The sequence below is a fragment of the Mixophyes fleayi genome, chromosome 5 (assembly GCF_038048845.1).
Source record: "Mixophyes fleayi isolate aMixFle1 chromosome 5, aMixFle1.hap1, whole genome shotgun sequence".
In the NCBI taxonomy this organism is placed as follows: Eukaryota; Metazoa; Chordata; class Amphibia; order Anura; family Limnodynastidae; genus Mixophyes; species Mixophyes fleayi.
Genome location: NC_134406.1, coordinates 189,371,959 through 189,615,751, shown reverse-complemented (window position 1 = coordinate 189,615,751; position 243,793 = coordinate 189,371,959). Strand labels below are relative to the sequence as shown.

The window sequence follows — 243,793 nt, the reverse complement described above, 5'->3', positions numbered from 1 at the left end:
AGTGCTTGGATTAGAACACTTTTTCAGTTATAATCATATGCATGCAAAAATTATTATTAATAAACCAAATGCAAAAAGAGGAGGATGCTTATAAATGTATGGGGGAAGAAAAGGTTCATAAAGATTGGGGAAGCTGTAGGATGGTGGGATGCAAAGAATATGGAACCATTGGTGGTCAGGAGCATGGTATAGATTGTTAGCTTGTAAGCAGGGTTCTCCTACCTCTCTGTCTTTATGTATTACCCAGTATTGTCTTATTAATGTTTGTTCCCAATTGTAAAGCTAAAGAAAGATACAGCACTGGGAGTTAATTCACCCAAGTGTGTTGTAATTGAACAATTTCAACAGAGATAATCACATGAATGATCTCTTGAAAATGACATAAAATTTATTCAAACATATAAAACATAACAATGAACCACAATACTAAATGCATCAAGGACTTGAATGAAATGAGGTCTGTCATAGGTGATTGACACGACATGAACCATATGGAGAGATGACGGAAAGATAGCACTGCCTAATAACAATGATGAGATGAGTGAAATTGAGACTGACTTCAATTTGATCCAACGATGTAAAGGATCTATATATTATGCCCAATGATAGGTCTGTATAGCTGGGCAGTATATGGTGGATCAATAAAATAAAAGTGAGACAGTCAAACTGGAGGAAGATGACATATCTTCATAGGGATCGTGGTCCCGCATAAGGTACCTCCGTACTTGCGCTAACAGCGTGTCAGCAATAGATGATGGATCAATAGATGTACAACGAGACAGTCAAACTGGAGGAAAAAGACATCAAACTAAAAACGCAAGAAATGCAGGGCACACATACAAATCTTCATAGGGATTGTGGTCCCGCATAGGTGCCTCCGTACTTGCGCTGACAATGTGTCAGCAATGGAATCCGATATCCGGAAGATGAAACAGGTGCGTACCTGAAAAAAAGTCTGTAGAATTGTAAAGCGCTACGGAATTTGCTGACGCAATATAAATAAATGTTGATGATGATGATGATGTTAGAACAAAAGTCAATAAACTTTTGTTCTAACATGCTCCTAGCCATCAATGATTCTATGGTTGAAATCTCATTTTTCCCAGTTTTTGAATTGTTATATGGTTGAGCATGCCTATTATGAGTTTATGCATAGTTATAGGTCTGAAAGGATCAGGGAGGTCAGATAATGTTCATATTTATCAAGACCTTGGATTGGAAGGCCTAGGAGAAAAGAACAGGACTCCTTCAAAATAGGGCTCTGACATTTTTTACATTTGTCCCACAAAAATGTGTTCTTCGGGCAAGTCCACCAGATATCTCGGAAGGGCTCAACATTTATACAGTTCTCCATCATAGAGTGAGGCGGAACCATAGATTTTCTGAATCCTAGTAGCAACTAAATACCATCTATCGTAAATTTTATACAAATTTTCCTTTATTATGGTCAAGATTGAGGATTTTTCTGTTATCTGATTATTGACCAGGCCTCCTTATCTGATGGCTTGCCCAATTCAACGTCCCATTTTTCTTCAAATTTAAGTATCAAGGACATTTTGAAGCCAGAATCATATCACAAAGTGATCATACCCATATTTAAGGGTCTATAAAAATAAGTTGTTTCGAAAAAGGGGTCAGATTTGTACTAAATACTTTCCTTTGGGAAGTTGTTATTAAAATGTTTGACTTGGAGATATTGAAAAAGATATGGGGCTAGATTTACTAAGCTGCGGGTTTGAAAAAGTGGGGATGTTGCCTATAGCAACCAATCAGATTCTAGTTATCATTTTGTAGAAGGTACTAAATAAATGAAACCTAGAATCTGATTGGTTGCTATAGGCAACATCCCCACTTTTTCAAACCCGCAGCTTAGTAAATCTAGCCCATGATATCCATAATTAAAACTATGATGTAAGCAACTAAGTGGAACACATATGCCCCCTTCCAATACATCAGTCACCATCCTAATACCTCTTTTCTGTCATTGAGCAAAACACACTGAGCTATAACCAGGAGCAAAGTTTGGGTTATTCCATAAGTGTTTAAAGAGTGATGGGATAGATACATTAAAGCACATCCTGCATTGATCGCAACTTTGACATGAGAAGTTAATAACTGGGTGGGTGTGAAAAGCAATTGGTCTCACTTTGACGGTAATGCACAGAACTGAAACCATTGATGCAACCCACAGATTGATGATTGCAGGTCTACTTATCTTAGAACTTGAGTAAGAGAAAACCAAGCCACCACCTGATTTAAGTATTTGCCCCATTTGTAGTAAAACGGCATGGGGTAAAAAAATAATTCTTGGCAGTTTGCACCAGTCACTTTTAAATCTGCTTGAGGATGGTGTTTGAATTGGTAATTTTTTAAACAGATTTACAAGTTTCTGGAGTAAAGCCATTTTAATTGTAATTATCCACCCTAGCCAAATGATTATCAGTTTCCACAAAGCTATAAGATTAGTCTTATTGCGTGTGGTGAAACAAGATATTAATATCACCTCAAAAAGTCTGCACCTCATTTCTCACAATGAGTGGACTATAAAAACATATACTTTTTCTAGCCCTCTGGTTCCCCATATTTGTCAATCATATTGAAACATGTATATATATTCTGATTGTAAGTAGATTAAATGTCTAACTGTATGGTTTTCTTATCTTGCAGACTACTCCATTGTTTCAGCCTAGGCAAAAGGATTATTGTCCACCAGTCCTGTATGAATCTACATCACACCAGGAGGTCTCATGTATGAAGAAAGGGAAAAGGTCCACATATAGAGCTCTATGTTTAATTACATAGGACTGCATTGTGTATTTAAATGTAATGTGTCTGGATTGTGACCTCACTTGTTTAAACAACTTCTGCTGTAAAGCCATAGAACATTACATATCCTTAATTATATCAAGAGTGGCTCATCTGCTATCCCTTTGTCTGCATGTTTACCTGTGAAAAGCTAAACACAAAAAAGGACCAATCAGGCAGGTCCTGAAACTCCTAAGGAGGTCAATTTTGCCTATAAAAACCAGCCCCAGAAACAGCAAAGGGGCATTCACTACCTTGTGATAGCTGAAGTCAGGCTAATATTGAGATCTACATATCTGCCCCTGACAGAAAATGGACAATCGGTCCCTGCAGTACTGACTTGGCCCTGATCCACCTCTCCAGGTCATGGGGAGCTGTGTGTCCACCAAAAGTGGAGTGACAATGACTCAGGACCACTACCTTGCTGGTAGCCAAAGAAGAGAGGGGGAGACGCTTGGATGGATAGACAGTGGTCCCTGAAAGTGACTATGATACTGGTGAGGTGTTTTATACCCTGTACGTTGTCTGTGCCAGACTGTAGTGTTATTTGTTGCAAGTTATTATTTAAATATGTTTATTGCTTTTTGGTGCTACCATTTTGTTAAACGTATTTATTTTATTTCGGATATTTGCCTGAGTGATTTTGAACCTTGGATAGGTACCAGGTAGGCCAGCTGTGTGGCACTGAAGGTTACATTAAACCTGGTATCATCACATTGCGCTTCCTTACAAAGTGGTAATTGTTTTTTTTAGAGACCAGGGAGGGTAGAAAACACATGAATGTGAAATGATAAGCACATAGTTTCACGTCTGTAGCACAATTAAATACATCTAAATACATCGCAAATCGAGAGAAAGAATGAAAGTTGCATATTTCTCAGGTGCTTGACACTCAGTCCTAGTAGATCTCTGGGAAAGAGGTCTATTATATGTGACAGCTGACGGGTCTTCAGATTGAGATGTTGGGCAGGACAGTTTCATCCTTTATAGTAAATGGAAAGCTTTGTCTGGAGTTTTTGCTCAGTATACTTTGCATTCTAACCATACCTGAAGATTAAAAGATAAGCCCCATGTAAGGAACTTACCTGCTCCGCACTCCTGATCACAGCAATCTCTTGTTTACTTCCTGCTTGGTGCTGTGATCATGTGACTCTGGGCGAGCAGATTGAAACTCCCTGCACGATATAAGATCCACTCTGACACACTGTCTGTGTCACGGCAACAGGTTGCTAACTCCTGCTTCTGGCTCCCGCTGTGCTTTCTGGTTCTCGGCTCCTAATGAATTTCTCATGGCTTGTCTGACTACATTTCCTGCATTAACCCTTGCACTGCTTTCTTCAGTGTGTATCCGACCTGGCTTGTTTATAGACCCTACTTTCTGGATTATCCTTTGCACCACGAACCTTAGAGTGTATCCGACCGGCTTGGTATATACAACTACTGTACCTGCCTGTGTTTATACAGCTGCATTCGTCCATCTACCCTCTATAACATCAGTGGGCTACCCTGCGGACTCCCGTCAGCAATATCCATCCTGCCTTGCAGCGGTTCTTGGTGAAGACCAGGAGGTCCGTTAGACTCCGCGCCTCAGGAACGCCTGTGCCAATCCTGATTTATAGTTGCCTTCAGTGACCATAACACCCCAGCTGTTTGGCAAGAGTTGTAGGCGCTAAATCCTGGTAGACATGCAGTTTCACACCATCCATTTCTGTTTCAGATCTGGTCTTAGTTTCCTTGTAAATCATCTGTTCTAATTTAAAGAAGTACAAATGAAGAATGACTTTCTTGGCGTCGATGATGCATCTTTTAAGCGGGGTGAGAAACATTTCATTTGGAATGGCTGGGGAGAGATTGTGGAAAAGGCGGAAGAGATACACTTCAAGTTGTTATAGCCCAACAGTCTCAGAAATGCCACAATTCTTATGTTGTTATTTCTGCCTCTATTTTGTCTTGTCTATGTCATTTGTTGGTGAACAGGCAAATACCACTCCTTATTTGGGTGATATTTTGTTCAGACATTTGTTGAAAAGGGACAATCTCTTCTTGTTTATGTTCCAGAGTTTTGATTCTTGTACCCAATTCATTAACATTAGTCTGATGTGTGCAGCACTGCATGGGAACTACAGGGACTGGGGTGTAAGGGGCAGCCAGGGCTCGGTACGAATGGACATATCCACTTCCATGTGTGCACCGTTGGGAGTCTGTCAGAATCACTAGGTGGAATTGATGATACCTGCCAGCAGTTGGCGCTACTGAGTACTGAGGCACGGAGTCTAACACGCCCCTGGTTTTCACCAGGAACCCCCGCAAGGAGGTATGGACTTCGCTGCAAGGGACGTGCAGGTCGTGGCCCTCAGTATCAGTCAGCTAGCGAGGTAACAATTAAGGTAGCGGTGACAGCCCACCAGGAGGCAGGATGGAAGAGTAGTCAGCAAGCCGGGTCAAAACCAGAGGGACGGATAAAGCCAAATCAGAAGCAGGAGAATGGTCAGGAAGCCGGGTTAACACCAGATATCACTCTAAGCCAGAATCAGGAACCAAAGGAGAAGTCAGGAACAAGCCGGGGTTAGAATCCAAATAACAGCAACACAGGAACAAACGCTGGAGCAAGGCTGAAGACCAAATACTCTGGCACTAGACATGTGTCAGAGGCTGCTTTATATACCCTAAGGTGCAGCCTGATTGGGTTAGGGAGATTTTGGCGGTAAGACATGCTGGCTGCAGACAGGTGAGCAGAGATAGCGTCCCGCTGCTAGGCAACAGGACGTGGTTGCTGAGAAGGTGCAGGCGTCCGTCTCCTGCACCAAGTATCAGTGCGGACACGGCGCCTGACAGAGTTATAGTATAAGTGCAAATTTCCTAGCACATGAACGCTGAGAAGCTTTATACATCCTTCATATAGCGTATTACTAATTGTGTGCCAGGAATTCAGTGTTTACACTCCCTACTATTTGCAGGTATACAGGCTGTGTAAGTGTTATATTCCAGGGAGCTAAGAAATATAGGCATTCAAAGAGCTCATGTGTCATGCTGTACACAACCAAGTGCATCAGGAGCAGTTTAGCAACATGTAGCTCTCCAACAGTTATGAATTAACAAGTCCCAGCATACCCTTTCTGCCACATGTTGGGAAAAAATTTACTAAGCAACTAGATACTTTACGTGCAACCCTGTACCCCTTCCACGGAAGCACTTCTGCCACCTGATTCACCAGCAAGTCTGTAAATTAAAACAAATATTAAAATGTATTCAAAAAAAATATTGTTTGGCACCTACCCATATTTATATTGATATGTCAGCTCACCTCCTAACTCCTCCCTACTACCCTTGACTCACCCTCTCTGTTTAATCTCCGTTCGTCTGCCCCTCCTTTAAGATTGTAAGATATCATGAACAGGGTTCTCTTCCCTCTTGTCCTCCTGCCTCCAATCTAGCTACCACCGGCATGCCTAGCTAGACCTTCCTTCCTTTTCTCTTCCCGTGCCTCATGTTCTAGTGAGAGGTTATCCCCCACCTACCTCCTCAGTGCTGATTATATTGTTCTGTCTATTTTGTAGTGCTTTGCCTATATGGTCATTGCACTGTTTTTGCCATTAGTGTTTTACTGTTTTTCCATGTTATGTCTTACGCTATACTCTCTGAACAGCGCTGCAGACTCCTTTTGGTGCCATGCAGTGCCGTAACTAGACATCTTGGTGCCCTGGGCGAGACAAGGCACCGGCGCCCCCCATATAAGTGGGAGTGGCAAATATAATGTGTGGGTGTGGCTAGCACTTTACTGAAACAATTCTTATATATATATATATATATATATATAATATGACCATTTAAAGTATGCAAAAAATATATAGCAATAGGTATTCTAATTTTTATGCACTTAATACTGAAATAAGAGCAGCAAAACTGTGTCTTAAGGAATTGTAGACTGTAAGCCCCAATGGGGCAGGGAGTGATGAGAGGGAGTGATGAGAGAGAGAGGGAGGGAGGGAGAGATAGATAGATAGAGTTCTGTTGCCCTTTACAATTGTTAATTTATAAAGCAGCAAAGATGCTGAAAACAAGTTTAAAGAGATCATGAAATACTGGTTTGCTATCGCTGATGTGAATACTGAAAACAAAACACTGAGGTGTTCTTTTAAAACTAGAGACAAGGATAAAGGGCAACAAGAAAGACTGAATGGTGCCTTTATATTTGGCATCTCCACATTAAATCACTTTAGCGTAGTTAAAATAAGGATTTGTGTAGTTGGTTTGCGCTAGAAATCCAAAGAGACCATCTTTGTTTTCAGACTGCACGAGTGTCCATTAAAATGATCCCCTCTCTCTTTTTTTATACAGAATGCATCTGGCATTAAGTCGGGGGTCTCAGCAAGAGAAACGGTAGGATTATTGTACAATTATAACAGTAAATAACTAAAGAAAAGTAAGCACTTAGGAAAAAAAATTCAAAGTGTGTTTCCAACTTAAAATGACTATCCCCTGTTTCGTACGTGCCTATCTATATTTACGAGTATATTCCTTTGTCTTTCTTACGTCCATCTGTGTTTTCAGTCTTTTATAGTATCCAGTCTGTGGGTCTGTAAGAAAGAAGAGCTTGGTGCTTCTGCCCACAGTGGAACGCAAACTTGCGTTCCAAATGACGAACTTCCTGTCGGTGGAACGCACATGCGTTCCACTGCGGAACTTAAGGGCAGAAGCACCAAGCTCTTGTAAGTTAGTCTCTCTCTCTTCAAGGTATGGAGTCAGGTACCAGGCGGCAGCTGCGCCCCCTTGGCCTTGCGCCCTGGGCAACGGCACCGCCTGTACCACCCTCGTTACGGCCCTGTGTGGGGGAGAATACGCCTAGCACTTTACAAGTACTGGACTGGTCTCCAATCCTGTACAAGTTTCTCGTACCTGTTCTTGTAGTATGACCACATGGAGCTGCTGCTGTCATCTTCCGCTCACTTGATGCTTGGCCGGATCCTGCTGGGACCCTGTTTGGAAAAAATATTTTTAATATTCACCACAAGGAAAGGAAAGCAAAGCAACAAGTGAATAGTCCAGGCCTCCTTCCTCTAACCAGCCCTGACATGAAATAAAAGTACCCATGTTTTATAATCAGGTCTCCTTCTCAAAATTACATTAAAAAAGGCATATTTCCAGTCTTACCAACCAACATTAAATTAAGAGCACTCCCATTTCCCAAATAGGCCCTATTCAACACCAACTCTGTTCCACATTCAATTAAAACACATCCCAAAATCCCCAGTAATAAATTAAATTAATAGCCCCCACCACCACAATCATCCAACAAGTATAAGAATAGCCCCACCAATAAATTAATAACCCTTATTCCCATTAAATTAATAGTCACCAATAAATGAATAGTCCTACTCCTGTTAAATTAATAGACACACAGGCTGAGGGGGGGGGGGGCAGGGGGGAGAGAGGAGAGGAGACACACAGGCTGAGGGAGGGGGGGGGGAAGGGGAAAGAGGAGACACACAGGCTGAGGGGGGGGGGGCAGGGGGAAGAGGAGACACACAGGCTGAGGGCAGGGGGAAGAGGAGACACACAGGCTCAGGGGGGGGGGGGAGACACACACAGGCTCAGGGGGGGGGAGACCACACACTGGCTCGGGGGGGGGGGGGGGAGACCACACACTGGCTCGGGGAGGGGGGGTGAGACACACACTGGCTCAGGGGGGGGGTGAGACACACACTGGCTCAGGGGGGGGGGTGAGACACACACTGGCTCAGGGGGGGGTGAGACACACACTGGCTCAGGGGGGGGGTGAGACACACACTGGCTCAGGGGGGGGTGAGACACACACTGGCTCAGGGGGGGGGAGACACACACTGGCTCGGGGGGGGAGACACACACTGGCTCGGGGGGGGGAGACACACACTGGCTCGGGGGGGGGGGAGACACACACTGGCTCGGGGGGGGGAGACACACACTGGCTCAGGGGGGGTGAGACACACACTGGCTCAGGTAGGGGGGAGACACACACTGGCTCAGGTAGGGGGGAGACACACACTGGCTCAGGTAGGGGGGAGACGCACACTGGCTCAGGTAGGGGGGAGACACACACTGGCTCAGGGGGGGGGGCGGGAGACACACACTGGCTCGGGGGGGGGGAAACACACTGGCTCGGGGGGGGGGAGACACACAGTGGCTCAGGGGGGGGAGACACAGGCTGAGGGGGAGACACACACACAGGCTGATGGGGAGACACACACACACAGGCTGAGGGGGAGACACACACACACACAGGCTGAGGGGGAGACACACACACAGGCTGAGGAGGAGATAGGGGGAAGGGGAGAGAGAGAGATTCAAATACAAAGAGAGAGACAGGGTAAGAAACACATGCTGATTATTACTTACCTACATAGCTGGAGTACAGGCTGGTGAAAAATGCAACAGAAGCTTGTGGGCTGTCCAGGGGGCGGAGGGTCCTCTGCTGAGCAGTCTCGATACTTGTAGCAGGCAGCTTGCTGTGCTGGACAAGCTGAAGGGCTGACCACGGGGAGGGGCGCCTCTTTCAGCTTGCTGTCACTCAACACAAAGTGGGCGGGCAGATCGGCTTCTTGTAGGAGCGTCCTGTGTTGAACTGCACAGGAGCTCCTTAGTGTATTTTCACTGTAAGGTGGCAATAGAGGCTGGAGTGCCTCTGCAGCATGGCGCCTCCCACCTCCCCGCACTGCTTATATCGCGATCTGCAGCGCTGACTCTGCATCAGCCCCAGATGTGTACCTGGGGCTGTGACTTGTTTAATAACAGGGGGGGCCGTGGTGCCCCCTAGACTTTGCGCCCTGGGCGGCGGCACCGGCCGCACCACCCTCGCTACGGCTCTGGTGCCATGTTAAAAGATAATAATAAAAAATAATAGTACCAAGAAGCTGTACTGTTTAAAGTGAGTGTCAGGACTTCAGAGTCCTGGGGGTATATTTACTAAACTGTGGGTTTGAGAAAGTGGAGATAGCCTATAGCAACCAATCAAATTCTAGTTATCATTTATTTAGAACATTCTACAAAATGACAGCTAGAATTGGATTGGTTGCAATAGGCAACATCTCCACTTTTTCAAACCCACAGTTTAGTAAATATACCCCCTGGCCTCATGAGTCTGCACTATTGGTGCAGTAACATACTTCCACCTGAGGTGTCGCTATGTGCTGAACATTTGCCATTCCAGAAATTCAACATTTAACATAATTTGCCAACCAGTAATGAGTGCACCTGTGTTATGGCTTTATAACTCTGCATCTCACAGCTACCAATGCTGGCTACAATGTTAGGGGTGACATTGAGACAGTCCTCATTTGAGTGGTCTGTGCCACCGTCTCAACCATTGGCACCTTTGCCTCAACTATTAGTATTTTGAGAGTTATTTCCCTGTTCGTCGCTGCTCTGCGGTGAACAGTTGCCATGTGCACCTGCCACAGCATGCACAGCAATGCATGGGAGTTTTTAGGGATGGGGAGGGGATAAGGGGCAGCCTGTCCTATGTACCAATGGACAAGCCCCCATTAAAATACAAGCACGTCATTTTTCATGTGTCCACCATTGGGAGGTATGGTGTACCAAGAACCTAGCACATGAATGCGTAAAAGCTCTGTAGAATTTCCATGCAGCCTTCATATGGAGGATCAGTGATTGTGTACCAGGAATTCAGTTTACACTTCCAGAATACAGCATAAAATCAGAGCAGCATGCAGGTAGCCTGAGTCAGCTGATGTCTCCTGACGCATGTTGCATTATGCTCTCAGCCTTCATACAGTTATGCGACCAGTCATGGGCAGTTGCACTGTGATGTAGAAAGGAAGCAGTCCGAGGATACAATAGAACAAGGCCTGACATTAAAGCTGATATAATCCATTTGCATTATAGGCACTGTTTTTTTAAGCTCTCCCCTCCGTAAAGGAGGCATTGAGGACAGTTTTACAAGGCACAATGAAAAAAGTGCTTGTACCCAATGCTGACAGGTTCTCTTTAATAGCTATACATAAGCAACAGAATCAATGCCCAATTTGACCACACTTGTGAGTGGCCAAACTGGGTGATCCCGGGATGTTCGTTACTTATGTGAAGGTGTTGGGTCAATTCTAGTGTAACCTGTGACCTGTAAATGTAGTAACAATATGACTGTATACACAGGCTCATAGTGGTCATCTTCCTACTGCATTTACCAACATGACTGTAAGTTATACTGTTATCCTTTAATTATAGGACATCACGGTTGTGGTTCACAAACATGGCAATATTGGGTAAATTATCTGATATCACTTGAAATAATGTGTGTCCAGCATTAAGATATGGTTGAAGAGAATATTCATTATCTTATTACTGGACATCTTAGGTCATTATTTCCATATTCATTACAAACACTTATCTATACATTATAAAGGTCAACTTCGTTTATAAATGCGCACTCTTGGGAAGCTCACGGCTTACTGGCCACAGCACATACAGCTCAATGCATACATATGTTCACACTAACATTGAGTATAATTCTAGTCCATCTCGTCATCCGTTGCGTTTGATCATTACGGTTTGGAAGATTGGACTCCATAGTTTATGTCTTGCACAACTGATATTGTTCCTACAAAGTAAAACAGATGATCACATTTTACCCATCCACCACCGGTAATTTACTTTTTTAAATTTGTCTCATATTCTGCTCATCTCTGTTTCATATGACTCGTGAGAAATAGCAGCTGCCTTCATGAATATTTACCTACTTCTTGGACCTGGTCTACAGGAGATCCCAAGGAGAGGTCCAAGGGACAAATTTGGGATCTGTGCGGGTGGCTTACTCTGACGAGAGTCCAGGAGGGCTCCATGAAATTCGATATTCCGATACAGATTCCCGATACAGATATCCCGGGAGAGTAGACAAGTATGCCTTTATAACGCAAGTATTGATTTCTGTCACCTAAAGTGCTACACGAGTATGGTCATTTTGCATGACTTAAAAGCCCTGCAGTGCTAGAAGACTTCATATGTACATTCTTCGTCACTGCTCATTCAACTATCTTGTTCTACAAAATAAAATCTAATTTTTGTGGGCCTTGGACAAATTTCGGTTTTTCAATTACAAATACTAATAATCTGCTTTGGCCGGCCCAGCATCCTGTGCACAATATCCCCTGTATTTTGATGCATTTATAAATGTACAAACATTCCACAAATAACTTTTGTGATATGGTAAAAGCATACCCGGAACACTTGTTTATGTGGCAGGTTTAGAAATGACCCTTACTTTCAGAGGGAGAACTAGTGAGCTGTGGGCTCCAGTGCAGGGAGACAAGGAGGAGGGAAAGGGACCCCTGACCCTCTGCATCTGCCATGCAGTGGGTCCCATTATTTCCATGGGGCCCGACAGGGCCACCTTAACTACATTATGGGTCCCCGGGCAATGCAGTGCACCGGGGCCCCTAAATATATATATAGTGTGTGTGTGTGTGTAAAAAAAATATATATGTATGTAAAAAAAATTGATTATATATATATAATCACTTTTTTTTTACATATATATATATATATATATACATAGGGGCCCCCTTAACTTACCTTAAGTCCGATCCCCTTCTCTTCTTTTTTCCGCGCCGCTGAGTCTCTTCTGCGCTCCTCCGTGCTGTGCTCGCAGTGAATGTTGGGCGTGACATCATGCCCAACATTCACTGCGAGCACAGCACGGAAGAGGGGACCAGGGAGGGAGCTGGAACGCTGCTGACGTGACCGCAAGGTAAGTATTTTCATTTATTATTTTTGCAGGAATTTTTTTTTTCCTGCAGGCAAGGGGGCCCAATGGAAGAGACGGCCCTGGGGCCCGATGCACAGCACCTGCCGCACCAATGGTAGTTCCGCCACTGCTTACTTTCATGCATATGAATAGTGAAGCAGAAGTCTGGGAATCTGAGATACTGCATGCTGCATCCAAAACAATCTCACAGAAGAAACTTTATTTTTCAGATAAAAGAGGTTATGAGAACATGTGAGTCACAAGTGGTGCCTATAGTCTGCATAAGTCAAATTTTTGATCTACCTCGCCACATCATCACTGTGTTAAGAGTCAGGGTGTATTGATGCAGTGTGAAGATTTGTATTTCATAAAAGTTAGTTTTCATTGTCTGAGAGACGAAAATGATTTGTGTCAACATTTATGAGTATGTGATATAATGTAATATAGGCAGTCATTTTAGTCATTAATTAGGTAACAGTCATGAATTTACACACGTCTATCATTTCAGCATTTAAGAAGCCCACAGGATCAGAGAAATCAATGAAATATACCCATCTCTGAATAATATCACAAATGATCCTCAATGAGCAAAATCAATTATATTGTGGAGGTTTGTGTCTAGGGTTGATTAAATGTTTAATGCCTATATTAAGTAATAGTACAAGAAGTCCAGCATTAGTAAAATAGTGAAGGTTGTTTAAGTAATAATAGTTGAGGTGAGGAACACAACTGTTCCTGCATAAAACCGCTAAATGCCTACCATTACTCCCACAGGATGTCTGTCTACAGTGGCAAAATAACACTGAGTTAAAACTCTAAGCTACAGTTCCATACAAAAACATAACAAAGACAAATAAAACCCAAAGGAGAGGAGCTTCCTGAAAAGTTCACAAAGTGCAAATAATTTCATAACCACAAACAGACACCTTGGTGTATTTGGGATTTTCAGGTACTAGGGTAGTTATCTGACTACATTAACCTATTTCATGCCAGGCATGAGTGGGATATCTGTTGAGTCCCTAAATTGCTATATCTTGGAAACCTTAGAGTTAACTTATCCATCTATTGAGGTCCTTGTTCTCCGCTGCTTCATATTGTGAGAATGACACTGATTAATATGGCAAGAGTCACAAGTCAGATATTTACAGTATATGACAATAATAACAATCCTCAGCATGTGAAATTAAATCCACCAAATCTGTAAGTAATTTAGCAGAATGGGATTTTCCTTTCCGTTGCCTGCCAGTTGCTCTTCTTTTCCAAATTTCCACAGCAGGGGAAGCCTATGACTTACATAATTACTTTAGCATGCAGGTTTTATTTATAAATATATATATAGACTTCTAACTGTAGTTCTCAATAATAAGGAATACACTTAATAATGTTGTTAGGTCCTTTACCATATATGTGGAGGTTAAGGAAACGTATGAGCTGCAAACAATATACTAAGGAAAAATAACCACCAATAGTCTACATGGTAGAATAAATGTTATATAAGTACGTAAAGATTTAGATACTTTTATTTGCTCAGTGTGAAAATGGAGACTTTAGTAAATGTGGCATATAGCGGTTTTAACCCTTGCGAGACATGTCATGAACTAAGCTGAAGTTGAGGTCAACACTAGTTCTTAAACTAAGGGTAGCATCGGCTGGAGAAGATCCTTGTAGTCTCCTAATCAATCAGCATGAGTCAAGGGGGAACTACAACCTCACTTGTGACACAACCTAATTCCCTTTACCCACAGCGCACAAGACACCACTCCCCCAGCACTCACAGCAGGCATATGAGGAACAGCACGTCACTGCCTTATGGGCTGGGGGAGGTGCACAAGAGGGGAGAGGGAGAGGAAGGAGGGACAGAGGAAGGTGCTGTGTGTAGGGGGTGTTTTCCAGCTTTAAAAAGGCAGCAGGCACATAGTAGGTCTGCGTCAGAGAGAGACTTGGAGACTTTGCCTAACTCCCAGCTTAACACAAACAGCTACAGAGAGGAAAAGAAATCACAAACTCCCTGAACTCCTCACTTATTCACTCCTTGTAATAAGTGCATGCCCACCCCAGACACACACACATACACAACTTAGCATACAGACACATTTGCACACATGTACCAATGCAAAAGCTGTTACTGTCACCTGTCTGCAGAACTACATTGAGTTCTGCAGGTTTTCTAGCATATTACCAAAAACAAAAAGTCAGAGTCTAGTATCTTATAGAAGAAAGTTGCATATTGCTAGATATTGGATAGGATCAGATCACACACTTTGTGCAACAATCTAGCGCAGTATTTCAGACTGTTATAGATAGATTACTGTAAGTGACAGATCTCTCTCAACCCTCGGCTGAGTCTGCTCGCTAATCATCAGGTGGAAAGTATAAGTCCAGTGGTAAACAGAGCCAGCACATAATTGCTCGGATCACCGAGTGGATGCCACGCACTACTGTAGCAGCTGCCGCTCCTTCCAGTCTTCCCCTCGGTCCGCTGTTTCAAACCTGCGTCAGAGACACTGTGGAGTTCCAGCCCTTTTTCCCATTCATCATGAAGTCAGCGGAGGAAGGTAGTGTCTGAGCGCAGAGTCTGCGACATGTGCCCTGTGTGTGCGTGGATTGTCCGGGTGCGGGAGTGTGGATCTGAGAACACATGGGATATGTCAGTGTGCAAATGTGTCATTGTATGGGGTATGCTGTACTCTGTGTGTAGAGCTGTATATGTTACACTGATGTGTGGCTCTGTATGTGCTGTCATGCAGTTTCCGTTAACCTGTCACTGCTGCCAGAAATATCTCAATGCACGAGCATTAAGCAAGAATAAAGTACCTAAGTGTCTGCACTGATTACTGCTTTGCCACAAACTATATCTAGCACAGTAAGAGTGAATACGTCAGTAGACTTAGTTTCATCTCTCCCACTGCCTGTGATATTACTGTGTGTGATCTATGTGTGGATCTAAGTGATAGATCAACCGGCGTGAGTGGAACTGTCACTGACACACGGATAGCACAGTGTGTGTCTGCCTGAACGTGTGATTCCTTTCAGTGCCTGTGATACCCAATATACATGGAAATATGTTATTTATATTCTAAGTGTGGATTTACCCGTGACATTTATGTGTGCATACCTGAGTTCATCAGCGAGTGATAGCTATATTGGTGCACATACATACCACTATTATTTTGTGTTAATGTGCTATTGATGGCTTAATCAGTGCCTCCAAATTATGTGAATACAACACTCCAATAGTGTGTGTATTTACCTATGCTTGTATGTCTGAGTGACCTAGTTGGGGATAACTATATTAGCATATGTATATATCATTATTATTATTATTATTATTATGTCTAGTTATTTCTGTCTGTAATATTATTATGAATAAATATGTCACAATGTATATGTTTTCATTTACCTGTAATATCTCATTGCGTGTCGGAATGGCTCAGTGTGTGATAGCTGTATCTGTGGCTGGATATGCCACTATTATTGTGTGGATTTACCGATGATATATAGAAATGTGTTTGGAGACTAGTTGATGTATATTCGAGTTTGGTCCCACTTGAACTTTATGAGCATTAGTCTACTCTTTTGTGATGCTTATTATTGAGATGTCTGTACTATTGGTACCTACCACCTAGTCTGCTGTTATCCTCTGCACCGTGTGGTGACTGTGGTTGTGATTATCTGTTAGGACACTCAGGAGGTAAATAACCCTATATTTACTCTATGTGAGGTGGGCACTAGGTCAGTTCGCAAGTGATGAACAAAGGCTCAGGCATTTTGTAACACACATCACTTTTTGGAAATAGGAAAGTTGTTGTTTTTTCACATCACAACTATTTGTGGTACCCAACCTGTGTAATGTCTCTCTGGCATGATTTAACACTATGTAGTCTGTAGACTTGGCTGTCTGTGTAGCTTGCCATAGACTTGTGTGCTGCTGTATTCTCATTGTGACATAGCCGCGAGTGCTGAACAGGTGTACGCCAGGGCACCACATCCAGATGCTGTTATACACAGTGATCTGTTTTGCTGCGGGGAATAACTTGGGACATAACCGCAATGTGCTGTCATGAGATATACAATGGATGGGGAGCCTAGCCTGCAGCTGCAGCAGTTGGATCTCTCTGGTGTCTCCCGGTATTCCCCCAACCAGTTGTTATTTTTTGTCAGGGACTCCGCGTCCAGTAGGTGTCTTCTCTGTTGAACATGGTCCGTTTAGCGGTGTGTATTGGGAGCTAGTACTTGTGTATAGTCATTGACCCACGTGTCTCTGCCCATGCCGGTTTGCTGATATACCCTGTGCCATTCAATGGACTAAACGACACTTAATTGTTCTTCTTGTAGTGAAATCATCCTAGTTACTGACAGTCCTACTGTACACTTAATCAGTCTAGCACAAATAGCACGATTAAGGCACACCCATAATTAAAACCATCTCTAAGACCTTTTCAGTGTCTGAAATCCCAAATAGATTTGAGAATTGGGGCCAATTAAAGAATGCCATTTTTCAAGTTAATTATTTTGCTTCCCCTCAATTCCAGGAGAAATGGAGAGCAGATCATTTGGCAGTGTACACGTGTCAGGGGGGATTTATTACTGAAATGCTTGAGACAGTTCTTATAGAATCATATATAACATGCACATTGCTCACGACTTAAGCCACTTGAATACTTGATAGCTCAATCTTACATCTGCAACTATCTGTATTTGTATACATCAATACACCTACTTATAATTTGCCTGACGAAGTAGCATCCAGGCCTTTTATCTTTTTAAGGGTTAAAATTGCAATAATGAATTCTTAAATATTTCATACGGCAACCAAGCATTATTATATTAATTGGATTATTTTCTATAAAACAATACTCTTTTCTATTAATGTAATGACATTCGGAGATTCACGATTTCTGAAAGCCATTAATATGGGGCAGAGTTCAGTATTTTGTTGTAGTTTGAGAACTTAACACGCTGGGGAAATGATTGCATGCGGATGGACAAGTATCTAGTGTATAGGTTTTTTCCTGTTTATCGTTTATGTTTGTTATTTCTAAAATAGCATGAGCATATCAGCTACCTCCGTTTTTTCCACCGATAAGTAGTAGATCATGATATGAAAAATAGTATTCCCATAGGCAGATTGTCAAAAAAACACAAATTTAACTTCCTTAAAAAAATATGATCGAGATACATTTAATATTAAAATGATAAAAAAAATGATGCCCATTCATTCAGGTAAGGTCTTTGACTTGAAGACCAAAGGCTAAAATACTGTTTAGAAGCACTATCTGATACCAGTGATGTTTATGCCACATGGAATGTAAATTATTTTGGGAAACAGCTGTGATTTCCATTAGCTATGTCTGTGCAGTATTTCATTTAAAGTGATTTGTCACGTATTGAAGACGTTATAAGGACAATGCTATTCTTTTAATAAGTGTCTATAAACCATTTTTTTCTGAAACACTATGTTGCTGGGATTTCAGGAAATTTGTATATCAACTTAAAATAAACTACTTTGTGGCTTTTTTTCCTTACCAGTTGATGAATACAGCACTTTGTAGCTGTGTATTAAAATCTAACTATTTCTATCATTTATTTGCCAACTGTTTTTATAGTGGCTGTGTTGTTGATAAAAACACACACAATAAACACAGTTCAGGCAAGCAGTCAGGGTGAATGAAAGCCAGCATTATTTGTTGTATAACTTACTGTATATGAATAGTTGTATCCCTGTGGTTAAGTATATTAATGTGCCAACATATCCGGGATATACACAGTTAAGAAGAATGAATAGATGTTGGTGTTTTGAAAATATAGTCTGATATCTTGCAAGTTGTTTAGAAATGGTTTGGTTAGCAATCAAAATAAAATATAGTATACAGTTAAGTCAGGGTAAATTCAAGGAAGCCATGGAGGCCAAATAACAGAATAAATCATGGGAAATATCCTGCTTTGCTTTGTATAAATGTTAGTCCAAATATTTGTCAGTATCTGTAAATGGAATATATATCAATTGTTAATTGTTAATTTTGCAATGTGTTTAAAAACGTAGCGTTTCAAATAAAGCCATTTTCCTGCAGTGCTGGATTAATCCAGTGCTTATTAAAATCAAATGCTTATCAGAGTAAGATTTGCTGTACACACATTGACGAGTCTAACACTATGTCAACATTTTCCAAAAAAAATTCAAAAACGTATCAGATAAAATTGATAATATGTATATGTGTATATATATATATATATATATATATATATATATACTATTGCAATTTAACAATTTATTGAAAATAATGGACATATGCCAACTGTATATCTTTCATGGTAAATGCATGCCTTAAAACTATGCTTGGCAGTTGATTATCGTATTCCAAGTGATACATGAAAGTATCGATATCCAAGTTTCAAATACAAATAAAAAGCAGTGTGTAATTGACCAAGTGGAGGCATTTTCTGTAATCTTGTGAATTTACATGACAATAAATGGCAATATTGCACCTACTGTCAATTAGTGGATTTGAACACAATCTTTATATTTTTCATATGACATTCATCGTTTAATATTTACACAATATTTTTATTTGTAGTGCGTTTATTACGCCCAGGGATGTAATTTTTACTGAGACAAAGTTAATATCATCATGATAAATGATTATAATAAAGAATTTAGAATTGCACTTTTATACTAGTTTATTTAGCGAGCGTTGTGTACAAATGCTATAAATAAACTGCAACAAAGTATGAACGTGTCCTTATGATAAATAGTCAGCTTAGGACACCAGAGCATTCTAGTCCTAAGATATAAAGTAGTTCTTACTTAATACATAATATGTATGGAAACAATGCAAATGGTCTAGAAAGTATATGGATCTGCTAAGGTTTTGTTAATATAACACTGACCTGTTACGGTACATTGGGCCTTTGTTTAAATTGCAAAACCTACAGAGTGGTGGGGATAATGCATTACTGAATTAAAATATCTTCTTTAAGAGATTTTAAGGTTAGAGTTAAACACACTCTCACTGCAAGAGACGCTGCTGTCATTTTGTAAGCTAACAATATACATGTGCAGCCCAGTCACACATCAGGTAACTATATAAGGCAGTAGGTTACTGTACATAGTTAGGCGAATGTCTCTGTCTCCCAGTTGCATGAAGGATGGTGTGTCTACGAAGTGATGCATTCTTATAGAACAATGTTTCAAGCTTCGAGTACACAATCTGTAACAATTACATGTTCAAATTTAATTTACAAAACAGACATGCTTAGCAAATCGGAGGTTACTGGCAGACTGGCATATTAAAGAAAAAATATGTGAAATAATTCCTCTTGGTTACAGGTAGTGGCAGTGACTATTCCAGTTGGGAGGTAATACTATGCTTTAGTCTAATATTTTGAACTCAAAATATTTGAAATGAGTAGTGTGATGAGTACTAAGGATGTACTTAAAAATGAGCTGTGTGAATAGTTTGTTAGCACTAGTGGGTGCTACAACAAAACACAAACACTTGTTGGTAACTGGGGACAAATACACACGGCAATTTCGTTTTTACCGTAGTGCTAAATATTTAGGGATTGTACAAGCAGGGGCAGGCTGGGCTGGGTTGGGGAGCAGGGGGGCATCTGCCTCTGGGCCATCCCATAGTGTGTTAACTTGGGCTGGGCCACCTGCATTTTTTTTCCCTTTAAAATAGGCTGCTGGGTCAGGTCTTGCCCCCTGGGCCAAATTTTGCCAGCCCTCCCCTGTGTACAAGATATACTACTGTGTTGTGTTTGTACACTGCATAGTTCACGGAGAAAAGTTTGTTTTACTTTTCTCCAATTATTGGGGGCCAAAAGCATTTAATTTAAGGTAATATAAAAGCTGAGGTCCATAACAATCCACAGCAGTATAAAATAATGTCAGCCTAACATCACGACTTATATTATCCCGGTACTTGTTAAATATAGCGAGACACATTACATAGTGTAACATGACCCTAACTTACACTGACTCGTGAAGGGAGACTTTTGCAGCTTAGGTAAACTAATTATCAGTGGTTTAAGGACCCCAGGGTGACAGTTTGCTTTTGTCAAAGAGATGAGGCCTTGCTGCAGGGGATATATTGCCTGCTTAGTATATACCTTGTGCTCCACGGGCTGTCAGGTTTATTTTAGCACAGGGAATCCAGCTGAAGAAGCTGAGGCAGATCTCTGTGTTTATACAAACCCGGAAATATCAACATTGAGCGAGTGAGGGGGCAGGGGGGTGTTAGAGACAGGGAGCCATAAAAAGATCTAGGTAAGAGACTGGCTGTCCAGGCTCAGTACCATACACACTGCATCTCTGACGTCCCACAGACACAGGCAGATGGTACCGAGTGAGAGTGGTGGCATCAGGGGTGACAGAACTAGGGAGGGTGGCAGTGCCTAGTAATCTATACACCCAGTAATCTATACACAGGGCAGTGTGGGTGGGAGTGCCCAGTAATCTATACACAGGGCAGTGTGGGTGGGAGTGCCCAGTAATCTATACACAGGGCAGTGTGGATAAACACTGTGCCTCTTACTTAGTCCTTGGTGAGACAGACATATCTGAAGTGTGAGAGACAGAGCAGCTCAAGAGACTGATAAGATAGACGAGAAAGGGGCAGAGCAAGCTGGTGAGAGAGAGGCACCCAGACAGCTGGCTCCCGGAGATCAAGCCGCCGGGCATGGAGCTGATCAGTGCCGCTGGCTCTGCCAGTCACACGCAGGAGGAGCTTTGAAGTGGACTTTATTACAGAGGAAGCCTCACTAGAGACAGAGAGGAGGAGGAGGGACCAGCAGCAGCCTCAGCAACAGGTCCTCGGTGAGGAGGAGCGAGCTCACACTGACTGCGAGCCTCACGCCGCGGCACCCACTGCCACTCACCACCGGGGAGACATGAGCGTACCAGGGGAGGACCCGGAGCTGGACTTCGACTATCTGTTTGAGTACGAGTATAACAAGGGCGCTGACCTTGGCGAGGACAGAGGTTGGTGGATGAGGCAGTTCAGTGTCACGTCTCTCACTGTGCACAGGAAGGATCACACCGACATAGCTGTAATTGTAACACTTAACACTTGTACTGGACGCCCAAAACCCTTCAGGGGATCCCAGGGTACATCTGAGCTCTCCCTAGATAGTTCAGTCTATTTACGTGCGCTCGTCTGGCACTGTACTTTGTAAGTGTACTTAGTGCACAGCTAGCGGTGCAGCGCTGGCCATAGATCAGTGGTACAGTATAGTGCTGGGTGTGAAGCAGTCACGTGGGACAGCAGGGGGAATTAGACAGGCATTGGACTGATTTCTACACTCAACCTACAAAGTTTCACAATGATCCAAGTTTGCGGAGAATATTATATTTAAGTCCTGTAAGACAATTTTCAAAATCTTTATTCATGGAAATGTAGGGAATTCTGGTTTACACGTTATATATGTAATTTAAAGTTTACATGCAATTAAATTTAGTTGTATCCTAAAAAACAAACAAACAAAACAACAACAAACATATTTATTCTTTATTTCATATGATTAATCCTTATGGTGTTATTTGTGATTTACATAGGTAGTATCTACAGTTTCCTACACTTTACAGGATTCCCTTTCAAAATATAGTAATTTCTTGCCTATACAAGGTGTTGCTAGTTTTGCATTTACCTGTAATAATGCATGTTTAAACACACAGTAAATGATCAATATTCTTTTTAATTACATAGGTATCAAATTCACATTTTGATACAAAAGTGTCTACTTTTGCACCTACATGATATCAAGTAAATGATATATATGGACAGCATAGTACAAAGGTTTCAACCTAAGCCAAATATTTATACCTTACTGGCCTAGGTTTAAAGACCATTTACTAGACTAACATTTACAATGAGTCTAGTAGATGTTTTATAGTGAGAACTGTATTTGACAGTTGACAAATGACGTATTTCCAAATCACATTTCTTTTGTATGTATTTCGAATATATTAGTGTCTACTCTGTTCTTTAAATTTTTACTTATTTAAGTTTCTCTAGTTATTTACACATCATGACCTGATCTGTTTATATAACGTAGGCTCTTTCTCTGTCTTTCACCACATGAAATAACTTGTGGATGTAAAGATAAACATACCTCCTAATTCTCTTGCTCGGCTTCTTCCTGGTGAAATCTGGAAATAATGCTGAAATTTTTGCTATCAAAGTTTATGTGCCGCAAACTGAACAGACAGTCTATAATATTTCTGCAATTTGTGATGGAAAAACTTACCCAAACTATGTGGACCTCAGAAATGAAAAAGCCTCCTTAAATATGGTATATTTCCCCCTGTCTTTTAGGGCCTAAATTGTACAGTTATAAAAGTTACACCACCTTAAGTGTGCCTATCCTAGCTGCTTAGTTAGATGTCTGTGGGTTTGTTTTAGTCACCACAATTGTGGGAGAATGTGGGGCTCATGTTAAGTGGAACGGAAATTGCGTTCTTGGCGTATAAACCGCTTTTTCATATCTGAGCATGCGCACAAGCCACTAGTTTTGGATCTAGTGCTTTGTGCGCTTGCCCAGATGTATATATGGGTACTATACACCAAGACCGCAATTTGCGTAAAACGTAACATGAGCTCCTGTGTGTCACAGCTGGGAATCCATCTTCAACTGTTTTAGATAAGATATCAAATGGAATGCCTGAAACACTGACTGCATCTATTGAATTATAATCTCACATCATTGAGGAAACATTGGACATTACATTTAGAACATTGCTTCACTTTTCTGCACAGTACCACTTCATTTTTCAACTCAGTCATTTTCATTACATATGCTACAGTTTCTGGTAAAGATGTACTATAAAGTATAACTATTTCTTATAGATATGTTAGACTTCAAGGCTTACCACTCATAACCATAGGCAAATGCATGGCACAAATACTGCTGTCAGGCGTCTTTACGCCCCATGACCAGATGGTTATTTAAAATATGTACTGTACTGTCACCGATTTGTAGTGCACAGTATTTTAACGATTTTTGCAGGACAGAATATGTGCTCTAGTGGGCAAGTTATCTATTGCATCTGCTCTGACCGCAGAAAAAATACCTTGACCAATGATGACTTCACAAACTGATAATGATGACAGTTAGCTGAGATGTGTCCAGAAGGAAGATATGATAAGTATCTTCAGAAAAACGTTATTCCTTGGCTTTTTAGGCTGGCCTCGAACAGGCTGATCCTGGTTAAAGGTTTAATGCCCAATTTGGCCACATGTGTTAAGAGTTCCAGCTGTTTGGACCTTGGTGCCACTTATGGTGTCTAGAGGTGTGGCCAGATTGCCATATTCCATAGCCGTTATAATCCATCTGCTTTAATCTTCTGACTGCATTTATGAATATGTGCAAATGATCCTACAGTTCTTCGATTTTGATAAGATTATCATCGATCATTATGATCATTTTCAGACCCTACACTCTGCGATGATTGGTTGCAATATCATACCATGTATGGGCAGGTTTCTTTGTGTTTTCACCTTGAGCAGTGGCAATTTTATTGAATGGCAGTCTTTCTGTTCTTAACAAAAGTTTCTCGCACTCTCGTCAAAAATATGTTCAGGTTTTTATATTCGGAAAATATAAATTTCTTGCAAACTACTTTTACGTACAAATTTAGATGGCACTACAAGAACACCTGGGTGTACACTTACTAAACTCGGGTTTGAAAAAGTGGAGATGTTGCCTATAGCCACCAATCTGATTGGTTGCTATAGGCAACATCTCCACTTTTTCAAACCCACAGCTTAGTAAAAAAAAATGTTACTGTTAGCATTGCAAATATCCATATGGCTGTGTACAGGCAAATATGAGGACAGCATTTCAGTGGAAAAATTGTTTCGCTACCATGTTTTTTCAGTAAATCCCTGTTTAGTTGGTGGAGCAGAAGTATGGACAGGGCTATTACTATGGAAAATAAAATTTAATTTTTTTTGGTTTATTGATCTTTTACTCTGGACATAAAAGAAACATTTTGGACAATTTCTCATTCTCCACTAAATTGGCTTCAAATCACTGCATGTTTGATCTCTAAGGGCCTCCTTTAGAGTCGGGCGCAATGTGCATCTAAGACATGCAGGAGTGGGAATGTGCCGCAGCTTGGTAGGATATTACGAGTGACATGCAACCCCAGTTGCGTCCCACTCGTAATACCCTACCAAGCTGCGACCAGTTTGTGCAGCTAGCTAACTACTTGCGCCATCTAATTCCTGCTGCACATTTTTAGCCTGTTTTTGACGTGTGTTGCGTCTGCGCCTTATTGCATCCAGGATTTACTTACGGGGTCACACCCCCTGTGTCTATATTATACAAGTTCACGCCTTGACAATTAAGCATTCCGCCCTTCCCCTCATACTAAGCCGCAAGCTGCCGCATGTGTAAATTGCGTCTGAGATGCAGGCGGATATGGTGCTTGCTGCACATGTGTGATAGTAGTTGCGTGGTCGATGCGCCTAAAACGGACTTTGCGTCCGACCCTAAATGATTCCCTAAATGACCACCAATTCTGAACAACTTCAGAAACACGTGAGAGCCTGGTAGTCAGATTATCGCACTGATTAAGCTTGAGGCCAAGCGTCAGTATAAAGTGAATGTACAGCTTTTTTTCTGCAAATCACGTGAATCTAATTTAAAAATGACTCCAAATGTTACCTTAGAATCTGATTGACATTACTATAGTCATGGTTTACTAGACTACTTTTAGATTTTCATCTCCACATATCCGTCATGAAACCCTTTATCTTTTTTCTAGCAATCAGCCTTTGAATCATCCTTCCGATTCTGTTGCTGATAAATTGATGTTGATTTAACTCACCAAATGGCATGTGGCTTAGTAGTCGTTCCACAGTGGGATGCTGCCATCTGCCATTAACACCCCTGGCAAGCTGAGTACCGCATGTACTGAATGGAAGGAACTCCTGGCGTATAAGACTTAAAATGCATTTGCACAGAGCTGAAACTCTAATTATAGTCTATTTACAGGGCATCTAAATTGCAGCCTCCATCCCTTTGTTATATATGGATTAGAGGACAAAAATACTGCACAAAGAGCACAGAGTTGCCAGTTTGTTTGTAATTGTTTGTAATGTCACACCAATATATGTTATAAAAATAATACATATGATATCACAGGAATAAAAAAAGTTAAGTGGCTAACTAAACGAGTGATCCAGCCCTGTAATATGAAGAGAAAACATACAGTGCAGCCCAGCTTTATAACAACCATCTGAGTATCGGAATCTCTAGGACAGACTATCTAACATAAGTTCAGTTATATATTATTGTTATTATTAAATATTATTACACATTAACCTTCTGTGCTCACATGTAACATCACTCAGGTTAGCCCAGAGTGTATATATGGAATGGTGTACAATCTACACTCTGTTCAGTCATACGATGAATGATTATTATTATCCTTTATTTATATAGCACCACCATATTCCATAGCACAGTACAATCAAAGAACTGTATTCAGGCACATCAGTTCCTGCCCAGTGGATAGTATGTGTTTGGCTCATGGGAGGAAACTGGATCACCTGGAGGAAAGCCACGCAAACATGGGGAGAACATGCAGTGTCTATGCAATTAGCACTCCGCTCAGAATCAAATCCAAGGCCCCAGCACTGTTGAGTATGAAGCCTTTTTTATTAGAAATGTTTTGGATTATTATATAAGTCAATAAGTGGAGTGATTTAAGTCACAGCACAGTATATGTAAGCCACAGATGCGCAGGCTCAGTTACCTGTGTGATAATAAGTATACCAATAGTCTATGTAAAACCATATTGGGGACTTGAAAATCTGAAGTAAGCATTTACTCAGTTGACGTCATTATAGCTGGTCATTATAGTAAGGGTCGTATATAGCTAAAAATTAAACAGTCTGAGAAATATAAATGCATTGTAAAGCTATAAAATAATAAAATAAGATTAGGTTAAGCAGAGTAATAATGTGTGTCCATATCTTTTGCTGGACATTTAGAAAAAAATTCAAAATAAGACCTACTCAGCAATAGGAGTTGTTTTCCAATTAAAACTAAACAGAACATTTGTAATTACTATTTCATTCTTACTCTTAATGATAATATTGCAGCAACTTTTTAAAATGTACCCATCGCCTACCTATAGTCGAAGCAGCCATCTTGTCAATTGACATCGGACCGGTGACATCAATGAAGCACTCAGTGCCTCAGTGATGTCAGTGATTCCTAGTCAACTGGCAGGTGGCATTTTAATTCAGCCCACAAAACATCTATGATGTCATCTGTGAAGTCACTGGCTCTTAGTCATTGATAGGCTGTATTCTCACGAATTTTGGTTCAACGCACAAAATGGCTGCCTCCACTGTGTGCTTGATGTCCTATTAACAATATTCTGTAAGCAAGTTACAAACTAGCCTGGTCCCTATTTTGCAGCCCCATTTAATGGAATCCCACAGCAGGATATTTATATATGGAAATTCCTGTATGTTCGCATTTCATTGAAACCAGTTAAATTGTCTGTACGCTGTCAAAATCGTATTTTTATTTTGTTTACTTTAGTATAGATTATAAATCATGTATTTAAGATCTTGGCCACCAATCTGGCAAGTAATATTCCTCATTTAGTTGCCCCCCAATAAATCTGGATTTATTCTGGATAGACAAGACACCGACAATCCATCATTAAATTCCTAAAGCTATAAACAATATCTCTCACTCACACATAACAAGAGATTTGGCTGTTTTGCTAAGGCTAGATATTGTCAAGGATCACAGTTTGATAAGAAATTTTAGAGTGGATCCTGATAAAGTCTGGTTTCAGGTTCTTCTATGAAAACAATACAGGCTTTACCTGTACACTTGACAGGGGTGATTTCTCTCCCCCCATATTTTTGTCCTATGCCAGCACAGGCTATCTGGCTTAATGCTTTCAGTTACCACTGTAAAATCATCAACATCAGCCTAGGTGCGTATGACATTTTTTTATCTCTAACTAAGCTTTAATTAGTCATCCCAGTTTATTTACGCACTTATCTGGCTTTCAGTTGGGTTTTGGACTTAAGGTTAATGCTTCTAAATCTAAGAAAATAACTCTTAATATTCTGAAGCATGCGAAGAAAGTAATCTCACCCAATTTTGTAGGCTCTCGATGCCCCGCCTCTATTTGGGAGTAATAGTTTTTCATTACTGCTTTTGGTGCTTAGAGGAAAGGCCTCATTACCATATTTCAGGGCTAGTAAAGTAGTTACTTACAAAGCTACTATATGATTTAGATCTGCTCATATTTGTCTCCAACAATTTCACTGGATGCTTTCCAAAAACCTTATCTGGATAGACGGGGACTTGGCATCTATGCATGATTTGGGGGCAAGTGGTGGTCTCAATCATCTCAATCTTTGGCTAAACTTTTTAGCCACATAAATTTCTCATCTGGAGTCTTGAGATGTTTCGCCCACTGGTTTTCCTTGAGTCCAAGTCACTTTCCAAGGCATCACTATAGTTCTTGGTAACTCTCCCTTCTTCCCGGCTTCCCTCCCAAATTGAAAATTGTGTATTATAATGAATACTGTACTTCCTACTAAAATATAGATGTCATAATTCAGTTTAATTATCCTGGTATAGATGTGTAATATCAAATATAAAGAATTTCAGTATATTTTTAGGTGAATTTTTGCCATAGAAAAATAAGTGTTAGTATTAATATTATCCAGATATAGTTTACATTGTCCAGTTAATGACCTTAAGCTAAAGCAGGTACATAATAAAAGCCACTAGCTTTTTATCAGTTTTGTGTATGTTATGTTTTTCATGGCAGTAATACTTAAGCAGTATTTTTACTCCTTTTAGTAACTTTTTTGCAATCTGTTTTAATAACAAATCCAGCATTTTTAATTTTGTTTCATGGAGTTTTTGTTACCAAAATGTTCTAAAAAATGGGATAGTTGTCAACATATTATTTAATTTCCTGGGAATAATGCTCCTGGGGTTGTGCATCTAAGCACTTAACATGCAGAGCAGTCTACGTGGCACAATACAGCTCTCTTTGTGGCATGTTCTTTAAATGTGCTAAAAATGTCATTTATATATTTTCAATACTTATCTTTAAGGCATATTATCTGAAAGACTCAGAGAATGAGAAAATAATAACACAAGTTCAATCTTATGGGCAGAATAAGATATATAAAGCTGTTTAGTTGGCTATTATATATTAAAAACTAATTTAACATTTTTTAAGTTTAAAATTATTTCTATAGACACTGCTCCATTGAGTCTTGCACGAGATCACATTTTGTGCGTATCTCGGCGGATCATGGTGCACAGCAGTCTCTATCCTTGAATGTTTATTGAACTTTGTTTTAATGTAATTGCATTTTGAATATTACTGTATAATAAACATCAAAGTGTAAAACCTACAGAATAGCAATAGATGCTGACAACTGCATCAAATATAGAGAAAAATATTAATATTGCTTTACAGTGGGTTTCCAGGGACAAAAAGTTCCATGGACAAAAGTTTAAAACATTGAGATGTTCCTCTGGTGCCTTAGTAAATAACCTCCAGTTTTTATCTTTCTCTCTCATACTTGTATATAGAAGAAAGGACATACACTTGCAAAAGCATATGTAAAGTATCTAATTTATATATTTTTTGCATCTTTTTAATATTTAGTCTATTTGTAAATTCAGTTTTGCTTAAATAAATCATATGATGTATTGTAAATAATTTAATTAGTAATATGTCAATTTTTCTCAAATGATTTTATAGCGTGACAATATAGTATATTGTTTTCGTAATGTGATAATGATTCATATAGCCTGTCAAATATACCTCGATCACTCCTCTTATATATTTCTCTATTTAAATATAGATTGTGTCTTATATTAAATATGTTTATAGATAGATAGATTTATATATTGTTTTACAACTTCACTGTCAGTTGAGCAAGTTTGCATTTTTGCTAGTATAATGGAATATTTAGTGATGTATAGTATATATATTTTATTTTACACTGTAATTGGACAGTTTTGGCCATAATTAATATTATATTTATGAGATGTATGTTTGAAGAGCCACATATGAAATTGATGCTGTTTCTATGAAATATGTTATTAGTGCTTTTGATAAACCTGGGATTCTTATACCTACCAATGTGAAGTGGTGATTAACCAGGGCATGGCAGCAGGGCTAATATTCCTGTTAGGAAAGGGACATAGTTAATTTGTAGGAAAAGTTTGTATATTTTCTTTAGCCAGATTATGGGGCATATTTATTATTAACCACATTTTCAACATGATCCATTTCAATTCTTATCGCAAAGAATTAAAAATCTTCACTAGGAACAGCAGTCACGAAAAAACTGTTGTTCCTGTGTTGTCTCTTATCTCCTCTATGGTCACTATAGAAAGTGGTCACCTTTGCGATAGTGACCGGAGGGGAGAGCAGTAAGCTGCGCTGAGGGATCTGAAGTTCCCTCTACCACAGTGCTCTCCCCATAGGCTTCAATGGCCAACGTCAACTTAAGCAGAAAATAGCAGTCCCCATATATATCTATGGGGACTGCTGTGAAGTTCGAAGCAAAATACAAAGCAGCAGATATCGGAGATGCCCTCTTAATTAATGTAAACATTACTTAAACTTACGAATTCCGCCGTTTTCAGGGGATTTTCATGAAAAAAACGATTCAGAAATAGGCCGCTGTAAGTGAAATAACATTTTGTAACATTTTTGTGTATGTTTCTGTGTACATATATTTTTAAGTTGTTAAAATATGTACTAAAGCGAGTTAAACAAGCTTAAAATATATGTATATGTTGTTAAAAGGTGAGAATGGTGCCTAAAATGAATGTATTGTGTTTTAGCTTTGTCTTTTATATGTATATAGCGCCTAAGCATATAACATGTTATATATACAGTACAGTATCATAAAGTTGAAATATCATATATGATGAGTTGCACTGATTGGAGTTGACTTTCAAAGCAAATGTTGCTGTGTATGTTTATTTGCCAGATTAGCTCCCAAGCACTATATACAGCTTACCTGTCTGATTGAGCCATATGTCAGCATCTTCCATAGGGTCTGGGGCCAAAAAAGGCACTATAAAAATGATAACCCCCTACTTTAATAGCTCTCTCATCTCATAGCTTATCCTGGCACTAATTTTGGTAATTACCCCCTGTCCTTTTGTAAGCAAATAAAAAGGAATGCTGGTGTTCTTATTCATAGACTTTGGATCCTCTTACAGAGACACATTGGTGGCTCGTTCATACAGGTCCACTGGGTAGATGGAGAAAATGCATGAAAACTAATACATCTTTAAGATTCCTTTTAGTGATGCATTTTTAGCGCATTTTCTGTGCGGTTTACGTGTCTTGTGCTTTTACCATGCAATCTATTGTACTGGTTATAGAACATTGTGCTATGTTCTAATATTTCAAAAGTAATGGGAAAGAGCCCATAAGAAACCATTAATGCCACTTGCAAGGGGGTTTTCAGGCATTGGAAGCTTTAAAGCCAATTAACAGCAGATAGGCGTGAACAAGCCCTAAAAGTTTTCAGTAAGATTCCTGAATCTGTTATTTTCTTACATTCTGTGTTTAAATTGGCCTTTTTGCTGCCTAGCAGGGAAATATTTTTTTTTTTGGTAGTGGTCTGCTGAGCTCACGCAGTCCCTTATCTCTGTTATATATTTTGCTGCTAAAATGCCACTAAAGTCAGCCAGACAGAGGCCGATCCTGCTACTCAGCACCAGCAACGAGCGACTGCATCGATGTCAAATTCGCTCAGACTAATAGTGGGTTTGTTTTGGGGTTAAAGACTGCAATATTGGACCAATAACCTGATATCGCCTACAGTATCAGTGTGTGTGGCCAGCATAATGTTCATCTCCTTGTGACAATAGGCAAGGCCAGATAGTATATCCTTGCTCACTAAGCGTCGTGCATTACCCTCTTTGTAAAAGGTTTCCTTTAACAAATTCAACTTTAACTTCGTACCTAGCTGTATATCTTTAAAATGGGTCTATGATCAACAAAACGTGCAGAATTGAGGTGTTAGTAGCAGCAAGCTAGGTACATTAATACCCCAGTAGATGGGTGCCAGCAGTAATATTCTACGTACCATGGAGGTGGGGCTCAATTGTTTTTTTTTTTAGACTCCTCTGTGAACATTGGTTAAGTACATCAATAATCATTGAAGTCCATTGCATCTCAAAAATTCATGATATTCTGTTCAATTTCTCAATGCCAAAATATATATATAAAAAACTGAATTATCCACTATGTATTTTCTAATATATAGTATTCCTGCTATATTACCTCACACTGCATTGTTCCATCTTCTAAAGCATATTCTGTTTTATCGTTAGCTAAAATACACGCATGTCTTTCATTTTCTGTTTAACTAATCTGGACATCTGTCATCACTTTTTTTTCCAGAAAACTATAACTATGCATCTTCCAATTTAAGTGCCAGCCTGTCACTGGGTATGATGAATTCTTCATTATCAGCACCATGCCATGGTCTTCAATCATTAAACCCAGTCATTCCCATTATTCCATCAGCAAGTCATTCATCTGGATATGGAGGGAATCTTGAGAGTGAAGCCTCTGGATACTACTTATCTCCCAACATAAGGCCTAATGGAGCTCCATTAGAAAGCCCTAGAATTGAAATCACTTCATGTCTGGGGATGCACAGTGGTAATAACCAGTTTTTCCATGAAGGAGATGTAGAAGAATCAATGTCTAATGCTAAACGAGCACATTCTACTGCAACATTGAACTTGCCAAATGTTGAGACCTATCGAGACCCATCTTGCTTGAGTCCAGCAAGCAGTTTGTCTTCCAGAAGCTGTAACTCTGAAGCTTCCTCTTTTGAATCAAATTACTCCTATCCATATACTTCCCCTCAGACATCTCCATGGCAATCTCCATGTGTATCTCCCAAAACCACTGATCCAGAAGAAGGCTATCAGAGAAGTATGGTAGCCTGTACTTTGCTCAACTCACCCAGGCATTCACCATCCACTTCTCCCAGGACAAGTATTTCAGAGGAGAATTGGCTCACTGCTCCTAACTCACGTCCAACATCTCCATGCAACAAAAGAAAATACAACCTCAATGGCAGGCAGACATCCTACTCACCACACCACTCTCCAACTCCATCTCCTCACAGTTCACCCAGAGTTAGCGTCACCGATGAGACCTGGTTGGGAAACACTCATCAGTATACAAGTTCTGCTATAGTGGCAGCTATTAATGCTCTTAGCACTGACCCCATAGACATGAATGATGGCATTCCAATTAAGGCCAGAAAAACAGCAATAGATCACACCTCAACCATGTCTCTTAAAACCGAGCCTATTTGCGATGAGCATGGCACGTTGTCACCAGCTGCTGACTTGTCACCAGAAGAATATTCTGGATTCCATCACATCAGGAAAGGGAATTTCTGTGATCAATTTTTATCGGTTCCACAGCATCCTTATCAATGGGCCAAACCAAAGAACATTTCCCCCACATCCTACATGAGGTAAGACCATAAAATCACATCTGTAATACACCAAATAACTATTTGTAAGACTGCCCATCAAATAAATGTTACTGCCTATTGGGAATATAAAAAAATATATATAGTAAAACAAAAGATGCACTATACTATTGTGAATAAACCGCAACATAGTGACAGAGGAGAACAACCTCCATAAAGTTGCATATCATGCAAAGTCCTATCATATCATGCATGCTAGACCTTTTGTTTTCACATAAGCTAAGCTACAAAATCACGTAATGATCTAATGTCTGTTGCACGTCTACCTTGTGAAAGAACACCATTCAATAGAAAGTACAACTGTGCAAAATGATTATATCCTGGTATATCTACCTTTGTCATGTGACATTTCATATTTAAAATCACCAAATATTCATTGTGTGGTCATGTGACTACAATAGTAGGATGATGCTTCTTGACTTGTCTGCATGTAACAATAATGTGTACATTATGCATACGCATATGCAATAAAATACACTGAGTATAGTAAGGATATTGCAAGTCACACAAGTTCTGTCATAATAAGCTTATGAGACTTCAAGAATCATTTAAACTTAATATAGGAAACAACAGGATTTGTATAGTTCTGATACAGTGTTAGATATTTATCATGATTTCTATATATAATCCTTTGTATTTTACCAGTGCAAATATTTTTTTTTGTGGTTCCTAGAAGAAATTCTCCTGCTCTAAGCGAGGCAGCTATGGATGGAAACTCCTTATTGCCTCTTTTTCTTGATTAACAGTCCCAGTACTGCTGTAAGTTACAGTCCTCTGACTGTAAATCAGCAGAAGTCAAATGCTGTAATGCCTGGGGGAGGGTCCTCATTCCCACCTATAGCTGCCTGGCTCAAAGCATGACTGTTTCACTTGGCAACAAGGGGAAATATTTTCAAATACATACCTGGTTAGCTGCAATGAGACTTGCATCTAGTTTACTGATGTAAGATTTTCTATTGAAAAATATTTGTATATTATAGAAATGAAGCATCTGACACCACAACCTTCCAGTGTGACATGAGCCTCATTATTATATGGCTATCGAGGATCCTGCTTCCACTATCTAACTCAAAATCAGCATACTCTCCTCTTCCTGTGAACATTCCAATAATCTGACAGGACAAGCATGAGATGTAGACTGAATGCAATAAGTTGGTCAAACCCTCCTTAACACATTTTTTAAATACAATTTTAACATCACCGTTAAATAATAAACTTACTTACATGTAAATATAGAAAATGAAGATTCCAAACCTTATCATCATTTATTTATATACCGCCACTGATTCTGCAGTGCTGTACAGAGAACTCCATTCACATCAGTCCCTGACTGATTGGAGCTTACAGTCTAAATTCCCTAACTTACCCACACAGACAGAGAGACAAAGACTAGGGTCAATTTTGATTGCAGCCAATTAACCCACCAGTATGTTTTTGGAATCTGGGAGGAAACCGGAGCACCCAGAGGAAACCCACGCAAACACGGGGAGAACATACAAACTCCACACAGATAAGGCCATGGTCGGGAATTGAACTCATGACCCCAGCGCTGTAAGGCAGAAGTGCTAACCACTTAGCCACCGTGCTACCTCCAAGCCCCCCATTTTAAAACCCCCATCTTGCTATCTCTAGTAGCTGGTATTATGCACTGCTGACAAACAGTGACACACTGTTTTAAAACTCTGCATTTATCTGGTGATATTGGAAAAAAGACTAGCAGAATTTATTTAATAAACAATAACACATTAAAACCATACTTGCCAACTCTCCCGGGATGTCCGGGAGACTCCTGATTTCTGGGTAGGACTCCCAGGAGAGCAGGCAATTCTCCTGAAACCTGCCCGTTGGGAGCCTAAATGACTCGATTTGCAGTTAATTGCGTCATTTTGGCCCTGCCCCCACGGCAAAATCAGCATTTTGTCACAGGGACGTGTTCTGTTAATCAAAAAGATGCAATTAACAGAACCCTACTCCCTCTCGTTCTCCCACCACAGCCCTCCTCCGGGATCTCCCGGAGGGCAACAATAGAAAGTTGGCAACACTAGCCCTAGTTAAGGTTTTTCTCTGATCCTCAAATACCACCAGCAGGTCATGTTTTTTAAGATTTGCCTCTTTGAGATAATTACTTGGTGAAATAGATTAATTAATTTGTGCAAGGTTAAGGAAATTCTCAAAACATTACCCATTTCGGATACTTGATGACCAGAAATGAAAGGTGTTGCAATAGATGCACCTGTCACTAATTCTTGTCCCATGTTTAGTATGAAAGTATCTTTTACAGTACTTATCCTGCAGAGGACACAACTGCGAAGACACATGTTGCCTTATGTATGCTGTACACTATTTTCTTTTTATAATTTATTAGTTTTAAACTTTGATATTTGAGTTCTGGAATCATTTTAATCAAAAGCAGCACTTGGTATAAAAAATATATGCCATTAAGTATGATCTAAAAAAAACCCTTTAGACACAGATGTTACAGGGTAACGTCTATTTAGACAATGTTAAATGTCACCATTTGATCATGGCTGGAGCTGTACATCTTACAGTTTATGATGTATGAGTAACATATGAAACAGATAAAGACATTGCATTCTTGAGTCAGAATTAAGGCATATACATTCCACGTCTCCAAAATATAATGTATCAACTTTTAGACAGGTTATTATCCTATTTTGTTAGAACCACTGAAGAAGCCCCCATTAGAACTGAAGCTTAGTTGGCTTCAAAATCCTCCTCATTCCCCATGAGAATATTTTCTGCATATTTTCTATGAAGTCCCTGTAAAACATAAATCTCCATCAAGGGATGCAAGAAGCATTGAGTCAACTTTCTTCCAATGTAGGACTAAATGTAATGACTTGCAGGCTCCCTAGGCAGCAATGGGTTAAACCATGCAATCGTCATAAACATAAAGCGGATGTTTGTTGTATAGCTATATATTCGCTCTGGCAATGTTTCTTGCCTTTTCAGAAGCTGAAAGTGTCAAATATTTACATTGCTCTAATTGATCTTACTGCATTCCACATCTGGGCCTCTGTGACTCATGCGAAACAAGACTCTTAAGACAGAGCATGTGGGTATATGTGAGAAATGGTTCCATTTCATGCTCACATCACACAGTTTCACTGTATACATATGTATACCCTACATGCAAAAAATGACGTACTTAATATAGTAAGATCTAGTGATAATAATTTAACTGTTTCATCACCTCATCACAAGATCATTATGTTTGCATTGCTATGTGTCCATTAAATCGTCTTTTCAACACTGTGTACCAAAGTTGATTTGATACTGCACAAGTATGGCATTTTATACTTCTTAGATAGGGAAAATGCTTTTATTGGTGATATGCGATGTGCACAAGGTATTGAAAGGGCAGAGGGATAAATTTGAGGGTAGACGAACAAAAACTGGGGTGTCTGGTGCCATTTCTTTGGTTTTGAGGTCATACTGCAATTTGCATGGCACTTACTCATATTTTCTTTAGTGCATGATGTTCTTTCAAAGTGCATGTGCGTCAAGTTGAATTGGTAGTATGTTCTTTATAGTTGTCTGGGGACCTCTGCATGGATACTTTGGAACTACCCTCTAATTACCTAAAAACATTCAGTTTTTCTCCCAAAATCCTCATTAATCTTGGCACAACCCTTCATATGCCACTATAAATGGTAACAATAGTGCAAACACTGGCACAGGACATCACAAAGTGACAATTGCATTGTGGGCCTGCTTTACGCAACTTTGTAAATTATCCTTACAGTGTTCTGTTAAATGTTGTGTTCAATTCATCTGGGTTCCCAGATACATTTCTGGTACCAGAGTATGTCATTGACAGCCCAGTTCCAGTGGTAGCATTTAGCACAATAGGGCCTTGCCGTTGGGTACCAAGGTAAGAAAAAATATAATATTAGACTGAAAACCTATTGGAACACTACAAGTACCAGTATGCAGTGGCAGCCCTTGACTTTTATTGGGCACAAGTGCATACTTGAACTTGTAGTGCCGCAGTACTGAACAGAAATAGTTGTCCCCCCCCAAAAAAAAAAAAATTCCCCAATAAAATAATTTCTCCAAATAAGTAATTACCTAAAATGTTATTTCTCTCTTATTCCGATCCCAATAGTTCTATATAGGGAAGTACACACATAGCAGTGGGTGTTAAACTGAAGATAATAATCTCTGGACTATTTTCTTAAGACTAACTAACATCCATTCTTACATTTCATGTGTACAGCTCCATAGAGAAACATTCACTTGATCTAATACGAGGTGTCTAGTGCATTGAGCAAGTGGCTGCACTGGGCTCTTAGCTGTCTGCCAAGGTCTGTGGTAGTATGTAGGCAGGGAGGAGGATGTGAAAGGCCAAACTCTCATCTTTTCAAACTGAATTTATATATGTCCGTTAACAGCACCAACTTACAAGTAAATAGGTTAGAAGCTATTTAAGTATTTATTAAATTTGCATCAGCTCGCAGCAAAAATATCAATAAGAAGAAATTACAAATCATCTTATCAATTGGGGAATATGAATTAGAAATATGTGGACTTTCTTTTCAAGTAAAAGAACAATAACACAATTTTAAATATGTCCATGTGTGGGTTAATAGATGTAACTTTTATGTACTATATTTCTGTCTTTTGCCTGCTGATACGGAAACTAAAAAACAAGTGTAGAACTCAGAAACTGATAACTGACACTGAGGAACCAGTCTCCAATGAGAGCAATGTATTTCATTGCTATACATCACTAACAGCTCAAAGATTTGTAAATGTGTCGTGGATGTTTATATTGGACATGACATAGAGCATCTGTAGTTTTCACATTTTATGAGGTATATTGGCTAAGCAATAAACAGTGGTTTGTGAACATCAAAACCGTATTTTAGATGAACAGCTAAACAGATAATTCATGGTGATTCCTATTGTGGCAACATAATAGTTAACAGACAAGACATGACGACTCTCAATGCCAAGTACCGATCCATACTTAGTTTTCTCTCATCTTGTCAATCAATTAAGATTTGCTTAATTAACAGACTATGTCTGATAATTAATTCGCACAATTTTATGTGAGATAAAATTTAGATCAGTAATCTTGGATTATGTGAACAAAACAATCTTTTGTTGCTTCTTTACAGTATAGTATATATTAAGATGGATTTTGTCAATTCTCATCACATAGATTTTTACAAATAATTCCACGGCGCAATGTCTTCCAGGACAAAAGGCTCCTGGATTTCATTGTAAAACTTTAAGCTCATTGAATACAAACTCACGTCTATAGGGAATACAGGTTTTGCAGATAAGACAGGCCCAGACTTTTTTCACTACCACATCGTATAGACTTTAGCTATAGAGCCAGTGAAAAAGTATATAAATATAATTTAATAAAATAATGAATAATGTAAAATAGAACAACTGGAAAAGTGCACATTTTTTGTCACTTTCTCAGTTTTATGGTTTCAATCCATTAAATACAGCGAATAAAAAGTAATTGTGTATTACAGTATGTCATACTTGCCAACTCTCCCGGGAATGTCCGGGAGACTCCCGTATTCTGCGAGAGTCTCATGGACTCCCAGGAGTGGCAATCTCCCAAATCTGGCAGAAATCTGCCCACTTCCTAGTGAAGTGGGCTGAATTAGGTCTAAACCGCCGCGATTCACCAGGAACCGCGGCGTTTGGTCCTGCCCTCTACTGTCAAATGACACGTTCGCGTCATTACGTCACGGGGGGGGGGGCAAAATGATGCACATTTTGGAGCCCCGCCCCCATCACTCCCGCCTCCCCCGGCAGACTCCTGGAGCAAGTCTTCAGTAAGTTGGCAAGTATGCAGTATGTCATGTTTACATTGTACTCTGCAGAGGCTACCTTCTTGTCACTTAGTGATTCAGTGAAGCATGTAATATGACGAGGGGTGGGCAAAACTCTGCTATACAATCCATACCTTGCAGAACTTCAGGTGCTTGACGTCCTGTTTACGTTTTCTGTACATTTGATTGGAAATGATTGTTTTCTGTTAGTAGCAATACTAGCAGCGATGTATTTCAGCCGCATTACAGACAAATATTCTACTATGCGATAAAATCTTCTCCTACAATCACAATTTCATCTTAAATATCTTCAGTTTAGATAAGTCCCTGAACATTTTATTTTACACATCATGTGCCATATATTTGGCTGGAGAAGCACCAGCTGAATATGCATAATCAGTAATGCAGGTTGGTGCGTGGGCATGGATAGATTTCTGTTGTATTTGTTAGGCTGAAAGTCTGATCACCAACTCACAGAACAAGATGGCGGAGGTCTTCACCTATAGCAGCCGCCTTTCCCTTAGAGCTTGATATGCTCACCGGTACTCAGATGCCTCCAGGACTTAACTCCAAGCGTAGTGTGAGTTGGTAATACAGGCCCATAGCGGTAGGCCAGGAGGCTGAATTGAAGGCAGTGGATAGTCAGACGGTAGCCGAGGTCAAGGGTCACAGGCAAGCAGAGTAGTCAATAAACACGCCAAAAGGTCGGGGTCACAGGCAAAGTAGCGGAGTCCAAAGTACAGGCCAAAGGGTCAGGGTCACAGGCAAACAGGCAGGGTCCAAAGTCCAGGCAGGGGTCATATACAGAAAATCAGACAGGCAGATTATCCACAGGACAGGATCCACAACAGACAGCAGGTCAGCAAACTGGGTCAGAAGAGCTATAACCAGCAGGGAGGCTAAGCCCTCCCTGCCTTAAATACACAGACCACCAATCAGGGCTCAGCCCTGTAATTATACACATGCCAGGAATAATATCACTAATAGCCATATTAATCAGCCCACAGGCTGGGGAGGACCCAGCGCATTCGCCTGGCTGTACTATCTGCCGGGGCGCTCTGTAGACATATACGGCGTCTGGCCGTTGCCTTGGCAAGGGTCAGACCAGCTGCAGGAAGTGACGTCCCGGTCATCAAGGAGACAGCCGGGACGACAGGCGGGGTCAGAGCTGAGTCCCGGCGGTGCCTGTGGCCGCCGCGGCTCCTAACAAACAGTATTATATATTTTTGTATGTATATTCCCGACTTGTGTGTGCCAATGCTACATGAGTGTGGAAAGTCATTTAAATAATAATAAGGGAAGATGTTGCCACGTGGAGTGATACATTTAAAAAGTTGCACCACTGTTACAAATTGCCCACTGCAATGATCTCCTATCGGAGAAGTGTAGCACATGGCGGTCCAAAGGACGTGGCTTTCTAATACTTTTCTTTGGCTCCAAGCTTCATTGTTCTTTGATGTAGGTGAAATTGTATTCTTACAACACAACACTGGCAAGTATTTGTATAGACTATAAGTAGAGATTCAAATGTATTCTTGTAATTGTTTTTCTGCTTATAGGACCAAGCGTTATATACATTTAGTTACTTTAGAATTTATATAGCAATAACAAAGGAAACATGATTTTGTACAGCAACAAAAAAAATCAAACAAATAAAAATAGTGAATGTTATTTACTGTAATCTTATAGTATACTGTCAATTGCAGATGTTCGAACTTGCAGCTTTTTTAGGACATCACCATTTATTTATATAGCGCCACTTATTCCGCGGCGCTGTACAGAGAACTCACTCACATCAGTCCCTGCCCCATTGGAGCTTACAGTCTAAATTCCCTAACACACACACAGACAGACAGACTAGGTCAATTTTTAGCAGCCAATTAACCTACTAGTATGTTTTTGGAGTGTGGGAGGAAACCAGAGCACACAGAGGAAACCCACACAAACACAGGGGGAGCATACAAACTCCTCACAGATAAGACCATGGTCGGGAATTGAACTCATGACCCCAGTGCTGTAAGGCAGAAGTGCTAACCACTTAGCCATCATGCTGTCAATAATAATACTTGTAAATAAAATCTGCACATTGGAAAGTGACTGTCTGCATGTGCTGGAAACTGTACAGTATTAGCATGAGTGTGCATGTGAACCTTGCACAAAAGATGTGTTAAAAAAAAGAGAGGCAGGAAAGTCATTACAAGAGTCACATAAACATATACTTATGGTTTTCAGCCCAGGGATTGAAGGTCAGGAAATCACCACTTATGGCTCACCAGACCTCTTATGAGTAGCTGCCTATCATTGTTCAGCCCTCTGGTTCAGTAGTGCTTAGACATCAGTCCTCTTATCATTTTTTATATAATGACACAAAGGGACAAATTACTTCATTGTAATTATTTTAACCCCTGGACTTCCAGAGGTTAAGTGAAATTTAGTGACAGATAAATAACCACTACATAGTCTGTATGTCCACCTCTGTTTTGTACAACAGTTATTGATAAGTCTAAATGTATAATGAGGCTGTAACAGCTATTATTATTTTGAATGCAAATTGTTTTAAAAAAAAAAAAAAAATGTTATTTCTATGTGCAGTGAAAATAAAGATTTGTCCTGGTGAAATTGTCTTTGCTGAAAGGCACAGAAATACAAACCTTTTCTGTGTTATCAACTGACTAATTATTAATCATGTTTTGACACATTTATGTTTCACAAGGCCTCTATTGTATTTTTAACAATGTGTAGACAGTAAACAAATTATATGAAGTACATTATACATTAAAACTGAAAGTTTGACTCACAAGAAATAAATTAAGACCCGGTAGAAAACCTTTTTTTTATGAACCCTCCGCCTATTATTAGGCTCATACCTGATATTATGGGGAACCATAGCAACATTTTCATGGGGCAGCCAAGGTTTCTGGGTTGGGACACCCCTGTTCTCCCCTTACTTCCCTTTGCTTACCTTAACGGCCGACCAATTCCTCTTCCTCCCCTGTGCAACTTCAGTTCCTGCTTAGGGAGGAAGGGAACACCAGAGTTCCCTCTGAGTAGAACTGTGGACACAGCAGAAGAATTAAGGTCCACGGAGCATCACAGAGACACTGGCTCGTCAGCTGAGGGAACCAGGGGGGCCACATTGGGGGGTACTGCCACTGTTACCTGTGGCCTATAGTTATCCTTATAATGTGTAAGTTACCACATACTGCCTTCAATTTCCAAATGCATTTGTAATAGTACATTCCCTTAAAAGGAATCTGTCTTGGAAACATGTTCAATGGAATACACAGTTCCAGTATTGTCAGTGTATTACTCCACAGAGGTATATGTCTATATGAGCATTACTTCTTCCACACGCGTAAGAGAATAACAATTAGGTGCTACATGATGATATACACACAAACCCTCACTATTTATGGTTGTGTTTACACATGAATAGGTTGAAAGTTTGATTAAATAGCTACAAGGCATGTGTATGTTTATACTGAGTATTGAGTGGATACTATACACAGGACTACCAATTAAAGGCTTATTTTCAATTTACCATTACTTCCACCTAAATATTAGATCCCATTTGACAGACAGGATGCTTCAGATCTTTTACATATTTGTTTTCTAGGAAAATTCTAGCGGTGATGAGATTGAGTGGAATGAGCAGCATACAGATCTAGATCACACAGCTTTCCACTGTTTTGGTCACAATATGTTTCCTGCTCCCATTCAATATGTTTCCATCTGACCTCTGTAACTTTTGCTCTGGGCGATAAAAAGCCAATACCAGAGAGAAATTTAGGTTATTTTGTTAATCACAATTTTTAACTAAACTTCCTTCCACAGTGAGAGTCCATCAACATAAATGTTTGTGGCATTTTTTAAATAAATTGGATACGTCACTAGGGTCAAAGACTGCGCAATGGAGTGATCTTTCCATTTTGTTTTAAATAAGGGCTGTGAACTTACTTCTTCCTGTTACATTTGATTGTTCAGATGTATTGTTTAATGTCGTTATCTGACACTGCATACTGGTATACGATTTATGTATATAAATCATATATTTTGTTTATATACTATAATATGTATACACAGGTTATTATTAGTTAATGCCAGGTGAGGGCAGTTCGTCGGTTTATGCATTTCTTCTACTTGTCTAATGAAAACTCTTATTTGATAATAAACTACTGGCTTCATTTGTTATTAATTAAAAATGTAACATTTAGCTTGTTTGAAAAATTGCCCATTGAAGCCTTTGTATTAAAATCCCATGATGGTTTATTCCTAGGAATAACAATAGTATGTTGTAGCTAGACTTGAGCTGTTCTCAAGCAGATGCAGATAATAGGCTTTTGTTAATGAGAGGTTATATGGAGGTGTCATGATCGGACTTGAAGATGCCGGTGATTGGTATTGACTCTACTAGACAGGAAGGTGCAGAGTCTAACGTACCCTTGGTATTCACCTGGGACCCCCGCAATGAGGTATGGGCTTGGCTGTGTGGGGCACGCAGGTCGCGGTCCTTCAAGCTAGCTAACAGTGCAGCGGGAGATAGCAGGAGTAGTCGTTCGGTCCGGGTCAAAGCCAAATGATAGCGCGGTACACAAGGGAGATCCAGATGGCAGGTTAGGTGGAAAGCCAAGGGTTATCCGAGAGTAGAAGGAGCCAAATCGCAGGATAGAAAATGGTCAGGAACAAGCCGGGAGTCAAACACCAAAGGAACACTAGATATTGGAGCTGGATACAAACGCTGGTGAGCCCAATACTCTGGCACTGAAGGAGGGATAGGAGTGGCCTTAAATAGAAGGGCAGTAGCCCTGATAGGTCCCATGCAGCGGTCAGTATAGCAGAGAAAAGCGTCCCGTTGCCTAGCAATGGGACACAGGCGGCGAGACCGGAAGTACGTCCCGTTGCTAGGCAACGGGACGGGGGATCTGACCGAGAGACAAGCGTCCGTTCCCGACACCTGGCATGGTGCGGGAGCGGCGCCTTACAGGAGGGAGATGTGAGTGGCATTTGCTGGGACATAATACAGCCAAGAATTGTGCAAAATTAAAGCCCGGTGTTTAGAATTTCTAACCATACTAAGTATAGCAGGATGGCCTACATAGGAAAGACAACAAAGTTTTAAAAATCACATCATACAAAATGAGATATGGGCATCAGCACTATTATGTTTGTAGTTTATTATTGTTTATTTTTAAGCTCTAAATTGCGCATGATGGTCAAGTTTGAATAATAATAATTAAACAGATCACACTGATATTGTCCAAATATTATTTTAGCTCTTGGAATATGAGTAGTATAACTAATGGTTCTTATGACTATTTAATAGTGTTTGTATTATAACTACAGACACCCAGACATATATTGTGCCTGATATGTGTAATAGGTATTTTGGCGTCACCACTGAATTATGACTAATTGTCTACTTTTGCAAATATTATAAATAAAATTCAGTGATTCACAGATTTCCATCCTGTAAGTAAAGCTTAAAACTTCTTGCCCTTTGGCTATACAGATGCTTTTTTGTTTGTATTTTTTTTTTTATTATTCAATTTCAAAATAGTATTTCTCTTCGCTTACAGGGCATGCCTCTAATGTCCATGGGGAAATTCTAAAATGACACAACTATAAATTGAAATTAAGTTTAAAAAAGCAGAGTTTTTGAAATGATGGGTTGTCTTTTATTCTATTGTCCTTTTTTTCTGAATTGCATTACACAAACTATTTAAAAACTATTTAAAAAAATGCGCCCACAGTCTTTATTTTGAAAATACCCTGTCATAATCTATTGCAACCTTATACATTTGGGAAAGTTGCTGGTAAATCTTGTGTTTAAGGGTTAACTTTAATTAGTTAAGATAGAATACATAGTTGCACTTGGCCACTGACAATGGCTTAAAATGCTCACTTACAGGGGCAACTCAAGTGATTATTGTTTCAGCTTTTTGACATGTATCAGATCCCATTAAGACAATGACCTAAATAACTCACAGGGGAAAGAACTTTATAACAGTCAAATGCTGGTGACTTCATCCATGAGTAATTTGGATAGTTATTTGCTACCATTTAATTGATTTTATTTAAAACTGTTTATTTGCCACTTGAAAAGTGCTTTGAAATATTATTATTATTATTATTATTATTATTATTATTATTATTATTATTATGTTTTATTTATGAAGTGCCACAATGGGTCCGCAGCATCGTACATAGAGCTTTTGGGATAACAGTACAGGGTAACAATACATGGCATACAAGGTAGTACAAAAATATGTTACTGATGTTTACAACAATAAAAATATGGAATCTTAAAATCAGCCAGATACCCCCCCCCCCCCTCTTTACATAATATTTATCCATCTCCTTCTTGCTTATTTATTTATACTTTCAGTTAGTAGACAAATAAAAACATTTAGATTCATGGAAAGAAAAACAATGGACGCACAATTTCCATTGAGTTAAGCAGTCTGATAGCAAGTGTTCCATCAGCAGCTCAGTGGCTGTTCATCTTCATGAAGGGGAAAGAGGTTTTGGCTGCTTCACAGACTTTTAAATAACTTATGTCATGGCATTAGACCTATTGATGAAATTTTAAATGTAAGATAGTGAAGGATGGACTGCTAATCATGGTCTCTAAAGTAATAGTGCCAAATTCCTGTGGTGTGGGATAATACACTTTGTGTTAATATTTAATAGCTATTAAATAGCTGTTCTTTTCCATTACAGCCCCTCTCTGCCTGCCCTTGATTGGCATCTGCCATCCCAGTCAGGACCTTATGAACTGCGCATTGAAGTGCAGCCCAAATCTCATCATAGAGCTCATTATGAGACGGAAGGAAGCCGAGGGGCGGTGAAGGCATCTACGGGAGGACATCCCATTGTGCAGGTATGTATGTGATAGGACACACTGTTTTTCCTGGCACTGAATCAGAAATGTTCACTACACTCCACAATGATGATAAAATGTAGTTTCCCAGAGATGATAGAAATATAGATATCATTCAGGATCTGGTTGCCAAACAATGCATACTCCATTATTGAGGCCCTGGGTTTTTGTATTATAAATCCTCGATTGTGTATATTAATAATTACAATTTTAGATTCACAGGGCGAACCAATTATTTAAGATATATAATAAAATATTTTAGGTATTGCAACACATGTAGGTGATTTGCCAGGAGTAATTTTCTGATTAAGAAGGGCCTTGTGAGTCCTGGGAAAGGTTTGAGAAGTGTTTAACCTTCCTTGATGCCTCAGCTCACTGCCTGTTCTTGGTCTAATTATCACAATCATTTCAAATGTAATTGAACCTCAATACAGAATCTCATAGTTGATATGATAGCCGTGGGGAGGGCCTCTGTGCAGAATTGCTAATAGACGGACAACTTCTTACCAACTCTGAATCTTGACTTCCCAGATTTAGTGCAACGGTCACATTGCAGGGTTTAAAAAAAATGGGGTTCAAACTTAATTCAATATTTAACAAAATATTTCATAAAATGATTTGTAAATTTGGCTGAATCTTCAAATTGATAAGTCCTCATTAGGTCAACTGAAAGTAAATTCAAGTTGGATAACTTTGGCCATTCAGTGCTGAGTGAGAGAGGCACAAGGGATCTTGATAATTCTCTCAGCAGTTTCCCATACACGCATGTCTGTAAACCAAATTTACATGCATGCCAGAAAATTATTCTCAGGCATTGCATTCATTTTGTGGTAATGAGCACGGCCTCATCAGGCTAAGTTAACGATGTTGCGTGCCTGCCCAGCATTAGGGCTTATTTCTGTGGCTGTTTATCTTACCAGTTCAATTTGTATTTGAAAGAGTGCAGATGGAGTGAGCTTTTGAGACAAAGGGCATGGCAGGGTGCTAGAAACGCAGCGTATATGGTGTGCCAAGACAACTCAGGTGCAATGCATTCATATACACACTATATTGTGTACCGTCATTTGCAACTTTGCACTATTTGTCTCAAACTTGTTCCATCTGAATGGATACACACTAAAAAAAAAAGTGTTCTAGAAGTGTGCTTTATTAAACAGACGGAAAACTTACTGTAAACTGATAATACCATGATAATAAAATGCAGGGTTTTTTTCTTAAATTCCTGTGTCTAGAAGAACTATAGATAACTTTTTGTTCTCTATTTACCATAAGTCTAACGGGCATTAAAGAGCTTCTAAATAATCCTATTTACAATACGGCACACACATTATTATTTTTTGTCTATACTTGAAGAGCCTTGTGGCCAAGCAGCTGCAGCAACAAATAAAAGCAACGCTCGTGTTTTCTTTACACAAGCTCTGCATAACGCTACCTATTCTATATGTTTTTATTTTCATTTCATTTAAAAAAAAAAATCGAATAGCATACAGTCTGCTCCATATGGCCAATCCCCTGACTATACACGTTCCCAGCTCACTTTACTTCTGCAGTACAAATCTGTTTATGTCGCTGTTATAGACTAAATATAGTGTAACGTGAGCATACGTCTCCCGTCACTCCAACATTATTATGTCTGCCTCTCCCAGCAATATTTCTTTCATTTTAATTAAAGGAGGAAAAAATGTATCATATATTGTATACCTAGAAAATAAATCCTATTTTTCTGCGTGGGCTGAAAACACAAAATGCACCTTACACATCTTTTGAGGTTTGAATAAGCGAAGAACAGGAAATGTTTTGAGTATTTGTTAAAATGTATGTATGTATGTATATGTGTATGTATATATATATATATATATATATCTAATTCATATCTACTTCTGCCATGTAAACAGGCTACATTTACACAATCAGAATATTACTTGCCAAGACTTTTACACCACATTGTTCTGACAGCGAGTACTTATTACACATATCACTCTTATGTATTAGCTGTAAAAGGAGAAGTAGATGCAAATGTCTTATTTGATTAATGTGCATAATGCAGAGTGAAGTAAAAGATAGTTTATGAAGCCAGTTGAACTCCAGCTTTTGTGACCAGCAAGGAATTTAAAGAATGTTTTTCAACATTGAAGAGCACATCTTGCAGTATAATGCATTTTGTTAATGTTGGAATAATGTATTTAAATTGTTGAAGTAGATAGTGTAAGAGCTTTTACACTTAGACATAAATATATTATGTGTTTGATGCATATTGTGAAAGGCTGATATATGCATTTTACCACTGATAGACCAAAAATTAATGTTAGCACACACAGACACCTTCTGACAAGAACTTGCTTTTAATTTCAACATTGCCTACAGCATTCACAAGTGTTAATACTGCCTACAGTACAATGGGGTTATGTGAGAGCACTCATTAAGTAAATACTGCATCATGCTGCAGATGGCTGGGCTGGCTGATGCTATGGCCGCGCCCTAGGCTTGTCCTTAACCCCCCTTCCCCCATCAGAGGTGGTGCCTCTCCACCAAGAAGCGGCTGTGGAGGTGCCTGTCCTCAGCAGATGGAAATTGGGGGGCGACATCTCCTGCTTCCTTCAGTCTGGGAAGGTGATGTTTGGCAGTGACATCATAGCCCAGTGCCACTGTCCCAGCCAATCACTGACCTGTTGGAGCAAATGTGTCTTATGTAGACTGAGGTTCAGACGCACATACGCTTGTCAGGAGATGGGAAACTTGCGGGTCTCGGTGTAAGTTATGAACTGAAGTGATGCTAGTCAGCTTAGATGCATTTTAATGTACTCCTGTAAAATGTGTCTGTTTTTGTATTAAATTTACATCTGCGTTTTAGGTGTAAATTATGTCCAACTTTACGTGAGGCTCTCAGTGTTTTAGGAGCCCCCTCTTCAGTCTGTGAAAAATCCTTTGCTTGTACAGGTTTTGTCCCTGCTTTTAACAGGCATTGTTTATCAAGAGCCTTAAGGGTAAAATTCAACTGAACACAGATCTCTGGACAGTACTTTTTATTTATTCATTTCACAATATTTTATTTTGCATGAGTAATATTATTTTATTTTCATGCATAGTGTCCTCTCTATTTTGGAAACAAGGACAGGAATATGAGCTATGCACAGCTCCTGCTCGGTGTCATACCATAATTATGGTTTAGGGTCAAGGAGACAGTTTAATTACAACTCATTCCAAACAAGGAGAATATTTTTGTAGCTGTGAATCAGATGGAAGAGGAGGTAGAGTTGGAGTAGTAGACTGAAAGGAAACCCTACAAATTGGTGTCTGTGCCTTCATGTTTTCATTATCCGTTACCTATAATTTATGTAGGGGTAATGCACAGATTGCCAGATCTATTCCACACCCATCCCATTCACCCTTGCAGACATTAACTGAAAAGGCCTGTGTCTATTGTCCATATGCTTCTATAATGTATCTGAGGTGCGCAAAAAAAAAAAAAAAAAAAGGAATTAACACACATCTGTGAGGCAGGATGCAATTATTATATGTAATGAAGCCAGGCAAACATACCACAAAGCAGACATTTTATAGCTCAATCATAAACGGCTGGTACTTTTTTACCAGCAACTCCACACGAGTTATTGCCGTATGCACATGGCCAGCACTTGCCAAATAATACATTCACACATATTCAGCGTGAAAAAGATTACATTCAATGTCAATGATTTCATCATCTGGAAGCGGTTTGATTGCAGAGTTCTAGCCAGTTGTCTCTCTGTGTTTCAACATTGCATTTATTTCTATAAACATAAATAACAGATTGGATATTCCAGGTGGTAGAGCTCTTCTACAGCGTGTTCTACAGTTTCATTGCCCTTCGGATTTATCTCCATATCACGGTATAAAGTTATATCATGTCTGGTGTTGCTGGGCTGAAAGTTCCAGTAGACACTCAACACGCACAACAGATAGTGACAATTGCCAGTGATGATCATTTCTGTTACATTTTGATATGTTTGTTTTTTTCCTGATGTGTATTCATCACCACCATCATCATCATAAAGCAACAACATGTAATCATGGTGGGTAAAATATAAAGTGGCAAATTTGTTCCTTTTTGGTTTGTTAATTTCACAATTCTCGTGGTTTTCAGCAAACTTCCATGCATCTGGTATGGAAACTTCATGAAATCTACTTTGGAAATAAAACACAATTTTTGGTATAGTTATCAGATTATTGTTTTATATTGGACCTAATTTTTATACTTATGCCCAGTGGTCGAAGGGGAAATTTAGAGGTGGTGGTATGAAAAATATAATTGGAATGTAAGTGAATGGAATTTGATGAAGCCACTAGGAGGAATGGCGGTATGGCATACCATTGTATACCATTGTATACACCTCCACTGCCGCCACTGCTTATGCCTAATTATCTGAACATTCACTGAAACAGGCTCTACTGCACCTCAGGGCAATCAGAGGGCATAACTAACAGTGCAAAACCCCACTGGTGGTTTCCAACATAGCTGACCCTGGAGAGTTTAAACCTGTATTTGTGATTTTAGATGTGTGATACAAGGTTTTCACAGGGGTATTGTTAAGTTTCCAAAAAACTTGGGGCTGAACCCACCACCAAGGACACTCATTCGTAGTCACTCCCACTACACACACACACATGAGTTATAAGTGACACTAACAAAATGATAAACATTCGGTATTATAGCTACAGTATACTGGTGTTGAGATCACTAAACAGTTTAAGAATATAAAATAAGTTACTATAGATAATTTAACAAAATAATAATTAAAAAAAGAAACTATATTAAAAGTGAACTGGGGCCATTTTTTTCATACTTTGTGCTTGGGTGCCTGGTGCTAGGACTTATACTCCATGGGCCTGAGTCATTAAGGAAAGTAAGGCAAAAAAAAGGAGTAAATGTTTTTCGGGACAAACCATGTTACAAAGCAAGGGGTGCAAATTAGTTTATTATTTTGTACATAAGTTAAATACTGGATGTTTTTAGATCTAACACACAAATACTTGAGTTTTATTTTTACACTTAAATTTAAAGTTGATCGAGGACATGCCCTATTACAACTATAAATGTGTCCACACATTTTAAATTTACCTCCCCCTCCAATGCAACAAGGTTTTGCCCAGAGGCAAAGTTACTCCTTTTTTATGCATTGCTCTCCTTAATGACTCAGGCCCCATATGTATAAAGTTGAAGCCAAACTAAAGTGCAAGTTTGTGAGTCATGTTCAATTGACTTGCCTCTAGCCAACCCTCACTAGAGGTTAGGCCAATAAAACCTATATACTAATTGAGTCTTATTTAAATTCAGCTAGAAGGTGCAGTTTTTCAACTTGTTAAAACCATCATGTTGTGGTGCGGGAATGGGGGGGGGGGTATTTAAAATGTGTGGACAGATTCAGAGTTGGGAGGTAGCTGCATCCTAGCTCACCTCTAAATCACAAAAAATAAAGCTGTCCTTTATATGTGCGCTATATGCAAAACCTGGCAGTAGTTTTGCTGAATGCAAGACGTAAAAATTGCACATGCACCCTTTGCATCACAACATGGCTTATCAAGGTGCAAATTTGCACCCTTTATCAGAATTTAACTTAGTGACTATTGGTTATAAAATAGATGCATTCCACTGAAAAATTGAGACATGTCTTGACTGCTGCTTAATAAAGTAGACTAGGTGCCACCTCTGCTTCCAATAAGCTTTGCATGCAGTCATTGTGTAACCTCTGTCATGCAGACAGGCACCCTTGCACATCATATATTTTGAAGAGGTGTGAACTATTTTTGTGTGCGCCTGTAAAAAAATCACTTATAATAAACCAAAATGAACAAAGAACAGATGTCCACAGCACAAAGGACATGCAATTTTTATCACTTAGTTCATTTAGTTTGGTTACAAGTAGAAGGGATCCATATGAAAGCCATTCAAGAGAACACATGGAGCTAACCTCTCCGATTAATACTGACGTGTAGAAGCCATGTTGCTGTATAGCTTGGCTCAGCCAACAACCAGACGCACCATTATTTTTAGCTTACCTGCCAAATGCTGGGTATACAACGTGAGGCAAGTGATACATTTTTATATGTCTGGCTATAACAAAACATCTGGCTTCTATTCCTAAAGCAGTATCTTGGCATAGGGTGATATTTGCTTCCAAGAAGTATTAGTAAAATCTGCTTGCATTAAAGACATGATTAATCATTATTACAAAACTGAATAGCAAGAATACATTTACTTTAAAAAAAAACTAAAAATATCTCAGCTTTTGTAACAGTCACCCATCGGCATATGGGAGACATTTACGGCTTAACTTCCTGTTTGAAAAAGGGATTCTCTTAACTCGTTATAATCATGTTTTTTTAATTACTGACTGTTTTGTCATTTTGATGATTGTTAATTGAGCTGATAATTCATTAATGGTAAATGTCAGTAGCTGCCATGGCTAGGCTGTGGGTGTTATTGGTAGAGTAAGACAGCAGGATTTGAGGCTGCGTGAAAGCAATTAAGATGTCAGGTTAGAAAATGCAAATAATAGTTGCAGTTGTAAACTCCACAAACAGTGGTGGCAGGGTTTATCTTAAGATGAATAAAGCATGGGCAGCATAATGGCTTAGTGGCCGCATAGTACCATGATACGCGCAAGAGCACCTAGATTTATACTGTCACATATTTTTACAGAGATCAAAGGCTGTGTATTATTAAGATGAATAATACACCTGAAATAATTGGTGTGCTTATACTTAACTAAATATGGCACCATGCTCTATCAGGCTCCTGAGGAAGGTAGGTACACTCTAACCCATGCTTGCCAACTTTGGTAAGTTGACATCCAGGTGATCTGGGGTGTGTGGGAGTGGGGCTTGCGAATCGTGTCATTTGGCCCCGTCCCTAAACTTTCATCACAACTTATAGCCTATTACAGCAGGGACGGGGCCACAATGATGTGTGAATTGCGTCCTAATCCCCTTCCCCACACTTAACTAATGAAGTGGCCAGGAACCGGGAGGTTGCCCTGCTCTCCCGGGAGATCGGGTGGACTTCCAGAAATTTGGGAGTCTCCCGGACATTCCGGAAGAGTAGTCAACTATGCTCTAACTAAACAGGCATAGTTTTAATGACAGCTTTGCTGAGTTGCTATATGGAAATGCTTTGTGTGAATTGGTGGATTCCTACACAGAGGCAGAGGAAGGGCCAGTGATGTCACAGTAATTGTCTGATCTGTATGAGATCTAATTAGGCACTATCCTAAAATATGGGAAGAAGACCTATAAATTTAGCTTGGTTTACCAGCTCTAGCACAGAAGGAAAATGAACATAGAAAACACAATACACCTTGTGACAATATTTGTATATGTCTTTTTAAACAAACCCACCTATTTTTTTATATGATTTCTATTGTATATAAGTTTGCCAACTACATAATAGTGCAGGACCGTAACTAGGGCTGCGCGAGAGGGGCGACCGCTCAGGCGCAACGCTGAAGTTTATGAATATTTTAGGCTCATTTGGTAAAAATTTAAGTTTAGGGGGGTAGCATGTTTGCTTCTCACCCCAGGCTCTACAATTTTAAGTTACGGCTCTATAATAGTTTATGCATCAGGAGAATCCACACCATGCACATAGCACATACAGGTAATCATATGTAAAAAAGTGATTACTGGCTTGCTGCCATCATAACCCCACACACTTCTTTAGACTTCTCTCATCCTATGTCTCTCTAGAAAATGTATTTATTTTATTATAATTGTTGCTCTTTCACTATTTTAATGAGGATTGACTCTAAAGACCCTTATTGCCAGTAGATGTAGATTTAGTATAAGCAGAGCCGTAACTTAGAATTCTAGCGCCCTGGGCGAGAAAGACAAATGCCGCCCCCTACCGCCTCCTAGCCCTCAATTTCAACCAAATTAACCTAAAATATTCCTAAATTGCTCCCCCATTCAGTGTTGCGCCCTCGGCGGTCGCCCCTGTCGCACAGCCCTCATTACGGCTCTGAGTATAAGGTTATTATCCCAGCTATCATTAGATCTGCTTCACACAGTGGAAAGTCTTGTTACATGAATCACCGGTAGAGCCAGGGAATTGCTTGATGATGTCACTATATGACCTTACATATTAGCATATGGTCTTGGTAGCACTGGGTCTCCAGTATGTTAATACAAGCAGGGATCCATGTATTCCAAAAAGGGTATCTGTTACTGATACCCACTGGAGTTTGTTTTGTAACCTTCATGAATTGCCCATTTTGCCTTCTCCAATTGCTGGTCCTGTTTCTTTCCCACTTACTGTTCAGGTGAAAACAGGACAGGTGATTACTAAATCATTGACTCGCATCATGTTTTAAGTTAATTTGCCAAAGGTGAATATAACCAATCTGAGGGCAAAATCACCTCTGCATACTTTTTATAGCCTGTGTGCACAACACAGTAGCATTAGGTTTTTGGACATGTTCATATGTGGTATTTACACGATAAAACTTGAGGAGTAAAGTACTAGAACCTTTTAATGCATGAAACAAATGATACACGAGCGGCCTAACTATAAGCACCAAATTGTATGCTCTTTCAGTCCTGCATAGTAACAGAGTAACAAAAAATCATTAAGTCTAATTCTGGTCAGTGATTCAGTTAAGTAGTGTGCGCTCACTCTTGTGCGTTCTTTGGCTTGCCTCCCTGTTTTGCTACTTGTTTGGAAGCATGAATGATATCATTAATAATCTGGCAGTTAGAACTGCTGCTTGTCGTTAGGGCAGAATCATCATTCAAGCTGTTACTTTGCAGAACCTAAAAAAAATACATATATATCAGCATTCCAGGGAGAATTTATCAGGGAAGATGGCATAAACATATCATACATGTGTCATGTCATGTTGTTTGCATTCTTTCATGGCTCTTTAAAAAGAAACATTCAGAATCATGCTGTTTGAAACTTACATCAGCAAATTAGACAAATGTATCATTTGTGCACGCAGTTATCAGCACGCCTCACAATCTGTGTTTTCTAGCAAGCCGGTTTCATCATAGAACAGAACAAAAGTCATGGCCATCAGGAGAACTTAATTATAATGCATAAAGATGTGGGAGAGAGGAGACTCACTAGGAACTTTACATTATTTACCAGTATAAGCACATCTATTGTGGTAGTGAACAGTTATTATGGAGCCCATTTTTATTAATGTCATTGAAAAAACACGTTACAATATCATATATTTGGTCCAAGCTTAAAGGCTGTTAGCAGGCACATATCATGCATAAATTAATATCCTTTCATTCTTTAAACACAAAAAGTAAATTATATATATTTTTTCATAATTATTATTATTTATATACTATTTTTGTTTTTTATTTGTTGTTATTCTTTTATGTGGGACTTTGAAAAGTCCACAACAATATTTTATAAAAGTGGCAGCATTTTGTTCTTGTTCATAATATGTAAGTGTCACGTTGGAGACAGATATTTTATGGGCTGGACTGACATACACAAGAATTGAGCCTTCACTAGGACTGGTGACTTTTAGAGGCACTGGGCACTCAGTGATGTCATTAGTGTTATGACTTTTAATGCAGCTTGCATGTACACTTTAAAATGCTAATTCTGCATCTAATATGATACCGTGATACAGGACAACAACTGCAGGTCACTGTATCATTAAGCAATATTCTGCAATCCAACCACTAGTGAAGGGAAGTTCCCATCATATTTATTCATTTGCTAAAACGTGCTCCTAAATGGTCCAGGAAGAGTAGGAATTGTATGTATTAATTGCAGACAGCTTCTTATCACTTATAATAAATATTTTGCAATATAAATGATTTAAAAGTTAAAGGAATTTTCCATTTTTGAGCAACCTGCCCATCCCCCACTTTATATAGCCTGCTTCTCCATGTAATATATGACTACAAACAACATTTAATTTCAAAATATATTTATGGAAAAATGTCAAACTTTTGCTATTGTTTTCAGTGTAAACATGCGAATAGTTGATCCATACATTAAAAAGGGTTCCCCTCGATAATGTTCCCATGTAATAGAATCCTGCTCTTTAAGAGCTTACCTCTGTTTTTCAGTAGTGTCTTCTTTAATCACAACAAAAATACCTGTTCATCCACACATCCTTACATGTGCGGAAAACGCCCTGCCATGGTAGAAAAGGATTTTCCTTCTGGGAGACACAAATTAATCTCTTAGGAGAGCAAAACGACATCCTTTGCTGATATTGCAGTTGAGCTTGCAAATCCGCCCAGTTGTTGTCCCATTTTCCACAAGTGTCTGGGAAAACATAACACCAGACCAGAATTGTGCATTTTTTTATGAGCAATTGTGCAAAATGTAAAGAACTGTGGATCAATAAATTCATGTCACAAAGCGCAAACATGAAATCGATTTGCACAGATATTTTGTATGATCTTTGCGGATTTCTTTTTACTGTGGTGTATGGTTTTGCAAAAGTGAAAAGGTCAGCTAGTAGCATTGATTGTTATCGCCCTGGGTTCACTCCCTTAGTAGTCTGAACTATGTAACTATGTATTCTCTTCCTGAGATTGTCCCACTTATTAAGCTCTGTATAGTAAGGGGATATCAAGCAGCCTTCATTTCAGTGTTAAATGCATTGGATTGCATGTAGAAATGATATATTAAAAGCTTATGTGGAGGATGGAGACCTTATATAATGAGCCTAAATGGAGCAAAGTTTTATTAAATAGAAATGTAATGGATAACATGGCCTCACAAAATTAGGATACACTTTTCTACCCATTGTAGCCCATGTGGAGTGCATGTTCTGCCTGTGTGTGGGGGTTACCACCAGCTAGTTGGGTTTCCTCATACTGCCAAAAAACCTACTGGTAGTTTAATGTTGTTGTGTGTTGTTGAATAAAATGTATCAATTCTGACACTGAAACTGCTGCATAATTACAAATTGCTCTATATACGTTATATATGGATACGTTAACACACTTATATCAGCCCATTATATTGAGCAAAAACTATTGTAGAATGTGTTTTTGTCTCTACATCTTTAAGTTTGCAATGAGTACATGCAAGGATCAAACTCACTAACATAACTGGCATCCGGAAGGTTTGCATTAAGTCAGTGTTGGCTAACCTGTGACACTCCAGGTGTTGTGAAACTACAAGTCCCAGCATACCCTTCCAGCAATAAGCTGCTATTTATTGGCAAAGCATGCTGGGACTTGTAGTTTCACAACACCTGGAGTGTCACAGGTTAGCCAACACTGTATTAGGTACATAGGCGTCCTCTGTATTCCTCGCCACTCAGCAGCTGTGCCCCTTTGCAGGAATATTGTTAGACTTGTAGCCACCAGAAAATGATTGCATAACCCATTGAGGTCAAATATGTCTGTGCCTTCCTTAAAGAAATCTCGGCTATGTATGAGTTGGATTATAATACTGAGTAATATGGGAGTTTTGCGTTATTATGTCACATTCTGACCTTTTTATTCTATGTCATATTTGTACTAGTAAATTAAGTACACTTTATCAGAATTGGTGCACTTGGTCTAAAGTTTTATCTTATGATATTTGAGAATTATTAAAATCCATATTGAATATAGCTTAATGTTGAAAAAAAATCAGATATATGTACCCACTGTCTGCATCCATCACTTGAAATGTGAGCTCCCTCCAACCCTGGAGAGATGAAGACTGTATGAGACTGTTCTAAGTGCGCACAGCGGTTCATATAAAGATTAAATCTAGCTCCACTGCCTCAGGTCACTGAAATAATGAGACATTTTTCTCACTTACACCTTTTTTATTACACCAATATTGCTGGCCAAAATGATGGTCTAACGCTCAGCACCTGTCCTGATTATTTTTTATTTATTTTCATGCCTGAACCTTTTGTTCTCTTGCCAGCTACATGGGTACTTAGAGAGCGAGCCACTCACTATACAGCTGTTCATCGGCACGGCAGATGATCGCCTGCTGCGACCTCACGCCTTCTATCAAGTCCATCGCATCACGGGCAAGACCGTTTCCACCACAAGCCATGAAACCATCATCTCCAACACCAAAGTCTTGGAAATCCCTCTGCTGCCTGAGAACAACATGAAAGCCATGTAAGCCTTCAGCCACCTGCTTGCCAGGCCGCTTCCTGTAACTGTGCCTATTTGGGGGGGATTCAATGTGGTAACACTCTATGTAAATCCCAGAAATTGCCCAGCTTTTCCCAATCATCCTTTTCAAAACGCCTTTTGAAGTACCTCTCCCCATTTTACCACCTTCATAAACCTTAAAAAACATTTCTGACAACTGATTGCTTTTGGTTATAGTGTTTCAGGCCGTGCGCCTGTTGCTTTTTATAAATCACGTCTCAGTTACATAGCTGTAAATATCCACTTCAGACTCAGTGTTCAGTTTATTGCATGACACTTATTGGATCTTGTATTTTGAAGTGCTGTGCTTTTTCAAGCATGCGATTAAACTAAACTAGGGAGGAAAAACAAAAAAAAAAGTCTTATTGCTGCAGGTTTTGCAAGTGTTGTATTTATATCTGCGGAAAAAAGAGGTTTTAAATAAATATGTGGCAAAAAGTCACCAATTAGTCAATTAATTATAGCAGGCAAAATTAGCGAAACCAAGGCTTAATAGACTCAAAACACTGTGATGCGTATTTGTTTATATGTAAAGCAGGTACTAAACACACATATGTTTAATGTACTAAAATCTAGTAAAAAATTCTGCCTGGATATAAATATTTGATCATCTCTTTTGATCATTATCTATTTTTAGAGATTAAGGGCTAGATTTACTAAGCTGCGGGTTTGAAAAAGTGCGATGTTGCCTATAGCAACCAATCAGATTCTAGCTGTCATTTTGTAGAATGTACTAAATAAATGAAAGCTAGAATCTGGTTGCTATAGGCAACATCCCCACTTTTCAAACCCGCAGCTTAGTAAATCTACAATTTTCCGTTTTGCAAGTACATTGTTTAAATGATTTAAAGTATACTCATTGCCTTCATACAGCTGAGACAGACTTTTTATTGGCTGAAACAATATACTTGAGAATGCAGTTTACAAGGTACCAATGACATCAGTGAGGTACCAAGTAACAAGTGATTTCATTGGTTCCTGTTGACCTGATAAATGCAGCCCATGAAAGAGACTGCCTCTACTTTGCTTAGATAACAATAATAATCTGCAGACAGTGAAAGCTCTCCATGCTTCTCCACTGAGCAGACATGAGGGGGATGATGACAGTGCAGTAGGCATCACAAACAAAAAAGCACCACCTTTGGCAATGGGTGGGAGATTGGATGTGGTTTAAAATTGCCAGTGATAATTTATTTTAATTATTAAATATCAGTGTTTTCCTCAGCACCTGAGGAAACAGCTCCACTCAGCTGTTTTTAATTGCCTCCCGGCTCCTGGAGCCCAACAGAGTCCTATTATAATAGAATACACCATTATTTCTCCTATTAGAACAGGCACTATGTGAGCACTACAGCCAGCAGTGTGTGTTAGACCACTAACCACCAGTCTGACCAGTCCTGGCAGGTCTGGGCAATAACCTCCAACATTTTTCAATATCATTGCAATGTATAACAACTGCCCCCACCCGGCTAATTCTTAATGCCACCTGGATGGCAAATTTATTGGGAAGAACACTGAATATATTGGGCCCGAGTCATTAAGGAGAGCAAAGCCTAAAAAAGGAGTAACTTTGCACCTGGGTAAAACCATGTTGCATTGGAGGGGGAGGTACATTTATAATGTGGGGACAGATTTATAGTTGGGAAAGGAAATGTCCTAGGTCAACTTTAAATTTCAGTGTAAAATAAAGCTATCAAGTATTTGTGTGCTAGCTAAAAACACAGCCACTATTTAACTTACAAACAAAATAATAAACAAATTTTCACCCCTTGCATTGCAACATGGTTTGTCCTGGAGAACATTTACTACTTTTTTTTTTGCCTTACTTTTCGTAATGACTCAGGCCCAGTATCTTTCTAATACATTATCTTAGTGAATTTGCGTAAATTTGAGTAAATGTGATTTTTTTTTATACATATCAATCACATAGAAACTGATATTGTACACAAATTGTAAATAATATAAATCACTTTAGCAATCTTTTAAGTTAAATTTCACGACTAAGTAATTAGCTCTTTAGAAAAGCTAGAAAAATGCTATGCAATAGTTAAATGTATTTAAATGATTGATTAATGTCATTCCAGGCATACCAACAGAAAGTCTCTAATTAATGACACACTGTAATTTCATGCAATTTGTACTGTCGATTACATTATAGGTGGGCGATTCTCCCTCAAGTACTTATTATTATTTTGAACCACAGTCATTACATATTGTTAAAGAGCTACCTTTAAAAAATTTGTGTATATCATAAAAGGAGTTCAGGGAAGGAGTTTACAAAGGAATGATAATTTATTGAGCCCTTTCTCCAGAGATAAAATCATGCAGTTCCGTGTTCCAGAGACAGTTTCGTAACATGTGTAAATCCTTTCAATGCTGCACTTTAAAGGCTACACAGAGAAACATGGTTATTATGTCTCACTGCTGACCACAGATTTTAGTGATAGTTCCACTAAGACACAAAATACTTCTGTTATAATTAAAAAATAAAATCACAAATAATAAAAGCTCAAATAGCTTAATCACAGTGGACACTTTTTCTGAACTAATGTGATGCATGTGTAATTGTAACACATAATTGCTTTTTTTATAACTCGGAAAAACTACATATGATGTACCCTGGACATAGTTGAAAATGAGACTTAACTCTCAATGTATTTCTTCTTGAAATCTTGTTTTTTTGTTTTTTTTTTCATATAAATATAAATCGGCCCCAGGAACAGTGTTATCCTAGGAATGTGCCTAATCATATTACACTGCACTGTACAGAGAATATGTAATCATTCACATCAGTCCCTGCCCCATTGGAGCTTACATTCTAAATTCCCCACCACACACACAGACATATACAAGGGTCCCTCTTGTCAGCAGCCAATTTTACCAATATGTTTTTGGATTGTGGGAGGAAACCAGAGCACCTGGAGGAAACCCATGCAAACATGGGGAGAACATACAAACTCCACACAGATAGGGCCCTGGTTGGAATTTAACCCATGAACCCACTGTGCAGCCAATAATATCGGTTAGCTGGTTAAGAACTTTTATTTTGATGGGTTTTATAATTCCTCTTTCATTTATTATGGTACAAACAATAGTAATATATAATTTCTAATGCTCAATCTACTGTACACTTCATTAGATTTGTCGCATCCACAGCTGTTTATCAAGGAGATTTGTTTCTGAATCTTATTTGAGTATGGTGGTGATTTATCACTGCTCCCCTATGCTCTCTATCATCACTAACTAAGTTAATCCTTTGTCAGGCACTATCATGGCCTCCTATGGTTACTCTTTGAGGGAACTTCACAGAAAAAATTCCAACAAAAATTTTGATATGAGCTTCAGATTGTTGTGATTAATGAAACTGAATTCATACAAATCATTATTCATACTTTGTATTCATTTATATGTGTCAAAACAATTAGTAGAGACTTGCTATTAATCATTAAGATGGTACATTCTTCGCTGCAGCATGAAATGGAGTGTGCGCCTGTTTTATGAATGTAGTGTTGCTGACATATAAAAATAAATAATTCACCCTTATATTGTACAGTAAAGCTATTAATTGAAAGATTTGTGACAGCCTCCACTAAAATTGATAACATCATATCTCTCTCATGACTTAAAATATAGCAACACTGGAACCTTGCACCAACTTAGAAAATGGGTAAGACTTATGCATCCAGTCCTACCTTTGTTATACTTTCCCCTAGTATTCACTGTGAAACCTTGTTGAGATTTTGCTATAAATATCAGGTGTTGACACCCTGTGACTCCAACTGTTGATATTATACAATTCAAAGCATGCTTTGCCAGTAAACTTTGTTGTCGTTTAATTACAGTTATATGACCACATGTTCAATAACATCACTCTCTATGTAAGGTATAACTTTTTAAGTATCCCATTTTTTCTTTGAACAGTATTGATTGTGCTGGCATACTAAAGCTGCGCAATTCTGACATTGAGTTGCGGAAAGGAGAAACTGACATTGGACGAAAGAACACTAGAGTGCGTCTGGTGTTCCGCGTACACATTCCACAAGCCAATGGGAGAACTCTGACGCTGCAAGTGGCATCCAATCCAATTGAGTGTTGTAAGTTAACAATTTTTTTTTTTTAGCATACTGTTTATTGGAGGCATTTCAAAGAACACAGAGGAAGGTTGCAGTCAGAAAGTAGAAACACGCATACAACCAGAAATAGATATCAGTCTGTAACTAAAATAACAGGACAGGAATTCAAACAAGGAACGGTGAGGCACATTTTACTAATAATATGTGACATAAATCCAATTCATTACTCAGTCTTCACTCCACAGCAGGTTGGTGACAGATAATTCCATCTAAATAAGTCCAGGATTGCCATAGCTATGAATGGACATTGTTGCTTGATAAGTCATTTCTTATTATTTCATTTACTGCAAAAATAAAGACAATAAGAAAAGATGCAGTCAGGACTACCAGGTATCTTAACGGAACAAGTGATCTAGGGCCTGATTCATTAAGGATCTTAACTTGAGAAACTTCTTATTTCAGTCTCCTGGACAAAACCATGTTACAATGCAAGGGGTGCAAATTAGTATTTTGTTTTGCACATAAGTTAAATACTGACTGTTTTTTCATGTAACACACAAATACTTGATAGCTTATTTGTACACTGAAATTTAAAGTTGATATTTGTGTGCTACATGAAAAAACAGTCAGTATTTAACTTATGTGCAAAACAAAATACTAATTTGCACCCTTTGCAGTGTACCATGGTTTTGTCCAGGAGACTGAAATAAGATGTTTCTCAAGTTAAGATCCTTAATGAATCAGGCCCATGGAGAGGAAATTGAGAGAAATAGGGAACAGAAAAGAGGGTAAGTAGGGAGGTAAGGGGTTGGGGAAGTCCATGTGGAGGAGGATCTAAAGTAAGGGCTTTGGATTACAGGAGTTGCGGGATCAAGCTTGAATTTAGAACTTAAGAAAAGGTTGGTTATAATAGGTCAATGAGGCCCATACCTTGTGGAAGGATACAGAGAGTTTCTCAGAGTGACCATTATATGCACCATTTGATATTATGTGCCACACGTGGCTGCAGACAGAGATGATGGCAGATGGAAGAGGATTCATTCACAAGGCTGCTATTTGGCATGTTGCTGCACACATGATATGTCTGAACAACCTATAGAAGTGTGTAAAAAATTCTGGGACACAGCTATGAGATGGAAACCATAGGCTTTAACTTTTCCTCAAGAGCTTCCTCGCCCCTGGTTAAATGGTTCACATGGTACGAATTCTTTTCAAAGTATAGACCTGTGTCTGCCACCTAAATCTCCCATGCTGTATACCCCTCTGGAGGGTAGATGTCCCGTTCTCAAAATGTGCCTTTATGGTTGATTGGGGTCAATACGGCCAGTCTCCGACTCCTGCCCCCATGTCTGTCTCCCTCCTCCTCCCCCTTGAAGTCTTTGTCTTATGTGTACTTGAATGTTTCCTGTGTTATTGTTTTTTGTTACTTTTTTGATGGTTTATGGGCAGTTCTGTTTGATTTATTGGATCTACATTATGCACTGTACTCTGTGGTAACTGCTATGTTTGTTACATATTCTTTTACTAAAAACTTAATAAAAACCTTTTGAGAAACTCTGGGATAAGCAATGGAATCAGAATATGTTTAGGATCAAGTGGGATTTGAAAACCTCTAACAGTGATGGATACGGCGAGGACTTCCTTACAAAATGGTTGAAGTTTAGGGCAGCTTTACCAGGTGTGCAAGAAAGAACCTGACTAGCCGCAGTTCCTCTAGCAGGCATCTGTGACACTTGGGAAAAAGCCACGAAGCCTAACGGGAACATAATACCATCTACAGAGTACTTATATATAGGCAGTCTCTTTAATACAAACATTTTGCAACTGACCCATATCTGTCGGACCATTCCTCTGGGTCCAGGGAGGAATTGGAATAGGTTGAGGTAGGAAGGAGAGCATTGTATAGCATGGAAATGAAGCATTTAGAAGAGTTACTGCAGAGGTTTTCAACTGCAGAGGCCAGTCTGCTGAATAGGCAGGTTTAACGGGGTGAAAGAAGTGTCTAAGCTGCAGGTACTGGTGGAACTGCCCTTTCAAGAAGCCTGGCAAATTACTGAGATCGGAGAATTGGGGGGAAAAGCGTGTCCTAGCAAAGTTGTACAGAAGTAGGACCCCCACCATAGCTCACACAGAGGACATATAGTGTGAAACGCTTGGGGGGAAGGTTCGGTTACCCCAAAGGGGAATAAGAGGAGAGGGTCCAGATTGCCCATCTATTTACAGTTATACATGGCCAGGAGGAAACGGTTTACAGGATGCACGTGCGAAGACATGGGCCGTTAATTAGTCTTTTTAATATATAAATCTGTACTGATTGTTTAACTGTGTAAATCTTTCCCATCACCATTGAAATAAGCATCCAGTCCTCGTCTGTCATGCATATGATGTATCCAGGATATGCTTGAAAATGAGAAGATACTCTCAATGTTTTTGTTCCTGGTAAAATACTTTATAAATAATGTAGGTAGTAAGCTGTAGGTTTTTCACATTTCCGCTTTAAGGCAGTTATAAGGACACAATGCATTTTGCTTTTAAAGGAAATACTTCTCCCTAGGTGCACATTTCTGAATGTGTGTATTAAATGGAATATGTAATTAATTGATGGACAGGTGCCAATGTTATTATTATCAGATCCTCCCTTTCCTTTACATACAGGTTTGACTCTATGTCCCAGTCATTAGTTTGCAATTATTGCAATTATAACCTTTTCCATGGACAGCACCTCTTGGAACCAGGACGCTCCTTGTTGAAAAGAGAGTTCAACCACCCATCGTGGGGAAATTTCACCATCTCAATTCTACAAGAAAACGGACACACTTTATTCTTATACCATAAATATATTATTAAAATAAACACATCAATGCCAAAACACATAGTACGCTTTATAGCTTATCTGAAATTACTTTAAATTATTTTAAAATTGTTAAACTGTGGGTCCAAAAGCAGCTTTGGGCCCATAACATGTCTCGTTTTGTCCGAGTGCGCCTAGATTTCCAACAGGGCGCATAGGTTTCTAGAGCAATATGGCGGCATTTGCATAGCAGCAGAAGTTTGCAGAGGGAAGGAATTGGGCAGAATTTCTAACACAGCATAGAGTAAGCTAATTTTGCAGAGCAAGAATATTGAAATGAGATAAAGGGACGAGGAAGGCGCATTGTTTGGGGCATACCTCGCTGTGTAGTAAGGTGTAGGATCATTTCTACTCTGCATATGGAATTGCATTTTGCTCTAGCTCAGACCTGGCAGTTATCAGATTTCATCCTTTATTTTTCATGGAACACATGTTGCACTTAATGCCAAAGTTCTTTTCCAGGTACACCCTAATCAATGTAAAAAAATTTTTTTAACAGACACAGATTGGCCACATATGCTAAAACAGTACCAATGTTCAACTTTCATGGTTTATTTACAAATTAGAGTAGAGAAATGAAAACTTTTATTTTATTGAAGAGGGTGGAAGAATATTAAACTTTGATGTGACTTTTACACTTCTTCTGTACTGTGGACGGCCCTCCATTAGAGCAGAGAATAGCTGTCCAATTTTCTGCCTACCGAGTAGACCTTCCAGGGTACTGGTGCAAAAGCAAGGCATTTTGCTGTGCTTCGTAACTGTCTTTTACGTAAACTTTTTCTTGCAAATTGTTGTTTACAGTTGGTGCTGCAAAGGCTGTGGATGGTTTTAATCCCTCTGCATTGACTCTCAATACATCTTGAGAACCCCAGTGTTTTACGCCAAATTAAATATAGGCAAAATTACCTGCATTTTGAATTAAAAGTAATGTTACCATAGGTTAAAGCATGTTTATACTACTTCCACTGTATTTTTACATAAGCCTCCTGGTGGAGTCATTTACACACTGAAGGTACTTAATAAAATTTAATTTACTTCTAATGTCTATAATGTCCATTTCACAAAAAAAGTAATCATTGTGTGTATTTAAAGCTAACAAAAGAAACGGTTGTCAACTCAGCATAATACTGTCAAGCAGGCTACAAAATCCGTCTTTATAGTAACACGCACTAGGCACCCCAATCTGTTAACATATCGGCTGCATTGTATCATCACTGCTTGAGCACTTGTGTGTAACCTATATTAGGAATATTACTCACATTTACACAGGGCATTTGAAAACCTGTTGAGTGACATTTGCATTATATTTCATTTTCTTTATAGCCCAGCGATCTGCTCAGGAATTGCCTTTGGTAGAAAAACAAAGTACTGACAGCTTCCCAGTGACGGGTGGGAAGAAAATGATTGTGACTGGACACAACTTCCATCAAGATTCCAAAGTCATTTTTGTTGAAAAAGCCCCAGGTTAGTCCATTTATGTATTTTGGGGACTGAACAAACACATTGAAATGTGAATTATTATTATATTTTATTGTATAGAGACAAATGAAAGAGTGCATGTCCTTATTTCTCAACATGTCTTGTCTCATATACTGAGGATTGTAGGAAGAGATATTTTTAGATAAGGATTATCAACCATAATGAGGCAGCAGCCCTCAAATTAGTCTATGGTTTGTTTGTTTGGTTTTGTTTTTTTTAATTTATAGGAAGTTTAGCTCAAATTGACATTGGAAAATTCCTTTTCACTCAGTGACCAAGTGAGAGTACTGGTTTAGTGCAAAATGTAATGTGGCAGGTTAAAGACCAAGGTTTGTCCTGTCACAGAGCAAATTTGATACAATACTAAAATAGATATTTGCATTTCATTGTACAATAATGTAAATATTTATATATTTGTAACTGGGACTAGATGAACAGTTACCTTTGATGAAGGAACTGTCTGAGTGGTTACAAGAGTTATTGTACATTTGTACTTTTAACAAAACAAAGCAGAAAAAAAATCATGAGAACAGTTTACATTTTCCATACAAAGACATAAGTAACAAGTTCAATGCCTTAAAAAAGTTTTCATCTGTCTAATTGTGGTATTAATTCCAGATATTTCCCACTTTTTCAAGTCTTTTTATACATACAAATTTCATAAGCACAATGGACTGCACCTAAGACAACATAACGACCATAGCAATACGTTTGTGAAAGTGTTTACGTTAGAGACACATCATATTGTTGTGAAAATGTCTTATTTATTCTTCATAGAAAATGTATGGCCAACAATCAACATTGCTTCTTTTGTTTTGTTTTTAGGCCTTAAAACTTATTTTTAATAGCTGTTTAATAGATGCACTTTAATGTAAATTACATAAATTTCATCTCAGTCTGAACTTTTCAAATTCTTTTAAACGGTGCGCTGCTATTAAGTGGTTTGTGAAAACCTATATTGTGAATAATTATATTGTGTTATAATTAAGTAAGCCTATTCTGGAGTAGACTTCCATTCAGCCCACTCAACAGGTATCAAAGCCAAAAGAAAGGAGACGAAGAGAGGGCTTCCTTAGTCAAGCTCTGGGTCTGGGCTTTTAAAACAATGGCCTTTTAAATTTCCTGGACTTGACTTATAATGCCAATTAATGTTAGACAAAAAAAATGCTTGTGTATCCAATGGTGATGCATCATTCTACAGTAATTCTTGTTTTAATTGTATTTTGAGCACAGCCACTTAAGCGCAATTGAAATAAAAAAAAAAAATAATAATAGTAATTTTAGTTAATTAGCCAGCTGCAGTATCTCAGACAGCAGGGTGTTTTCTTGTTACCTTCAAGAGTAAAAACAACAGAAGCATGTACCTGACACCCTGCATATATCTGCTGGGGGTTCCGCTTTTCATCTGAAGACTAAGGAGATTTGTTCTTTGAAAATTAAAATTAACATAAAAGTTAATAACATTCCTAGTGGGTTCAGCTAATAGAATTAGAGGCGGTTAGTCATTATTATAAACACCTTAGTAAAATCAAGCAAAATAATGAATGCCTATTTAGAAAATAAAATAATCATAGTAGGTTTGTCGCTTGCTATTTTACCATTGTATAAAAAAAAAAAAAATCAACATTTTAATGGGTAATTATAATCTGTAGTGGCGAACTTTAAAAGCCTAGCAGTGGGGGAGTAATTAACCGAAAAAGAGGCAGCAGTGAAAGGGCAGTGAACGAGGTCACCGACTTCCTTTCTTAACCAATTCTATCCCAAAAGTTTTACATGGTGCATTGGCAAGTATTCATAGCATCCTGATGATTGGGACTTGGTATAAAGAACATAGAAATATTACCTGTTCTAAATGTGGAGATACAAATTTGCAGAGTTTACTTTTTTTTATCATTATAGAGATTTATATGTATTGTCATGTCGGCCCTAAAGAGCAGTTATGTTCATGTTCTCCTTGGGAAGGACTGCATATGTGATGTACATTAAGGATTTCAAGTCAGATGCCATTAAAGTGTTATAGTGGTAGCAGTTATTTTGTAGGTTGAACCAATATTTCTGAAATTGCAGCCTATAAATTTAGCAGGAGCTGTGTTATGCCTCAAGCATTTCAGTAGATTATATTTAGGCAGAATATAGGGTTCCTCCATGAAATTACTGTTATCATTATGCTAACAGTATTCCAATTGTCAAAAAAAAACATCAACTATGAGCAAACTGCATACACGGCCTGTCTCGCTCATCACGTTTTAACAATAGACAGGCATTCACAGCGAGCATGTTCATCCAGCTCATAATGACATTACTAGTTTGTACTCATATATAGTAAGGTATTGGAGGTTATTGTGCACTATTACGCTTTAGACGGGATTTAGCTGCGGGTCTGACATTAATCCGTGCCTCTTGCAAGACAAACTCTCAGCTGTTGTACCCTCAAGAGGCAAAGCATTATCCTGCTCTTCAATAGGGAGTCTCTGTTCTAACAATGACTCATTCCAAGGGAATCCCAAATGAACAATCATGTCAGTGCTTGAACTTGGAGGCAAGAGTGCGGCTTTTTCAAATTAACCCTGTGCTTTCTTGTCAGCTGTGTTATGACTGGAAGGAACAAGAGAGTCTTTCTGGATCAAGTAGGGTTTTTAACCTTTATATAGCTTCAACATATTCATAGTAATTGAATGTATTCTGCGCTACACTGTCAGCTAGGTCTTCCACCGGTGGAATACAACAGAGCATTCTATGTTGGGAAATTAATAGCAAATTCTGAATTTGGACCATGTGATTACTATATGTTCTCTTACTATTATGAAATATTTCCGATGCTGATTATCCAAATGAAATCAGCTTCAAAGAAATAGTGCCCCAAGTACTTCCTAATAGGCAGACATACGTAAACAGGCCAGGTCCCTAAATATCAGAGATTTCCTACTACACTTGATCCATAATTACATTTTCTATTACCTGCTATCTATTTTGTATAAAGTCTTCCACTTATGCACTTTCAGACTTTCTTTTTTCTCCTACTGGTAAATACATATAACATGTTCAGTATCTGGAACATATTTTGCTCTAAATACTTATGCTATAAATTAAAAGGACACCACTAATAATGCATTGCAAATTTCCTCTCACTGTGCAGGTGATAAAATGTCAATGTAGAACAAGAATTAGTCCAAGAAGCACTTTTCGTGCATAAAAAACAGAGTTTAAGTTTAAAATGATCATGCGCCTAGTGAGACCAGGGGGAAAATGTGACAACCTCCGATTTCTGCAAGTCGCTGAAAATCGGCGACTTTGCAGGGAAAATTTAAAGCGGCGATGGCTTGTAGAGGCAAGTTTGCCTTTATGAGCCATCACCGCTTTAAATTTTACCTGCAAAGTCGCCGATTTCCAGCGACTTGCAGAAATCGGAGGTTCATATAATTACCCCCAGAAGTCTCCAAATATATTCTGCACATACACACATCAATGAAAAGGGAGAGTCTGTACTCACACCATACAAAATAATCGTAAAATCCCTATCATTTTACAAAACAAATCTTGTAGAAAGATCAAATGATTCTTACAAAATACCAAGATGAGGGAGCAGAATCATGGTTTGAAGCCCTGAAATAATATTTACCATTAATAAAGGGAACATGGGGAATACAAATTATAGCTGTTCAGTAAGGAGCCTTCTAACATTTAGGCTTCATATACTGGTGTTTGAAGTATTTTGCTGTGTCTGTTGTGGCTGAGCCTTGTAAACAGAGCTTGAATTAGGGATCTTAGATCCCTCTGCGGATCAGAGATTGCATTCAGAGATATTATATATATATATATATATATATATATATATATATATATATATATATATATACATTCAAATCATTATATGGTAAATAGAACATATTTTAGTTAACACTAAAATGAGTTTGTGTTCCGTTATGTACATTGCCTTAAATTCAAAGGCCACATCTGAAAAAATACCCCATCATTTAATATATTACACATACCTCTATAAAACAAACAACTTTATTTATATATTACTTTATTTTGTAACAATGAGAAGCTGTGAATAAAATATACTTACTGTACCAATATAGCCAGATTAAGAAGTAGAAAGTATAATAAATATGATTCACAGAGGTACCATCAAATTAATTTTGACCTTGAGGATTGAGATTGCTGCGTGATGAACTCGTACATTTCTGTCTACTAATCACTAAACCAATGGAAGTTCAGCTTTATCATCAGCGATCAGCAAAATGTGCTGAAAACAATACGGGCCAAGATATGATCTATGTGGGTTTTACAATACAGCATATGGCCAACCTAAACATGCAGCAAATGAAGTAAATGTCATTTACCAGATCGGAAACACGTGAGAGCATTTGTCACCACTAACATGGCTTAGGCAGATTACATGGGGACTCTCACATATTACTTTACTTCTTCTATAAAAACATTTATATGCATTAACATTTTTAAATAAATCCTGCTTGTCCTTATCCCTTCAACCTATATCTCCAGCATAGGCAACCTGTATGTAAATTCACATATCTATGTATTTTTTAACCTTATTTTTCACAAGATTATGGATGACTGATACAGTGGATATTTACAAAGGCAAACATTTATTACTCATGCTACGGTTACTTGTTTGTATAAGAGTAATATTCATTTGGCAAAGAAAAGCTTAATGTGTGAATTAAAATAATTCACACAGCCTTTTTTCAAAAGCTACAATGACTGCTAATCATTAATCCTAAGGTATTATATTTTACACTGTGGATATCACTTCTTGCTTGTAAACACAAAGTAAAGCCATTTATAATATATAGCAAACCTGTATATTACTGAGTATAATAAATTTACCTTAATAACTGATGTGCTTACATTGACAAAATCTGTTCAACATAATGTCCATTCTATTGGTCTTGGTGCTTCTCTATCTTGCATAGGGTAGTTCAGAATTCAGAGCTAGTCTGATTGGCTTCTGGGCAGTCTGGACTGTCCTTTAAAAGGATGATTTGCCAGCTAGGTTTATACAATTTGTCCCTTTGACACTTTACATGGTTACCAGAAAATCATATCTTGTATTGTAAAATATTGGTAAAAAAGGTTACCTGCAAGTGTATTTTCATGGTCTAAAAACCCTCTGAGTAAAGTATTAACATGAAGAGCTACCTGTAAATGTCTTTACCCAAAAGTCCCATTCTCCCTCTTCAGACTGCCCACCATTCTCCCCAGACTCTGGGGATCAAGTCAGGGCCCTTTGCTTGTCCTTCACCTGCCCCCCCTGGACCCTATGCCCCACCCCCCACCTCCTCTGCTCCCTCTCCTTATGTCTGCTCCCAACTTGCCTGTCCCTTTCATCAGACACCATCCTCTCTTTATCCTCTCTCTATTTACTGTTTATTCATCTCTCCCACCCTTAAGAAACCCACCCCAGACCCTGATTCTCTCTCCAACTACAGCCCTATTTCTCTCCTCTCCTTCGACTCAATGGTCCTCAAACAGATTATCTACAACCACCTTATCAGCTTCCTTTCATCCCATTTCATTCTCTTCTCATTGCATATTTCCTCCCTTGGTGATATCATAAACTCTTTCAGGCTTTAGTACCATCTCTATGCTGATGACACCCAAATCTACCAATCTGCCCTTGACCTTTCCCTCACTTTCATGTCTCTAGCTGTTTGTATGATATTTTTTCTTGGCTGTCCCAGGGTTTTCTTAAATATAATATATAACTGAACTCATTTTGTTTCCACCCTCCTGAGTGCCCTCACTTCTCCTCATCTTTCTATCCGTTAACAACATTATCCTTCTTTCATGTGTCTCACAAGTCTGATGCCTAGGAGTTATCTCTTGCATTACCCACAATCAATCCCTCTCCCAATCATGCTGCTTTCACATTCGTAACATCACCAGCATCAGACACTTTCTTACTCTGGACACAACTAAGACCCTCATCTACATGCTTGTTGTTCCCTGCCTAGACTACTGCAACCTTCTTCTCTCTGGCCTTCCTTCCTCCTGCCGCTCACCACTCCCCTCTCTGCCAGACCTGATATTGGCTCACCCAATCCTGATGCTCTCCAACTTCATCTCCATCCACACTCCCTCCACCCCCCCCCCCCCCTCTCTCTTTCTATCTCAGTCCTGCCTCCAAGACTTCTCTTGTGCTGCTCCCACCTTTGGAACTAATTTCCTCTTCCTGTCAGAATTTTTACCTCTCTCTAAGGCTTCCAACTGGCTCTCAGAGGCCACATCTGCACCAAAACTTACCAGTTCATCCCTAACCCATCCTTTGTGTCACCCCAGTTTGTTTGTCCCTCACATCTTGATTGTAAGCTCTCACAACCAGTTCCCTCTTGCCTTGTACCCTCTTTTCATTACCTTTACCAGCAACACATCTGTGTCTTCTCTCCTTTTATCAGTCAGTGGCTCTGTTCCTGTTTGCTGCATCCTTCCTCCTGGGTACACACTCAGCCTACTCTGATTTGCTCCCTACTCTACCCTACTCTGCCCCCCTCCACATTTTCCACTTTACTCAAGTTATAATGAGCAGTTACACCCTGCCTAGCACCACATTGCTGCTGGAGTGGCTTCTTTTTCTTGTTTATTTTACTGTTTTGCCTACATTGTATTGTCCTGTCATGTCATGTACTATTAACTGCTTTTTGTACAGCAATGCACAGTGATAGGCAACCTGATACACATGGGCGGTCCTCTAGCCTTTATAAAGTACATTACCCTTCATCTCAGTTATAAGATAATACAGGGGATATTTAACAGTAATAACATATCAGGAGGCATTTTAAACAAGTGTTAATAGCTATAACAAACAGAACTGACAATAAAGCAGGAAGGAGCTTGGGGCTGAAGGTGAAGACTCAGAGGGCCACCCGTGGCCCATCACTGGTCTAGGAGTTGTGAGGGCTTATAGCTGTATTAGTGGAGCAGAATTAAATAATTAAACTTTACTCTTTAATAAATGTGCTGTATAAAGTAAAGCTAAGACTAAACAATGAATTTTACATTAATGGTCCATATATGTAAATTTAGGATGTAGTACCCTTGACACTACACATTTTCAGCGTGTGCTATAAGTTTTAGACTGGGATTTATCAAATTATATTTATACCGATACACATTTTAAGGTCACCTTGAAAATCTCCCCCACATTTCAAGATAGTCACACCTCAAACATTTCCTGCTAAAGTGTGATGACACGATAAACTGGGTTAGAGATTTTAACTCTTGTGTTTCAAGAATAGCTTTGTAAAATAGTTATTTGAGAGAGCTATACCATGCAATTGAAAATCAGCAAAACAATTCCTATTGTCTCTCAGAATTATTTTGTGTTTTTTGATTACACAACTATTGGCCACGAATAACCAGGAAAAATACACCTTGTACCCATGCTCAAAAAATCTTCTTACACACCGGTTGCTTCTAGTGTACATTGTGCATTAACCTCATTTTTATTACGGCAATATTTTGTTTCCTTAATTTATCTGTCCCATTATGATCCCTTGAATTTTTTCCATTAGCGTCCCTTCAGTTTTGCTAGGCTAGAATAATCTGCATGCCAACAGCCATTATTTAAAATCTGTGCACATATGCAATTGGAAGGCTTAAGATTTCAAGTGCTGTTTTGACGAAGTGTGATGCCTGCTGAATTCTGGCTACGCTCCATTTGGTAAGAGATGTTACATTCTTAGGGGTCTTTCCACAGACTTCCCTTTGCCAGTAGCAGTCACAGCGAAGAGGCCACTGGCCAGGAACGTGTCATATTTCCACTTGTAATCAAAATGTAATTCATGTAAGAAAACATACACTACCATTAATTCATTGAAGCTGTGCTGTGTCAGTCTACATATCATATATTGCTAGCTTTACCTGTAATCCAAAGTAAATATATCAATGTATATAACACCAGATTCTTAAACCCAGAATGGAAGGTTCAGATTTAGCCAAACAGAATCCAATATACATTTGAAAACAGTGTAATTTGGATCTGACAGCCTTACTAATGTAGCTTTATGGGTAAAATGGTTTTCTTCAAGTGTTAATACATTGTCGCTGCAAACACTGACCATTTGTTTCACTCGGATCTGGTCAAATTAATTTTACTTTATTTACCCTGTTTCCCTGCTTATGTTGGTGCCCGGCACACAAAGATATAAGTTGGATTGTACAGGTTCACCAGGAGCTGACACTGAGGTTAAAGTGTAACTTGAGAATAGTAAACGGGTGTACATGTAAGTGTAGCAAGCTACCTGCGACAACATGAGACTTGTATGCATCTCTGGATACACAGAGAGGTCTGATGTAGGTATGCATGATGATGATTATAACATAGACTAGTATGCATCTCTGGATACACAGAGAGGTCTGATGTAAGCATATATGATGATAATTATAACGCAGACTTGTATGCATCTCTGGATACACAGAGAGGTCTGATGTAAGCATATATGATGATGATTATAACGCAGACTTGTATGCGTCTCTGGATACACAGAGAGGTCTGATGTAAGCATATATGATGATGATTATAACGCAGACTTGTATGCGTCTCTGGATACACAGAGAGGTCTGATGTAAGCATATATGATGATGATTATAACGCAGACTTGTATGCGTCTCTGGATACATTGAGAGGTCTGATGAAAGTATACATGATGATGATTATAAGAGAGAGAGAGAGCATTTAGACTGTAAGTGCCAGTGGGGCAGTGACTGTTGTGAATAACAAATATTCTCTGTACAGCGCTGCAGAATTGGTGGCGCCATATAGATAAATGGTGATGATGTTTATATACCCCTTAAGCAAGTTTTAGGCAAGGCAACTACTTTCTGTGATGGAATATCCAATTCATCATGAGGAGCAGCAGCCATTAATTGGATAGCCTTGGTTCCTATCTAATTAGGAGCTGCATTCACTTCTTCATTTTGTCCTGGCTGATTAAAACAACATGGATGGATGGAGTACTCCTGCTCTGAGATCTTCTGTACCTTCCTTGATGGCATGCTTTGGCTACAGGCTTCAGGTAACAGTGGGGATCCCATGAAGGGTTACCTACACAACTGTTATTTGCAGGACATACTGGAGGGATGTACAGAATTGCACAACCTCTTGAACATGACCTGTATAGCTTACAAAGTTAAACACTATGGGCCTGATTCATTATGGAAAGTAAAGCAAAAATATGAAGCAACTTTGTACCTTGGCAAACTTAAATTTAAAATGTTGGGACAGATTTATAGTTGGGGTAAGGCATGTTCTAGATCAACTTTAAATTTCAGAGCAAAAATAAAGCTATCAAGTATTTGTGTGCTACATGAAAAATGAGCCAGTATTTAACTTATGTGCATAATAATAAACTAATTTGCACCCCTTGCAAATTAGTTTATTATTTTGCACATGTTTTGCCATACTTTGCTTAATGAATCAGGCCCAACATATTATTTGCACATTTAGATTAATAATCATTCGTTATTTTTACAGATAACTCTTGAATATTGGTGGTGCAGAAATGTGTGCACCCTATCCTATTGATTACCACTTTGTAACTCATTATTTGGCAGAATTAACATATTCGGAACACTTCCCAATACCACCTAATTAAACCTACTTTTGGTTTTGAATTTTTCTCCCACTCTTCCTTGTAGAACTCTCATAGCTCTTAAAAATTATTTTGTTTCATATCTCCCTAGAGTTGTTTAATAATATTCAAGTCTGGGGACTGTGATGGCTATTGCAAAACCTTTTTCTTTGCTGTATTTTCTTTTCTGTAAATGCTTTATATCTGATTTCGAGGTATGTTTAGGATGTTTGCCTGCTGAAATATTGAACCTCTATTCAGCTACAATTTCTTCAGTGTCTGTAGAATATTAGCATCTAGGATCTGCTGATATTTAGTTGACTCATCTCTTCCTTCCACCAGCACAATATTTCCTATGCCTCTAGCAGCCACAAACCCCAAGCCAAAATAGATCCACCCGTTTGCTGAATCATCGGCAAGGTGTTCTTTTACTTAACTGCTTTACCTAGTTTTTTATTTGAATGTGACTTGTGTGGTTGTGATGAACAATTCAATTTTTATTTCATCAGACCAGAGTACTTTATCATTAAATCTTTCAGAGTTGTTCTGGTTGGCATTCATTGGATCAGGGGGACTTGTCCAGGATTCACGGAGCCAATGTGCTTTAAAAATTACTGTTGTGGCCTAACGTTAGGAGTCATTTCAGTTGATGTCAATTGTGTTGGCTCCTAGATTTTGTTCTTGGCATATACACTATTTTGCCCATTCCAGCTTTAGATGATAACTTTTGTGATGAAGTGGTAGAGTTCTCCATTGCAGATCTTTATTATAAAAACAAGCATATAATGTTGATCTGATAATTACTCTAGTTTAGCTAAGCTTTTCAGAAGGTTGTTTGCAGTGATGTGAGGGTTCAGTTTTGCAGAAGGTCATTGCTGCCCTGTCCCCCATTTCAGGGATGTTTTTGGCACGGCTAATGGCTATTGTTATAATTTTGTAGAACAGGTGGTAGAGGTCTTCACCTATAGCAGCTGCCTTTCCCGTAGAGCTTGTTGCGCTCCCAAGGACTCTGATGCCCCCAGGTCTTATGCTCTGCGTAGTACAAGCTTATGGATATAACCAAAGTGTGGGCAAGGGGATGACAGCAGGAGATAAGCGAAGTGAGAGACAGGCCCAGGTCAAAGGGCACAAGCAGCCAGCAAGGTGAGGTTTAGGCAAGGGTCAGGTCCGGCGGAAATGCAGGATATCCGAGTCACAGGCAGAAGTCAGGGTCACCAGCAATAAATCACAGTCGACCAAACAAGCCAAGGGTCATACACTAAAGGGTCTATCCTGGAGTACAGGAACAAAGTACAAGAGCAGGTCAGCAGCCAGGAAATTGAATGCTATAACCGGCAGGGAGGCTAAGCCCTCCCTGCCTTAAATACCTAGACTGCCCAATCAGAATTAAGGAGGTGCTGGAGGTTTAATCAGCCATCTGAGGCTGTAAATACATAAATAATTTAATCTGCACCTGCGCTTGGCTGCCTCTAATGCCGGGACCCAGGGCTGTAAATGAGAGCATCCCGGCCATTGCTACTGTGACGGCCGGGACTAGAAACTGACGTCCCGGCTGTTGCTATGACAGCCGGAACGCAAGCAGGAGAGACGAGCTGCGGGTCGCCGCGGCTTGTAACAGTTTTTCAGACTGCTGGCTCACGCAACCAGCAGTTCCGTTGCTACGCATTAGCTTGCATAGCAACGCTCTCTGTTTGAAATAAATTTAAAAAGAATGTCTCTTGTGTTGCAGTCCAATTTATTTCTGCTTTATATTCTGGCTGTACAACTCTGTAGAATATGTCTGTGCTTCACTATTCAAAATAAAAAATAACAGTACTCACAAACAGAAGGCTTTCTGGAAACTAATGTGTAGGTTGATATGTATATATACAGACACATATGGAAGGGATGTCTTGAATACTAACCATTTTAGCGGGACTTGTTTTCAGCTCCTTGGAATTTTCACCAAACAAATCCTGATAAAAGCTACTGTGTTCAGTATTGTACTGTATATTTAAACGGTCAAATCTTTTTTTGGGAAAATAGGATGAAGGTAGCAGTAATGACAGTACAATGAAACCATTTATTTATTCTGTACAATATTGTGTTGCTTTGAATCACTACATAAGCAGCAAAGAGTTAGACTGCTGCCAAACACTTGAAGTGAAATGCTGTGTGAACAAAGCGATTAAGAGACAGAACAAGTGATGCACCACAATACAGCTTTGGAGGGGATTGATACTGTGTGTATCCTTGCTCTGCATTGATTGTTTTCTTTTCTCAAGCACACTCAGAACTGAATTCCCCTTTTCTGATGTTGAGAGGCTTGACCCTAACTAAACACTAGCTTATCTTGCTCACAAAGCCATCAGTTTGTGAAGCACAGGGGACTTGTTTCACTTGTCTCCTAGAGCACAGTTGTTGTAACAGCTTGAATCAGCTTCACAGAAAATTAGATCAGAATGCAGGGACTAACACTATACAGGCCATGAATAACCCAGGAACATGAGACTGTGTTTGTTTTGCTGTTAAAAGAACATGAAAATAAATTTGGATTAAACACCTTTACTTGTATCATTTTTTCATATGTAACAGCTCCATGAGATGCTTTTTAACATGAAATCTTCACTGACAATATCATATTGATCTTAAGAAATAATTAAAATGTATAATATGTGTGAATGAATCGTATGAAAACATGTTGCACATGTGAACTAAACAGGTATTTAAAATTTTAGTTTAATAATAAACAAATAAAAATCATTAAGTGTAAAATAAGGAATAGGGAAAAATATCCAGGATTAGTGATGCCTTTAGGGGCTAGGTCCGAAAACTGAATTGAGTTTTTTTTTTTCTGCTTTGGATTATCAGTAGAATTGTGTCTTCTGAGTGAAGTCTGCACATGATCACTATCAGCACTAACTTGTTAGAGTCATTTAAGGCCTTCAAAACAAATACAAGGATACAATGTAAGCCCTGCAGCATTGCTATGGAGGAAGCATGTGACTAGTTATGCATCTGTTTTTGTAGATTTGCATCACCTCACCAGTGCAAAGAAAACTGAATATTATAGTCAGATCTTCAGAGTTCTGAGGTTGCTTTCTTTTAGCATACAGTGTTTCAAGGAAATGTATTAAGCTGGGTACACCTATGCAATCTAACATCGGATGCACTTTCTGTAACGATTAAAAGTCCCAATGAGCATGCTGTTTCATGCACACACACACCTACAATTTACCTTCAGATCTGTGATCTTCATCTCTCATAACCATCTGCTGAAAAGATTGTGACTCTGTACACAGCGCCGGTGCTAGGGTCCTTGGCGCCCTAGGCACAGTGTGAAAATCGCCGCCCCCCCCGTGTGAAAATCGCCGCCCCCCCGTGTGAAAATCGCCCCTGCGCTTCCCTCCCCACCCCTCCCCATGTCTTTCTTTAACTTACCTGCATGAAGCTGCTCCTCTCTGCTCTGTCTTCTCCCCTCCACTCACAGACACTGTCGGGCCGTGATGATGACATCATCATCACGGCCTGTCACTGTCAGTGAGCGGAGGGGAGAAGACAGAGCAGAGAGGAGCAGCTTCATGTAGGTAAGATTCAATAGCCCCTTCCATCCTCTTCTCCCCGTGGATTTCCGTTTTTTTTTTATTTCGAGGCGCCCTGCAGGTCCCGGCGCCCTAGGCAATTGCCTAACCTTGCCTAATGGGAGCGCCGGGCCTGTCTGTACATACTCTACAGATATCTGCCTACACTGCTGAGTATGAGTGCATGCACATTTCCACATTTGCTCGACATCGTTCCTCGTTGATCATGATTTTTAGGAAGTTTAGAAAACCAATTCAACAAATCTATGTGTTTTGGTATGATAACACATGATCGTGGGAGCATACACTGTCAATATCTGAATGGTTGTGAAGCGTGTCATCTGCATGACAATTGCATAGATGTTTTAATGTTCTAATTTGTACATGATAATGCACTAAGAGACCCGACATATCCGTCAGTTAATCGTCTCTTATTACTGGTATATTAGTATGTGATATGATTCTATTGTTATAACATTGAATTTACTATTTATATGGTATCCATTTATTTTGGTTTCATAACTGAATGGGCGAGGAGTGGCAAGACGCAGGCTTAGTGTTCACCCTCTTATACTGCCCTTTAAACTTTATAAACAGTGATTTATCCCAATGTATTAATGAACAGATTCAATTCATCTTAGTTTGTTCATGCTTGTATATGTGCTTGTAAACATTTAGCTAAAATGCAGGAAACTTGTACATTTTGCATTTTATAACACCTAACTGCAAATATATGTTTCTAAATATTCCAAACCTTCAGGCTGGGTAAGTAAGCTGGAGGCTGTACACTTACAAGAAATTAAGGTTTTGTTAGATACAAAAATAGGTGAAAGTTGTATTGCCTGAAAACAGTATATTCTATTATTATACAATATATATTAAATTCTATCATTCACATATATGTATTTAGAGAACGTTACAGACAATGCTACATTTTCAGAATGTTTTGCAAATAGGAGTTTGCAGTATTTTGAGCATAATTTTCAGTGTGAGTCCCCATATAAAAAGTCAGACATCATTTTATACTGAGAAAGATAAGTTGTTGAAATTTGTGGAATGTGGAATGTCTAGATTTTGGTGTGTGATAGTATAAGTTTTATACTCTATCTGTTATTTTTCATAGTGACTTTGTTAATATATAAATGTCTCATGTATAAACAGATTTTATTGAGATTTAAAAATGTATGTATGTAGATATAGTTTAAGACTCTTTTGCTGTCATTTTCTGGAATACTACGTTTATAGAGCAATATTGTTACACTGTTTTGAAGTGGTATCTATGAATGTATTGCAATTCTAAAAGGTCATCTTTATGTGCAAGACCACTGAGAGGAAGCAAGTGCAGCCTAGGAGGGGTGGGTGATGGCCAATAGGAAGCTATTATTCCCTGCTGCCCATAATCTGGCTTTGCTTAAGTCATACTTACCAACCTTTGATCCCAGGCAGGGGGGTGTGGTTGGAGGACGGGGCAATGTAATTGGCGTCATTTTGGCTCCGCCCCCGCAACAAAATGCCGTTTTTTGCGGGGCGGGACCAAAATGACGCGATTCACCGCAAATAACATCATTTCGAGGAGCAAGATGCCATATGCAGGATATTTGCCTGCTCGCCCGGGAGACCTACCCGAATTTCGGGGTCTCCCTGACATTCTGGGAGAGTTGGCAAGTATGGCTTAAGTCATCGATGGGCGGATAGAGTCACCCTGCCATAATCCCCATGGCTGATGTTCCATTTTTAGGCATGCCATTTTTGGTAAGGGACATGCCACTGGAGTATACCAGTCTTCACTGTTTATATACTAAATTGTGGATTATTGGATAAAATGTAACCAATATTTTACCTTATTTCTTTTACACAATTTACACAAGCAGCTCCTACCTTGTTTTAAATAGGGAGGTGAACAGGATTCAGAGGTGTTAACAGGTATGTCCTTTGTAAATGGTAACCTGTATTCAACAAATGTTTTCATTTTTAAAAAGTCACTGAAGTGATAGTATCTAGATACATTCATTGCAGCCAGCCAGGGTCGAGAGATTAGTTTGTGTCAGTATAAAAATAGCAGGCATGTGCGCATACATTTATGTATATGCACTATATTTGGAACAGCAGTTATTGTTCCTGGAGCATAAACAAAATAAACTGTGTTGCAGCAGGAGAGAAAGTGATAACATAAGTGACTATTACTGCTCCTCCTTCAGAGCTTTCCTAGCCCGTGGCTGTATGGTTTTGTACCGGCAAGCACACAGTCTTATAAATAAAATATGTTGCTATTGTAGTATTTCTTTTATGGAGTTGCTACAAATAATATTTTGGCATGCTATATTTACAGTGATAATGAAAGTTTAAAAGGTTTAAAAATATGTACGTGTATTTAACATAGTCTTGTAAATTTGAATATGTGCTATGAAATTATTTTTGGAAGCCCCCTACCCCCTGTAAGTCTAGAGTTGAAATACTGTGATCTCACAATGTTTTAGAATATGAAAGCCCTCTTTCCTTTTAACAGGTCCCGGCCCTGTATATCTGGAAGCACTTTGACATTGTGCAGATAGCAATGTGTGTGAATGTTGTATCCACATAAGGCCAGGAACCAGACAGGGCTTACTAGCCCTGTCACTTGACTTCTAACTGACAGATAGAACTTCCAGGGATAGCGGTCACTATAATGCTGCCACCATCTCTGTTCAGTGGAGCACCATAGGTTCTGGCCCCATCACGGTAGTGCCCTTTGGGACCATGTTAGTGTCACCACTGGTCACATAATCCAGTCATTGGGCTTGATCACCAAATGACTAGATTTTAAAATTGAGCATAGTCATTTGGCGATACTCCTGAACAATAAGTGGCCAGCATTCAACACCACATCTCTCTTGTCCTTCTTAATCACGAGTAGACAAAATGATGTAGAATTCAGGAGTCAGTCAGTCAAAACAAGGAAACAGCAGAAAATGCCTATCCGGTGACGGCAGTAGAAACTACTCCAAGAAGTTTGCACCGGCAGTAATGTTTGAGGTGCATTGGCTCTACCTAGTTCCTGGGGTTTGTCCAGGCCTCTAAATACAAAAGAAACAAATTCAGCAGGGAGTATCATCATTTTAGATGTAGATAAAATGGATGTTAATCTTTATTGCCTATCTAGGCTGATAATAAAAGGCAAAGGACAGGTGTCTGCTCTGTGAAGTAGCCATTTGTTTTGTGTTTGTGTATGAAAAGAAGGACCAAAATAATTTGCATACATGAAGTAATCAATTATACCATGGCTAAATGTACTTGTAAAGAACTCTGTGCAGCACTGTGACACAGTGGTTATCATTGATGCCTCACTCTATGTGGTGTTTGTATGTTTATCCCCTCCTGGTGCTCCAGTTTCCTCCCAGAGAACAAAACATTACTAATAGTTTAACTGACCTGTGACAAGTATGGTCCCTAATTTGTTTCTGAGTATGTTTGTGTGGTAGGGAATTTATCCTCTAAGATTCAGTGGGACAGAGACTGATGTTAATGTTTCAATAATCTCTGGGAAGTGCTACGGAATATAGTGGTGGTACAAATAAACAATAATAATAATATCAGAAAAAACAGTTCCCCTAATTTTGAGAGAATGGTATTTCAATAAAACACATTACACTACATGGTCAAATATAAATGGACACACCTTCTATTTAGTGTGTTTGGCCATTTCAGCCACATTCATTACTAACATGTGCATCAAGCATACAACCATGCAAGCACCATAGTCAACATTACCAGTAGAATGGGTCATACAGAAGAGCTCGGTGTTTTTCCTTCAATAAATTTTTATTGAGTTTTTCAAAATTAAATGGGGTACAGAAAAAAGAAAGGGCAACAAATGAGGGGAACAAACAAAAGGGAACAGGGGGGAGAAAACGTCACTCTATTAAAACATCGTTCCTATAACATATACAATACTTTGTAAGGCAGAAGTAAGGCATACACATTGGTCTTTCTTGTGAGCTCAGTGTTTTCCAATATGGCACTCTCATAGGATGCCCCATTTCCAACAAGTCAGTCATCACATTTTTCTCCAACTAGAGCTGCCTCATCCACTGTAAGTGCTGTTATTGTGAATTGGAAACATTTAGGAGCAACAAAAGCACAGCCACAAAGCAATAGGACATACAAGCACACAATAGAGGACATTTGGGTGCTGAAGTGCAAAATAATCATCTGTCCTCTGCTACAGCATTCTCTACTGAATTCAAAACTGCCTCTGGAAGCAATGTCGGCACAAGAACTGTGAAGCTTCATGAACTGGGTTTCCATGGCCTAGCATCTTCATGTGCAATATCTAACTTCAGCTGGGATGGTGTAAAGCACACCGCCATTGGACTCTGGAGCAATGGAAACTCATTCTCTGGAGTGACGAATATGGGTTTGGCGAATGCCAGGAGAACGCTTCCTAGTTGAATGAGTACTGCCAACTGTAAGGTTTAATGGAAGAGGAATAATGGTCTGGGGCAGTTTTCATGGTTTCACCTGGGCTCCTTAGTTCCAGTGAAGAAAAATCTTAATGTTACTACATACAATGACTTTCTACAGAATTGTGTGCTGCCAACTTTGTGGCAATAGTTTGGTGTAGGCACTTTCTCATTTCAGCATGACCATACTGCCTTGTACAAATTGAGGTCCATCAAAAAATGGTTTCCCAAGTTTAGTGTGAATGAACCTGACTGGCCTGCACAGAGCTCTGACCACAACATCATCGAACACCTTTGGGATGAAATGGAAGGCTGACTGTGTAATGGCAGGCAGATTCCCACTATCCAGCTGAAGAAATACTCCTGCAAAACATACTTGGAAGTGTTTTTAAAGAGCTAGCATCCTGATGGAGTAATATGCCTGCTCTAGTGCCCATAATATGAAGGAAAAAGAAAAAAAGTGAATATAAATTCCAGTATAATCCATGAAGTAAATTGATACATTAGAATTTTGCATTGTATACAGTGGTCATTGAAATGATCCCCTTAGTGTCACATCATCCAGATCCACACAGTTAAAGAGTAGGATTAGAATTACTTATATTCTGCAGGAAGGTCTGACTTGGTTAACGCTTGACATGTGTCTGTTGCAGCTGTGTTATGTCTGCAATTTATATTATTTGCATTTGAAAAATAAATGTATACACTATTCTTATTTTGGATTTTTGCCAGTCTTTGATTTCCACTTGTTTTTTTTATTGTGAAATGCATTTATTTTAAGACATTTAGTGTGTGAGCACATGCATGTATTCTTATTATCCTAGTATGGGAAATACTGTGAAGCGCACTCCATTGCTCCTGGAGATAATTTTATTTTTTGTGTTGTGCATCCTAATGTGTTTGCGGTTTTAAAAGGATATGCCACAATGGAGGTGGGTGAGAGCTGACATCATACTTGTCAACTGTATAAATATCCCCTCTGGGAGATCCCTGAGGGGGGGTTACGTGGGAAATGCAGTGAAAAAGGTCATTGAATTGCATAATTTTGGTCCCTTTCCCATGGAGAAATTGCACAATCGCATCATCGTTTCGCAGGGGCCAAAATTACGGTATGTGGCGAATTGCATCATTGAGGCTTCCATCCCCTTCCATCTCGGGAGAGTAGTCAGCCATACTTGCATGGCTGACATATGTTGGGTACAACAGTGGAGAGGTAGAGCACGCTAGAGCACATTAGCATGTTAGTAGAACTGATTAGCATATTAGTCACGCTCCTGTTCACAACTGTGGAAGATCCATTTTTTCCTTTGCTAAGCATCGATTCTTCATGCCTTTATTGTGAAAAACACTATTAAAATTTTAAAATGAAACATGTTTATATTTTAAAATAAATGCAAAAAAGGCTGTTGTTATATTTTCTGTAATAATGAATTTAAGGAGAGTATCCCTGTAGTATTCATAAATGTAAATAGTTTCAGTTTCATTAAAATGTTTTTGTTTTTTTTTGTCTTGCAGAGTTAGGTTATAAATGAGTAAATCCTAGAGCCACAGCTTCTGTACTGAATCCAAACTTCTTCTGAGTGTAGCTTTGTGAAAGCCCCTCCCCTGTATAGCAGATGTGGCAGACATACAATGGAAACTTCTGTGGCTTGTGTGTCCTCAGGCATATCCTAGCGAGAGAGGCTATCCCACTGAGATTGTGGCTGCAAAGTACACATAGACATTGAAAGAAAGGGCTCTTACTGTGTAGAAGGGTCATTTTCATAAATGGGCCCCCACAAATTGCTCTAGTCCCCTTTTTTCAACATTTGTGTGCGATTCTGCAAAACATGTTTACAGTAAAGGGCTGACGTAGTGGTCTAAGGTTTCCCTCCTGGACTTGCTCCCAGCTCATAGGCGTTGAGATTTCCCTGTTGGTTCCCTAGACGTAATATGAGGAATTGTCTACGATTTTTTTTTCTTTTTCTATGTCTGTATCATAGCAGCTCCTGCTCCTTATGTTTTTCTTAAATAAAATGTCACTACTTCTTAATGAGTAGACGACTCTTTTCATAACTGCAAAGGTCTGGACTATCTCAGTAGAATTCCTTACACAAATGAAAACCGTTTCTTGTTAGCTTCCAGGAGACTGACAAAAAGACTAAACAGAGTTCAGGTTATATTTTTGTTTAATTCCTTGAATTATGAGAGATAAATTCATTTTTTTTGCACCAAATGATCCCTTTTCATAATAAGTGAAAAATAAACCAGTGGTCTATAGGAGCACTGCCAAGAAAAACAATTTGTACAAGATCCAAACATTTTAAGTGTAATTTAGATGACTCAAAATCTGAAAGTATTATGCTAAAGGGTTTTGATATATTTGAAGCTAAAATATTAAATCATATTTTCTTGTAATAATTTGAAATGTATTACTGTCCATGAGGCATAAATGTCCAGATTGGCTAAACATTGCAATATTAAAGTGAAGAGTAGATTACTTTGAAGGTTGTATAATGAAAGCACATGTATGCTTAGTATTAAGGCGGTAATTAGTGTAATTAATTAGTCACTCAATCCAGGATAATGTATCATAGTTCTGTCCATCCATTTATGACTAATGTAGTTTATTCCACTATTTGCTGAGCATAAACAGCTGGCAGGTTTAGATTTGTAACAAGGTAATTAGTACAGGTATATATTTCTAGAGTCAGAAAGGTGTGCACGAGCAATAAACCAGGCTAGTTGGTGCAAGTAACAGGGGATAAAAATCAGAATCAATAAACAGGTAAGAGGTCAGGGCAGGCAGCAAGAATTGTAAAAGTATAACAGGTATGTGCACTCGCAGGTCTTATTGCTTGGGCAGAGAACAGGTCAACCTGGAATCATTAAATTAAATAGCATTGATGTCATTAACTAACATTCCACCATACGCGGGATTAAGCATCTGCAAGAAGCAATGATGACAATGCAACAGCGTTTGCTGTTCTTGCTTGGAATCAGAGGAACAATAGAAGACAAGTTAAGTATTGTCATGCTCTCTTTTATGTGTTGTCTGCAACACTATATCAGATTAAAATAATAATTTATTTTCCCGATCAGATTGTGTGGGATTAACATGATCCATCTATCATCATAAATATGAAATAGAGATAATCTAAAACTAATCTACAACTATATTTGGTATGATGGCTAATTGGGCTTTTATACTTAATATTTTACTTCTTGTTACTCCTTTAATAATTTTGTCTCTATTGCTGCCGAGGACATTATTTGGAGGTGTATCAAAATTTACTATTCTTCCCTCCCCCAGCCACTGTAAACCCAGTCTCACATGGGCCATTTATACGTTTCCATCCAAGCACCAAGCAACAAGATATATGTCCAATATGGCCACCAGTATGTGGCTAAATTTCACAGATTCACCCACTGGAGCCAAGCAGCCAGATCTTCATCTTCTGACTGGATTAACAAACTTGTCTGATGATTACCTCATCAATTTGGATCGGATTAGTATTGAGGATTACAGTGGTTTTGGGGCCACACGCGATTGGACTGAAACTGTACTACATATCCAGCATAATTCTACCATTTAAAAATATATCTTTCAATTTAGTAATTCGATCCTCAGTGATAGGGTTAATCATGACAGTGACACTGTGCATTTTGTACAGTCAAATGTGTAATTCATAATTCATTTGTAATCATCTGAAAAAAAATACATAAAGCCTATAATAAAGATCATCAACGGTGAATTAAGGACACGTATGTAATCTGGGGGTAAATGTATGAATCTCCGGATTCTTCATCTCCGGCGTGTTCAGCCTCTTCAGCGCTTAAATTTAAAGCGGCGCTGCATTTCCCTTTACAATGCAGCGCCGCTTTAAATTTAAGCGCTAAAGAGGCTGAACACGTCGGAGATGAAGAATCCGGAGATTCATACATTTACCCCCTGGAGTGAAAACAAAATGAATAATCTTATTTTCTATGCAAAAGGGTACAACAAAGGTACCTTAATTAAAACTGTGGCTTTAAATTGGACTAGCGTCTTACAGAGTAATAAGTCCTGAGAAGGCCACTGAATCTTTTAGTCAATATCTTTACCCATGGCATAATGATATAGTACATACGGAAGGCAGCAAATTCTGATAGATTGAATGGATTCAGAGGCGTTATCTCCCTGAACACTGGTAACCCTGATAAAACACCAGAAGAGAATCTATGTACACTTCAAGCATTGTGCCAGTTTAACCTGTTCATTGTTTTGGTGTCATTGGTAATTATAGATCACTGCTACATAAATGTTTAAGAATATATATGCAGAAAATATATTCATTTCTAAATTAAAAAACAAAAACAAAAAGACCAGATGAAGCTCTTTGTAAGTGCATAAAGTAAAGCAAGCACATACCATAATTCTGCATACATAAACAAATGTATTTAAAATGATGAATTACATAATTATGACACTTGAATTACGGACATCCCCAATGTCCCTTTAGGATTGTGAGTTATTTAGCATCTCAGCAAGGGTCAAACTAGCACTACATTATTACAAATTGTAAAAACATCACATTATTGACAGGGTACAAATGTGGAGGCAGTGCTTTGACAAGACATTTTCACTTTTACAACTCCATGTGCCTTGAAACCATAGACTATAAAGTGGTGTGCAAAACTAGCAGATCAAACAGGCAAATATGTTGCTCATTGAGCATAACAACATAGGTACACACAAATCCAAGCACAGGAATAAATGTGATGCACAATATGCATTGCACGGTCTGATTGTAAATGACCCCCAATGTGTCAGTAAAGTGGTTAAGCTGCAGTGGCCTATAAATGGGGTAAACTGTGTTCAGCTTTTATTTTAGCAGTAAGCCTCATGGATCCTAGACTGAAGGAACAAAACCCATTTTGCCAATGATTAAAAAAAAACATCTGGTATATAAATTTGAGCAGTCATCCCCAGAAGCCCTTAAAGTTTTGTTCTGTTTAGTTCTGGCAGAGCTAATATAAACTACTGCTAGGAAGATTTGAATACTGGCACAGTATACACTTTTCCCCCCAACCACTGCAAAATCTATTGAATTTTTTTTAATAGCTTTGAGATTTAAGCAACGTAGGAGTGTAAAGGAAGAAAAATGAAAAGCCTACACTTCATCACTATAACGCAAGTCTCCTTAAGCTGGGAACTGCAGATCGATTTGCCTGAGAATGCAAACGACACTGATGTTTCTAAGCTAACACAAATACCTGAGTCCTGTTTGAAACAGATTTCATGCACAAAGAGACTTCTGTACACAAAAATATGATTATTTCAGACATTTGTAATAAATCAGGTTTCTCTGTATTTGAAATGTCTGTATGTATGGGGCGTGAGAGTGGATGCAGAACAAAAAGGTCTTTCACTAAGAGCTCTCAGATAGGCTGTTTTTTTTTTTTTTTTTAAAAGCCAAAGGCTGTGCGGTCAAGTTCAAAATAACTAATATTTGCATTGCCTAGCCTATATGCTGACATACATATTCACATGGGGGTTGATTTGCGGTGCTCTGTCATCTGATCTCTCCTATGTGAAGCTACCACTGTCTTAAAGTAAGTGACACTCACTAGAAATCAGGATGTATTTCCAAGGATTAAAGGAACCCTGTATCTGAAAGCTTAGAAAATTGTTTTCCTTTTTAAACAACTAAATGGGAAAAATGAGAGGCATAAATAGAATCCTTTGTTCTGATAATGTTCTGTTAATGCTGCTCTATGTTTGAGAGTATATGGATAGTATGAATATATATGGAAGCTTTTTGGCCACAAATGGGATGATTCCTTGCTCACCGGAGTGGCCAGCAACGCGATCAGTTTACAATATGGTGACACACATGGGGTAGCAAATGAGACAGTTTAAACCGGGCAGTTGGATCATATGGGGGACCTATTGATGTACTTGAGCGATGATTACATGCCTAGATTGACAGTCGTTACCTGTTGAGTACATTTTTGAACATGCCTGATAATGATTCATATGATTTTAATTTGCTCAACTTGGTCATATTGCTGATTTTATGACTGCAATCAGTGATATCAGGCTAATGTGCCAATGTTTTTGGTGTTATCAGAACATGGGTGACTAGCATGATAATCTGAATACTAAGAACTATTATGAGGTTCTGGGTAATATCTACATGCCTTAACGTCTTGCAGTAAGATAAATTGGGAAGTGGGTAAAAACATGTTTTATCTCTGCTGAACTAAAACTAAATACAACCTTTCATCTGTAGGTTGCTCCAAAGTACTTGCGTCTAACGTGTTAATTTAGGAGAATGCGGAAAGCAGCCTTATTAATTTATATTTATGAAGCAGGCGTAGAATCAATTTACAAGACAACTAAAAATCCTCTTAACCATCGAATATGTAGATGCAGTACCACAACTTCAGTTAAATTAAGCGATACAACTATAGGAGATCATACTTACCGAGAACAATGAATATATCGGTGGTAGTCAGCATATCGATGCTGACTACACCGACACTACTTACCCCGACATGTGTACACCGAAGCGCTACTTGCCGACGAGGATCGAGGACAACTGGTGTTTGACGCGACTTCAACCAATGGCGATGAAGCAATAACCTGGCTTGACTTGATGATGTCACTCAGATCCCTGACGCTTTTATCGCTGCTGTTAAGCAGGTAATTTAAGTATGCGCCCATATACAATGTAGAGCGCTTTCTAAAGTACATTGTATATGGCCAAATACTTACATTATCCCCTTAACAGGACCGATAACAGCGTTGTGGATCTGAGTGACGTCATCAAGTCAAGCGGGTTATTGCTTCATCGCCATTGGTTCAAGTCGCATCCAACACCAGTCGTCCTCGATCCTCGTGGCCAAGCAGCGCTTCGGTGTACACATGTCGGGGTAAGTGGTGTCGATTTAATCAGCTTCATTATACCGTACCCCACCCAAATATATGCATACTGGAAGAAGTCCATACATTCATATTAATCTATAAAGAGATAACAAGTTCTTACAATAAATTGCTAGTTCAGTTACTTATTCTGTTTAGTATACATTACATTGCAAAGCATACAGCTCAGGTAAACCACTGTAAATGGAGAGATAAAAGTAAAACATGTTTCAATAAAAAAAAATGTATATAATATTAGACATAAAGGCCCCACAGTTACCCCTTATTGTCTGTCATTTTATATGTTAATATGGGTCAAACTAGAACTTCCTTTTGGCAACCTGAGAAAAGAGTGCGATGTCCAGGTAGGCAGTGCTGTGACATAATAGCTATAATCAATCACATATATTGCACACTGGAACAGAGCCGGATTTAGACCTCATGGGGCCCTAGGCAAGATACTGGTTTGGGGCCCCCTCCCTGAAAAAATCCATAGCACTATAGTTTTTTAGCATAACATATACCACTATTCAGTGACTGGCTGGCAGAATTTAGCCTGGGGGGGCAAGCACATAGCACTGGCCCATAAGTAGCGGCCCATTTTTAAAGGGTGGTTTCACCGCCGGCCCTGGGAGGGCCCTTTGGGGACCGCTGGGCCCTAGGCAATTGCCTATGTTGCCTAGTGGGAAATCCGGCCCTGCACTGGAATAATACCCAGTAACTACAAAAGTGTTAGCCATGTGTAATAGAGCTAAATGAGAATTGTTGTGCTGCACTATTCTTTAACATTGTTAATTAATGACCCCTGCTATGTTTAATTTTAAAACCATTAATATTCATGCATTGGTACCGCCAAATAAAGGCAAATAAGCCTTGTATGCCTACACTTTGATAACTGTGGGGTATCAAAAAGTATAAACAAAGCCGATAGAGAGTGCATGTTTCTGCCCATCGTCCTGTTCACATTGTAGATCCAACTGAAGACGTGCTTCCATATGTACACATTCCCATTGTGTTACTTGAAAGCAACATAGAATTAGCGGTTTTTGGGTTGTCATTATAAATAAAGTGTTAACATTTCAACAACGTATTGAAGAGTAGTGAGGAGGACCTTACTGGGTTCATGCTTCCCTTATTAATGTAACCATTATTGGTACTTGCTCAGTCACTTTGTTACTGATGCAGTGTGTAGTTACCAATGAGTAAACCTATGACATAAATTAGTGACTGTGTCTTCCACATGCTTTGGGGAAACTAGGTAATTGGTAAAGGTAAAGTAGCAAAAAAAACAACAAACAACTCCAATGAAGTAATGAAAAATAAAAAGGAAGGCAGTTGGTCTTTCTGGTAGATTTAGACCTGATATGGCATGAGTTGCTCATTCACCTGACCCTGCCTGGCGCAAAATGTTTTATGCTTAGAATTTTGGTTCCTAAATTTTAATTAGAATGGTAGATCAAGTCGTTTGTCTAAGGAGAATGCATTCTTATTGCAGAAAATCAGGTTGTTTTGCCTTTGTTTTGTTTTAGATGGACATCATGTATGGGAAATGGAAGGAAAAACTGATAAAGAAATGAACAAGCCTGTAAGTATATATACAGCAGAGGCATAAAATAATATATATATATATATATATATATATATATATATATATATATATATATATATATTATAGTGATTTCCTATCATACTTGATCAATAATTGGATCGGGTTTTGGTTGTGTATACAGTAGCAGTCACTTTGCTGCCTGCACACAGTACAGCGGTTGATGAAATTGGCTAACCAAAATCACACTGGTTGATGTCTGACAAATTATATTATTGGGGATATGAATTTAGAAATAAAAATCTTACATTCTACTGTAACCAAATTGACCAACTAAATGTGCACTTTCTGTGGGAGGTACTAGATTGAGAAAGACCACAAATATATTTCTCTTTTTTTTTTTTTTTGTTCAAATTTTACAATTTACAATTCTACAATTTTTTAAATGACCCATCCAATCTACGAGGTCTGTTGTAGCTTTCAGGTGATGAGACTCAGTGAGTTGTACCATAGCACTTTCTTTTCAGTTAGACAGTGGCTTTTCTGGACCAAAAAATTATTTCATCTATATGTGTAAGCTACAAGAACTTTACAATAACTGTGAATTTAATAAACTCTGAACAATATCAAGTTGTCCATATGTGAAGGCCAATCTAGAAATAAAAGAGAAGGTAGTGTGGTAAATTCTTATATTTGAATGAGTAATTGATACACTTTTGTTGCAGAACTCACTAGTTGTGGAAATCCCACCTTTTCGCAATCTGAGAATATCCAGCCCAGTTCAAGTCAATTTTTATGTCTGCAACGGGAAAAGGAAAAGAAGCCAGTACCAGCAATTCACCTATCTCCCAGCCAATGGTAACACAATGTCTCATGAAAATGTTTCTTATGTTTGTGAAGCTGGGCGTTTGCAATTTTGTTGAAGTACAAACAAGACCACTGTAATACTGTGTTTAAGAACTCCTGGGGGTAAAAGAGGGAAAGTTGAAGCCTTGCTGGAAAAGAACTGCTTGTTTTGTTCTGGCTAATCTGAAATGCATACTACCTGACCTGCCCTTTTGCAAACATCCTATTTGGTGCCAAAAACACACACACACATATATATATATATATATATATATATATATATATATATATATATATATATATCTCTATCGCAGACAACTAAAACAACTCTGCACTTGTGAAATTACTTGAGAGCTGAAATCTCAAGCATACTACATTATGCGATAGGGTGCACACGCATTTGAGAGCAGAACCAAACAATGAAGTCTGTTCTTTCTAGGAGGTGTTTTTAATGATCTTAGTTTGCATGTAGACTAAATGAGAACAATTACGCCTCAAAGGATAGCATTTTTTGACATCTAGGGTGGGCCAGAAGAGATGGGTGGGGAAGACAGGACTCACCCACTGTTTTGGCAGTGTCCTATGCAAACCTAGGACCATAACAGCTGCTGTTGTTCTGGGTGTGGTTGGGGAAGAAACAAAGAGTCTTTTTTTTGACAGGGGAGAGGTCTAGCAATCTTCAGCTAGAGCCTAGTTACTTTCACACTATGAATTTACTGGCACTACCTTTATGGACTTAGGCCATGCATTATCTTGTCTGTAACAATTGGCGCACCATGTTGATACAAAAAAAAGAGGATAAGTACAGAAATTTCGCAACTGTTCTATATGTTGAATAAATACTTTATAGTATATAAAGTATAGTTTTAATAGTTTTTTTTATATTTTTTTTATTATTAAATATATATAATAAAATATTTAATCAGTGCAGCCTATTGTATGAAACATACCTACAGAAATCCCATATATATTAATATTTGATTGAATCTTGTGAAATGATCTTCCTATGTATTTTTTTAATTTAGATCTATACTGATGACTCTACTTGTAAGATAATTTGATTTTTTTAAATGTGAAATAAACTTGTTTTTCTTTGCAAATAATAACAGTGCATTGTTTGCTACTCATATCATTGCATTTTAAATGAATGTGTCTGTCTTGTAAGATGTAAATGTATGAAATGGACATGCTGGTGGGGATGAGGCAATATAGCTGAGCTCTAGACTTATTTGTAGGTTTACAGGTGCATCAACAACTCAAACCTTTAAAGTGTACCTGTTACCTACACACATTGGTGGCAGAAGTGGGATCACAGGGGTTGTGCTGCAGTCTCATGAATATTGGACCAGCTCACAAAATATAGCTATGGACACTGTGCGTAGGCTACAAGTGCACTTTAAGGTTTCGGTATTTATTAATAGCTCATTTTGCATTTTGGGCATTCAAATAATTGTGCTGCTTAGTCCTTTTACTTTTTGTAATGGGTTCAGTGCCATAGTACATCTCTGCTGAAGCCCATGTTTTTCCTATAGTGATTTCTCATAATATTATGTATCAAAACATCAATCTGCATGGTCACAAGTTCTTATATGACAAGCTTAGAAATTTATGTAAATGCTAACATGATTTTTGTGAAATACATTTGTACATTACTTTTGTTTAATTAAAATAAACAGGTTATTTCATAAACAGTTTGCATTAAGTGGCTTGTGTACAGTCTAAAGATTCAAGTTGCAGGAATACATGGACAAAGGGAGTTTGTAAAAATGTGATCTTTGGTGTAGCTCATTCCTAAATCATACTTGCCAACCTTTTTAAACTTCTTTCCGGGAGATCCCAGGCAGGGGGGCGTGGTTGGGGGGCAGGGCGCGGTGAATCGCGTCATTTTGGCGATTTGTCCAGGGGGGGGGCAAAATGACGCGATTCAATTGGACAGCAAGATGCCGTTGTGGGATATTTGCCTGCTCTCCCGGTAGTCCGGGAGACCTACCCAAATTTCGTGAGTCTCCCGGACATTCCGGGAGAGTTGGCAAGGATGTCCTAAATAAACTAGTGTTTTATTTCTTATTCCTATAATAAACTACATTTGCATACGGTATTTCTCATGTAATTGTGTAGTGGTAAATAGAAGGATGGCAGCCTATGTGATTCCCACATACGTTACACAGTGTACATACTTACCAACATTTTACAATTATTTCCAGGTGCACTTTGTAGTCGGTGTATGTAACTACTTGCTGTACAGTTCAGGCTTGGTGGACCATGGTGCACAGCAATCTCTATCATGACATATTTTTTGAACTTCATTATAATGTAATTTGTAGCACTTTAAATACGATTTTTTAGTAAATATCAACATATAGGGGGGTATTCAATTGACCACGAGTTGTTTTTTTAACACCGTGTTAAATCATTTTAACGCGTTTTTCTTCATTTTACAGCACGTTAACTTTACCCGCCATTCAATTACATTTTTAACGCACCATTTTTTTTTGCTCAAACGGTCCTCTCGCGCTCCAGTAGAAGGTCTATTGAAAGTATAGGGTGTGCGAGGGGCAGCCACGTTAAAAGCTATTCAATTGTTTTTTAACGCGGTGCATTAAACAGGCCAATATGCTGTTTTATCTCGCACCTCTTTGGGGTGTGCTAAACATAAAAAACATAAGAAAACTATTTGAAATCATGTAATAATGGGAAATAAAGATAAACTATGTTTATCAGTAATGCATCACATGAAAAAGTTGATTTAATTTTAAAAAAAGAAAGAAAAAACAAAACATAAAAATAAAAAAACACAAAAATCACTAATTATATTTATGTATGTTTTTTGTACTAATATGTATGTACTAATATGTTTTGACATGGTATAGATGATTCTAAAGTAAAAAATAGTAAAATAGAAAAAATATGCTAAAAGAAAGTACTGTATATAGATATTATAAAATAGAAAGATTGTGTAATGCAATATAATGTATGCAAATGTATCCCATTCCTTTTTTTTTATACATGACTGCGTTAAACCCTCCCCTTAACTCCCCTAAAAATTCGCAAGCACCAATGATTAACGCGCGGGGGCAGCATTACCTGGTTTTCAATTAAATTGCACGGGTTTTAATGCTGCGTTAACAAAAAAACGGTCGCTCTAGCAGGTAAAAACCCGCACGGGAATTTTTTTTTTGTAACCCGACGGCAAAAAAAACAACTCACGTTCAATTCCCCCCATAAAGCCTACAGAATAAGAATAGATTATGAGAATTGCATTTAATATACAGAATAAATTGTTCCAATATTTCAAAACAGGGACAAATCTTGGGATAGTTGACAACTATAAATGCATATAAATTGAAGGCCTCAAAGTTCTGACCTGTTCAGCACAAGTCGTCACATCCTGTATTTTTTGCTGTACTGAATATTACAATTCTGCATGTAATCCTGTGATGAATTACAGAGCTGAATTTTAATTGATGGCCTACATTAAGGAGAGAGGGGCTAATGCCAGATTTCATACAGTTTGAATGGAATTTTTCTTATTCCACATACCATTACCAAAATATTACATTTCCCTCCGGTTACCAAACTTGTAGTTGGTCACATACTGTTCCTGAGATGCAGACCACAAAGTTGAAACATTTGAATTCTCCATTTTTCAATTCACCCAGGAAGAGGATGGGCAGCTAAAAGTTCCTACCCAGCCAAACCTTGGCAAGATCTCAAGACATGTCTTGCTGACCAATTGGATGCACATTTAAATCAATAAGGTGCTTGACATAAACATCAATAAATGTCACTTCTTTAAGTCTCCTAATACATACACTTAAAAGTAAATATTTTTTTATTTTATCTGCTCTTTTAACTCTATCAGCCCAATTTGATTGTGTCTTCCTGGTTTTCCCATTTTTTTCTATTTTATATGTTTGCATTTTGTGCCCCCTCTCCACTGTCTATTCAACTGTTTCTCCCCTCTCCTTTGTCTTCACCCTTTCCATTATTTTGCTGTGGGTGTGTGTGTGGGTATGGAATGACGCTGAAAGAGTCAGTTGTCTCAGGCAGCATCATTTATGAGTCAAACAGCAGGTAAGCTATAAAGCAACACTAACCCTATATTTTAAGGTGACTTTACTAGGTCTGGGCTTTGCTTATTCAGGAGGACCTAAGTTTTTAAGTGGTTTTCTGTAACCATTAAATGTTTACAGCAGTGAATCCCAAACTTTCTCAGTTCGAGGCATCCTTAGGGTCTCCATAATTTTTTCAAGGCACCCCTAAGCCAAAATATTTACCAAGAAGAAGTTCCCTGCCTTGCTTACAAACGACCCTGGCCGAGGCACCCCTGTGAGATCGCCGTGGCACCCCAGGGAGCCACGGCACACAGTTTGGGAACCACTGGTTTACAGCAACTGTAGATGAGTTTGGCAATCTAGAGTGAGGCAGTGACCCTCACCTGTGATTTTGATAGGGAGATCAAGGTTGCATGTGACACGGTCAGTGACATGCTGAGAAGGAGGGGAATGGAGGCAAATGGAAAGTCACAGACTGAGAATCAGATGGTAGAAGGAGCAAGGCTCCATAACAGCACAAAGTAGTGAAGTGAGGCTCCTAGCAAACTGTGTCTGAAAACCGTGGTGTCAAACACAATTCTATGTGAAATCAAGTTCATACTTCCATCTATGTTTATTTTCACATTGTATTTATCTAATGTAAATATAAAAAAAAAAAATTTCCTCTAGGACTCAGCCTTGTTTCTATGATGGTGTTAGTTAGTCATCTTGGAGAGCTCCCCATTCACTTCAGTTGCCATTGTCTTTTGTTCCTCATAATCCCCTTAGCTCCCACCAGAGCTCTCCTGTCAAATGAGCTGAGGATTGAAAATTCTCTCACATTAAAGTGTGGTGCCAAGCCCAAGGGAAGGCATCTGTGTGACATCCTTGGGTGTGGGATATGATGTCATTGGAGGGATGAAAAGCAAAAATATGGCTGAATGCAAACAAATCGAAAGCATTCAGCTCCCTAAGTTTGTTTATAGCCTGTATAAAGGTATTACATAACTCTATGTCTAATATATGCATTCACTTGTCCTCGGTAGACATACACAAATATGTTTATGGTTATAGTCCTTTTTAAAAATGTTAATTTCTCATACTGCCTTTGTGTTATTTAAGCCATTGGTTAATTGTATAAAATTACTCTACTTGTATTTTTTGAGTCGTTTTCCCTTATGCAAAAGATCAATATTGGTTTGTGTTATTGAATAAAAGGAGACGTTTTACTTTACTGGAAGAGATTGTTTGGGTCAATGCCTTTGTATTCTCATTGTCTGCCTTATTCTTGCTGCTTTATATGCCCTATTGGTTTTTTTTATCCTTAAGACCATCCCTTTTGTCTGTGTGTGTGTTCTCTTTCCTCATGTTTGCCCTCTTTTGCCTGACCAATTTGACTCTTGTCATATCCCTAGTAATCTTGTTGCCATGAAGGTTTAGCAAGGAACAGTCCCACTGAGTATGTCTATTTAGTGGAGCATGCACATTATGGGTAGGCAGAGAAATGGAACCAGGGAGACAAAGCAAAGTACTGGTACAATAGTCTCTCTTTGGTGAAACTTTGTATCTTGCTGAAATTTGCCTAATTTAAAATACTCCAGACATTGAAACATGAAGTATTCAGATTACTGAAGCCTGTGAAGTGAGGAAATAACTATTAATAAGATTTTTGGTGGTAGATTCCCAAAATATGTATGTTTTATGGTAAACTGAAGCTTTGCTGAACAGCTAGATGGCATTATGTTTTTCTTTCAAACATAGGAAGATATGTTGACATTTTAAAGCCTTGGTAGGCAAGGTGCTACAGATGCTCAGGGTGCTAGAGCAGTCATGTCCGGTTCAACATGTTGCCTATACCTGTTTGGGCGAAAGTGTGACACTTGTAAACTCGCAATACGAATGTGATTGGCAAGTGAAATAATAAAAATATGCAAAAAATGGTAAATACACTTGTTTTAGTATAAGACAACATAATGTTGTAGGTTACCAGAAAAGATTTGCTACTAGAATATATCCATTAGTGATACAATAACAATTCTTAGGCCAAATCAACTTTCTAAATTATCTACATTTCTGTTTTGTAGACAAGTATGTATCTGTGTTTAGACATAATAACTTATTAGTGTTTGTCCAAGATAACTTAATGGCATTATTTCAAACATTTTATTTTCAAATTATTTTTCAAAGAACTGGCTTGAAGTCAGAAGTCGGTTTTACACCGGTTGTTGTAGCTGATGGTGAACAGCTCTTGTTTATTGAGATAGGGTACAACACTGTATTTCTTTTTGGCAAACAGATACAAGCTACCATATGAGAAATAGTATTTTTTTTTCTAGAGAACAAACTGATAAACGTTCAAGGGTTCCTTTTGTTTTTTAGGTTTACTATGTGAGCACATATTTAGTTTTTGATTATGCAACTCATGCCAAAACAATTTTAATCACTTACTAAAATGTCTGTGTCCGGCTGATTGGAGAATTTGGAGGAGTGACTGGATTTGTGGAAAGGCCAATTAAACCCAAGCGTGAGGTGGCAGCATTGCAGAGGTGTAACGCTTGTGCTTAAGTTCCACTGATTTCTAAACCAGTATTTTTATGCATAAATCATACTTGTCAACTTATGGCAAGTATTATCCGGGAGCCTGCCAGGAAAGGTGGGCGCGCAGGGGGCAGGACTCCGAAAAGTGTCATTTTGCCCCGCCCCCGTGACGTAATGACGCAAAACGCGGCATTTTACAGCCGGGGCGGGTCCAAACGCCGCGATTCCCGGTGAATCGCAGTGTTTTGGACCTACTTCTGCCCACTTCGCTAGGAAGTGGGCAGATACGGGGGATTGTCACACTCTCCCCGGAGTCCGTGAGACTCATGCAAAATGCGGGAGTCACCCGGACATTCCGGGAGAGTTGGCAAGTATGGCATAGATACTACTACTGGAACTAGAGGTTTGGGTTTGTTAGGGCACATATATATGAGCACAAAACAGTTATTTTAAATAGCTATAAGTAGGATATACTAAATTGTTTTATACAGATGGGATTTGGTGGTGGTTTAAGTCATGTAGCTCAATGATGGTGTGGTATACAGTGGGTTGAAGAGGACTTGCAGCAAAGGTGGCCTGGGAGAGAGGAGAAATTAAATATATCCCTGACTGGCCATGTCCTGTAGCCATATACTGAGCAATACTAGTTGTATGAAGAATCTACTGTGATTTTTGTGTATCCCAATAAATGAGTGTGATCAGTGAATTATTGTGTTATTCACAATATTTTTTCATATCAAGAACATGATCTATGAACAGATCTTTTTCTTACTGCACTTCCTAGGTACCAAAATTTTGAATATTAGTATTTTTTGTATCAAATATCCAGGGTCTGGGGGGCAGGGGCGCATCTTCCCCCCCCCAGGCTGGTCATTGGGCTACCTGCATTTCCTTCCTTAAAAAACTGTTCCTAATAGGCTGCAAAGCTGATTCTGCCCCCCCCCCCTTCCATGCTATCATTTCACAGCCAGCTCCTGCCAACATCAGTGAATAATAAGTGCTACTACGGAACCTCAGAGCTAAATAAATCACCCACCTTAGTGGGTAAAGTGATAGATAGATAGATAGATAGATAGATAGATAGATAGATAGATGTTATCTAAATAGGAATGCAGGTTGCTGGTGTGATAATTAATCATGTCATAGGTAATGTATGAAAACATATATAGTGCTTGCTTGGCCAAGATTGGAAGACCCCCCACCAGCGATAAGGTGGTGAGGAAGCTTCCAAGTAGGACAGACAATAGCCTAGACTCCAAGATTGTTCATTGAAAGGTTTCAATAAATACAACAAGCACAGCAGAAATGACAATAAACACATAAAAAGGACACATAAATAATGTTCCTGAACTAACCTACCTGTGTAGTACAACTCCATTTAATACAGTGACCTAACCTTAAATTTCAGATTAGCGTTAGTTCTCCCACTAGCAGAGATCATCATCATCATCACCATTTATTTATATAGCGCCACTAATTCCGCAGCGCTGTACAGAGAACTCACTCACATCAGTCCCTGCCCCATTGGGGCTTACAGTCTAAATTCCCTAACATACACACACAGATGCACACACACAAAATAGATCACTATCGCTGGAGGGTGAGCTTTCTAACTTGTCTAACCTAGGACAGTGAATCTCTCTATTAATTTGAGTTGTAGCCCATAGGTAGATTACAGGTTTCCAGGCATCTTTATTGTTTATGTATCCTAAATTGGCCTTTTTATTCCTGCTGCACACTGTCCTCTGTGATTCAATTTTATACTAATATCTTGATTAATTTAAAGTGCTACAAAGCTTTTATTTGACTTAAGCACATCTTTTTGAAGATACATTTATATGTGTCTATATAATATATACACACACATACATGCTGCATTCTTCCAACAATTTGATAAAAAGGCAATTAAAATTGCATTTAGGTCTGATGTAAAAAGGATCTTTACAATCTCCTGCCCATCTGTTATTTATAATACATTGATTATAATATGTTGTCATTCAGGGAATGGTTGTGATGTGCTGCTTTCTATTCGTTTATTATGATTGACAGTCCTAGCTCCACAAGAACTCATCCATTCTGTATGCATACTTAGGGGTAAATGTATTAAGCTCCGGGTTCTTCAACACCCGCGAGTTCGGCGTCTTCGGCGTTTAAATTTAAAGCGGCGCTGCCTTGTAAAACTTTACAAGGCAGAGCCGCTTTAAATTTAAACGCCGAAGACGCCGAACTCGCGGGTGTTAAAGAACCCGGAGCTTAATACATTTACCCCTTGGTCTGAATTCTGTGTTATTTTTTCAGTTGAACGCTTTCTGCAGTAACATAGACCAAATATGATATTTAAGATCAAGTCAGTTTACAATAACCACAAACTTATTAAAATAAAAAAAAAAGAAAAAGAAAACATATTCTGATAGTTTTTCCTATATGTTTAGAACTCCCTTAAGTCCAGCACAAAGTCAAATGACAGAAAACTCTTGTGTTAACTCTTGCTCGGGACCAAGCCCAGAGAGCAAATAATGTATGTATACTATATAGTTATGGAGTTAGCCTCTTCTAGCCTTGTATTCCAGATGCTCAGCCTTTACTAATAAAGCATGTGATCTCACACTGAGACTTCTGTTAACCCCTGTTGTACTGGGGAAAAATGTGTCTGATCTCACCAGCTATAAAAAGCTTAAAAACACTCCAGCAAATAGTTACCATATGCTTACTTAGATAGCTGTATATGTAAGAAATCTTAGGCTTTAAATAATGGGTGCCAAATTATAGTAAACCAGTAATTCGTATTATTTTGAGCAATGCTGCTCTAGACAGAGAAGACTGTGTTAAAGACATTTTTCACGACAGCTGAAATTACAGAACCTAATTGGAGATGAGGTCATCTCCAGTGATCTAGGGATGCCAGTTTAAACTGTGATGATAAAGAGAAAGTCTGTAGATTTATTGGTCAGTTATTACACAGCTACGATCAATAGATTTACACCACATATTACAATACCACAGTCTATTACATTTTTCATAGCTACAGCACTGGAGAAAAAGGCAGACATTAAAATTAACTTGTGTGTGTTTTGGCACATTACATTTACTTTTAATAACAGTATTAGAACTAGCAGTGGAACTTTGTTACATTTGTATATATGTGTATTCCATGTAATGCAAAACGTAGGAAAGGATATATAGTGTGTATTTTTTATCTTAAGGCATATGCATATATGTAACACAGTGGTTCAGGGATATTTTATGGCTTGAATAAAAGTGATTAACTTTCTACAAATGACGTTCAGCCAATGACTAATGCCCTAAATGTTTGGCAGGGAGGTTTATATTTGTAATACTATTCTGTGCCATACAGCTTGAGAAGGTCAGCTAGAAGTATCACCTGACTTTTTACAAACTACTATTTATCTGTATGAATATCACTTTTGTCAAACGTCGACTGATATTTGTAAAAGTAATAATTATTAATACATTGCTTAGGCACTTATTAATTACATATGTTGGCAGTCAGTACAGTTTGTGTTAGTTTTTCTTATTATTCTTATAAACCATTTTATGTGCATTGCTTTGCTGCTAAAGCACAGACATTATATTTATATACATATACATATGTATATACATAGTACACAATAGCACATATATGCCAGGACTAAACTCATAGGTTCCCCCAAGTACTCTATATAAAATAAACACGTGTGGTATAAAAGTAAACCTTATTTATCTGGAACTACCTTAGAATGTGTTTTAGGTTACTTAAATCTCTCTCCCTTTCTCTCTCTCTTTCTCTCTCCCCCTCTCCCCCTCTCCCCCTCTCTCCCCCTCTCTCCCTCTCTCTCTCTCTCTCTCTCTCTCTCTCTCTCTCTCTCTCTCTCTCTCTCTCTCTCTCTCTCCCTATCCCTCCACCTCTCTCCTCTCCCTCTCCCTTTCTCCCTCTCCCTTTCTCCCTCTCCCTTTCTCCCTCTCTCTTTCTCCCTCTCTCTCTCCCTCCCTCTCTCTTTCTCTCTCCCCCCCCTCTCTCTCTCTCTCTCCAAACTAACAGAACTTTATCAAACTATAAATTGTCAGTTATAATACATGCAATTTCTCTTCAATTTCTTTTTAATATCCCTGCATAACCAAAGATTTTTGATAGGGCACTGTAGTTGTCAGTAGCCTTCCTTCAGTCCCTTATACACATATGGTAGACTTCCATAAGAATTATATAAAACTTAAAGTACAAACATGAAGTACACAAACTGCATATTATTTTAAATTTAGGAAATGGCTAACACATTTAAGTAGTGTATCTACAGAAACAGACCCATAGCTTAGAGACTCATTTAATACAAACTTTCATAGTTACTTCTAAACCGGTTATGTAATTATTTGTAAGATGTGATTTGATGATATTTAGTGAAAATAATCCCAAGTACAGAGGATAAGAAAACATAGAAAATACACTGGGTCATCTTCAAATAAAGATCCATAACAGTCTAAATTAGATAGCAACACCAGTCTAACGCAAAATAACTTGTACCAGGCCCTGCTGTTTCTCTCTGCGAGGTTGGGAGGTCTCATGGGTTTGGGAAGCTGGGAGATACCCCATATCACAGACCACATTGTGCTTGAATATAAAACTAGTGTGTGCACGCTTCTCTTCTCCTAAGTAGCTTACAGGCGGAGGCATTCCTACTCCTCCGCTAAATGTTGTATTTGGATAGGGTATGGATCTAGCAATGCTTAGTAGAAGGTGGGATTTGCATTTCTTTGTTATGCTAATATATAAATGTTATGTTCATATATATTAATTAGTTTTGCTTTTGTCAGCATACTACATTCTTATTTGAATGTAGCATGCCTGTGTTGGTGGCTTAGTGGAGGAGCATTAGTGGTTATGTCCTGCACACATGAACTCACAATTGAGACTGTGCCAAGTGAGTGTTGGGAGGGATCTCCGAGACCTGGCTTACAGCGATCCTGAACAGTGTTCCTTCCAGTGGGGCAGAAACCCCTTTGTTGACCGATGGTATTTAATGTTGTGTAGTATGAGGTTTGGGCGCAGCATCTCTGACCCTGTACACCCATCCCCTTTTAATGTTACACAATAAAGGCTGTGGCCATTTTTCTCCAACATCACTGTGTTATGTAGTTATTTTTAAGTGGTGGGGAAACCCTCATGGGTTTGGTTGTAGTTAAAAGGGGCTAGGTGCGTACATTATCTGTAGTTAGTGGCTATTTGTACTGAAACATATTGGGTCTCACATGACCCTCTTGAAGTCTCTCGTGGGTATTGTACATGGAGTTCTTATCATCTATGCATTACATCCCCACAAGGAAATAAATATAAATATATATATATATATATATATATATATATATATATATATATATATATATGTGTATATATATATATATATATATATATATATATATATATATATATATCCACGTATGTATATTCCACCCCTCTTGTAGGGATAGATAGATATATATGTGTGTGTGTGTATATATATATATATATATATATATATATATATATGTGTGTGTGTGTGTGTGTGTGTATTATCATCATCACCATTTATTTATATAGCGCTACTAACTCTGCAGCGCTGTGCAGAGAACTCACTCACATCAGTCCCTGCCCCATAGGAGCTTACAGTCTAAATTCCCTAACACACACACATACACAGACAGACATAAAGACTAGGGTCAGTTTGTTAGCAGCCAAGTAACCTACCAGTATGTTTTTTTTTTGGAGTGTGGGAGTAAACCAGAGCACCTGAAGGAAACCCACGCAAACACGGGGAGAACATACAAACTCCTTTACAGATAAGGCCGTGGTCGGGAATTGAATAAATATATATATATATATATATATATATATATATATATATATATATATATATATATTATAGTAAATTGGACTCTTCTTTTGTGAGGCATAATTCAGGATGCATAGTAAAACTTAATGAAACTCAATATATTTTTTACAGTGTTTTTATTCTGCCTTTTCAAAAACAAACAAAAAGTGAAATGCACTTTTTTCAAAAATGGTGAGCAATACCAAATACAGATCGTTGTCGTCAGTTCGCCCACTCAACTTCCTTCCTGAGACCTAAATTTATCTTTTAGAGTGTTCAGAAACAGATTAAAACAAGCGCTCTTTTAAACTGAAAGACAGCCGGTGGACATAGAGGGCTCTAACCGCACCTGCACTTGCTGTTCTGTCAGGATACTTCATATGTCAGTGGTGGGCAACAGAAGCTATAAAAAGACAACCCAAGTTACTTTCAAAGAAATCCAATAACCACAACATAAATGTACATAAACATTACAGCATAGGTTAGAAGTACAATTCATGAGACTGAGACCAGACGAGGAACACTGATTTCTTGGCCTGTCCGTGTACTGGGATCGTTGCAGGTTATTAACGGGTTATATATCTAAACATTTGGGACAGTGTTTCATTGAAGCTTGTGCCTGCCGTTCATGTTATTTTCAAAAGGCCATTCAAAATTGAGACTCTCACTTATGTTAAGCAAATATTCAGGAAAAGGGAACTGTGCTTAGAATAATTTCCCCCCCTACATGTTTTGTTTACAATTTGCAGAAAAATTAAGTGAAAATAAACCCTACTTATAAACACAGTATATCTGCCCTTTAAAATAAAATATTAGAAAGCCCCTTCTAGGAATCAGCCAACGGGTCAAGACCAAAGCAGGGAGTCTGCCAAGGGTCCTGCTGCTGTAATGAGGGGTAGTGAAACTTGCAGGGCAGGAGAGGAGCAAGTGGGATTTCATGATATGAGATTAGCCAGAATAGGAGTGGAAAAGGAGTGAAAAGAAAAAGGTGTGAGCAGCATCATACCTGGCAGGTGAGATCATATTTGTAAAAGCAAATGTTGCCCTCATGCCCCCCTCTTTCCAGAAGAACACACAACTCCACCCAGGCCACTCAATATAATAAAAAATTTCTAAAAGTAGGATGTCTTATGCTCTTTTTGTATGTTGTATGCTGTTAATATTATAAGTCTTAAAAAAAGAAGAGAACATATTTGGATTAGTTTAAATAAATAAATAAAAGCAAAGCTCCTGTTGCGGTTAAGGGGAATAAGTTTACTGGTTGTCCCAAGACAAGAGTCGGATGGTACAGTTATATTTGGGGTATGCCTGGAAATTTACCATAGTGGAAATCATGGAGCGGTTGTTGTCCCACGGTTTGATTTATTATACCCGAGTTTTGATTGTTATCAGGACCCTTGGATTTTGGCTATCGGGCACGTTGTACATGGCACTTGGGGAGCAATTAGTTGCCCAGTACACCCCTCTCCTTAACATTTGAAATGTTAAATTAAAATAAAAGGTTGTGGCTATATTCTTTCCACTGCTTGGTGTCATGTCAATTATTGGATGGGTGATTATTGGTTGACTGCAGGGCAGATAGGGTTCCTGTCCAAGGTTTTTAAAGTGCTGTGTTTGTAGAGCAAACTATCATTTGCTCGTTTACATTTACCATCATACTCTAGGAATTACCACTGATGGCTTTGGGGTAATTGTGCTCATGGTGATTCATGGGGAAATGTATGGAATTCCTTGTGAGTTTCTTGTACATCCACCAATAAAAAGGTGGAGTCCGGATAAGAGACTGCTCATTATGTATTGGTCTGGTTTTCTCTGGAAAGTAAGGTCGGGACACATCAATTTCACAGGCACAAGTTATTAAAATCTCAGAGACATCCACCTAGAGTCCATGGTCTAGTCCAGTGGATCCCAAACTTTCTTAGTTCAAGGCACCCTTAGGGTCTCCATAATTTTTTCAAGGCACACCTAAGCCAAAATAATTAGCAAGTAGTCACCCGCCTTGCTTACCACCAGCCCTGGTCACGGCACCCCAGGGAGATCACCATGGCACCCCAGGGAGCCATGGCACCCAGTTTGGGAACCACTGGTCTAGTCTGTGTTCAAGGTTCTGGTTAATTGGCATGCTGCTGTAATAATAAGCCTATTGTTTGCACTGAACTGGTGCAAAATTCTTTGGTGAAGTGGGAATGGCCATCATCATCATCAACATTTATTTATATAGCGCCATCATATTTTGCACTGCACTATACAACAAGGACCACACCTAAAAAGGTGCCCTCTCCACTCCTTTCAATAATCTCGCTCCGCAAAATGAAATTTCATTTTTACACTGCTCTGTGAAACTGGCTGCACCAGTGCATCTACTACACACTTCTCTCACTTAAGCCCTTCTGCCTGCTTTGCACTTCTGTCGCTCTCCTCCACCACCTCTGCCATCTTGGTTTGTTCTTCTGCGCACAACTGGACTAAAGCTGATTTTGCATTGAATATCAGATGTTTTGTGATTTCTATGTGGCCTCCTGTGAATGCAAAACAAACCATGATATAAGGTGCATTTTATCCATATGTTGTTAAGTAATTCTCCAACTACATGAAAATAAGGAATGCAGCACAGATTTTAAGTGAACGATCAATGTGATAATCGAATGCTCATCAATTCAAGTATAAGTACACAAAGTAATTAAACATGCTCCATACTAATAGGGTGATTAGGTGTGTCGTAACAGTATAATAATGGTATGGCATATTTTGATACCTCCCAGCTGTGCTGATTTAGAATAAAGGGAATGTTTGGAGTTATGTTAGTGCACGTGGTAATGCAATTGAGTTTTTAGCAGAGGAGAGAGGTGGTTGGGGATAGCACTTCAGAAGTGTTGGGCATACCCCCTGAGGAACTCAGCATGCCCCAAAGTTACAGCCACGTCCCAGGGTAACATGACCACATCTCCTTTGTGTCATTGACCTAATCTGACTCAACCACACATGTGGATGGCCATGTTAGACAGATCTGGCTGTTCAGTGCTTAGACCAAATGACCAGCTCACATGGGGTCCTGCTGGTGTGCAGATGACCACACACAGCTCAGCTGAGGTCATCTGCTGAAAAATTAATCGATTTTTACTCAGTCATTGTTGGACACAACAGAGATTTTGAGCCAGTTTTTCTATATTGTTGCAGACATTCTCTTATGCCTGGCCAGTTTAAAGCTTCAGTCACAACAAAGGTAAACAAAACAAATAGAACAAAATCAAGTGTAGAAAGTAATGTGCCATTCATTTCCTTTTATGTGTCATTTTCCATTTCTTAATATTTTGGTATTCTGTTGTTGCTTTCTGTTATACTAGAAAAACACTGGATATAAGTATGCTTGGATTAACGATATGCTGTTGTTAGAAATGAACCACAATTTACAGACTTTCACTTATTGCGAAACAGGACATTCCTCTATTTTACGGTACTTCTGAGCTGAATATGTAGTATAAAGATGAACCAAGCAAAACAGTAGTCATGTAGCTCTTCCTGAAGTGTCATTTGTTATTTTTGTATTTTACCTATGTCACATTAAAGACTAGGGAGCTTTTGTGGAGCTGTTTGCGTAGCTTAATATATACCCGTTTGTACTGTGCATGCCCACGATATAGCATACGCCTACATTCGTATGCAGATCTGACCCTTGCACCTCCTTAAGCTTGGAGAGACGAAGCAGACGCAGTGTGAGTACATTAAGGTCGTGTTGGTATAATTATGACCTGAGGCAAACACACAAGGAGACGCTTACTCCACAGTAGCCTTATCAGTTGCGGGTGCCTGAGTTCTGGTGCAACTATGCACTGATGATGATGACAATTGACCTCTGAAACTAATAGTGGTTTCTACATTGATCATGGCAAAATGATGTGGTTTTATGGGGGTATTTTTGAATGGAATTTATTCATACATGAGAAGGAATATTTATACCTGGTGTATTATTTCTTTTGCTGATTACCTGGTTGGGTATAAATGTATTTGGGTGTGTTTGGCACGTATGCTACTGGTGCAGAGCTGCATTCGTCTTGAGATCTCTCTGACAGAGTTTATGGATGTAAATACGCCAGTTGTTCCCACATTATTGCTTCATATTCCTCTTATATTTGATCCAGTTTGCAGACTGTAACTTTTTGCTTATAATTGTCCCATATGTCCGTGTACTATGTCTGTATAGCAGGAATGAAGCATGACTCGTTTGTGCCCTGCAGAACCATTAAATTACAGAATAGAGCATCTGATTAAGAATGTGATCAGATTGTGATAGGTACTTTACAAGGATATGTAAATATATTTTTGTGTTTTATTATAATAGGTAATCTGCGGTGTTTTATGCCATTTACAAGTGTTAAAATAGTTGATGAACAGCAGCTGAACACACAATACATTGTGAGTGATATAAGAGTTATAACTGGCTGCAATATGTATAGCAGTGGTGGGCAACATCTGGCCCCCGAGCCTTCAGCCGAGGCCTCTAGCTCCTTCCAGTCTTATTGTCAGATTTGTTTGTTATAACTTTAAACGTTTGTTTAATGTTATTACAGATAGGGGTCTCAGGTTTTTTTTTATTTCTTGTATAGTTTTAATTTATCACTGAGATTAAGGGAAATGCTTTTTGAAGGTTAGAGGGTCGCCAATGTAGTCTCTGAAGTGTATCAGATTGCCTGTCACTGATGTATAGGCTCCCGTACTTTTGTAACAAAACTGGGATATACATATTACATGCTGTTTTTCTTAGTTCATTTTTCCACTGTCACCTCTTGCTTCCTTTTGCATGTCAAAACAAGTAATAGGACCCTCTGCTGACAATGATTAAGTTATATTGGCAAAAATGAGGACTGCCACATGAAATCTGTCTGGGACACAACTATGAACCTGTATGATTTCTATGCAGTGCACTATACATGATCTAAAAAGAGAAAATGAGTCTGATAAAACGTTCCTGGAATTAGTCCATAGAAGAAGAATGCGAGATCCTCTTCTCAAGATACGACAGATGTAATTGTGTTCACAAGTAAGAACTAAAAGAAGCGGAGCACCTATACCATAATGTAACACTGTATCTTTTTTTGTTAAATATAATCCTCTATATCAGTGATAGGCAACCTGATATACTTTAGGGACCACATGTTAACCTTAATGTCAGTAATAAACCAAAACAATACATTTAATCAAAGAAAGATACACCTATCTGTAATAACATATCAGCAGGCATTTCAAATAATTGTTAAGAGCTATAAAAATCAAATCTGACAATAACGCTAACGCTGGAAGGATCTGGGGGCTGCAGTTGAAGGCTCGGGAGGGCTGCATGGGCCCTAGGGCCACCAGGGGCCACCAGTTGTCCATCAATGCTTCATATGCACTCACACAGTATTCAGATAAGACAGCAGCAGTATCCAAACACTCATAATAAAGTTACAATGTTGCATTGTTGTATCTGAGCTCTGCCTCCTAGTTCTTAATTTTGAACACCACTATAGCCAGTGACACCACTATAGCCAGTGGAACCCAGAATTTGCATTCTATTATCCACTGATGGACTTATACATCCTGTGAGTCTGGTGAGTGATGCCAATCTTTAAGTTAAATATTTTTCTTTTGTGGACTGATGCCAAATGTTTTTTTTAATCAAACGCCTTTACTCATTTTTTGAACTGTGGATGTGCTAGAGAGCCATATATCTGATAGCTGTAGGAATTCATTTGTTTAATTACATTTTAATTTGGCACCTATAGTTTCTTGTCTAGTTTTAATGGCAACCCTGGTCGCCTTGCACCGCAAAATAAGCTAGGCTTTTATGCATTCTACAACGTCATATCTTTTCATACCCCAGATTGGAAAATAAAAACTATGTCGAACCCTGATCTAGCTATTCATGCCACATCAATTTCCCTCTAGGCCACACACACTTCTGAAAATCTGGATTGATCTGTAAAATTAGGACCATTTTGTAAGTATACATTATACATATGAAGGCTTATTTAATAATATATTGCAGAATGCACCAATGATATATGGTCTCTGATCCGTCTGGTAGTGCAAGATTTACTAATGAAAGCTATTATCTGACTGGCAGCTGAACCATGTTATTTGCATAAAATTATACCATTGAAATGAATAGTGGATTGTTTTTGACTGATCTGTACTTTCATACCCTTGAAAGTATATTTTGTAGTAAATGGTAAATGTTTGTAACAAATAACTTAAATCCTCAATGTGGAAAGCAGGTTTTAGCAAATAGTCTCCTATATTGTTGTTCCCATTGAGAGTCTACATTATAAATCCATTAGCATAAGCAATGCATTCGTTATTCGTTATGTATGAGGTCACCATTTATATACCTGTCCCTTGTTGCAGCACTCAGAGATGACTGAAAATAGAATTAAAAGGAGCAGTCAGCCAATGACCAGACACCACACACTCGTACTATTTCTGGCCTTTTTAACATAAGGCTGGGAGTACTCATGTGATGCAGTAGAATAGCGTAGCATGGGTAACATTGGAAAGTGATTTTATTTTACATAAAATTCATTTTATGAAATATGTATACATACCTTCTACCTTCATCATTGAAGTGAAAGATACACTTTTATGATGAAATTAATTTAGAATGCTGCTCATTCCATGGGGGGTATTCAATTGACAGCGTTACTCCTGAGAATAATGTAGCCCACGCACTATTACCATTACTACAGTAATAGTGCGTATTATTACCGCTAGTACGGTAAGTTCAATGCTGATTTTTCCTCCCATTTCTGGGAGCCGATGGCAGAAATCCCGGCTAAAATTACTGCACTAACGGTAGTCGTGTGCGGGCTGCTTTATTCTCGCGAGTAACACTGTCAAATAAATCCCCCCCTCCCCAAATGTCTCTAATGCAGCCTATAAACGTGGAGATCTGGTGGTTTTGGCTATATATATGTCCAAATTCTCTTTACACACATAGCTTTCATACCTTCCAATATTCATACATGTTTTTAAAAAGAAAACAATCGAATCCACCAGTATAAAAGCAGACATTATTTGTTCACTATCTGTGAAGATGACTCACACGTTTACATTTCTTATTACACTACTCAAACCTCCAACTGCTTGAAACCCTTTGTACCTATTTCACTTATAAGCATTATTTAACGGGCAGACTTTTTTCAGAAGACGTTTAATCCCATGATGCGTGGTATGTTCTACAAACAGCAATAAAGGCGTACAAGGCTTACCTGATGAAATACTGCTTAAAACTATTAATATTTTAAGCTGGTTTCAATAAAGAGGCAACACCTGCAGCCGTTTGTGTGGCTCTGTTTCTGGACTGAAGTAACTTTCACATGTTTTTTTTTTTTCTATAACTGTTACATTAGCCCAAAACATTGAGCCTGGATTCCTGAGTGGGGGGAAGCAGTCTGAATAGGTTCTTTATACTTTGACATTTCAGGCCCACACCCTGACTTGTTGGCTGCCCCAGCTGAACAGTTTGCTGTGACTAAAGTTTATACCATTTAATGCATTTTACAACTGTGAGAACACTGAGGAACATTGCCGGTGTAATATGTTTGTATTTAGCTCACTGCCATCCACATCTTCTGTAGCCTAAACCTAAGCCTCTAGTTTAGTGTTTGAGCTTCTAGGACCCCTTGGTTTGGTGTACTGTATGTACAGAATCAAGCTGTTGCTATATTATGAATACATGATAAAATGAGACGATAGACTAAATGTTTAGTGCAGAGTTCTGCTGAATCTGTTAGTAGTCACAAAAGAATACATTGTATTAGAGGTGGGGTTTTTAAGCATGGCAGCAATTGGTAAACACATTGCTCCACTGGAGCTGTGAAACTTTTCAGAGAACTGGGCAGAATGGAAGGATATGCTTCGGCTGATGATTGCAGGTCCTCATACAGACAAATGAACTGAAAGCTAAAAGGCAGCATATGCGCAGGTCATGATATGCTCCTGGAGAGCTGACTGCTGCATATTAACTGAGAAGACTGGCAAATCTGAAACTTATTTAATTTTTCCTTAAAACCTTTCTGATACAGTACATGTAGATCTGTCAAATGAATAACACATATAGGCAAATCTAGGGGGGTTTTCCTAGTGCCTGGAACCCCCCCTCCAAGCCTGGGGTACTGTATAATTGAGGTGGCTGGACCCTGCTCCTGCTTCACATGGCTCTGCTTGAAAAGGGAGAGCTGTGTGCACCTAACAGTAGTGCACGCAGCATTGCCCATGTATATTATGGGGATAGGGAGAGTTGGAAAGCAGCCAAGCACTATCTTAAAGTATAGCCACACCCCCATGCATGCTGGTCACACCCACTGTTGGGGCGGTGTGGAAACCCCCATCTACAAATCCTGCGTTTGCCCCTGACACAGCTAGAACTGATTGCCCAGAGCTACATATCCAAACAACGCGAGTAGAACAACATAACAATGGGCACAGGCAGTCGAATAACATCTAGAAGAAGGTCTCCACCTAGAGAAGGTCATCCAATTGAATCTGTGTAAAAAGTCAATATCAAAGTGCTGGAAGGACCTGTTACTGTAAGACACACAAAGATAAGTGTACAGAGTAAGCAGAATGGAGAGGATATAGAGATTTAATGGGCAAAACACACACTGCAGGCACCACATAACTACGGGGACTGCAGAAATTGGACACAAACATTACAATAAAGTGCACATTTAGAAGAGACCAGCAGAATTTGCATATATAGGAGCAGTTGGAAATGTAAAAAAGTTGAGTATTGTGAACTTAAAGGGGGGAGAAAGCAAATACCATTAAATGTGAACAGTCAAACAAGCATGCAAGTAAATTACATACCACTCTATATTTATAAACATATTTTGCAAAAAATATGATATTAATTAAAAAGAACAACCATGACTACAAGGATATAGTGGTAAGAGACTCAAAAAGTAGGCAGGTGTATGTTATATGTCATAAACAAAAGCCTCAATAGTTAGAGATCTTACAATTTACAAGAAACTAACTATGGTAAAATGAATAATGAATATTGAAGGGACTGAACGCCACCTGACAATGTATAGTTCAGGAGCACAATGCAAGTTTGGGCTGTGTTGCCAGGAATATGCACATTCTTGGAGTACGACCAGTTATACATCATCATCATCATCATTTATTTATATAGCGCCAACATATTCTGTAGTGCTTTACAATTGGGGACAAACACAGTAAACTAATAAACCAACTGGGTAAAACAAAGAGGTGAGAAAGCCCTGCTCGCAAGCTTACAATCTATGTTGCAATGGGAGTTTGATACATGAGGTTAAGTCTACATTTTGCATTTCAGTCCAGCCAGACTGCAAAGGTAAAAGTGATTTGTAAGCTAAAAGATCCCGTCACACAACAATGTTGGTCAAGGGGTAGTTGTCTTGTGTGAAATTGTGTAACGGGTGGTAATAGGGTAATCTAGTGAGGTTAAGAGGGTGGTTGAGGAATATTATAAGCTTGTCTGAAGAGGTGGGTTTCAGAGAACGCTTGAAAGTTTGTAGGCCAGAGGAGAGTCTTATTGTGCGAGAGAGTGAATTCCATAGAGTGGGTGCAGCCCGAAAAACTCCTGTAACTGAGAACTGGGAATGGGAGGATGTAATGAGAGACCCAGATCTTGTGCAGAATGGAGTTGCCGAGTTGGGAGATATTTTGAGACAAGAGAGGAGATGTATGTTGGTGCAGCTTTGTTGATGGCCTTGTAGGTTGGTAAAAGTATTTTATATTGGATTCGGTAGAAAACAGGCAGCCAGTGTAGAGACATACAGTGATTCAGCAGAGGAATAACGATTTGCATGGAAAATCAATTGTGCCACTGCATGCAAAATAGATTGTAGGGGTTTGAGCTTGTTTTGGGGAAGACCAGTAAGGAGGGAATTGCAATAGTCAATGCGGGAGATGATAAGTGCATGAACTAAGGTTTTTTCAGTGTCTTTTGCAAGATATGTGCGTATTCTGCAAATGTTTTTTAGATGTACATAACATGATTCAGATATAGAGTCGATGTGAGAAACAAAGGATAGTTCTGAGTTAAAGATCACACCTAGGCAACGAGCTTGAGAGGTGGGGTTTAAGGTCATGTTATCAACAAAGATAGAAATGTCAAGTATGCTCTTGTTGGTGGGTGGGAATATTATTAACTCTGTTTTAGAAAGATTGAATTTGAGTTGGCGAGAGGACATCCAAGATGAAATGGCAGAAAGACAGTCAGTTACACGGGACAACACAGATGTCGACGGATCAGGAGAGGATAGATAAAGTTGGGTATCATCCACATAGAGATGATACTGAAATCCAAAGGAGCTTATTAGATTTCCAAGAGAAGTGGTATAGATAGAGAACAGCAGAGGACCTAGCACTGAGCCTTGCGGTACTCCAACTGATAAAGGAAGTGAAGCAGAGGTGGCCTCAGAGAAATTAACAGTGAAAGAGCGATTAGAAAGGTAGGATGAGAACCATAATAGGACAGTGTCTTGAAGACCTAGGGATTGCAGTGTTTCTATGAAAAGAAAGTGGTCAACGGTGTCAAATGCAGCAGAGAGATCCAGGAGAATTAGGAGAGAGTAATTAATATCATATTTTTTGCAAAATATGTTTATAAGTATAGAGTGGTATGTAATTTACTTACATGCTTGTTTGACTGTTCACATTTAATGGTATTTGCGTTTAGTTTTAGCAGTGATCAGATCATTGACAACCTTAGTCAATGCAGTCTCTGTGGAGTGTTGTGAACGAAAGTCTGACTGAAGAGGATTCAACAAGTTGTTTGTGGAAAGGAAGCGTGTGAGGCGAGTGTAGGCAAGTCTTTCTAGAAGCTTGGAGGGGCACAGGAGCTGAGAGATTGGTCGGTATTTTTAGAGAGAACTTGGGCCGAAATCTTGTTTTTTCAGAATAGGAGTAATCACTGCATGCTTGTATAGTGATGGAAATATGCCAGTAGAGAACGAGAGATTACAGATTTTAGTTAGAGGTGAATTCAGCACAATACACAGGGATCTACCAATTTACAAGGGAATAGGATCAAGCGGACAGGAGGTAGAGTAGGAAGATAAGAAGAGAGTAAAAATTTCCTCATCATTTGTGGGGTCAAATGAAGAGAGGGGGTCAGAGGGTGGTGGGAAGGAATTGAGCTGATTGTTTGTCGAGGAAGAGGATGCCATTTCTAGTCTGATCTTTTCAATCTTGTCCTTGAAGTAGGAAGCAAGATCCTGGGCACTGATAGTAGAAGGAGGGTTTGGGATTGGGAGGATTGAGAAGAGATTTAAATGTGTCAAAAAGGCGTTTGGGGTTAGAAGCCTGAGCATAGATAAGAGATTGGAAGTATGTTTGTTTTGCAGTGTCCATAGCATTTCGATAGGAGCGGTAGTTAGAAGTATATGTAAAGAATTCATTAGAGGTATGAGATGTACGCCAGTGACGTTCTGCTTTACGGGAAAGTTTTTGAAGATTACACGTTGCTGTAGTATGCCACAGCTAAAATCGAAGTCGACGTGTAGTATGAAGAGTCGTTGTAGCCACTTGATCAAGGGCTGTTGCTAAGGTTTGGTGAAAATGAGGTACTGCCATCTCAGGGGAGGAGAATGAAGAGATAGGGGAGAGAAGGTCTTGGAGAGAGGTGGAAATTTGTTGAAGATTAATAGAGTTAAGATTTCTGCAGGTGTGAGGAGGCTTGGCATAGTTAGATAGTAGAGAGGTAAGAACAGTAGGGGTGAGTGTGTAGCTGATAAGGTGATGATCCGAGAGGGGGAAGGGTGTGTTAAGGAAATTAGAAACTGAGCATAGTCTAGAGAAAACAATATCAAGGCAATGGCCATCCTGATGAGTAGATGATTCAATCCACTGGAAGAAGTCAAATGAGGAGGTTAGAGAGAGTAGTTTGGAAGCTGCTTTGGAAGGTGGGTTTTCAATGGGGATGTTGAAATCACCCATGATGAACGTGGGGATGTCTGAAGATAAGACGTGAGGCAGCCATGCAGAGAAATCCTCAATAAATTGTTGGTGTGCTCCAGGGGGGCGATAGATCACCGCAACATATAGAGAGAATGGATTAAAAATGTGAATAGCATGTACTTCAAAAGATGTGAATGCGAGTGATGGGACATTTGGTAGAACTGTGAATATGCAGTATGGGGAGAGAAGTAGTCCAACCCCATCTCCTTGTCTGCCTCCAGGTCTGGGGGTGTGGGTGAAATGGAGACCACCATGTGAAAGGGCTGCAGGTGAGGCAGTGTCTGATTGCATGAGCCATGTTTCTGTTATTGCCAGAAGGTTGAGTTTTTTTGAGAGGAAGAGGTCATGTATGGAGGTAAGATTGTTACAAACAGAGCGTGCATTCCAAAGGGCACATTTAAAGGACTTAGGAAGAGAGAACAGTTCCATAGTTATTAGAGAACGTAAGAGAAAATCACTATTATTGTGTTAGTTCAATGGTAGCAGTGGAAAAGACACCAAATCTGCATAGACCCAAGGGACCTAAACCTGGTTGTAATGAGAGAACACTATAAACCACTAACATTTGATGACATCTCATACAAACTGAGAGCAGCAGTGTCTTTCAGTGTTCTTGATGCCCAATCTGGAAACTGGCAACTAATACTAGATGGACAGTAGTAAAATAACCGTTTTCCAAATACCATTCTGGAGGTACAGATTCACATGCATACCTTTCTGGAATCACATCTTTACAGCAAATGTTCCAAAAAGGTACATGAACTAATAGAAGGGTCCAAATGGGTTAGAACTAAACATTGATGATATCCTGGTACACGAAAAAGCAAGGACTGAACATGACACAAACGTGTATGCACTGGTAAAATGCGGGGAAGCAATCCACTCAAACTTAATTCTTCCAAAATGCAAATAGCAGTACTGTAGGTGTCATATTCTGGGAAAATAATAAGCAATGAAAGCACTCATGGAGATGTCCCCAGCATCAAATTGGGAAGTCCTAGAGACTGTCTTGTTCAAATATTTCAAAGAACTAATAGTCAAGCAAACAGAAACATTATTAAGTTTCTTTTATATCAAAGAAGGTACTGTCATTCAAATGGATGCATCACAGAGAGGACAAGGCTCGGTGCACACTCAAGAAGGTAAGCCAGTAGTCTATGCATCACGTGTTATGGCGAAACAGATTAATTGTGCACTAATGGAGATGAAATGTTGACTACTGTATTGAAAAATTCCATCATTTTATTTATTGTCGCAGAACAGTGCTTGAAACAGGCCACAGGCCATTGGAACACAGACTCTAAAAAACATTGACAATGGCTCCACCTCACTTTCAAAGGTTGTTTGACTCTTCAGTACATTATATACCAAGCAGAGACTTCCCAAAGACAGACAGGTTATCCACTGCATTCCTATTAAGAACGGATGAACAGGAAGAGCCTTATCTGAAGAAACAAGGGTATGGCAATATAGCACCTCCAAGTGACATACTTCAAATGTGTACAAACAACATGTGACATATGACCTGTAGGTAAATGCATTCCATAATTAATGATTGTCGGCACCTGCAGAGTGTGTTGTCACAAGCAAATGAGTACATATACATTGGTAACAAAATTATGATTCCTAAAGGACTATGCAGTGAAATTTTAGCAAAAATACTTCATGGTCACCTGGTAGCAGTGTTGAAAAGACGATGTGCCAGCAATAATGTGTTTTGGCTCATAATGAGGACATTGGTAAGTTTATAGTAAATTGTCAAACGTGTCAAACAAATTAAAGAACCACTGAGGCCTTGGGAAATTTCAGCACGAACACGGCAAGTTTTAGGATCAGACATGTTAACATGGAATGAGAAGACATTGTTATTTATAGTATATTACTTTGGGTAGTTTGAAATTGGTAAGCTGCAAAAACTTCTAGCAAGCACATCAATATCATATCACAAATCAGTATTGGGAATAAATAAAATATAGACCGAAATTCACAGCCTTTAGTCCAAACTTCCTGCAATCAAACTATCTGGCATTAAAATATGTAATCATTGTCAAGGACATTCTTAAAAAAAGCAAAAAATGGAACAAGATCTACAGCTTGGGTTTCTGGACTTCAGATACACCAATTGAAGGAAAGTGTTTTTTTACCTGGTTAATTACTCACAGGCTGACGGTTACAATCAGAGAAGTTACTCCCAGAGAGAGTCCCTTTGCAATATATACATGAATGTAAAGAAAGGCACCAGGGGACGCAGAGAAAGTATTTCAATAAAACTGCCAGGCCATTGTCAGCACTTGACTCAGGACCAGAAGTAAAATGAAGAACAGATGGGAAAAATTGGCTACTGGCAAATGTGGAAAGGAAACAGAGACATCGCAATGTTACTATTCCACAATGCCAACTCGTAAACAGATAAGGAGGGACTGGATTTATCCGAACAGGTGTCATGAGAAAGGGGCACTGACCTCAACTCAGTTTGTTTCAAGCAGGCTGGTGGGGAAGAGAAGAGTGGAGTGCGGGTGGGACTCTTTTGTGGGTCCTCCAGCAGTTGCAGCGAATGGAGCATGGAAGGTAAATATAAATGACTGTTTAAGTTTCTCATTGTACTCCACCCAAAACTAATGTTTTATCTTTGAGTGGAGTTATAATTTAACTTGAAATATGGTGGCATGCCTTAAAAGAGTACGTGCAAAATTCTATTGAGTTGAAGCAGTTCTGTAAGTAGAAGGGCTCCAAGTTGTTGTGAGGGATTCATGGACAGTTACATGAAACATTTTATTGAACCTTAAGACGAATTATTTGCAACCGTCTTCTATTTAGATAAGAATGGTAGTAATTAAGGCTTCCAACAGAGCAATATGGGTTTTAAAGCATAAAATTGCAGTTGCAGTAGAAGTTTATAAGCCTTGGAAATTTTAGTTTTTGTTGAAGAAATGTAATATATATTTATACTTTAATACCAACCCTCTGTGATTGATTGTATTGCCTATGTTTATCCCAACATGTTTCAAATAATTTACTTCCAGAGAAATGTTCAGGTACTAGGGATCTTAGAGTAGACTTGATTTTAAATCAATATGTGGTCTCCTTTAAGCACACATTATTAATCAAAACTGACAGAAATTGAGACACCTGATATGATGATGTCTACATTTTGATTTGTAATTAAATAAAAATCTGAAATCCTATAGCAGGATGTAGATGTGGTTAGGTCAGGTAATCTATATTGTTTTATGTAGTGTAAGTGAGCTACTTAAAATTAGGACACAAATGGGTCGTATACATGTACACTCACATGCATGTAATTGAACAGAGCAGTAGCCTGCCTGAGTAGAAAGTAAGAACATGATGAGATGATCTGTTGTCTTCAATTTAAAGTCATAGGCTATATCCTTATCTCTGTCTACATTATAAGTGCTCAGATCTATGGACCTGACTATTGTGATATTTAAATGGGATCATGAGAGCAAAATATGCCCCCATGTCGTTATTAACATTTTAGTAAAATAGCATCTCTGATACGCATGTGGGTTTACAGAATGCTACCTCCCATCACTGCTTCTTCATAGTCCCTCTTTTTCAGTCAAATGTATAGATGTGATTGGGCAAACCTGATTTTATACTAGTATCCCACTATGAGTGTAGTGTAGGTGATGTAGGCTCTTCTTATATAATAATTTGTTTAAAAAATTTGTTTATAACAGTCTTCTTTTGCTGAAACATTGGAAGGTATGAAAAGCTAACAGGTTGGATAAGGTTATAATGCACATTGGGAATAGTTTGGGCCTGATTCATTAAGGCACGCAAAAGGAACATATTATGGGGGGTATTCAATCGTTGCTTTTAACGCGCTAAAACAAAAAAAACGAGCGCTCGAAAAATATTACAGTTTTCACGGTAATATGCGCGTAAATACCGTTAATACGGTAGTTTACTCGCTGAATTTCATCTCGCAGCTCTGCGAGATGAAATTTAGCGAGTAATTACCGTATTAACGCTAATATTTTTAGAGCGCTCGTTTGAGAGCGTTAACGGCAACAATTGAATACCCCCCTATGTCTCTTAAAAAAACAAATGCACGTGAATCGGGCACACGCACATCTGTAGTCATTAAGCAGCAGATGTAAAGATATGTCTGTTGTTGAAGACAGGTCTAGGTCCACTCTGTTCTACCAGAGAATACACTGCAGGATGCGTCCAATACATATGTGGAATATAAAGTCCCAAAAGGCACAGATATGTAGTCATTAATATAATCATTATTTTGTTTTGTTTTGTTTTCCAATTTCTTCCCCCATAAAATACATCTATGAGGATGTAATTAATGTCTGCTCTACATAAAATACATATTTACAGTTGCTCCTTATTACTAACACATCTTCTAGCACGCATACGCAGCCATCATCACTAGTAATCGGCACTTACACCCATAGCTGGTGCGGGTAATATAACAGTAAAACATGTATCTTTGAGTTGCCCAAACCTTGAATAGGACACTACTTCGAGTGTTCAAGCTTGGCATACCCTTACTGTACATTGCCTACATGCATACGCCCAGACCCCTCCCCATTCCGCCCAGAGAGTGCAGTGCTCTACATCCTTCCTCTGTAGGCTCCAGCTGTAAAAGTGGGGGAAGTGGGAGAAACATGCGGGGGAGGTGCGATTGGCATGTGGGGAAGTCTAATGGGCATGAGGATAGGTCTTACAGGCATGTGGCGAGGCCAAAAGGGCATATGGGGAGTACTGATGTGCATATAAGAGGCATGTGTTGAGTTCCGGGGGGCATGTGGTGAGGTCTGGTGGGCATGTGGGATATTTGTGGGGCATATGGGAAGGGTTGAGAGGAATTTGGGGAGGTCTGAGTGGCATGCCGGGGTATGTAGGAGGTCTGAGTGGCATGGGAGAGTTTGGAGTACATGAGGGGTCTGGGGCTTATGGGGTCTCAGTGCATATGGGGCATTTTGTGACAAGTGGGGCTCGGAGGGCATATGGGGCTATTTTGGAGCAGATCAGAGTTTTGAGTGGCAGGTGATAGAATTTTGAAGCACGTATGGGGCATATGAGGATGAGTGATGTTTGTGTGCTGGGGTTGTTTTTGGGCAGTTTTATCATTCTTGAAGTTAAGGGTAAATGCTCTTTTGAAGGAGTCCTGTATATGCGGCCTTGAAGTATATCAGGTTGCCAAAGACTCCTCTATGCTCTCCCATTTCTAAGATAGTCATTATGTAGTTCAGCCTATGTCGGGCCCCTATGTCGTTTGGCATATGTCTGGCCCCTAATCAATTTAGTTTTATATATTTTTCTGATTAAATACAATTTTTTACTGATTTTACTGATTTTCTCTTACATACAATTTCTGAACTCCTTCCATATTTCTTTTCAGTTTCACATTTGTCTATGTGCTCAATTTGATAAGCATAGACTTAGGGAGGCCATGTTGTGGCACCTTTTCTTCCTTTTTTGATCCAATAATCGGGAAGTGGACTAGGTTTGGTCTGTATATTTCCATGTATCTTTTCTTATCAGCAACTTCTTTACTTTAACCTTCCATGACTGGTAGGTAGCTCTGGTGTTTTGTCAGATTGGCTACATGTTCTGTCAGATTTGTCAGATTGGCTACAGTGAACCTCATGGACTTACTATTAGCAAACATTTTCCTTTTTCCATGTTGCCCTGGGCGCATAACCTGCTAGTAGACGACAATTCAGTACATTGTCCAGGTGAATACCTCCCAACTGTCCTGATTTAGAAGGGATGGTACAGATTCTAGTGGACTGTACCGTCATCCAGACTACTAGGACTTTTGTCCAAACTACTAGGACTCTCGAAAGATATGTTCACTACACCCCCCCTGAGGGATCTGATACACCACAATGTGATGAGGTCATGCCCCCACATGGTGTGACCACACCCCCTTTCAGAGACACACCACTCCAACGTGAACAGTTAACATGTTAGGATGTTCGCAGGCGTACTGAAGTAAGGACGAACCGCTGTTCTTTACACTTCAGCGACGCACATCTCAGTCCACGAGTTTCCTGTTTTATTTTTTATTTGTTTTTTTAAATAAATTTTACAAATACAACACCACTGTAGAATGGTTTCCCACAATAAACATATGAATAATATTTTTTCTAACAAGATCTAATTTGATCCAGGACACCATAGCAGCAGTCGTTAAATAGGAAAGGCTGTAGATTTTTCAAATGAAGGTAAATGTGACCCCTGCTACAACTGTTCAACATAAAACCAACTAATCTATGCAGCCTAGTTTAAAGCTTAAACATGATGAATCGGCTTCTCCAACCATGGACACTTTATTTCTTATAAAGATATTCACTTGAATATGGATTATGTATATATGTATATGTTCTTATAAATGCATGTATTATAAATGTACTATAATTCTGAACACTGATGTATTTATTTGTTCCTTTTAGTAGAAAACCAAACAACATTTTGCCCGATGTCATAATTCAAATTAGTCTAACTCTGATTGACTATATACTTAGCTAACTATGTTACTGTGAGTGGATGTGGTCAGGCTCTGATGGATTATAATGCAGTTCTGCTAATTTCTGAATACACAAACTATATTGTACAGTTACAACAATAGGTCAGTTCATTGCATCGCACGGTTGCTTACTCCAGTCATGGAATTGCCTTCCAGTACTGTTTTTTACCTACAAATTTTGACTGGATTAAATGGCTTACACTTGTGGAAGAACTGAGACGATATGTTTTACTAAGAAACAGTTTTTAATACAATTAGTGTTATCTTGTAAAATCTACTGCATCCAGTGGTATTCAGATAGATAGATAGATAGATAATGTACATATATAGATGCCATGTTCTGCTTTTTCTGCACTGTGTTAAGTGTGTTAATATTTTAAACTAAGGATACATGAGCTAGTTAATTTTTATTATAATTTATTATGGCATATACCACTGGTTTTAACTTAAGGCAATTAAACTGTAAGCTTAATACAGTAATTTACAGTACACATGTGCACAATTATGTTTATTCTCTCATTCTTCTTTTCCACTTTCCTCCTTTTTGACATCATAACTCATTTTTGACGGGCCATAAAGTAACAGTCACCTCACAACTTTATTTTTGTGGGAGAGTGAGCTGAGCAACCATGTTGGTGACAGAAGGCTTAGATATTGATCTCTAGAGTGAAGAGATTAAGGGGGCATCATAAGTGATTCTAGAAAGAGCTTGACTTCAAATCAATGCTTGTGTCATCTCTCTTCTTCAGCCACCACACAGTGTTCACTGGAGTGAGAAGGAGAAATCGAGTCTCTTTTTATAACTAATGGTTATAGTAATAAATGCTTAATGTCAATCAAATTGAGTTTAGTTTTTTGTGCATTAATCTGCTATTATGTGAAGGACGTCATGTTTCCTAGTATTTTCATTTTTTTGTTATTATTAGGGGTAAAATAAGAACTGCAAAATCAGCGGGCCTGCAATGCTTCTTTGTGCACTCAAGTGTCTGCCATTCCATACTGTGCATCCTATTGTATGTATTGTGGTAAGACTCGATCTGTGGGATCTCTGAGGTGGCATAGAATTCAAGTCCTTTTGTGAGGAGAATAGACCATCCCGCAATGTAGGAATATCTTCTGTAAATGTGGTCTCTCCACTCATTTATCTAATTTAAATAATTCCCAAATCTTATTTCTGCACTTCAGTGCGAAAAGTGGTACCTTTGTGCACCAAATCCTCACTTAGGAAGGAATTCCTTCAATCCACCCAACTCCTCTCAGTAGCTGAGGCAAACGTTTGCACACCCGAGGACTCTACCACCTTGTCCTACAAATCTGTGTGCTTCGCCGTAAAACTATGTGCACGTGTGCAAATTTAGGCATGTGACATCATAAATGAGTATTTGTGCAGCATGGTTTCACTTTTGTGATTTGTAAATGACTTTTAGTATGTTGTACTAAGAAGTATTAAGCTCTAATGATTTTCATTTCTTTGTTCACGATATGTTTTAATTTACCAAACTATTTTTGTGATGTCTTTTATTTGTTTTTTAGCATTTTGGATTATTTTGCCGGTGGGGTTATTTGTCTGTCTGTATATGCCTAAACTTGTGTTGGGATGCATTCTAGAAAAATAATATTCATTGATAATTTAGGATTGTCTTAGATTAATGTAAAGAAATCATCTTAAATGACCATTTATTATTATTATTATTATTATTATTATTATTAACTTTTATTTATATGGCACCACAAAAATTCCGAAGCGCCGAACAGGAACAACTAATAGGACAGTACCCATTTCTCTTTTCCCTTTTGCCTCCAAAATACTTCAGAGGCTCGTCTGCAACAGTCTCACCACTTACTTTTTCGAACACTCCCTCCTTGATCCAATCAGTTTTCCGCCCCCTCCAATCCACTGAAACTGCCTGGCTAAAGTCACCAATGATCTCCTCTTGGCTAAACCCAGAGGCCATTTCTCCCTTCTTATCCTCCTGCACCATCCTTTCCTGGGTCACCTCCTACCTTGTCAACCCTTCCTTCTCTGTTTCCACTTCTGTTTTGCTCTCCCCCTTTTCCACCCTTCTAGTTGAGGTCCCACAGGGCTCTGTGCTTGGATCTTTACTCTTTTCGCTATATACTTCCTCCCTGGGTGAACTCCTCAGCTCCTTTGGCCTCCAGTACCATCTTTATGCTGTCGACACTCAACTCTACTTCTCATATCCTGATCTCTCTCCCTCCCTCCTCTCTAGGGTGTCCATCTGCCTCTCTGCCATCTCCTCCTGGATGTCCTCTAGATTTCTTAAACTTATCATTGCTAAAACCGAACTCATTGTCTTTCCTCCATCTAGAACCACCTCCTCCTCTGACTTCTCTATCACTGTTGACAATTCCTCTATCTCGTCTGTTCCCCATCTTCACTGCCTAGATGTCATCCTCGACTCCTCTCTATTCTTTGCATCACACATTCATTCTCTTGCCAAATCCTGCCACTTCCAGTTACGTAACATTGCTCGCAGTCGGCCCTTCCTCTCCCAGGATGCCACCAAATCTCTCATCCACTCTCTGATCATCTCTCTGATCATCTCTCGTTTGGACTACTGTAACTCTCTCCTAAGTGTTCTAATTGACTGGGTCACCTTAATGACACCTTAGGTACAAATGACTGTAAAGATTTGCTGCTGGTCAGAAAGAGAAAGTTTAATAGCCACAAAAAGCTTAAGCACATGGCGGAAGTTTCAAATACACAGGTTTGGCTTTTACAGCCTTCCTCGCTCCTGGTAGCTTTGAACGTTTCATTACAACAGTCCTCACTGCATTTCCTGCTTGCACTCCATAACCTCACACATCAGCTATATATTATTTGACCTAGTTTATCTCTATACACGATCAAATACCATCTGGTGTATTGTAATTGTTTTGTAACCCAAACACTGCTCAAATGGTTGGTCAACTAAATCACATTTTGCTTTCTGGTATCCTGTGCCGCTTTGTCATATTTGTGATGTCATAAATACCATTACAGGGGCGCACCCATGAGGGGTTTTCTGGTGCCTGGAAACCCCCCTTCCAGCCTGGGGCACTGTATGCTTGAGGTGTCTTGCCCTGTGTATATGATAGGGATAGGAAGAGTTAGAGAGCAGGCCAGCACTGTCTAAAATTTTAGACACACCCCATACTGGTCATGCCCATTGGCGGCATGGTGTGGAAACCCCTCTCTAGAAATCCTGTGTTTGCCCCTGCATAAAGAAAGGAGATGAGAAGGTTGCGCTGAATCCATTGTCTGTTATGGTAAACAATCTTCCCTGCATCATTGCCCCATCTCTAATGATCTCCTTTTATCATATAAATATCTTTAATCCACATGCATTACACATCATTCCCTTTATCTATTCCTAATGTTCTTCCCAATTGATCATTTACAGTAGTTATTCACTTGGCGTAGTTTAGACACAACAGTGATATGATTATGTATTTTTCACTCTGCTGGTTCATTAGGTCATTGGAAGCCAGCTCCTTACTATAACTTGTTACTTTACTACTAAGTCTGTGTTCTAATTTGTGCATAATGTACAATGAAAGGTCTACATTTACATCCAAGTGATTGACTAACAACGCAGACATGTTAATGTGTGACATAAGGAGGTCACTAGAGAAATGTCTTTCTTTAACGAGGAAAGCTGAGTACAGACTCAGTCAACACTACCTCACAACTCTGACATTTCCCATCAGTCTGACCTTCCTGTAACATATATTTCAGACTGTTTCAGCTGTGGAAACACTGAAGGCATAAATGTAACTACTACTGACATCTTCTCTAAGACATATTCCTCACACTCAGCAGAGGATAGGTCTAGTTTGGTACTTTTTTATGGCGTCAGTACTGAGCTGTTTTATAAATGTCGACATTCCTTTTTTTTAACGATTTACTATTTTTATTTTGTGGTCACATTTTAACATTTAATTTCAAGGTAGTTGCTAAATCTCTGTACAGGGTTCTGTAATATAATTGGAGCTGTATAAACAATAACAAATAAATAATACATGAATTAAATGCGCTGTTCAGTGTTACTCTGATATTCCATTGCAGCTTTGGTAAACAGTAAGGTGCAATGGACTATTCCCCCAATCAAAAACGACATAAGCCACATACCAAGGCTCTTAGGGGCATATTTATCAAACCATAAACCATGCGGAAATGGCATTTTTAAGTATCACTTCAATCTAACAATAGCCTAAAGCAGATGATATAATAAATATCTCCTGTATTAGTTTCGCATTAAACCGCAGTCCACATAATTTTCAATGGGGTCTGCGATGTGAGCTTCACCCCGAAAAGCCGTGCTACCCTATGGGAAGAGCATCAAAGGAGAGGGTTCTTTGTATCCCACTTTGTATCCTTCATGCTCTCATTCAGATAAGGGATGATATTTAATGCCCATTAATAAATAGGCCTTTTAGTGTGCTAAACTTGATGGGATGCAAAATAAAATCCAAATGCTAGAGTCAATTGCATATTGACTATTGTCACTTATCTACCCCATGTATGAGTCTAAAGTATCTTGAAAACTGTAAACCAATTATATGGCCTCCTAATATTGTAGAGCAATGCAAGATTAGTAATTGCATAAGCTGATATTTAAAGATGTCTGCCTTTACTAAGCAGGGGGAACATATATAATAATGAGCATATTTAATTAATTTATGTTTTTTAACTGTTATTTCAGGCAACTTATTTAGCAATATATAGACTTATTTTAAATATCTTACAGTCCTATATGTTATATGCCTGTTTCTTTTTAAATGACAATAATTGACAATTTTTTTAGATCCTTTATTTTAAATAAGAATTTTGATACAATTTTAGTGAGTGGCCATAAGTGTGCTTTATGATCACAATCATTTGCCACAAGAAGCCTATCAATGTACCGGTATGTAATTCTGTGATCATATTTCTGAAACATAATCAGAAGTGTTCCTGGTCAATTTTACCTGTCCCAATCTCTGGTCATTTAATATAATGGGACATATGATTTTGACTAACTGCACCTCCTTTGATCAAGAGTCTGTAACCTTCACCTCTTCAGCTGTCAAAATGCAAAACCATGAATTTAACCTGTTGCAAAGTATAATAGGAGTAGCTGTTTGCATGAATTGCTGACATGTAGAGAGACTGTTGGTTAATTTAGAGCATAATCCTGTAATATGATGTTGTGGACAAAGAAATCTGGTGAGCATGTCCTAGTTCTTAGTAGCTGTTAATCTAAACACATTCAGCAGCGCAAGACACTAACATAATCTTAGTTGCCGGTGACATCATAAACCACAACTGCATTTTACTTGTGTATATTTCTTCCTTGATTAATTTGAATCTGTTTAGTCTGACAACGATTTTACCAAACACACAGACATTTATCAAGTGGTTGATCGGTAGCAGCAGCAAAAGCAAAAATACATCCAAGTGAATTTTTTTGCTTTGATTAATACAAATCCATGGAGCCCTTGGGTCCAAAGCTTCTTCAGCAACATGGCTATTTGCAAATAGATTTTTATAGCACATTAGTGCTGGAGGAGATTCCAAAGAAAATAGTTCTTTAGAATATTAGAACCAGCTGTGACTTATGCTGATGACTCATACTTTTTTTTTTATTGGGTGGGAGAACGAGGCAAAAGACACACAGAGTCTTATTCAAGACGTTGTTTGTTTTGCAAGGGGTATCCTAGCCACAAGCCAACTTGATCTTACCAAAACGCAACTCATGTTTATTTAATTTTTTCTCTCCTAACAGTTCCAATTATAAAAACAGAGCCCACTGATGATTATGAGTCAGCTCAAATCTGTGGCCCAATGAACCAAGGATTAACTCAACTCTCCAAGTCATACTACAGCCAACAGATTTTGATGCCCTCTGATCCTGGTTCGTGCCTTGTATCTGGCTTCACGTCTTGTCAGCAAAGAAACACTGTGATGTCATCATCTCCAAATTCAAGCCCCAAGCTCCATGACCTTTCAACTTCTGCATACAACAAATGCATCTCGAATCCTGGTCACACTCAGCTAGGACTTCAGCAGCCCACTGGAGGTGTCCCCACCATACAAGAAGTGCCACGATCTATAGTTGTGCACCCAAGTTCACCCGATCTGTCATCCCACATCATGCTGCAGCCGCAGGTGAGTCTCCATCAGAGCAGTAGCTGTCCCCTTGGTTACCAACAAACAGTCTATCCCATCAGTCCCTCTTCTCCAGTTCCGTCTATTACCCAAGAGCCATCCTATTTGCAGCCCTGCAGTCCAACTCACTCATCAGTAATGGGCCAACCACAGCACCAACAGCAGAAGGTTCAGAGAAATGAATCTCCAACCACTCAACCACTGTCACTGCCAGAGTTGCATGAGGACAGTAATCATAATTTGGCCCCTATTCCTGTAACCATCAAGTGTGAGCCTGAGGAATTGGATCAGTTGTACTTGGATGATGGTAAGTGTTCCACAGCTGTTGAGGCATTCATTCACACTATATTGCTGTATCAGTAAGTTCTTTATTAACCAGATGCTTTCAGGAACACTCATAAATTAACAGCGCTAAGAACTGGTGCAGAAATATGTCCATTTAGAATTAATAAAAATAAGAAGAGGGAATTGAAAATGTTCCTAATGTAGCATTTCTCATACTGTGTATTTTAAGCATTAAGTGCCATTTGCAACCACAGAGGTAGCTTAACCACCAATTGCTACACAAAAGTAATTGCAACCATATGCTCTTAGCTCATGCAGGTGATTTGATAAAGTCTGAGTGGAAGTACAATAAAATGTCTAGCAATGAACAGTCTAGCTCTCCAGTACAAACACTGTAGTAGCAGAAACATGCCACATAAATGTAAAATGACTGCATTCACCACTGTATTCTAGAAATTCAATAACACATCGATACAGAAGCCTTGTTTTATTACTTGATGAGGGAACTGTTTTTTATTTTTATAAAACAGATGAAATGTAGCACAGTTGTCTGGTTTCTACAGTTTACATTAGTTGAGAGATGTGCTGATATCCAGAAAACTGAAGAGAAAGGGCACTCAGCTTATGTGTCAGGTCCCTGCAGTGTCTGCTAAAGACCACCATTGCTGCATAGTATTTAAAGGTGTCAGATATTTAAGAGGGGGTTGCAAAATTTTTAGTGAAATGGGTCTAGACTTAGGGGTATATTTGCTAATCTGCAGGTATGAAAAAGTGGAGATGTTGCCTGTAGCAACCAATCAGATTCTAGCTTTTATTTATTTAGTGCATTCCAAAAAATGACAGCTACAAATTGATTGGTTGCTAAAGGCAACATCTCCACTTCTTCAAACCCGCAGTTTAGTAAATATACCCCTTAGTCTTGAAATGGAAAACCGGTCATAAACTAGATAGACATGAGTTTGTCTTATAGTTTCAGTTAGTACATAACGAAAGCAATTTAACTGTGAACCTAACATGTAGATGTCATATATGGTACAATTAGTCAGTTTATGATTATTTATGTCTTCTTTTGCCAGGCAAAGATAGGGCTTGATTGAGCTACAGTCCAGTTCCTACTTTTCTTTTTTGAAATTTACTTAAATAATATAGCTAAATAAAGTCTCATGTCTCCATAGCAATGTAACAAAAGGTTAATCAAGTACACCACTTGGATTCTAATATAGGATGTATATTCAATATCTAACTGTATCTTTATAAATATAATTACATAACTATAATATACATGTATTTGTTGTCTAAATACTGCCCTTGCCAATTTCTTCTGTGCCTCTCAGTTGCTGCTTGTAGAGCAATGTAAAACTTTATAATATGTAAATGAAAAAAAGAGTAGAATCCTCTACTGAACAAGTTGTCAGGCTTTGCTTCCAAAAGATTTATAGGGATATTTTGAAAGGTTAATCTGAAATGTGATTATGTGACCTCACCGAGCTTTGATTTAACACTCACCACTGTGTATCCCAGAGTACCCCGACCCCTGTTACTTTTACTGTGATACATGAGCTTTTTATTTTGAATAGGATTATAATTCACAATTGACTTGTCTGCTTTAACTAATTGAAGCTAAGGAACATCTGAATCTGATTGTCTTTCAGGGAGAAAATATGTATATAACAAAACAGATTTCATTGTGTCTATCTTTTTTTTTTGCATAAATCTGGTGGATTTAGGTATGAAAAAAAAGTCTGGAGTTGCTCTGTGCTTGAGTAACAAGGCAGCTTTTTTTTACTATGCAGACAAAAACAAATTTCCTTATTACTACAGCTGCAAAGTTCAATAAAAAATGTCAGACTCATTTTAATTCTTTACTTTAGTTTGAAATATGATTCCTAAACTCTTACTAATGAATTTTACTAATATAAAACAGCTCCGGTGATTATTTCTAGGAACAGCCCATGACTTCAGTTGTGGGGCTACAGCTTCTATGGTTCTCAGCCAGCTTGAGGCTGCTCAGTAACACCTGAAGGCATCGGTCACCTGCGCCTTTATTTAGAACCTTCATTTGTAATCACCCAAAGGGCCTGGACACTGACCAGGGTGTTTGCCACTGTAGAGCCATTGCAGTATGTGCCTGTGTCCTTGATTTTAAGCATTTATTGTTTTATTTGCAACAAGTGCATATAACTGTTGCTAAACTAATGTTAGCAATGTCATCCCAGCGGAACCGGGACAAAAAAGTGCCCAACCAAGTTCACTACATTTGTAATTGCTGCTACCATGTAAGTTACAAGTGGCGCCATAATTGCCAACTGTCCCTAATTTCCAGGCGTGGTCCCAGGCTTTATATACTTAATTTTCAATATTGACCAATCTAGCTATGCAGTTGCTATTTTTGGTATGCTGGATGCAATCATATTTTTTTTTTTATTCCCTGGGTTTAATTCAAGTCAGACGGGAGTTTCTAAAATGCTACAAAAGGATATAAAAACAAAGTTAAATAAACATGCAGTGATTGGTGGTTATAGTGCACCAAAGTCCACTTGGACATTATCACATACAATGCACTTAGATAACATATGATCAGCAGCAAAGTGTCCCCGGGAATTAGCTTGAAATGCTGGCAATTATGTGACATTAACAAGAGGACGAAAATTGATAACTATAGCTACACTGTTACATAATCACACAACAGTTTTAGAATATTAAGTGTAATAAATCAGTTAAATGAAAAGTAATCCATTAATGACCTGCTTACTCTTTTTGGTACTCGGTATGGACTCTTGATGCCAGGTACTAGCAGAGTCCTTATATTTCCCTATACTTATTTCCTACTTTCCATTCCACGTTATTTATATATCTCTATAGTTATTTCCTACTCACTGGACTGTAGTCACCACAATGAGGCACAATCTGAGGCTGGTAAATAAAAGTTTTATTACACACAGGTCTTTAGGCTTTATATTAATATTTTTGTGAAACAAGGCCATATTGTTCTACATTATGCTATAGTTGTAACTGCTTTTATTTTCCCCAATGCTTTACAGGGTTACCAGCAACACCAACCTGAATGAAGTTAAACAGTGCCTGCGTGTAAACAGTAGCTCATGTTTCTTATTCTTTTGGGATTTTTCAATCTTGAGAATGTGTTGTATGTTGAGTCTGTACAGGCTAAAACATATGTTTATGTGTGTATGGAGCTGGTCAATTGAATGCATGTGATCTGAGCTCTCTGAGATGGTTATAAATGGAAATATAAAAGAAGACTCATCAACATTAAAGATGAAGTAACTAGTGACCAGGTGAAAGATGACAGACAGACATTAGTTTGAACAAAGACGGAATGTCAACAATGCCTGCTTTGTGTTTTTAATCATAAGAGGTCATACAAAATGCAGAGTGAAAGCTGAAATAGCTATACTACATGTCATATAAGTGCTTATGAACTTATACCGGTATTTCTCATGTGTATTTATGTTACTCTAAGAGAAATAGGAGGCGTATTGGATGTATGTGCGGTATACTTGTTTGTTAATCTGCTGTACTTTATTCTTCTTGTAGAGTTTATCATAGATTGTATAGTATTGAGGGCTCGGTGGATCAATAGTGCTTACAAAATTGTCACTGGCCACTTCACAAGTTGCAATTAGCGTGTCCAAGTTCATTGATGAGCAAGTATACTTTCTGCAGAAAGGCTCAATAATTCCAAAAAGCTTGGTAACCAGGGAACATAAGATATTTCAGTATAAGTTTTAGTTTATTTATTTTTATATATGTCTGACTTCAAGAAGGTCCAGTCAGCTCCTAACTTTGGCGGATTGACTCCTGTATACTAATATTCTCCCAACCTGCAGTGGGATATTAAGAGGAATATAGCAATAATGTTTAGCAGCAATATCAGTCACTACTAGGCTCAAGAGGACTGAAGGCCCAGCTGCAACCCCCTATGTGCTACATGGACACATAGTAGGTATGACCGGGACCGGCAAAACATGGGGAGCTGGCATGAGGAGGGAATCAACCAAGGGATAGGGTAGAAAGCATTTGACAACTCCCAGTGAAACAGACAGCATGAGTGGGATTTACGTTGTGCTTGTGTGCTGGGGAGATGTGATGTGGGCCTCTGCATCTTACTGTCTTCATAATATATACATGAGATTAACAAGTGATACTTTAGGAGAAAACTGAAAAATTCAAATTAATTATTGTAGACTTTTTCTTCCTTAAATAATTGACCCAATAGGTCGATTTTGTAAATAGAAGTATCCAATGGTACATACATGGGAAAACGAGTTATCAGCAAACATCAGCGGTTTTAAATTACATTAATGCAATATGTATAACAAACAAGAAACTTAATAGCTTCTTGTTGATCTTATTGTTTGCAAAATAAGTTCATATTATAGTATGCAGTCAACAATATATGCTATATGTAATGTATAATAATAACATTGTTTTTCAAACACTTCTCATCCTTGTCATCTGTCAAATAAACAATACAATAGACCCTCCCTTCCACTCATATCCCAGTCTTCTCAGAGCCTGGTACTTCCATTAAAAAAAAACTTTTGGCCCAATAGCAGACCACCATCATGTTTTACATAGAGAAACTACTTGCAGTCGGAATGTTGTAAACTGAAAAAAGGACTTTAGACACCACTCTCCTGCTAGTTGCTAAGGGGAGCCGTCAGGAACTGGCATTAACATCTATGAGACAGCTCCCTACATACTGATTTGATTATTGTGTCAGCCAGGAAATTGTAGAAATAGGGTAGATGGTGACTACATCATTGGGGATGGGACAGGGGTTCAGTTATACACTAGCCACTATGTTGGGTGGAATGGTATGCTAAACACTAGCTACCAGATTGGCATGTATAGTATACACATCTTGGCAGGACTGCTATATATTAGCCACTGGCTTGGAAAGTCTGCTGTACATCAGTCACCCAGATTTGAGTGCTTTAAATACTAGCCATTATATTGGATATACTAGCCGCTGAATTGGAAACTTGCTTTATATAATAGCCACCAGAATGGGCCCTGCTTTGTATACCAGTCACTAGATAGGCTCTTGTTTATTAAGTTGTAGGGACCCCAAGATTGCAGATGGCAGCCCACCACAGGCACTGATAAGCTCTACAAATGCTTCCCTCAGATTGCCAGCACTAGAGTGTTTGTAACTCAGCACTCACATTGTCTGCTTTTTGTAGGCAAATGGAGCATGTGAAAGCAGTATTTAATACTGTCACAAAGCTTACCTGCTCCACACTCCTGTCCTGATTTCCTCTGCCCATCACTGCACTAACTAGGGGAAAGATCTAATGCAAAGGAATAGCCCAAGGAGGCAGTACAAGCCTTTAACTCTCTCAAGCAGGCTTTCTCTTCTGCCCCGTCCTACTGCAACCCAATTGTCAGCAGTCTTTCTTTCTTGAAGTCGATGCATCTTCTTCTGGGGTTGGGGCTGACCTCTCTCAGCGTGACTCTTCTGGGAAGCTTCACCCATGTGGCTTTATCTCTCACAAACTTCTCTCTGCCAAAAATAATTATGGCATAGGCGATTAAGAGCTTCTAGCAATCAAAATAGCTCTCTCTGTGTGGAGACATCTTCTGGAAGGTGCTTTGTTCCCCAGTAACCATTTACACTGATCACAAGAATCTCCTGTATTTACAGTCAACTCAGTGCCTGAATTGCTGCCAGGCAAGATGTTTTTCTCCCAGTACAACCTCATACTCACTTATCGTCCGGTATGCCCGGACGATAAGTGAGTATGAGGTTGTACTGGGAGAAAAACATCTTGCCTGGCAGCAATGCTCTCTCCTATTCCTTTGACCCCTCTGGTGCAGGACCTCCAGAACAAAATAAATTTATTTTGGACTCTAGAAGTGTGGTGGCCTTAACTCCTGCAAGATCAACCTTCTGCTCCCCAAGTAAAATCTTCATTACTCCTAAATTACGTATAAAATTACTACATTGGGCTCATACTTTACGTTTTCTCTGGCCATGCTGGCATTAAGAAAATCTGGGAATTACTCAGAGTTACAGGTGGCCATCTCTCTGTCTCAATGTTAAACAATTTATTGCTGCATGTCCCATTTGTGCCCAACACAAAGTGCCTCAACCAAGTCCATATGGACCCTTGATTCCGTTACCTGTTCCTGATCGTCCATTCATCTAGGTATGAATTTCATCACAGAGTTACCACCTTCCAAATCCTGTACAATCATATTGGTCATTGTAGATCGATTTTCCGGAGCTGATCATTTTGTACCTCTCAAAGGTCTTTCCTCCGCTTCTACATTAACTTACCTCTTTGTTAAGGAAATTGCCTTCTGCATGGATGTCCTCAGTCGATTGTATCCAACCAAGGAACCCAGTCTTTATCTAAATTTTGGAGGTCCTTTTGTAAAATTATTGGCATCAAACTCAACTTTCTTCTGCTTACCATCCTCAAATGGTTTATCGGTAAGACCTAATGAAGAAGTTGAACAGTTTCTACTTATGTTCGTTTCTGCTAATCAAAACAACTGGCTGGATTTACTTCCCTGGGCAGAATTCACCCACAACAATCACTTCCATTAGGCTATCTCAAATTTTCCTTTCTTTGTATTTTACGGCTAAGTTCCATCCTCTGAAAAATTCAGAAAAAGAGAATTTACCACTGGTATATCAGAGGATAGAATCTAACTGTAGCTGTCAAACAAATTTTAGACTCGCATATATCCAGGGGTACTTTGCAATTTCTAATAGATTGGAAGGGCTATGGTCCAGAAGAACGCTCCTGGTTTAAAGTCACTGATGCACATTTTCCTCGGTTAATCAAGATTTTCCCAAAAAATTTCCCGACCAACCTTTTAAGGTGTCCAGTGTACAACCTTAAGGGAAGGAGTACTGTCACTAAACTTACCTGCTTCACACTCATCTGCTGTTGATTTCCTCTGCCTCTGTGTAGAGGTCAGCCCTTGCTGGTTTGGGTGGTCACATGATCGTGACTGGGAGGCGGCATATTCAGTCCTGTAGAGTATATAAAGCTCACTCTGACATTGCAGCTGTGTCAGAGCAACAGGTATTCATACACAGACTGACTCCCTGTTGTTTGGTATTGCTGCTGACCTTGGCTTCTCTTGTGATTCCTTCTTGGATAGTGCCTCTGCCTGTTAACCCCTTATGTACCAGTCCTTGCTTGTTTTGACCACACTCTCTCTCATATCCTGATTTTGTTCTGCACTCTTGCCTGTGTACCAGATCCCGGCCGGTTATTTGACTTCCCTTCTGCATACTGATTTTGTACCTTGCTACCGCCAGTGTACCAGTCCTCGCCTAGCTGACCTGGTTTCTGATTTCTCTTTCTTTTCGCTGTGTTACGCCTAGTGGCTAATCGGTGGACCGTGACCTGTGTGTTCCCAGCCACAAAAGTCCATCCTGCCTTGTGGCAGTACTTGGTGAAGACCTAGGTACCCGTTAGACTCTGCGCCTCTGTTTGGCCAGCACTAAACCAGGCTAACACGTGTATCCATCACACCAGAGCTCTCTTCCTGAGACAATTGTCACAAATACTCAGACATAGAAAGCACTTGTATGTTACTAGCCTAAGGGTGATAATGCATGGAAGTGTTGGGACACTGATTTGTATATAGTGAGTTCACACTAACTGCGTAGAAGTTACAAAGAACAGAAGCTTGAAACAGTACATATGTCTGTAATTTTATTTTTCTTTATAAAGGATTTACAATAGAAAAATAGTTATTTGTGATTAAACTGATGGACCCTAAACTCAAAAATTGTCTGGGTCATGAAGTGGTGAAGTTGTTATGGAAGACAAGGACATTACTTACCAACACCTCAGGCAAAGAATAATGTAATTTTAGATATATTTTATAATACAGGTCTTAAATAGAGACTGCTTGGGTCATTCCATTTCCATCCTGCTGTTACAGAATTAGCATCACTTAAACCAATGCCCATGATCTTAGCCATAATTGACCACTCTCCTAGAATGTTGGGACACAGCCAGGAGAGCAGACCATTCTCCTGCATGCTGCCCACTAACCCCCTGAAAATCAGACAGTTGGTTAGTATGATCTTATCTAAAAGTAATTTAGCTGTTGACTGACATCTAGCATGTTTGACACTGATACATTATTGTGAAGGAGATCTGATTCTGATAACCCTCCTTTTCTCCCTATATATATTTATTTATTTTATATATATAAAATTTCATTAGACTCATTGTGCAATTGCATACTAAGTAACCCCTAATCGAGATACAATAATAATAATATTAATAATAATAAATAAATAAAAATAGTTAAAAAATCCCTCTATAATGGAAACAGGACTACACTGCATATCAACAGACAATTGAGCTACATGGGCCTGAGTCATTAAGGAGAGCGAAGCATAAAAAAGGAGTAACTTGGCACTTGGGCAAAACCATGTTGCATTGGAGGGGGAGGTAAATTTATAATGTGAGGACAGATGTATAGTTGGGGTAGGGCATGTCCTAGATCAACTTTAAGTTTCAGTGTAAAAATAATGCTATCAAGTTTTTGTGTGCTACATGAAAAAACAGCCAGTATTTAACTTATGTGCAAAATAATAAAATAATTTGCACCCCTTGCATTGTAAAATGGTTTGTCCCAGAGAAGATTTACTCCTTTTTTTGCCTTACTTTCCTTAATGACTCAGGCCCATTATGTATTCAGTATGGGTGTATTAATGACTCAGGCCCAGTATGCGTGCCTTAATGACTCAGGCCCAGTATGTGTGCCTTAATGACTCAGGCCCAGTATGCGTGCCTTAATGACTCAGGCCCAGTATGCGTGCCTTAATGTCTCAGACCCAGTATGCGTGCCTTAATGACTCAGGCCCAGTATGTGTGCCTTAATGTCTCAGACCCAGTATGCGTGCCTTAATGACTCAGACCCAGTATGCGTGCCTTAATAACTCAGGCCCAGTATGCTTGCCTTAATGACTCAGGCCCAGTATGCGTGCCTTAATGACTCAGGCCCAGTATGCGTGCCTTAATGTCTCAGGCCCAGTATGCGTGCCTTAATGTCTCAGACCCAGTATGCGTGCCTTAATGACTCAGGCCCAGTATGCATGCCTTAATGACTTAGGCCCAGTATGCGTGCCTTAATGACTCAGGCCCAGTATGCGTGCCTTAATGTCTCAGACCCAGTATGCGTGCCTTAATGACTCAGGCCCAGTATGCATGCCTTAATGACTCAGGCCCAGTATGCTTGCCTTAATGACTCAGGCCCAGTATGCGTGCCTTAATGTCTCAGGCCCAGTATGCGTGCCTTAATGACTCAGGCCCAGTATGCGTGCCTTAATGTCTCAGACCCAGTATGCGTGCCTTAATGACTCAGGCCCAGTATGCGTGCCTTAATGACTCAGGCCCAGTATGCGTGCCTTAATGACTCAGGCCCAGTATGCGTGCCTTAATGACTCAGGCCCAGTATGTGTGCCTTAATGTCTCAGACCCAGTATGCGTGCCTTAATGACTCAGGCCCAGTATGCGTGCCTTAATGACTCAGGCCCAGTATGTGTGCCTTAATGTCTCAGACCCAGTATGCGTGCCTTAATGACTCAGGCCCAGTATGCGTGCCTTAATAACTCAGGCCCAGTATGCGTGCCGTAATGACTCAGGCCCAGTATGCTTGCCTTAATAACTCAGGCCCAGTATGCGTGCCTTAATGACTCAGGCCCAGTATGCGTGCCTTAATGTCTCAGACCCAGTATGCGTGCCTTAATGACTCAGGCCCAGTATGCGTGCCTTAATGACTCAGGCCCAGTATGTGTGCCTTATTGACTCAGGCCCCATGTCTTAATTATTGTCATACATGAACTGTCTAAATTGTCAGTATTAGTACATGTGGGAGTGAAATCCATAGTTTCCCTGCTTAATGTAAAGCTGGAGATGACATCTTTTTTCTACACATTCAGAATTTTATGGATTTTAATTATTAAAATGTGCTTGCCTTTTGTAATTTAGTGTTGTTTTCACTCAGTCAATAATTTTTTTACCTTTATTATATATCTCTATTGCTTGAGCTTAATGGTTCATACCCACTGGTGTCTTTTAAATGAGTTGTAGTTTTCATAACACTACTTGTTACATTTTATGTGAACACACCAGGATTCCTAGATTGATCTCTAAAACACCAGTAATAGCCATATGCTTTCTACTAGCGTTTATGCTAGTGTCAATAGCGCAGGTGGGTATGAAGCCTAACACAAGGTGGCACTTAGGTAGAATTGCGGTTGGGGTAATGGCCTTTTCTCCAGTTTAGGCATCTGAGATGTATTAAACAGGTTTTTGTTCTTGTTAGGAACAAAATAATTTTACAATTTCACCGTTAGGAATTTTCATCACTAACAAACAAAGCTGTGAAGAGATAGGTATTGGAAAAAACATGCTAGATGGCTGTGTGCTGTCACTTTCAATTTCACCACATGTTGCTACACGAGACAGTTCTTTTGTAAATGGGAAATATTGACAGTGAAGCATTGAAGAAAGCACAAGTATCTTTTGTGCAGCCTGTATCCTTTTGTCTGTTTGTCTTTAGGCAGCACAATTGCTAGGTTCAGCCTGAGGTTGACACAATTATGTGTTCTGAAAGCCCATGTGAGCACTCCAGTTTCCAGTAGTCAGTATGTCATTACAACAACATGCAGGTACTTTGTAAAGTTCACAACTATTGTCTCCCCGATAGTCTGGATAACAAACCTTCTACTTCCTCTTCATCCCAAGTAGCCAGTCTTGGAGGATAGAAAAAAATAGAGGTTTCCTCATGGAAAGTTTTACTCATCTGGCTCCATGCCCGAATCTAGGGCCCACCGCATTTCTTGTGATGATTGAAAGAGTACATGCTGTGATAAAACGTGCTGAGTCGCTAACATTTGAGATGAAGCTTTGGATTTGATGGATAGAAAAAAAAAGTTATAAATAAAGGGCCAGAATAATTCATTAGGGTCAGCTCTTTAATGGGTTTAAATGTTTACCCCTGTGAGGCAAAGAGCATTAAAACAATCAGACCGCCAGGATATCATGCTTGCCTCTCCCCGTTTAACCTGTGCCCCTTCCTCTGAACATCTCTCCAGGGGCTCACAGAAGAGATTGGTCTGCAGAGCTTAATTGACAAGGGCAGGTGGCTCACACATTTGCAAGCCAATAACTTGCTCTAAATACATGACTGTAATGAACTTCACTTGTACTTAACTGCTGTTTTGTGGTGTACAAAGGCAAGGTTCACACTAATTTGTGTTTGAAAGTAAAAAGAATATGTATGTAGATTTACAAACATTGCAGTCTAAGACATACATTTTGTACTGATCAAATGCTAAGTAGAAATCATTTAATAATGTATGTACATTATCTGATGCATAATCAAACACTGCTGTAATCTACCATGCCGAGGCTGCTCTAGCAGCCCCATCGAAGTGCCCCCTCCTCCACAAACTCTTTTTCCAATTCACCGACAGCCTACCGCTGCATGCGCACAGCACTTCCACAGGTGAGGGATTGACCGAATCAGAGAGGCTTCAGCTGGGTCCCATTGAAAATGACAAGAAAGCCCATCCTACTGTTTTCTCCATTTTTATTGCTGATCTCTCCTTAATTAATAGACCCCTATGTCTCAAAAGTAGTGCCTTCCATGCTATGTGTGCCAGTCTATAAAGGTACATTACAAAGGCAGATCAGGCCACATGTGCTCAGCAAAACTATACAGACCCACTGAGGCCCAGTTAGTGTAGTTGGCCAGTGACCAATCTCACTGTCAGATTGCAATCATGATCGGACCATATTTTCCACCAGTCCTGATCGTCATCATATTGATCTCAATTATATGTTGTTTGTAGTTTATTATTTTTTGGGTCTATATATGCAGCAATTTGTGGTCTATTTGGTGTAAAACAACCAAACTAGCCATCAGGATTACTGTATGCATGGGTAAATTAAATCTTTTTTACATGGGGGCTTGTAGACTACTAATTTGCCACCCAGGTTGAAATTCATAATGTAGTCTAAATTGGAACTCCCTTACTGTACATGGCTTACGGTAATCCTCCTCGTTCCTCCGATGCTCAGCCTCTCAAGTCATAGGTACTCATAAGTGTCATTTGCATTCATTGGCGTAATGTCCTTTCTGGGCGTGCGCAGAGCTATGTCAAGCAAGATACAGTACACAAATGAATCAAGGCCCTGTATGTGCACCTAAGCTTGATTGTCACCATTGCCTCAAGCCATTAAAGTTAAGGCTAGTCCAAGCCTGTATGTCTGTCTTTTTTAACATAAACAATGTATGCATACTCCTCAACTGTCCATCTTTTGGACCAACCAAAATGTTTCCTTTCTGAATTGTGAATTTTGACGTTTTTGAATTAACACCATTTGTTTAAAAAGTGTCTGACCATAACTCCCAACTTTCCCAACTTAGGTGGGACAGCCCTGTGTCTAGGGGACTAGGAGGTGTGAGCCGTGACATTGGTGAGCACAGCAATGCAGGTGTGCTTTTTTAGTTATGGATGGGCAGTGGAGGGGGTGGGAGGTGGCCTAACACTTCAGAAGTGCTAGGGTCATCCAATGTTGTGTAGCCATGACCACAGCGGGAGATAATAAAGTCCACTATCAGAGGCGCACGTTCTCCATTGCTGTCCAAATTTCCCAATTCAGTTGTAGGGGGTATGGTGTGACTGCTACCTTTTAATTACATTTATTTTGTACATTATTACATGTTTTTTTGTTGTGATGTCCATTGTTTAGTATTGTAGGCTTGGTTCATGATCTTCAATGGCTTTGAACAAATGGAAAAGATGCATGTTTTAAAGGTAAGTTTTTAAGAAAACCCACCGCCTTGTTTAATAAATGTGCTTTATATACAGTTTCTCGTACACTATGCAAGTGCAAAAATGGATTCCAGGAATGAGCAAAATACTGGAAGATGTGAGACCATTTGCTGTTTTTTATGCTCTCATCCAGATGAAGGGGCAGAGAGTGAGTTACTTTTACAAATGGCATAGTGCACAAGCTACTGTGTATGAAGGGCATTTGTCAAAAGATGTCAGGTTTTGTTCTATGTGTTTGAAATGTTGGGTGGCCTAGAGTATAATGCAATGTCTTCTTAATATAAAAGCAAAGATCCATGAACGGTAAGAAAATAAATATTTAACTGCTGCAGAACAACATACAACTTGCTGACACGGATAATCCTAGTATAAAAATGGTCTCTGTCCCTGTCTGCCTAAGCCAAGGAGTAAAAAATATGCCAAGGTGAAGTTCCAGCAACCTTTCTATTTTAAGGTCTGTGACAGTCATTTTACCACTGCTTATGATCACTGAGCATTCATGAGTGTGTGCACAAGTTAGAAAGGGTCAACTATCTTTACTAGTGCTTGTAATACAGATGAAGGTAAACATATGGATGTGATTATGTGAATAATTGACTACTATGTGTACAGATCACTGTTGGCTAATATAGGTGGAACTCATTTCTTTCTTCTGAAAATATTTTATCAAATGTGGAAAGCAGCATATTGAGTGTAATTTACCTAAGAACTCATCTAGGGGCCTATTTATCAATTATTGTTTTTTCACCCGATATTTACCAGTTCCTGTTGCATCACTTTAAGTTTTTGGAGCTATTTAATATTTTGCAGGGACAGCGCTTCCAGAGAGTGACTGTCCCTGCGAAGAAGTTCACATAGGCAGACACAGAGGAGCCCACAGTAGGGGCTTTATTCGCAATCCTGCTCCCAGTGGCAAGCAGACGCGGTAAGAGGCTGGTGACTGTTAGGAGCAGGGCCCTCTTAAGACCATCTTGGGCCCCCGGACACAGCAGTGCACCGGGGCCCCTATATATACAATTTTTTTTAAAAATGATTATATATATGGGCCCGTCGGAGTAAGAAAAAAAAAAAACCTGGAAAAAGAAAAGAAGAAAATACTTACCGTGCTGTCAGCTGGCGATCCGGCTCCCTCCCTGGTCTCCTCCTCTGTCGCGCTCCGCAATGGATGTTGGGTGGGCGTGATGACATCACGCCCGACATGCACTGCGAGCGCGACGGAGGAGGAGACCAGGGAGGGAGCCGGATCGCCAGCTGACAGCACGGTAAGTATTTTCTTCTTTTCTTTTTCCAGGTTTTTTTTTTTTGGCTTCCTCCGACGGGCCCCCCTTTGCTGCAGGGCCCCCGGGCACCTGCCCATTGTGCCCTATGGGAAAGACGGCCCTGGTTAGGAGCAGGGCTGAGGTGATCAGTGGCTAGTGAGCAGTATGGTGCCAATAACTCAGCTGCACCCAACAGATGATCTTAGTGTAAGGGGTGATGTAAGTTACCGGTGGGCATTCCAGGACTGATGCTGTGATGATAGCAGATTGCTATCCTGGCAATAGGTGCTAGTCCTTCTGGATTGGCATTGTTTCCACGTCTATTGCTGGGACGGAGGAGAGACAGAACGTCCAACCTACAAAGGATGGATCTGGAGAGATCCCTTTACTCTGTCTCCAGCAGGCCTTTACAATGAAGGGAAAGCTGCTAATGCCATCTGAATGCTCACAGCGACACAGAGTATTTCTGGAGGACAGTGCTGAACTTGTAAGAGGCAATAATCTGTCAAAAGCTATAAACCATAGGCTGAGTCAGGGGTGCAACTACTGCTGTGCAGAGAAAGGGGCAGATAGAGGGCCCCGAGGTGCGGGGGCTTTTGGAGGATGATCCTGTATAGCTGGTCTCCCCAAATTTTCTTACAGAACCCGGCCATGTAGTGTTCTGTCCCTAGTGGTCTGAGCATTTGATAGTGGAAGGAGCAGGGTCAGAACAACAACACAGTTATTGATGTTAGGCTTTTTACAAACTGCTGTGAGGAGATAACAGTGTCAAACACACCTTTGTAAATTCATATCCGACTAGTTTTATAATTGCTGTATTTGTAATTAGGATAAAATTATCAGAGATTGTCCTACATATGAACCCATTGTGCTATTAGCAGTTGATGCTACATCTAACGTGCAGGCAGGGGTGGTAGAAATACCCCGGGCACCCTAGATGTCTCTCCCTCTTCGGACACCCTACCACTTCTTGGGAGCTCCATTCCTTCTGTGCTGCCACACATCCCCATTTCTTACTTTATATAGTGCAGCTCTGTCAGACTGAGAGTGACAACATATCCCAGAGCCACAGTCTCAGTCTATCACAGATATGGAGGTGCAGCAGCTGCTGCCAACTTCACAGGTAAGATGTTGCTGGCTGCTGCTCCTCCATGCGGAGGGCACTCAGTGAGGGGGCTCCTTGGGAAAATTGAAACAATGAATGATATCCATTCACACTGGCTGAAAAATCCGGGTTATTGCCGGCTCAGTGTGAACAGGTAACCTGCATCTACCCAGGTTGGATGACCCCGGAATTAGACCCGGGTGATTTGCAGGGTTATTCCCATCTGTATAATGTAATCCAGGTGTAGAGTCCGCTATTGCCGCTTTTAAAGCATAATTTTCACTCTGCCCATTAGAAGTGACGAAATCACCTCCTGTAGCTGCCAGACATCAGTGTGAGGAAATACTACTTATCTATTAAATTATAAGTCAATATTTTTTCATTCTTTTATTTTTATTATTCCTTTTCTTTTGGCAGACCCAGGCAGACCAGGGTTCAGTGTGAACCCAGTCGTCCCAGGGATTTGCCAGGGTGGGAGGCTCTGTAACCCGGCAATATCCCAGGTTCATATACCGGGGATATTGCCGGGTTGGCAATGTGAAAGTGGTATGAGTGACATGATGCCACTCATTCAATGTTTTAGGTGCCCCCTTAACCTTGGTGCCCTAGGCGCTTGGTTTGTCTCTTGGGAACCATAGTTTTTACCAAAGACATATGCAAAGGAGTGAACAGGGACGCAGAGAGGGGTTGGGGAGCCGGTACAAAGTATCGGACCTGAGCTTGCCTGGGGGCCCTGGCTTCTATGGTCCCTGAAGGGGGCACAGTCGCACCAGGAGGGAGGAGTCACCATCCTTGTGTGGTATGCCCTCTTCATGGACCAACGAAGAGGTCCCAAAGGTGTTGCTGTACCAGGGCTTAAAATTTCTTTTGGTGACCTTGGGAGTGATGGTCTCACTGCGAGGACCCCACAGGTCATGGACAGCAGCTGACAATACAACAATACAAAGGAACAAGACAGAAATTGTGGTCAATATACAGGTCATCGTAAGGACAGACAGAATTGATTGGGAATCAGAGGTTTTATCAAATATACCAAGACACAATCCCTCTCCCCAATAACTATATTTTCTACTGCTGTGGAAAAACAATTCTTGGCCAATATTTAAAGAAAATGTCACCAGGCTCCCTCTTGATACTGGATGGCAGCGATAAGAAGAGTCTTACCACTTCCCAAGACAGTCCTGGGACACTCTGTATGTTTGAGGTGACATGCCTCCCTAGGCATACAAACTGGAACTGGAAGCCCAGACAGCTTCCACTAACAGATTCTAAAGAAAAAAGAAAAAAATTAAAAGGAAAAAAAAAAATAACATAGTAAAACCAAAAACAGCAAAAATACTTTCTTTTAATATTAAAGCATTTTTCCTGAGTGCATCCCCAATTAAGTGGTGTTTACAATCAGAGGACAGCAGCATTACTTGTACCACTGCTGTCCTTGGTAATCAGATTTCACAGAAAGCCCCAGTGTTGGCTACCCACCTGTGATAATCTTTACTGGCCCCGGTATCCGTGAACATCGCGTTCCGAAGAGCCAGGGGTAAGGGTGATTTTTTTATCACAGAAACAGCAGTTTATCGGAACTGCTGTTTCTGTGTTCCGTTTTTAATAAATTTGAATCCATGCGATAAGGATTGATAACTATATTTCATTTTTGAAAAACATTGATAAATGGGCCCCTAAAGCTTTCAGATTTCCATTCCTTTTAGCAGGGCAATATAGCATTAGGTTCCTGTCACCATGTTTCACTGTAGGAATAGTGTACCCGGGATGATACCTAGTGTTAGCATTGCGCAAAACATACAGCCTATGGTTGAGACCAAAAAGTTAATCATGGCCTCATTATTCCATATATTTTTGTTCTGCTTGGTATGAGGGTTTCCAACAAGTTGCAGATTTATTTTAGATTTTATGTAAGTTTTCTTCAATTGTTTTATTATTGTCGCTCACACGTGAAGCGCATATTTGTAAAGTGACCGGGCTATTGCTGTCACATTAACAATTTATCCAATCTCTGCCATGGATCACTTCCTTATGGAGAGGATAGTCACTAGGCTCCATATACAGATGAGGTAGATTTTATTGCAATTCACAAAGTACGATGGCTCAGAATTAATTATATGAAGAACCAATATAATCTTGTGACAGTTCCCTGATTACTTTTGTCCTGGACAGTTTGGATATTAAAGTTGATTGTAAAAAAAGTTTAGCGTCATGGAGCCACTTACTAAAATAAACTCAACTCCGTCTGCAGTCACTGCCACAATGTATAGAGGCGTAGATGGGGATAGGTGGCACTGCAAGGTTATAAAATCTATTACAACTAACCCGTCCAGCTGCCTCTGGTGCTTTGCCCTTGTTTGTCCTCTCTCACAAGCGCACCCAGCTAATAGCAATTATTTATAGGTGCACACACCTGAAAAGGCTCATTTTATATAGTTGCTCCTTTTACGGCGCTCCCGGTGGTACGTGTGTGGGTATGCATTCAGGTATATGCCATAAGATTAGGCGCTGTCTACTTAAACGGACTAAGATTATTCTCTGATGCCTTAGCAACAGGGTGTATTTTAATTCATTGGAGTCTATTTATTAATGGGAGATAAGCCCTAAATTCTGTTAATTCTGAGGTATTTATAGCGGGATTTAGGGCTTCTCCTCATTTACCAATGCCCCCGGGGCAGAGAGGGGGTGGGGAGCCGGTACAAAGTATTGTCTTTGTATTGTTGTATTGTCAGCTGCTGTCCATGACCTGTGGGGTCCTCGCAGTGAACCCATCACTCCCAAGGTCACCAAAAGAAATTTTAAGCCCTGGTACAGCAACACCTTTGGGACCTCTTCGTTGGTCCATGAAGAGGGCATACCACACAAGGATGGTGACTCCTCCCTCCTGGTGCGACTGTGCCCCCTTCAGGGACCATAGAAGCCAGGGCCCCCAGGCAAGCTCAGGTCCGATACTTTGTACTTTGCGATCACTCTACTATAAATTATTAGCTGGTACAGACTCCTATTGAAGCCGCTGCCCCAGCTAATCAATTTCAATAAACTGCCATGTTAATTCATTTCTATAATTGCGATAAGAAATTAAAATTAACGTGAGCAATTTGTTATTGGTCATAAATAGACCCCTGAAAGGTAGGCTCACCTGCAGTACCACATGGATGAATAAGTAATGTAAGAAGGAGTGTTCACAGTGGTAGTATGTAGCAATAGCATAACATAGATGTACTATATAAAAATGGATAGCAGAAATTGTGACATTGCAAGGGTTAATACTTTATGCTCTACATTAATAGTGCAACCCAGACCCATGATGGAAATGCTTTTGCGTAACATGCCTGAAAAATATGTCCACTTTATCTTGTAGCATGGGATTTTCTGTAATCTGTGCTTGATATGAAACACAATAGACGTAGTCCACAGTAACTCTCCTTCTTGTTATCCTTGTGTGCACTTTAAGCTATCGTTCCCATGTCTGTATCACTGTGGTCTTTCTTTGTTTGTAGACATCAGGGGGCCAGTTGTCCTATCTCTGTTGTTAGAAAATCTGATGTTGTGCCCACACTATCACCTCCCCTTTCAACTGTCCTACTATCCTTTCCCAAACTAATTTGTAGCCTTCCATCTCATTTGTGTTATTACCCTGGGACTTCTCTATCAGACCCATGCAGCTGCTGTTTTTTTAGATATGGCAGGAAGTAGGCACCGGAAAGCATCGAGGGGATAGAAAAAAAAAAAAAAGATAGAAATTCCTCTTGATTTACAAAGGTTCTGGCTCCAATCAAAGCTAGTTGCAAAGGAAAAAAAACTATAGTAGACATCCCTGTCTGGACTGTTGATGTCAGGACGAAGCATTAAGCCATCACCTTCTGTAGGGTACTCTGGAGTTATATGATATGTCTCTGTAAATCTTGAAGCACTTGGCTCTATGAAAAGTTCCACTTCACTTGCACTATAGAGGTGGAACTGACACGTGTGCAGTGGGGAGACTTATGCTTGCTCAGCCTTTTAACCAGCTGAGAAAACCCCTCTATAAAATGCATGGTGGAATCCAGGGCACTCCTGCTCCTTTTAAATAGCAGTTCTGTGCTCCAGTTTTCCTTTAATTCCTGGACTCTGAATTAAACCTTTAAATATGACATGACATGCAATATATTCAGGACCCTGCTCGCAAATCCTTATAATTTACAGTTTCTGTCAAAGGTTGGTGCTGTATATTAAATGATCATAATATTATAATGACATAGATCATTTCCAAATCAATAATCAGATTTAAAGATCAAAAATATGACTAAAGTGCTGAAACGTTTACTTAGCAAATATGATTATTTGGTGCGGAATATAGGGGGTCTGATTAACGTATTTTGCGTTAAAATCACACTGAGCATACCCAGAACTGGAGCGTACACCAGAGAACGCAGCAACGCCCAAGTAATGTTCGAGCACAAAGGACTCTTACTACTCATGGGCAGAAGGGGGAGGGGACTAGGTGTATGCACGTAGTCAATGTACAGTAAGGGCGTGCCAAGCTCAATCGCATTCACAAGCGTCCGATTCAAGCTTTGGGCATCTCTAAGGTACGTGATTTTCAGTCATATCACTTGCACCTGCTACAAGTCTGGTGTAAGTGCAGATTATTAGTGATGACGGCTGTGTATACATGCTAGAACATGTGTTTGCAATCAGGAGTAACTGTAAAAATACATTTTATGTATAGCAGACATTTATAACATCCTAATAAATGTATTTTATGGGGGGTGGATGATAAATTAAACCCCTTTTTTATGTTTTGTCATTACAAATTGACTATATTACTACTGACAATTATTGATTTTTTTTTTTAATTTATTTATTTGCGTTCTTTTGGGACTTTGTATTGCACATATGTATTGGTTGTGTCCTGCAGTGTATTGTCTGTTAGAGCAGAGTGACCTAGAACTGTATTCTTCAACAGACGTATCTTCAGATCTTCTCCTCAATGTGGAGTTAGCATGGGTTTCCTCCGGGTGCTCCGGTTTCCTCCCAGAGAAGAAAAACATACTGGTAGGTTGATCGGTTTCCAACAAAATGGACTCTAGTCTGTGGGAGCGTGTGATAGAGCATTTAGATTGTAAGATCCAATGGGGCAGGGACTGATGTGATTGGCTGCATATCCTCTGCACAGTGCTGTGTAATATGATTGATGCTTTATAAATAAATGATAATAATAATAACATGCTTTATATGGCTGTAACCCCATCAACAGAATAACTGCATAATATGTACAAATCACACAAAAATATTTACAAACAATATAACGTGCAAAGTTTATTTTTATTTCATCACTCCATTATTCAGTTTTACACCATTCCACATCTGTAAACGATTAAGTGGGAGAGATGACATTTTAAGATGTTTTCATTTTAATTACAGTCTCCAGATGAAATTATCAGACCGGCTAAGTGTATTCCTCAGTGACATATGTCAATAACCAGCATCCCCTGCTGCAGCCAGCTATGATGGGGGAAGCCGCGCTGTTTGCTGCTTTTGGCTCAGTTCTCCTTTTTTACAGTGTCGGACTCAGAGCTGCCTTCATAGGCAATGTCTTCCTTTTTCTTTTCATTTTTTTATTCTTCCTTTCAACAGTAGCTTTTGCCAGAAAGCTGTACACTGTGTATATTACCCTGGTTTTAAAACCCAAATTTACAAAAAAATAATCTCTTGTTGACATTGTAATAAAAGTAAGAATAGAAGCAGGATTTCAATTATTTTAAGGAGCTGAGATAGTTCCCTAGGAATCTCAGACTCTTAGTGCAGAGAAGTTATTTCCTTTTGGCTGTTGACTGAAAAAAAAGGGGTTGGTTGTATTAAATGATGTGGCAGATGTAGAGCTTGAGTCAACTGGGAGGAAATGGTGTCTCCCCATTACTTATAAATGTTCAGAAAGCACTTAACTCTTTCTGAACCAGAAGAATCAGTAAATCACTTTACACAGTATTATTTTTAGAAATCTTGCAAAGTTTGGGGCAGTTTGGGCCCAACAGATTGCCTACTAGAAGTTTCCTAGTGTATCATATTATCAATGTATAGATAGTTCAAGGGTTTATATACATAATATAGATGTGATGCATCCCCTGTCAAATAGTACATTGATCATACCACCTGTATCAAACCTCTTGGTGATCAGAACTTGGCCACTACTTACAGACTTCGAATCTGCGTAGACAATGTCATTCCTGCCATGAGGCTAGATGGGAAACAAAATGAATACCCTGCAAAATAATACTTTTGCCACCTCCCACTACAGATTGTGTATCACGCTGGCAACCCACCTCCGGTCACTTTGAAGGCTGCTTACTGGAGCTTTAATAACAGGCCATCCAGGCATTTGTTTCATGTGATGGCAGCGGGCTGTCAGTGAAGATCTGGGAGGCTAGCAGTCAGAGCATACCTCCAAAATTGGCACAACTGCCGGAAAGGTGGCGTGGTCATGAGTGAGGTTGCATTTCACATTGAAACCTTCCTGTGACCAGATAAACCATAAAAACCTAAATATTTTAATCACATTTGCCAACTCTCTCAGAATGTCTGGGAGACCCCCGAATTCTAGGTAGGCCTCCCGGACTCCCGAGAGGGCAGGCAAGTCTCCCACATCCTGCCAATCGGGAGACAAAATGATGCGATTCGCGGTGAATTGCGTCAGTTTGGCCCCTCTCCTATGACAAAATGACGAGTCCGTCACAGGAATGATGCGATTTTCCCTTCCCTGCTCCCTTTTGCCCTCCTACCACACCCCCTCCATGGGATCTCGCTGATGCCAACAACACAAAGTTGGCAAGTATGATTTAATATAAAAAAAATAAATTGTGAAACTTGAAATATAGGTCTATGTTTTCTTTTTTTTTTTTTATGTCTGCAGTGTTGTATACATACAGTGGGCCTGAGTCATTAAGTAGAGTAAAGCAAAAAAATGGAGTAAGTTTGCTCCTAGACAAACCATGTTACAATGCAAGCGGTGCAAATGTGTTTATTATTTTGCACATAAGTTAAATACTGGCTGTTTTTTATGTAGCACACAAATACTTATCTTTACATTGAAATTTAAAGTTGATCTAGGACATGCCTTATCCCAACTATAAATCTGTCCCCACATTTTAAATTTACCTCCCCCTCCAATGCAATGGTTTTGTCCAGGCGCAAAGTTACTCCTTTCCTATGGTTTGCTCTCCTTAATGACTCAGTATGTATAGTATCTGTGGTCAAGTGACATGAGTTTTTTTCGTCATTGTAAAATGAATGTGTGCTTATTTTAGAAAACTATAAGGATAATTCCCTAACATGGACATGCAACTGTTGTCAGTACACTAATATGTCATATTTGACAGCCATTTGGGGCACAATAGTTAGTATTGCTGTCTCACAGCTCTGGAGGGAAAGGTTCATTTCTGCCCATGGCTCAATCTATATAGAGTTTGTTCTACCCATGTTGGCTCAGGCTTCCCCTGGGTTCACCAGTTTCCTCCCACACTCCAGTGACATACTGGTAGGTTAATTGGCTTCTTAGAAATTGACCTTAGTGTGTGTGTCTGTGTGGTTCTGTTATAGCTGGTGGGTACCCACAAGAGCAGCAAAAATTGATCCTTATTTTGTTTGCTGCAGAACAAACATTATTACCTGCAGAATGGGCCGTACCGCTCCCCGGGCATTTAAAATTGAATTGTCTAGTGCCACTCACACATGTGATCAGTGCTTCCTGTCTGTAAATGGGAAAGTACCAGGGTTATGCCTGGTATATTGCCAACAGCAAAAAGTATTGTGGGGCTTTATCTTAATGTTAAGACAAACTTATCTATCCTAAATCAATCTGAGACTAATTAAATAGCTCATATTTGCCTATTCCTTGGGGAGGTCCAAGGGACTAGTACGTGATGTGTAACAATGTGATTTACGCCATCACAGACCTGCTAGCAGGCCCTCCGGTGAGTAGAGCAGTTTTTAAAAAAAAAAAATTACTTCACTTACATTTTGGATAAAACTTACTTATAAGAAGTAAAGACACAATAGCTGGAGGTCAACAGGTTGTATAATACTGGTCTGCTTCAGAAAGTTTGGCATTTTGGCTGGGCTGATCAGAGGGGAACAGCCATGGGGTCTTAATTTGGCTGTAGTTAGTGGCACCAACACATCTTTGCTCTGATACTATCTGGAGATCAGCAACATTTACAAAGTTGTTCCATGAAGTACTTACCTTATCTCACTTTAGGCTGCAGAATTGTGGACATTTTCACTGGGAAAGCTCGACCTTAAGTGTTTTCAGTTCTATCACACCAGGCAGAAGAATGAATAGAGCTGATACAATCACAGTCAATTCATAAAATATATATTCATCTAAAAGCAATTTTACAAATACAGTGCAGAGTGGCGAAGCAAAGTGGAATTTGAATACTGTGTTGTATTGCGATCCTGGGGTGGCGTTAACAGAAGATATATCGCATTGGTACTTGGTAAATTGGCTGCTCCATGCAAAGGCAAGAGGAAGGCGTCATCTGCAAAAGTGGTGGTGGGTTATCCTCTTAGATGTATAAGACGATGCGATAATGAGGCCTATGGCTGGTTGAACCTCAATAGGGCATTTACCTTTCCATAAATAGACCCAGTGGTCTGCTAAGCAGTATTTCCTGTCAGCAAATTTCAGCTCATACTGGGAGTTGTAGGTTCCCAATACAGTAGGCAAGACTTACATATACAGTATATCCTTGTAAATTGTTAGTAAATTAATTTAATACTCACTAACCCATGGTTCAATTCAGAACCACTGCTCAAAGTGTGTTTGGAAATTCCCTTTTCTCACATTTGCAGCACTTTTTCCAGACTCTTCAGCTCTTCAGTCAAGGAAGTTGTTGAAGTTTTTTTTGCCCTAGTACAGGAAGATAAATCACCAGTGAATAACACTACATATGCTTCTCACGTGTGCACTGTGAGTGTGAGACATATGGATAGTTTCTGATCTTTATTATTATAATTTTTATTATTATTACCATGAGTAACCGATAACAACATGGAAAATAGTGTCTACATGGAATGAGATGCGGTCTACCACATGTGAGTGATTAGTGGGCTGGATATATTTAAGGGACACTCTGAATTTTGAGGCCAATTAAATTATAAATATTATGGCTACAAGATTGCATTGTTCGGAGAATATTATCAATACATGGCAATATATGCATATATACTAGAAATACACATTTTCTGATCAGACGATATTAGGTTGTACAGTATCCTATAGAACAGTGTTTCTTAAACCTGGTCCTCAGGACCCCTAACAGTGCAGGTTTTCCATATATCCTTGCTTTAGCACAGGTGTATTCATTACTGACTGACACTGATCCACAGGTGGTATAATTATATCCCTTGTCACATGGAAAACATGCACTGTTAGGGGTCCTGAGGACAGGGTTTGAGAAACACTGATTTAGAAGACCTGAGCAGTTGTCAGAATATAGACTTGTAGAACTGTATCTGGACCATGAATTATGTGCTAGATAGGTCTGCCTTAGAACTGCTTACATGTACTTAAAGAAACAATATTAGTATTTTACTTTGTTTTTGCAGTACAATGTTATCATTATCAAGATATATTATATTATATTACATTTATTATATTATATCATTTATATATTATAAAGAAAATTCAAGAACAAGAGGCTTCGATTGCTAATTCATTACATTTCTGAGTGCTGTCACCAAAATTTGCCAAAAGGGGCACCAACAAAGGACTTTACATAGGAGCATCTACATGGAGTATACAGTTATAACTATTTGTCAGCTGCTTTGCAGCAAAGGAAGTTCCAGAAAGTCAACATCTCATTACAATCAGTTTATTTTTATTTCTTCTTACATGTATTCATTATTCTTTTGATATATAAAGGTTGGTGGCATCAAGTGGCTAGTGGTCCATCCATCGTACTTTAAGCTAGGGGTAGTGGGGGCTATAGCTGTGCTCGGGCATAGATATAGGCCATCCAGAAGCATTCTGGGAATTTATTATGGATGACGGTTTTACTGTTTCACTTAAATCTGCTACAAGGGGGGAATTATAGGCTTTATTTTGTTTTACTGCAATACTACAGTCTGTACAAAACTGTACTTTATGTGAACATAGTAAGCCCCTCCCAAATGTTAACCCTCTCATGTTCCAATAATAGTACTTTGGTGGTACTGAAAGTGATTGGTAGAGGAGCTTGCTCTTTGTAAGTGCCAGGAACCTTAATGCAGTGAATGGTGGTGTTTCAAGGGGAGGTACCTTCACCAAAGTACTATTACTGGGAAGGTAAAAGGATTTATCAAAAGACATATTTAAAATAGAAAGTCCATTAAACGAAGCTTAGCATATGGATAGTTGATCACTATGAGAAGCAGTCCGGCCTACAAGTATTACAGGAAACAAGGTGCGTGGACGCAACATGCTCTATTTCTGTACAAGCTGTGTTTTGCATAGGGCTGAGTGATCTCTGTACCAAGCTCTGTTAGCACTGCCTTCAGCAATAATTTAAATGTGGCATAGTCTGGAAGGAGTCATAAATAACTAAATCAATATTTTTCAGATGTCTAACTTATACTATGTAGAAATCCACATTATGTAGACAAGTTTGTTATGTTTTTGGCTAATTTCTGTTATTCCAAATACATTGTTTTCTATGTTTATTTATTTCAATATATATATATTTTTTTACCACAAACTTAGCTGCAAATTCATATGAGATACTTCTTTTTTTTTTTATATAGAGATATCCCTGGAGTGTGTATATTGGCAGGTGGTGATTCTGTTATTTATGGGCAAATATTTTATTCTGTGGGTGGAGCAAATTACCGGATTTTCTGCCATGAAAGATCAATTCCAAAGTTTTGAACTTTGGTTACGCAAGACAATCTTTTTGTTGTCCAAAGGCTTCCCAGTTCTCAGCTAATTTGGTTTGACCATATTGGCAGACGACGTCAAAATATATTAGTACAGCAATAATAGTAGTAATTGCTATTAAATGCTGGTTTAGTTATTGTTGTTATAAATTTGTATTATTTTTTTTTTTTTATTTATAAGGTTCCACAATGTTCCGCAGCTCCGTACATAGGTGGTTAGAACATACAATAAAATTACAGAATTATATAAGTAAATACATATAAGAACAATGAGTACAGATAAGCAAAATAATAAATGTATGGATGCAATAAACAGAATAAATTACATGCCATGCAAAAACATTTTAGCATTAGAGAAAACGGGGACAGAGAGGACAACGGAGAGTTGGCAGACATGAGACACAGAGAACAGACATCAGACATAGGGCCCTATTTAACAAGTTCATAATTCCCCGACCAGCACAATTTTAAGTATCCCCTCTTCTTATAACTAGAGGATCACAGCAGTTCTCGACGATATCTGCTGCATTCCCACTGTTTTTGAATGCAAAAGCAGTCCTCATAGGTTTCTATGGGGACAGGTATTTTGCATGATTTCTGAAGCTGGCGTTAGCCATTTAAGTCTATGGGGAGAGCATTGCGGTAGAGGGATCTTCAGATCCCTCACCACATCTTACTGCCCTCCCCTCTGGTTACTATCGCAAAGGTGGTCACATTGTGATAATGTCCATAGAGGAGATAGGAGATTGGTACATTTGTATGCCCGCAGGGACAGCAGGTTATCATGACTGCTGTTCCGAAATAGTAATTTTGATATATTGCCATGATCTTTCATTCCTTATCATGAATGAAAATGAATGTGTACAAAAAGTGGTGATTGTTAAATACGGGACAAAAGGTAGAGAACCCTATCCGTGACAGATAACATTTTAAAGTGTGGGGTTTACTATGGGGCAGAAGTCTGCAAGATACTGAGGTCATGATGTAGAGAATCCTAGATGGGGCCATGATGGTGCAGGGGCCTGTTTGAGCAATATCAAGGATGGTGAAGGGACCTTGAAGGTGCAGGGGCCATAATGGTATCTGGGCCTAGGTAGTGTAGAAGTCCAGATTGTGATAAGAGAGTTATGACAGTAGCAATCTAATCAGTAATTTGCAATGCAATAAGTTGTTAAACGACAGCAAGACAACACTATGACAAAACAAAGTTGTGTTAGAGCAGTACAATGACAAGGCAATGTAGTACAATAATGGTAGAGTTAAAAACAGAAAATACAATGGCAACAGGAAAATAGTTTGAGGGAAAATTAGTGGTAGGAGAGCAGTGGAGAGACAGGCGCACTAGTGAAGTGGTGAGGAAAAATGGTGGCTGAGTGGTTAGCTCTTCTGTCACAATGTGCTGGGGCGATGAGTTTGATTTCCGAACAGGGCCTTTATCTGTGTGGAATTTGGATGTTCTTCCCTTGTTTGCTTGGGTTTCCTCCGGGTACTCCGGTTTCCTCCCACACTCCAAAAATATACTAGTAGGTTGATTGGCTGCTGACAAAATTAACCTTAGTCTGTGTGTGTGTGACGCTATATAAATAAATGGTGATGATTATGATGATGATGATGATGGTGAAAGTAGAGGTGAGAGAGTTTGTGGAAAGCAGAAGTAACAAGTGAAAGGGTAATGGTCAGAGAGAGTTAAGCAGATAGATGGTGAGAGTAAAGGAGGGAAAAAAGAGAAAACAAAGCTAGAATGACCAAGTTACAATGTCTAGCACAGTGAAATAAGAAATGGAGTGGTAGGCTGCAGCAGGTGAAGCTTCTTACTGGCAGGTAATAGAATGTGTTCCCTGTATGTTCAACTGTGTTGTTTACACTATGTGAGAAAACCCACAGTGTAGGGAACCCCAACACATCTCCCCGAGCAGGAACACACTCCTGCTTGCTCCCTGCGCTCAGCCAATGATCGCCGCCTCTCCTCCACTCTTATCACCTCTTCCCACTCCAGAATCCAAGACTTTTCCCGTGCTGCCCCCCTTCACTGGAATGACCTCCCTCGTTCCATCCGCCTCTCTCCTACTCTGTGCTCCTTCAAACGTGCACTGAAAACCCACCTCTTCCTTAAAGCCTACCAACCATCTGCATAACCCCGTCATCTCCTCCACTCGCTCTCTCCCTTGCCTCATCTGGCTCCCCTTGTGCCTGTTCTGTTTTCCCTCCCTTAGGATGTAAGCTCACATGAGCAGGGTCCTCTTCCCTCCTGTCTCCCTACCTGTTTCTTCTACTCCGTGTTTATTGCTTTAACCTGCCTGAAGTTTCTGAAGTACTGGTATTTTTGTTTATTGTTTTGTAATGTTTCACCCTGTATAGTGTACTGTTTGTATGGTGTACGGCGCTGCGGAAATCTTGTGGCACCTAACAAATAAAGGATAATAATAATAATAATAATAATAATGATAAGATATAGTTTTGATGAATATTAACTGGCTACATCTCTGTGTTCACTTTTGGGAGTCAATTTCATATTGAGAAGTGTTCAATTGAATGCTCTTCCATCAGGCAGAAATATGATCATTCGTGAGTGTACCATTTTTTTAGTTTTACAAGAAACTATTGTATTATATCTTTGTATGTCATTTAGTTAAATGTTTTGCATCTTAAACATTGTGGATTCATTTTCCATATTAAACCACATTCATAAGTTCATGTCTCTGTGTTCTTACGAATCCACATCAGACTTAGCTTGGTATCAGAACGGTTGTCACACACATGTCACACACACACACGTCACACACACGTCACACAGCCTCTAGTGAGTGCTGGATTGTGACAAGCTTGTATCACGAGTTGCTCTGCCTTTGCCACCTTCTTTACATAAAGTGTTAGCAGGACTACACAGGGAAAATAAAGTTCTCTGCGTTTATTAGCAGCAATTCTCATGGTTGTGTTACAGATGTCTCTCAGCTGCTGCAAGAGATCTGTCCCATTACTGTAAGTTTAGATTGTGACCTTTCATAGCGTATTACTGTGAGGAAGGGAGGTTGTGGAATGTTCAGCATGGCTGTCAGTATCACAATGGAAATCTGTTGGTGCTGTGTCTTCTATTTGAATCATAAGCAAATTAATCAAGAAGTGAAACTGATATTCAGAGTACAGAGAGTAAGAATAGGCTGTAGCACAACGTATACTAAATGTAATTCACCTTGATATATTGTGCTGATCATTTACCTGCGCTACATAGGAGGAAGGTGAATTTTATTTAAATCTGAGTTCAGTAAAATTAGTACTGACTCTTATGTGTACACCAGAATGTAATCTAATACCAGATTATAATCGCCACCTCCACCCACCCTCAACCCCTTCCTCAGATTACAGCATTACACCCCCTCATTTCTGGTACAACACATGTTTACAGTTGTTTAACTGCTATCATTCCACTACAGTTGGTGAATACTTTGCAAAGATTAAAAAAAATGTAGATCACTGTCAGTATTGCTATAGACAGAAATATAGAATTATCAGTGAATATATAATGATGCTTGCGCTTGGGATGCAACATTTCTTCCATATGGATCAGCAGACCGCACACACTTGCCTGACATTCGGTTTGTCATATTGTCAGTCATATTATTATTTTTATTAAGATTTATCACATAGACAATATTTATCACACACATGTTCGACAGTTCAAAATGTATTAATCACTCAATTTGCAGTAATTGCCCACAAAATAGTTATTATGGCGGGGTATATTGTGATATATCTATATATATATTGATTATAACACACCAAATACACATTGTCCAAGGACAAAACACATCAACTGTGTGCTCTGTGTTTTAACCCTTGGATTGGCAGCTGCTTCCTGTCCCGTGTGTACATATTTGATGAAAATAAGACAGTGCTGATAGATCGTTGATTTTTCTCAAGTCTGAAGGGGGGACGGGTAAAATATGAATTCATCTCATTTTACTCAAATCTTAATTACATATTGTACTTCACAATAGAATCATCAGACTTATTTTGCTAGCAGAGTATGACGAGAATCATTTTGCAAGTAGTATTCTCAGATTATCGGGCCTATTTATCCATATGTGGCGATAACAATGATTTTCTATTACCTTATCATAGCAATATAAATTCTGTTATCGCTGCAAATTATCAATAAAGTTTCTCTGAAGCAGTTGAGCGATGCTCAGAAGCCTCCTTGATACTGGTTGGGAGCAGTATGGCTTAGATTACCACTTTTCCGGGCCAGTCTGGGGATATGACTTGGCTAACCGGTTTGTGCATATGCAATGGAACTGAAAACCCAGGCTTTCAGTTCCACTAAGTGAAATAAAAAGAAAAGTTAAATAAAGCATATTTTTTAAAGTTAAAAATGTAGGATTGCAGTGTTATCCTTGATAAATAGGTTTGCAGCGTTATCTCTGGGGTTAACCCATTGATAGATTTGCGAATGATAGAAAGCCCTATCTCAGGCATAACGCCCATTTTCACAGGAGGTATTTCATAAATAGACCCCAGTGTCCTTGTTTGTCATCACACTTTAATTTATCTTGTACATAACCTGGAATGTGTGTATGCATCAATTGATGCGTTACCTTTGGTCAAAGTGGAAATTTAGAAGTGGTGGCATGACAAATGCAATGTGAATGGAATGTGATAGTTTTACAATGAAGGCAGTAGGAGAAGTGGTGGTATGACATATCACTGTGTACACCCCCACTTACACCACTGTTCGTTACTGTAACTTTTTATCTCTGTGTTACTAGTCATGTGATCTTGTCACATCTTTTTATTAACATATCTGTTGGAAGTTAGCCTTTGTCTTTATATACAAGTAACAATGAACCAGCCAGTGCTGGGATGGTCAGTCGCTGACACTCCAGCTTGTACTGCATGGTGCTCAGACAGTCACCTGGTTGCGCATCATGGAAGATGCAGTTAAGCCCCGATTGAGTAACACTTATACTAATGATATACACTATAGGGCAGATACACTTCCATACAAGAAGCAGAATGTATTTTCCTAACCAGTGTGACAGGTTCCTTTTTTTTTCTAAAAATATTCCTGTCTCCTTCAAAGTTTAAACTTGTGCAGAATGAAAAAGTCATGTGCTGCTCGTGTTCTGTGCCTTCTGAGAATGGCTGGAACCTGTCAGAAGGGTATAGTATGGGAGTAAAAACAAACAGCTGGAATATTAATAGAAATGGAATATCTTCCCTGCTAGTCTTCTTTTGAGTAGTGAATGTATAACATAAACAAGCGAGACATGTGTCAGGAAACTAGGAGGCCCAGAGCAGTGTGTCCAGGGGTTTTCCTAGTTATTTACAGTCTCCCGGTTTTTCAGCCTCTCATCAAATTTCAGGGAGCACCCTTCCTCCACCGCTCCACTTCTCCTTCATTGTAATATACTCTTTTGTGTCAAGACTGGGTGCGTACAGTAGGAAAATGTTTCTACTTAATTGTTTGACAGTCACATCTGACAATGCTAGTCATCGCTGCCAAAACCACATGCTTAGGGGAGGATCGTGTTTTATTAGAACTTGCTACTTGTTGTCAGTTAACAACGCCTCTATCCAATCCACCATTCCAAAAACAGCATGGCCTACGGCAATAGATTATTATGATTAGACAGATACAAATACTTTAACATTAAACAAATCCAATGCACCTGAGGTAACAAAAAAAAACAGTTGAACTCTTGCAAGAATGTGTTACGCTACACTTTCCATTACTTCATGACTTTTCCTATGTAGTCTCATGTTAAAACTGCTTACATGCTCCGCAATGCGTGTCACCCAGCTCACGTTTAGAAAAGTGGATTCTCTTTTATCACGAGGTGTTTTTATGTGAATTATAGGATTACAACTTCAACTTGTCATATTTTCTTACTTTATCTATGTCTATCACATTTGGTTATTTACATTGTATTTGTGTGCTTAGTTCAAATAATAGCCTATCTAATATTACAACCTCTAAAGCTCAACATATATGTACATCCAATAGTTTTGTGTGGAATAGTGATGCTATATAAAAGAGATGTTCACCAAAATACATTTTATTTAAAACTCAACCCCTTAGTTATAAGAACAATAGAGGTTCATTGCCATTGTCCCTTCTATTGAGAACATTCTCTCTCTTCCAATGAGAGCCTACTGTGTATATAACCCCTTAATTTCTCATGTTGTCACAGAGAGGACTGGAGTGGCTGTGTTCTGTTACTTGAGGTGCAGACCAATGGCATAAATACCATAAATGCTGAGGGTACAGCTGCTATGCGCCATAGATGAGGGAGACCTGGCAATGCTGGTGCACACTCCAATGCCTTTGCAAGACAACACCTTGCGCTCCAAGGGCCCAAAATCACCCACTGAGGCTACTGCTCTGCTCTGAGAAGGGCAAAGCCTCTTCTGAGAAGCGCATGAACAATGGGCATATGCAGAGCGGAGAGGGGTGCCTGGGAGGCTACAGCTGCATTGCCGGGCATCTACCTAAAGTTTGCTATGGGGCCCATCGATGCAGAGTTCTGCCCCTGGTGAGGGTGGTTAATATCCGTTAATTAATAAGCATTCTGTATTGTAAGCATGTGACTGGATTATCTTGCATTAGTTTTCTCTTCATTCTTTAGTAAGTGAAGTATCACATCTCCAAAATATTCTGACTAAGCATGGCTCAAATACAACAAAGTGACCCCATTTAGTTTGCTCTCACGTTTTGAAAGATGAAAATATCATTGTCTTATCTGTAGATTCTAACTGATGAAAACACATTATTCACATTCCAGGAAAATGAAACTTGAATGTGAATTTTTTCCATATAGTGAAATGTGTCAGCATGGTTTGTCACTTTGTGATGTATAATTTGGGTATATGTAGGTAGCATAAAGACGACTAAAAGCAGACGGTTGGCCTCACAAGAACATCCCAGAACTTCTCACGCTCAAAATTGAACTCTGGATGGATCTTAGGGCAATTCAATAAAACTGCAAGCATGATACCTCCAGCTTTCACTGTCAGCGTTTGTGTATTGCTGATGAGCCATATTTGAAATGCCACTTAAGCTGTATTCACTAAGCAGTGAACCTGGCTTAGACGAGGTATATTATAGGCACATGTAAAGCATCAATGTGCACAAGTCATATCTCCTTCACCAAAAGTAGACATTAAAATAGGCTTCACTGACACATTTTGGGACATATTTTGCTGGTAACTTCCCAGGGTCACTTTAAAGTGGATCATTGATTCTTCTCTCTGGAGTACTTTTTGCAAATACAGTATGATTAATTAATACTGAAGATGTATAGTAAAACACCTGGGTGTATTTGATACTATGGCACTTACTAACCTACTAACGCTCTTAAAAGGTGATAATAATAAAAGTTAAAAATCTGTTATGACAAAATAGAGCAAAATATGCACCTCTGTAAAAAAGCAATGTAAACCGTAGTGTTGAATTCATAACATGAGCAAAAAGTGTGTCATGCGTGTGAAAAAAGTTGGTAAAGTACTTTAAATTACCAAATAAGTCCTAAATATATATGTGGACAAGGGGAGAAGAACATAAAGTTCACAGATATCAGCTACCTGATCATTGTGGTTGGCACAATGAGCTATAAATAGCACACCAGCAGGCTGAACACATACAGTTTCTATTTGTGGACGCAGAGGAAAAACAATATGCTACAACCATGTCTCACTTCCTTTAGATGCATTGTGCATGGGACGGGCTTTACTATGTATTTGTGAAGTAATAGCAGTTACAGCCACGTCGACCATAGAAACTGACTTCATAGGTGTTACTTTACTGAGAATCTGCATTTGTGGCATCTTGTCCCACATAATCAGTTTGATATTGCAAACGTTGCTAAGTACCAGAAGTTTTTGATGTTTTTATGTCTTAGAAGATGTAGAAGAAGTTTACTAGTAGTTCACAGTTCTCATCATTATGATGATATGTGTAAGTCATATTGTACAAAGTGTATAACTTTAAATACATATAACTAGAGCATAGGCTATTATACCCAATAAATAGTGTATTTCCTGATATCCAAAGTGAGAAGCAGGGTCACAATGTCTCTTACGCATGGCTCCAATGTTTTTCAATTTCATAACCAAGAGCCTGATTCATTAAGGATCTTAACTTGAGAAACTTCTTATTTCAGTCTCGTGGACAAAACTATGTTACAATGCAAGGGGTGCAAATTAGTATTTTATTTTGCACATAAGTTAAATACTGACTGTTTTTTCATGTAGCACACATATACTTGATAGCTTATTTGTACACTAAAATTTAAAGTTGATATTTGTGTGCTACATGAAAAAACAGTCAGTATTTAACTTATGTGCAAAACAAAATACTAATTTCCACCCCTTGCACTGTAACATGGTTTTGTCCAGGAGACTGAAATAAGAAGTTTCTCAAGTTAAGATCCTTAATGAATCAGGCCCCAGGACACTCAACTGACATTACATTTTCTCCTTGCATAAATGTACATACAGGCTTCCTTTTTGGGGCCAAATATTTTACAGGTCACTATGCTTCTTATGTGCATTATTGTTGTGGTAGAACTCTATAGAGCACCACTTGCAGCAAAGGAAACATCACCATTTGGTACTGACCTACATCTGGCACATCCCCATCATTGATTAAAAACAATCAGTTTTTCCCCTCTATTCTGATCATTTCACCCATATTCGGGTTTCATATAACTCCTGACAGTACATGTTTATTGGGATTGCCTCTATTTCAAGCCACAAGTATTTAAATCTCCTTGTGCTTTAACCTGTGATGTACCTGTGCCTACATAGCACAGAAGACACTGATTGCAAGGTTTCCTGAGTGTACTCTCTCCAGTGTGAGAAGGGAGGACGGTTCCCCATTTAGTTCAATGTGTCAGCGTGGGAGCAAATTAAGCAGTAAGAACACTAGAACATTTCTATCTGGAAAATGACGTTTTTGTTCAAAGCTCCTGTCTGACACCACTAACGGACCAGTAAACCCCAAACTCTATATCTATTTCAGATATGAACCATGAAGGTGAAGTACATTGTCCAATGTTACAAAAAATATCTAGAAAGTAAAGTATTTCCTCTGCACTCCATTAAAGATAGCCGCAATCTTAGAACGGTGTCCTATTTGGATCATTTTCATGTATCAATCCACCAATCCAGACAGTGCATGTCTGCAAAGAAATTCTGCAAAGCTGTGAGTCACTGTATGCCCATTTATTTAGAGAAGCTTCAAGGGATGGATGGCAAATTTTAGACCAGGGGGAGGCAGGACTTGGCTCAGCTGCCTATTAGGAACATTTTAAAGGAAAGAAAATGCAGGTGGACCAGCCCAAGGTAGTCAACTATGGGACTGCCCCCGGGGGGCACATGCTCCCCTGCCCCCCAACTCAGCCTGCCCCTGAGAAGCACCTTCCTGCTGCAGAAGAACAAAAGAGAGAATGATGGACATATTTAGTTATGGATAAACCCTTCAGGTACACTTGCAGCTCCCTAGACTTTTGAAATAAAATTCAGGACAGCCCATTGACGCCAAGAGCCAGGCCCATGATTGCACTGCTTGTCCTATTCTATCTTGCTTTAGCCATTTATACATACACAAGTTAACCCGTGCATGATACTCATGCATTCTAGTCAAATCAAGCTACTTAAGGTGTTAAAAAGGTTCTTGTCATGCATTTGGGCCTAGCCCAGGCCTCCTCAGGGGAGGGGCGTTACTTCCCGACGCAAGCACCCTTTTTTAACGTGGTTTTGTCCACATGTCACCACCTCATCATTTTTCTCCCTCACCTCATCCTTCATCTTCATCGCCACATCCTTCATCAAGCTACTTAAGGTGTTAAAAACTCCCCACTGTCACCCCCGGCAACCACCAACCACTCCCAACTGTCACTTCTCCTTCAAGAAATATATAGGTCAGTGTATAACTCTGCCCAGCAGGTGGCGCTGCAGCTTGTTTTGTTTTTTTCCCCACACACACCACTAGGCATTTATATAGTAGATTATGAAACACAGATGAAGTGACCCACCAGCTGGACCTGTGTGGGCCACGTATTTGCTTTTATTGGGTGCTGCCTTACTGTTTACTCTGGCTAGATAAAAAATATCCCGGATTCTAAGATCACAGCACATCTTGCGACCAAAAATATATCATTACAAAATATTTGAATACTTGTCTAGTAGAGAGGAGCACTCATTTTTTAATATAATACTTCTCAGACATTGGAGTACCCTTATTTTACAGATGGAGCAGCCTGCATTACAGCATTTAGCTTACACCAGTTATAGAGACTGTTGTCGCACCTTTTTTTTTTTTAAATACATACGTGTACCTATGTGCACTACCACCTTGGCAATGCCTAAGTTTACCTAGTGGTAGCCCTGGCCCTGACTGCTGCTCACCACAAAATACACACAAAAGCCCTGCTCCATCTGTGGATGGAAAGATTTGCCCTACTTGTCTTCAAAATAAATACATTTTCAGTATATCACCCATTAAAACATAATGTTTTTTTTCCTTTCAAATTTTAGTTACATTTATGTAAATGTATTATCTGTTCAAGACGGGTTACTGACGGCGATAATAATAGCATTCATGAGTAATATGAGAAGTACTGACATGTATTTATAGTTGTTATTAATATTGGTTTCTGAAAGTCAAATAATACACCATCAGTGAAATCAGGGTATGGCCAAATTTCACATCATGTTGCTGTGATTTTCTGTTCTTGAACACTGAGTTTCCATTTTCTAACTTGAAGAAATAAAGACGTGGGAGTATAGAAAAAAACAAGCTCAACTCTTTACATTTATGTGTGGTCTAACAGCTCGCCACATCCTGTTTAACTATCTCTTTTGATAGCATCAAAGAAGCTAGCAGTTTTCATCCTACAATTCTGTATAAAGAAGTGGTGAATGTCACAGGTTACTTGAAGTTCTTAACTTGTGTACTGATCATGTTTTTTTGTTAATGGAAAAGCTGTATATGAAAATGGAAAAATATAAGTGATTGTGGGGAGCTGGATGAGGTATCTGGAAAAATAACAAACTGTTCAAAAGCAATAAAAAAAAACAACAGTCCATAAAGACATTGCATGAGGTTTGAAGTTATCATTGTTCATTAACAAAGCACAATGTTTCTCATATTGTATCATTATACCATATTACCAGTGTGATGTATGTAACATATGGCTTTAGGTGGTATATATGAATTGTAGAATGGCTGAGGTGCCGTCACACAATTTTATATGATGCACATACATTTCTGCCATAGTGCACAGGTGGACGGAGCAGAGGTTTGCTGCCGCCGTCTGAAGCAGTTGGGTGTAATGTGGATGTTCCTTGCTAAGTGAGAAGTAGGCACGCTGACACACCTAGCTTTGAGGAGAAGTACAAAAATGAAATTTAATTTTGTTGAGCAAAGTGAAAATGAGTTATACCTGTGAATATGGCTTATTTTATCTTACTTTGCATAAGGGCACATATTTGGACTCTACAAGAACATCTCATTTTTGTACCAGTTTAGTACTGGTAGAAATCAGTCCTTATGCTATACTTTAAACGGGATGCATTTTGCGGCCTACAGGTGCGGTTTGGCGGAGTAGCAGGCTTCTAGGTGCACTTTGCCCAGTGTAATAAAGCCTCCAAACAGAGGCAAGTGTAATGAAAGAAAGACTGCCCTAATATCCCCTCATTTTTATGATTCATTTAAGCCATAAATGAGCCTAAATCAAGCAGTATTTTAGGAGAAAAGCGGAAACGTTTTATGTAAGATAAGAGGTGGAGGTTGTGACGTTTACACTTTTGCACAGTGCGCCTCTTCTGGATCTCCTTCCTCCCTTCAGACTTTCAGTTTGCACAGGTGTCTCCTGAGAGTGGATAATAGGCTTGTACGGTACCTGGATGTGCGCTGGTTGGACCATGCTAGCGCACTGATTCCAAACCAAAGGACTATGCAATGCACATCCAATGTGTTCTGTAAATGAGGTGTAGGGACATATGAAACCTTTTTAATTATTTAAGAGTACATAGTTGCGTAATTAATAAGAGACATGCTTGATCTGGGATCCATATGTAAATAAGATAACAGCATCATTTTAGTCATTTGTTATTGAATACTCAATTCATAGCTCTTCATGTACTTAACTTCAGAGTGTGATGGTTCAGTTAATCTTCAAGGAGAAGTAGGAATAATGCTGAAGCAGGTTGAGAGGATGTAGGCAGCTCATAGTCCAGGCCTCATAGTAGGATTGTGATAGGTTTCTGTATGCACCAACACAAAGTTATTCCCACCACAATGTCTGCTCCATTCCCAGTTAGTACCCAACAGTCACAATTATATATATATATATATACTGTCATTTTATCAAATGATGTAACCGCCTGGATATATTTTTATGAAGTATAGTATTAGTATAGCACAATATTTTCCTCTCGTACATGGACTGCTATGGCTATACCTAAACCCTAGGATGTAATAATAAGAATTGTATTTATATAGTTCTTTTCTCCCAGTTAAGTGAAATGTGAATAAGGTGCAGTGCATGCATAGGGGAGGCAGCCAAATTGGGCTCACTCAGTTTATGCATGATGGAGCTTCAGGGGCAAAGTTACTTACGACTTGGACTAGACGGATGTGGGACAGGGGTTAGGTGGTGGGCAGCCAGCTTGTGCACATAAGTTATGCATTTAGATCATAGAGGACATGATTGGAGCTTACTTACAATCTAAAAGGGGAGGATGTTGTGGGACTGAGAGAGAGACTATGGATGACATGTGGTAGAGGAAGGTCCAGTAATATAGAGGCCTAGACAGGGCATAGGGTCAGCAGAATATGGAGCCTAGGTAGTCAGAGTGTGGTGTGGTGTAGGTGCTAGGGGGCAGGTTTACTTTACTGGGGGTTGAACGGTGCCTTGCGCCTACACCTACTTTATTGCAGGACACTGACAATTTACATTTTTATTTTGTTTAAAATACGGTAAAATCGTTAAGATGGATTTATAGAAGATGGATTTATAAAATACCATTGCCTAATACAGAAATGCTAATTTAAGCAATAGTGGAAATGCTCCACTGACAGATATTCAGTATCATATCATGTTAGTGTAATGTATGGAACTGAGTAGAGCAATCACTAAGGTTAGGGTTAAAACTTTACCAAAAATGAACCAAAAAGCCTTCCATTGTATATGAAATCTACTAAAACAGAGTGTTAGAGGAATCCCCAAGATTTAAGAAGACTTTTCACCTTTTTGAAAGCAACAGCTGTTATGGATCCTTTATGTTCACCCCTCTATAGCTTTGTTGGTTGTTTTGTAAAAATTGTGCATAAAATAGATAGAAAATAAAAATTGAAACAAATAGTCTAGATGGAAATGGAACAGTAGATTCTAATATGTTATGTTGTTGTAAGTAAATATCTGTGAAATATCACACATGGCTCACAATGCTAAACATAAATAAACAATGTAGACAGTGAAGAATGATCCAGGGCTGGATATCTATATGACATGTTAGAGACATAATCAAATATGTCTGGGACATACAGCAAGTATTATGTATAGGTCGGTTCTATCAAATCAGAATAAAATGTTTTTTCATGGAGACGGGTACATTTTACGTAGTGGTAGCAACGCTGCATTGTAAAGGGAAGATTCCCTTTACAATGCAGCGCAGCTTTAAATTTAATTGCGAAGACGCTGAACACGCCGGAGTTGAAGAATCCGGACATTAATACATTTACCCCCTGGAGTATCTTTTGAAAAAATAAATGTGACATTTATATTAATACTGGCAACAGAGGTGGGCCTAACTGAAATGTTGCCTTATTATCCTTTGCACAAATACATTTTTGTATTATTATTGTGGTGTCCATAGAAAAAATAAATATTTCACTTTAATTATGATTAGATCTACCAACAAATAGAAGATCTAAGTATTTTGCTGCCTGAGACACCTGTCCATTCCTATACATGAACGGCTCTGGGGTACAATAGAAATTACTGTTTTATCTGATGCAGCTGTAATTCACACAAACTCAGCTTGCAAACATATGGTTAGTTGTTCCACTGCCGCCCACCGGGGTATTCTCTCCAATGCAGCTTTCAGGTGTTTTGGTGGGTAGTGGTGGGGAAACCCAGGCCGTGATTCTTCTGCCAGTTTTTCCTTCCTCTTTCTTATTCAAACAGATGTTCTTTTTGTTTGTGGGTTTATTTTAGGGAGGTGACAGGTTTACATAATGTACATGGCATCATGTACAATAAACAAATATTATGGTTAACAGCTTTATTACTTATTCTAAATTCACTTTCCTAAATGTATGGTAACAATCCTATGGGCAGATTTAAATATTGACAAGTGTTAATGAGAATGAGAACATCCCAAGTGCTGCCAAGAGCATTGCTTACTATGCCCCGAAGAAACTTTTTGTGACATCATCACTCTTGGGAATATCTGATAGACACCTGATTGGCTCTGAACTATCACATGCAGTTATCATCGTAGGATCTTCAGTACACAGCACAGCCCATACCATTAGCTGATTGAAATAATGGCTAAAGCATTATAATTATAGTTGCCTTCTCTCATGGAATGTCCGGGAGACTCACAAATTTCTGGGAGTCTTTCCGGACTCCCGGGAGGGCAGGCAATTCTCCCTGATCCTGGCCGGCTGTGTAAACAAAACGGAGGGGACGGGGCCTAGTGATGTCATGGACGCGTCATCGTGGCCCCACCCCATGTTTTTTATTGGTCCAGAGTAGTGATGTCCATTTTGGTTGCGAGGCTAATTACACGATTCTTTGAGCACCTTCCCCACGCACCCATCTGCACCCCGGACCTCCCGGGAATCATCTTGCCCATGTTGGCAAGTATCATTATAATGTCAATAATGTACCCCTTGCTGTACAAAGTGAACATATTAGATGCGGTGGTAATCGTGTTACCGATTACCACAATTACAACACTCACCTGACCTACACCAAAAAAAAAAAGTATTAAAAAGCGATGTAAATATTAATAGACTTACCTGAAAACCCACTGTGTACATCACCAATGATGCAGAATGCTGACCGTAAGTGATTTCGAATGAAGACCTGTCCGGCACTACAGTTTACTGTCATCGCGACTTCTATTAACGTTCATTTATAGTGGCAATGCCGGGTTAAGTGTTTAAACACTTAACCTGCGGGATCCCGACATTGCCACTTTAAATTAACTTTAATAGAAGTCGCGATGACAGTAAACTGTAGTGCCGGACAGCTCTTCATTCGAAATCACTTATGGTCAGCATTCGGCATTTTCGGTGATGTACACAGTCGCTTTTCAGGAAAGTCTATTAATATTGACATCACTTTTTAATACTTTCGATTTTTTTTTTTGTAGCTCAGGTGGGTGTCAGATTTTTCGCAACCAAAAAACCGTACCCCACCCATTAGATGTCACTGCGGATTTCTGTGACTATAAAAATGTACAAGCCACAAACTGAATTCCTTTATACAGGTCAGGAAACACCACTTATTTTTATTTTACAGTAGAAAGTACATGACTCCTCAAAATACACAAGTTTCAAGCTGCCTAGCAGGTACACTAACACGTTGCTGCTTGCCAGAGGGAACTACAATCACAAACCTTAGTGGAACAACATTTACAGTTACATGTGCAAATCTTTCCATATATGAAACAAAAGAGAATTCCTGATCTAGTGTGATACTCTTTATACATCATATGTCAACCAGGTTTGATGTAACATGCAGAAATAATATTTTAGGAGCCCCTACCCACCTAAAAGCTATTTTCAGGAAATTGATCTAACCATATACCGAATATCTGGGACAATAATTAATTATATCTATTGGCAATATTATTTCCTATAGTGGAAAGGGAACTTTGGCAATTTTGTGTTGCTTCAATGACATGGACATTTATTTAGTTGTGAATCCTGTGCTAAAAAAGAGATTGAGGTGTTAGTGTCTGTTGACATTTAGCATATCTCTGTGGTAATCAGGTGCTTGTGGTGGCAGTGGTGGTAGTGAGTGGGTGGACAGGGTAGGGATGGAAACAGGAGGGATGTTGTACAGCTTGCTTCAGATGGCCTTTGCCAGGTTCAGTCATTTCCTGTCCGTCTGCCAAAAAACACAGGCTGATAAATTGACATAAAATGATGAGTGTGGGAACTGTATGGCCTGACAGTGTACAGGACAAGACGACAACTGTCGGAAGAAGCACTAAATAACAAAGTGTTATCCGTTCATCTGAAGATTAAGGGTTCATACAATTATTGACTGTCTTTTATTATGAGCATCCTCTTTATAACCAACAGTTATAGTAATAGTGGAAAATAGAAAAGAGAGGAGACCTCGCAGCTGAGAGCTGATGTCTGTACACAGCATGTAAGCTGCTTCCAGCTGTGCACAGATCCCAGGCATCCTTGTTATACTATTTGGAAATAATCAGTTGTTTACGATTAGTGAAACATACAGGGTCTATTGTGTCATAGAATGAAAACAGACACCATACGCTATTTATTGCTTATCCCCTCTAAAATATTTGTTATTTTATTTTTCATGATTGGAAGCATTATTGATCAGAGCACTGTAATGTCACTCATTATTGTACAGTGTATTATGTTATCCTGATGTATGAATTGCTTTATGCATTATGATCAGGGCTGGATTTACATAATTGTATTCTACAGGCACTTAATACTTGGGGATCTAAGCCCTAGTCCATCTACCAGCGCCATATTTCACCCAGAACATTCTGTAGCATTGCTAGTCCAGCTGCAGAGCAGATAACCTTGTATCAGCCTTTTATTCCCATTAACTTTTTATTCTCTGCTGGTGAAGGGGGAAAAAGTTGGACATTCGGGCTGTGAAGGACACTAGCTGGATTTCAACCACCACCAGCCCTAGGCAGTAGCCTACTCTGTCTATAGCTAAATCCGGCTCTGATTATAATTCACAAATATACACAGTAGGGGCCTGATTCATTAAGGATCTTAACTTAAGAAAACTTCTTATTTCAGTCTTCTGGACAAAACAATGTTACAATGCAAGGGGTGCAAATTAGTATTCTATTTTGCACATAAGTTAAATACTGACTGTTTTTTCATGTAACACACAAATACTTGATAGCTTATTTATACACTGAAATTTAAAGTTGATATTTGTGTGCTACATGAAAAAACAGTCAGTATTTAACTTATGTGCAAAACAGAATACTAATTTGCACCCCTTGCATTGTTACATGGTTTTGTCCAGGAGACTGAAATAAGAAGTTTCCTAAGTTAAGATCCTTAATGAATCAGGCCCTAGATCACTTGTTCCGTTAAGATACCTGGTAGTCCTGACTGCATCTTTTCTTATTGTCTTTATTTTTGCAGTAAATGAAATAATAAGAAACGACTTATCAAGCAACAATGTCCATTCATAGCTATGGCAATCCTGGACTTATTTAAATGGAATTATCTGTCACCAACCTGCTGTGGAGTGAAGACTGAGTAATGAATTGGATTTATGTCACCCAGTCCTTCTTTCTTGTCCAGAAGTTTTTCTATCTCCATTACAGCAGATGTGTTTAGTCTTCAGCCGAATCATCATCTCAAGAAAAGCAAGAAACAAATATTGTGACTATGTATTGTATGAAATATAACTGAAATACTTGACAAAAAGCTGAGGGCCAGGAACCACGACTGATCCACTTGGCACCACTGGATGCCGGCAGTGCCTTAAATGTTCATATTTGTGGCATTAGGATGAATCAAAAGCTTTCTGTTAGCTACCAAAAGAAGTATTTTCCGGTGCAATGAACTACAAAGCAACTGTTCAGCTTGCTGGATTTGATGGGAGCAAACTATGTTCTACAGAAGGAAAAGGCAATGATTGGACTTATGTACACAACACCCCACGAACTTTCAATGCTGCGGATTAAAAAGTATAGCCTTAACCTCTGCACCTCAAAGGACACCAACCTATCGTATTTGTATTCTTTGTGTGTGTGTGTGTGTATATATATATATATATATATATATATACACACCATTTTAATAAAATAATGTTTTGTTCTTAGTTTCGAACCAGAGCACACAAAAGATAACAGCACACAAAGACATATTAAACATGAAATGCATGATAAATCATAATTTCATCCCAGGATGCTTGACAGTACCAAACATCTGCTCCCCTCTATTGGCATAAGTAGTATCATATTAAGGCATATTGGGTTTCACACAAATTAACCAGTGCACCATTATCCTCATTTCCCCACCAGGAGGATATTTTTATTCCTTGTAATAAAACATACCTGCTTCATAAAAAGCAGTTATATTAAGCTAAGATTTTGCCTGCTGTATCCTAATAACTCCACGCATTGCATTTGGTGTGCATCCTGGTACATGGCTGAGCATATTTAATGGATTGTGTTGCTCAGTCATGAAAGCAAGCACTTTAGATTAAAAAAAATGCATTAAAATAAAAGCAACAAATAAAGTGTAATTTGTACATAGGTGACTTTAAGATTGTAAATATTTGGTTCCACAAAAGCCTTATATCTCTGTAATTCTTCTACAGTAGAGGCAGTTGACATGCAGCTGTTTTTAAATTACACTTCCTAGGAATACCTGTTGTCACCTGGCAGTACTAGCTGGGAGTTGTAGTTCAACGACAGCTGAGAAACACCTCCTAGGCTGTACAGGGGAATGTTACCAAAAATTGGCTGACAATGCAGTGTGATATGTGTCCATATTCATTAATATAATTTGGAGTATAATACAAATATATAGGATGACCCTGTTCATTAACTATTGTACAAGTAGCAGCTTAATATTATCACTAGTGATACATTTTTACTACATGTAACCAAACTAGCATGGTCTAATTGAAAATGAACTGTAACTAATGTTGTGCCTTAGTAATCGACGCCCTCTTCTGGAAAAATGCCTGAATTACAATCTGACTGAAGGTAACTGGCTTGAATAACTATAATGCTGTGTATTATTATGTCTTATTTTTTTGAAAGAAAATAAAAAGCCATATTTAATATTTGCACATTACTGTGATACATTGAATAGATTATATGGCTTTTCTGTACAAACCAGGCTTTTAGTTATCGTAATAACTATCTTTTAATTTTTTTTATGTGTAATCAAAAGATGTTTACCCATTATATAGCACCATAAGATTTGCATGATATATGTATACTAGTTGACCAAGTAGACAATTCAGTGCTCAGAGACTTCGTTTGCTGGCTATTCCTGAACAATATCAATAAAAGCAATATTATGAAGCCAGTATTGTATAGCTTTCTGAATTTTGCCTTATCAAACTCACTAGAATATAACACTACTCAGCATTGTCTTTATTTAGATGCATTTCTATTGGATGATTGTTATCTTCCAGCAAAGCCTTAAAAAGAAACCTTGGGGGGAAAATAAGAAATCATATGATGAAAGAAAAAAACAGAACATCCTTCTTGGCATTGCATTATGGGTAAATCTGATTGTTGTCTCAGATTGGGACTTGTATGTGGTGGAGGGGATAAACCTTAATGGAGCCAGGTCTATGCTAAGTAACTGAGTGATCTGAGAGTTGGCTCTTTGCTGATGACCTTATGAGAGTCTGTCTTTGACTATTACAAAGGTCTCTTTTACAAATATGCACGTGCAAAACTATATTGCACCTAATGAATGGGATGGGTGAGCAGAAGAGCAAGGGGACATCTACCCCTGGTCTGGTCCTATACTGGGCTGCCTTGGGCTGGGTCTACCTGATTTGTTCCCCCAAAATTTTTTACTAATAGGCTGCTCTGTGTAATACTCTGCAAAATATATCACTACGTACTGTAAATGTAAATAGTAAAAAGTTCATACAGGGCCAAAATTATACATATCTCTAGAGAGGTTAATAAATAGTAATGTAAATAGTACACAGTGTAAAGGGGGAACCAGCAAAATAACTGAATATTACACACTTGTACATTAAGGTTGTGTTTGTGGAAAGCAGAAATTGATCATTTCTAATCACAGTGACATATATTTTCTTCTGCTCTTAAAGCTACTAGGCGCCTGATTCATTAAGGATCTTAAATTAAGAAGTTTCTTATTTAAGTCTCTTGGACTAAACCATGTTACAATGCAAGGGGTGCAAATTAGTTTTCTGTTTTGCACATAAGTTAAATACTGACTGTTTTTTCATGTAACACACAAATACTTGACAGCTTATTTGTACACTGACATTTACAGTTGATATTTATGTGCTACATGAAAAAATAGTCAGTATTTAACTTATGTGAAAAACAGAAATCTAATTTGCACCCCTTGCATTGTAACATGGTTTTGTCCAGGAGACTTAAAATAAGAAACTTCTTAATTTAAGATCCTTAATGAATCAGGCCCTAGATCTCTATATTTCTGCCACTACCAGAGGATAAAAAGCCAGGAGGACACTACACAGTTTTTGCTTATGCTTCAATCAAATATTCTGGGTGAGGCCTGACCACACACATACCAAATGTACATGGCAAGCAGCAGAATTCTCCAGGAAGAACTAAAGGGAGCTTTCCTTAATGTGGCTGCTCATGTAACTTTCCAAAGCTGAGCGGATGCTGCAATTCAGTCTTGCTTATCTTGGCTAATGCACCAGGCTTTTTATCTAGTAAAATACTTTTGGAAGAATGAGAACTATTATGTTTTTGTGTTACTGATTACATACTCGTTAATTATTAATATTTTAAGGCGCATCTATTCCTTGAGAATAGGCATTTTAATTATTATTATTTGTAATGAGTGACAAATGTATAGAAAAATTAATAAAATATGTGCTGATTTTATCGAAGGAAGCAGAAGCAGCGATCTCCAGATTCAAATAATTGAATAGATTGTATGTAGATATATAACAGCTGTGTATATAATTCCATTACCAAAAAACACTTTCAAATAATAATATGCACCAGTTTGATTGCCTTTAAATGATGTGTTAAAACCCTTCCAACTTTTTCTTTCTGTTGTGGTTTTTGGTGGTCCTTATTCTGATATTTAATAACAAAATGTCGTAAACTACAGGAGACTTCATTATGGTAGCTATCAAAAAACAACATATTTTTATTTTATGTTCTGTAAAATGAAATATAATCAAGCATATTTTGCTATACTGTTAGAATTTTTTATTTTATTTTTTATGTATTGTGTTTGTTCCCCTCCTCCAAGTATGTCTAAGAATACCCAGTCCAATCAGCCTCTTGTCCAGTGACTTACCTATAATGGGTGCAGAGCCCCTGAGTCAAGTGGCCCCGTGCTGCCCGTCCCGCACCTACACTTATACACTGCTTGCAGAATTATTATTTTTCATGCCCTTTATGTCCACCACATGGGCACTGTTTTGTGGCCCCGTCCCACGACTGTCATACTGCACCAGGCAAGTTCAGCCTCAGAAAGATGATGACCATTCTACAATCAGTCCTGTCTCCTCCCTTCCTGGCTCTTCAATCAGCAGACTTGAAGTGTCACATTCATCCACTGGCACCAACCTGTCTATACTGGCACCAACCTGTCTATACTGGCACCAAGCTGTCTATACTGGGGCCAGGGGCGAAGGAGCCCAAGCACTAATCTTGCACACAGGCCCACTTACTTCTTAAAATGCCCTTGTTCTTGCCTTCATCTAACTACCTAAATAAACAGCTGGAAGAAAAAGAACATATGTGAATAGCCACGTAACTGAAACATCAGTGTCCATACACAATGAATACTCCATAAAAGAAAGTTATAAAAAAAATAATAAGCTTTTACAGTACACAATTACATCCCCTTTCTAAATAAATGGGAAATATCGGTACGCAAGCACATAATAAAGCTCCTGTAAATAAGACAAAACCAGTATATGGAGTTCAATTAAATCACACGGCACAACCACCAATCAGAGAAATAAGGCAGACAGGGTCCAAAGAAGATTTAAAATTAAGTTTTAATGTATACTGTAAAATTAAAATATATGTGTAATATATTGAAAGGTAAATTGACCACAACGGGGGACCCAACTATTTGCAGACGTCTTCTGCAGAACACACCTTCCTGTGAAATCTATTGGACCTGTTTGCATCACTGGTAGATGTCTGGATCACACGTACGTCCTGTGTGCACTATTGATAGCCAATAGTTATGCATATGGTAAATGCCAATTGCACATGGCTACACTATCCAAAGGGACAAATAAAATGCAAAACTTTTCAAATTAAATAAATGTCAAAGCTCAATTATTATTCTATACAGCATATTAAAATTGGATTTTGATGGTAGTTTTTTTATTAATTGAAAAGTGTTCAAAATACGCAGCAAAATATGCCATATCAAGTTTGAGGGCTGCATTAAAATATTTATAGATGCACCCTTTAATATGGTATCCCAAAAAATCAAATTAATAAATTTGCATCTTTTAAACCTGGACATGGAATGGATGTAGTTATTCCCGTATTCAAGTACAAGCAGATCTCAAGAAATGTTAACTACAGACAGACAGACAGGCAAAACATACCGCATACGCACAATGCATATGTGCAATATAGTCCTATCAGAATGCATGCAAAAAAATTAAATACTTTAACAACTCTTAACACATTTCTATTTTTAAAAAATTTTTTTTACATGAAATACATAAATCAGAATGTCCTTAATGCATAGTGTACATAAGATGCATTTTTACAGTTTCTCATACTTGCAAACACATGTTCTGGCATACATACGCTCCAGTCATCACGATCAGTCGGCACTTACACCTGCCCTGTAACTGGTAATGCAACTAAAAAAGAAGTGATGCAAGAGATGCCGCTAAATAACATAAGTGTATGCTCAACCTTGGCACTCCCTAACTGTATACTGCCTACGTGCGTCTGACCCTTCTCTCCACCGTTCCGCCCTTCAAATCGAAGGCAGTCTGAAGTGTCAATTGCGTTTTGACTTGAATTGCATCCAATTGCATTCACAGGTGTAAAGTCAGTTTCTGAGCATGCGCAGAGCAATGTCATGTACGATACGGCACACAAATTGATTTACGGACGAAGATGAATAATGCTCAAAATGTTGAAGGTGTTTTTGATGCAAAATCTGAAACCAATATAAATCATTTAAGACCTTTTTTCATCCTTATGTGACCTAGTAATAAATAAAATTGTGATAATTAAATAGACCATTTTTAGAAAAGAGAAGTGAACATAAAAAACCTACAATATCCTGTTTGCATAAGTGCATACTGTTAAACTAATACTTTGTGGAAGCATCTTTTGCCTTTATTATAGCCATGAGTCTTCTTGAAGAACCTCTCAACGTCACACACATGGACTTCTATCCCACTTTTCCCTGCAAATAAGTTCTTGGTCCATCATATTGTGAAGGAATCGCCTATGCAAAGCCTTCTTTAGGTCATTCTACACATTTTCAATGGGATGGAGGTTTGGGTTCTTCCTTGGGCTGACTATGGCAAAGGGGGACATCTGACCCCTCAGGCCGAACCAATAGTGGGTAACCTTGGGCTGGGTCATCGGACTATTTGTATTTTTCTTCTTAAAAATGTTCCTAACAGGCCGAGGAGCAGAGCTGACCCTCCAGGTCAAAATTACTGCTTTTGCATTTAGCTTACAAACGCTGTTCAGTTTTATTTTCACACTGTGATTTACAGTTGAAACAGCACCCCCATCCCAATTCTATATCTCTCCACAAATTTTAAATTTGTCCCCAAGGTGCAAAATTGCACCTTTTCACTGAATTTAAATGAAGCCCACTGTATCTATGCTAATGCAATGGTTACAGTAACTAAGTATATTGAGCTAACCAAAGCATCTAGGGAGTGCTGTACTCCTAACTCTACATAAGGCCCTTACTTTTTATCGCCGGAGTTCATCAATTGGTGCACTTTAATCCGAGTTAGTATATACCTATTTACATTTTAATTGCATTCACTTTAATTGCACAGGGTTTTTAACTAATAATGATACCTATATTATATCAGTTTACATAATCAAGCAGACCAAACCCAGCGCCATCTTAACAACATTAGGGGCCCCCGGGCAAAACAGTGCACCGGGGCCCCTAGATATAGATATAGATATATAGATGTATACAGATACAGATACAGATATAGATATACAGAGATAGAGATAGATAGATGTACTTGCTCAGTGATCCTTGAAGGTTTTTTTTGCAGGTTTTTTCTTTTGCAGGATTATTTATTCTCATTGAGAGCCGTGCCTATGGGGCCTCCTTGCCCGTGGGGCCCCTGGGCAGCTGCTCATCGTGCCCAATGGAAAAGATGGCCCTGCAAACCCATATGTACAAACCACTCATTCTTTGAGATCCTGCACATGATATATTTCTTAGTCGTCTTTCACTTTCTATTTCAGTACGTCATTTATTTTATTCAAGTGCGTTCATTTGACTAAAGGCCCAGCTGAAAATTTCCTGCCAGTTATTCGACACATCCTGATTCTGGAGAAAGACTCAACAAAGACATGATATCATTGTCTTCGAATAACACAAACCTTACACCCCTAAAGTAATATACATGAGTCACAAAACAAAACAATAATCAGCTATCAGTATCCCTCTGGAAAATGCAGAACAAATGACAGCTAATTAAAGGTTGAGGATATTTAAGATATGACATAAGTTATTTCTCACTCTTGGTACTGTCTGCAAGGATTTTGTATGATCTCAGCTTCTTCCGGGTGCTTGAGTTTCCTCCTAGGGTTTAAAGACTTGCTGATAGGTGAGTTTACTAAACTGACCCTGATGTGCTTGTGCGTCACTAGAAGGAAAACTAGAATGTCAATTCAATTGGGTCAAAGGACTTAATAAACTTCTCTGATTCTACAGTACTGCATAATATGTTGGCATTATGCTGGTAATTAAATTATATGAAAATATCTATGAGTTTTGTGGTGAAGACAACATTTATTTACACTCCTTAATTGATCCTGGTGGCTGTACTGTGACAACGTGGTGTTTTATATTGCCTTTGGTGATTATAGTACTATACTCATTTGGATACAGTCACCAAGTAGCAATCAAATTGGTGCAGGTACCTGTTAGAGTACTATTTTAAAAATGTGCCTTTCCTTACCCACTTTGAGCATCCAACTTAAAACATGTATAATGCATGTAATAAGCTTCATTTACATAGTGCAAAATGGCCAAAGCCGCAAAGAACAAAATTCTCTTTAGCAGTGATGTGCTCCTCGATCTGTACAAGTTTGTCTAGAATTTTGAAAAAATACATAGATGTGCGTAGTGTACATATGTGTATATAGATCATAGTTGCGTACTCTCTCGGAATGCCCAGAAGACTCCCAAATTTTTGGAGTTCTCCCGGGAGAGTAGGGCAACCTCCTGCATATTGCCCACGTCCAGGGCCGGATTAACCCGAGTGCTTTCTGGGCTACAGCCCAAGGGCCTCGGGCAGCTGGGGGGCCCTAGAAATTTTAATATCTATTTTTAAAGAACGCCAGCCTTTTCTTCATCAGGTCCGGCCCCTGCTCCGACTGTCATGTTAGTGAGGCTGGCAGGCAGCTAACAGCAAATCTGATGCTGTTAGCTGCCTGCTGTCATTGTAAGTGCGGCGCGTGAGAGATACTATGAGTTATAGTCTCACTCTCATGAGATCTGCTCACTAAGGAGCTTACTGCGCACCGTGCCCGCACTTACAGTAACTGAAGCACACCTGCCGCTTGTGCAGCGACGAGAGGACAGTGAGAAGGACCACAAGGAATAAGTAGGTAAGCGCTTAAGGGGGTAGAGGAGGAGCTGAGATAATACAAAATGACTGGGGGGATGATGACTGGGGGGGAATATATAGTTTAATATACTCAAATGGATTATAACATCGGCAGTGAGGGCGGGGCAGAGATCATGAATGGGCCTGGGGGACAGAAATAATAACAACAAGCAAAAAAAGAAAAAGGAAAAAAGATAACAGAAAAAATATATAGTTTAGTATGTTCCAACTGATTATTACATCACCACGTATATAGTGATTCCCTTGTATGCACACGCAATATCATCATGATCATCTATTTATATAGCGTCACTAATTCCGCTGCGCCATACAGAGAACTGAATCATATGAGTCCCTGCCCCATTGGAGCTTACAGTCTAAAATCCCTACCATATACACAGAATGTCCCAAACAGGTGAAGGAGACCCCATTATTATTATTAGCACCATCTTTTCTACCTCTCTGTCTCCTGTATTTTTCTGGTACCTTGAGTTATTGGAATTTAAAGTGGCATGTTTATTGGGTTTATTTTGGGACTATTGGTGTGCATGCAAGGGAATCACTATATATGTGGTGATGTCATAATCCATTGAAACATACTACACTATACATTTTTTCCTTTTACTTTTTTTGTGAGAACTCTGGATCTAACTTCTTTTTGCATTTTGAAAATACTGAGTAGGTATATTAAAATGAACATTTGTCAAGCGACAAATGCTTAATTCGATATTACTGGGGGCCCCCAATATCGGATTGGGCATAAATTGCTTGACAAATGGGGGCCTCATAGTACCCCTAGGCCAGGGGCCTACAATGTCTTAATCCAGTCTGACCCACTTCGTTGGTAACACCCCCAAGACGCAGCATGGAGATCTCCAAAGTTGGTAGGTATGATATAGATTTCAAATCAGAGAGCGAAATTATTCAAATGAGATAAATTGGAAAAGAGGGTGTAGTTTTATGGGTGTTCCTTACTGTGCGGAGGGGCACACAGCCATTTCTACTTCACACTTGCACCATGCCAGAGCTGGCATAGATCAGGTCTCATACTTGTATGGGACGCATCCTGCACATTCCAGTTCAGGATCAGCAAAGAAGAGCACATCATTTTTTAAAACAGCAGTGTTTTGGGAAAAATGTAAAAGTTTAATTTAAAAAAAGGGGTGGTGCTAAAGTTGTAGGAGGGTGGTCATTTGATATGATGTTTACACTTCCGTGTCTGCCGACTTTGCAATCTATATGCTTTACAAATAGAATGCTACTTTCATACTAGAACAAACACATAATATACCAATTTGTTGTAGTAAGCCTGCTTGCCGGGAGCTTGTTTGATCAATATGCTGTCACAATGGGTCTTTAAGCAAAAGTCATTGAAGCTGTCTGGGTATTCTCCTTAGGGACTATGTTCTGGTGTTCAGCTCATATTACACTGTTTAGCAGTTTGTCATGGGGTGTGACAGAGATAAACCTTATGGGCATTATGCAAATGAATTCCCAGAGTTCTGCAGAATCAGTTTGTTGCCTTGCAACAGCAAAGTCTCAAAGAGCAGACAAAGAATCAACAGCTGATGCACAAGAGCAAAGGGAATAACAGTTCTCTTGCATGAATGCAAACCTCCAGGCCAGAAATCGACTGGAAGTCAATCCCAAGCTGTAGAGTCTCATGTAAATTAAATACAGATAAGGACTTTATTATTTTAATTATTGTAGAATGCCACTTGGAATGAGCTGTAAAATTGTACATTTACAAATTCTCAAATGCTAAAATAGCAGAACCTGCCTACCTCCCAATTCTCTGCCAATTCTTGTCAGCGGGTGTGACGAAACGGGGTCTCACTGGACTGAGGACTTTTTATTCATCACCTGTTTCTCACATTTTATTGTACTTTTTAATCCTTGGCCCAGTCTAAGTATATACACCAGAACAATTGTGTATTATGTGTATTGTTAGTTCTTGTCATTAGATACAATTTGGGCTTGCTATTACCTGCAATATTGTATGTATTATAAATATAAAGGCTGCTGCCATATTGTGTGAAAATAGCAGGACAGTAGAAGCCATACTGCATGACAAGATGGACAGTTGTGTTAGCTAATGTATTTGAGTTAGGTAAGGTAACTACCATTTGTCTCAAATGTCCATTGTTATGAGCTGTGGCATAGACCTGGACTGTTAGTAAATAGAACAATGTTTGAGTGACTGTTAATATAGCTAGCTGGCAGCCCAAGTTAGTTGTCCAAGTCAACAGGTAATCTAGGAGGTAATTAGGTTAGAAATTCCAGATTATGTGCAATCTGTCTCCAGGACTGTACTGGCTGAAATAGCATTGGAAATGTATTAATATTTATAGATATACATGTTATTGTATCAAAATATATCAAAGGCTCAGATCATGTAATGCTGCAGATGCAATGTGTGAAATGTCTTAATATTTCACGCAAGCAAGTGTCATTCCCTGATGTAATATTGTAACCCTTTTTTTAGTGTATCCAGCCAAATAACTAATTCAGTCAAGCCATTCCATTGTATAATCAAGATAACAGAGACAGTATGTCTAACAGTTAAATAATTTAAGTGTTCCTTGATAGACCCTTCTGAAAGGGGTAGGTTGAGACAGTTGACCCTACGCCCTGTGTAAACAGCCAGGAATGCAAGGCGAGCAGATTGCCAACCGATTCATTCAATCTTAGAGGATCCTGGTATATGTAATCCGAGCACAAAGGACTCTGGGTCAGGCACTGCAGTGCCAACAGAGGTAACCCTACTAGGACAGGGTCTGTGTGAGCCAATATCCCAGGCTGGGTGACATAGAAACTGTCTAGCTAAATGGTAGCGGTAATACTGCAGGAGTATAAGACTCTGCAGAATATTTTAAAGTGCTGATTGCAAGAGGCTGCTGGAGGGTACACACTACCATTTACCCTGTACCTTGTAAATGTCTAATGGTGTTGTGCTGTCGTAATAAAACATTATTTTGGATATATTCTGGTCTGCCTGAGGGTTATCGCTGTCCCAGCGAAGGGTGCTTTCCTCACAGTGGGCATCCGCTAATGGCCCATAACAGTGTTGACCTTGATACACAATTAGGATAACCTGGCCGAGGGGCCCTATGTTTTGTCGTGGGCAAAGGACTTTCCCAGCGACCGAAAAAGAGCGGTAACTGAAAAAATCAACTTGCTGCAAACTGGGAAATGTACAGGGCCTACCAGGAGAAAAGCCTGTCCCCACCACAATGCATCAATTGCGAAAAGAACTACATTTCTCAAAGGCTGCAAATGAGATGGAGCAGCCCATCGGGAGGCACTTAATAAAATAGTACAATTGAAAACTCATATAATAGAAAGAGTTCAGGTGTAGAGAAAGAAGGCAGAAAACAGATTCACCTTGGCCTCTTCCCATCCACCCAATACTGGGAACCGAATGAAGTGCTTAATCAAATGTCCTGTAATTGACCAAATAATGCCGTCATTGACTGACCTGACCTGCCAATCGGATATGATGAACCCTAATCTCAAATCCTCTTTGGCCACATTCTCTGTCAAACCTTCGGCAAATACAATGGCCGACTTTAAATTACCTGGGGCCCCACACTTCAATGTCTTACTAATAGGGAGAACCCAAAGCAAAAAGTCAGCAATGTCTGACTGGGTACCGGGCAATTCATCTCTCCAATGGGCATGGGGCCTTGACCAATGGCCCTGCTGGAAGTCCGAGCCACCACAGTTGCAGGGAAGGGCTCATTCCTGGTACAATCCTTGGCAGGGTGGCTCCCCACACAATGTGTACAGAAGCGTCTATACCTACCGAAAGGATCCTTTGTGCAACGGGAACTATTGAATGCGAAACATCTGTTCCAAAAGGGACTGTGCTTGCTAGGGCTTCCCTAGCCAATGAGCCCCTTCACCTCGGACCCCTGCAAGACTGTGTAACGTCTAACCATACCTCCACATCCTTGCATGCAAAATCCATGCTAGGTAATCCATCCTGCTTTTTTCGAAAGTCATGATCATACCACCTCCGAATAGTACCTTTGGATCTCCATTACATATCATGGATTATGAGCGGGTATTGCTTGCGCTAAAAGCTTGGGTGTCCCGAACCAATTATAGGACTTGTAAGCCTCCTGGCCGATACCGCCAGGTTTACCTGCCTCAGCTAGGGCCTTTTTCGCACCCTCTGTAATGGCGAACATAACTATGAAGACCCCTCCTGAAATCCTGTCCCTCACTCTCTTCCTGACACCCCTCAAAATGGATGTGTTAGCACAGTAGACAACCTCTGAACCTCAGGACCTCCAAACCCTGAGTGCCAGTGGACTGCCCCCTCAACTAATGCCTACCCCTCATGTAATAAAACCAATTTGCAAGGATATGCCTCATCCTCAGAAGATTACCTATTACAGCTAGATGTGCCTGACCCAACATACTCATGTAAGTGCACATCAGACAGTCCATACTCACTGTCTAATACCTGCAGAAATGAATCCTGAGCCGTGATCCTTCATCCTGACTCAGTAGTGAAGGCCCTCACCAAGACTGGGTCATAGAGCGATAGGACACCCCTGAAACGTAACCATCCCATGTGTGGACTTGTTATGAGAAGCGGAGTTTGACAAACAAGGCATAGGCATAGAGGACAATTGGGCAAATGTTGGACTTGGGGAAGAAAACTGGGCTGAGAGGAAAATTGTGTGGAATGGTAAAACTGGCATTGGGCTTTGCTGGGTAGCAGAAAAATGGGATCTCTGCTGGAATGAGTGTGGACACCGGAAACGGTGTCTAGAGAACCAGGTGAACAGCACGGAAGGAAAGGGGGCTGAAAACACAGGGGGAGGATAAGGCCCAAAGCTTGAAACGGATGTGGCTGTGTGTGCTCTAAGTCATAAGAAAATCTAGTGCATGCATAAAAATAGAAATTATAATAAAACACAACCATCTCTAAACCTCTCCAGTATAATAAGCACAATATACAAATCTTAGTGGATCTAGCCAATAAGATTAATAATATCCATATGTTGCAAAATGTAAAATATATATATTAATTGCAAAGACTTTAAAATGTGCACACAATTAATAAACACATGAATTTAGAAAGCTAAAACTAAAGAAAGCTCAACATGTGGGTTTAAACCTCCAGGTGCAAGGGATTTTAATCTAGAATGTCTCCCTTTGAGATAGTCTTTTGAATTTTTCTCCATCGCTACTATCCAATGATAATCTTTCTATCCCAATGAATTTCAGGCCCTTGGGCCCTTGTTGTGGGATACTAGAAAATGTTTGAAAACACTATTAACTGTCCTTTCCTAATATTTAATATATGTTCTCTAATTCATGTCTTTATGGATCTTGCAGTTCTATCCATATACTTAAATTATTCTCATTGGTATTAGTGTATTTTAAAAACCATCATAATCCGACCTGCAGAAGATGTGCTGGATAGAGGTACAGTTATCCATGGTTCAAGGTGAGAGGAGCATTGAAATTGACTTCAATATTGAACTATGACCATTAGAACGTGTTTGTAAATCTGGTCAACCATGACCAATATATATGTGAACAATTTGTAATGAGAGGAAAGAGGTGTAGAAGAAAAGTAGGCACTAAAAGTGATGAGTTCACAGCAATGCTCAAAGTTTCAATACAACCCTGATTTTATGTAACAATGTGCCAAAAGCTCAGTGTGATATTATTATAAAGATAATAACTGCAGACCACTAGCTACCTAATGAGCTTGCCTTAGAGTAAATTCTGGTCATCATGATGGGAATCACATTTATTTCTTACAGAAAAAGAATTATTCATATGTTGGCAAGATGCATTAGATACTGAGTCACAAAGGGACATTTTCAAAGTTCCATTGACATACATTTAACTTCAGTTCTTTTTTTTCTTCAGTCAACACTGATTCATTTGTTCCTAGTGACTGAGACTAGTAGTAACCATATTCATTGGGGATCCAACCTTTCCTTCTCCTAAAATGTCAAAGTGCTGTTTGGTGAGTTGCCATGCAGAAGATATCTCCAAGGGCATGTCCTAGTTTGTCTCATTAGAGACAAAAACACAGGGATATAGCTTGGAATGTATTAGAATATTCTGCAATCTGGCAAGTGGCACATTTGTTTTTCTAAAAATCTTTTATAAAAATACATTTTGTTTCATCAAAACAACAGAGGGCACGTAATGTGCTTTTTAAATTCACTTTTCCAAACAGGGATAACGATAATATCTTATAAAACTTTTTAAAAACTTTAATGTATATTCTGTATTTTGTTAGTAGCAGATGACACTGCAATGAGTACTGAATGTATGCAGAGAATTGCAGATGATCACCGTTCCTCTTAAGAGGAGATTCTTTAGAAGATCCAGGTACTGTTTGAAACACTGTACTTTAAAATGTATCTAACCAAAAAAAAGTACTTTTATTTTCAAAATTGACACTTTATTTACAAAATTGACACTGAAAAATTCCACAAAGCCCATTACATATGTCTCCTGATGTTTCATTTAAACTGTAAGCTCTTCACTCCCTCACCTTCACAAGTGTAAGAAATTGCATGCGTTACAGCTCTATGGTCATGAGTTCAATTCCCGTCCATGGCCTTATCTGTGAGGAGTTTGTATGTTCTCCCCGTGTTTGCGTGGGTTTTCTCCGGGAGCTCCGGTTTCCTCCCACACTCCAAAAACATGCTAGTAGGTTAATTGGCTGCTAATTAGAAATTTACCCTAATCTGTGTGTGTGTGTGTGTGTGTGTGTGTGTGTGTGTGTGTGTGTGTGTTAGGGAACTTAGACTGTAAGCTCGAATGGGGCAGGGACTGATGTGAATGAGTTCTTTGTACAGCCCTGCGGAATTAGTGGCGCTATATAAATAAATGGTGATGATGGTGATGATGATTGTTGCTGCATCTAAATATTTTATGCAAACATATACAGTATACACTATACAAAGCTACACTTTATCATGACCTTTTCAGCCAGTCACTGATGCTGAGCAAAATTACATTGTGGACATGACTTTACAAAACTCTGAATGTGACAGGACAAAATGTGGCTAAATTGAACACAATTAGATACATGTAATATAAATGTAATTATATTGTAACAAGTAAGTTGCTTGTAAATATTACAATTGTGCGAACTGATACAGAAAGAACATTGTGAGAGTTATCTATTTATATTAAACATATATTTTAAGTTTTACAGCCTTCTAAACCATAACTTCTGTCCTAGGGTTTTAATTTCACAAAATAAAATAATAAAACAAGTTAAATAAAATACAACAGATTAAATATATAATTTTACAAAAAATGCTAACATTTCTTTTGTGTTTAATGTAGAATTTAGTTTTCTAAATCTGTTTCAGAGGAGAGTAGTATGGGCCTGATTCATTAACAAATGCAAAACAAAAGTAATGTGCGTATTTTGTTTAAAACATCAGCCATATGTATGTCTGTATTCAACAAGGAGCTGATGTAAAGATACGTCTGTTGATGAATATGGGTCTAGGTCCGCTCTGCTCTAACAGACAATATAGCAATCATACACAACCGTCATCACCAGTAATCGGCTCTTACACCAGACCTGTACTTGGTGCAAATTATATGGCAGACAATCATGTACCTTTGAGATGTCCAGAGCTAGAATCTGACGCTGCTGTGTGCGTTGGAGCTTGGCTGTAGTAAGGGCCATTTGCACTTGAAGATGAATTGGATGTTACTGCATTCTCTGTAGTATGGTCTGATTCTGGTCATGTGCACTGAGATTTTACGCAAAATCCAGCATTTACGCTCATTGATGAATCAGGCCCTATGTGTCCAAAAAAGTTGCAGTGTTTATCCTCTTAGCCATTCTTATGCCATTATTTCAACCTTTGTATGCAGTTAGACACTACAGGCCGACGACTGTAGTGTCCTTCATCAAGTACAGAAACAGGATGTCTGGTGTGCATTGGAAGAAAAATATCCTCAATCACTGCTTTATCTGCTGTATTTTCAGTTGTCAGAAGACTTTAAAATCTTTGCATACATATTTGAAATCTGCCTACTAGTATTTTAGATTTAATGATCCTATGGCAGTAGTAATGACAGTTTCACTGACTTGTGATTGTAGATATCCCAAAAATCGGTACTGATTCCAGCCCACAAGGAGTAATTATGCCTCCTGAGTAGACCTATAATCAATCACACGAGGTAACATTGCTATTTGGGTCTTGAGCATTACAATGAGTGTGAGTTATCTAGAAGCTTTATTTAAAAATAAAACAAAATAAACATTTTGAGTTTATTTAACAGAGCACTCAACAAGGTTTTTCCTTTAATGGGATGTCTTAGGATTGCTCTTGCACCTACTGTACCTAATTGTACTCTGCTGCACATGGATTTGCATGGCAAGATGGTGTTTCTTTTGAAATAGTTTTTTTCTTGCTCTGGATTTTTGGTGTACAGTCTACTTGTCTCTGCTTCGAGGGGAGGTTCAAGGGAAAACTGTGTGGGGTGGGATTACACGATTCATATCATCACAACCTCTCCCATGCTGCACAATGCTGAGATTTGCGTCACTGGGTAGCCGGGGGCGGGGCCCTGATAAAGTGATTTTCAGCAAATCATGTCTTCATGGCCAGGAAGAAGTGGGATCTGGGAGGGGGACCTACTCTCCCAGGGGTCCGGGAGAACTCCCCAAAATTTATGAGTCTTCCGGACAGTCCTGGAGAGAAGGCAAATATGGTGTATAGGGACGATCAGGATAATTGTACGAACACTAATCTAGTTGTGATTAGGCTCTGGTCTACATGATAATCCCAGAGATACTAAAATGACCCACAAGGGTGAATATAGGACAAGTCTGAAGGTTTTCCTTCATTATCAATGTACAAAATAATAATAATCTAGCATCTTCAATTGGATGCTGTGTGTAGGCAATACCGTCACACAAGAGGAAGCAAGTACATAACATGGTGCCTATAAACCATTGTACTACAAAAGAGAAAATACAACTTGACATTTCACACAGCCCCAATGTTTCGAGCTATGTAATATCCAGATGAAGATCCAAAGAATAGTGCATTTAAATCAATCAGTAACAGTTCTAATTGAATATGTATCTCCTGTGCGGGAAGTTGGAAATGCTTTCACCTCACTGTTTTTGTGTGAAAGCTGTGAATCAATTGAAGCAAATAATATGCATGGATTGCCCAAAAGCATTTGAGTAGAACCTTCTTTTAAGAACCAAATATACATATATATGTATATAAGGAGCATATTTTTCCTTGTTCTGCTATTTTGGATTATCAGGATGTTATGGAAAGATAAGTATTGTGAACCTAATAATTTGGTTAGAACAAAAGGGGACTTTCCTGGGGAGACCAGGACACAGGGATCCCTAACTTTGGGATATGGACTAACTGTGATTATCAAAAAACAAAATGCACAAACAATGCAAAAAAATAAATACAGTATTTGTGGTGTCTTATTTGGTCATAAATGCCCCTTTTATTTACTAAGCTGATTTTAACATCAATTTTTTCAGTTTTGTAATGGAATATATGTAGCAAATCTACATTTACAGCTAAATAATGGATTATATCAGGGATACATTAGGTGTTAGTAGTGACAGGCCTGCACTTAGTTAATGAATTCATAAACATGTGACTGAGTAGATGGGCAGGTTTATTGCGCTTTGTGGTATAACCTATGAGCAGAGAAGAAAGACATTTTGCACAACAATAAATGCACTAGGCGTCTGTTTATAAATTACACCCCTTTATCTAACTCAACTCTGCTATTCATTATTTGTTTTAAATAGATTTTTTTATAGATTGTATGTAGCAGAATGAGGATTACGGTCATATAATGGTATAAATCAAAGACAAGTGGTAGCAATATATGTTTACCCAGAATAATAATAAAGACACACTATTGAACAAGATTAAAGTAGGACAATGATTTGATTTACTTTACATAAGTAGCCACATTGTGGATAATTATAACCATATTCACTGCCTATCCACCCCCTTCTAATTATATTTATATGGAAAATAGCTGTTGAAAGCCAATAACGAAGACTAAAAGAAAAAAAGTATATAAAGTTAACATGAAACCAATTTCTATAGTATATATTTACCAACCCCACATACCGGGTTTTGCCTTTAATTAAATTGCCATTTTAAATCCCACCGGCAAAATTGTAGAAAATCGTCGATTTGACAAGACTACAGATTGATATATTTACCTCCAAGTACATTGTGAACCTACTCAGAAAGCATGTTGTCATCTTGGAGAAACACATACTCTTTTTTTCCATTTTGAGGTAAAATTAGATTTGCATAAAGAGCAGACTTCCTCAAACTCAATAATTGCAAAAATATACAAATATTTATGGAGACCTTGGAACAGCATAACATAATCATATAATCATAATGAATTTTCAAGATATCCTGATATTGAGTTGATCTCTAAATCAGCTACAGCTGTCCACAGTGCACTCCACTAAAATAACTTCAGCATATGGAATAAGCAATGGGGTGAAAGCTGAGAATGATGGACCATGCACAGGTTATACACATACATTTTCTTAACACACATAGTAATTAGGATTAAATCATAGGAAAAACAAATTGTGATGTCTGTGTTTCGATGGTATGATAGATCCATTTATTTTGATTCAAGGCAGAAGGCATTGAATTGCATAGCGTCAGCAAAATGAAAATATAACATGAGCTATATCAAGTTGTTCTAAATTATAGTATTTAGCCTCAACCCACTTTAGTAGTATCAGTCCTAACCAGTTTGTATTTAACATCTGTTACTGGCGAATATTAAGGAACTTAAAGTGATTCTCAGATTCATAAAATTAATTATCATCAATTTCTGTGTTGTCAAATTCATCTGTGGGCCCTATACATATTTTATTTTATGACTGCAAACTATAGTAACCCAGCAGATTGTTTATTATATTGTCATACCTCCCAAGTTTTGAAGTTGGGGAATTGGGACAATGTGCATGCAGGAGTAGGGGGCATGGTCATGCTTGTTCAATGACCTCTGGCTCACTCCCAGCCACTTAGAAAACATTCTTTCACGGCACTCCGATGTACCATCCAGCTTTCCCACTGCGGGACTTGTGGGATGCCATAAAATTGTGAATGTCCTGCCTAAATCGGGACAGTTAGGATGTATGTGTTGTGCAGTTTTTTCCCCACAACTTCTAGCACATACCATTTATTTAAAGGGGGTTTCCACCTCCAAATCATTGAAATGTATTTGCTTGTAGATACCCTCCAAAAAATAATGCTGGATACATTGCTGTTTCTTTCCTTAGTCCTGTGCTCTTCAGTCATGTATTTATATTTTGACGATGTTTGCCACAGGCTTCAAAAAGAAGATACAGGTATTTAGCTGGCAATCTGCAGAGAAAGGCTGCAAACAGAGTTACACATTTGTACAGTAGTTCACCTAAGTTAAGGAGATACAGGTGGAGGACATATGTGTGACAAAATAATAGTAAACAGTCTTCCAGGGTGTGTCTGCAATACAATAGGTGTTTGTGTGTGCATCACCTAAAGTGTGCCAGTGTCACAATATGCATATGTAAAAATGTTTATGTTGTCCTAGGATAATGCTCAGTTCTGCTGTGCTCTCTGCATTGGATGCAATTGTCCAGACAGAAGCCCTGTATTGAATCCCAAGGAATATAAAACAACTCTGCCTGGTTATATAAACCCATTGTTAAAAAACACCGGATGAAAATAGCATGAAAAAATAATGTATTTAGTAAACAATGCAGGATGGATCTGTAAGTCAATAAATTAAAAATAAATCTTAACAAAATACCGAAGAGGAATGTGGAACAAATTAAAATGCACAGCATATAATCCTTAGGTTTTTTAGATTTGTTTAGTCTATTCACTTTAGTTTAGTTCTATATTACAACTAGCATGTGTTGGCTCCACATAGGAAAATGTGAATGGGGTCAAAAACTCTATTGTAAGCAGTGGAAACTCTGGTTCAGGTTATTTACGGCTAATAGTTTGTTCTTTTGCTAATAATTTATAGCAAAATATTAAACTTCCATGCAGATATAGATATATAGATATATATATATATATATATATATATATATATATATATATATATATATCAGAGATGTTCACTGACCCCCGTGTTTTGGTTTTGGATCAGGATTAACTTCGCGTTTTGGCTTTGGTTTTGGCAAAACCACCCTTGCGTGTTTTGGTTTTGGTTTTGGATCCCTATTTTTTTCTAAAATCCCTATTTTTTTGTTGTTGCTAAATTCACATAATATTGCTTCCCCCTCCCCTACATTGTTATTAACCTCAATAACACGAATTTAAAGTCATTTGCAGTCAATTATGACCACCTCATAGGTCACAATATTATTTTCATACACTTTCAAACAAAGACTGCAGCATTTCTTGCCAGTGATAAGAAGGCCATTGTCATGCCTGGGCATAAGACCAAAAAATCTACCACTTATGTGTGGAATTATATTTACACAAATCCTGACAACAGTTGTCTAGCCATTTGTAGCATTGTAAAGCCACAGTCAGAAGAGGTAGGGACCTTAACCATCTAGGAACCTCATCCATGTTACACCATTTGAAGAGAGTCCATGGAAAGCTTTTGTGAAAATCAGAAACTTATGCTAAAAAATAACAACAAGCAGTCCAGCATCAGCTAGGACCCTTTTCTCAGCTAGATCTCAGGACCTGCACTCTACGACCCCACCACCATCATCATCAATATCCTCACAAGTAATCGGAGTTAGTCCTGCATCCAAGTTTCCAAGGATGACTCCTCCCCTATCCAGGACTCCTTAGAAGAATCCTTGAACGTTAGGTCCACTGCTGCTGCTCCTGCTGCTGGGGGTGGATCTTCAATCCAGAAGCAGACCAAGAAGAAGACTACTAGTAGTTTACAAGAATTGACTGTTAAAGAATCCTTTGCAAGTATGAAAGCTGTCACCCAGTCGCAAAGCGAATCACAGACGCCATGGTGTCTATGCTAGTATTAGATCTGCGTTCAATATCCACTATAAATGCAGCTGGTTTTAGACAGTTGGTTGAGGTCTTCTGTCCCCGTTGCAAAATTTCATCACCACACCATTTTACTAGAAAAGCTATTCCTCACCTCTACCAGAAGGTTCGTAAAAATATAATTATTAGGCTATAAAATGCCATTCTACCCACTGTACACTTAACAACAGATATGTGGACAAGTGAAACTGAGCAAACTAGCAGAATATATGATTGTGACAGCCCACTGGGTTGGTGATTCACCTTCACCAGCAGGGACAGCAGCAGCATGTACCCAAGAAAGTCACATTTTTCAGAGGCAGACTACTCTGTGTATCATCTGCTTCACTAAGAGGCATATTATTATTATTATTATTATTATTATTATTATTATTATTATTGTAGATTTGTAAGGCACCACAGTGCTCCACAACGCCGTACAGTAGGGAAGACAAGGACATACATAAAACAAGACACACGTAAAACAAGAACAGACAAAATGAATGGAAACATGAAAACAAAGGGTATGGAGGACCCTGCTCGTTAGAGAGCTTTCATTCTAAAGGGAAGAGGACACAGCTGAAACAAGAAGAGCGAGTGTGGTTCAGAGTGGAGATTGGGATAGTTGTGAGGGTGCATTAGTGGGAATAGTGTTATCAAGGATAAGGTCACCTCTAAAAAAGAGATGGGTTTTCAAAGAGCATCTAAAGATTTGAAGGCGGTGGGAAAGTCTGATGGAGCATAGTATGGAATTCCATAAGTGGAGAGCAGCATGGGAGAAGTCTTGAAGGTGGGAGTGAGAGGTACTTATCAGAGACGAGACAAGGAGCAGGTAAGAGGTAATACCACTGACAACCTGTTTGAAAAACTAAGGGATGTCATTGCAACATGGCTTATCCTGTTTGGACTCTTCTGAAGATATGTGATTTCTGATAATGCCACGCACCATTATTGTTAGAGCATTACAGCGGGGGGAATTCCATCATATTCGCTGTTTTGCTCACACAATTAACTTGGTGGCACAGAACTTTTTAAAAAATGACAATGACATACAGGAGATGCTGTCTATGTCCTGATATATACAGGGTCCTTTTTGGGATTCTGCAACAGCATGTAGGAGAATGCAACAGCTGCAAGAAGAATATAATTTAGGGGGAATGTACTTTAGTCCAGCGCATTGGAGAATACTTTCCGTGTTGTGCAAGGTGCTAAAACCACTCGAAGTAGTCATCTGTGAAGAGAGTGCAGACACTATTAGCTTCAGTCAAGTGATTCTCCTAATTAGACTTTTGAAAAGCAGCAAGAGAAATTGAAGGAGTAAATGAAACAAAGCAATTCCGCCTATTATATTAGACTTGTAAATTAAGTACTTTAATTGCTTTGCCAGGATCCAAGAGTTATCACATCTTGAAATCGGATCATTATATTTTGGCAACTGTGCTTGATCCTAGGTTTAAGAGCTATGTCTTCTCTTTCTTTCCACCTGACCCAGATCTCAAGAGATGCAATGAGCTCCTGGTCAGCAAGCTGACAGCCCAAGTGGTACATGACCCAATGACGTCTCCTCCTTAATTTTCTCTGGAAATTGCTGCTAGGAAAAAACTTAGCTTTCCCAAGACACCCAGTGGTGATGCAGATGAGTCTGCACAACGTTTTGACATTTGTTCTGGTCTAAAAGAATTGCCCAAAAATTTTGTGACAGCTCTTCCGTAAAATGAACTACAAATTCCATGAGGAAGGCCATTACCGGCAATTACATCAAACTTCACAGTCTTCTGTGATGGTGGATTCCAGCGGGGATGAATTAGTATTGTTTGAGGATGATGTACACACTGATGAGGGTGAATATGATGACAGTGTAGATTGCAGGTGCTGAGAGCTAGCTGAGAGAAGGGAGCTAGCTGATGCTTGTATGCTTGGTAATATTTTGGGTAGAATGGCATGTTGACAATTTTATGTTTTTTTACAGTAAACTGTCACCTTTATTAGAGAGGTGTTTTTTTCTATAAACAGGTACAAGCTTTTTATTTACATTTTTGTTTTCCTGACTTAAAACCATTATGCACTTAAACATAGGCTTTAGCACATGAGGTAGAGGGATTAGTATCATCATGACTGAGACTGGAAATTGACAAGAACAATGCCACCCCTCCTGTTTCTGTATGAGGTATGGCACAGTAGAATGTCACTGGAGACTTTTAAGAACACTGACAGCCCTATTATTACAATTTCTGTTTCAGCACTGAACCCTGCCACCTCTCCTGTTTCTGAGTGAGCTATGGTACTGTGGAAGTCAAATAATTGGATGGAGTCGTTTCAAGTAATAACCATCAATTTCATTTTTACTTTATGTGAAAATATGCGAATAGCACACTACGGGGTGCTATGGCTTATTTAGCAATAACACGTGAAAACACTTCTGCATACACTTACGCTCACACATTCACTTGTAAATAGTTCACCCTAATGTGTTCCAGCACACAGTCTTTTACAATCGAATGTAATCGATTAATAGTTTAATATAATAATGTTAAAACCACTTTGTTGATATCTAAGGTTCAGGATAAAGGAAACATATCATGTTTAGATTCTTTCTAATCCACATTTTCCCATCAGACATCCGCTAATATCGGCTAAGCGGTTGCATCTTGCGCATGCAAGATATGGATAATTGAGGAATAATGATCAGAATATTATTGTGTGTGTAATGCAAATAGACCAGTTTAAACAAGCTTTTCGACGAGAAGACACTTATGCAGCTGTTGGAGAGTGGACCCCCACCCTTGGAGGGCATTGTTTGAACCGACCTATGACCTGCAGTATACTGGACTGTCCTGAATTCTGAACCTCTGGAAACACGCCAAGACATCACTACTGTTTTTTATGTATCACAAACTGTATATAAACCAGGCTCTGAGTCCACTATACAGTCTACTTGACCACAGACTTCAGGATTGAATGACTGTTTACTGGATTCAGGGCATTTGCATATGTATAGGCTGTACTTATTTTATTGAATTGCTATTTGTTACATCTTGCTATTAAATCACTTTGTGCGTTGGAACCACACCAAATCACAGCGCACAATTTTCATTGATAGTGACTAGACGCACATAACAATTTGGAGGTTCTTCAGCGGAGATCACGCTACCGGAAAATTTGCGAAGCCGACGGATTTCGGTTCCTCAACAAAGGGTGGAGACGCGCATAGTCGGGTAAGAACGCAATGTGTTTGAGACCTGTTTATCATTCTGTGTTGTGAAACCGAATGTCCGTTTTTGTGTAATCCAAGGATTGCTGGTTAGAACCTAGGGACAAGAAAAGGAATGGAACACGTTTCTTTTATTGTCATTGTGCGATTTAATGTGATTTATTTTGCCTAGCGTATGCGTATTTCCTGTATTGTTGCCACGTGTTTAATCAGTTGTTTTGATAGATAGTCCTGTTATAATTTATAGTATAATAAATTGTTAAAACCTCTGAAAAGTTATTAGACATTTGGGAAAGTATTTTTCTGCACAGAAAACAAAGTTGTATTTGAACTGTGTGACTGTATAGATTAAGTAAAGTTGATTCCAGTTGTTGTTTGATGAAGCAGGATTTAAAAGAGAACTGAGGAAAGGGTATACAAAGAAGGTATACTGTGTTTACGAAAGCAGGGTAATTTCGTGACAAATTGCAATTGTAATCACGTGGTTTCCAGATAGCTTAGTATCTGCATGCCGCATGGTCGGACCGCACATGTTATATACGTAACTAGTGATTGAGTGATTGTGAGCGGTTGGAGGAGGTACGCTGGCAAGGCTGGTATTAGTAAATACTTAGTGGTACCAGTGGTATAGTACTCAACAGGTACCTCTCTGAAAAGGCGGGATATTGTTTTATGCTGTAAAGTGTTAATTGATCTCTGTTCTGCCTTCTTCTCTGTCCCTCTTCATCCTGACTGTCGATATCTGTTTTGCATTCTCCTACAAGGGGGTGCAATATACATGGACAAGGTTTACCCGAGGGGCTCATTGACAGCCCTAGTATTTTCTCCCAGGTCTTACATGACTGTTTGCAATCCTTCCAACCAAGCAATGGGTCTGTTCCAATTCAATATGTAGACGATTTATTGCTGTGTACTGATTTGTTTATGTCATCTGTGCATGATACTAAACTGTTGTTGCTCCATCTTTCTCAAACAGGACACAAGGATGCAAGGGATAAATTACAGCCATGTCAGACCAAGATTAAATACTTGGGACACTGTCTCACCCAGGGGCTAAGACATTTGACAACGGACAGAATACAAGCAATACAAAATATGACCCTGCCAGAGAATCAACCGCAGATCTGTACCTTCTTGGGGATGTGTGGATATTTTAGATCATGGATCCCAGGTTAATTTATTTTGGCATTACCATTGCAGGAATTAGTCTCATCCTCAAAACCTGAGTGTGTTACACACACAGAGGAATCAAAGCAGGCATTTCTTAACTTTAAAGAGAGTCTGACTAAAGCACCTGATTTGGGAATACCAGATTATGAAAAGCCCTTTGAGTTATATTGTACGGAAGCTGATGGTTGTTCAGCAGGTGTCCTGACACAGAAACATGGTGACGCTAGCAGACGGGTAGCATACTACAGTGCACAATTGGACACTGTGGCAAGATCACTCCCAACGTGTTTAAGAAGTGTAGCAGCAACTGCTCTTCTGGTAAGTAAGAGCGAGGACGTAGTATTAGGACATGATTCAACTCCTTCCCCCCTTATCCCACCCTGGGACTCCTTCCGCCCTACTACGGGCGATGAAGTCCACTCTCTCATTCTTTCTTCTCCCCCATCTACCTGTCACCTGGATCCCATCCCCTCTCACCTTCTTTGCTCCTTCTCCCCCACTGTCTGCGCTTACGTAGCTCACCTCTTCAACCTGTCTCTCTCCACTGGTACCGTTCAAACATGCCCTTATCTCTCCTATTCTAAAAAAACCTAATCTTGATCCCACCTCACTCGCCAACTACCGCCCCATTTCTCTTCTCCCCTACGCCTCTAAACTTCTTGAGCGAATTGTTTGCAACCACCTCACCTGTCACCTCTCTGACTATTCCCTGCTTGACCCTCTCCAATCTGGCTTCCGCCCCCTCCACTTTGCTGAAACTGCCCTGACCAATGTACCAATGTAACAAATGATCTCCTCTCTGCTAAATCCGCAGCCTTTGACACCGTGGACCACCCCCTCCTCTTGCAGACCCTTCACTCTCTCGGTCTCTCTGGCTCTGTCCTTACATGGTTCACCTCTTATCTCGCCAACCGCTCTTTCTCTGTATTTCTTCATCCTCCACCCCCCCTCTGCCCTCCCTGTAGGAGTCCCTAAGAGCTCTGCTCTTGGCCCTCTACTTTTCTCACTCTATACTTCCTCCCTCTGTGCACTCATCACCTCATTCTGCCTTCAGTATCACCTATAACAAATTTACATCTCTTCTCCTGATCTATCCCCTCCCCTCCTCTCTCGTGTATCTGACTGCCTCTCTGCCATCTCCTCTTGGATGTCCTTTCGCTTTCTCAAAATCAACATTGAAAAAACAGAACTCATTGTCTTCCCTCCGTCTAAGTCCTTATCCCATCTGGATCTCTCCATCACTGTTAACAACTCCACCATCTCCTCTGTCCCCCAACTATGCTGCCTGGGCGTCACCCTTGACTCCTCCCTCTCTTTTACCCCCACATTCAATCTCTTGCCCAATCCTGTCGCTCGGTCGTCGCCTCTCCTCCACTCTAATAACCTCATCCCACTCCAGAATTCAAGACTTCTCCCGAGCTGCTCCCTTGCACTGGAATGACCTCCCTCGCTCCATCCGTCTATCCCCTAACTTGTGCTCCTTTAAGCGGGCACTCAAAACTCATCTCTTCCTCAAAGCTTACCAGCCCTCCACTTAACCCTCTTTCCATGCTCGCTCTCATCTCCTGGCTCCTCCTTTGAAAAGGGTGCGCTTGCTCCCCTCCTCTGACTCGCTTTGTGCCGATTGTCTGTTTGCCCTCCCTTTAGGATGTAAGCTCTTATGAGCAGGGCCCTTCTCCCTCTTGTCTCTCTACCTTCTCTTCTGCTCCAACCTCAATATTTTTTCTTTTCCTGGAGCATCTGAAGTCTTAGTATTACTCGTTTATTGTTCTGTACTGTTATTCCCTGTACTGTCCATTGTTTGTACTGTGTTCGGTGCTGCGGAAACCTTGTGGAGCCTTATAAATAAATAATAATAATAATAACTGTCTATACACCACATGCAGTATCTGCTCTATTAAATTCAGCTCAAACCAGACATGTCTCTTCAGCAAGGTTCACAAAGTGGGAAATAGCTCTGATGGCACCTGCAAACATCACCATCAAAAGGTGCAATACTTTAAATTAGGGTTGTGCACCGGCCACTTTTGGTGTTTTGGGTTTTGGGTTCTGATTAGCTTGAGGTTTTGGGTTCTGATTGGTTTTGCCAAAACATCCCACTAAAGGTTTTGGTTCTGATTTTGGGTTTTGGGTTCTGATTTTTTTTTAAAAAAGGATAAAAAGTGCTAAAATCCATATTTTTGGTTTTTTTTTCCACTCCTACACTATTATTAACCTCAATAACATTCATTTCCACTAATTTACAGTCTGTTCTGAACACCTCACACCTCACAATATTGTTTTTAGTCCAAAAGGTTGCACCGAGGTAGCTGGATGTCTAAGCTAAGCGACACAAGTGGGCGGCACAAACACGTGGCCCATCTAGAAGTGGCACTGCAGTGGCAGACAGGATGGCAGTTTGCAAGAGTTTGCTAGAGGTGCAAGATGGAATTGTCCTTGGGCCCTCCCACCCACCCTGATGTTGTTGAAATAGGACATTCGCACTTTAACAAACCAATCAGGAACAGTGAACGTAGTTTAATCTCTGGTACTAATATTTCTGGACAGCAGGAACAGTGAACGTAGTTTAATCTCTGGTACTAATATTTCTGGACTGCAGGAACAGTGAACGTAGTTTAATCTCTGGTACTAATATTTCTGGACTGCAGGAACAGTGAACGTAGTTTAATCTCTGGTACTAATATTTCTGGACTGCAGGAACAGTGAACGTAGTAAAATATTGCAGTACTAATATTTCTGGACTGCAGGAACAGTGAATGTATTTATATATTGCAGTACTAATATTTCTGGACTGCAGGAACAGTGAACGTATTTATATATATTGCAGTACTAATATTTCTGGACAGCAGGAACAGTGAACGTATTTATATATTGCAGTACTAATATTTCTGGACTGCAGGAACAGTGAACGTATTTATATATATATATTGCAGTACTAATATTTCTGGACTGCAGGAACAGTGAACGTATTTATATACATTGCAGTACTAATATTTCTGGACTGCAGGAACAGTGACCGTAGTAAAATATTGCAGTACTAATATTTCTGGACTGCAGGAACAGTGAACGTATTTATATATATTGCAGTACTAATATTTCTGGACTGCAGGAACAGTGAACGTATTTATATATTGCAGTAGAATTTTTTTTATACTTTTTTAATAATTTTTTTATATATTTTTTTTAAATTATTTTTGTAGAATTTTTTTTATATTTTTTTAATTCTTTTTGTATAATTTTTTTAAATTTTTTTTATGATTTTTAAATTATTTTAAAATAACAAATGAATGGACTTAGCAGAACAAAGCACAGGACACAGCACCACTGGACTCAGCAGGACAGAGCACAGGACAAAGTAACCACTGGATTAAGCAGGACAGAGTGACAGGACACAGGACACAGGAGCACCACTACAAACTACAACCTCCCTCTTCCCTGATCTGAGCCCGACTGAAGATGGCAGCTGCAAGCGGGGAATTTATGCAATCGGAGTCTCGCGAGATCCGACGCGAGACTTGGATGTCATAGCCTCTGTTTCATTCTTTTTGCCCGCTGGAAATACCCGAACAGTGCTCGGATCCCGTCGGATCCGCACTGTTCGGGTGGGTTCAGATTAGCGCAATCCAAGCCCGCTCATCTCTACTTTAAATCCAGCCACATACCTACCATATGTGCCTCGAGATGCACAAAGGGTGGAAGGAGAAGAGACTCTGGCTGGTGGTGAGTTTTGCAGGTATACTGATACACATGATTGTATGGAATATCTGAACCAGACTTTTACTTCAAGACCTGACATACGTGACAAATGTAGATTTTACGTTTTACATGGATTGGAGTTGTCATAGACGGCAGATACAGGAGAACTATGTACGCTGTTGTAGATGACAAGGATGTTATAGAAGCTGATCCCCATGGCCAACTTCACTCAGCCCAAGTGGCCGAACTAGTGGCACTAAGGAGCGCGTGTGAGTTGGCAGAGGGTAAATCAGCTAATATAAACACTGACTCTAGGTATACCTTCGGAGTAGTGCATGAATTCGGGGCCCTTTGGCGTCTTAGTAACTGTATGACAGCAGCAGGCACACCAGTAGCACATACACATCACAGAAAAGTACTCTTGACAGCGATACAGTTACCTAAGGCAGTAGCCGGCATCAAATGCAAAGCCCACACATACGAAGAAGACCCGATGTCAATGGGCAATAGGAGGGCGGATGAAGCTGCCAAATGGGCAGCAGGGTTATCTGTAAATGTATCAACTGATAAAATGGTTTTTCAGATGACAAACACACAGAAATTGATTGAAATGCAAGATTTGTGTTCCCTACAGGAAAAGGCGGTCTGGAAGAATAAGGGATGTGGTCAAGAGTTCTCTGGACTCTGAAGAGATGGACAAGGTAAGCCCATGGCTCCCATAGCATATTACCAAGGCCTGGCCGAGGCAGCACAAAGTCTGACTCATCTGGGTAAAGAAGGTATGTGTAAGCTGGTTAGAGCATACTGGTGTGCACCAGGCTTTTCTTCACAAGCTGGTAAGAAGGCAATGTCTTGTCTTACTTGTTTGAGGAAAAATGTCGGGAAGACAATACCAACTGAGCCATCCCATATCCCTCCTACAGACGGACATTTTCAGGTAATACAAATTGACTTCATCCAATTACCACCTTGCAGGAAACTCAAATATGTATTAGTTTGTACTGATGTGTTTTCTAATTGGGTAGAGGCATTTCCGGCTTCAACTAATACTGCTGTTTTTACTTCTAAGAAAATTGTTCAGGAATTTGTATGCAGATATGGTATCCCTAGACTTATAGAAAGTAATAGGGATAATCATTTTACTGGTGATATCTTTCAGAACATATGTAAACTTATGGGAATTGATAGCAGACTTCATACTCCTTACCGACCACAAGCCAGTGGTAAAGTGGAAAGGGTAAACGGTACCATTAAGAACAAACTGAGTGAAATTGGGTTGGCGTGGCCAGAAGCTTTGCAATAGTCCTCCATAGCATCAGAACCACTCCCAGACCTCCTCTTAATCTGTTCCCCTTTGAGATACTTTTTGACAGACAACCTCAGCTTATCTCTGCTAACCATGAAGTGCAATATCTCATAAAAATGAGCAAACAGCTAAAACAACAGCAACAGAAACTCCAAATGATGTCACCTGATATGCCAGAAACAAACTGTCATGACGTTGAACCTGGGAAATATGTTATGATCCACAATTTCTTACGCTCAGGTTGTTTAACAGACCGTTGGGAAGGCCTGTAACAAGTGTTGATGACCAGTACCACATCTCTGAAGTTAGCAGAAAAAGACACTTGGGTCCATTCTACTCACTGCGGGAAAGTCAATAACTTGGAGAAGGTACAAGGCAAAGCTGAGACTGACAACAGAGATCTGCCACTTGCGAACCTGGTCCGGGAAACCTAAAAGACTGCAGCTAAGACACCAATGCCAAGGACGTTGTACAGACTGTCATCCCAGAACTGGAATGGCGGTTTTTATACTCTTCTTGTTTCAGGATTTTTCTCATTTTTATTCTTTCTAGGACATTCTATTTTTGTGATGGAGGACAGATGACGGTGAAATGGTCCGTTAGTGATACTGATGAAGTGGAGTCAAACTCAGTTCAGGAGTCATGAGAAGATCTGCTAGCTCTGGAACTCGGAGACAGTGTGATGGGCTATTATTGCCTGAGGAATATTGTATCTGTAAGTACTGTGACTCCCTAGTTGAAGAGAAGTGCATCCAGGGATGCCAGTCCAATAGTAATCTGGATTTTTGCAGGCATCCTCTAGATGATTATGATTCCCTAGTGGTTAAGGTCTTAAACCAATCCGAGTGCTGGGTGTGCTCTCATGTGCCTCAGGGACAACATAATGTAGGACTAGTACCATTCCCATTACACATCTCTGAGGTCCTCGAATTACGGGGAGGAAGGCACATAGACGGGAGATATAATATCACTAGGTCCCCTAGTCTAAAGCTTCGCCAATACTCCTTAGATCTGTCTTTGTTATGCCTAAATCTTTCACATATGAAAAGATTGGAGAATTGAGAAGCTGACCTATCTGGTCAGACAATGGCTCGCCACACCAGCATTGATGAGAGCATCTCAACAGCTCCAATAACCAGGAATAGCGATGGACATCATAGACGAGGATATATTAACAAACTGTCACTCACCGGACTGTGAGTGCCATTTCTCCTGTGTTCAGGAACCGTGGCCGTCCGCCATTCTGAGGGTCTGCGCATGTGCAGCCCTTATTAAACCTTCAGTACCTGTTGCTTTTAATTGATTGGATGATCAGGCAACCCTCCCTATTTAAACCACCTGTGATCATTACCTGGTTGCCTGATCTTGGAGTCTCATTCCCCATGAGCCTCTGAAGGTGTTCCTGTGTTTCCTCGTGTATTCAGCTCCAGCTGATTCCCGTCTACTACGTTTGTGGTTTCCAGACCACTTCAACTCTCCTGTGTTCATCGTGCCTGCACTTAGCTGATTCCTATCTGCTACTGCTGCCGGATTCCAGTCCGCCTCAACTCTCCTGTGTTCATCGTGCCTGCACTCAGCTGATTCCTATCTGCTACTGCTGCCGGATTCCAGTCCGCCTCAACTCTCCTGTGTTCATCGTGCCTGCACTCAGCTGATTCCTATCTGCTACTGCTGCCGGATTCCAGTCCGCCTCTACTCTCCAGTGTTCATCGTGTCAGCTCTTCACTGATTCCTATCTGCTTCTACTACCGGATTCCAGACTGCCTCTACTCTCCCGTGTTCAGCGTGTCTTCCCTCCGCTGCCTTCGCTACTACTGCCGGATACCAGACAGCCTCAACTCTCCCGTGTTCATCATGTTTCCAGTTTTACTTACTACTGCTTCCTGAGTATTGCTCCGTTGATACTGGTTACCTGCCGTGCGCTGCACCAACCTGATTACCGCTTCCATCCTCCAGTGGTTTCTCCTCCTGCCGGCGTTCAGCCGTTCAGGTATCCCTGCACGTCTCACTGACAGCCTGCTCTCCTGAACCGCGGTATGCATACCTTCCATTGACTTTGCTTTTGTATTGCATATCCGTCTGGACTGTGTTGTGTTCATCTCCGGAGTCTTCTGTCTACTGAAGCTATTGTGACTATTGACTTTGTGTCCTATTACCTGGATCGCTCTAGTGACTTTGTATACTTTAAGCAGCGCTTGTCAGTTATTATTGTATTGTGAATATCATAGTGGGATCAAGTTCCGTGTGCCCCGTGTATCCTCTGCATTACATTCATCTCCTCGTGTCCCTCCTCACATATATATATAGCAGTGGTACAACTTGCTGACGCAGACCACTGACTCCTGTTTCCCTGTGACACCAATTTCTGGTATCCTCTCACATAAGCAGTGGTACAACTTGCTATACGCAGACCACTGACATCCACGTTACCTACTTGCACCTGGAATCCATTCCTTCACTATAGACAGTGGTACAACTTGCTATACGCAGACCACTGACTCTCACTACCTCCTCGTTTCTCCTCGACATTCCTCCTCACTATAGCAGTGGTACAACTTGCTGTACGCAGACCACTGACTCTCCTCACGTTTACTTGTCCATCTGGTTCCTCGTGTACATTCATCTACTCATTACCAGTTGCTGCTAGTCATAGACTTTCTTTGAGCATTCTCTCACCATCTGCTGATTCTCCTGTTCCGTTGTCACCCTGCTACCAGAGAACCATAGTACCAGCTATATTACTCTGGTAAGTACATCATCTGGTGATATCCTGGGCAAAGACTCCTAGTGCCCGTGACACAAACATAGGAGAGTATTCGTTGGGAAAGTTCCTATAGGTTATTGTCAACATCTTATCCATGTCGAAACTTGTCTTGAACAGATGGAGACAATAGGCATGGGCATTTTCGTCAAAACTTTATGTAATATTATCAATGATCGTACTGTACCTTGTGTCCTCCCAGATGATGTGTATTATTTTTGAGGAAGGAAAGCTTACTCCTGGTTAACTCCGAGTTCCAAGGGTTTATGTTTCTTAGGAAAATTGGTTCCCGAATTTATGACCTTTACACATGATGAAATAATTGATATCCATAGAACTACATCACCTTCATACGTACACACACAGTATGAACATTGTGGCAAAAGAAATATGATTCCAGGTGAAAAACCTGTAGTTACCAAGTTAATTAGTGAAACTACAGGTTTTTAAATGAAGGTTGCATTAGACCCCACTAGGATCGCGCGGGGAACCTTAAATTTTAAGTATATTCAAGACCTGGCTAAATTGATAGACAATATCACCAAGATGTATGATGACACTTTCAGGTATACGGGTAAGGAGCTACAGGCTTATAAAAAGGAGTTAGTGCTACATAGACTGGTGTTAAATTATTTCACATCTATTATTGGTGGCTATTGTGACGTTAGTCACACATTTTGGTGTCAAATGTTGCACATACATTACCAATAATACAGACGACACCAAAGAAGTTATTGACCGGAAAATGGACGAAATCTTACAATGAAAATGGGAGTTTCAGAAGAACCATAATTCTTCGCTGTACAAGATCGGAGAAAAGGTAGCAGGATGGTTTTCATGATTAAATGCTGCAAAATAGTTCTCAGGTCTAGGGGAGTGTGTACAGGAAATGGTTGCTAGTATAGGTAAGCTCTTCATTCTTATATTTGGTGTCATCTTAGTAATTGGCTTATGTGTCAGATGTGTTCCTACTGTGTTGAAGTGTGGAAAACATTCTACTGAGGTAAATACTAAAAATGAAACGGTAATGGCGATGAGAAGTACAGGTATCATGGTTAACGAAGAACTGCATTACAATTCTGTTTTAGAAAGTATAATTGGGTGATAGTTTTGTGCACTATCACAGGGTGAAACTGTGGAAGTGGAATAGTTGGATGGAGTCATTTCAATTAATAAGCTTTAATTTCATTTTTACTTTATGTGAAAATATGCGAATAGCACGCTACAGCATGCTATGGCGTATTTAGCAATAACACGTGCGAACACTTCTGCATACACTTACACTGACACATTCACTTGTAAATAGATGTCCCCTACATGAAGTTTAAAAATATGTGTTTTAATTTTTTCAGTTTAGGTTAAGTCTTACGCTATCTGTATTCAAATCCCATTTAGGTTTGCAGAAAGTTATTATTATTATTATTATTATTATTAATAATTTGAAGGGTGACACAATGCTCCACAGCAGCCGATAGCGAGGATAGTGGGGAAAACAGAACATATAAAACAGGGACATACTAGGTAGATAAAATAAATGCAGACATAAAAATAAAGGATAGGGAGTGTCCTGCACAAAAGACAGTTTACTATCTAGTGGAAAAGTATAGTATACGTGAGACTAGTGTATGTTCTAATACAGCAGTAGGTTTTCAGAGAGGAAGGCTGGGGGAGAGTTTGATCGGGCATGGTAGGGAATTCTACAAGTGAGTAGCAGCACAGGAGAAGTCTTGTAAGCAGGATTTAGAGGTGGTTAGCAGAGATAAGCTGAGGTGAAGGTCAGAGGTAAATGTGAGAGTGAGGGTATTTCGAGATGAGGTTTGATATGTATGAAGTAGAGGTATTGTTAAGAGCTTTGAAAGTCAAATTTTCCTAATCTGATTGGTCGTTGGAAGGGAACACAGACCCTCAAAGCTGGAATAGAAGTTACATCATCAGTAAATCATGCCCTTAGTTTCATTTTACACACAAATAAACAAGAATTAAAACAGATTAATAAAAGGTACATATTTTTCTGTGTGTTCACTTTCTGAGTTGATGGAAAGAATAAAGTATAAATCAGTGCCTACTTTTCTTGATCTATAATACTGCAGTAACATGTAACACTATATCACCTTACTTCAAACTTAAATGGTAAAGTTGAAAAACACAGACAGTTCATAATAGAATGAAGTAATGGCATGCACAGATGTGCATTGCTGTGCTTCAGTCAGCGGGTTAATGTTTTCTAATCAACGTATATGAATGAGCTATAGAACATATGATGTAAGTTTCTATGTTCACAGAGTTATATTTAACTAGTCTTAGTTCTTTCTGTTGCTACATTTATTTCGCTTCTAGGGGGCGTATTCAATTGCGAGCGTTAACGCTGAAAAACGAGCGCTCGAAAAATATTACCGTTTATACGGTAATATTGCGTGCGAAAAGCGTTAATACGGTAGTTTACTCACGGAATTTCAGCTCGCAGCTCAGGGAGCAGCGAGCTGAAATTCCGCAAGTAATTACCGTATTAACGCTAAGATTTTTCGAGCGCTTGTTTGTTAGCGTTAACGCTAACAATTGAATACGCCCCCTAGATGTCTTCTAAAGACTTCAGCTGCTAAATTGTGAAACTTTTTAGTTATTTAATATATGTCATATTTTATCTAAATATCCATGCTGTAAATATATGTTTGGCACATCTCTCTTTTTCAACAAATAAATAGTTTTCTTAAGTTCTTTAAACACACAGAAGCCAGGAGTGATTCTTCCTACATATTGACCTTTCCTCTTACAGATTACAACTTGACGTGAGTTTGAAATAATGACCTGCCGCAAGTATATTCCCCAGCATTATCCGATTTAATGACTTGTATAATATGACAGAACATAATTCTGGTGTCATGTGGAAAGCATGGTGCTTTAGTGTCATTTAATGGCATTGTAGAAGTACTAATATTTATAATAGTGGGACCAGCAGTAGCATTATCCAGTAATATACCGAGAAGTAATAATGCCTAGCAGTATGCACAGAAATAGTAATGTCCAATGGCATGGATAGCAGTAGAAATACAAGTAATATGCATAAATTGCAGCATGGCTGCGTCCACTACTATGCCCAATAATAAGCATAATAGTAAAATGGCCAGTAGTAAGTACAGCAGTAGTATTGCCCAGTTATATGCCCAGTAATTATCACATCAGTGGTAACCCCAGTCAGTAATGGCCAGTTATATGGATTGTAGCAGAAATGACCAATAATATTCCCCTGGGCTAAAATTTGCCAGCCCTCCCTTGCTTTCAATCTCTGTTTCCCTCACCCTATACCCTCCTGGTTCTTCTTCATCCTATTTCCTCCATATTGTCATGGTCAGCTCCATTTGACTTTCTATGTCTGTATACTAACTCTACCTGTTGTTACATATCACTGTCTGTTATTGCATTCTGTCAACAGCCCTATCATCCTCCTACCTAATCTTACCTCCCATGCCCCCTTCTTCCCCATCCTCCCTACCCAATTATACTTACCCCCTTCAACCCACTTTCCTGTAACTTTGACTCCACCTCCTCTGCTACCCGCCTGACCACTAAGCTTTATGTTCCCTATGCTCCTATTGTCTCTCATTACTCCCTCCCTCTAGAATGTAAGCACTCACAGGAAGTGCCCTCTTCCCTATATCTTTTGACTGGTTTCCAGGTAGTTAGCATCTGGAAAGTACATTTACAGCAGATAGCTGTAAACAAGCTCTAAATGTTTTGTGGAATAATCTCTGCTGCAACTCTAACCATAGTGGGGTTCGTGTAAAGTCGGAAGTAGGTTTGTTTTATTTGAACTAAATGTGCATTTTGTACTCTACATGTGCACCCAAAATTCATACATATACGTCCCTATGCATATTTTGTTGCATCTTATATTTTTACAACTCCATATGACTGTAGAGGTGGAACAACGGGAGGAAAGGATCAGTCAAGAATAGGCAGAGTACAGTATGGGTGTGACTGAAGAAGACCTGGACACAGCCACATATACATCTGTCAGGAGGCGTATCTCTGGTAGGAACTGCAGAGCTGCTGCAACAAGACGCAATGATGTCAATAAGCAGCACTAGCTAACTGCCCCTAATTGACATAATGCCCCCTTTAGCTGATAGTACTTAATGTATTGATGTGGCTGCTATATGAAGTTTCGGCCATCTATTCGCATTACTTAATTAATGTTTCCATTTGGGCTGTGGCAGGAAAGAACATTCCTGTATGATTTTTAAAGTGGGAGATAACACGGGCCTGATTCATTAAAGCACTCAAAATGAATGTATTTGTATTGTGTGTTTTTTTAAAAAAAATGCACGTAAACCGGGCATACGCACGTCAGTATTCAAGAAGGAGCGGATGTGAAGATACGTTTGTTTATGAATACATACAATACAATACATTGTGAATTAATGGCACCTATTAATAATATAGTCATTATTGGCAAAACATTTTTTTAAAAAAAAAAATTGTTTTCCCATGAAATACATTTATTAGGATGTTATGGGTGTCTGCTGTACACAATATGAATTTTTACAGTTGCTCCTGATTGTAAACACATGTTCTAGAATATGTACGTGACTGTCTACACTAGTAATTGGCACTTACATACCAGACATGTAGCTGGTGCATGTGATACGACTAGAAAACACGTACCTTTGAAATGCCTGAAGCTTGAATCAGATGCTGTTGCATGAGCTCAAGCTTGGCATGTGCCTATGCCCAAACCCCTTTCATTTCCACCCATGAAATTCTAGGTAGTAAGGGTCCTTTGCATTCACAGATGAATTGGATGCTGCTGCATTCTCTGGCGTTTGGTTTGTTTCTGGACATGCGCAAATCAACTTTACGCCACGTGTCTGCATTTACATTCCTTAATGAACCGGGCCCTAGATGTTTTTATTTAATTGAATTGAATTTGTATTTTGTATATGTGTCTGTATTTAATTATATGTTATACTGTATAATAAATAGAGATGGGCGGGCTCGGTTCCCCGAGAACCGAACCCACCCCAACTTTGCCTAACCGAGTACCGAGCCGAGGAGGCTCGGTACTCTCCCGCCCGCTCGGAATCCAAATCGAGGCCGAACTTCATCGTGACGTCGTCGGATCTTGGAGCTCGGTTCTCGCGATACTTGAAAATTATAAATACCTGTCTCCACAGCAATCCATCGCCATTTGCCAGAGGGAGAGAGCAGGGTGTAGTCACAGGCTGATTAGAGCAGGGACAGACAATACAATTCTGATTCCAATTGTGCTAACAATTGATAGAGAAGAGAGGAGCATAGAGGAGTCTTTTTTTTTTTTTCAATATTTGGCACTCAAAGTGCTTTTTGGGTGTCCCCCATTATTTGGCATAAATATTTCTGGCTGTGAAAAAGAACTATATTGCAGCACATTAATAAGAAATATATTTATATATTTAGCACTTCCATTTGCTATTGGGGTGTCCCCCATTGTTTTGCAGAAATATATCTGGCTGTGAAAAAAGAACTATATTGCAGCACATTAATAAGAAATATATTTATATATTTAGCACTTCCATCTGCTTTTGGGGTGTCCCTCATTGTTTTGCAGAAATTTATCTGGCTGTGAAAAAAGAACTATATTACAGCACATTAATAAGAAATATATTTCTATATTTAGCACTTCCATTTGCTATTGGGGTGTCCCCCATTGTTTTGCAGAAATTTATCTGGCTGTGAAAAAAGAACTATATTGCAGCACTTTAATAATAAATATATTTATATATTTAGCAGTTCCCTTTGCTTTTGGGGTGTCCCCCATTCTTTTGCAGAAATTTATCTGGCTGAAAAAAAGTACTATATTGCAGCAGTGTCAAAAACAATTTGTAGCACTACAAGTGCTTTGGGCTCAGAATGGATTCAAAGCAGTCCACATATGAGCAAAATGAGCAACCAGGTTCTGTCACCAGCCCTGATGGTAGTGTTCCCAGTAGGTCATCTGGGAAAGGCGATGTCAAACTACACCATCTTTTGAAATCATCCAAAAAAAACACACCAAAATTTTTTTTACGGTGCTGAAGCGAAAACAAAGTCTAACTGAGGAAAAGTTAACTGCCGATAAAAAAAAAATTGCCAACATGCCATTCTACACACGCAGTGGCAAAGAGAGAATGAGGCCTTCGCCTTTCTCTATTAATGGCAGATCCAAAAATGTTACCGAGCCTACAAGTGGTGCACAACTACTGTTACGCGTCAAAGCCAAGCTGCAAGATAACAGTAAGGCATTAGAGGATAATGTTTGCTCTGAATCAGAAATGACACCAATCCCTGTGGAGAGTCCATCCAACAGTGGGATGTCTAATGGTGAGCATTCTGTTAGTGTACCCATGAAGAAGGGCCCTTTCAGCAGTTCTGCTCATGTGTGCCTTAACAGCCCGAGTGTTGCCGGTAATACACCAATTGAGGATGCCACTTTGGAATTAGAAGAGGATGAGGGGGAGATTTGTGTAGGCTACGAGGGCACTAATGATGATGTTGATGATTATGATGCAGACAGATACCAAATTGCCTTTCTCAATCTCTATTTATATTCTAGAGTCTATAACGGCTGAATAGTTTTCTATTTTACTCCAAGTGCAGAGGGGGTCTGATGCAGACAGATACCAAACTACCGTGGTCCATTTATTTTTACTCTCTAATTCCACAGACTATGCAGGTTGCTTTTTTTTCTATTCAACTACAAGTGGAGGGCGAGAGGGGGGGGGGGGCATAGATAGCCGGGGCATAGATAGCCACCAAACTACCGTGGTCCATTCATTTTTACTTTCTAATTCCACAGTCTATGCAGGCTGCTTTTTTTCTATTCAACTACAACCAACTTAAGCAAGAGGTGGTAACTAGGTGGAATTCCACCCTGTACATGCTTCAGAGGATGGAGGAACAGCGCAAAGCCATCCAAGCATATTGCACAAGCCATGACATTGGGAAAGGAGGGGGGATGTATTTCAGTCTTGCACAGTGGGGAATCCTTTCAGTGCTGTGCAAGGTGCTGAAACCATTTGAAGTTGTGACGTGTGAGGTGAGTGCAGACTCTGCTAGTATGAGCCAAGTCATTCCTTTAATTAGACTATTGGAAAAGCAGCTTGAAAAACTGAAGGAGGAGCTGTAAGCAAGCAATTCAGCAAAGTATGTTGGCCTTGTCGATCAAGTACTTAATTCGCTTCACAATGATCCTCGAGTTATTAAGATCTTGAACTCGGATCAGTACGTTTTGGCCACTGTGCTTGATCCAAGGTTTAAGACCTACATTGAGTCTTTACTTGTAAATGAGCGAGATGTGAACTGTTGCAAGGAGCTATTGCTTAACAAGGTGGCCGCTGAACTGGGCCTCGGCTTGACTACGTGTCCTCCTTCACTTTCTCAAGCTGCTGCTGCTCGTAAAAAATTTAATTTCTAAAAAAGAAGCAGGGAAGACGCAGGGGGCAGACCAGAACAATTTAACATCTGGGCTGGTTTGAAGGATTTTTCTAAAAAATGTGTCACCTTGCCCATAACTCCATCCAATACAAGTATAAACATGCAAAGGATGGTGGGGGATTATTTTCAAGAGGTAATTTATATGGAAATGTCAGACAGTACCTTTCCTTACTGGGAGGAAAAGCAAGCCTACTGGAAACCAATGTACAAACTTGCTTTGCAATACCTAAGCTGCCCACCCTCCAGTGTGTACTCTGAATGAGTATTCAGTACAGCTGGGAACTTAGTCAGTAATCGCCGTAGAAGGTTACTTCCCAAAAATGTGTAGAAAATGATGTTTATAAAAATGAACTACATCTTCCATGAGGAGGGCCTTCACCATCAAAGACATCTAAGCACTGACTGTTCTCTAATGGCGGATTCAAGCAGCAATGAATTAATAGTCTGTGATGATGATGTATGATGAAGATCCAGATGATGATGATAACATCTTTTTAAAACTTTCTATTTAAGTCTAGGGTTCAATCTACCCCCAAAGAGGAAAGCGATTTGGGGCATTTCCATATCACGTACCATCTTGAAAGGCTGCTGTTTTGGCAATTTCTCATTATGGGTAGGGTGTCATACACAGACTGACCCCACACTGCCTTTGTCCATTTCAAATAATATTGTACAGTCTATAACGGCTGATTTTTTTTGTGTTTTCTACAACTGGAGGGAGGCCTATAGAGACAGAAACCAAACTGCCTTTGTCTATTTCTTTACATATTTAACTATAAGTGTAGGGTGTAATATACACCCAAAGATGATGGCTTTATTGCCAATATGCATAGATGGAGAGGAAGACAATCTGGTTTGTGTGTAGAATAAATGAAGGCCTACCTACCAGGAATTAAACTTTTTTTTTGATATTTATTAGCTTTACAATTAGATTACTTATCCAAGAAACAGGTGGAGCACTAAATTTGGTTATTTTACGCCCAAAAACATTGATTTTCCAACAAAATAGCAAAACAAAACCAAAAAAACCCAAAACCAAAACACGCAATGGCGGTTTTGCAAAACCAAAACCAAAACACGACGGTAATCCAGATCCAAAACCGAATACAAAACCAAAACACGGGGGTCAGTGACCATCTCTTAAAATAAATGTCACTTTCTATTTTTTTTATAACAATGTCAAGATACTATTCTCTCTTGTCTATATGACACAACATTAAATTATTATATTGTGTACATATAGGGTAATGTGACTTTCTCATTTAAAAATAGCAGTGTCAAGCCACCTCTCTATGCTATCTCTAAGCTATCCCTACGTGCACTCCACACCCGTGACGAGCAGCCTGAACCAGTCCGAGAGCCATATCGTGCAGTCATCCATCCTTCACAAGGGCCACACATTACCTTTATTCTAAGCAATAACTTGAAACATCTAATCAAAGTAGACACCTATCTGAAATCACATATTAGCAGGCATTTTAAACAAGTGTTACTATGCCGGAGAAGGTTCAGAGGGCCCCAAGCAGCCCTAGGGCCACCTGTTGCCCATCACAGCTAGCTCTACACTATTGTGGTGCTTAAGTATACACACACTTGTCACTGACATAATCCTGGAGCATATGCTAGTGATGTATAACTGGCACCTTTTCCTGCTTATGTTCAGGTAAAAAACGCGTCCAACTCTACATGAGCCGCAGTATCAGCAGCAGTAATACAGCAGTAATGACTAGTACTAGTAATGCCCAGTAATCAGTGCTGGAGGTGGGGTTGTAGACCATGGTATGCCATAGTGCCACTTCTTCTACTGCCTTCATTGTACAACCATAACTCCAATCACTTAAATTCCCATTACATTTTTCAAACCTCTAAATTTCCATACCGCCACTTCTAAATTTCCACTTCGACCATAGTCAGTTATATGGCCAATGATCAACACATCAGTAGTAATAAGAGAGAGGCCCAGTAATAAATGCTGAGTTAGTAATATAATGTAATATTAAGAGGAATAACAGCAATCTGATATCATACTGAGCATCATATTCTCATATACTCAGTAATAATTGCAGTATTAGTAAAGCACAGCAGACATCAAGGGCTTCATTCACCCCTGTGATTCTTCACATGTCCCAGGCCAGGATGTGAGCAGCCTTGCTTATACTCAGTCTCACATAACAGAGTGTGCCACTGTTTTGTTATTGGCTCTTTCAGTTCTCCCTCACACCAACTATGGCGTAGTAAGCAAGCAGCTCTAGGAAAGGAGCTGCATATTCTCACTAACTTGGAGTCTTTCAGTCTTTAGGATGCCAAAGCAATAAGACTTATACAATTAAAGATTTGTCTCTTTGGTAATGTGCTCTTACCAACAAAGTACACCAGCGGTACCCATTGTTATATTATTGTTAAAGTATTACCAGTAAGTTGTTGTGCATGTTGTGGGGTGACTGCATATAGGAGAAGTGTGACTGTTTGTTCACAGATCCAGGACTTCATCGGCAGACACATAGTTGTGTCTTTATCTGTCCTTGACAAGGTCACTGCCAATTTCTTTTCTGTCACCTGAGCAGCCAGAGTGTGTCTGTTGAGCTATACATCAGGGTAGTTGGACTGGAGTAACTTACTGTTATATTCTTAAGCGTCACTGATCTATGGTTTTGTATTAATCCTGTCATGTTAACGGCTAACTTGGCTTTACCTAAAATAAGTATTTTAAATGCTTACACTGTGAAGCACCGTGGTATTAAAGAATAACTTACCTTCTAATTGTTGTTGATTCAATATATACTATATTATAGTGTATCTACAGGCTCATTTTCCCTATTGTTTTATAAATGGCTTTAATGAAAAATCATTTAGGCATGCCCTATACATATCATTCTTCTGATGCCAGTGGGATTTTAATCACCCAGCAACAAAGGTTGCCAACCTGGGTGTTTGCTTGTTGATGATAATGGGAAGATAACATATATTTAGCGACAGGTCTGGTATAACCATTTCCCTGCATTTCAGGACCAATTTATAAAATGAAAGGACAGAATTTAATGTAACCTGATGATTAATTAAAAAACAAATATTGCATTCATTTGGGAGTGTCAAATAAAATTCATGAAGTGTTCCCTGACAAAGCATGCTGGGAATCATAGTTCACCAATAACTGGGATGCCGCACATTGAAGAAACGCACAGATCAATGCTTGATTGATGGATTTTATGAGTAGAAAGGAAGGGAACTCTATGAAAATATGTGCTGGATTCAGTTACTGTGACATTTAAAAGCCAACTAAAGCTCGACCAAAAATACTGTGTGGGTGAGGCAGAGCAGAGAATGTCCTGTTACTCATACATTACTTTGGCTCTGCCAATCAAGGTACACTTCTTTTTCATTTTTTCCGAAAACAACAGAGCAATTTTTTAAGACTTGTCGGTTTTCTTCCTTGGATCCAAGAAATTGCTGGCCTCTGCCCTACAAAAAGGACTATTCCCAGCTTCTCATACTAAGTCACACCCTCACAGCCACTCTGGCAGACCCAAACTAATGTCAAATTTTCCCTACATTGGTAACAAGACGTGTTAAAAAGCAGCTCTTATGCAGCTCCTATGCCACCACTTTCTTTTCCAGCCAAGTTTTTTTTTAATGTTAACCCAGTCCCTGCTGTATCCCGCTCTTTAACTTGAGCATTTAAGAAGATGAGAAAAAACCCTCTTTGGATGTAAAAGACACATTTTCGGCCAATGAGAACATATTTTTGGATCCTGCAAACCTTAGCAGATTCAACATCTGGAAAACACTGTGTCCTAGATTAAAAGCCTGGCGTTCAGGAGCAGGGAATCAACATTTTTAGCTTCTGAGGTACGAATTACAACTTTCATATCAGTATCATGAGTTCTTTTACAATGCAAATACCCACAGCAATAAATTGTACGTGTAATCGGCATCATGTGTTCTCTTGTGACACATGAAGAGCACCTAGTTAGTATATGCTAGTGAGAAAATAATAAATGCTGACTTGCCCATAACTAACTATAAGTACAGAGTAAGTGTAAGCACAAGAAACACAAGAGGCACCAACAAAAATATTGCTGTAATTTGCTACATTTATTTTACTTTGTTATTAAAACTAAAACAATCATCAACACATGTGAAACTTGTGCCTGACAAAAAAAAACCAAGGTTGCTTTCTTTAAAACTGTATCTAAATAGTGGCATGTTGTAAAATTGTAACCTCTCACTATAATAGAATACATTTGGCATCTGTGGAGGAGAGCGTGACACAACAATTCATGTCACTTTACTAGTAAGTGGAATGGACATGGGAGGGTAGCCTGCTCTCCTGGGAGTTCAGGATAAATGCCCAAAATTTGGGAGTCTCCCGGACATTCCGGGAGAGTAACCAATTATGTAACAGAAAAACACTGTGGTTCCACTTCTGGGAAATGTATCATAAAATGTTTGTTATAGAGATGCATTTGACACCAATGCCATCCTCCACAGCAGGCTCATGTCACTACTCCGTTTGGTTGCTGACATTTGGTTACATGTTGGCCGAGTCCCTCCAACTTAAGCTGGGTACACACTATTGAAAATTACTGCAGATGAGATATCTGTAACTATTTACCACCGACTGAAAGTCCCAATAAGTATGCAGATTTATGTGTACATAACCATCTGCTGAAAAATTTGTGACTCTGTACACTCTATAGAGAACTGCCTACACTGCTGGTTGTGAGTACATACACACTTCCATATTTACCTGACATTGTTCCATCGTTGAAAGTGATTTTTAGTCAATTTATAAAATCAAATGAAACAATACGATGTGCTTTGGTATGATAACATGATCGTGGGAGGGTACGCCCTAATGCGATATCGGACCTAACAGTCATTTATTGTGTGATTGGCACAATAGATGGTTGGAAAACCTGTAGTATGTACCCAGATTTAAATAGTACCTGCATATTGACACACAGGACTTGGTTCAGCTAAAATACTTTAATGCTGTTAATATTGTAATGGTCCGATTGGCTTTAGTTTATTCTAGCCCCAGCCATTTAATCTCCTATATCTCTGCTTGTAAAAAGTTTTGAAAAATGAATACAATAGGCTGTGTTACCCCAGTCAAATGCACCTGCTGCAAAAAAGGATACAAAGTGTTCTTTCTTGGTCACATTAACGCAGAGAAGGATGCCTACAGGGGGATGTATATCTGCATGGTGGCCTAGTGGTTAGCACTTCTGCCTCACAGCGCTGAGGTCATGAGTTCAATTCCCAACCATGGCCTTATCTGTGTGGAGTTTGTATGTTCTCCCCGTGTTTGCGTGGGTTCCTCCGGGTGCTCCGGTTTTCTTCCACACTCCAAAAACATACTAGTAGGTTAATTGGCTTCTATCAAAATTGACCCTAGTCTGTGTGTGTATGTGTGTGTGTTAGGGAATTTGGACTGTAAGCTCCAATGGGGCAGGGACTGATGTGAATGAGTTCTCTGTACAGCGGTGCGGAATCAGTGGCGCTATATAAATAAATGGTGAAGATGATGATAATTAATGCTGCTAGGGTGTGTATTTCTGTGTGCCTGCCTGTGAGAGAGACTCTAAGGATGTCTGTTTATATTTATTTACCTGATTGCAGCAATATGGCTTATTGCCGATATTAGAGATACTGCCTGGCGATACTGGTTGGACGTTGCCCCACCTTCATAAATGCAATAGTTGCACACATCGCTGGTGCTCATTCACCATTGGGAGTACACATTGACCAGTAAAAATAGGGCAATTTTATATATATATATTGCTGTGGTGTAAAGTGTAAATCGTCTTCTACATTCACAATCCACAATTTTATATCCTTCACATATTACTTGTTCTGTTTGTCTTTATGAAATGCTATTTGAATTTTTTGTTCTTATTTTGCTTCTATTCCTCAAAAATAAAAATAAATTTTTTCAATCATTTTACTGAACTTTGCTGCTGGTGTGTCTTATATATGCAGTGTCTATTCTAATGATAGTGCTTAGTTGTACATTACGTAAGCACCATCTTTCATGAATAAGCAACCTGCAAGTGCACAGTGGTTTGTAAGGTGTGTACTCTTGATTGTTAACAACATTTTTCTGTACTTCTGTTTTCTGTGTTTTTATTTCACATGTACTCAGAATACCAATAAGTATAAATAAAAAAGCAAAATAATAAAATGATATGAGTCACATGACAAACAATTGGCTGGTTCTGTCTATGCTCAAACTAAGTCCATGTTTCCATTTGAGATTGCAATTAGTAAAATGAATCTGATGAGGAACACACAAAAGCAAGCCAAAGTTCATTAGTATTGGTTGTAGGATCCAGATCCATTTTCCTATTTAATCATTCATGACATTCAGACTTGAAATCATTTATCATATGTTTCCATTGTTTGAAAAGCAGGGATAACAAACGCTTAAGCAGCTATTATCGCAAGGTTACGTCAAACCATAGAGGACAACACCTTTGAACTCTTTCCGTGCTACTGGAGGTCTGTGATACACTAGAGAACATGTTTGTGGACAGAGGTTAAACAGTGTCACAAGTTCATTCCTTCTACTAACCACAACATCATTGTTACTTGATAAAAAAAAAACAGAAACATACCATATATTTTATATTATTACATTCTGACTTAGACAGCTGCACTCATTAGTTTCCGCATATATGGTATTATGTTCATTATTATGCAATCTAGAGACTATTTTACCATACAAACTTGCTATTCACAGCATTGTTGATAATTTGCATCCCTCACATGATATTGCAGCAAAATATACAATATAGACACGCAGGGCCATTTTAATAAAGAGATAAAAAAGGTATTTGTCCTGGTCCCATGAGAACAGGGGTCCATCAGTAGACTTATTATAGAAGGAGCCCGGAAAAGTGACTACCTATCTCAGCCCTCTGGTGTCCAAGGAAAATTAATTTTGTGATTTTTTAACATATCATACAGATCATGAAGCGGATCTGTAAAACATTAAGTGGATCTTGGGGTTTAGAATGGATCTGGAAAACATGAAGTGGATTTGCCTTTAAACACATTGGGCTAGATTTACTAAGCTGCGGGTTTGAAAAAGTGGGGATGTTGCCTATAGCAACCAATCAGATTCTAACTTTCATTTATTTAGTACAGTCTACAAAATGACAGCTAGAATCTGATTGGTTGCTATAGGCAACATCCCCACTTTTTCAAACCCGCAGCTTAGTAAATCTAGCCCATTGCCGGTTTTTAAATTCAGCTGTCAAAATCGCAGATATTCGGCAAGTTGCAAAAAGCACTGTTTTATTAACCCCCAGGTGTTTGTGAAGTAATGTCTGAAATCAAGACAAGTCAGACTTTGCAACCAACACAATTTCAGTGAAAAACAATTAGATAATTTTTAGGGGAAATAAATTAAAATAAAAAATCTAAAATATCCTGATCGCTGTTTCATAATGGGGCTGTAGCTGTATTGAGAGTTAACAAATCACAATACCTACGTGCACAGATGGGGATCTCAAGATTGAGGAATAATAATTTTCTTTAAGAAAATAGATTCCTGACTGGGGTAATGATAAAAGAAAATACCACAGACATTATATCATCACTCAAGAAAGCAGTTAAAGAAAAGACTAATACTATTATATATTATTTCACTTTCTTTTTTAAGAAAACCTGTAATTTCAAAAATACAAATCCCAAAAATATTTTCCAGTTGAGATTTTACTTGTTTGAGGTATAATTGTATGTAAATGGATGCCACACAGAGCTATTATATATTGGTGAGAGCTGTCCTTATTGCATAAAATTATACATTATTTTAATTAATACTCTCATTTTGCATGTGTTTATTAAAATATAATGTAATGTAATTGTTGAAAACAAAATAGGGCTTATTGTAATAAGTAGAAGCACAAAGAGAAAAATAATCCAAAACGTTTCGTTTCACACTTTTGGCCTGTGAGCAAAATGTACAGATCTTTAATTCTGCTGCTCACATGCTTTAAAGCACAACAAAGAGAAAACAATAACAATATAGATACAACTTTATTTGGAACTTAAGTGCATCTCCATCCTGAATTATATCAGTTCCTCAACCATGGGCGGGCCCCTGCCATACGTACTACTCCAGTTGCCTCTTATAAGCCAGATGTGGCCTTAGACCCTGTCGGCAACTGCAGAATGCAGAACCCACTACATTTTCCACTAGAAGCTCCACTCAATTCATAACAGAGGCTGTTACTTCATTTGAGAGCCAGCACTTACCTCTGCTTCAATAAAGCCTGCTTTGCTGATATCGCAGGGCAGTTGCAGACACCTACAACTGTCCAACATAAAACTCCTGCAGAGCACATGGGCTGAGGCCTAGCAGCTCAACTACCACACCTTGTGGTCTCCCCTATTAGCAGTGTCACAGCCAGCATCACTGACTGGAGACCACATAATCAAATTGGTTACTTCTCAGCCCCCTCTCTAGTAGACAAACAATAGACACTGCCTACCTTAGGTCTGCCTAGCAGAATCTATCAGTAATGTACAGGCCTCTATGATATAGCCTCAATTGTGCCTTTGTGGCAGTATCTCTGAATATACAGACATCTCAACTGCAGCATCCATCGGAAGCCATAACAGAACAGGTGAGCCTTCAACAGTTTCTTCCTTATAACTGCTGTGCCATTTTGACTAAACAAATTATCTCAAACATAAACAAATCTTGAAGGGTCCATAACTCAAACAGAACTTTTATTTCACTAACACCTTCTATATTGACCTGTGAATAAATATCAACATATATCCTACTGAGTCCCCTGGAGGTGTACACAAATTACAACTTGTTCTTGATCTCTATCTTACCAATATATTTAAGAGCATTAGACCAGTAGAGCATTCCAATGAATCACCTCAGTGCTGGGAAAAGAACTATTCCATACATGGCATTTCCTGATGAAACTTTCTAATTCAACAAAAATTACTCTACACGTATCATCTCATCTACTGAAGCAGGGACACAGACACTTAAATAATGAAACATTCCTCTTAAGCAAAATAGATTCAAAGATCCTACCCCTGTGCAGAAGTAGTGGACTGTAGTAGGCAAAGGTTGAAGCATCGTTCTACTCATAGAGTTTCACCTGTTTATATCCTTTCTATAACATTCCTTATTGTACACAACTTATTAGCACTAATCTTCACCATGTGGACTGTAGTAGGCAAAGGTTGAAACTTTGTTCTACTCATAGAGTTTCACCTGTTTATATGCTGCCTATAGCATTCCTTATTGTGCACCACTTATTACCACTAATCTTCATCATGCTGTGAGTTCAATGTTTCATATTGTTATCTGTTATGCATAAAATCTAGAGCACCAAAAGGTTAATATCTTGATGTTCTTTCAGGCTGTATAATCCTGTCTTGGAAAGTGCACTTCAGGCTACTTCTTCACTTTTGACCCCTAAGAGGACTATTTCAGATCACCTCTACATCAGTTTCCCATCGAACCTATGTCTCCTCTATAACTGCTGTCCCTACAGACAGACAGGGGCGGATCTAGAAAAATGCTGTACCCGGGGCGATTTAGGGGGGGGCGATTTAGGCCCCGCCCCTTTCTAACATCTTAGGCTGCCGACGGCTGCACAGTATGTGCAGGTCCGTCCAGCCGTGACAGGCAGGGACAGTGTTCTGCCCAGCTGCTCTGATTGTGTTTTAAACACAGTCAGAGCAGCCGGGCAGCACACTGTCCCTGCCTGTCACGGCTGGACGGACCTGCACAAACTGTGCAGCCGTCGGCAGCAAGTGTCTGCTAGGGGGGGCGATCGCCCCCCCCTGGATCCGCCACTGCAGACAGACCATAACTGCTCACTTAACCTTATTAACTCTGCCATTCAAGGAGAGGCTGAGACCCAGATTTCAACTTATTAGTACTCTTCAATTAACCTTCCAGGTTTCAGATAATGCAGAGGGCCTTAATTCCCTGAATAAGCAAAGGCTGGTCGCTTAACGCTTTTCAGAAACATAGGGCTGATCTTATAGCTATTTAAGATACACGCTTCTCCTCACAGACCACCCCTCAATGTAAAGATAGCCAGTTCCTACTTTGTTACACGGGAAATGGACATTTTAAATGTAATGGAAAAACTATATTATTTCATTCTATATTATTTCATTCTAAGGGGGGTATTCAATTGACGGCGTGATCGCCGAAAATCCCGCGCTCGAAAAATATTACCGTCAATACGGTAATATCTCGCTGGATTTCAGCGGTAATATTTTTCGAGTGCGGGATTTTCGGCGATCCCGCTGTCAATTGAATACCCCGCTAAATGTTTACCTTAAACCAATAGTTAGAAGATAAAAGTTGACAATATCTAAATATTACAATTGTATATATATATCCCACTTTGAGACACGTTCCCTTTTTAGTGAGTTATTTGAAGATATTAAAAAACACAGGCTATGCTATTTACTCCTACTGGGTGACTTCCATACTGTCCTTGACCTCAGACTCAAATAATGGAAATCCACCTAGTAAAAACTTAAATGGCAATGACCCTGGTACCTCAGTTGCTTTTCGACATATATTAGTGTTTTCTTATATACAATGACAATTAGGTATAGCATGGCACATCAAAATGCTTGACAAAACTAGCCCTGCATATGTTCATATTTCAGCATTACAATTATATGTAGTTTTATATTATTTAATGGGTATCCTATTTTAAAACTATCTAGGATATATTTTATTGTCCATTATAGTGAATCGACTTCTTTTGTCAAAAATATTCTGTCACAAAATACACGAACACGTGACCTAACCGGTAACATAACCAGACTCAAGGTTCTCTTCCCCTGCTGCTTAGTGTCCCAGAATCATTACATGCTGATTATTTTATGAGATGTAATAATCCAAGAGAAATCACAGTTTTTATCATCTGTTGCTATGTGTGTAAAAAAAGATCAAATTCTTAGTTATTATGTTAAGGTTATAATATATGGCTAGTGATCACCTATATGTCCTGCTAATCCTCATAGCCTAAAATAGGATATCCCATTTCTTTATTTTTTATATTTTGGAAACAAAAGTAGGCTGATAAATCCAGCTTCTTGCAAAATACTTTTAGTAATCAGCTCAACAAGCATAGGCTACTGGAAGTCAGGAACTATTATTGACATTCCAGAAAGCTTTATTCTCATCATGTGGGAAAAGTCCTTATCCTGTGGACAGTGTATATTACTTCTATTTTCTTAAATATGATGGGTGAGGTGGGCACCTTAGGAGAAATTAATGACTCTTGTCTAATTGTGAAAACTGGTAGAGGCTTGTTGGGGGAGAGAAATCCACATAGCCATCAAGTGAAGTTCTGCCATTGGACTTTCATGCATGGTTCCAGGTTTCTGCAGAGGCTGTGTTTAAATCTGACTGCTTTACTTGGCTACTTGTAACAGAAGTGGGGATGGGAAATTTACTTAAAAATGAAAGTCAGAAGATAAGAAAGAGAATAAGTTAGAATTTGAATCAAAGTGGAAACGAAAAGACTTATTCATATTCAATCTAATGAACTGTGCAGAATTGATTATTTATCTTACACCCATTCCTAAGTAAACAACTATGTCTAGCCATCACAAAAGCCAAGACCTTCATCCCATGTGTTGTATCTTATATCGGTGGAATTTTTGGTGGATGAGATCCTAGGACTAGGAAGGGGGGACTGCATGTGATAAGTAGTGGATTTCCTGTTTTTCACCTATTTAAAAGTTGTTCATTGTTCCATGGAGGTAGATTGAGGTCAGGTACCCACTGCTGCTTGATTTGCTTTTAAGAACACACCAAATGCAAGTCAAACCATATGTCAAACTCAAATGTGATATGCAATGGAGTTTACTCTATTGGCCTCAAAGCATTTAACTTGTGTTAAAAGCATTGAATGGAGCTACCAGCATTTAGAAAATCACAACACTGCTGAACACGAGTAACATTAAAAATGGGCATGGAGTAATTGGAAAATATGGTTTCCATGCTCAGACCTATTTTTATGTATTGTGCTAGTGTTAAAAACATTAGTACAATGCAGGAAATTGACACCAGTGGGAATGAGGTCTAACGCAGCTAATCAGGTGTCAGGCTCAGTCATCCTGATGTGCAGTATGTATGTATACATGTATATATAAGTTTATTAACAGCACTCTTGTTAGGAGCAGCAGCTGGGGAGGGCTGGCAAATTTTAGCCTGGGGGGCAAGACTCAACTCAGCAGCCTATTAGGAACATTTTAAAGGACAAAAAATGCAGATGGCCAAGTCACCCAGCCCAAAGGAGCCCACTATGGGATTGGCTCGGGGGACAGATGTCACCCTGCCCCCCAGCCCAGCCTGCCCCTGAGCAGCAGTAGGTATGGGGTAATAAGCTGCCAGTTGCTACTCTTCCATGTGAATGTTACTCATTCATTGTTTTAGACATCTCCTAACCATTGGCAACCACCGACACCCGCCCTAAGTAGGAGTGGGGGCATCAAGTATGTCAGCAACCGGAGAGTACAGGAGAACACTGGGAGGTTAAATGTAAGAAGTGAAGATATAAGTGGGTGTTAGGGATTGTGAAAATTGAAAGATGGAAGTAAGATTTTTAATTGTGTATGGGATTTGAAAGGAAGACAGTGATTGAAACACAGAGATGACACCTACAGCAAAAATGGATACATTTTTATTCCTTGAACTACATTGAGAATTTACTGGAGAGTAAAGAGACAAGGAGGCCAGCGAACAGGTTGTCATTGCTAAATATATATTTGGATGTACTACTTGCACGCATGTTAATTTCTTGCCATTACAAACCTAAAATATTTTATAAACATAATCACAGAGACACAGGGCTAGATTTACTAAGCTGCAGGTTTGAAAAAGTGGGGATGTTGCCTATAGCAACCAATCAGATTCTAGCTTTCATTTATTTAGTACCTTCTACAAAATGACAGCTAGAATCAGATCGGTTGCTATAGGCAACATCCCCACTTTTTCAAACCCGCAGCTTAGTAAATCTAGCCCACAGTGTCTTTGCAGACTGATTTTTATTGTAAAGACTTTGGAATTCTTACTGCTGGTAGGGTAAGTCATTTACAGTAGTTGTGAATAAAAGATGAACAATTCAGTTGTCGAATATATTTATATTCTTATGTATTCAGCAATACATCACTTCAAATTAATTTTGAGAGTTTCACACTTTCATTATTACTGAAGTTGTATGTGTTGAAATAATCTGTTATTGCTAATGTAATCAATGATATCATAGGGGATATTGTGTGATGTCAGTGGTCAGTGATGAAATAATAGATTAAATGTTCTTTGACATTATTAATGATCTAGTTTGTCATGTGGTGTTAGGAATGATGTCATCATACAATCTTTGGGGTTGGTGTAAGGTAAGGTTATACACAACCTTGACAGCCGAATATTCAGTGTTTTTTCAGCTTATATAGAAAACTGTGCATTTTACAAATATTTTTTTCATTAATATATTACATAGTTATAATATAGTATTTTGTGGCTATGACAGCTGCTGGCTTTGAGAATGTTCTACCAGACATATAGTAGGGTTGGTAAAACACAGCAAAACATAATCGTAATCCAACCATTTCATATAGCAGCATTTGCAATATTCATCTTAATTTGATATTCTAAATTAAAGCACCAGTGAACATCTCACATTTGTTGATAAATTCCCTTTTGTTTCTGCTCCCCCACTTGGGCAAGGGTTCAATCGTTTTTGTCCATAAGGAGGCCACCCCATGTTTGGCTGTTTGGTCATGCCAGTGCATGCTTGCTTACTTGTCTATTTAATATTTTTTTTACGGTTAGTGAGAGTTTTTATGAAATACAAGTTTATTTTTTTTTTTATAAGAAGGAGCCACCGCAACTACAATGCAAACTATTCAAGGAGCAATGAGATTTGTCTATGCCATCAATATTTGATTAATTGTCTCTCTCTTTAGTTGGACATTTCCAAGATCTAAGGGCCTGATTCATTAAGGATCTTAACTTAAGAAACTTCTTATTTAAGTCTCCTGGACAAAACCATATAACAATGCAAGGACTTCAAATTAGTATTCTGTTTTGCACATAAGTTAAATACTGACTGTTTTTTCATGTAGCACACATATATCAACTTTCAGTGTACAAATAAGCTATCAAGTATTTGTGTGCTACATGAAAAAACAGTCAGTATTTAACTTATGTGCAAAACAGAATACTAATTTGCACCCTTTCCATTGTAACATGGTTTTGTCCAGGAGACTTAAATAAGAAGTTTCTTAAGTTAAGATCCTTAATGAATCAGGCCCTAAATGTTCACCCCTAATTATTCTGCATACTGAAAATTACAAACAAAGCATTATTGGTTTGTATAGATGGAATAATCGAGAACCTCTTGAGCTGCGGTGGATGTGCCCAATCGTGCTGCTGTAATCCTGCCCACTCCTTTATTATACTATAGAAGTGTGACACGGTTATATGCAGGGCCAGACTGGGACTAAAAATCAGCCCTGGCATTTGAAGCATACAGGACCACCTCTGTCGGTGCCGCTGCGCAGCAGTGGCGATGCCAAGGGCGTGGTCACATTATGTTGGAGGTGTGGTCAACATGAGGCATTGATATATACATTATAATAAAACATTACATTTATCACGCCCTCTCCATCCACATCACGCCACCCCCACCCCAGAAACACATTACAACACCCTAGTCCACTGTACTTATCTATGCTTCTGACATCCATCAGGGTGGGAACTTCCTGTAGAGTGAGCAGGGAAGCTCTTAGTCTCACAAGATTAATAAATCTCATGAGACTTAGAGCTCCTTGGCTTGCTCTGCAGGCTGTGTCCTGTCCGGGGACTGGGAGCAACTATCAGATTCTTCCTGCTAACCAGAGCTGGATTAAGGCTCGGAGGACCCTAGGCACTTAAGAGAGGGGGGCTCCTATATGTAATATGGTTACTAGACACATTTTCAACAAATACACTGCCAATACTGTGAGCACTACTGTTAGGTGCACACAGTTCTACCTTCACAAGCAGTACAATGTGAAGCAGGACATACCTCCCAACTGTCCTTGCAGTCAGACCAAATCCTGACTAAGCGGGACAGTCACCCACCAAATTCAGGACAGATGGCAGACTGTCCTGCTCTCTCCTACCTGACTTGTGGCTGCTGGTGTCTTTAGATCAGTTGCTGCTTGTCTGGATCCTGGAATATTGGGGGCCCTATCTGTAAAAGAATGGGTACATGAAATTTAGAAAACTCCAACCAGTACCGCTGTTAAATCAATATAGCACTCACGTTTAAAAATTAGGCCTCACTACAGCCCCAACATCAAAATAAAAGTATTCCCATTTAATAAATATACCTATTTCCCTCCCTACATACAGCCCCAGCAATAACTTAATAGTATTTACATTTCATAAATATACCAATTTCCTGCAACCATCACTGCCATTAAATTCATAGTCACATTTAATAAAGAGACCTCATTCTCCCCACACTCACCCCCACATTCCATAGCCCCCAAACCACCCCATCTTAAATTAATAGTCCCCACTATTACATTGCCCCACCATTACCCCGCAAACAAAATAGCACCCATTAATTAGCCACCATCTACCTCACACACACTACATTGCCACATTACTGTACCCATTCATCATCACCACGCTGTGCCCCCTTATGATTGCACTACGCCCTCCATGCTACTTTTACCCCCTTCATCACATTCTGCCATGCTGCTTTTGCCCCTCTTCATCACCCTGTGCCTTTTATGCCCCCCCTTTTTCATTCCCCTGTGCCTTTTTTGCCCCCCCTTCTTCATCCCCCTGTGCCATTTATGTCCCCCTTTTTCATTCCCCTGTGCCTTTTATGCCCCTTCTTTTTCAAACCCTTGTGCCTTTTATGCCCCCCCCCCTTTTTCATTCCCCTGTGCCTTTTATCTCTCCCCCTTTTTTCATCACCCTGTCCCGTTTATGCCCCCCATTTTCATTCCCCTGTGCCTTTTTTCCCCCCTTCTTCATCCCTCTGTGACTTTTATGCCCCCCTTCTTCATCCCCCTGTGCCATTTATGTCCCCCCTTTTTCATTCCCCTGTGCCTTTTATGCCCCCCTTTTTCATCCCCTTGTGCCTTTTTTGCCCCCCCTTTTTCATTCCTCTGTGCCTTTTATGCCCTTCCTTTTCATTCCCCTGTGCCTTTTATCTCCCCCTTCTTTATCCCCCCAGTGCCTTTTCTTCCCCCCCAACTTCTTCATCCCCCTGTGCCTCTCTTCGTTTTCCACTCTTTTACTTACCTCTGTATTTCGTCACGCCCAACATTCAGTGCAAACAGCGAGGGTAAGAGAGATGCCGGCGCCGCAATCATGTGAGTATTTGTATATTCACATGATCGTGGCGGCGGCGGCGCCCCCCTCCCCGCATCACAAATAGAAAAAAAAAGGTTTAAAAAAAAAGTTAAGAGCAAAAAAAAAATTTGAGTGAGGGCGGGCTACGGTGCCGCAATCATGTGATTATACAAATACTCACATGATCGCGGCGCTGGGTACCGGACCCGCCTACACAGCCATATGCCAGAAGTGCCAGATGGCCAGTGCAGCCCTGGTTATATGTGAACTGTGTGATCGATGAGCCATGTGACAGGTGCATCATTGTGCAATTTATACAAATGAATTACTTTATAAACAAAATAGAATGTATCAAGCTATACATTTTTACTCATGAGACCCTTAGGGGCGTATTCAATTGTTAGCGTTAACGCTAACAAACGAGCGCTCGAAAAATCTTACCGTTAATACGGTAATTACTCGCGGAATTTCAGCTCGCAGCTCCCTGAGCAGCGAGCTGAAGTTCCGCGAGTAAACTACTGTATTAACGCTTTTCGCGCACAATATTATATTTTACGAGCGCTCTTTTTGCAGCGTTAACGCTCACAATTGAATACGCCCCTTATAGTTACTGTTTAGAAGTTGCATCTCTCCAGTTCTCACAGTGAGAAGTTTGTAAAACGTTATCGTGATCTAGTTACACTTTAAATATACTGAAAATGTTATAAATCTATCTAAAATAATTCTGGAAGAAGATGTTTCCAATAACACGCTATTTTGGCTTCTAAATTGAACAACAATAGCTATAGCTGTATATAAAAAAATCTCTTTTAAAACATCTTTGTAATGCCGCTAAAATTATAATACCCATACACTGGTGATACTCCTCTCCTCCAACCATCTCAGAATGATTTAATATAATTATTTATTTATGGATATAGATAATATAGATAATATTAATTCTATAATAAATGAAAATTGTGACTCTTTTCAAAACACTTGGTTTTAATTGTTAAAATTCAAAGAATCTGCATTTTACAAAGATATTCTTTCACAAAATAATATTTAATATTTGAAAAATAAATAAATAAATAAACAAATAAAAAAATCAAATTGAAATGTTGGTGGGGCTGTGGTGAATAGGGGTCCTTCATCTACATCTGGTGGCTCTGCCAAAATATTGCTCTGTTCTGGGATGACATGGCTTCTTTACTTCATGAGGTCACTCATATTCGAACTTCTAAATGCCCCTGGTCCTTCCTTCTGGGCTCTCCCTTGGAGGCTCTTGACAAGCACGCGGACAAGCTGTCAGTGCAAATCCTTAATGCAGTCATATGTTTGGTGGCCAAGAACTGAAAAACCAGACCCCCTCCTCAAGAAAACAACTCCTAAATAAAATTGGGTTCTTGACATCAATGGAATTTTTAGGGAATATTTGAATAATAAATCCCATAAATTCTCCCAGATGTGGTGTGATTGGTTTATATATAATAACTCCTCAAGTACACACGCTCATAACGCTCATCCCCAAGATATTTCTTCCCTCCTTTTATGACTTGTTCTGAGTGTTGATCAATATTGTCTTCGGCCCCTTCATCATTAGATTGTTGGCTACCGGGAGTACCATATTCTATATCAGTTCTTCCAATTACCCCCCCCCCACCCCCCTTCCTACTTCCACCCCTCCCTCTTCCTAATATATTGGAGCAAAAAACAAAACCTCACAACTGTTAGAAGTATTATACTACAATTTTCTGCACATTTCAGACCAAATAAATGTATGTAACTTGCTTCTTCTTTTAATGTTTTTCTGTATATTGGCTTAGGCAAGTGCACATTACTTGTGGATTTATATATTGTAATTTGCCATGGTCTTTTTCAGTCCTTAATTTGTAGAAAATGTGTGCTGATGTTTTATAAATAAAGTTATGAAATACAAATTAAACTTAATTAGGAGATAATTTGGTTGACATACCCTTTGTGAGGAGACAAGCTTAAGATATGCAGATCCTAGACATCCATTGTTTTGATTATGTATTCTACTTCCTAATTTACTTCCTTTCAATAGGTAGTGTAAACACAAAAAACCCTCTAGGTGTAAATTAGAGAGCCATATACCTAGGTAACAATCTTGGAGACCCAGGTAAAACCTAAATGCTCTTTGTGCAGTTATTTAGAAATAGTAACTTCAAAGAAATGCCTTCATGTTTTATATTTTAGGAAATCATCATCCTCATCATCATCATCATTTATTTATATAGCGCCACTAATTCCGCAGCGCTGTACAGAGAACTCATTCACATCAGTCCCTGCCCCATTGGGGCTTACAGTCTAAATTCCCTAATATAGACACACACACAGACAGAGATTAGGATCAATTTTTGATAGCAGCCAATTAACCTACCAGTATGTTTTTGGAGTGTGGGAGGAAACCGAAGCACCCGGAGGAAACCCACGCAAACAGAGGGAGAACATACACACTCCACACAGATAAGGCCATGGTCGGGAATCGAACTCATGACCCCAGTGCTGTGAGGCAGAAGTACTAACCACTAGGCCAATGTGCTGCCCTAGACATCTGTTGGGAAATTCATGTGCCACTCGGTACTGAGGGGCAAAAACCACACAAGGGTTTTAAAACATAGATACCAACTATACAGGGAACAGCCGTAGTCACTTTCGGGATTAGATCTGATATTGTTGTAATCACATCATATTTGGTATTTAAATGTGCAGGAAGTTATGACCGGTTTATTGAAGGGGACGTTATGTCTCTGGGGTATATCTGAGAAAAGTTAGCAAGGGTAAAAACTTTAGGAATTGTTTTGAACAAACCCTAGGTGACACCCAGGGGACATTTCCAGCATCCACACTGCCCTGTGAATGCCGTCCCATTTCATTGTGCTTAAATACCTGTGTTGTGAAGGGACAAATTGTCAGCTTCTTGGGGATCAATCTAATTGAAGGACTGTTCTTCAGCTTTTCTGCCTACCCCCAGGCATACAGATTATTATATGTAAGTGATGCTCTGTACTTTCATCCCATTTGTTGTTATAACTGTTTGCAATTTCTTTATCTAATGTTTTTTTTATTATCTGTAAACATTGTACTTTTTGTATATTAAATCTAACAATTTAATAGTTCTGTCCTTATTGCTCTAAACAAATCCATTTTCTGTTTAGAAGAAACAGATTGCATGGCTGGATTAACTCTTTAGAAACCAGTGTGTGATGGGTTAACTGTTTAGTTACCAGACAGAGAGTGTTTGCAATTGGGTGATTAAGTCATAGGTTTGCTACGGGCCTTATACGTAGCTGGTGGCAGTTACGGAGAGGTGTGGAAGCATGCGTCTGTTGGGAAAGGGTCCAGCGAAATCTGTAGCCTGAAAGAGATGTGAGTGTGAGGTTTAGACTGGAATCCTGTGTGTTCCCTTACAGTAAGCTTCCAAGTCACAAGTGCGCAGAGGATGGTTTGTGACAGATAAATGGGTTCAGGAGCGGTTTCCTTACAATATAGAGGTGATATATTGTATGACTGTTGGACAGGGCCGGACTGGCCATCTGGCACTTCTGGCAAATGCCAGAAGGGCCGATGGCTATATGGGCCGGCCCGACTCCCCCTGTCTTCTTGGTGGCTGGTTCCAGGAACCAGCCACCTCTGCTGCGCGCTCCCCAGCTCCCTCCCCCGTTATGCTGTGCAGCCAGTTACACTGGTGAGTTTACTTTTTTTTTAATTTGTTTTTTCTTTTACTGAAGAGGGGGGGTGCCGCGATTTTCGGGGGGGAGGGGGTCGCGGGGGTGCCGCGATTTTCGGGGGGGGAGGGGGGGTCGCGGGGGTGCCGCGATTTTCGGGGGGGGGTGCCCGCAATTTTAGGGGGGGTCGCGGGGTGCCGCGATTCTAGGGGGGGTCGTGGGGGTGCCGCGATTTTCGGGGGGAGGGGGTCGCGGGGGTGCCGCGATTTTCGGGGGGGTCCGCGATTTTCTGGGGGGGGGGGGTCACGGGGGTGAGAGCCGGGGGTGCTGGGAAAGGGGGTGAGATCCAGGGGGTGCTGGGAGAGGGGGTGAGAGAGCCGAAGGGGGTGCTGGGAGAGGGGGTGAGAGAGCCGAAGGGGGTGCTGGGAGAGGGGGTGAGAGCCAGGGCATGCTGGGAGAGGGGGTGAGAGCCAGGGGGTGCTGGGAGAGGGGGTGAGAGAGCCGAAGGGGTGCTGGGAGAGGGGGTGAGAGAGCCGAAGGGGGTGCTGGGAGAGGGGATGTGAGCCAGGGGGTGCTGGGAGAGGGGGTGAGAGAGCCGAAGGGGGTGCTGGGAAAGGAGGTGAAAGCCGAAGGGGGTGCTGGGAAAGGGGGAGAGAGAGCTGAAGGGGGTTCTGGGAAAGGGGGAGAGAGAGCTGAAGGGGGTGCTGGGAGAGGGGGTGAGAGCCAGGGGGTGCTGGGAGAGGGGGTGAGAGAGCCACAGGGGGTGCTGGGAAAGGGGGTGAGAGAGCCGAAGGGGGTGCTGGAAAAGGGGGTGAGAGAGCCAAAGGGGAAGAGGTGCTGTGAGAGGGGTGAGAGAGCCAGGGGGTGCTAGGAGAAGGGATGAGAGAGCCAGGGGGTGCTGGGAGAGGGGGTGAGAGCCAGGGGGTGCTGGGAGAGGGGGTGAGAGAGCTGAAGGGGGTGCTGGGAGAGTGGGTGAGAGAGCCGAAGGGGGTGCTGGGAGAGGGGGGTGAGAGAGCCGAAGGGAGTGCTAGGAGAGGGGGTGAGAGCCAGGGCATGCTGGGAGAGGGGGTGAGAGAGCCGAAGGGGGTGCTGGGAAAGGAGGTGAAAGCCGAAGGGGGTGCTGGGAAAGGGGGAGAGAGAGCTGAAGGGGGTTCTGGGAAAGGGGGAGAGAGAGCTGAAGGGGGTGCTGGGAGAGGGGGTGAGAGAGCCACAGGGGGTGCTGGGAGAGGGGGTGAGAGAGCCGATGGGGGTGCTGGGAAAGGGGGTGAGAGAGCCAAAGGGGAAGAGGTGCTGTGAGAGGGGTGAGAGAGCCAAAGGGGAAGAGGTGCTGTGAGAGGGGTGAGAGAGCCAGGGGGTACTAGGAGAAGGGGTGAGAGAGCCAGGGGGTGCTGGGAGAGGGGGGTGAGAGCCAGGGGGTGCTGGGAGAGGGGGTGAGAGAGCCGAAGGGGGTGCTGGGAGAGGGGGTGAGAGAGCCGAAGGGGGTGCTGGGAGAGGGGGTGAGAGAGCCGAAGGGAGTGCTAGGAGAGGGGGTGAGAGCCAGGGCATGCTGGGAGAGGGGGTGAGAGCCGAAGGGGGTGCTGGGAAAGGAGGTGAAAGCCGAAGGGGGTGCTGGGAAAGGGGGAGAGAGAGCTGAAGGGGGTTCTGGGAAAGGGGGAGAGAGAGCTGAAGGGGGTGCTGGGAGAGGGGGTGAGAGAGCTGAAGGGGGTGCTGGGAGAGGGGGTGAGAGCCAGGGGGTGCTGGGAGAGGGGGTGAGAGAGCCAAAGGGGGTGCTGGGAAAGGGGGTGAGAGAGCCGAAGGGGGTGCTGGAAAAGGGGGTGAGAGAGCCAAAGGGGAAGAGGTGCTGTGAGAGGGGTGAGAGAGCCAGGGGGTGCTAGGAGAAGGGGTGAGAGAGCCAGGGGGTGCTGGGAGAGGGGGTGAGAGCCAGGGGGTGCTGGGAGAGGGGGTGAGAGCCAGGGGGTGCTGGGAGAGGGGGTGAGAGAGCCGATGGGGGTGCTGGGAAAGGGGGTGAGAGAGCCAAAGGGGAAGGGGTGCTGGGAGAGGGGGTGAGAGAGCCAGGGGGTGCTGGGAGAGGGGGTGAGAGAGCCAGAGGGTGCTGGGAGAGGGGGTGAGAGAGCCAAAGGGGAAGGGGGTTCTGGGAGAGGGGGTGAGAGAGCCAAAGGGGAAGGGGGTGCTGGGAGAGGGGGTGAGAGAGCCAAAGAGGAAGGTGGTGCTGGGAGAGGGGGTGAGAGAGCCAAAGGGGAAGGGGGTTCTGGGAGAGGTGGTGAGAGAGCCAGGGTGGTAGGGAGTGCAGGAAGAGGAGTGAGAGAGCCGGGGGGTAGAGGTTGCAGGAAGACGTGTGAGAGAGCCAGGGGAGTAGGTGTTACAGGAAGATGTGTGAGAGACAGCGGAGAAGGTGGTGCAGGGGGTTAAGGAGAAGATGGTGCAGGGGCATAGGTAAAAGAAAGTGTAAAGGGAGAGACATCTTAAGAATGGGAATGTCAGGGATGCAGCCATCATAAAACACAAGTAGTAATGAAGAATGGAAATGCACAGAGGGGACAAGTGTTAAAAAAAATAAAAAATCAAGCCTTCATACTCCATTCACTTATATTTTCTATACCCCCACTCCTAAATTTCTGCTTCGACCACTGCCCTCTATTCCTGCTCCCCACTGCCTGTGTGAGCTGACAGCTGCTGATCCCTCCTCGCCCAGCGTGCCCAGTAGGAGAACAGAACACAGGATGCCATAATCAGGTAAGTTCATATATTTTCTCGTGTGGAATATGTTTTTAACCATCCTTTCTTGAACTGGGAACACTACAGCGTATCCAATAATGTTTAACACTATGTATTGTTCATTATTGCGCTGTAAGGTTTTTTGCATATTTATCTGTACAGAGATTTTTAATTAAGAGGAAAAAACATTGCTTGTCATAAATTTTATCTGTAATTGTGTCAATATATCTATTTTTGTTTGCATTGTAAATGATGTATTAAGCTGCTCTTGGGACTCACACTCAGAATCTGATATGCTGTACCAATTTTTATTTGTGAATGAGTTTTTGTCTGAGCTTTACTAATGATTTGGGGGCACTACTATGGCATAATGTTATTTGAGGTCACTATTGTGGCATAATATGATTTGGAGGCACTGTTGTGACATAATATGATTTGTGGGCACTACTGTATGGTATATGTTTTGGGGGCACTACTATGCCATAATATGATTTGTGGGCACTTCTGCATGACCAAATATGAATTGAGGGTAATACTATGTGGCATAATATGACCTTGGGGCACTACGATGTGGCATAATATGAACTGGGCACACTACGGTGTGGCATCATATGAACTTCTGCCAAAGGCAAGTTTTTCATTGTTGAATATGATGGGAGCCCAAAGAAGTTGCTGTATCAGGGCCCAAAATTCCTCTTGTCAGCCCTGCCTGTGAGTCAAGGGGGTAGACGTCTCCAGGTAAATAATCTAAATGTTTCCTATCTAATCAAACTGATGGATCATGATGGGTCACATCCAATTATTTCTCACCCACCTCCTCTATCCCCCTTAATTTATATACTGTGTTATTTAAAATGAATAGAAAAGACGCATATCAAATTACTGTAGTAAAACAAAAATATTTTTCTCTGACATTTTGCTGTAGATGGAAATACTTTTAATGCGGCCGTGTGGGTTCAACTGATCATTCAATAGTTATGTTTTTTTTATATATATGTTAGTTTTATTTCATGTGGAATGATTCATGAAAATTCTGCCATTACTATTTCATTGAGGGAAAAGGGTACCTGTTACCTATATGTGTGTGTAAGTACTCTGTTCGTAGTTGCTATTTTGTGGGAGATTTGAAAAAAGCAAAACATTGTTTCCTACAGTGGCGTCTGTATAATTGGTGGTATTGCTGTAGTATGGGGTGGCGTGCTGGTGGCAATGTTGTAGTGTGTTTGGTGCTTAGTATTGCTAATAAGTAGGAGAGGGTATTGCTATAATGTGGGGGGTGGCGCTGGACGCTGTAATGTGGGGGGTGATGCCGGTTGCTGTAATGTGGGGGGTGATGCTGGACTCTGTAATGTGGGGGGTGATGCTGGACGCTGTAATGTGGGGAGTGATGCTGGATGCTGTAATGTGGGGGGTGATGCTGTAATGTGGGGGGTGATGCCGGTTGCTATAATGTGGGGGTGATTGATGTAGTATGAGTGTGTGTGGGGGGTTATTTATTGCTGTAATTTGGGTACTAATAATGTATTGTCATGGTGTTTATTGATGTAATTGGGGTGCTAATAATGTAATGTTGAGGGTCATTAGGAGAAATAAATACCCCCCCCCCCACACACACACACTCATACTACATCATGTTGTACTGCGCCAGCATCAGTGTGCAACAATATAGTGCATGGAGCCCACGTGGGCCTGTGTGCTTTAAATGCCAGGGCTGATTTTTAGTCCCAGTCCGGCCCTGCTGTTGGAATATATGATAAGATATGTAATCAGGGAGTAGCTAGAGGGACTGACAATATATCCCTGACAATATATATTAGATTTTAAATTTATTCTATCAGTATAAATACTCTCAGTATATAATATTAATAAGATTACCACTCCCCAATCTTTCCTTATGTTCTTCCCTTTTATTTGTCTATATGCTTTATTATAAATAATTTTCTTAATGTTAAAATTTATAAATGTTTTTGTTTTAGATTTATGATATTAATAGTAATTATATTGATATATTGTTAAAAGCTTTGTTATTATTGTGACAACTAATAAAGACAAATTGAAACATAAATATACTGTATATTGTTACATTTTACAAACCACCCAGAATACCAAGATTTTCCCTTCACTATTTAACTTCTGTCTGCTTTAAACAACATTTTTCATATAGCGACATCTTTCCTGACCGATTTTTAATTGCACCAGTGGTTACTAAGAGTTATTTGTGAACCACAAAAGTATTAAACCAATTGCTCTTTTGTGATGCCACTGGTCTACATTTATGCATTGGCACCCAGTTTTATGTATGGAGATTGCAGTGTTTATTGACCAATGGGAGGAGCTGGAGAAATCGGGGTGTTCCTAAATGCAGATTATGTGCATGTACCTAGTTTTTCACTGAAGTGGAAAAACAATAAAGTTGTACAATGGATATTGTGTATTTACAGAGGCGTTCCCTGCTTTGTGAGAGGTAACACAGCCTTTTCTTCCACACAAAAGGACCTTTATTTACTGATTCCTCCCTATACTTCTACTGAAACCTATTTTGCCCCTTCCAATTACACTTCTTCCAGAAAGAACTTTTCCTGGTGCACTTTGCAATAGCGACACATTTCATAAAGTAAGTCACAATTTCCCTCACATTCATGGTTAAATAAAAGCAGCAATTCCACCTTTTTATTTTCTTTAAATAGCTTGTTAAGTAACTTTTAAACATCTGATAGTCATTTGCCTTAGCTATCCTACTACAAAGCATTATCTCATATATGTTATGTGATGGCAGAGGGGGTAGAAGTAGGGGAAGGATGTCACAATGCCCAGTGCAGTCAAAAACACATTGTCAAGCTGCCAGACACAGACACAAACACAATCAGCCTGACAGTTCTCACCATGTGAATGCTGTGGGAGGGGTGGGTGGATGTCACATAGAAATCAGAGCTCAGAGGGGTGTTGCCAAGTCTCTCTGCTCATTACATCATGTGCCATGTAACTGTGGTTGTCATGGTAGTCACTTAATTGCAGTCTAAACAAACAATCCAAGGATAAAAGGTAATTATAAAGCTGTTTACTATAGCTTGCGACAGTGCATTTTTTCATGGGATTGCAACTTTAAGATATACTGCTAAACCGAGCAGTATTAGGTTTATTATAGGAAGTTTAATTCAACTTTGATGTGACGTTTTTACTTTTTAGGTGTCGACAAACCCAAAAAGCTTTGCAGATATTGATTTTATGGTGGTTTCCAAAGACAAGTAGGCAAACTCACTTTTTGTAATTCACAAATGACCCTTGTCAAGTGATCACCATAAATGTTCATATTATTCAGTAGTATATTTTGCATTATATTTTCCCATTGCCTGTGTTTCAGTAGCATTACATGTGTATAAATTATTTGTGATTGGAAAAAGTGACAATCATGTATTACTTGTTTAAGTAACTATTTACATCTGATTGAGTAAATGAACGGATGCAATAATGAAATACAGTAATAATTGGAGGAACAAACCCTTTTGCACCTGCTCACATGATATAACCAAGAGCTTTCTTAAAATGTTTTCTTTAACTGGCTTCCAGCTCTTCAATTTACTTACTGTGTAATGATTGTTCAGAGAACACCCATGGGTGCTGAGCTCATTGAAATCATGCACTGTACTGTTCAGCATGATGCAATAATTGTAATCATTTCAAACTATTCTGAAACCGTTATTCCCTGGGAAAAATCTCTTAAGATGAATTAATGCCAGGAAAAATGTCATATATGGAACTAAAGATTCTCATATACACTTGTGGGTCGATGCACTAAGGAAACTATAGAGAAAAAATGGTGCATTTCCATTCTTCCTCTATCTTCCTCCCCCTATTCTGAATTGTCCTTAAAAAACAATTATTGTATATTGCGTCACTCTGCTAAAGAAAATGGAGCTCTGCAGCGGCTCAGGGGCACTATGCATGTTAATACATAGGAACCTCAATTTCTTTTAGCATCCAGTACAGTGTCATGCAATGACACAGTATTAATCAACAAGAAAATGATTCCGAGCATGACAGATAACCCTATCTCATGGCATCAATGCAAGCAGTGACGTAGATTGAGCTACTTTCTGCGAAAGACATGGAGCAATCAGTTGCCTGTCTTGGAGAATGCTGATTGCACCACTTACATCTACCTGTCCTGCACTCAGACAAAGTATATTAGTGGGCATTGCTAATGTATTGTAATCCGGTACATTTACTTAAGTTGGACAGGTGCCAGATTGTTCCACTTGTTCTAAAAGAAAGTGGCTCCATCTGTATACATTTCTTAAACCTAACTAGATGGTTCTTTGTGATAACAAAAGTATAAGTAAAGAAGCTCACTGTAAAGGGCAACCAAACTTTCTATGTCACTGTTGTATATATTCTTACAGAATTACTATGCTATGAATAAGGCCATGAGATTAATGTTTGTTAAAACCATATTAAAATTCCCAAATAAGTTTTAATAAACACTATAATGCAATTACATTAACCATTTCATTTGAGACATAGTAGCATCTATTTCAAAGCAAAAAATATTTTTGGGATAAGGCGCAAATAGGACGTTTAATCAAATAGCAGGTACAAGTGCCAATACGCATATATGGCAAACAATGTGAAAAATTGAAAGCAGCTAATAGCTGAAATGTCCAAACAAAATAATAATGATCACAATAAACGGTAACTTTCAAGCTACAAGTCCAAAGTATCGCGGCTAAGCTCCGTACAACGGTTTTCTCACTTCCGGGTTTAGTTGCCCCGGAAACAGATCTCAGCTCTCAATGGTTCCCTACATGTTTCGTCATTAAGACTTCGCCAGGGGATCATCTCTTTCAAAGCCTATGCTCCCATGTATTCTTGTTTTACCAGGGGTGTCCCAGTTTTTGGTACTGGTAATAATGGAATCCTTGTTCTTTTTTAGAACTTCAGGAAGCCTCCTGGTGAATATGGACTAACAGGAATTATTGGGAATAGATAGACATAGCTGTTTTGCTACATTTGGAAGTAAGGTGTAACGTGTATAGTACTTCTAATGGCTTCTCTGCTTTTAGTTTTCTGAAAAAGGTTTCCCCTCTCCTTCAGTTAAAGAAAATGTTAACTTCTTAAATCTGAGTGTATCTAACAGGTATTGTAATCTATAAGTCTTCTTTGCAATGCCTGCAGCATACCTGCATTACGTACAGACAGCAGCGGGTTTAAAATCCATAGTGACATGTTCTGCTATCCCCCCTTTTAATCCACTCACAATCTGTATAATAAATCCTACTCTAAAGAATGTGATTGGTAGCAGGAGTCCAAATTATACTTCTTAACCAACACTTAGAATCTGGGCAGCGCAATTTCTGGTTGCAGTAAAAATGAAGATGAGAAGCTGTTGGTATTGCTAAAACACAGAGTAAGAGCAACTGCACTTTCTTCTATGGATGTGATATATCATATAATGGTGTCCACTGTAGGATATAACTCACCCATGCCAGAGAGTGACAGAAATAACAGTACCCTTCAAGGTCTATCAAGCAATCTGTCCAAAAAATACATAGTATTTACCCTATACAAAAATCACTCATCCATCTTAGTTATCTCTGTCAGAGATTACATGTAATGCCCCCTCTATCATCGTTATTCACACCTCCCATTGACTGAATGTGTGGCCCCAGCACTAGAAATCAGAGGAGACACACCAGGAACGGTTGCTTAGCAACATAAGGCTGGTAAGAGCTGATCACAGCTTGTGTGGAGAGGGAATGAAAGCAAGGTACAGGGCAGAACCCGGGAACCCTTGACAATTTGGGTTTGGGTCCTTGGCCTGCTGTCATGAGGGGTCAAAATACATCATGAGAGAGATAATATAAGTGAAATGGAACAGATTTGAGGGTGGAATTACCTCAGAATGTGGCGGCAGATATTGAAGGATTTGAGAGAACACTAGCATTTAAATGTCAAAGCCTAAACAGAGGAGAAGTGGGTAGGCTGAGAGAACACTAGCAAGAAATTGGCAGAGCCCAACCAAGTGAATAGTCACCCCACCGT

General features: G+C 39.5%; 1 protein-coding gene across 8 annotated transcripts; it reads left to right on the top strand.

Moving 5' to 3' along the window:
* The first annotated feature begins 14,442 nt into the window (after window positions 1–14,442).
* NFATC1 (nuclear factor of activated T cells 1) lies at window positions 14,443–175,912 on the top strand. 8 transcript variants are annotated; one of them, XM_075213196.1, is made up of 10 exons: window positions 14,443–15,093; window positions 31,974–33,069; window positions 45,627–45,786; window positions 57,665–57,867; window positions 61,825–61,997; window positions 66,151–66,291; window positions 92,317–92,372; window positions 93,059–93,191; window positions 129,853–130,235; window positions 174,008–175,912. In XM_075213196.1, the coding sequence occupies exons 1-10, from the start codon at window positions 14,964–14,966 to the stop codon at window positions 174,008–174,010; spliced, it is 2,478 nt and encodes an 825-aa protein (XP_075069297.1). In that variant the 5' UTR covers window positions 14,443–14,963; the 3' UTR covers window positions 174,011–175,912. The 8 variants fall into 8 exon arrangements, with proteins under 8 accessions (XP_075069297.1, XP_075069291.1, XP_075069296.1 ...); XM_075213190.1 differs by having other exon boundaries at window positions 129,853–130,542; XM_075213195.1 differs by lacking the exon at window positions 174,008–175,912 and adding an exon at window positions 133,562–133,603.
* Window positions 175,913–243,793: the final 67,881 nt, after the last annotated feature.

Bases quoted from the DNA above. Each gene is read 5' to 3' on its own strand.
- NFATC1 (XM_075213190.1), top strand. From the start codon at position 14,964: ATGCCACGCACTACTGTAGCAGCTGCCGCTCCTTCCAGTCTTCCCCTC. The intron at 61,998-66,150 runs GTAAGTTAACAA...TTTTCTTTATAG, and splicing joins ATCCAATCCAATTGAGTGTT to CCCAGCGATCTGCTCAGGAA. The intron at 66,292-92,316 runs GTTAGTCCATTT...GTTTTGTTTTAG, and splicing joins TTTTGTTGAAAAAGCCCCAG to ATGGACATCATGTATGGGAA.